The sequence below is a fragment of the Schistocerca gregaria genome, chromosome 3, assembly GCF_023897955.1.
Source record: "Schistocerca gregaria isolate iqSchGreg1 chromosome 3, iqSchGreg1.2, whole genome shotgun sequence".
Taxonomy (NCBI): domain Eukaryota; kingdom Metazoa; phylum Arthropoda; class Insecta; order Orthoptera; family Acrididae; genus Schistocerca; species Schistocerca gregaria.
In genome coordinates this window covers 660715600-661003957 of record NC_064922.1, presented here as the reverse complement: position 1 = coordinate 661003957, position 288358 = coordinate 660715600, and the positions used below count along the sequence as shown (strand labels likewise).

Genomic DNA, 288358 nt, shown 5'->3' with positions numbered 1-288358 from the left:
CTAATTGCCATCCCGTGTAACTCTCACGCGTAACTGTTGAGAGTTTTAAACGTTTCAACTGAGAACTGTTCAATAACATGATCAAACCGTCCTACAGAGACGTTTATTCAGTGCTTGTAGTGGACGTTTATGTAAATAAAGTCATCTGTGGACTGTATAGTAGCTAATGAACTGAGAGAGAGTGACAGTTCAACTTCTGAAAAGTACGAAAGGTTATCAACTGTAGGCAAGCTTACCAACTAAAAAGTAAAAGTACGACAAAACTGCCCAATAAGCATGCATCATAATGTTTCCGTAAATAACTAATAATTGTAATATTAAGAATATACAAACAAAAATTTTATTTCAGGGGCAGTCTAGGATAGTTTTGTTATTATGTACCGTTGATACTGCCCTCTTAATGTTTCACTTTCGCTCTTGATGAGCTGATTAGGAACCCCCTGAGAAGATCTGCAAATACAATCTGATGTACCGCGCCGCTGGCTGCTCCATCATATTCTACGTCGACGTTCTCCCCGATTCATCGACGATGATGGCATCGACGTCCGACGTTCCTTTTCGTCGCACTTCTGTCGAACATCCCCACATTAAACACCACGCATTCGTGTCAGTGATAGTCTTCTGAAAAAAAGAAAAAGTATACATGAAATTACGAATCAGATTTAGTCACACAAGAAAGACAACGTTGCACTTACGTTTAATACCGAAGACAACGTACAATTAAAAACTTTAAAAGAAGCACCTGCAGCGAAATGCAGGAACATCTGCAGCGGATAGGCACTTGGTGCTGGGAGTGGCAACTGACCCTTAACATAGACAAATGTAATGTATTGCGAATACATAGAAAGAAGGATTCTTTATTGTAAGATTATATGATAGCGGAACAAACACACAAACACTTTAAAATATCTGTTAGTATGTATGCGGAACTATTTGAAGTGGAATGATCATATAAAATTAATTGTTGGTAAGGCGGGTGCCAGGTTGAGATTCATTGGGAGAGTCCTTAGAAAATGTAATCCATCAACAAAGGAGGTGGCTTACAAAACACTCGTTCGACCTACACTTGAGTGTTGCTCATCAGTGTGGGATTCGTACCAGGTCGTCTTGACAGAGGAGATAGAGAAGATCGGAAGAAGAGCGGCTCGTTTCGTCACAGGGTTATCTGGTGAGCGTGAAAGCGCTACGGAGATGTTTAACAAACTCAAGTGGCAGACCCTGCAAGAGAAGCACTCTGCATAGCGGTGTAGCTTGCTGTCCAGGTTTCGAGAGGGTGCGTTTCTGGATGAGGTATCGAATATATTGCTTCCCCCTACTTATACCTCCCGAGGAGATCAGGAGTGTAAAATTAGAGAGATTCGAGCGCGCGCGGAGGCTTTCCGGCAGTCGTTCAACCCACGAACCATACGCGACTGGAACAGGAAAGGGAGGTAATGATAGTGGCACGTAAAGTGCCTTCCGACACACCCCATTGGGTGGCTTGTGGAGTATAAATGTAGATGTAATAGTGATAACCAAACGATGAAAAACTTAACTGAAATGTGCGTAGACCGTAATGCTATAAAAAAGTAAATCTGGAAAGGAAAGTTCCCAAAAATTCGAACAATTCTTCTGTTTGTTAAGCATTTGACCAAGTATCGTATCTAAGCCAATTGAAAGTTTGGTTTTTTTTTTCATGGATAAATTCTGGGACTTGAAGGTTTACATCCGGTTACCCATGACATATGCCCAAATGGGAAGGCAAAACTTGCAATATTTGCCCGTGCACAGCTAATTCATTCCCAGTTCCCACTAGGCGCTAAATACGTTAATGTGTTTGTCAAATAAACTTTATGTGGAAGTCTAACGCTAAAACAAAACTTATGCATGTGATTAAATGCTCAAAGTGAGTGCTTTCCTGCCCGTAACTTCTAGCATTCAAGGGGACGATATATCATTACTTCTTTAATCAGGGAGAGATATTATGTGACAAAATATTCTTATTCAGCAGACACGATATTTTAAGTTAAAAGAATATAAAACTTTAATCTTTTCGTTACTCCTTTATCTTTCTATGTTGGATCGCGAATGGTTGCTTACAAAAGGTATTAATGCTTTTGTAGACCTAGAATATAATTGCATCCCTGTTGAGATGTGCTTTCTTGCGGCTACAAAAACTTTTTTTCTGTGTCGTTTAACCAAAGGATTGTTAGCAGTTGCTCTATCAAGAGGACACACTTCAAAATTATAAGTAAATTTGTTCAGAAAGGAAAAATGCCGATCTCTGCCGCATTCGGGCAATGAAAGAATTTTCCAGTGTATATTTTTTGTAGGTGCGTATCCTGGTAACATATAAAAGTAGGGAAATGAAGGATTTAGTCGTTCTTCTGACTTCATAAAGTAATAAATTTCCTTAGTAAAGAGAAATGGTGAACTGAATTTAGACACGTATTACCCTCAGTTGAATAAATTGTATTTTCTCCCACTTGACAAGAAAAAGACCCCTTGTTCTAGCCACTATGGACGAAAGTAACTATATGTGCAGTAAAAAGAAATTTGTCTTCCAATTAAATGAAAGCAGTCTTCGGTTGCTGAAAGTTTGTCTTCCACATGACTGAAGATCCTCGCCTTTATTATTATTATCACTATTATTATTAGTATTATTATTATCACTATTATTATTATTATTATTATTATTATTAGTATTTTGAAGAAGTTAATTTTCGTCCACACAATTTGTTTTGCCTTTGTTACCGACTTCTGTTGCTACTCACACACCTGTGTCACTTACATCACAAAGCATTGTCAGTGTAAGAGTTTCTTCTATAGTTTCTGTCTTCACAGTGGGCCGATTATCCATTAACTGGCGTGTAGGAGGACTCGTGCAGGGATTCCCTGATCTTAATATGTAGTATGTTGCCAAATGATTTCTGGTGATTGTTTTCCCGCGCAATCTGAAAATATTCCTCCTCAATGTAGGACAAACATTCGGAGAACGTAGCATCACGGATGTCAACAGTGTAAGTGGTTGTATGTCCGATAGCCCATAGTGCTGCATTATGTTTCATAACTGGATATCAACTGCGGTCAGGCCATATCAGTTCACGAACTTACAAATAGCCTGCAGTCGCTGGCTGAGAAAGTTCCACATGTCCAGCGCTGCTCCGCAAACAAATCTGTACGCGGGCGAGTCAACATTTCCGCATTTGTGGCAGGCGGCTGATGCACTGAGGTAGATTTTGTGCAGTTTTGCCACTGACAGTCAGATACCAAGGTAAGAGAATCCTTGAAGGCAGGAACGGCTGGTGAATGTTTCGCCACAGTACTGTCCAGTTCACCGGTGGTTACCTTTCTTTAACGGGGTTTCCACGAGCTGTCTTTGTCAATTTGGTGTATCTCGTCTTATTAAGCAGCTGTGAGCTGTTTGGGGTACTGGCTGCACGTAACTAAATTCAAGAAAATATTTCTGGATGTGTTGTTATTCCACAAGAATTGACACAAGGTGTATCGGTGGCGCTGGGCGCGTTGGTCTCGTGCTGGTTAAGAGAATGCGAGGAAGACATGCGCCCTGACGCTGTATTTCTTTCCTCATTCGGTTTATGAGGAGCTTCACGCATTTGTGTCGGACGCTGGTAAGCCCTAAGCCGCCCTGTGAGTAGGCGAACCGTACTTGAGGATGTTGCCACTGAGACGAAACGAGCTGAACGCACGCATATTCGCCGCCAAAAGTTTGGGGAGCGGAAGTACTTGGGCCACGCCGTACATTTTGCTTGTGGTGAATATATCACTTGTTTTCACCTTTTGCAGAAAGTTCAGGTGCTTATCGTAGTGCAATTTCAGAGTGACCCTGATGCTGTTCTGGAGGTCCGCTCAGGTCTTAGTCATTATGTGTGGCCGCCTAGTAGATGCCCAGGTCTGTTGCTCAGCCCATGTCACCTCAGGAGTTTCGCCAAAGCCGTAACTAAGGGGAAGCATGATCGTCTTCTTGCTGCTGACCTGCGAGCCAGACACTTTCACGTAGGTTTTAAGTATGTCTTTCAGGAGGCCAGGTCTTGTTGTAAAGACAGAACAACAGATACTTCGTCTGCGAATGCTATACAATAGATTCGCTTGTGCTGGACCAGTAGCCCTCTACTTATGTTTTCAATGAGACGTAGTAGTGGTTCAACGGCTTGGCATACAGAGACACTGACAGCGGGCGTCCTTGGCTGACAGATTCATAAATGCGGAGAGTTTTTGTGAGGTGACCATTGATTAAAATTCGAGAGGAAGCATTTGATAACATAATGCGGAGAATTGTAGCAGTACCGTCGCCCTACCCCTTTTTTTACAACTCTTCAATTAAAAACTCACGGCTCACACAGTCAAACGCTTTCGAAAAGTCTAATAATTCCGGCATATCACGCCGCGTAGTCTACATCGAGGCCGACGAGGAAGACAGGCCGCGGTGCGTATGTCAGACGCTGAGCGTCACGTGAGCAGGAAAGGCCGAGCTACGAAGACTGCACCACTGCGCCTTAGCTGCACTACCTAGGAACCCTCTACAAGACAGAGTGGATTTCTGGCTGATTCAGCATTTGGTAATCACCTATTAATACAGGTTTACTAACTGTGTCTTTTGCCAGAAGGCGCAAAACTGTACCAAGATAAGTTATCAAATGAATAATACTTTAAAATAGCTTATTATTATACAAAATTAAAGATGAAATTTATAAAAAAATCGGAGAAAAGCACATTTTACATGGACTTTTGTTGGAGAGGAACTTTCCTGCAACACAATCTTTATACTCTTACAGATGCTCAATAGAAGAAGATATTTTTTACGTTACTTTTTTACTCATTCTCATTTAAGACATTTATTGCACCGACTAACACATAACATTTAGGGAAGACTCACTTTTACCATTTATTATTTTAAGCTACTCACGAGATAGATTAAAGTAGTCCCAATTCGTGAAATTTATTCTGGAAATAGATAGTGATACAAAAAAGTTCATGAGAATAACTGCAAAAACTGCCACAATCATTTTAAAAAAGCAACCCACCCCCTCTCCCTCTCTCTCTCTCTCTCTCTCTCTCTCGTCTCTCTCTCTCTCGTCTCACCCTCTCTCTCTCTCTCTTTCACACACACACACACACACACATACACACACACACACACACACACACACACACAGAGAGAGAGAGAGAGGGAGAGAGAGAGAGAGAGAGAGAGAGAGAGCGCGAAAGAGAGAAAGAGAAGTTGACAGTCAAAGTAAAGCAAGCTAACAATAACTGTGAAGAGAATTTCTGTTGGGTCAACACATTACTGTAGAAAGAGACCACTAGATAAACTTGACAGATTCATGAGCAACAATAACGACCAACTTAATACACAGACAGTCACAAGAAGAGAAGTTGTTTGTAACTTGGCAGCATGCTTCAACAGTTCTCTGAGCATGAGATTACAGTTGTTAATTACAGCTGATGAACAAGAATTATACATAATCTCTGATGTGAACATTCATCTTTATTATCACCAAGGAACAGATGCAAACAACCAAATATCAGCATACTCCTGTACTTTTTCGAATTTCGGACCTGTTACTGACTGGGTGAACCTCTGGCAGTGTTATAGCTCTTTTTGCATAAAATAATGGAACATCAGCTGAAGTTTTGCAAAACACAAAATAATAAAGTTACCGAACATATTAACACTTGAGGATCATACCACCCAGTTTAGATTAGATTAGATTAGTACTTGTTTCATAGATCATGAATATGACACTTCGTAATGATATGAAATGTGTCAGGTTAATAAAAGGTGTCTATACAAGATATTACATTACACAAAATATTACATGACACTTGATATTTTTAATTTTTTTTGTAAGGTTTGGCGAAATTATTCACTTACTATATCCAAAAATTCATCTAATGAGTATAAGGAGTTGCCATTAAGAAATTCTTTTAATTTTGTTTTAAATGCTATATGGTTATCTGTCAGACTTTTGATGCTATTAGGTAAGTGACCAAAGATCTCTGTAGCAGCATAATTTACCCACTTCTGAGCCAATGTTGGATTTAACCTTGAGTAGTGAAGATCATCCTTTCTCCTAGTGTTGTAGCCATGTACACTGCTATTACTTTTGAATTCGTCTGGATTGTTAATAATAAATTTCATAAGTGAATATATATGTCATGAGGCTACAGGGAATATCTCTAGCTTTTTAAATAAGTGTCTGCAGGATGATCTTTGATTGGCACCAGCAATTATTCTGATTACACGCTTTTGTGCAATGGACACTCCTTTACCCCAGAATATGATGCCATAGGAAAGCAGAGAATGAAAATAGGCGTGGTAAGCCAATTTACTGAGATTTGCAATGACCCTAATAGCATGAGTAGCTGAACTCAAACTTTTCAGCAGATCTTCAGTGTGTTTCTTTCCAGTTCAGCCCCTCATCAATGCATACACCAAGCAATTTTGAATATTCTACCTTAGCTACCGATTTCTGATTGAAGTCTTTACTTATTAATGGCGTCATTGCATTTACTGTGTGGAACTGTATGTACTGTGTTTTGTCAAAGTTTAATGAGAGCCCATTTGCAGAGAACCACTTAATGATTTTCTGAAAAACATCGTTTACAATTTCACCAGTTAATTCTTGGTTGTTGGGTGTGACAGCTATACTTGTATCATCGGAAAAAAGTATCAGATTTGCGTCTTCATGAATATAGAATGCCAAGTCATTAATATATATTAAGAACAGCAGAGGACCCAAGACCGAACCTTGCGGCACTCCATTCTTGATTGTTCCCCAGTTTGAGAAATCACCAGTTTTTTGCATATTATGTGAACTGCTTTTTTCAACTTCCTGCACTCTTCCAGTTAGATATGATTTAAACCATTTGAGCACTGTCCCATTCATACCACAGTACTTGAGCTTATTTAGAGGTATTCCATGATTTACACAATCAAAAGCCTTTGAGAGATCACAAAAAATCCCGACATGTGACTGCTGGTTACTCAGAGCATTTAATATTTCATTACTGAAAGTATATATAGCATTTTATGTTGAGAAACCTTTCTGAAAACCAAAGTGACATTTTGTTAAAACTTAATTTTTACGAAGGTGTGAAGCTATTCTACAATACTTTACTTTTTCAACAATTTTTGATAAGGCAGTCAAAAGAGAGATTGGGCGGTACTTGTTGACATCAGACTATCCCCTTTCTTATGCAGTGGTTTAACAATGGCATACTTCAGTCTATCTGAGAAAATAGCCTGCATCAGAAAGCTATTATATATCTGGCCAAGAATCCCACTTATCTCTTGGGAACAAACTTTTATTATCCTGCTGGAAATGTCATCAATTCCATGTGAGCTTTTATTCTTGAGGGAGTTTATTGTCTTTCTAATTTCAGAAGGAAAGGTGGGTGGAATTTCAATTGTATCAAATGGTGTGGGTAAGGCCTCTTCCATTAACTGCCTTGCTTCTTCTAATGAACATTTAGATCCTATTTTCTCTAGAACTCTAGAACATTTAAAAAGTGATTATTCAAAATATTTTCGAATTCCACCTTGTTGTTTGTCAAGTATCCATTCGCTTTGATGGTAATGCTATCATCCTGTAATCTTGGTTGCCCTCTCTCCCTTGTAATAATATTCCAAATTGTTTCGATTTTGTTACTAGATGTATTAATCTCAGACATGATGCACATGCTTCTGGACTTTTTAATAACCTTTCTTAATATAGCACAGTAGTTTTTATAATATTTGGCTGTTTCTGGGTCATTACTCTTCCTTGTTGTTAGATACAGTTCCCTTTTGGTTACAAGATATTTTTATTCCTTTAGTAAGCCAAGGCTGTTTGCATGGTTTCTTATAATTAGATTTAACTACTTTCTTGGGGAAACAGTTTTCAACGTCTCTTTCAAGTGTATCATGAAATAAGTTATATCTTAAATTAGCATTGGGTTCCTTGTACACCTCATTCCAGTCTACCTGCCCAAGATTTTCTCTGAAATTTCTAATTGAATGCACAATTTTGGAGGGTAGTTTTGAATTACTGAATGGAGCTATGTCATATACTGTAACTAGCTGAGCACCATGATCAGAAAATCCATTCTCAACATGACAAGAATTTATGTTTCTCAACTTATCTTGGTCTATAAAAGTGTTATCTATGAATGTGATACTGTCCTTTACTACCTGAGTAGGAAAATTAATGACAGATATCACATTGAAAGAACCGAGCAAGACTTCCAGGTCATTCTTCCTATTACCCTCTTTCAGTGAATCGACACTAAAGTCCACACAAATAATAATTTGCTTTCCCTTATCTGACAGATAGCACAACAAGGCATCCAAGTTTTCCAGGAATAAATGAATGTTTCCTGAAGGGGACATATATACTGTTACAATTATAAACAAGGCCTCCTTCAGTTTAAGTTGACAGGCACATGCTTCTATATGTTGCTCTAGACAAAACGTTTTTGCACCTAAGCTTTTTTACACAGTGATAACTTTTGACATATATGGGAACTCCTCCTCTCACCTTATTCTCTCTACTCGTATGTGCAGCTAGTTTATAACCCCTGATATTTACCTTTTCCATATCAGACACAATGTGATGCTCAGGCATGCATAGTATGTCTATTACATTATGAGATTCAATGTCATCTAAACAAACCAGGAGCTCATCTACTTTATTCTTCAATTCCAGAATATTTTGGTGAAAAATGGTAACATTATTTTTTGCTTTACTTTTGCGATAATCTAATTTTTTCTTTAACCCACCAATATTTTGGTTAAATATGGTAACATTATTATTTACTTTCCCGTTGTGAGAATCTTGTGAGTTTTGGACCTCTTTAATACCTGCCTGCCTGAACTTCTCATTGGACACTGATAGTAGTCTAAAAAAGACACTCTCGCCATGATTAAGAAGCCACCTTCTGATACATGATGCCCACATCTCGTGGTCATGCGGTAGCGTTCTCGCTTCCCACGCCCGGGTTCCCGGGTTCGATTCCCGGCGGGGTCATGGATTTTCTCTGCCTCGTGATGGCTGGGTGTTGTGTGATGTCCTTAGGTTAGTTATGTTTAAGTAGCTCTAAGTTCTAGGGGACTGATGACCTAAGATGTTAAGTCCCATAGTGCTCAGAGCCATTTGAACCATTTTTTTATACATGATGCATAGAAATGTAAATAGTGCTGTATGGAAGGAAAAACTGCAACTTTAGTTACTATTACTCTTCTTCATCTAACAACATCCTTGAGGTAAATAATGAACAAAGAGTCAAAAGAGGCTGCAAGTGCTAAACAATGTTAACCAGTGCTCTACCCCAAGTGATGCCTCTAAGGAATCAGAATTACTTTAAACTGCACAACACTGAACTAATTTGCTGAGTGCTGTAGACAATATTACATTATGCTCAACTCGCATTTAATGTATTCTTGAACAGGGATCAGTATACAATGTTCAGTATTCTTTGTATGAGAAAGGGGAGGGGAGGAAAGATGTTAAGCAATTTCATTTCTGCCTATGTAGATGCAGATTTAAATTTCTCAGCTTTTCTTCATTTGTCTTCAATATCTGTGCCTTTGTCATTACATATTTTCTCAAAATTATTTAGGAGAATTTTGGATGTACACATAGACACATACTTTAATTTATATAGTAGCGTGTTATATGGTAAACTTTTACACTTAGCATCAATCTCAATTCTTTTTACAAAATCAGAAAAGAGTCCACTTCGTTTTCTTCATCTAGCTGCAACAATGAAGTGCATGTATCACACTTATACTTCTGTAAAGCTTTCATAACAGGATAATCTCCAACGTCAAAATACGAGTAGTCAATGTATCAGAGGGAATACCATCTAGTATGAAGTTTAAATTCATTAGATATGAAAACATATGTAAATCATCATTTTCATATATACGCTGATGAACAGGAATTAAGGTTTTGAATTCTACATTTTCACTGTTGGTAGCAAACAGTACAACATTCTTATCTCAAAGTGTCTTCTCGTTTTTTAAAACTTGAATGTTGCTAATGTAATAACTGTCACTACTCAGTTGACAGTAGGATCCCAACTGATTCTTTAAATTATCAGAAAAACTGAGCTAGCAGATTATAAGCCATTTCATATTTGTCAAATAAGTAAGAAATTACTTCAAGGAAGGATTCTGTAGTCAGAATTAAAGACTGAAATGTTTATGCTGTTAACCAGACACCTGATGGGACAGTCTCCAAATTTTAAGTCAGTGAAGCATAACATTTAACTGATTAACAGAGATGATTCTTATAGTTTCTCTGTATGGATTATTGAACCTTTGGGTTTCAAAAACGCTTTTAACTTACAAATTTTCCATCAGTTTACAGTGATTTGAAGGAAGATAGCAGTCTGATTTATCTCTTTAGAAATATCAAATAGGACTTTCACTGCGTGTTTCAATGCAACATCATTAACACTGAAAAGTCTCAGAGCTATTTTAACTTTTGGCTGTTGTACAGATGAAGGATACAAAACCTTGTTTGAAAGTGTGTGGCCATACCTAACCAATGAGTTCTTTCCTTTCCCATACAGAAGTTCTATATACTTGTATTGTGCTGACAACATGCAGAATGAATAGTCATATCAGAAAAACGTAATGTCTTTTGATATTTCTCTTTGTTTCCCAGTTATTTCTGATAGATTTCAACATGTGCATTGTTTCAAACATAAAAAAACAGCTTCCTGGGAAACTGGGGGATGTACAATGCTAGGCTGCAAGATTTTATTTGGACTGAAGAGTTCATAAACTTTTCTGTTCACATTATTATTATGTGCTATAAGGCTGACTACTTCGAATTCTATACTTTCTACACGGTCAGAACTTTCTGTGTTAAAGACTTTAACTGTTCTGTGAAAAACTGGCAACTGGTACAATAGCTAAACATCGACATATTTTCACAAAAGAGAGGAAACTGTGAATACTTGGGCTATCTTGGCACATGTCTCTTATCAACAGCACCACTTACATATATTTCACCATACTTAAAGGAAATCTATGGCTGATCCTAAATCTCATTCATTAACAGAGAGACGAACAGAATACGAGGACGTCAGAGAAAAATAACATAATTTTTTTGGAAAGCATTAAAAACAGAAAATGAATGAACACAAACAGCAAGCAAGTATCATGGTTTTGTTTCCTATAATGCCTTTTGTCTTTTTGGTATTTGTGACAGGTTAAGTTGTTCTACACAAAATTTTAAATATTAATTTTCTTTATAATCAGATGTACTTTCCCGACACTGGATGGCACATTTAACTTATCGTTTACATTCGGAACAATTGCCTTTTTCTGCATTTGTAACATGACAGTATCTAAAGTGTTTACAGAGTTACGTAACTTTGGATAATCTGAAACATCCTTGTCAACTAATTTATAGGTGCCAGCATTTATATTTACATTATAATTCAAATCAGAATTTATTGAGATGAAGGATGTGACACAAGAAACTTTACTGTCAAGTTCCACGAGAGAAAGGTGCATTTTTTCATTTTATTTCGTTCAGACCACTTATTGCTGTTAATGTTTCTGTTTTCTAAAAGTGAAGCTATTTCACCCAGACTTTCCAGTGATCTGTGTTGCAGATAAGACTCAAGGGTTTCAATACGCTGGCGAATAGCCTTTTGTACGTCGCTTCTTCTACAGATGCAAGATGATTTACTTTAGATACAGATTTCGAACAGTACGATGGTGTGTTTGGAAATATTGTGTGCACAGGCTTATCTGTTAGCTTAAGGATTACTCTTGGAAAAACTTTTAATTCTCTCTTGTCCACAATTTTGTCCACTCTAATTACATATGACTCATCGAAGTGTTTTCTGCATACACCTGATTGTTTCACCTTGGAAAAGTCAGTTGAAATGTGTCTGAGCCAAATATTACGATGACTTTCATCCGACAGCAAGCTAAATATGGTTGTTCTTTCAGTCTCCGTTTTGTAATTGGATCTGCATCCAAAAACATTACACTGTCGTAGCATTACGAAATTTCTCCAAATCTAGAAATAAAGAAATTTAGTAGGAGTAACTCACACTATAGAGTGCAATTCACTGAAAACTAACACAGAAAAAGTTATCGGCCGTCACGAATCACAATCACAAAAACAAATCTCGGCGAGGCCGACCGCTTGAGCCACGAGGCTGGCCGGAGTTGCTATGCGTCACAAAACGGGCCGCGGTCTGTCCTTCTCGTTGGCATCGGTCCAGTAAGGGTACTTCTACGAGGGATGGCACAATTTTGGCAGCTGTGTAGAGGTTCCTCCAAGAGTGATTCTACACGATTCTTGGTCACATATGTAATGATTTTGAAATCTGCATTAAGCAACGTGATAGGCCACAGGTTGCTTACATGAGCACTCCGGCTAGGTTTCGGGAGACAACCGACTATCTTTTCATTCAGAGCGTCGGGTACTGTTACTTCTCGCCGCACATCGTTAACAATAGCTTGAAGAGACTCCTTTAGCGTGTCCCAGTAGCACTGGCACAATTCTACTCCGAGGCCATCAGGCTCTGGAGATTTTTTCTCAGCTGTGTGGAAAGTTGCTTCCTCAATTTCGTCTATCGTCAATGGGGCTACCAGATTGTCTCTATCCGCCTCTTGCAAGTGCTCTTGATTCTGTTTACCACTATGTGACAGGTCTGATCTGGAACAGCTTGAGATGAAAGAGATGCAAGCTACATAAAATATTTCAGAAGAGCATACAGCTTCCATCCAGATGAGAAAGGTCCGATTCTAGAATCAGTAAGAGAAAGAAGATGAGCACTAAGGACAAGATACATCTCCTGCCTGAAAAAAATAACAAAAAACTGAAAACGAGTAATCGGACAGAATACCTTGAGGGAACTAGAATGGAACATGACATAAACGGATCACTGCATCCCAAACAGAGATGTGGAAAATAGTTTGTTGATAGTGTTTAAATCCAAAATACAAAATTCTATTTCAAATGAAAATACAGAATATTTCTAATAAAAGTATTGAAAATGCAAAATACATACTTTCAAAGTACCTTCATTCAACGAAAATACCTCTAGTTAAAGGACATTTTACATCCGGTTTATTTCACTGATTTTAACGCCAATAACTGTTCGAATATTTAATCCCTCTTGTTTCACTTATGTGGCCTCATTATTATTCCACTAAAAGAAAATAGTCGGTCAACAGAAGCAGAATTTGATAAATATGTGTTATTAAGGAAGAAGATTTTTACACTTGTGTAAAGGAATCTAAACTGTTGTGATTTATACTACAGTGTTTCCAAATCTATTGCAATGTTGGCAATATCAATCGCTACAGAAGAATCATAATCCTCAACCGACTTATAATAAGATTCAAACTTTTGTACCAGAATGTTGTAAATTCTTCCTATCTTCTTCTTCTTCTTCTTCTTGTTTCATCTTTCGCACTTATGAAATAAACAGTTCTTTAACGTTTTCTCTGCTAGCCTTGGATACCTATTTCAGTTTTCAAGAAACGATGAGATATGGATGCTAATACCCCATCCATTGCTTGGCTTCTCTAACTTGTAGAATCTGTCAAAACGTCTACTAAGACTTTCTTTGATAACTTCTATCAGCACACCACAGTACATTGGTTTACCCATATGCTAGCTACTCAGCATTCACGTTAGTTCTGGCAAAAGAAATCCATAGCAGATATCTTTGTCCCCTTCTAACCTTCTGATAACGTCAACAATAGGTTTTGAACAGCTTATTATTCAGTGAGAAACTGTATTTCATTTTTTTAAAGTTGCTAATCCAAGTTTCCTTAAAGTTTCATTTGGAGTATCCTTGACTGTGAGTAGATCTCGAATAGAATTATAGCATGAATTCCATAGTTTTGGACGTGTGTAGTAAGGGAATTTCCAGTTGACTCTTAGTAGGTTTCGCAAACTCCCGCAAACTCTGAAAACAGATTCCAAAGTGCATAACATTTCGACGTGGATACATCATAAACACTTTTACGTGAATTACTTTGAAATCTGAGTACATATTTCTTGAACCTGTCAAATGTAATCTGTGTGACCTCGCTCCTACCTCCATTCGATTCGTTTGGCGTTATCAGACGATTTCTGTACTTTTGAAATTGAACAAACAGTAATATTAAAAAAGTCTTAATGCCATTTCTAATAATTAGGGTCATGGTCGTGGTCATATTCACTTGACTGTTATAACTTTGGCGCTTATTTCGCCATCTGTATCCGTCGTGGAATTAGTTTTATTTAAACAAATGGCTCGTTAAATGAATGAATACGAAGTATGAAACAAACAAATCATGAGAATGCAGTTTGCATTTTGCAAATACAAAATATCCGTATTTTTAAATATTTCAAATAAAATAGAAAATTATTTTTGAAGAAAAGTATTTAAAATTCAAAATTAAAATAGGTATTTAGTTTTCATTTCAAATACACATATTTCACATAATTCACATCTCTGATCCCAGTCCACTATTTCAGCTCAATAGAAAGATGAAGAAAAGAGATACCATTTAATGATGCGTGTATCGATCAAAATTGAATTGAAAGTATTTTAGAACTGACATTAGTTGAGACTGGTGATGTTATGAGCACGATGTTGTACGGGGTCTGTTAGAAGAAGAAGTCTATATCGATGATGAACATCAGACTAAATCCAAGCTCGGTTCGACGGACTCCGATGCATGTACTGCGCAACGGTGCAACCTATCAGTATTTTAGGGACGTTCTGGTGTGATGCGTTCAATAAACAACCTCTGTAAGCTACTTAAGGTCAGTTGTTATTCTTATATTTGAGAACAAAAATGAAATCACAGATACAATTGCTGACATATGGACTGACAAGGCCGCTCCTCCTGAAAAGAATAACATAAGGACTCGGCAGGCGCAGCTTCGTCGTTCGGCAGCGTGACTTACTTTGCTTACAACTGTGGAACTTCACAGACATCGTACTGCGGCAGCAAACTCCAATAATCCACACTAACATTGATCTCAAACTTTTTATTGATTATTGCTTTGGAAAAGATATGTGGTGGTATAATTAGTCTGGCTAGGGTCAAGAAAATGGAAAATAGAAATAAACTTCTGTTTTACTACTGTAATTACTACAACGGACCCTCGTATAAATTAATACAATACCCAGCATCTGCTATCTTCAATACGGTTGCATTTGGCTCGACTCCTGAACCGCCAATATTAAGAAAATAGGGAAAAGTGTCCCAACTGTTTGACTAATGGGAAGAATGGTTTACTAAATCCCGATCTCTGGTGAAATATTGGACTCGAACGTAACCAGTTCTGAACACTGACCACAGCGTAATCGTCACTCTCATACGTGGTTCGTCAGAAAACCTGATCAGTCACCTTGCCACTAGATACAAGCCATGCCGCAAGAAAAGGAAAGCAGTAACACCTTGCCCCGGGTCGCTGAGCAGAGTGCGTAGAGATGAGCAACAGGTGCTTGTCGAAATCAATTCAAAAAACGTAGCTCGCTCTCTTAAAACTGATGCTGCAGCCACTCTTAGCACCAGTACCAATATCATGCACTCCTTTCCTTCAACTATCCCCCTACAGAGTTGTCAGATCCCAGGCTGTCTGATATAAAAACTTCCGCTCGGCCTCTTTCGGCTGAACACTGCCTGCTCGCACCAGCTCACATTAACACGCAGTCCACGCGAAAAAGTGCTCAGCACCGACTGACTCGCAATAACACACACTGCGCTACACGGCAAACCCACTTAGAACTGCACATGTCTTACAACAACAGGCTAAGTCCAGCAGTACAGCTGCTTTCATATTACTCACTCTTTACAACTGATTATTTTGAACTGCCAAATTGCAACTACCTCTTTTCCTTCCTTCAGATATAACGTGGTCACGTGGCACCAACACGTTCTAGGCGTTCACTGGTTGAGATAATCACCTAAATACTTTCCATATAGCAGAGGTGTATCGAAATCGACCAGCGGGCGGTCACAAAATATACCAAGGAACTCTTCCGCAATCGACATGCAAAAATAAGGGTGGTTGAATCGACAGAAACTTTCAATGTGTTTATTTCCAGCATTATTGTTGTAATGTTGATGCATTAATTTGTTCTGAAAGCGGTGCTGATAATCAAGACAAAAAAAGCGGGTTAAAGCCGTGAGCTATCTGGGGAAGTTAACCTTGCATTACAGAGCAACTGTTTCACCAGGTATCCAGTCTAGCTTACCAAATTCCCAACCAGACTAACATTAATTACAATCTTTTAATAGTCATCTTGCGACAACTGGTGATAGTTACATAAAAAGAGAATTTAAATAAAAAGAAATAAATCAGTTTATATTTGTACATTTATTTTAACATTGACCATTGTTAAAATTTCAGCATATAAAACTTGTTTCATAACTAAACTGGTGCCGTATTTAGGATTGTGAAAATGTGAGTTTGTAATCTTACAGAACACATCAAATATGGAGCCAAGATTGGGAGACTGCATACAACACTTCATTCATAAAATAACACATGAAGAACGTTGAAACTTATGCAAGAGGAAATTAACCACAACCAACCGATACAATTTTCACCCTAAAAAGCTATGTTCGTAGCCCAATCCTCTCCATCATGAAATTACCACACACTGGTATACTAAATTCATACTAACTCTCTGTGAAATCTTCCTGAAAAGAATAGCTGAGGGCTACTTTGATGATTACACCATATGCTTCACGTGGTCAACTTGGTTTATACAAAGAGTATAACTCCACAATAATATTGATAATTAAAATAAATTACATCGAAACGCAATTTACAAAAGAAAAACCTTGAACTGGTTACTATCGTCTTACTATTAACCTGATGGGTCAAACAATTGTACACTCCTGGAAATTGAAATAAGAACACTATGAATTCATCGTCCCAGGAAGGGGAAACTTTATTGACACATTCCTGGGGTCAGATACATCACATGATCACACTGACAGAACCACAGACACATAGACACAGGCAACAGAGCATGCCAATGTCGGCAGTAGTACAGTGTATATCCACCTTTCGCAGCAATGCACGCTGCTATTCTCCCATGGAGACGATCGTAGAGATGCTGGATGTAGTCCTGTGGAACGGCTTGCCATGCCATTTCCACCTGGCGCCTCAGTTGGACCAGCGTTCGTGCTGGACGTGCAGACCGCGTGACACGACGCTTCATCCAGTCCCAAACATGCTCAATGGTGGACAGATCCGGAGATCTTGCTGGCCAGGGTAGTTGACTTACACCTTCTAGAGCACGTTGGGTGGCACGGGATACATGCGGACGTGCATTGTCCTGTTGGAACAGCAAGTTCCCTTGCCGGTCTAGGAATGGTAGAACGATGGGTTCGATGACGGTTTGGATGTACCGTGCACTATTTAGTGTCCCCTCGACGATCACCAGAGGTGTACGGCCAGTGTAGGAGATGGCTCCCCACACCATGATGCCGGGTGTTGGCCCTGTGTGCCTCGGTCATATGCAGTCCTGATTGTGGCGCTCACCTGCACGGCGCCAAACACGCATACGACCATCATTGGCACCAAGGCAGAAGCGACTCTCATTGCTGAAGACGACACGTCTCCATTCGTCCCTCCATTCACGCCTGTCGCGACACCACTGGAGGCGGGCTGTACGATGTTGGGGCGTGAGCGGAAGACGGCCTAACGGTGTGCGGGACCGTAGCCCAGCTTCATGGAGACGGTTGCGAATGGTCCTCGCCCATACCCCAGGAGCAACAGTGTCCCTAATTTGCTGGGAAGTGGCGATACGGTCCCCTACGGCCCTGCGTAGGATCCTACGGTCTTGGCGTGCATCCGTGCGTCGCTGCGGTCCGGTCCCAGGTCGACGCGCACGTGCACCTTCCGCCGACCACTGGCGACAACATCGATGTACTGTGGAGACCTCACGCCCCACGTGTTGAGCAATTCGGCGGTACGTCCACCCGGCCTCCCGCATGCCCACTATACGCTCTCGCTCCAAGTCCGTCAACTGCACATACGGTTCACGTCCACGCTGTCGCGACATGCAACCAGTGTTAAAGACTGCGATGGAGCTCCGTATGCCACGGCAAACTGGCTGACACTGACGGCGGCGATGCACAAATGCTGCGCAGCTAGCGCCATTCGACGGCCAACACCACGGTTCCTGGTGTGTCCGCTGTGCCGTGCGTGTGATCATTGCTTGTACAGCCCTCTCGCAGTGTCCGGAGCAAGTATGGTGGGTCTGACACACCGGTGTCAATGTGTTCTTTTTTCCATTTCCAGGAGTGTATATAACATCCGACTAACTACACGACAAAACAACAGTAGCACACATAAAAATTTGAGCACTTATACCCATTACGTCCTGAACAAGTTACTTCTCCTTCCAGTATAATATTTATAAATGTCATGTTTGCATTCGGAAAGCGTCTGATTGTTTTCATGTCATCTGTTTAAAGAGGTGTGAGCAAGAGGTTGTAGAGTGGACGCCTCATATTTTCCTTGTTAGATGTTCTTTTCTGGAAACACTGTACTGCAACGAAAAGGTGCCCCAGAATAGGATGCAGTCAGGCATTATGGAGGAGGAAATGTAAGTCAATTTATTGATATTTTCACCTTCAAAATCTGTAATGTGACCTTTAACAAGCCCAGTAAAAACAATGTTTTTCCATATCCTATTCTGCAGCTACGTTTTTATTTTCTGCAGCTACATTTTTATTGAAAGACAATTGTATTTTCCACCTTGACTGTATTTCGATCACAGTCATTTTTATCACACGTTCAGCTGATTTCGACAATGCGCAATTTTAAATCGTTTACTAATAACATGTGACTCAAAATTATGATGAAAGATGACTTCAGGCTTCTTTTCCAACTATGTGAAGAGTGTAATTTTCATCAGGAGGAGAAAAAAATGGTTTCTAGTCAAATGGCAGAGCCTACCTTCCTTTCATAGCGCCACGTGTAATTCACAGGTGATCTTTGCACCGACTGCTTATTTTCTCCTTCCGAAATGGAGAGATCAGCCCAAAGCTACTTGTGACTTCAAAGGCACGGTTTTCAAAACAGCACTATTTAGAGAACGCATACAAGGAGCTGCATGTTACTGCATCCAAACTGAAGTTGCACTGACAATTAACAATTTTTTTCGCTCACTGGGAAAATGAACGGTCCGTGCTCAATTAGCCTCGATCAAATGTGGTGGCCGAGGGAGAAATAGCTGGTGCAGGAGCTGCACGACACATGTAGAAGCGATAAATATCTGAACAGCAATTCCACAAACAGTAACTCACAAATTTAAAACCTTGTACTTTATTACATAATGTATTTTATTTGCAAATGAAATCTGTGTAGATTTGCTTTAGATACTCCTATTTAACATGTTGTTGTTGTGGTCTTCAGTCAAGAGACTGGTTTGATGCAGCTCTCCATACTACTCTATCCTGTGCAAAATTCTTCACCTCCCAGTACCTACTGCAACCTACGTCCTTCTGAATCTGCTTAGTGTATTCATCTCTTCGTGTCCCTCTACGATTTTTACCCTCCACGCTGCCCTCCAATATTGGCGATCCCTTGATGCCCCAGAACATGTCCTACCAACCGATCCCTTCTTCTAGTCAGGTTGTGCCACAAATTTCTCTTCTCTCAAATTCTGTTCAATACCTCCTCATTAGTTATGTGATCTACCCATCTAATCTTCAGCATTCTTCTGAAGTACCACATTTCTAAAGCTTCTATTCTCTTCTTGTACAAACTATTTATCGTCCACGTTTCACTTCCATACATTGCTACACTGCAAACAAATACTTTCAGAAACGACTTCCTTGCACTTAAATCTATACTCGATGTTAACAAATTTCTCTTCTTCAGAAATGTCTTCCTTGTCATTGCCAGTCTACATTTTATATCCTGTCTACTTCGACCATCATTAGTTGTTTTGCTTCCCAAATAGCAAAACTCTTTTACTACTTTAAGCGTCTCATTTCCTAATCTAATTCCTGAAGCATCACCAGAGTTAATTCGACTACATTCCATTATTCTCATTTTGCTTTTGTTTATGTTCATATTATACCCTCCTTTCAAGACCTTGTCCATTCCGTTCAGCTGCTCTTCCAAGTCCTTTGCTGTCTCTGACAGAATTACAATGTCATCGGCGAACCTCAAAGTTTTTTATTTCATCTCCATGGATTTTAACTCCTATTCCAAATTTTTCTTTTGTTTCCTTTACTGCTTGTTCAATATACAGATTGAATGACATCGAGGAGAGGCTACAACTCTGTCTCACTCCCTTCCCAACCACTGCTTCCCTTTCATGCCCCTCGACTCTTATAACTGCCATCTGGTTTCTGTACAAATTGTAAATAGCCATTCGCTCTCTATATTTTACCCCTGCCACCGTCATAATTTGAAAGAGAGTATTCCAGTCAACATTGTCAAAAGCTTTCTCTAAGTATACAAATGCTGCAAACCTAGATTAGCCTTTCCTGAATCTATTTTCTAAGGTAAGTCATAGTGTCAGTATTGCCTCACGTGTTCCAACATTTCTACGGAATCCAGACTGATCTTCCCTGATGTCAGCTTCTGCCAGTTTTTCCATTCGTCTGTAAAGAATTCGTGTTAGTATTTTGCAGCTGTGACTTATTAAACTGATAGTTCGGTAATTTTCACATCTGTCAACACCTGCTTTCTTTGGGATCGGAATTATTATATTCTTCGTGAAGTTTGAGGGTATTTCGTCTGTCTCATACATCTTGCTCACCAGATAGTAGAGATCTGTTAGGCCTGGCTCTCCGAAGGCTGTCAAGAGTTTTCTTTCTCCTGATAACGACGTCCTCCATTTAACATAGAATATTGTTAAATGTGGCCATTTTTCACAATTCAATAAAACGGACGACATTTTAGTGAGTTTTAGGCAAGAGTTTGCAGCCAGTGGCTTTTCAATTTGGAAAATGTGATAACCTTACTACTCGTATTCTGCTACTGGGCTACCCTAACTCTTTCGCATCTGCCCGTGCAGGGCGCTTCTGTGATTGGTTAATTAAGTCCACCTGCCACCTATAACATCAAACTAATTATTTAATTAATATTTGCAAGTGAATTTTGTGTAACCACATTTGCAGTTAGGTATATAGGGTGTAGCTGTGTAGGTGCAGATATTGTGATAATATGTACCTTAATATGTAACCACGTCAATGTGTTTGTTGTTTTTTCTCTGCGTCTGACAGACTTCTCACAAACAAATCACATAATTTACTACCCAATATTTTCTGCATGGTTGTAGTTGCACTGCGAAGTCGACTACATTTGTTAGTATGGACCTTCCATTTTGAATCAACGCGTCCAATCTTGAATACTCGATCTGTTGTCCGGAGGAAATAAACATCAATGTCTCGATTGTGCCATTTATTCTTAGAGTTACTCATCAACCTAAAAACATATTACTTAGAGTATCTGTAATTGTTAGTTTTAAAATGGGGTTAACACTGATATAATGTTTTTCAATACACTGGCCTGTTGTCAACAGAAATATCTGTACTTATACCCCTAACACCCTTTATATCAGTGTTGTTAGCGGATTCAGTATTCTTAGAATAACGCATAGTCATTAAAACATTACATTTTAATATTAAATGTTATTCCCCTTGGTGCCAAATATAACATGGGGTTCCCTAGTCTCTGCCGTCGTTTCAGAGTTTTCTCATCGTTTCCCACGCTCTTGATCGTCTCTTACTTGCGGGGTGGGTTCTCCCATTTCTGATTGCTCGCAAATTTAAATAAACGTAACCAATTACGTATAAATAGCAAAAAATAGCCTGAAATGTGGCATAAAGGCCACAGTGTGACATCCAGTTCAGGTTCCGATCCAAGTAAACGCATAAGAGTTAAGAACTTGAGTTCCATTCATTGATTTACCCGTAAGTTTTGTTTTTTACCGGTGTGGTCAAGCTTTGTGCAGCATAAAATTACATATATCGTGTTGTACTTAGTTCCGCCGAAAGATCATTTACAGTGACTCTCCAGTCCGCCCTAACATGCCTTGTTAGGCGCAACAGTACCGACCGACCGCCGTGTCACTCTCAACCGATAGACGACACTGAACGCGGATCTGGAGGTTCATACGGTCAGCACACCGCTCTCCCAGCCTTTGTCAGTTTTCGAGACCGGACTCGCCACTTCTCAGCCAAGTAGCTCCTCCATTTGCTTCACAAGGGCTGAGTGCACCCTGCTTGACAACAGCTCTCGGCACATCCGGACGGTCACCCATACAAGTGGTAACTAAGCCCGACAGCGCTTAACTTCGGTGACCTGACGGGACCCAGTGTCACCACTGCGGCAAGGCCATTGGCCATATATAGAGGGTCAGTTATTAACTTTTTTAAAAAATTAAATTTTCAAATGTTGCAGTTTCTCCATTAAATTGGGTCATACCAACAAAGAAAACTATACTCCTGGAAATTGAAATAAGAACACCGTGAATTCATTGTCCCAGGAAGGGGAAACTTTATTGACACATTCCTGGGGTCAGATACATCACATGATCACACTGACAGAGCCACAGGCACATTGACACAGGCAACAGAGCATGCAAAATGTCGGCACTAGTACAGTGTATATCCACCTTTCGCAGCAATGCAGGCTGCTATTCTCCCATGGAGACGATCGTAGAGATGCTGGATGTAGTCCTGTGGAACGGCTTGCCATGCCATTTCCACCTGGCGCCTCAGTTGGACCAGCGTTCGTGCTGGACGTGCAGACAGCATGAGACGACGCTTCATCCAGGCCCAAACATGCTCAATGGGGGACAGATCCGGAGATCTTGCTGGCCAGGGTAGTTGACTTACACCTTCTAGAGCACGTTGGGTGGCACGGGATACATGCGGACGTGCATTGTCCTGTTGGAACAGCAAGTTCCCTTGCCGGTCTAGGAATGGTAGAACGATGGGTTCGATGACGGTTTGGATGTACCGTGCACTATTTAGTGTCCCCTCGACGATCACCAGAGGTGTACGGCCAGTGTAGGAGATCGCTCCCCACACCATGATGCCGGGTGTTGGCCCTGTGTGCCTCGGTCGCATGCAGTCCTGATTGTGGCGCTCACCTGCACGGCGCCAAACACGCATACGACCATCATTGGCACCAAGGCAGAAGCGACTCTCATCGCTGAAGACGACGCGTCTCCATTCGTCCCTCCATTCACGCCTGTCGCGACACCACTGGAGGCGGGCTGTACGATGTTGGGGCGTGAGCGGAAGACGGCCTAACGGTGTGCGGGACCGTAGCCCAGCTTCATGGAGACGGTTGCGAATGGTCCTCGCCGATACCCCAGGAGCTACAGTGTCCCTAATTTGCTGGGAAGTGGCGGTGCGGTCCCCTACGGCACTGCGTAGGATCCTACGGTCTTGGCGTGCATCCGTGCGTCGCTGCGGTCCGGTCCGGTCCCAGGTCGACGGGCACGTGCACCTTCCGCCGACCACTGGCGACAACATCGATGTACTGTGGAGACCTCACGCCCCACGTGTTGAGCAATTCGGCGGTACGTCCACCCGGCCTCCCGCATGCCCACTATACGCTCTCGCTCAAAGTCCGTCAACTGCACATACGGTTCACGTCCACGCTGTCGCGGCATGCTATCAGTGTTAAAGACTGCGATGGAGCTCCGTATGCCACGGCAAACTGGCTGACACTGACGGCGGCGGTGCACAAATGCTGCGCAGCTAGCGCCATTCGACAGCCAACACCGCGGTTCCTGGTGTGTCCGCTGTGCCGTGCGTGTGATCATTGCTTGTACAGCCCTCTCGCAGTGTCCGGAGCAAGTATGGTGGGTCTGACACACCGGTGTCAATGTGTTCTTTTTTCCATTTCCAGGAGTGTATTTCTGCTTGTTGGATGATGACATATCAATTATGCGTAACAACGATATGAGTGGTCCATACATCAATCTCTCTGTTACATCTGTAATGATGCAAGGCCAGCCGAAGAATAATCTGCGAAATGAATGCAAAGGAAACAGAAATTAATTTCCATTTGTTGTTTTATTTGGTAAGAGTACTTCTCCCGTGCCAGCCGCCAAGAGACTCGCCAGCAGCGTTGACATCAGGCGACGCCAACAGTGCTTCCGTAGACCGAATTTCCAGCCGGGCGCTCTCCAGCGGACCGGAAGCCGCGGGCCGCAGCTCCAGCTAGCGTTCCGGCGGCGGATTCCGCCGCAGCGAAGCGAATAAAAATCGTATTGGACTCCTTCGATTGGACGTGGCGAAAGCACTTCAGCCGAGGAACTACTCTCTCCGCTTTTTGGCGCGCTCGGCTGCCGCGCCGGGACTTTGGGGGCGGATTTAATGTTTTGCGCTATTGCTGGCCACACCCGCCGCTGCTTCACCGCACTCAGAACTGACAAATTCAATCTGAAAACTCGACTCTCCGCGTGAAAAGTTTTCATCTGCGCGCTCTCCCTGCGTCGTCGCTTCTGCCGTTCAGACAACAAATGTCATCTACAGGCGCACCGCAACGTGTTGTTAAATTCCATCAATCTGCAGGCGCTTTTTGACAGCAAGGACGATTTCACTCTAGTCGCTTCGTCGCCACATAGTTCAACCGAATGCTTCCACTCGTACTTTAGTAAAAAACAAAGAGAAAAACATCAGTAGACCAACATAAGTCCAATATCGTATTATTTACAGCTTACCAAAATAAAAGATCCAAAAAGGTGTACTAAAAATATTGAAAAACATTAAAATTAAGTAAATGAAAATTCTAATCTGTAACATATAAAAACATATGTGACATATACAGGAGGAACATTCTTACCAAAAGTCTTTAAAAGTTCTTGAGCGATTTGCTTCAAATTTATACTCAATACTCTAATCAAATTCCGAACGGGTATAGACTTCCTTTGTTTTTAATGTATATCAGTCTGATGTGTTCCCAGCTGGGTACACGTGGCAAAGAGACAACGTTTTATTTTCCTTTTGGTTTGAGCATAGCTATTCCAGTTTCTGACTATCGCTTTTCAGCAGTGTAATTTTACGACTTAGCAACTGTTCATTCTCTTGAAGACACCCGTATTAGGTGTCGAATTCAAGGTCAATGTACAGTCGTGGACGAAACGAGCGAGACCCCTCGCCTTTCTGTTATGCTCATCCGCACAGCTTTAAAGTCTGCTACACAGCATAACAGGCAAGGAGACGAAGTGCTACCAACATACTATGCACACGGGTGAAATTAAAAAACTATCCGAACTATGTCAGACTGTTTTCAATCATGTGTAAGACTATATTAATGCTGATTAGTATGTTAAACACAATACGTAAATATAAGATATAAATGAAAGAAGAAACGCTAATTAGTATGAACTCTACTAATAAAAATTAATTTCACCTTACCGAGATAACATAATTGTTTTAGTAACACAAAGTACCCTAGAGCGTTACGAATTAGTAAAATAATATGCGCATTCGGCAGCGGAACGGACTGTGTCAACGTTCAGACCAGTCATACTGGATTACCGTTGCTGACGAACCATGAAAGTGTGCAAACTTAGCAATGCGTGAAGATTCATAACGAAATTCAGTTAAAAATCATTCAGTGCCACACTTAATTCAATTATTGTCAGAAGCGGAAAAAGTAGGCGGTTACAAGTATGAAATTCTGTGAGAGTTTCATATTGACATCCACAGGGCGCCGGTACAGAGCAAAGGTAGCAATAAAACGTATTGGGGGCGCGAGAATTTCTTAAAATTGCTTTACTGATAGTCTAAGAGTGGGACGGTAGAGAAATAGTCCGAAGTTGGTTCGATGAACCCTCTGCCAGGCACGTAAGTCTGGATTGCAAGGAAATCATGTAGATGTAGTCATGTAGATGTAACAACGAAATTATGTTGTGATTGCGACATGTGAATTACATTTATTTGAACATCGAAGTTGTTTGCTGTTTATTTAGTTTTTGTTCATTATTTTCAGCCATAGACTAACACCTAGGCGCGTTAAATTGATACTGAAATAATGTGTCATGCATGGACCAATAACAATAAATTCTTAACTACTTGTTATAGTACTCCTTCGGAATCTGCCAGCGTTTTCAGAAGTGGATATCGCATACGACGTTCCTAGGGGGTTTATAAGTGGTTGTTGTAGAAAACTTCGAAAAAAATTTGAATGTAGCTTCGTAAAAGTCCCTCGATCAAACGATCTGAGCTGCTGGCGAATACAGTTTATCCTCACCATATAGTATGTATTATCATTATACATGAGGTGAAAAGGAATTCGCCGGGTGCGGAGTCCGAGCGTCTTTTTTTTTTTTTTCGTCTTGTTCGTTGTGTTTGGTCGTCGCGGACGTCACAAGACATCCGTTAAAGTTCGTTTGTTGATCCTTCCACTCAGTTTTTCTTTATATTATTATTATGACAGAGGCCAACCAGCTCTCTGACCGGACACGCTAAGCTACCGGCGTTCTAGGCGCTTAAGTCACGAACCGCGCGGCTGCTTTAGTCGCACGTTGGAGTCCTATGAATGTGTGTGATGTCCTTAGGTTGGGTGGGTTTAAGTAGTTCTGGGTCTAGTGGACTGATGACCTAAGCAGTTTGGTCGCATAGTCCTTACAGCCATTTTTTGACCTTTCGCGTAAATTTTCTTTACATAAACGGCCGTATCTTTAGATTGCGTAGACATAGCTCACATTTTTACACCACCAAGGGACCGTATACAGCAAGAAGTACGATACATTTCCGGTTATTATGTCTACTCGTATTCGAGGTAAACGGGTTTTAAGGGTTGGGTAGACAGATAGACGGTCAAGAAAGTGAGACTAGTAAGGTTCCATTTTTACCGATTTAGGTGACGAAAATAGCTACGACAGTTACTGAAGATGAGGACCGCATAAATAATTACCCCTACTCTTTATCCGAAATGCTCTAGTTGCAGCCGATACATTAGCATATTACTCGTAGCTACGCTTTCGATCTAAATAACGTTTACAGCATTGCAAATAAAATCCATTTGCCTCCACACGTGGTAATTCAGATCTCAATATTAATGCCAATGCGTTTTAGAAGTGCGAGCATTCCAATTGATAGCTAGCTGAAGAAACTCTTCGGTTAATGAACGTTTTCTGGCTGTGGCGAGTCTAATGGAGAATTCGAAAAATTGTATAACACGTTTGGCAGCTATGTAGCCGTTTATTTCCTGGGATTGGTGCAGGATTATTCTACTAAATTTACTCGCTAATAACAGTATTTAGTTATTTCGATAAACATCCCGAATGACTTTCACATAAGCGGTGACATAAAGGTAGAAAGTTAATGTTTTTGTGTCCTGAAAGCTCTATGTAGCAGATCATTTTGCCATTTTCATTGCGAAATTGCCGACTTATTCAAGGTCTGGGGTAATAATAGAGAGCTGTTTGCCCGGGTTGTCTGCTAGCGTAGTGAAAGGTGTATGCTACTGCAAGGGAGGACTAGTTTATTTTCGGTTCTAATCTCGATGGAGGCAGATAGACTATCAGTAAAGCATTTTTAAGAAATTCCCGCGCCCCCAATACGTTTTATTGCTACCTTTGTTCTGTACCGGCGCTCTCTGGATGTCAATATGAAACTCTCGCAGAATTTCATACTTGTAACCGCCTACTTTTTCCGCTTCTGTCAATAATGGAATTAAGTGTGGCACTGAATGATTTTTAGCTGAATTTCGCTATGAATCTTCACGTATTGCTAAGTTTGCACACTTTCATGGTTCGTCAGCAACGGTAATCCAGTATGACTGGTCTGAACGTTGACACAGACGGTTCCGCTGCCGAATGCGCATATCATTTTGCTAATTCGTAACGATGTGGGGTACTGTGTATTACTAAAAAAAAGTATATTATCTCGATGAGCTGAAATTCATTTTTATTTGTACAGTTCATACTAATTAGCGTTTCTTCTTTCATTTATATCTTATATTTACGTATTGTGTTTAACATACTAATCAGCATTAATATAGTCTTACACATGATTCAAAACAGTCTGACATAGTTCGGATAGTTTTTTAATTTCACCCCTGTGCATAGTATGTTGGTAGCACTTCGTCTCCTTGCTTGCTATGCTGTGTAGTAGACTTTAAAGCTGTGCGGATCAGTGCACCGAAAAGGCGAGGGGTCTCGCTCGTTTTGTCCACGACTGTACCTGAAGTTTACCTGCAGCCGGTTGGCTGTTTAATCTTGTACTGAAACAAGTATACGGTTACTGAATAATAGCCATGTTCAAAACTGTAAGAAATAGGACTTCTGCTCAGGTGAATACAGAGATGTAAATATAAAATGAAATAGGCGTACTGCAGTAGTAGGTTTAATAACGAATAAAAAAGTAAGGAACGCGGATAAGGAACTACGAAAAGCATTATTGTGAACCACAGCAGTATAAGTTTCTATGCCAACTAACTCCTCAGATGATGAAGAGATTGAAGAAACGTAAGATGAGATAAAACAAATTATTCAGATAGTTAAGGGAGACGAAAACTTAAGTCATTGGTACTGGAATTCGATAAGAGGAAGAGAAGGAAAAGTAGTACGTGAATATGGACTGCGGGAAAGAAATGAAAGAGGAAGCCACCTGGTGGAATTTTGCACAGAGCGTAATTAATCATAGCTATCACTTGGGTTCAGAATCATAAAAGAAGGCTGTGTCCGTGGAAGAGACATGAAGACATGGGAAGGTTTCCGATTGATTATATAATAATAAGACAGAGATTTCGGAACCAGGTTTTGAATTGTAAGGTTTTGCCAGTGGCAGATGTGGACTCTGACCACAATTTATTGGTTATGTACTGTGGATTAAAACAGAAGAAATTTCATAAACGTAGGAAATTAAGGAGATAGGGCCTGTACAAAATGAAAGAACGAGTGGTTGACTGGTTGTAGAGAGTTTCAGAGATAGTATTAGGTAACGATTGACAAGAACAGTGGAAAGATATACAATAGAAGAAGAATGAGTTGCTTTGAGAGATGAAATAGTGAAGGGAGGACACCATCAAGTAGGTAAAAAGACTAGGGCTAGTAGAAATCATTGGGCAACAAAAGACATATTGAATTTCATTGATGAAAATATCAAAATGCAGTAAATGAAGCAGGCAGAATGAAATACAAACGTCTCAAAAATGATATCGACAGGAAGTGCAAAATGGCTAAGCAGGAATGGCTAGAAAACAAGTGTAAGGATGTAGAAGCATATATCTCTAGGGGAAAGACAGATGACGCCTACAGGAAAACTTAAGAGCCCTTGGTGAAAAGAAAACCATCTGTAGTTATATCAAGAACTCAGATGGAAAACCAATCCTAAGCAAAGAAGAGAAAGCAGAAAGGTGGAACGAGTATATAGAGGTTCTATACAAGAGAGATATACTTGAGGGCAATGTCGTGGACATGAAACAGTACATAGATGAAGATGAGATGGGAGATACGATACTGCGTGAAGAATTTGACAGAACATTGAAAGGCAACATTCCGTTAGAACTACTGATAGCCTTGGGAGAGTCATCCATGACAAAACTCTCCCATATGCTGTGCAAGATGTTTGAGACAGGGTAAATACCCTCAGACTTCATCAAGAATCAATTCAACAAGAATCAATTCCAAAGGAAGCAGGTACTGATTGTTGTGAATGTTATCGAACTATCACTTTAGTGTCATGACTGCAAAATACTAACAAGAACTCTTTACAGAAGAATGGAGAAACTGATAGGAGCCGACATCGAGGAAGATCAGCTTTATTTCCGGAGAAATGTAGGAAGACGGGAGGCATTACTGACCCTACGACTTCTCACAGACGATAGGTTAAGGAAAGGCGAACCTATGTTTATAGCATTTGTAGGCTCAGAAAAAGCTTTTGACAATGTTGACTAGAATACTCTCAACACCTAAGGTTGACAAGAGTAAAATATGGTGAGCGGAAAGCTATTTAGAATTTGTACAGGAACCAGACGGCAGTCGAGGGGCATTTTGAAAGCAAAGCAGTGTTTGATAAGGGAGTTAGACAGGGTTTTGGACTATCGCGAATGTTAATCAATCTGTGTATTGAGCAACCAGTAACGGAAACGAAAGAAAAATCTGGAGTATGACTTAAAGTCCAGGGAGAAGAAACAAAAACTTTCAAGTTTGCTGTCAGAGACAGCAAAGGACTTGAGAGAACAGTTGGGCGGAAGGGACAGTGTGTTGAAAGGAGGATATAAGCGGAACATCAAAAAATGATTCAAATGACTCTGAGCACCATGGGACTTAATATCTGTGGTTATCAGTCCCATAGAACTTAGAACTACTTAAACCTAACTAAGCTAAGGACAGCACACACATCCATACCAGAAGCAGGCCGGCTATGAACATCAACAAAAGCAAAACAAGGATAATGGAATGTCGTCAAATTAATTCGGGTGATACTGAGGAAATTAGGTTAGGAAAGGAGACAGTTAAAGTAGTAGATGAGTTTTGTTATTTGGGCAGCAAAGTAACTGATGGCGGTCGCAGTAGAGGGGATATAAACTGTGAACTAGCAATGGCCAGAAAGCGTTTCTGAAGAAGAGAAATTTGTTAACATCAAGTAAAGTTTTAGATGTTAAGAAGTCTTTTCTTAGAGTATTTGTATGGAGTGTAGCCATATATGGAAGTGAAACATGGACGATAAACAGTTTAGACAAGACGAGAATAGAAGCTTTCAAATGTTGTGCTACAGGAAAGCGCTGAAAATTAGATGGGTGATCACGTGACTAATGAAGAGGTACTGAGAAGAACTGACACACGCTGACTATAAGAAGGGATCGGTTGGCAGGATACATTCTGAGGCATCAAGGGATCACCAGTTTATTGCTGGAGGGAAGCGCAGAGGATCAAAATCATAGAGGGAAGCCAAGAGATAAATACGATAAGCAGATTCAGGACATAGGTTGCAGTAGTTACTCGGAGATTAAGATGGTTGCACAGGATAGAGTAGCATGAAGAGCTGCATGGGACCAGTCTTTGGACTGAAGACCACAACAAAGGGAGGTAAAGCGGAAAATAATGTCGGCTAAGTCACAACGTGGACGAACGTGCGTGTTGAGTGATCGTGACGGACGGTCACTGAAGAGGATTTTGACGAAAAATATGAGGATAGCAGTTGAAAAAGTCTCTTCAAAACAGAACGTCGCATTTGTGCAAGCTGTCAGCACCAAAACAACACGAAGGCAACACTATAAGCGAGAACTGCAGAGTGAGCTGGAATTCCAAAACAGGAAAGCGTGCTACTTAATAAAACCTGGAGCATTGGATGACTTCTGTTTCACGTTGTTTCAAACTTCTGGCTGAGATTACCTCCCAAGTCAATTTCGCATGTAGCCAACGATGACGTCCAACCAATGGCAGTAGGAAAAATTTCAACCAATAACCCTTGTCCAGCGTAAGTGTACAATACTGCCTTTCTATCTAATGACGTTGGGCCACCAAAAGTATCCACAAGAGTTTAGCTAGTAACGCCCCTTCTTCTGTATCCGAGCGGGGATATTAACTTATGACGAAGGCTCACCAATGGTAGCCACAAGAATTTTAACAAATACTTCCACTTCTCCAGCACAAACGCGGAAAAACTTCAGAGCGTGACACTGGTCTCTGACAGTGTTCTAACAATAGCGGACAACGGAAGATCCTGAAGAAGATCCCAAGAAAGGCGTCGAAACGTCGATTATTTTAGAGGAAATATGACGCGGTCTAACACCACAGAAGATTTTAACTTTAGCCATTTGTGGTTTGTCTGTATTAAACAACTGGTCTACTATAAACAGTTTCCACTACATGTTCTAGAGTAGGATATGGATGATAACAGCAGCATTTTATTTGTTTAAACAAATGCCACTCGCACTGGGAAGAGCATCCTTCACGTTCTGGTAGCACAGATAACAGCCATCACTTCTACTATCTCTCAACACCACCTACATTGCCCTCAGACCACCTTTACCAGGCTGTGGTACTTGGACCTCAATGGGTCAGAGGCTAAGTTTGTTGGCCAGGTCACTCGAATGAGTGCTGTGGCGTTTGAACTGTATTTGCAGGCAGAAGGGGTGCAGCAGCCCTGTGATGCTGTGAGCTACCCCCACCAGATGCCTCCCACCATGTTAGAAAATTCTATTCTTGATAGCTGCTGGTGACACACCGCACCGGTGTTTGTATGCAGACAGTGGCTACTGTCGTCAGACATGTTATAAAATGCAAAATGAATGATGCTGCTGTTTTTTCCCTTGCTATTTGGAGCATGCACGAATGCACTTAGAAGTGCACTTTCCTTTATGCCGTCGCCCTGCTGGTTCACGTCAGCATGGACATGTCTAAAATTGTAGCAGATTCCCATTTAGCAGGGTTGCTATTTGCAGCTGAAATATTTTGTCCTACCCTCAACTCAGCACGAAACTACACTTAGCAGGGTCACTGACCCTGTGGTTTCACCTAGGCTATGACCTACTTTCCAGTGCCAGCGTTTTCGTGAGTATGGAAAATTTCTGGTCACTTGCGTCACATAAACAATGAGTAAGTTAGGGTGTAATCCACACAAGGCAAGTCGCCTACCCATCCAAATAATAAATGAATCTATAAGCTTTGAAGGTTATAAACTTCCAGATATTGGTTTAACTAACAAGACCTGCAGATGTTGTAAGAAAGAATAAGGTGATTCAAAACTGATGAATGAAAGTCGATGAGAGCATAAAGAAACTAGAAAATGATATTCGTACAGTAATAGCCTTCCTCTTAGATCTCCACCCATCTTAACGTCGATAAAGATGTATGGTGGACGCGGTGCATTGGTAAGGTGGTAGTAGTAGTGATAATAGTAGAAATAGCGACAGAAGTAGTAGCAGGCTTAAATCATAGAACAAGAATGATTCCCCAACTAGCCATACTACTTTGACCAACAATTTTTTTTTCTCTGAGGTTATCCACTTTGCAACACGAAAATATTAAAGGTATGGACAAGAACATAAAAACACCAAAAACCTGAGCAGCCAAAATGGTCGCACCATTCTTGGCACTAACGCAACCTTGTAAAGTAACTGTGGCGCCTATGAAATACCAGGAAATGGCTGTCCAAATCATCGTTCAACCCCAATCACGTTTCACTCTTGGAACATAAACTCGGCCAGAAGTTGGAAGCAGGGTGAAACAAGACTCATCTGTTCAAACAACATTCTTCCATTGCTGATGAGTCCAGGTTTTATGGATTGGGCCCATGTTCCCCTGTTATGCGCATTTGCATCAGTGATGCTTCATTTTGGAATTCCAGAAACCCTTGCAAGTCCTAGAATATAGATGAGACTCCCTTCATGTTATTCCGGTTCTGACAGGTTTCGTGAGTGCAATATTCAGTTCTGTAATGACCTTTGCGGCTGTCGTCAACCTCTCATCTCTCGTCATAATTCTCTTTAGTGACTCTCCATAACTCAACATACACTTTTGTCCGCATTGTGACTTAGTGGAGCATGTTTTTCTGCTTTTCCTGTATGCGGTATAAATCTTTGATATACGAGGGTCACTCCAAAAGAAATGCAAACTATTATTGTAAATATACAGTTTTCATTCTGGATGTGTGAAAGTTTTACAGTGTGTAGATACATCCTTCCCGCTCGTTTTCAAACTTAGTTCAACCTGTTCCCATGAGTGTCGCCGCCACAGCATGTCTTCAAAGTGGTTGCTACACTTGAAGTTCGTCAGAAGCCACGTGCTGTCATAGAATTCCTGTGTTGTGAAAACGAGACAGTGGGAAACATCCACAAGAGGCTGAAAAACGTGTATGGAGATGCTGCTGTCGATCGCAGTACAGTTAGTCGGTGGGCAAGCAGGCTAAGTGATGAAAGCTGGCACGGTAATATTGAGGACTGTCCTCGCAGGAGCAGGCCTCGTACTGCACACACTCCAGACAATGTGCAGAGAGTTAACGAATTTGTGACTGCTGACAGACGCATCACAGTGAACGAATTGTCACGCTACGGCGGGATAGGGGAAGGAAGTGTTTGCAGAATACTGAAAGTGTTGGCGTTCTAAAAGGTTTGTGCCAGGTGGGTCTCAGGATGTTGACAGTGGCCCACAAAGAAACAAGTAAAACAGTATGCAGCGAACTTTTGGAACAGTACGAGAATGGTGGAGATGAATTTCTCGGAAGAATTGTGATAGGTGATGAAATATGGGTCCATCATTTTTCACCAGGGACGATGAGGCAGTCAATGGAGTGTCATCATGCAAATTCACCCAAGAAAAAAATTCAAAACCCCACCTTCTGCTGGAAAAGTTATGGCTACCGCGTTTTTCGATTCCGAAGGATTCTTGCTTGTGGACATCATGCCAAGTGGAACCACCATAAATTCTGATGCGTATGTGACGACACTGAAGAAACTTCAATCTCGACTAAGCTGTGTTCGACCACATCGGCAAAAGCAGGATGTTTTGATGTTGCACGACAATACACGGCCACATGTCTGTCAAAAAACCATGGAAACGATCACAAAACTCGGATGGACAACACTGCAACACCCGCCTTACAGTCCATGTGACTATCATCTCTTTGGGAAACTGAAAGACTCTCTTCGTGGAAGAAGGTTTGAAGATGATGACACCCTTGTGCGCGCTGCCAAACAGTGGCTCCAACAGGTTGGTCCTGTATTTTTCCGTGCGGGTATACAGGCGCTGATTCCAAGATGGCGTAAGGCAGTTGAGAGGGATGGAAATTATGTGCAGAAATGAAAATATTGTTCCTAAAGGATGGATTTTTTTTTAAGTGTGCATTTCTTTTGGAGTGACCCTCGTAGTACCTCTTGAAGCACTAAGCACTTCAGCACCCACCATCTGAGCACCAACAGTTTGACCACATTCTAACTCACTTAGCTCTCACTTAATCAACTCTCAAAAACACCGCTCTAACCATGACTGATTCTTGAAACATGTTGAAGTCATTACCCTGGAGCTGTTCATGGTCATAACCAAAAGTAACACATGCAGGCTTCGGCCTGCATCTGCATTTATGTTCAAGCACGCATTTCTTATGGCGTTTCCATATTTTTATTCAACCCCTGTATATAGTCAGCCAATAGACAACGATTTCAGTTGGCGATGAGGTGTTAAAGAGTTGACATATCACAACCATGCATTCTGCATCAAAACAGCTTGCATCATCACGAGGATGGTCAGTTTCTTTGTATGTATGTATGTGTGTGTGTGTGTGTGTGTGTGTGTGTGTGTGTGTGTGTGTGTGTGTGTGTGAGAGAGAGAGAGAGAGAGAGAGAGAGAGAGTGAGTGTGTGTGTGTGTGTGTGTGTGCATGGTTTGACTATTTTTTTTAATTTCCAGGTGACATCGTGGAGTGTCCACTGATGAAGACACCACAACAGGTACAAATTCCAATATTCAACATATCATTTAGTTAAAATTCCAGCCAAAGTAAATGTTAATGTTCAAGTGATGTCACATCATCAATTCTACCCAGCTGTGATATTTGAAAACCCATGATATTGCGGCAGTATAGTGATATTTTCCATATCAGAGTGGTTACGGTTGTGCAGTAATTCAGTGGCTGTTCTGGGCATGTTTGCTCGAAATATTTAAACTTCTACAGTGCTATCAGGTGACCACAAAATCAGTGTAGGCGATTTCTCTTCAACAGGCAAACTTTTCAGTCAAACCGAGGACTATGATGTGCAGGAGAAGACTTTTAAGGATTTAATATATGCTAGCTCTGGCATACAGCAGACACACAACAACAGGTTGAGCTGCCAACCATATTTACCCATACACAGTTTTTATGAAAATTTGTAGGCCGGTTTAATAGAAATGTCACAGCAAACTCCACACCACATGAACATAAATGTAGCTCAATATTTTGACCTGCATTGCATATCAGTAGGAGGTAATGTGTATGAGCTTAGCACACTAGATGCAGGCTTAGAATTTTGGCCATATTTGAGCATGTATTCGTATCCATGTATAAGTAAAAGTTTATAAGAAAATAAAAAGTGTCTATGACTTACATTTATGATTTTTTTCGCCCTGTTAAACCTCAAGCATGCTAATGTAGTCGTACAGTCTTCACTGCGAACCAATGGAGTAAACACACTACTCACAAGGACCTTCTGATAACTGACTGGTCTAAGAATACTTCAGAAAAACAGAAGAAAGAGAATGGTTCTCTCCTGCTGAACAATATATGACCAATAATCATAGGTCCATCCCACTGTAGCAAGATAAATTTTCTCACCTCTCTGCTAATGCATCCATATGGAATTCACTTCAAACAAGCACATGTATTTTCGAAAACATTATTCCAGGCCAGATATGAGCTATTGAAGGAAATAATTTCAGCCTGTGACTTTAAAACATAGATGAATTTCAACAAAAGCACCGATATCTCACCTCCTGAAGGAGTAAAGCTGAATACTGTGTTGATATTAGGTGTTATTGCAGTTATGAATAAGTTGAAATAAGGAAATACTTTCACTTTAGGCACTGTAAATGGGGTAAGGTCTGTTGCTTCAGTTAAACGTACTCTATGATTGGAAAACATTTGGTAAGTCTAAATCAAATCTGATTATCATTTTCAAAAACAGTGAATCTGAAATAGATTTACCAGGCTCATGTAGGAACCAAGATGACATTTTTTGATGAATTTATAGTTTTGTGCTGACGATTGTTGGAGACATTCACAGTATGGCTTTTTGCTTTATTTGAAAAAGTATTGAAAGGGAAACAAGGCAACCAAGAGCACAGGAAGACTTTAGTGCCGTAAAACTGAATGACAAGTGTAATAACAAACAATGAGAAATATTTTCAATAATCATTTTTTAAATGTTGCGGAGAAAATAGGACCTAGATCTTCACTAGAAGAGGTAAGGCTACTGATAGAAGAGGCCATACCTGTGCAGTTTGAAACAACTGTAATTCCACCATCCTCTCCCTCTGAAATCAGTAAAATTATAAACTCATTGAAAAGTAAAAGCTCTTATGGAATTGATGGCATTTCCAGCAAAGCTTGTTCCCCACAGATAAGTAGGATTCTGATCCACGTATGTAATAGCTCTCTGGAGAAGGGTGTTTTCCCCGATAGACTGAAATATGACATTGTAAAACCATTGCATTAAAAGGGGGATATGTCGGATGTCAATCTCTCTTCTGACAGTTCTATCAAAAATTTCTGAGAAAGTAATGGACTCAAGAGTAGCCGCCCATATTTGTAAAAATAAAGTACTAACAAAATGTCAGTTTGGTTTTCAGAAAGGCTTTTAAACAGAAAATGCTATATACGTTTTCAATGATCAAATATTAAATTATCTGAATAGCAGGACATCACCCATTGGTATTTTTTGTGATCTCTCAAAGGCCTTTGATTGTGTAAATCATGGAATTCTTTTAATAAGCTAAATCATTATGGTTTAAGGGGGACAGTGTTTTAATTCATACTTAACTGGAAGAATGCAGAAAGTTGAAATAAGTGGTTCATGTAATGTTAAAACAACAGCTGATTCCTCAAACTGGGGGGCTATCAAGTATGGGGCCCCACAGGATTTGGTCTTAGCTCCTTCACTGTTCTTGGTATACATTAATGGCTTACCATTCCACCTTGATGAAGATGCAAAGTTAGTTCTTTTTGCTGATGATACAAGTATAGTAATAACATCCAAAAACCAAGAACTAAGGGATCTAATTGTAAATGATGTTTTTCACAAAATTATTAAGTGGTTCTCAGCAAACGGACTCTCTTTACATTTTGATAAAACACAGTATATACAGTTCTGTACAGTAAATGGCACAATTCCAGTAATAAATATAGACTTTGAACAGAAGTCTGTAGCTTAGGTAGATTTTTCAAAATTTTTAGGTGTGTCCATTGATGAGAGGTTAAACTGGAAGCAACACATTGATGGTCTGCTGAAACGTCTGAGCTCAGCTACGTACGCTATTAGGGTTACTGCAAATTTTGGTGATAAGAATCTCAGTAAATTAGCCTACTATAGCTACTTTCATTCACTGGTTTCGTATGGCATCATATTCTGGGGTAATTCATCGTTGAGTAGAAAAGTATTCATTGCTCAAAAACGTGTAATCAGAATAATTGCTGGAATCCACCCACGGTCATCCTGCAGACATCTGTTTAAGGATCTAGGGATCCTCACAGTAACCTCACAGTATATATATTCACTTACGAAATTTGTTGTTAATAATCGAACCCAGTTCAAAAGTAATAGCAGTGTGCATAGCTATAACACTAGGAGAAAGGATGATCTTCACTATGCAGGGTTAAATCTGACTTTGGCACAGAAAGGGGTAAATTATGCTGCCACAAAAGTCTTTGGCCACCTACCAAACAGCATCAAAAGCTTGACAGATAGTCAACCAATATTTAAAAATAAATTAAAAGAATTTCTAGATGACAACTCCTTCTACTCATTGGCTGAATTTTTAGATATAAATTAAGGGAAAAAACTTAAACATTAGTGTCATGCAATATTTTGTGTAATTTAATATCTTGTACAGACATCTTTTATTAACCTGACACATTCCACGTCATTACAAAGTGTCGTAGTCATGATATATGGAACAAGTATTAATCTAATCTAATCTGGCCAATACTGATAGAACTTTCTGGAAGTTTTTAAAAGATGATGCTATGTAAATGTATAGTGAAACAATGAGGTAGTTACAACAGTATGCTTCAAACTGTGGACAAATTTGCATCTATGTCACCCACATGCAGTCTGAAAGTGGGAGGATGCAGAACATACATCTGTACATTAACACAAAAATGCAGACACTTGACAATAATATCAATTGTCATACTACTACAGTTTGTAATATTTAGAGGGTATACTGAGTGTAATATTTATGACAGAGTTAGATGGCAGTTTATGACCAAACAGTCATGCAACCTGTTTTATTATATAAATTGCACATTGAAATAGTCAGTGTACACGATTATTTAATGTTGCATGAAAACTGCAGGCAACATTCACTGCTGACAGTGACTGCACAGCTAGCTACTTATGCTTTTCCTTTCCTTTTATTACAGTGAGCGGAACCTATTATTTTCCTTAGTCATAGCAGCTTTATTTACCTATTATTTTCCTTAGTCATAGCAGCTTTATTTACCTAGACTGCGACAGAGAAATTACCTTAAAAGAACCAGAATGTCATAAAACAGTTTGGCAATGAAAGCAGCCTGCAAGCAGGTTAAGTCTTGTCGCCAACAAAGTCGACAGGTGACTCAGTACATCTCCAAGGTGAGAACTACAGTGTTTTAGTGAAGCCAACAGTAGATAATTCCATATTTAACTTTCACCATCATTTTTGCCGTTTGTAATTGATGTCATAGTAGTATGCTCAAAAGTCATCTCTCATACCAGAAAAAAATGGAAATATCAGCACATCAAGACTCAGCTATATAGTGCAAATTGTCGTCTCATTCCACTTCCTCAGTTCATCGATGATAATGTGTCAGTGGTGTCACAGGCCAAATGTAGATGCTTAAGATATTTTGGTTGAGACATATTTCTTAGACAGCATTCTCTAATGATATAAATGTGTTCTGAACTATGTGTAAGTTAGGAGACTATGATGGGCACTTGAAAACTATGACATCGTCTCTGAGCTGTTGGAACTGATGAAAGATAAGGAAGAGGGGAAAACTCAGTGCTACTGAATAGCCTGCTTGTTTTGAATACAACCAGGAGTATCGTTTATCTTAGCATTATACTTACAAGGCAACATACAAAGGTGTAAATAAATGATCTTGATGAAACTTGTCACACTTGTAGAGGGGTCACAACAATGCGCTACACATTGATTCATTTTTACTCACATCCACTTTTAAGGAGTAAAACAGACTGAAAGGTAATTTGGCGTTTTAGGTTTAGAGGGAATATCTTGAAAACCACTATGTATAAAAATTGCATTTAATGTAAAAGTTGCAATGTAGTTAATGTTCTTGAAAACTGCATAATCCACTTTTTTAATAATTTGAAGCTTTGGATAATACATCAGTACCATTAATTAATTTTGAAAAACAAACACTTTTATTAGAACATGAATTAAATAAGCTTTCATGCTGCATTCATCCATTTATAAAAAAGCTGCTTCCTTTTAAATGTCATTTCTGGAAAGCAAGCTGTACACAATGTGCTATTGTGGTATTTTCAACATATCTACTTAAAATATCTAACCATTCAGTATTATTCAAATTATTTGTTATACTTATTCTTGTTTTACATTTTAAACAGTTATTTTGCTTTATGAATTAAAGAGTTTTTTTGTTTTTTAGTGTATCATTTCACATATGTTTATTTATTAATTAAAATAATAAGTAACTCATTTTTTAGATACCAAACCATTTCTGCAATGATTATTCCTGAGAAATGCATAAATATCTCTCTTTTTCCACATGAAAATAAAATGAATGAACTACCTTCACATAATACACGTTCCAGGCAACTCAATACAGAATAAAATTCAACAGGATTCTCAAATGGTGGTAAACTATTCTTTAAATATCCTGATTTGTTTCACATACTTCAGTACTTTGCAAAACCTTGACAAAGAAAACTGATTATGTATTAACAACTGCAGCTAGTTTATATTGTTTCTCAAGTGGAGACTGTCATAATAATCACTCAGCAAAACTAGACCTGAATAACCATTTTTAGCATCGTACCTTAGACAAGGAATTTTTTAATCTGGTGATCTGAAAAGGGTTGATGGGACAGGCACAGCTATTGAACATATATGGCATTTGATGCTGGCTTTGTGAGAAGATTTTTAGATATAGTTCTGCTGAATGATTATGAAGTCCATCTTCTCTTGAGAGAAAAGGTATCAACAAGCTGCAGTCAATAGTACACAATAAATTCTCTACAGCAAGATTTTCCATTGTCCTGAAATCTGCCTGGTACAATTTTGGATTTTTAGAGGATCAACAGACACAGTTTGAGAATGCAGCAAAATGTCTTTGTATATTGTGTGGTCAGTTGTGTGTATTATGTGAAGATATTTTGTTCATTTTATGTGTATGGTATATAAGGATATTACATTTTAAATATTTTTAACAGATTATCTTTTCTGAAATGATTTTGATTATAATAACAGTTGTTGATATTGTCAGTTAACAAAATACACAGATGTGAAATGGTTAACTAGAAAACAGAAAAGATCATAACTTTAAAATGTAGAATAACAATTTAAAACAAAAATAGTTAAGGTAAATAATTAGAATAATAATGTCTAGATATTTTAATAAGTTGTGTAGAAAATATTGTGATGGAACACTGTGTACAAATTATCTTCCTAAAATAATATTTTAAAAACCTCCTTTATTACATGTGAATGGGTGTAGCATCAAAATTTCCTTCATTTATGTAGTAAGAAAAGTTTTAATTTTCCTGAATCAATTATTTGTTCTGAGGTTTTTTCAAAATTTCAAATTATCAATAAAGCTAATTATACAGTTTCCATCTTTTGTATGAAACACATTACTCTACATCATGGTTCTGCAGTATTTCCCCTAAACCTATCATGCCAGATTACCTTTTAAGGTATACTTTACATCTTATAACTGAGGTTGGTCTTAAACAAAAAGTACATATTGCATTATTTTCACTTTACTGCATACCACCCCTCCCCCTTTCGCCCAGACTTTCATCAAGATCGTTTCTTTAAACCTGGATATGTTTCCTTGTTAGTTATACTATCTGTGTTTGTATATTCTCCTTCCCTCCCCTCCCCCTGCAAAATGAATCATGCCATGAGGGGGTGGCTTGTGTCCCTTAGTGAACCAGATAGCCGTACCATAGGTGAAACAACAATGAAGGTGATTCTGTTGAGATGCCAAACAAACACGTGATTTCTGGAGAGGGGCAGCAGCTTTTTTAATAGATGAGGGCAAATGTCTGGATGATTGACTGATCTGGCCTAGTAACACCAATTAAAATATTTTGATGTGTTGATGGTATGAACAGCTGAAAGCTAGCGGAAATTACAGCTACATACACTCTTTGAAATTGAAATAAGAACACCGTGAATTCATTGTCCCAGGAAGGGGAAACTTCATTGACACATTCCTGGGGTCAGATACATCACATGATCACACTGACAGAACCACAGGCATATAGACACAGGCAACAGAGCATGCACAATGTCGGCACTAGTACAGTGTATATCCAACTTTCGCAGCAATGCAGGCTGCTATTCTCCCATGGAGACGATCGTAGAGATGCTGGATGTAGTCCTGTGGAACGGCTTGCCATGCCATTTCCACCTGGCGCCTCAGTTGGACCAGCGTTCGTGCTGGACGTGCAGACCGCGTGAGACGACGCTTCATCCAGTCCGAAACATGCTCAATGGGGGACAGATCCGGAGAGCTTGCTGGCCAGGGTAGTTGACTTACACCCTCTAGAGTACGTTGGGTGGCACGGGATACATGCGGACGTGCATTGTCCTGATGGAACAGCAAGTACCCTTGCCGGTCTAGGAATGGTAGAACGATGGGTCCGATGACGGTTTGGACGTACCATGCACTATTCAGTGTCCCCTCGACGATCACCAGAGGTGTACGGCCAGTGTAGGACATCGCTCCCCACACCATGATGCCGGGTGTTGGCCCTGTGTGCCTCGGTCGTATGCAGTCCTGATTGTGGCGCTCACCTGCACGGCGCCAAACACGCATACGACCATCACTGGCACCAAGGCAGAAACGACTCTCATCGCTGAATACGTCACGTCTCCATTCGTCCCTCCATTCACGCCTGTCGCGACACCACTGGAGGCGGGCTGCACGATGTTGGGGAGTGAGCGGAAGACGGCCTAACGGTGTGCGGGACCGTAGCTCAGCTTCATGGAGACGGTTGCAAATGGTCCTCGCCGATACCCCAGGAGCAACAGTGTCCCTAATTTGCTGGGAAGTGGCGATGCGGTCCCCTACGGCACTGCGTAGGATCCTACGGTCTTGGCGTGCATCCGTCCGTCGCTGAGGTCCGGTCCCAGGTCGACGGGCACGTGCCCCTTCCGCCGACCAATGGCGACAACATCGATGTACTGTGGAGACCTCACGCCCCACGTGTTGAGCAATTCGGCGGTACGTCCACCCGGCCTCCCGCATGCCCACTATACGCCCTCGCTCAAAGTCCGTCAACTGCACATACGGTTCACGTCCACGCTGTCGCGGCATGCTACCAGTGTTAAAGACTGCGATGGAGCTCCGTATGCCACGGCAAACTGGCTGACACTGACGGCGGCGGTGCAGAAATGCTGCGCAGCTAGCGCCATTCGACGGCCAACACCGCGGTTCCTGGTGTGTACGCTGTGCCGTGCGTGTGATCATTGCTTGTACAGCCCTCTCGCAGTGTCCGGAGCAAGTATGGTGGGTCTGACACACCGGTGTCAATGTGTTCTTATTTCCATATACAGGAGTGGATTTTCCCAAGGGCATGCAGTTGCAGTGTATGGTTAACTGATGATGGCATCCTCTTGGATAAAAGATTCCTGAGGTAAGATATTCCCCATTCAGATCTCTGGGTGTGGACTACTCAAGCAGTTATCATCATCATCAGAAGACACGAAACTGGTGTTCTGTCGGTTGGAGAATGGTATGATAGATCCTTTAATTGGGCAGACAGGTTAGAAAATTTTGAAAGGTAAATGGATAGCTTGGTGTTAGATATAGTGGACAGTAGTGAATTTTGGTGGCAAGAGGAACAGGATCTCTGGTCAGGGCAACACAGGGTTATAAATCAAAATCAAATAGGGGTAATGCACGAGCAGTTTTAATAATGAATATGAAAACAGAAATGTGGGTAAGTTACTATGAACAGTGTAGTGAACACATTATTGTAGCTAAGACAGACACTAAGCCCATAGCAACCAAAGTTTTACAAGTTTATTTGCCAACTAGCTCCCCAGATCATGAAGAGATTGAAGAAATGTGTGATGACACAAAAACAATTACTCAGTTATTTAAGAGAGATGAAAATTTAATTGCGATGGTGGACTGCAATTCGACAGTAGGAATGTGAAGAGAAGGAAAAATAGTAGATGAATATCGACTTGTTAGAATTTTGCACAGGGCATAATTTGTTCACCACGAATTTTTTTTTTTTAAAAACCATAAAAAATGGTTGTCTACATGGAAGAGACCGGGTTTCAAACTGATTGTATAATGGTAGGTCAAACGTTTTGGCACCACATATTAAATTGTATGAAATATCCAGCTACAGATGTGGGCTTTGACAACAATTTACTGTATGTTAAAACTGAGGAAATTCCAAAAAGGTAGGAAATTACGGAGGTGAGTCCTGGATAACCCGAAACAACCAGAAGTTGTAGAAAGTTTCAGAGGGAGCATTAGGCAACGGTTGTGAAGGGAAAGGAATACAGAAAAAGACGAATGGGTAGCTCTGAGATATGAAACAGTGAAGGCAACGGAGGATCAAATAGGAAAAAAAGGCCTAGTAGAAATCCTTTGCTACCACAAATGATACTGAATTTAGTTGATGAAAGGAGAAAATATAAAAATGCACCAAATGAAGTAGGTAAAAGGGAATAAAAACGTCTAAAAAATGAGATTGGCAGGAAGTGCTAAATGGCTAAGCAGGAATGGCTAGAGGACAAATGTAAGGATTTAAAAGCATATTTTACTAGGGTAAAGACATAGACTGCCTACAGGAAAATTAAAGGGACCTTTGGCGATAAGAGAAGCAGCGTATGAATATCAAGAACTGAGATGTAAAAACATTATTAACGAATGAAGAGAAAGCTGAAAGATGGATGGAGTGGATGAAGCTAACATAGATATGATACTGCAAGGAGAACTAAGACTGCAGGGAGACCTAAATCGAATAAAGCCAGCCATAACACAACTATTCCGTATGGTGTGCAAGGTATGTGGGACGGGCTTCAAGGAGAGCGTAATGATTCCAGTTAAAGTTCCAAAAAAAGAGCAGATATTGAAAGGGTTAGATATTACCGAACTATCAGTTTAATAAGTCACGGTTGCAAAACTACTAACGAATTATTTGCAGGAGACTGGAAAGACTGGTAGAAGACGAACTCTGGAAAGATCATTTGGGTTCCGGAAAAAGGTAGGAACCAGCGAGACAGTGATGATCCTATGATGTCTTTTGGAGGAAAGGTTAAGGAAAGGCAAATCACATTTATAGCATTTAAAAAGTTAGAGAAAACTTTTGACAATGTTGAGCAGAATACGCTTCTTGAAGTTATGTAGGTAGCAGGGGTAAAATAGAGGGAACGAAGGACAACAATTATAAGATTCGAGGGACAAGAAAGGGAAGCAGTGGTTAAGAAATGATTGCGTTATTCATTCTGTACATTGAGCAAGCAATAAAGGAAACCAAAGAAAAATTGGAGTACGAAAAAAACTTAATGGAGAAGAAACAAAACTTTGAGGTTTCCCAACGACATTGTAATTCTATAAGACACAGCAAAGAACTTGGAAAAGCAATTTAACGGAATGAGCATTGTCTTGAAAGACGTTATAAGATGAACACAGAAAAAAGGTAAACAAAGATAACGGATCACAGAGGAATTAAATTAGGTGATGCTGAGAGAATTGGATTAGGGAACGAAACACTGAAATTAGTACACGAGTTTTGCTATTTGGGCAGCAGAATAACTGATATAGGTTGAAACAGAGAGGATATAAAATTTAGGCTGGAGACGGCAAGAGAATAGTTTCTGAAGAAGAGAAATTTGTTAACATAGAATACAGATCAAGCGTTAGGAAGTCTTTTATGAAGTATTTGTCTGGAGTTAGCCATGCAGTGAAATGTCGTGTGGCTAGGGCCTTCCGTCGGGTAGATCGTTCGCCTGGTGCAAGTCTTTTGAGTTGACGTCACTTCGGCAACTTGCCTGTCGATGAGGATGGGAAGATGATGATTAAGACAACACAACACCCAATCCCTGAGTGGAGAAAATCGCCGACCCAGTCGGGAATCGAACCCGGGTCTCTTGCCATGACATTCCGTCGCGCTGACTACTCAGCTACAGGGGCGGACTGGAGTTAGCCATGTATGCAAGTGAAATATGGACAATAATCAGTTTTGACAAGAAAACAATAGACACTTTTGAAATGTGGTGCTACAGAAGAATGCTGCACATTAGATGGTAGATCATGCACCTAATGAGGAGGTAGTGAATATAATTGAGGAGACAGGGAATCGTGGCAGAGCTTGACTAAAAAATGAGCTCGCTTGGTAGGACACATTCTGAAATATCTGTGTAGTACTGGAGGGAAGTATGTGTGTGTGTGTGTGTGTGTGTGTGTGTGTGTGTGTGTGGTGGGGAGGGGAGATGGAGGAGGTGATCAAATTCGTAAAAGCCGACCGGGGGATGAATACAGTAAGCCGATTTACAAGAATATAGGTTTGAGTCGTTATTCGAAGATGAAGAGGCTTGTAGAGTATAGAGTAGCATGGAAAGCTGTATCAAACCACACTTTCGACTTAAGACCACAAAAACAACACATATATCCTACGTTATACCTAGTACACTCAGGTGGAAAAAGTCATGGTATACTTCCTAATATCGTGCCGGACTTCCTTTAGCTTGGTGCAGTGCAGCAACGGGATGTGGCATAGACTAAGCAAGTCTTTGGAGGTCCCCTGCAGAAATATTTAGCCATGCTACCTCTACAGCCGTCCATAATTGCCGAAGTGTTGGCGGTGCAGGATGTTGTGCACTAACTTATCGATGGGGTTCATGTCGGGTGATCTGCGCGGCCAAATCATTCGTTCGAATTGTCCAAAATGCTCTTCAAAGCAGTCGCAAACAACTATGGCCCGGTGACATGGCGCATTGTCATCCATAATAATTCCACCGTTGTTTGGGAACATGAAGTCCATGAATGGCTGCACATCGTCTCCAGGTAGGTCAATTTGACAAGTGGACGCAGACCATCCCATGTAAACAGAGTCCACATCATTATAGAGCCCCCGCTAGCTTGCACAGTGCCTGTGTCACATTTGAACCCTACTGTCAGCTCTTGCTAAACGGAATCGGAACTCATGTGACCATGTCCCAGTTTTCCATTCGTCTACGGTCCAGCGTATGTGATCACTAGCCAAGGAGAGGCGCTGCTGGCCACGTCGTGCTGTTAGCAAAGTCACTCGTGTCGGTCGTCTGCTGCTATATCTCATTAACGCCAGATTTCGCAGCACTATACTAACTTATACGTTGCTCGAACAGTCCACGGGTATACTGCCGGTTCATAGTGTCCAACGGGCACAATATTTCGGCGGTCAGACATGTCGCCATCGTCAGGTGCGCTGACGAACTGAGCTCCTGAGGGCGGGCGTTATAAGGGAGGCTATCGAAATTCGCACCAGGGAAGATCTTATCAACCGAGATTGCGGCTACAATCTCAGCAAGGCCTGGGACCCGGCACTGAATGTAATTAAGAAGACTCTCAGCAGGAAGTACGAACTGGCGACCAGGGCGGACGTAGCAAGCACATCGACGCTACGACAGATTCCGACGCCCACGCCTTCGCGGCCGGCGGCCCGCGGGCTCGGGCGCGGACGGCGGAGAGAGCGGCTTTCGGGGGGAGGGGATTTAAATCGACCGCCCGCCCTCAGGAGCTCAGTTCGTCAGCGCACCTGACGATGTCTGATCGCCGAAATGTTGTGCCCGTTGGACACTATGAACCGGCAGTATATCCGTGGACTATTCGAGCAACAAATGCGCCGGGTGAAACTGAAGAATCACAACTTATACGTTGACTTGGGGGGTTATTTCACGCACTTTCCTTGTCTGCTAGTATTGACAGTTCTACGTAAACGCCGTTGCTCAGTCGTTACTAAAGGCAGTCAGCCCTTGCCATTTGTGCCCTGCATACACAATACCACTGCCATCTGTATATGCGAATATCACTATCCCATGGTTTTTATCATATCAGTTTATATCATATCTCTAAGTATAACCACAATTAGTGCCACCTGCCTGCACGATCCAAAGCACTGCGTAGAGATTTGGAAATTAACTTAGAGCGCTGAATCGCAGCAATATCACTATATTCCATTGTTATCTTGCACCACATTATGCTTGTCATTTTCAGATCGTATTAGACACCTTTTTAAACATGAGTGTCGCCGTGAATCAAGGCATTCTCTGTTTCCTGACTCTGTCCACAAACATTTCACAACGTTTCACTTCAAATTAATAATGTGGCACCTAAGCTTGAGCTGCGGTGAAACTTTTATGGAGAAAACTTCTTCTGTTTCGCAACTGTATCGAAGCTGGGAATTCTGTTAACATTAATGTCAGGCTGAGAGCTGCCTGTGTTTATCTGAAAATAACTGGATTCGTACGTGTAGCACAAAGCATCTACATTAGGACTACTTGGCTGACGTAGTGGTAATTTTGTTTCTAGTCCACTGCCTAGAGTTGTAATTAAAATTCAGAGAAAAAGTTTGGTAACTGAAAGTCATAACTTGCATAAGACTTAAACGATTTTTGCAGCTCACACTCGGAAAGTTCCCGCGAGAGTCGAATGTTAACTGTTCCATAATTAGTTGGTGTTCCGAGTGACATCTGGTGGCATTGATGGGAGCTGTGAGCTACCGCGCTCACCGCCCGCCCTCCTGCTGTGCTAGTTTGGGACGAGCTACATTGTCTGTTCTACTTTTCCCGTCACAACACTTTACATCGCTTACACTTTAATTGGACACCAAAACAATGTTTTGCCATCAGCTGAATATCTGATACGTCCTGCCCTGTAGGTCGTTTAGGAAGTTGGCGGTAGCTCGTGCTGGCCCCCAGGTAGCGGTAACACGACGGGGCCTGGCGCCGCATACGGTCCGCCTTATGCCTGCCTCCTGTACCTACAAACCTTCCTCGTAAATCAGTCTGTCTATTAGTGAAAAAGATATCAAAATCCTTATAGTACTTTCTAAAATTAACCTTCAAAAACAGACTGACGAACGTAGCAGGGAATTTTAATTTAGGGGCAGCGTCTTTGACTGCTGGGTCCCACATTCCAGTGCAGCCACTACTTAATTTTTTTTAAAAAAAAATAATAATCAGTAATGGCAGCCGAACACTGTATGCACAAGAAGTCGCCCTCTTTGAGCCAATGGCTTTGTCAAAGAGGGCAGAAGGGCAGACTGAACTTCTGGGGGCCTATGGGGCAGGAAACTGCCCCTAAGAGGCAGAAGAATCAGCAATAATCAATGGCATAAGGATACAGAAGGTAATGAAAACCAATGCACTGAAGACACATAGTGTATATCTTCGGGACGTGTCGTTTGAAATGTGAAAAATTGTGATGATTTCTCTATGGCAAAATATTCCGGATTAGACGCCATTCGGTTCTCCGGGGGGGGGGGGGGGGGGGGGCGGAAGAGGGGGGGAACGCCAAGAGGAAGATGACTATGAGAAAAATATTGAATAACCAACGAAAATGTAGCATGCTACGTGTCGGGATGTGCAATGTCACAAGTTTGAATGTGGTAGAGAAGTCAGAAAATCTGAAAAGGGAAATGACAAGGTCCTATTAAGGTGCAGTGAGTCAGTGAAGTTAAATGTAAAGAAGACAAGGATTTATGGCCAGATGTGTATAGGATAATATCAACAGCAGCAGACAATGATATAAAGAGTGTAGGAAGCATTATAAGCAGGAAGTTAGAACAGAAAGTGAGTTACTGTGAACAGGTCAGTGAGAAGATTGTTCTAATAAGAATTGATAGCAACCAACACCTACAACAGTTCAGGTATACATGCCGACGCTGTAAGCCGAGGATGAAGAGTATATGAAGGGAGATGAAAATCTAATAACCATGGGGGATTCGACTGCGGTTGTAGGAGAAGGAGTCCAAGAAAGGGCTACGGGATTGACAGTAGGAATACAAGACGAGAAAGACTAATTGAATTCTGAAACGGATTTCAGTTGATAATAGCGAATAATTTGTTCCAAAACTGCAAAAGGAGGAGAAAAAGCCCGGGATAAAGGGAATGTTCCAGTTGAATTACATCATAGTCAGACAGATTCCGAAATAAGTTATTGGATACTAGGGAATTCATAGTTGCAGATATAGAATCAGATCACAATTTAGTAACGATGAAGACTAGACTGAAGTTTAACAGAACTGCCAGAAGAATCAGTGTGGAATGAAATGGGATACAGATGTTCTGAGAAATTATGAGACCCGTTCAAAGCTCGCTAAGGTTGCAGTTACTGCGTTAAATAATAGCAGAATGCGTGTTTCAGTCAAAGATCAGTGGACATCTCTAAAAAGATGTTGAAGAGACAACGTTGGTACAAGGAAGGTAACTGTGAAGAAACCATAAATAACGGATGAAATATTTCAATTTATCGATTTGAAAACGAAGTACAATAAATTTGAGGGAAAGACTGGAATACAGCAGTGTAAATCACTTAGGTATGAAATAAAAGCGAAATCGAGTAAGACTGACACAGCGTGTAGAACAGTCAAAACAACTTTTGGTGAAATTAAAAACAAGTGTCGTAACATTAAGAGTGCAACGGGAATTCCATTGTTAAATGCGTAAGAGAGCGCGGATAGGTTGAAAGAGTACACTGAAGGCCAGTATCAAGAGAAGGGCTTACTTTATGACTTGGTAGCAGAAGCAAGTGGAGTCAATGCGGATGCGGTATTATGGTCTTGGAAGTCATTAAGAAGTGGCAAGGAAATGGCTATTCAAGTTGATATCTGAACTGGCTCTGAGCACTATGCGACTTAACTTCTGAGGTCCTCAGTCGCCTAGAAGTTAGAACTAATTAAACCTAACTAATCTAAGTACATCACACACATCCATGCCCGAGGCAGGACTCGAACCTGCGACCGTAGCGGTCGCTCGGCTCCAGACTGTAGCGCCTAGTGCCGCACGGCCACTCCGACCGGCGATATCTAAAATCTATGACTCTAGCGATGTACTATGAGACTTTTCGAAAAATTTCGTTACACAAATCCGAAGACAGTACGGGCCAATTAGTGCAGAAACTATCGCAGAGTCGGCTTAACAGTATATGCATCCAAGCTGCTGACAAGAATCAAGAATATTACAGAGAAGAGAGGAAAAGAAATTGAGAACCTGAGAGATGACGATCAATTTGGCATTAAGAAAGGTAAAGGTACGAGAGGAGCTTTTCTCACGTGGCGCTTGTTAATGGAAGCGAGGGAGAAGAAAAATCGAGACACACTTGTATGATTAGTCGACGTAGAAAAAACGTTTGACAATATAAAATGAAGGAAGACAGGATCATTAATATTGGAAGACCAAGAACGAAAATGGCGGATTAAAAAGGGTTGTTATCTTTCACCACCACTGTTCAGTCTGTATGTCGAAGAAGTAATAACGGAAATAAAATAAAGGATCAAGAATGGGATTAAAATCGAAATCGGTATCAATGATACGATTCGCTGATGACATTGCTATCCTGAGTCAAAGTGAAGAGGAATTACATGATCTGCTGAATGGAGTGAACAATCTAATGAGTACAGCATATGAAGACAGCAAATCGAAGAAAGACGAAATTAATAAGAAGTAGCAGAAATGAGAACATCGAGAAACTTAACATCAGGATTGATGGTCATGAAGTAGATGAGGTGAAGGCATTCTGCTACCTAGGCAGCAAAATAACCAACCACGGACGGAGGAAGGAGGACGTTAAAAGCAGACTAGGACTGACAAAAAGGGCTTTCCGGGTCAAGAGAAGTCTATAAGAATCAAACATAAGCCTTAATTTGGGGAAGAAGTTTCTGAAGTGTATGTTTGGAGCACAGCATTCTATGTTAGTGAATCATGGACAGTGAGAACACCGAAACAGAGGAGAATCGAAGTGTTTGGGACGTTGTGCTACAGAAGAATGTTGAGAATTAGGTGGATTGATAATATAAAAAATGAGGAGATTCTCCGCAGCATCGTAGAAGAAAAGAATATATGAAAGACACTGACAAGGGGAAGGGACAGGACATGTGTCGTGGCACGTGTTGGGACATCAGGGCATGACCCACATGGTGCTACAGGGAGCCATAGAGAGTAAAAACTGTAGAAGGAGACAGATATATACATACATCTAACAAAGAAGTGGAAGTGCTAGTCCGAGATAAAGAAGTGGGCGCAGAATAGGAATTCATGGCGAGTCGCAACAAACCAGTCAGCAGACTGATGAAAGAAAAAAGAAATAAATGTTTCGTTGATTTCAAGGAGTTCTGTCATTCACTGCTAGGTGGTAATGGTATCGTCTTCACAGTTATGGAAGACTTCAATTCATGATAGTTCACCCAATTTGCACGATATTTTCAAAAATTATGTAATAAACCTTCCTCGTCAATCATTCTATGTCTTAGTGAGAAACTTAGCAAAATCTTCACAGTTTTTCCTAAGATTAACTCGAACGAACAGACAGAGACAGTGGCGTGGGAAATTATATGTGTACAGAATAATAAGAGAAGAAAAATTAGGTAACAGACAGAAGGTACTAATATAGGCCTGCGCCAATAATGTAGAATCTCAAATCCACAACTCTCGTGTACGTACTCATCCTGTGGTTGTCGATTCGATTGTCCAGGACTGTAAGTCGATCGATCCCTTTAATGTTTAACAGGCTCTTAAGTTTCTACATAAAATCAAAATCTTTAGGGTAGTAATTACTGTAGCAAAAGGTGTCTTAATGGGGCAGCGACCTGTATGGCTGAATAATACGGCGGTTCTAGGCGTTTCAGTCCGGAACCGCGCTGCTGCTACAGTCGCAGGTTCGAATCCTGCCTCGGGCATGGATGTGTGTGATGTCCTTAGATTAATTACGTTCAAGTAGATCTACGTCTAGGGGACTGATGACCTCAGATGTTAAGTCCCATGGCACTCAGAGCCATTTGAACCATTTTGAATAATACGGTCTCGCCCTGATCGCTATCGAGGGAGATTAGAGAGAGAGAGAGCTCCTGCTTATGCGACTCGCATGACAACGTCTCCGTATTTACTTTGAATAGTGTTTGTTTATTATTTTCCACTATGTGTGGTGTCGATTGGTGCTGTTAAGCGTACCCATAAGATGTTTTAAGTGCGATCCCGGTTCACATCGAAGCGAAGTTCCCTTAAAATCATGTCACGTAATGGAAAATAGTGAAGGAAACCTAATAGGAATGGCCCAATTAAGCATGGAAGTATGGGCACCACACCTCATAGGAATTTATTAATCAAAAGGCTCATCCAACTACAAAGGAAACTATCAGACACTGTAACAATTTCGTTTCTTACCATAAGGCAGTAAACAATGAGTTACCCACAGAATTAATCAAGTAAACATTCAGTAAGTTGACAACAGCTTATGATTAAGAAATGTAGCTTTGGCACAGGTGGGTGGACACGCCAGAAATAGAGTGAAAATATTTTACGTAAACAGCAAATGAAGAAAAAATGATAAGTTATTTAAAGAAGGAACCCAGAAAAGCGAGTACTAACACCAACAGTTTCGGCAAAGTACATGGTGGCTGCAACTAGCTATCCACGAACGCTAAACTTGTCCATATCAATCGTAATTTAAATTAACTAACCTTGCGGCGATCCGGCTCGGTGACTGCTTAGCCAGCCAATGTATGGAGGAGGGCAACGGCAGTGGTTGGATATTCTGAGCCCAGCGTTCACTTACAACCAAATCGCACGCCAACGCCAATGGAACAGATACAAATAATTAAACTCTACCAGATAAATGTGATGCACAGTGCAATGATGAGTAGTAGGGTAAACTTCATATGAGCACATTGTGTCAGTGAGGGTTGTCTACATCAGGGGCAGGTATGCACTTGGGGGCAAACCTATTGTTCTCCTTTGATTGACAGGTACTTAACCTGTTGTTCTCCGTTGATTGACAGGTCCTTAACCTATTGTTCTGTTAAGTGCTTTTTCGTGACACCCCCATTTCCTTCTGGTGGACAGGCACTTAACCTATTGCCCCCCCCTCCCCCAACACCCTCACACCTCGCTGCTACAGGTACACTTTTAGAGCTGAGTTATTTAAATAGGCGCCCCTCTCAGTCTTATCAATTTGTTTGACTACTTAATTAAATTGATCAATTAATTAACCTCTCTGGTGGGAAAGTGGCATGCCCACTGCCACACCCCCTGGCAGGAAGTTCAAATTCCATCAGGACAATACAACCTCTACAAATCTAAGAAAATGGTGGGAAGATAGGTCACTTGGGCTATCTCTACTAACGTGTGGTAGCCATGGGCTCTGGAGTCCAACTGACCTAATACACAGTACTGCCACCAGAGGGCGCTGTCGTCTGTTCCATGACGTAATCCAAGATGGCGGTCTTGTGGTGTAGAGGAAGGGCCTCATAACAGGAAATTCAAGGGTATATTGTTTAATTATAAAAATTCAGTTTGTGGGAGTTGTATTTCTCTTGCTCATCATTCTGTGCCGTTTAGGAACATGTAGGTCTCGTAAGAAGTAATAACATGGAGCAAACATGTTGCATAACCTAATGTTCAGCACTCTACTCTGGGTCTATTAACCTAATGTTTGGGCCCTTGTCGGCACTGGACCTATTGTTCTGTTGACGTGTAGTTCCTTAAACTATTCTATCGCCTTTGATACCAAATTAAGTAATTAGGCATGTCTTCCCACGATTCTCTGGTGCACTTTTCGAATTTCACCTGCTTTTGAACGCTATTTCTGGCGCATTCTTCTTTGTCACCCTCCCCCTTAAACTATTGTAGTGCGTTTTACATAAGAATTATGCAAATTAACCTATTGTTCTGCACTTAACCTGCTGTTGTGCTCCATGTCATCCACACACACACCCTCTCCCCTTAATTATTGTACCGCTAACACCAGGTTGATATAAAAAATTTATACAAATTAATTAAATCGGTATTCTTCACGTGTGTGGGGTAGTTTTTCTTAATTCGCAACGTCCTGTTGATCGCTGAAATCGATGGAATACAGTTTAAACAAAAGATCGCTGGCCGGCTGGAGTGGGCGAGCTGTTCTAGGCACTTCAGTCGCTACGGTCGCAGGTTCGAGTACTGCCTTGGGCATTGATGTGTGTGATGTCCTTAGGTTAGTTAGGTTTAAGTAGTTCTAAGTTCTAGGGGACTGATGACCTCAGGTGTTAAGTCCCATAGCGCTCAGAACCATTTGAACCATTTTTTGTTAACGAACGTATTGTGTACGAAGAGCCACTGCACTCGCCGTATGTGACTGTTAATGTGGATTTAGGAGCACCTTTCTTCCTTGTCCCTACTTCTTTGAAGAGAATACTACCAGAGAGCCTGTCAGGTGACGTCTGTACGTTATAGAGACCACCTCGTACAGCATGCACTTCCTGTTTCGTAAGAGCGCAACTATTTAGAAATCATGGTTTTCTTGGAAGATGGAGCAACATCTCATGTTGCTCGTGCAATGAAAGATCTGCGTAATGCAAAATTCCACGAGCGTATCTTCAGAGGTTTTCCAGATGCTTGACCTGCAAAATCACCTGATCTGAATCCATGTGACTTTTGGCTTCCAGGACTTTTTTTTTTAAGTAACGTGTCCGGGTGACATCTCCAGTGCCTACTTGATGTGAAAGCCAATATATAAGAATACGTTGCTCAGATTCCACAGGAACTGCTGCGAACAACTATTGATCACATCGTTTTACAGATGCAGCACCTTGTCAATGTCTACAGCGTTCATACCGAACTAATTGTTTAAGCGGCGGTTGATAATAAAATGAAAAGTCTGCCTTTCTCACTTGTTTCACCTTTCCCGTCTACGTCCAGTTCCAACGAACATTACACACGGAAACCTTTGTATACGACTTTCTTGCATTCACATCGTTAGATTTGCACCAAGTGGCCAAAAACTGGATTCCAATGTAATCCGGTTCAGCATTAACGCATTAGATTCTCTACCAAGTTTAGCTGCTATACCGTAATTATAGCCCACAGTGGACCTCTGTGAAAAGTTGCACTTTAATCGTAACCATCAGGTGTTAATTAAAACGTCGATAATTCTTCTAATACTTTGTGTAGACAAATTCCAGTTTCATCTTCTGTAATCAAATAGAATCGTTTGATATACACCACAATAAAATTATGTAAGATTTTTTATTATTCTGTAATTTTTCTAGAGACTTTTGTTTCGTATCTACCTTTGCATACCCGCTCCACAGGCCATCTTGCGGTTTAAGACGGATGGCCTTTGCAGCACTGCTAGTCGTTTAACTTTCCTGTTCCACTTGCAGATGGAGCGACGGAACGACAAGTGTCTATAGGACTCCGTACGAGCCCTAATTTCTCTTATATCCTCGTAGAGGTCTTTACGCAGACTGTAATTTGGCGGCACTAGAACCATGCTACAGTCAGCTGCAAATATCGGTTCTCTAAATTCTCTCAACCGTGTCTCGTAAAGAGCAGATTTCTTCACCCAGGGATTCCCACTTCAGTTCAAGAAGCATCTCGGAAATACCGCTCTATTTATCGAACCGAGCGGTAACAAATCTAGCCGTACGCCTCTCAATTGCTTTTATGTCTTCGTTTAAACGTCCCTGGTTGCGAATACAAACACTTGAGTGGTACTCAAGGCTGGGTTGCACTGTTGTTCTACACGCAGTATCATGTATTGATGAGATACACTTTCCTAAAATTCTCTCAAGAAACTGGCGTCGACGAGTCACCTTCCTTACTACCGTTCACATATGGTCGTTGCATTTCACATCGTTATGTAACGTTACGCTTAGATGTTTAATAGACATAACTGTATGAAGCGGCACACAACTAGTACTGATTCAAACATTACAGGATTAACAAGTTCTATGCGTCGCCATCGTCCGCAGAAAGCACAGAATGATTCGTTTTCTGAATAAAAGCCGCCTTTTCTTGCTGCAGTGTATTTCATTGCTTCTAGAGGCGTTTCGCCCTTTTCTTTAAGACATGGAAGTAAACAGACTAAATACGATGAGACGTAATGTGAACACACAGCATTTACGATCTAAACTACAGTTTTCGGTAAAATATCTGCAATTAGTGACTAAAGACTGATAATAGCCTACTTCACGGAAATAAAGACAAACAATGTGAAAATCGTAAAGAAAAAAGTTAGCAACATGAGGACTTGTTTATATTTCGTAAATGAAGTTGTAGTGTGACCTACGGCATGTGACCACATGAGAAGAAACGCAGATGCCACCCAAAAACGTGAAGAACTATTCCAATGAAGATGCCTTAAAGTAAAAGGCGAAACGCGTCTGGAAGAAATAAAACACTTTGCACCAAGAAAAGGCGGTTATTATTTACAGAACGAATATTACAAGATTGCTCTCCCTACTTACATTTTCCTACAGTTACAGTAAGCCTGCCATGATTCATGTAAATTCCACCCACAGGCCCTGGGAGGCCCATCCGTACCTATCGACCGCCGTCTCTTCCTCTCTCACTGGCGTCATCGAATATGGTGTCGATGAGCGTCAGGCCAGTTTTAGTGGACTGCAGCCACCGCTGCCCCCTCAAGTAGCTCCTCATTTAGCCTCACGAGACTGAGTGCACCCCGTTCCGTTCTTCCCAGCAAGGAAAAATCCCTGATACTTCGAGGAATCGAACCCGTGTCCTCCACATGGCAGATAGCCGCGTTGACCACTGAGGTGCGGAGCCCGACGCCAAGTATCACACCCAGTAGAAATTCTGTATGTCTTCCTGTATCCTCCTTAGTCGCTCAACAACGATACTGGGTCTAAACACATTGAACGATCGAATTGAGTATGATCCTACATCAGAAGTTAAATTTTGTAGAACAAAAGGTGATTCGTGTGTACATCAATACTCCTGGGTACACTCTATCCTATTTATTCATGCCACGTAGAATGTTATTCATTAATGTCGTACTTATTTCGTTACAGAACTCAAAAACTGAAAAGATGGTGTTTTATGTCTAGCAGCGAAAATGTCTCTTTTAAACATATCTTCTGCAACCCGTAACTAGTACGATGCTATACTTGTGTTTTTAGCCTCCACATAGATTCTGATGACGGCCCAAACACAAACAGTACTATTACTAGATAAAATTTAAGATAATGTTAGCTGTACCTGCTTGCCGTGACACAGTTTGCTTATTTGGCAAAGAAATAAGCATGTATGGGAACTGGATATACGTCATAAACTCCTTCAGTCCCCTACTTCCGTCCATCTTCCCCTCCACCCCTTTCTTTCGCTAGCTCCCCCTCCTTCCCCCTCTTTCTGTCCATCACCTCCTTCACCTCTCACTTTCCATTTCCCCTCTCCCCTCTGTGTCACCTTCTGAACCATCTCTGAATCCACCGCCCAACTCCTCCTGTCACCTTTCCTGTTTGCTAACAACGTTTCACTCTCTTATATTTTATATATTACTTTATACATTAAAAAGTGCATAGTCATTATGTGTCCAAACATTTATGTAAAAGTTTGGAGTAAATCGGAGAGGAACACTTTGAGATTTTTTTGGTCAGAATGTTTTCCCTTTATATATTTCAAGCGCGTATGTGTGTGTGGGCGCGCGCGCGCGTGGTTGTGTGTGTGTGTTTGCGTGAGTGCGTTCGAGTGATATATAAAGGGAAAACACTGTGACCATAAAACCTCAAAATGTACTTTTCTGGCCTGCCGGTGTGGCCGTGCGGTTCTAGGCGCTTCAGTCTGGAACCACGTGACCGCTACGGTCGCCGGTTCGTACCCCGCCTCGGGCACGGATATGTGTGATGTCCTCAGGTTAGTTAGGTTTAATTAATTTAAAGTTCTAGGCGACTGATGACCTCAGAAGATAAGTCGCATAGTGCTCAGAGCCATTTGAACCATTTGTACTTTTCTGATTTACTTCAAACTTTTACATAGATGTTATAGATATATCTCCCCCCCCCCCCCCGCCCCCCCCCCGCCCCCCCCCCCCCCCACCATGAACAATGGACCTTGCCGTTGGTGGGGAGGCTTGCGTGGCTCAGCGATACAGATAGCCATAGCGTACGTGCAACCACAACGGAGGGGCATCTGTTGAGAGGCCAGACAAACGTGTGGTTCCTGAGAGGGGCAGCAGCCTTTTCAGTAGTTGCAGGGGCAACAGTCTGGATGATTGACTGATCTGGCCTTGTAACAATAACCAAAGCAGCCTTGCTGTGCTGGTACAGCGAAAGGCTGGAAGCAAGGGGAAACTACAGCCGTAATTTTTCCCGAGGGCATGCAGCTTTACTGTATGATTAAATGATGATGGCATCCTCTTGGGTAAAATATTCCGGAGGTAAAATAGTCCCCCATTCGGATCTCCGGGCGGGGACTACTCAAGAGGATGTCGTTATCAGGAGAAAGAAAACTGGCGTTCTACGGATCGGAGTGTGGAATGTCAGATCCCTTAATCGGGCAGGTAGGTTAGAAAATTTAAAAAGGGAAATGGATAGGTTAAAGTTAGATATAGTGGGAATTAGTGAAGTTCGGTGGCAGGAGGAACAAGACTTCTGGTCAGGTGACTACAGGGTCTCAAAAATGACATCGACAGGAAGTGCAAAATGGCTAAGCAGGGATGGCTACAGGACAAATGTAAGGATGTAGAGGCTTATCTCACTAGGGGTAAGATAGATACTGCCTACAGGAAAATTAAAGAGACCTTTGGAGAAAAGAGGACCACTTGCATGAATATTAATAGCTCAGATGGAAACCCAGTTCAAACCAAAGAAGGGAAACCAGAAAGGTGGAAGGAGTATATAGAGGGTCTATACAAGGGCGATGTACTTGAGGACAATATTATGGAAATGGAAGAGGATGTGGATGAAGATAAAATGGGAGATACGATATTCCGTGAAGAGTTAGACAGAGCACTTAAAGACCTGAGTCGAAACAAGGCCCCTGGAGTAGACAACATTCCATTGGAACTACTGACAGCCTTGGGAGAGCCAGTCCTGACAAAACTCTACCATCTGGTGAGAAAGATGTATGAGACAGGCGAAATACCCTCAGACTTCAAGAAGAATATAATAATTCCAATTCCAAAGAAAGCAGGTGTTGACAGATGTGAAAATTACCGAACTATCAGTTTAATAAGTCACAGCTGCAAAATATTAACGCGAGTTCTTTACTGACGAATGAAAAAACTAGTAGAAGTCGACCTCGGGGAAGGTCAGTTTGGATTCCGTAGAAATGTTGGAACACGTGAGGCAATACTGACCCTACGACTTATCTTAGAAGCTAGATTAAGGAAGGGCAAACCTACGTTTCTAGCATTTGTAGACTTAGAGAAAGCTTTTGACAATGTTGACTGGAATACTCTCTTTCAAATTCTGAAGGTGGCAGGGGTAAAATACAGGGAGCGAAAGGCTATTTACAATTTGTACAGAAACCAAATGGCAGTTATAAGAGTCGAGGGGTATGAAAGGGAAGAAGTGGTTTGGAAGGGAGTGAGACAGGGCTGTAGTCTCTCCCCGATGTTCTACCGAGCGAGGTGGCGCAGTGGTTAGCACACTGGACTCGCATTCGGGAGGACGACGGTTCAATCCCGTCTCCGGCCATCCTGATTTAGGTTTTCCGTGATTTCCCTAAATCGCTTCAGGCAAATGCCGGGATGGTTCCTTTGAAAGGGCGCGGCCGATTTCCTTCCCAATCCTTCCCTAACCCGAGCTTGCGCTCCGTCTCTAATGACCTCGTTGTCGACGGCACGTTAAAAACTAACCACCACCACCATCTCCCCGATGTTATTCAATCTGTATATTGAGCAAGCAGTCAAGGAAACAAAAGAAAAATTCGGAGTAGGTATTAAAGTTCATGGAGAAGAAATAAAAACTTTGAGGTTCGCCGATGACATCGTAATTCTGTCAGAAACAGCAAAGGACTTGGAAGAGCAATTGAACGGAATGGATAGTGTCTTGAAAGTTGCGCACAACTTTCGTGGGTTCCACAACCATAATAGTTTCCCAAGAGTATTTTTCCCAGCTAACACAAAGTTCGAATTATGTTATCGGATTCATTTTCACTTCACGCTGTGGAGAAGAAATAAAAACGTTAGTTTCGCCGATGACAATGTAATTCTGGCAGAGACAGCAAATGACTTGGAAGAGGAGTTGAACGGAATGGACAGTGTCTTGAAAGGAGGATATAAGATGACCATCAACAAAAGCAAAACGAGGATAATGGAATGTAGTCGATTAAAGTCGGGTGATGCTGAGGGAATTAGATTAGGAAGTGAGACACTTAAAGTAGTAAAGGAGTTTTGCTATTTGGGAAGCAAAATAACTGAGGATGGTCGAAGTAGAGAGGATATAAAATGTAGACTGGCAATGGCAAGGAAAGCGTTTCTGAAGAAGAGAAGATTGTTAACATCGAGTATAGATTTAAGTGTCAGGACGTCATTTCTGAAAGTATTTGTATGGAGTGTAGTCATGTATGGAAGTGAATCATGGACGATAAATAGTTTGGACAAGAAGAGAATTGAAGCTTTCGAAGTATGGTGCTACAGAAGAATGCTGAAGATTACATGGGTAGATCACATAACTAATGAGGAAGTATTGAATCGGATTGGGGAAAAGAGAAGTTTGTGGCACAACTTGACCAGAAGAAGGGATCGGTTGGTAGGACATGTTCTGAGGCATCAAGGGATCACCAACTTAGTATTGGAGGGCAGCGTGGAGGGTAAAAATCGTAGAGGGAGATCAAGAGATGACTACATTAAGCAGATTCAGAAGGATGTAGTTTGCAGTAGGTACTGGGAGATGAAGAAGCTTGCACAGGATAGAGTAGCATGGAGAGCTGCATCAAACCAGTTTCAGGACTGAAGACCACAACAACAACAACAACAACATAGATATATTATCCTTTAATACAATCATATTCCTTTAATATAAGTATATTTTTAATACATCTCTCTGTCTCTCTCTGTCTCTCTTTCTCTCTCTGTCACTCTCTCTCTCTCTCTCTCTCTCTCTCTCTCTGCGTGTGTTTGCGCGCGCGCGCGCGCGCGTGTGTGTGTGTGTGTGTGTGTGTGTGTGTGTGTGTGTGTGAGAGAGAGAGAGAGAGAGAGAGAGAGAGAGAGAGAGAGAGTTATATGTATAAAAATATAGATATATTAAATGATTAGCTACCTGAAAACACGCCCGTATTAGAGTTCAACGTTGTGTCAAAATTTCAAAGCAACTGACCAAGAACTTTCAGAGACTAATAAATTTGAAGAAACTAACTTTTACATGTTAATTTACGTAGATCAGCATAGATTAAACATATAATTCTGTATAATGTCGATAACCTATTACTTCAATGTTATCTATAGGAATATTTTTCTACGTGTTGATCCGAATTCTGTTCTTGAAGCGTTAACCATTAGCAGAAGCGTATGGCTGAATAGATAAGATACCACGACATTTTGAGAAGTATCATACTCGACACCTTCGCGCCGGCCGGGGTGGGCGAGCGATTCTAAGCGCTACAGTCTGGAACCGCGCGACCGCTACGGTCGCAGGTTCGAATCCTCCCTCGGGCATGTGTGTGTGTGATGTCCTTAGGTTAGTTACGTTTAAGTAGTTCTAAGTTCTGGGGGACTGATGACCTTAGAACTTACGTCCCATAGTGCTCAGAACCAGACACCACCTTCGCCAGGAGATGAGAGTTATACCATCCTCCGAAATGTCGCCGTATCTCAACACTGCCAACCGGCTGAAAACCAGTGCGCTATCTACTGACAGAATATACCGTGAATGTCTACTTTCACTCGTAACCCACAAATGGTTCCTTTGATTCATGAAATATTCGTTATCACACATAATATTGTATTAAAATCCAAAGTATATACCTCTCTAGTCTTATCCATCCACAACTTACCCAAGTCCCATTAATTTTACGATGCCATTACCAGCCTAAAAAAGATAACTACAATAGTATCCGATTAATGTATCGAGCAACTTGAAGGAACGTCACAGAGCAGTCAAGCCAAAAATGTGGAATATACACAGCGAAGATTAGATTAGATTAGATTAATACTTGTTCCATAGATCATGAATACGACACTTCGGAATGATGTGGAACGTGTCAGGTTAAAGAAAGATGTCTGTACAAGGTATTACGTTACACAAAATATTGCATGACACTAATGCTTAAGTTAGTTTTTTTCCCCTCCCTTAATTTATATCAAAAAATTCAGCCAATGAGTAGAAGGAGTTGTCATCTAGAAATTCTTTTAATTTATTTTTAAATGTTGGTTGACTATCTGTCAGGCTTTTGATGCTGTTTGGTAGGTGACCAAAGACTTTTGTGGCAGCATAATTTACCCCCTTCCGTGCCAAAGTCAGATTTAACCCTGCATAGTGAAGATCATCCTTTCTCCTGGTGTTATAGCTATGCACACTGCTATTACTCTTGAACTGGGCTGGATTATTAACAACAAATTTCATAAGTGAATATATATACTGTGAGGTTACTGTGAGGATCCCTAGATCCTTAAACAGATGTCTGCAGGATGACCGTGGGTGGACACCAGCAATTATTCTGATTACACGTTTTTGAGCAATGAATACTTTTCTACTCAACGATGAATTACCCCAGAATATGATACCATACGAAAACAGTGAATGAAAGTAGGCATAGTAAGCTAATTTACTGAGATTCTTATCACCATAATTTGCAATAACCCTAATAGCATACGTAGCCGAACTCAGACGTTTCAGCAGACCATCAATGCGTTGCTTCCAGTTTAACCTCTCATCAATGGACACACGTAAAAATTTTGAAAATTCTACCTAAGCTACAGACTTCTGTTCAAAGTCTATATTTATTACTGGAATTGTGCCATTTACTGTACGGAACTGTATATACTGTGTTTTATCAAAATTTAAACAGAGTCTGCTGAGAACCACTTAATAATTTTGTGAAAAACATCATTTACAATTACATCACTTAGTTCTTGGTTTTTGGATGTTATTACTATACTTGTATCATCAGCAAAAAGAACTAACTTTGCATCTTCATCAATATGGAATGGTAAGTCATTAATGTATATCAAGAACAGTAAAGGACCTAAGACCGAACCATGTGAGACTCCGTACTTGATAGCCCCCCAGTCTGAGGAATCAGCTGTTGTATTAACATTACATGAACCACATATTTCAGCTTTCTGCATTCTTCCAGTTGAGTATGAATTAAACCATTTGTGCACTGCCCCCCTCAAATCATAATGATTTAGCTTATCTAAAAGAATTCCATGATTTACACAGTCAAAGGCCTTTGAGAGATCACAAAAAATACCAATAGGTGATGTCCGGTTATTCAGAGCATTTAATATTTGATCAGTGAAAGCGTATATAGCATTTTCTGAATGCCAAGTAATTCACCAACGTTAAAAGGAGTCAAGCTGCACTTGAGTGACAGTAGATGTTTAAACAGGATGGACGTTTTCTTCCTTATGGTCCAATAGTACACTGACGTAGTAATCAATAAATATAAAGTAAAATATATATATGGAATTACTATACACGAAGAGAACAGTAAAACTGTTAGACTTGCCGGCTGCAGAAGAAGGATTTTAGACAACTGTTATCACAAAGTTCATAACGCCACTGATTTTATGAGTGAAATATTCCGTGATTTATGGAAAGAAATAGGAATACAAATGAAATCTTGGTAGCTAACAAAACTGCAACTATAGTAAACGTAATCTTTTTGGATGAAGCCCGAAGCAAGGCTCCAGGTTTAGTATCTGAGTAGCAGCAGAATAATAGAGAGTGGAAGAGACCAAATAGGGCAAGATAAAATACGATAATTAGAATAACCTATTAACGTCGAACAGTTTTAGTTAAAACGTTACGACTTTAGGTTATGGATAGTAACGAGACAGAGAAAAAGAAATCTGAGACATGGACATACAGAAAAATTAAGACTTCATTAGTATCTTCACGTAAGTACCCATCTGCCGTAGTTATTGTATACAAGATGGAAGTTACTAAAATCGTCTGTACAAATGTTTTTAATTATTCTTTCATTGTTGTCATACGTGTTTCGCTACTTGGCTATTGTCAGTTTATAAATAACCAAATCCAGTTCGTGGGGATACGTAATGCTTTTTGTACGACATTTCGTTTTGTTGGTCGATCTTTTATTCTATCATGTCTGCCACCATTTTCGCAGAGATAATGATAGTTCCACAACCTTTTCTTTTCGTTAGTTGTTTCTTTGGAGCGTGTGACATCAGTCGTACGTCTGTCAATATAGTGGGCTGGAATACTGCAGACTAATGGATTCGACTCTTCAGCTACTTAAGGAAGGAAACAGAAATGTAAAAGATTATGAAGGAGCCCGTGGGAAGAGACTCAAGGGCGCACCCGGCGAAGGATAGGGGGGGGGGGGGCTGTCCCACCACCCCACCACCATCAACACAGCCTCTTCGTACACCGAACACTCATCCTCCCCCGTGACTCGGGCAGGCGTGAGAGCTGTAAGAAAGCCAGAAGGCCTAATGCAGCGTAGTAGCAACTGTAATTACAGGCATTTGTTGTGAAAGCTGAAACCTACAAGTTTTTCATCATTAGGCGCAAAACAACAAACATGAGCTGCTCCCGCTAGCTCAAGTCGTGATTAGATTCATGTGGAGATTGCCCCTTCATAGTAAACACCACACAATTAAAAATAAAGCAAGAAAAAATGCACTAGAGAGACTAGTTAGTATTCCTACATCTATCAAACAATGCAAGATTTGGAAATAATTCTAGACTTAGAATTGGAGTGTTTTGTACGAGACATGGATATACAGAAGACAAGCATTGCTTTGTCTAGATGTAGACAAATACGGTCTCTATAGCGTATCTACTATGCCGATGTACGTTTCTAAGTCACAACTTCATCATCAGCATTTACTTTGTTTCACAAGAACTTTCACTGCGATATCAACACGGCAGAAAGTGGGTCCATGGGTATACAACGTATTCTTATCTGTGAAGCTATGGTGGAATATATAGAGAACTACTAAGAAATACGTGGTTTACTTTGTTGGAACTCATTGTCAGCCAGAGGACTTTGTTGATTTTTCCAATTCTATTCATATTCTACCACAATTTGCATTTAAGAATACACTGTAGCTCACACAGATACACGTTTCTGGCGTGTTGTCATCGCAAGTGAAGCTTTGATGATGAAGTTATGACTTCGATAACTATCTTTCAAAGTGAAAACACTATAAACTAGCAGATGGAATTTCATTAACTTTCGTCATATCAGACGCCACAGCCGCAGATTTATTGAAATTTATTGGGGAAGAGGGTGTGTTGGCGGTGGTGGGACCGCCCCCTCCCCCTTGCCCTTCGTCGGGTGCGCCCTTGAGTCTCTTCCCACCGGCTCCATCATAATCTTTTACATTTCTGTTTCCTTCCTTATGTAACTGAAGAGTCGATTCCATAAGTCGGCAGTATTCCAGGCCACTATATTCACAGACGATTTTCTACTTTGGCTGTATTATGATCACAGTCATTTGTTTCACTCTACTAGCTTATAACAGATTCTACAACAAAACTTTGTCTCGAAACCTGACAGAAAAACCAAAGAGATTCTGATAGCATGTGAAGCATGTTAGCGGCAAGAAACAATCAATGCCTTCTCTGCTTGAGAGCACTGGAGATACTGTCGAAGACTGTGCAGACTTATTAAACACACCGTTCCGAAATGCCTTCACAGAAGAAGATGAAGTAAATATTCCAGAATTCGAACCAAGAACGGCTCCCAACATGACTACGTAGAAGTAAAAATCCTCGGAGTAGTGAAGCAACTTAAATCACGCAATTAAAGGAAGTGTTCTGGTCCAGGCTGTATACCAATTAGGTTCTTTTCAGAAATGCTGACGCATTAGCTCCATAGTTGACAATCATATAAAACCCTTCCCTCGACGGAAGATCCGTATCCCAAGACTGGAAATTTTCACAGGTCACACCAATATCCAAGAAAGGTAGTAGGAGTATCTAGTTAATTAGAGGCTCATATCATTAATGTCTATATGCAGCAGGATTTAGGAAAAAATGTTTCAAATGGCTCAAAGCCCTATGCGACTTAACATCTGAGGACATCAGTCCCCTAGGCTTAGAACTACTTAAACCTAACTAACCTAAGGACATCACACACATCCATGCCCGAGGCAGGATTCGAAGTTGCGACCGTAGTAGCAGCGCGGATCCGGACTAAAGCTCCTAGAAGCGCTATGTCACAGTGGCCTGCAGGATTCTAGAACATATATTGTTTTCGAACATTATGAATTGCCTCGGAGAAAACGGTCTATTGACACACAGTCAACATGGGTATAGAAAACATCGTTCTTGTGAAACACAACTAGACCTTTATTCACATGTAGTGTTGAGTGCTAGTGACGAGGCATTTCAGATCGATTCCGTATTTATGGATCTCCGCAAGGCTTTTGACACTGTACCACACAAGCGGACTGTGATGAAATTGCGTGCTTATGGAGCATCGTCTCATTTATGTGACTGGATTTGTGATTTTCTGTTAGACAGGTCACTGTTCGTAGTAATTGACGGAAATTGATCGAGTAAAACAGAAGTGTTATAAGGCTTTTCTACATCTACATCTACATTTATTCTTCGCAAGCCACCTAACGGTGTGTGGCGGAGAGCACTTTACGTGCCAACGTCATTACCTCCCTTTCTTGTTCCAGTCATGTATGGGTCGCGGGAAGAACGACTGCCGGAAAGCCTCCGTGGGCGCTCGAATCTCTCTAATTTTACATTCGTGATCTCCTCGGGGGATATAAGTAGGGGGAAGCAATATATTCGATACCCCATCCAGAAACGCACGCTCTCGAAACCTGGACAGCAAGCTACACCGCGATGCAGAGCGCCTCTCTTGCAGAGTCTGCCACTTGAGTTTGCTAAACATTTCCGTAACGCTATCACGCTTACCAAATAACCCTGTGACGAAACGCGCCGCTCTTCTTTGGATCTTCTCTATCTCCTCTGACAACCCGACCTGTTACTGATCCCACACTGATGTGCAATACTCAAGTACAGGTCGAACGAGTGTTTTGTAAACCACCTCCTTTGTTGAAGGACTACATTTTCTAAGGACTCTCCCAATGAATCTCAACATGACACCAGCCTTACGACCAATTAATTTTATATGATCATTCCATTTCAAATCGTTCCGTACGCATACTCCCAGATATTTTACGGAAGTACCTGCTACCAGTGTTTGTTCCTTATCTTTATAAACGATTTGGGAGACAATGTGAGCAGCCGTCTTAAGTTGTTTGCAGATGACACTGTCTTTTATCGACTTGTAAAGTCATCAGATCAAAACAAATTGCAAAACGATTTAGAAAAGATATCTGAATGATGCGAAAATTGGCAATTGACACTAAATAACGAAAAGTGTGAGGTCATCCACATGAGTGCTAAAAGGAATTCGTTAAACTTTAGTTACAGTATTGATCATTCAAATCTAAAGGCCGTAAATTCAACTAAATACCTAGGTATACAATTACGAACAACTTAAATTAGAAGTAACACATACAAAATGTTGTGCGGAAGGCTAACTAAAGACTGCTTTTTATTGGCAGGAAACTTAGAAAATGTAACAGACCTACTAAGGAGCCTGCCCATACTACGCTTGTCCGTCCTCTTTTAGAATACTGCTGCACGGTGTGGGATCTTTACCAGATAGGACTGACGCAGTACATCGAAAAAGTTCAAAGAAGGGCAGCACGCTTTGTATTATCGCGAGATATGGGAGAGAGTGTCACTGAAATGATACAGGATTTGGGCTGTACATCATTAAAGAAAGGCGTTTTTCGTTGCTGTAGAATCTTCTCATGAAATTCCCATCACCAAATTTATCCTCCGAATGCAAAAATATTTTGCTGACGCCGACCACGTAGGGAGGAACGATCATTTCGATGAAATAAGATAAATCAGAGCTTGTACGGAAAGATATAAGTTTTCGTTCTTTCCGTACGCTATACGAAATCGGAACAATAGAGAATTGTGAATGTGGTTCGATTACACCTCTGCCAGACACTTAAATGTGATTTGCAGGCTATCCATGTAGATGTAGATTTAGATGTAGACATAATATCTCCTGAACTATGTCTCCCACAATGAAGTAATTTAAGTCTGTATCCAGACTGTCTTCAAAATTTGTTGTGAACATAGTTAGATAAATTAAAATGTGGTATCTGGGGCTGAAGTTTTGTCGCGTGAACAGCGCAAATATAGCAGGCAATAAACTTTCCTCCTTTCATCATTTCCTTTGGTGTCGGCAAGGAAAAGTTTCGCAAAGGTTTGAAATTAAGTTTAGCTTTGCGACCCAAAAAGCTTAAATGCAGAATTAATGATTTCTGTCATAATGGCCGCCGGGCTCGTGCTTGTCCTTATGTCACATTTACGATTTTGTAAAGTTAGTTGGAAATCGCTACGAGCTCTCATTCTGAAATACTGCATAAATGAAGTCCAGATACACTCCTGGAAATTGAAATAAGAACACCGTGAATTCAATGTCCCAGGAAGGGGAAACTTTATTGACACATTCCTGGGGTCAGATATATCACATGATCACACTGACAGAACCACAGGCACATAGACACAGGCAACAGAGCATGCACAATGTCGGCACTAGTACAGTGTATATCCACCTTTCGCAGAAATGCAGGCTGCTATTCTCCCATGGAGACGATCGTAGAGATGCTGGATGTAGTCCTGTGGAACGGCTTGCCATGCCATTTCCACCTGGCGCCTCAGTTGGACCAGCGTTCGTGCTGGACGTGCAGACCGCGTGAGACGACGCTTCATCCAGGGTAGTTGACTTACACCTTCTAGAGCACGTTGGGTGGCACGGGATACATGCAGACGTGCATTGTCCTGTTGGAACAGCAAGTTCCCTTGCCGGTCTAGGAATGGTAGAACGATGGGTTCGATGACGGTTTGGATGTACCGTGCACTATTTAGTGTCCCCTCGACGATCACCAGAGGTGTACGGCCAGTGTAGGACATCGCTCCCCACACCATGATGCCGGGTGTTGGCCCTGTGTGCGTCGGTCGTATTCAGTCCTGATTGTGGCACTCACCTGCACGGCGCCAAACACGCATACGACCATCACTGGCACCAAGGCAGAAGCGACTCTCATCGCTGAAGACGACACGACTCCATTCGTCCCTCCATTCACGCCTGTCGCGACACCACTGGAGGCGGGCTGCACGATGTTGGGGCGTGAGCGGAAGACGGCCTAACGGTGTGCGGGACCATAGCCCAGCTTCATGGAGACGGTTGCGAATGGTCCTCACCGATACCCCAGGAGCAACAGTGTCCCTAATTTGCTGGGAAGTGGCGGTGCGGTCCCCTACGGCACTGCGTGGGATCCTACGGTCTTGGCGTGCATCCGTGCGTCGCTGTGGTCCGGTCCCAGGTCGACGGACACGTGCACCTTCCGCCGACCACTGGCGACAACAGCGATGTACTGTGGAGACCTCACGCCCCACGTGTTGAGCAATTCGGCGGTACGTCCGCCCGGCCTCCCGCATGCCCACTATACGCCCTCGCTCAAAGTCCGTCAACTGCACATACGGTTCACGTCCACGCTGCCGCGGCATGCTACCAGTGTTAAAGACTGCGATGGAGCTCCGTATGCCACGGCAAACTGGCTGACACTGACGGCGGCGGTGCACAAATGCTGCGCAGCTAGCGCCATTCGACGGCCAACACCGCGGTTCCTGGTGTGTCCGCTGTGCCGTGCGTGTGATCATTGCTTGTACAGCCCTCTCGCAGTGTCCGGAGCAAGCATGGTGGGTCTGACACACCGGTGTCAATGTGTTCATTTTTTCATTTCCAGGAGTGTATTTGCGCGACATCATTTACGCTGCCTCTAGGCATACGTACGCAATATCTAGCTATAATAATGGTCCTAGTGTGTTAAATCCTTAACGTAACGTTATGCCTCTTAGTGAGTAGACTATGACAATCTTCTAAATTTTGAAACTGAGTCAGTAACTATACAAAGTATGAAAAATTAAATTTTTATTGCCCCTGGAAACAATCAGTTAGGCAATCTGCAAATGGGATTGCGCATCGTGATCCGCGACAGCCGTTTCGTAATTTAGGTCTTTCGCGACGAGTTTAACATTATTATCAAATAAGTCTTTTAGCTTACATGCAAAAATATATTTAGGCCCGAGTCATTTCGTATAGTGAGGTGATGGACGGTAAAGCCTAGTTTACACGACGACACTGCGTTACCGGCCACTGCGCATGCGCGCCGTTCGTTTGGGCAACTCTTCGGTGAATCTAAACAGTTTCGGCTTGTTCCAACTTTGGAGACACTAGTTGCATGAGTTTTGAGTTTATGCGTGTTCGTAGAGTGTAGACAAACTGAAATATGAAGTGGGGAAAGGAGAATAATGTTCGCTTTTAGGATATTTAGGCTTTGCATAGGTGTTTGTAGGATTTCAGTAATGCTGATTACAAAAATAAGCAACATATTGCTGCTCCTGAGACCATTACGTGCGATCAGAAAATGGGTAGTTTGACAATATCTGAGCTACAGGGCAAAATTTAGTGAATTAGGAGCACATATACAACTGAATTAAGAAAAATACAAACAAATGTAATTCTAGCTGTGGAAATAGTCTTGTCTACAAGACTAAAATCCCATCGTTACAGTTGGCCCATTCCTTGTTTTTTTAAGTAATATTGTTGACAGGAAGGAAGGCTATGCAAATCAAATCAAGAAGCTACATTCTTTATTCGGTATTAATCTATTTAAAACATCGGAGCACTGCTCCCCATTCACAAATGTTTGAATTTTGAAATATTGCCACTGTACAGATCTGTCTTCAAGAGAGCAGTTTCCAAACAATTCTCTTCTTAATACGGCGTGCTACGGATAATTACTGCTGTTAATGTTAATAATTATTGGTATTCATGAAAAAGCGTCATCACCAACTAACTCGCATTCGGGAGGACGACGGTTCGATCCCGTCTCCGGCCATCCTGATTTAGGTTTTCTGTGATTTCCCTAAATCTTTTCAGGCAAATGCCGGGATGGTTCCTTTGAAAGGGCACGGCCGATTTCCTTTCCAATCCTTCCCTAACCCGAGCTTGCGCTCCGTCTCTAATGACCTCGTTGTCGACGAGACGTTAAACACTAACCACCACCACCACCACCACCAACTAAAACCGCATCTTGATAGCATGCCGAGTGTTCTCGATTGTAATGCAAGCAATGTGATGAGTAATTTTAGTTCTGGCGACAATGCTTCATGTATTACAATTCATTATGGCATAATGAACTCTATTTAGAAGAAATGTGAACAGTTCTGGTGACATTCTAAGATAATTAAAAGAACTTCTTGGGTCTTTCTTTATAAATTATTTCAGCAAGGATGCTGAACAACTGGGCTGACGTCTTTTCTTCATTCAGTCACGAATCGAAACTCGTTTCTTGTTATTTTCTTACGCAGTGATTCCACGGAACAAGTTTTAACTTCATCACAACTGGAGCGACGTGCACCTGCCAAAACTTTCATTTCAGACACGACTCAGGTACACACAAAAAGACGAAACTGAAGTGTATACTGTTGTCGCCGTGTCTACCGTCAAATATGTAACCGCTTGCGTGCAACTCATTCTACGCAACGAGTGGCGCAACCCAATGTCGTCATTTAATCTAGGCTTAACTGTACACCGGCGGGTAAGCGTACGCATTTGTTTTTTGTAGCTGTTGGTAACAATCAATAACAGTTGACTATAGTGATAGGGTATTGTGTGGTGACTGTAATTTCACGATTACGCTAGACAGGTTCTCGAAGTCGTCAGAATAAATGAACGTGATTGATTTTAATTCCACGGAAAAACCCATTTTTCTTAATTAGGACGTTGTTATTTACAAGGCGATAGCGTTACGACTAGTTCTGTCTGTGTGAAACTGAACACTGTTACGGTCTGTCAAGCGAGCACTTCACATTCAAGTTGCTTACACGCAGCTGACATCGAAATAAGTGTCCAAGGAATAGAAAAGCAACTAAAGTCACTCAGCAGAGGAAAGTCCACTGGCTCTGACGGGATACCAATTCGATTCTACACAGAGTACGCGAAAGAACTTGCCCCCCTTCTAACAGCCGTGTACCGCAAGTCTCTAGAGGAACGGAAGGTTCCAAATGATTGGAAAAGAGCACAGGTAGTCCCCGTCATCAAGAAGGGTCGTCAAGCAGATGCGCAGAACTATAGATCTATATCTCTGACATCGATCCGTCATAGAATTTTAGAACATGATTTTAGAACATGTTTTATGCTCGCGTATCATGTCATTTCTAGAAACCCAGAATCTACTCTGCAGGGATCAACATGGATTCCGGAAACAGCGATCGTGTGAGACCCAACTCGCTTTATTTGTTCATGAGACCCAGAAAATATTAGATACAGGCTCCCACGTAGATGCCATTTCCCTTGACTTCCGGAAGGCGTTCGATACAGTTCCGCACTGTCGCCTGATAAACAAAGTAAGAGCCTATGGAATATCAGACCAGCTGAGTGGCTGGATTGAAGAGTTTTCAGCAAACAGAACACAGTACGTTGTTCTCAATGGAGAGACGTCTACAGACGTTAAAGTAGCCTCTGGCGTGCCACAGGGGAGTGTTATGGAACCATTGCTTTTCTCAATATATATAAATGACCTAGTAGATAGTGTCGGAAGTTCCATGCGGCTTTTCGCGGATGATGCAGTAGTATACAGAAAAGCTGCAGCATTAGAAAATTGCAGCAAAATGCAGGAAGATCTTCAGCGGATAGGCACTTGGTGGAGGGAGTGGCAATTGACCCTTAATATAGACAAATGTAATGTATTGCGAATACATAGAAAGAAGGATCCTTTATTGTATGATTATATGATAGCGGAACGAACACTGCTAGCAGTTACTTCTGCAAAATATGTGGCAGTATGCGTGCGGAACGTTTTGAAGTGGAATGATCATATAAAACTAATTATTGGTAAGGCGGGTGCCAGGTTGAGATTCATTGGGAGAGTCCTTAGAAAATGTAGTCCATCAACAAAGGAGGTGGCTTACAAAACACTCGTTCGACCTATACTTGAGTATTGCTCATCAGTGTGGGATCCGTACCAGATAGGGTTGACGGAGGAGATAGAGAACATCCAAAGAAGAGCGGCGCGCTTCGTCACAGGGTTATTTGGTGAGCGTGATAGCGCTACGGAGATGTTTAGCAAACTCAAATGGCAGACTCTGCAAGAGAAGCGCTCTGCATCGCGGTGTGACTTGCTGTCCAGGTTTCGAGAGGGTGCGTTTCTGGATGAGGTATCGAATATATTGCTTCCCCCTACTTATACCTCCCGAGGAGATCACGAGTGTGGAATTAGAGAGGTTCGAGCGCGCACGTAGGCTTTCCGGCAGTCGTTCATCCCAAGAACCATTCGCGACTGGGACAGGAAAGGGAGGTAATGATAGTGGCACGTAAAGTGGCCTCCGCCGCACACCGTTGGGTGGCTTGCGGAGTATAAATGTAGATGTAGATGTAGATGTAGAAGTTAACAGTGTATTTGGTAAAATGACGAATCGTTTCGCCGCCTGTATGTGTCCGTTTATCAGTACCATCTATGCCTGCTTCAGAGCACTTATTTATATTTATGTACTTTCAGTTTAAATAAAATTGGAAAACAGAAAAAAGGGAGCGACAAATCGTGTCTCACCCAAGGGCAAGTTGATGAAGCGAGAAAACTTATTAATGAGAGGTCCGGAGGGCTGCTGCGAAGAAAGTTGATTGCAGTGAAGCAACGCTTCGAAAGGGACACAATTTAATTCATTTGGCTGAGAACCTTAAACCTGCGAAAAATTACTTTTGGTAGCCAATATAAGTATTTTGTTTTTAATTGTTGTTAATTACTCTTTTATGTTGATTACCGGAGCTAAATTCGTGGGATGATACAGTAAAGTGTTCAGTGAGGAAACTGAAGTATATCTAGCGAAACATATTAAAGATCTCGAGGCTAAATTTTACGGAGTAACCCTTAAGAAACTCGTCAAAGTGGTTTGCTAATTTGCTGAGCAGAATGGGCTACGGCATCGCTTGAATAGTGAAGTGAAATCTGCAGGAAAATATTGGAAGTACCGCTTCCTTAAGATTCTTTATGTACGCCAGAACAGTGCAGCTTAGACAGAGCTGTAGGTTTCAGCAAGGTACAAGTAGAAACTAAGTTTCGTAACCAGAAACAAAGTCTAGAAACGTTCAAGTTCCCTCTTCATATGCTGTACAACGCGCAGGAGACTGGTTCTACAGTTTCTGTTAATAGTCCCACCGGTTTGGCAACAGAGGTGAAGAAATCTGTAAAGAAAGTAAACTAGCAGAACGAGGTCAGATGGTAACAGCCTTATGCTACCTTAATCCCACTGGACATTTCATACCAGTTGCATTGACTTTTCCTCATAAGCAGAATTATCTGGATCTGTCCAACAATTCTCCAGTAGGCTCTCTTGGCCCCGTGAATGAATCAGTTTCTGAATTCTCCCTAGATATTCAGCAGCACTTCGAAAAACATGTTAAAACTTCTGTGCATGATCCCGTCATACTGATTCTTGATAACCAAATCTCTCACTATACTCTCTCGGCTGTACAATTTTGCAGACATCATACTGTACTATTACGACCGCCATCACATGCAAGTCATACGCTATAGCCGTTAAATAAAGCCATATTTGGCCCATTCAATAAATTTGATGCGGGAGAAATCGAGAAATGGCATTGTAGCAATTCAAGGAGAGCTGTTGCTCAGAGGGAAGCGTCCGGTGCATTCCGCCCAGCGTTTGAAAGAGTGTCGGCTACTGGAAAAGCTATAGCTTCTTTCCCTGATACAGGAAGTCTTGACAGAATGAAATACGTTGCCAAACAATGAAAGATCTTGCTGAATCAGTAACATGCCCCGTGTTCAACGACCACTGTGGCGATGAAGGTCATCAAGAGAGAAAGAAGCAGGAGGAATTACCATGAAAGACAAAAGGTGTCAATCATTAGCTACCAGTGATCGAAGACATCAACCCTCCAATTTCTCCACTTCAACTCGAATACCTATTCTCACCGTTTATTCCCTCCGCAAACGTTAAACAATAAAAAGAAGGAAACGAAGTGGCCAGAAATCGGTCATTCTAACTTCTTTTTCTCATAAGAAAATCCTTGGGTCGAGGAATGGTTTAAAAGGGCAGACAGAAAAGAAAAAGTAAGAATGGTTGAAACAAAATCTGAAAAATTGCTCAGCAAGACGAGCCTCAACGTATCAAGAGGAGCAGAAAAAAAAATTCAGGAACCAAGCGACCTTCAAATTCACAATAGCGACAATTTGGACCAAGCACACCAGAACACGAGACCTCAAACAACAGTGTTTACGACTGTCCATGATGTGACGAGTGTTGTGATGGTAAGGATTGATTAAAATGTGGCGGGGCGTGGCGAGTGGTGCCATGAGTTATGGATACGATGTGAAGGACACAAAAATGTTACTTGCGATCACTGTAAAAGGCAATTTGTAAAGTGTTAATGGTGAAGCGAAACTAAAAACATAAACACACACACACACACACACACACACACACACACGCACGCACACACACACACACACACACACACACACACACACACACACACACACACAAACGCACGCGCCCGTACATAAACGCACACACAGAGAGGGGGAGAGAGAGAAAAAGAAAGAGAGAGAAAAACAGACCAATACCAGACGCTCTCACAAACTAAAGATGAACGCATCCCGCAGAAGCAAAACAAAACATACGAAATGGCGAGGTCAAGTGGTCTTTCGAAACACAAAAACGTGAATATATTTAGTGTTAGCAAAAGTGCTGTCTGCGAAAATCTAACACGTAGACGTCAAAGAATAGGAAGAATGACATAAGCAACAAAAAGCCAAGAATAGCGATAAAGATTGATACTGCTTAGGTTTACAGTACTAAGTTAAAGCATTCGGAATGTTTACGAACCTAACAAAGAAAAAATTGTAAGAGAAATAAACACATTGTTACAAGTGACCACTGAAGATGTTTTAGAATAAAGCGAAACGCATTTGATCGTAATAAGAGTTTCATTACAGTTGGAAAAGACCGTGTTTATCGTATAAAACTTGAATATCTGCGACTACGGATGAAAGATCCCGCAAGACAAAGAAGACAACACGTAAATAAAAACTACGTGCGTAGAGTTAGTCTACCCTCCACTAGCTTCACCAATTTATATAAAATGTAAACACAACTTTAAAAACATTTTGGTATATTGAAGTTTAAAGCGAATTTTATTATTAAGCTTTCTGTTGACCTCGGTGTCTTGGTAGACGCTATGGGTACGACGAAAATTGGATTTACCTAGTATCGAATGACCGAGTTTTCGCCGGGCGGTGTGGACGTGCGGTTCTAGGCGCTTCAGTCTGGAACCGCGTGACCGCTACGGTCGCAGGTTCGAATCCTGCCTCGAGCATTGATGTGTTTGATGTCCTTAGGTTAGTTAGGTTTAAGTAGTTCTAAGTTCTAGGAGACTGATCGCCACAGATGTTAAGTCCCTTAGTGCTCAGAGCCATTTGATCCACTTTTCAGTATGGTGTTTGTTCCTTATATCGAATTGCGAGTTGAAATGGGCAGTACATTTCGGACTGTTAAGTATACTGCGGAAACAATGCATGCTCGTACTATTTTTCTCGGCGGTCGCAATCAGAAGGAGTGGTGTGGTTAGCCGAGAACGCCCTTACGTGCCCGCCTCTCTTACCGCAACGACCATCAATCAAAGGGGATACAAGCGGGAGCATCAAATATTTAGGAGATAGCGCAGAAGTTTCCCCCCTCAGCTGGGCAGTAATTAAGGTCCGGCGGAGACGGGGTGTGGCCGGCTGCAAGTGTTGCGGTGCCCCCTCCCGTAATCATCGGTAATTGCCCCGCCGACGTTCACCTCCTTACATAATAACCTCTCTGTCGCTTTTGCACTCGGAGAAACGCGGGCGCTAGAGGGAGGTCGATTTTAAGCCCTTCTGAGAGGGGAGATCCAGAATCGCACCTTTATAACTCGTCAAAAAAACATCCCCCTCCCGACAGAGCGAGGAAGGCCGCCAGCCGCCGCGCCAGGCCGTGTAGTGGGGGGGAAGGGGGACGGAGAGGGGCAGTATCGATCGCCGACGCCACCCCACCATTGGCCGGCGCCGAGCCAACCAATGGGCGCGCCCAAGGAGGGTGGCTGCGCGGACGAGCGAAAATGGTCCTTACGGGCCGGGGTTGGCGTGGCGCTAGGGGCTAATCTTGTCCGTTATCGCTCGACCAATCCCAGAATGGGCGCAGTCGCCAGAGATCCCTGTCGATACGGAGGTTTTAAGCATGGTTGACACTTCTATCTGTCGCGTAATTATCTTATTTGCGAACCGCTCCGCGGGTCCGGCGGCGGCAGAGGGCGGAAGAGGGAGACAGGGCGCGACGACGGGCAGCAGGCAGCGCAGGCCCTGCCCACCTCCCCGCGAGGCGACCACGTGCTCCCCACACACACACAGATACACACACACACACACACACTCTGCGCCACGCCACGCACGCACGCACACCCGGCCGCAATCGGTGGTTTGCGGCGGAGGCCGACGCGCCGTGACGCTAGCTCGCAGACGCCGACGACCACGTGCGACGGCGCCGCTGCGAGGCTGGTAATGCACTAGAGAGTGGAGCGCAGCGGAGCTGTGCCATGGGAGACGCCAGGTCGGCGGAGCTGGAGGTGTCCGTGGTGAGCAGCCCCGCGTCGAGCCGGTGCTCGTCCCCCGGAGCCGGCAGCATGACGCCGCCGCCGGGAGCGAGCGGCGCAGGCGGCGGCGGCGTGGGCGGCGGCGACAGCCAGAAGGCGGGCGCGCCGCTCTACACCTCCTTCAGCATCTCCAGCATCCTGAGCCGCGACAGCCCGCGGCGGCCGCAGCCACTGCCCGCCGCCGCGCCACCGCTCCACGACTCCGCCATGCTCTCCAGGTAAGCCGGCCGCGAGCCCCGTCTCACGGCAACGCGTGGTTTTCGCCCCACACCACTCACTCGCCTTTTCGCTAGTCCTCAGCACGAATCTGGGGTTCTCAAGCGCTACGGCAAGTGGCCGACATGCCACCGTTTCGCATACTACCGTGTCCAGCTACAGTGATTTACGAGATTGAACAGTTCCTCTGTTATGTGCACGGTGCTTTTGCGGGAACGTAGATGTTGAGATCGACTCCAAAGAACTAATTATTTCGTTACAGTTCTACAGTACAAAACTACAGGCCTGTACAAAGTTCATAACGAGTGTCTAGAGAGACGTGCGAGTGTGCAGCTGCCAACCGAAAGCAAAGAAGTCTAGGCCTCTTCCACTCCCTGAGGTTTTCGGTGTACGGCACACCGCCGGCTTTTCCGGTCATAAGGAGCATTAAATGTCGGTTTTCATGCGCTACGCAAGTCTGGATCACGGCGGAGTGGCACGATCCCTTAACTCGCTACTAAGCCGGCCCCCGTGGCGTACATTGCTATGGATACGCACTGTTCCCTCCGAGAGACAATCAACAGTACGTTCTTTGTTACGTGTACGGTGCTTTTGCGGGAAAGTGAATGCTGAGATCGACTCAGTGCAACTAATTACTTCTGTACAGGAGCTACAACGCAAGACTACAGAACAGTGGCCGCCAAAGTGCGACCTGCAACCTACACGCGACCCGCATCAAGTTTTCGTACAGTCCTCGGTTTTCATCCGAATTTTAAAACAATACGCATTTGGCAACTAACAGCTGAATCCAAGAGAAAAAAAAAGAAAGCAAGCTAGCGTTATGGGCTTCCTAAAAGTGTAGTTTCCCTGCTAAGTAACCAACAGTAGTACTTATATAGACAATAATATTTTTAGATGTGCTTAATTTTAATAGACATTGGTGGATTGTGCAGCGAGACAAGTAAAACTTCAGCGCTTACCTGACGGACTTATGGGTACGCAGCGCGGCCGCAGCGGGGTGAGTGTACGTAAGTGCGCGAATGTTTAATTGTTCGTCTTGTAGAACCGCCAGTTTTCGAACGTGCGCGACTTATACTGATCAGCTGCTAAGGTATAAATTTTGACACGGAAGAAACATGGATTCGTGAATGCGTATTACAGAGAAGGTCATCTTCGAATACAGTACATATCTGTAGCAAGGATTATCTGTTCTAATACAAAGCAATGGGTACAAGAAAACTTAACATTCAAAGCATTTAGTAAACATTCATGATCGCGTGTCGTTGCATAATGCACTTAAATTTAAGTAAAGTTACTCTTACTTACCAATTGTTCGTCCGGTCACACAAACTTCGCAGCAGTATGTCGTCAGGTAATTACAGTGTTCGCACTTTGGGGTCGCTAAGTGTATCAGAGAACAGACGACATCAGGTGTTCCAAATGACATGATCGGTACTTGGGCGCTGGTGGTGAACTTATCCCGCCCTTACTCAAACTGGTCTATGTGCGCTCATTTGACATACCAATTTATGTAGCTTACAAATTAACAATAAAATGGGTATACATGCGGCCCTAGGTAGCGTTCCGCGGTGTCAGCAGAAAAGGTTGTCGACCACTACTACGAACGTATGCAAAGCTCGTATGTCCATAACGACTGTTTGGAGGGACGTGCGTGTATGCAGCTCTTAACGGTGAGCAGGGATGCCTATGCCTTTTTCACTCCCTAAGGCTTCCGTTGTATGGGGCATTGCCGGCTTTTTCGGTAAGCCGGGGCATTAAATGCGGGCTGGGGGTTTTCGCGCGCGCTACGTCAGCGTATGCCACACGTGTCTTACCACCGAAACTCAAAAAAGATTCTGGAAGAGGGTACTAATGGCCTTATTCGAATTATGCAAATGGTCCTAGAGGTTGAAGAGCATTTACCAGGCAAGGGAGACTCGTAATGTACTGCAAATACGTAGACTAATCTGCAGAGAACTTTGAAGTGGATGGCAGAGGGTACTTAGCTCACCATTATAAGTTAGGATATCTTTCCGCTGTTGTCGTGTTCAGGAGCGCGGGAAAAATGACGGCCTAAAAGGCCCTCTGCGTGCCGTAATTAGTCTGATCTTGTCTTCACGAATGAACATATCTCTAGAACCTTCTAGCTTTCTTCTCAGCAAATTTTGTAAGCAGACTTTCGCGGGCTAATTTGCGTCTGTCTTCAAAAGCCCATAAATTCAAGTTTTCGTCATTTCCGTAGCGCTATCTCGCCAGTTAAAGCTTCGAGCATTCACGCAGCAGCTTTTCGTATACTTGCAAACTCCCCTGCTAGGTCTGTTTGGGACGAGCAGAATTCTAAGATATACGCCTGAGTTGGAAGCAGACTCTTTTGTATAGGGACCACGTTTTTTCTTTGTTTAGTATACTGACGGGAACGTAAGTTACTGAAAAGTGCTACAAGAGAGGACAGTGACACTGAAGATGGACAAAAATGTAAAAGTAGTCTCTAGTGAAAGAGGCCACACCTTTACATTTAGATATTATAGGAAAGAAAAAGCTACAGATAAACGGGGTTGAAGATACCTGTACTCCAACGAGAATAAGAAGTGATCAAGTTTTGACTAGGTGCACATTTCACGACAAGAGAGAGGCAACAAAACGGTTACAAATGCCATAACAGATGAAGGAAACCGATAGTGAAAAAAGAAAATCGCTTTTCTCTAAAGCACTTGAAACATGCAGAAGCAGGAGATGCATTTCGTGATCTAACGTGCATGATGCCAGAAGATTGACTGCTAGCACTCTTCTGCTGCCTATCCCGTAGAAAAATATATTCAAGAGGAAAATTCAGCTGTTACTTCTACTGTGTGCCTGGTGCAAGTTTCCGCCGTTGTTTTAACTCTTTGTTTGATTCGGTAATTTGTATTTTCCACTAGTAGCCTGCAGTAGTACACGCAGACTGTTACAGTTCTCTAAAACAGACAAGGCAACCAAAGAAAGAGACTCTTTCGTTATCCGTCATTTATGGCATTTAATATATTTATTTCCCTTTAAATTATGTATTAAAATACAATAAGTACCCTTCAGTTTATCATTGCCACACTTGTGCAATATGCGGAATCATAGGTCTGCTGTTACCTGCGGAGTTTGGCAATTGTTGTTAATGCAAGTTTTGTGTGAACCTAGCCTGCTAGGCTGCGGCTGTCGTCAAACAGTTGTCAAACAACACTACTTGCATTCTTTGTTGTGTGTACTGTGCTTCTGTGAGCAAATAGATTTTGAAACAGACACAGAAGAATGAATGACTTTCGTACTGAAAAGATCTGTGCAATAGCATAAGACGCCAGACGTACACAAAGATCGTATTCTCAAAACGAAAGTCTGGATTAAGTGCTTGCATCTCTTTACATAGTTCTTGAAATCCTAGACATAGGTAAAATCAGTAACATATTTATTAAGATCGTCTAGCTTCAGTGTACCACTAAAGATCTGCTGTATTTTCTTCACTCAGATTTCATACATTCTTTTCAGACTATATTGATTTTCATCATAGTTCGTAAATGTCTCTTTTTCCCCATAACTCAGTTCGGCGAAATTTTTAACGTACATCCAACAGAAATTTAAAAACAACAGCTCTTCAACCAAATGCTGAAAAGCATCGGCCGATCCTCTTCTTTGTTTACTTAGACGAATCTAACGGATTCTCTGATGCTACTGTCGCCTATACTGTCGATACCCTTCGTCAGGACATTGCGTGTGACGCTGTGCGCAATCCTTGTATCCGTTTAAATTTTTCACATGTCACACGTGACAACGTGCCGTTCTCGTATGCCAACTCTCCCATGCGCAAATGCAGGATATATTGCCGTGTTCACTAACAGCAACTATTACTATCAAAGAAGAAAATTATGAAACAACTCTGTCATCTTTTTCAATTTTAGAAAATAAAGATGTCTACTTAGCAGGACATATCTGCTTATTTATAACGACTAAAGGTATCTTCTGTTGATAACTCGGGAAAATGTCTGTTGGCAGCAGATTGCTATGGACAAAAACCGGTGTCTGAGAGACGATGCACGCTGCCGCCGTACCGGTCATCTTGATTGTATTTTAATTCCTGATAGTCACAATTACACTTACCACTGAGATACTTACCGTGTTTTCATTGACCAATAAGAATGTGGTAAAACCCTGCGACTGCTATCTATTGTCTCACGCTATGTAGTCTATAGATATCCAATGAACAATTACAGAGTCAGGATACTTTTAGCCAAAGGATAGACAAGATCGTAATGGGATATAGGGAGTCACATTGGGAATATTTGGGAGGAGATTACCTGTTCTGTTGCAGCATTTGCCTTCCAACTAAGGAAAATCTCTCTAAAATCTGGATCAGAACCGGGAAGTGGGAATTATTTTTAATTTAATTCTGAGGCATTATGCCCCGGGCAAAAATTTTGAAAGAGTTTATTGTGTACAGTTGTATAGTATGTATACTTGTGTCTGTTTATGTGTTTACACAGTAAGGTGGTTGTCATAGTGGACATGTGTAGCGTACCTATGGGGTTGCCGATCACAGACATTGCGTCCAGACGCTTTATCGCCATAGGGGTAGTTATTACAGTTGATTATAATAAAATACGAGCCATATCACACAACGTTCGTCATGCAACTATACGGAGATTGTGGAGTTATGGAAGTGTTATATTGTGATACGAAGACGGTACATAGAGGCCTATCTGAAAATAATATTAAGATTAACGGAAAAAATAACAACAATAAGGGGTTTTCATCTCCAAGAATGAAATGTCGCTAAGTTCATCATCAGATGACAATGTTTACGGGAATTGCGGTATAAACAATGTTTAGAGCGTCGAGAAAACTGTAAAGTTGGCGAAATACATTTCAGAGAAACATTCTGTTAATTAGGTACGAAAAACTTGGAGCAGAAGCATTATTGTTTTGTCTCGCAGGAACGTGGGATAAGCGTGATATTTTCGGGTGACTGCAAATGCGTAGCCGTTTACACTAAATAATTAAATACTCAAAATAGGCTTAACACAGCCAGTTGAAATTCCACACTGACAGTGCACCATCGTAATAGTGTACGAAAGAAAACGTATTTTGTAAATACGATTCACACTGTTGCAACGAATTAATCTTGCGGTTCTAATAAACAGAGGCAGTTACGTTTAAATATTATGCTGGGTGTGTTTCATACTACGAACGTGCCTGTCACAGAGGCTTAAACAAAACGTACTGGAAGAATGCAAACTTTTGCTTAAAATGTCTATTGCTCTGTTAACTAGATCTCAAAACTATACAGCCTCATTAGCAGACAGCTATATTTATCGTAGTTACAGTACAAATGTTGCGATGGTTGCCACGGGAGACGCAACATTAGTGAAACCAGGCGCATTAACATATTTTATACAAATGCTCCTGTCATTTAAATTCTGCCGCATGCCTTTACATTTCTTTGATAGCACAAGTCATGTGAAGTACACTGGTGGTATCTCACGAATGTAAACCAATAGAAGCGGTGTAAGCAAAGAAGTTTTCCCAAGTATTAACTAACATGACTGTGGCTAATGTACTAATTATAATATTCACACGCAGTATCTGCTGATCAGGGTGTTTTCCACTCTTACTAGCAGTAGCAAAACGGAAGAACATTGACGTAAAGACCCACAACGAAGCTCCACCCGCTGTTATTGTTTGAGCAGTGTTTCGTATTTTGTGGCCTGATGACAATACTTCACACAACATAAATAATTATGTACCGTTTGCTGCTAAGACTTCGAAGCGACAAGTGAAAAATACTTCATAGAAAAGTTTCTGAAGTATGTAGGCGCTATTCAGCAGTTCCCAGGAGTAGCGCTATATATTCACAAGTTTTACCTCCGCCGAACATGGAATATGGTACGAATATCAAAAATGATAGCGGGTAACAATAGCGCAGATCTACGGACCCTCCGCCGAACATCGAATATCGTATAAATATCAAACATGATAGCGGGTAACAATAGTGCAGGTCTACGGACGACAGACTGTCTCTGATTGCAACAAAACACTAGGCTTACATTTACTGACACAGAGCTGTCATAGACGTGACAATTTACTATCGAAAAATGATTACAAACAATGCAGCCGCACATTAAAAATTCTTAGAGATGAGGTTACTCGTAGAGCTTCCTTTGATGTATGAGATTCAGGATCGCCACTGTCTACTCTACAAGTATAATTTGTACAAATCAAAATAATAAAATCTTTTCTCGTTCTCAATTAATTATTCGTTGCATTACAGCCTGGGATAACAGTGGATTCGCAAAGAATACTTTTAGCCCAGAAACAAGTGATATGGATAATCTGCATTGCCAGTTCCCAAACTCCGTTGTTTTTTTTAGAGCGGTCAGTCCCCTGATTACTTTGATGTGGCCCGCCACGAATTTCTCTCCTGTGCTAACTTTTTCATCTCAAAGTAGCTCTTACAACCTATGTTCCCAATTATTTGCGGGACGTATACCTATCTCTGCCTTCTTCCACACTTCTTATCCTCTACAGCTCCCTTTACTTCCATGGAAGTTTCTCTTCGTGTTTTGTCAGTGTTTTCCGTAATCCTTTCCTCGCCGATTCTGCGGAGAATCTCCTCATTTCTTACCCTATTACTCCATCTAATTTCGAACATTCTTCTGCAGTACCATATCTCTTCTATTTGTTTTCACACAGTCCAGACGTCTCTTGGCAAGGAACGCCCTTTTTGCCAGTGCTAGTCTGCTTTTTATGTCCTCCTTGTTCCGTCTGCCATGAGTTATTTTGCTGCCTAGTTAGCAGATTTCCTCAACTACACATATTTCTTGAACGCAAATTATGATGTTAAGTTTTTCGTTTTTTTTCTGCTGCTTCTCTCTAGTTTCGTCTTTCTTTGATTTACTGTCAAACCATGTTCTGTACTCATTAAACTGTTCAGTCCATTGAACAGGTTCTATAATTCTTCTTCACTGTTTTAAGTAAAATAATCTAGTTTTTGTTTCCATTGTTTTATATTTAGAGCTGCAAAGCTGTTTTCAGTAACTTGCCTACATAACTGATAATTGTGAGTGATAAGCCGCAGATTTTAAAATCTAAATTGAAACATTTCTTTATAGCACGTTTCTTTTATTTTGTGCAGGAGCTGCTGTTAGAGGTTTAGAGTCTTCCGCTCTGATAAGCTACATATTTGTTTCCTAGTATCTTATTACAAATACCTTGGTCTCGTGATTGTTATTTTTCGATTATCGTTCTGTGAACTGTGTGCGTAATGTTAAGATCTTGTAAGCTGACTATCAGATATTGATGCTTTCCTTAGAGGTAGGCGTGACGCGTGTCTCTCTAGGTATTCCACAGTTCTGCATCACGCTTAGGGGTAGTGCATTCTGGTGTGGGTTTCCCCTGGACGGGTTTTTCCACGCACTTTTCGGAACCACACAGTTGCGAAACAGGCTACGCTGGCTAATTTGTGACAGGCGAAGAATAGCCTCACAGTCGGGCTAAGTCCAGTTTAAGAGACAGGGAAGAAAGGGCGAGAGCTGGCGTGTTTTTGTCGCCGCGCCGGTGTCGGAATCGTTAGGAGCGAAGACACAAAAGGTGTTCCCTGTTGACGGTGTGCGAGACGTGGGCTGTGGCGGTAGATAACAGCGGGAAGGGCACTGCAGATGGGCTGCGATAAGCGCCGTGTTTGGGGTAGCCCGCCGCCTGTTGACAAACACCTCTACCTGCGCCGCGCGACGAGTCAATTCGGTGTCTGACACAGTGGCGCTTGCCCGGGGTCCGCGTGGCTTAGCGTGAGAGTTCGCTGAGTCGTTACCCCGCGTCCTATTCCCCTTCAAAATTCGAAGACACTCGACGTTTCGATCCCTCTCTTGGGATACTTCTGATCTCCGCAGGTGGCTGGCACGGTAGACGAACACTGTAACGTCTTCTCATAAAAGACGATTTTCCGGCGGATTTTTGGAGAATTGCAGATATTGGGTAAAAAGTCTTCAGGCCATCATAGCTGTGCCGTCGTCTTCGACTAAAAGCTGATATCAACCTGTGAGTGGCGTCCGTGTTATCAAAACTGACGGTTTACGATCCTCTGGAGGAAATAACACAAAGTACGAAACAGGAAGCAACTTATAAATTGCTCAAGTAAAAATATTAGAAAAGGAGAAAGGAAACATCAAGAAAGATCCGTAGGAGAATTTTAAAGATTTCTGCGTTAAATTTATGAGTTCCGTTTTTCCGCTCCGTACACACAAGTGTATATATATCTATATGAGTTCCGTTTTTCCGCTCCGTACACACAAGTGTATATATATAAAAGAGGTGTGAGCAGTTTGTCGCCGGGCCGCAGATCTTTCTTGAGAGCTTAGGGATGAAAACCATAAAAATGTGTTTCGTATTAATATGCAATTTAATTATCAATATCTTTAATGAAATAGTTAAACGTAGTAGTGTAATGATTACAGAATAAATAAATCACAAATACGGACTATGGCTTTATGTCCTATGGCCCAGCTACATAATCGCTTTGCGCCTCTTTTTCATTTCCTTTTCGATGCTGCCGTTGCTCTTGCATTGATCGGCCCTGTACTTTTTAGGCTTTTTGGATTCCTTTCGGGCAATTCCTTTCCTCTGATTTGCATCTTCACTAATTCGTAGCTTATTTGCGAGTCACGTGAGACGACATGTTTCATTATTTTGTAATTTTCGATTTTCACTTGTGTTCCGGCGAATTGTTCTTATTACCTCACTTTGGGTGCTATCAGCGTTCCGCAAAATCTTCCCAATGACACCCGAAACAATATCCCAGCTAATCGCGTTTCCACGCTACACCAGTTTACAACAATGCGCAAACTTAATTCGTAGCAATCAGGAGGACCTCACAGCCAAAACAAATACTGCGCAACACACACGTACAGACATGATTTATCGATAGTGGGCGTAACCACTGCTTTTGGTGCATTAGCCGTGTGTATAGTTATTAGCAGTTTCTGTGCAACCGTATTTTGCCACACATGGAAGTTCGACCGGGACGAGGGACTACACGTTTTCACGTCCAAATTGTATTCTGTTATGTCAAAGATTACAGGCTGAGGAAGCCCACACTGTACTGACACTGAGTTTTCATCCAACATATATGATAGATTTCGGAAAAACACATTTCATCATCATATGTATCTGGCAAACCAATCACATCTATATCAATTCGATGTAGTGCAACACGTATGGATAGCCAATAACTAGTGATATCTTGCCTTTCGTAAGAACCATGTAATGTTATGTGAAAGCCATTTATATTATTGCTTGGTAAGCAATTTTAATTGTTGGGTAAACAAAAGTTTTCGCATAACTCTCCATGATTTCACCTACGTGGCAAACTGGTGTGGCACAATACAGGTGGTTATCGGCTCTCCCTACATGGACACATTTTACTGTGTAGATGTGGATGTTGTTGATTTTCCGAGTACATCTGAGTACGGAATATGTATTCGATATCCTGTGCTTACGCGGGAAACACACCCTTAGAATGTGTGTAATGAAATCTGTATTGAAAAAGAAGTACGAAGGAGACCTTCAATGTTTATGACTTTAACTTTCGTTTGGAAGCGAGAAGGTTACATCTAAATTGCCGATATCCGCAACCGAAGTTACTTGACTGGACAACTTCTATGTATTCTGTGGAGTAATATTGAAAAAACCCATAAGCGTACTTTACTTTTCCTACAAATTCAGTTGTGCTAAATGTAACCATGAATGACATGTGATTCCGTTACTTATTCAAAAGATATTGTTACTTTAGGCGCTGTTTCTTTCAGAATGTCTCTCAAAAGAGTACTTCCGAATCATTCTCGGAACGTCAGTGGAGTACTAAGCGATGGCATACAAAGCGTGTTGTCTTTTTTTTCTTGTTGTTGACGCCTCCAAAATAAGAACTTCGAAACGCATTTGTAAACTGCCCATAAGCACTTTTCGTTCTGAGAGATAGTTAATGGTTAAAATGTGAAGTCTTTGTAATGATTTACATGAACGGTGACACCCCGCTGCATTCTTAAGATATAAACGATATCAAGGCGCAGCCAGTACTGTTTCCAGGCATATCACTCTCACGTAGAAACGAACGCTAAGCGGCAAAATGAACTAGGGATCCTGTCAGCTAATGACGCCACTGAATCAGACGCCCTTTGCAATTTACGACAAATGCACAAGAAGCAGATGAGATGTTCCACACGCTTCATTTCAGCCAGCAAATTAATTAGGCTTGGGAAGCTCTCTGCCATTATCAGTATAGTACACATATTTCACACCTGAATGTAAATAAGAGAGAATATTTGTGAAGTAACATTTTTTGATTCTAGTACACTCGTGACCTAAAAGAAACAGATTTTCCCTTGTTAAAAATTGTCCAGGAATGAAAAACTACACCTCTCGACAGCAGCAAGTTGGTGAAATGCTCAGTGCCGATACAGATAGTAGAATGAAGTGATTAAAACAGGACCATGTATTCCTTTTTACCTCTCTTCCACTTCCAGAACAGCTCACACGAATGGAGTATGTGAGGCGGCTGAAGCAATTTCCCTGAGGAAGTACTCGTATTAGTGCCACTTCGGTTTGGCTGACTTTTTGCCTATTCATAAATCCGTAGTGCTTCGGCTACATCTGTGTGTTGTTTCCAGTGCGTTTCGCTACACACCATTATTACTCACATCTGCAGTGCAATGACACACCTTCTTGAGCTTCTCCAGACGTCAGTGCGGCGTTTTTACCGAAGATGACTGTGTTGGTTCTTCTTTGTCTTCTCTTTAGTATTGTAATAGTAACGGCAATTGCTGATTTCCATAAATAGCTTGCCAAAATTATATCGCTGCTCGTGTTTGAATTTTGTCACTTTGGTTATTTTCATCAGAAGCTGTTCATTGTGTAATTAACTTTGTAATTCCTCTCAGTACAGTTCTCAGAAACTGGTTTCACTCACTTAGCTAAGACTCTTCTGAGTAACTTTTGATTTCATCCCTCAGTTCTTAGAACAGTCTAAACTGTTTCCGTCACTTCGTGTGCGCAAAGTCAACTTTTAGTTCGGACTGGCGAACAGCCTTAGTAACTGCACGTTAATTGTTCCTACTCCACAATATAAGAGGTGCACGCTTGTTACAAATCGAAATCTCTGCAGAACAACAACTAGGCTCCTCGAAATTCTCTCACTTCAATCAAGTTTTGCCTCCTCTCATCACTCTTCTTAACCGACGTAAATTATATATGGGCCTGGCAGTTAAAGATGAAAAGGAGGATTATTCAGCAAATGCCCTTGAAGTCAAATACCAAAAGGGGATAAGAGGAAAACCAAACATTGCGTGTGGCATTTTACTTTGTTACTAGTATGACCACATAATGTGCTAGCTGACTAAACGCGCTTGCGAGACTTACAAGACCTGGATTAATAAACAGTTAACAATGCCATCACTGATGCTTTGAAGAACGGCCTAAAGGAATAAAAAACAGTGTTACTTAGTTTTTATCAGCATATGAATCTGCTCTATATAGTGTTGATTTTTTAAGTCATTTTAAGTCTGTAGTTGTTCCAGTCTCAGACATGTGACTCCGAAAGGCAAAAGATATAGACATACGTTTAAACGCTGCTGTCTTGGAGATTGTTTTCAGTGGAAAGCAAATAGAATGTGAAGCCAAATTTTTAGTCACCTAATTGTTAAAGGACGGTAATTTCTGTTTGTTCCCCCTGAAGAGCAGAAATGTTGAACATACAATTAAGCAGAATTTGTGCTATGCGTTGCTTTTTCTATGGGATTAATAGTCGTGAACTAAACAGTTATTGAGTCCTTTACTCATGATTGTGGGTTATCACTAATTTCACGCTGTTTACCTGTTCTGCTGAGTATAGAAATTGTTTTGGCTCTAGTAATTTGTTGTCCAGTAATAGAATAACTGTTGTCAGTAGATAAATTTACTTTGTAGTACGTATTTTCCTTTACCTGCGGAACAAGACTCACAGATAAATTGTGCGCTGGAAGCAAACAAATATACACACGTGAGCACACACACACACACACACACACACACACACACACACACACACACATAGAGGGAGAGAGAGACATAGAGAGAGAACTAATAAAGAAGTAGAGCTGATGAAATCATTGTACGTGACACTTGTCATCCATCAGTAGCGTACGGTTATTTACTTACTTCGATACAACTGGAAATAGTTGCGTTCCAGTTATTGTTAACGATACTCGTGAACTGGCAAATTCACTACATTCGTTCTTTCTTTTTTTTTTTCTTTTGCTGTATGAGGACCATGGTTTGTGTGCGTGCGTGCATGTGTATGTGTGTGTGTGTGTGTGTGTGTGTGTGTGTGTGTGTGTGTGTGTGTGTGTGTTTGCGTGTGCGTGTGTGGGTGCGAATGTGCGTTTGCGAGCGCGCAAGAGCGAAGAGCGGTGGAATGGAAGATGTACTCCTTCGGGCGGTTCTCGTAGAATCTTCGATGTGGACATAACGTGATGCATATATTGTATGTTCTTGATTTTGGGTACTTTTTATGTCACCTCAGTCTGTCAATATAGTTCTGACAACGACTTGTAAATGAGACATTTGTAATAGAGCAAACTGTATGCAGTTGTTTACTATGGCCGTTCCATTTGATCTGCACTAGCCGCGCTACTTTGCGAAAAAAACAGTAGCAGTTGCTTCTCATTTTCGCGTCCGCAACTAGACCAGGAAATTTACGTCCAGCGTCATCTCATTTAGCTGAAACAGCATGCAAACGGTTTGAACACAAAAGTAACACGCTAATTATCCGCTCTACGGTTAGCGGCGGAAATGATATACTGCGGAGCTCTTGGCAATAAACTCAGCTAATGGTTATCCCGGCGACTGTCACATATTTCGTCGCAGAAAGAGATGCGTCAGCGGCGATAAGGCGGCAGCTGAGACCGAAACAGGGCCCCAGAGTTCCTGACAAATTAAAGGCTTCGCGGAGGAAAACTGATATGCGGAGATAAAGTATAATAGAGAGATATGCATAAGTACGTCACGCAGAGGAATTAATTGTGGCGCGGGCCGCGTCGCGTCCGACAAGTGTTGTGGCACAGCGCGGACGTGAGCGGAGACCGGATCGCACTTACAGCAGGCGCGTACAAATTATTGTACTTGTTTTGTAGTACTCGCCGTAATTTCCGCTAATTGCAGGAAGTGTTTACAGCGCGTACAGACGCGCGCGCGGGCGCAACTTGTGCGGGACATGTTACACGGCCAAGTACAGCGTGTCAGGCGAAGGAATTAACATGAAAAACACAAAAAAAGTCGGGTCGTATTGCGGACGCAATAAATTTCGATAAAGCGCGATGCGATCAGCGCGACGCTTCCGCGTCACACTGTGTCCCACCGTGCTTTACGAGCGTGAAATTTGTAATTAGAGGCGGGAGGGAGGTGGCAAGATGGCGCGCGATCGGACGTCGCATTGCCGGCGTGCGTGAATTCCCTGGTCACAATTCTGGGGAACGGTCAGACATCAGTGCCAATACGTTTTGTCACGTAGCATGTCAATTCTTAATATCTCAGACACGATTGTCACTGATGACTATGTTTTATATACGCCAACTGCTGACATCATCTAAAATGCTTGCACTTGTCTTCTGTACCAAAAGGAAGAGTGGTCTGTTTGAACTTTACGGTTGGAATTATCATTTGCTTTCTTAAAAAAAAATTTCTTATTGTCGCCAAATTAAATTATCCGCTGTCAGTATCAAATGAACAAAATTTGATGCCGTGCGAAGAAGACTTTTATTTAGATAAATAGAAATGAAGAAATTGTCGTTTCTGAGCTTCACATAAATGCTACGGTAATTAAGATACTAACTAATATGAAAGGAATGTATTTTAGTGCAGCACTGCCTTGTTTATTTAAATACTCTTTTCTACCCGAAATTTAATTGAGCAGAATTACGTAAAATAACTAGAAGGGTTTGATGTGGACTGTTCCATCGAGTCTGCCAACACTATGTTGCAGCCGCGCGGGATTAGCCGAGCGGTCTAAAGCGCTGCAGTCATGGACTGTGCGGCTGGTCCCGGCGGAGGTTCCAGTCCTCCCTCAGGCATGGGTGTGTGTGTTTGTCCTTAAGATAATTTAGGTTAAGAAGTTCGGTTCGGTTGTTTGGGGTAAAAGACCAAACAGCGAGGTCATCAGTCTATTCGGATTAGGGAAGGATGGCGAAGGAAGTCGGCAGTGCCCTTTCAAAGGAACCATCCTGGAATTTGCCTGGAGCGATTTAGGGAAATCACGGAAAACCTAAATCAGGATGGCCGGACTTGGGATTGAACCGTCGTCCTTCCGAATACTGGTTAACTAGTGTGTAAGCTTAGGGACTGATAACCTTAGCAGTTAAGTCCCATAAGATTTCACACACATTTGAACAAGTATCTTGCACACGTGGTTTGTTGTTGCAGAATAAATGTCAACTGGAATCACACATTTCTGTGTTACTTCACAAACACACCAACAGGAAGGACGCAAGGTGCACCAAATTGCTGACGTAACTTCATTCTTTGCTTTTTCTTATTGGTTACTAGAGTAAGAAAAGTGAATGTAGACGAACAGAGAATAAGCTATTATTTATCGAACCGTACGGTCTCTGCGAAGTTTTCGTCCTAGTTTTTAGAATGAATAGAAAGTATCACAACCCAAGCATCGTAACTTGTTTGCGGTTTTCGTTAAGGAAGGCGAAAGTAGTAGTTTAACTTTCGACTCATTAACAAATGATATGCTGTTAATCGCATAAAGAATGCTCTCTGTTACCCTCATCTGCTATCGCAAATCGTTATCTGTACGAAATAATTACTATCGACTATTTGATTTATCGCGCGCCTGAGCTACTTATACAGTTGCTGGTACAACACGTGATGGATTTTAGTACCAACGGTTTACGGCATTACGCCTCCCCCCCCCCCCCCCCCCCACGCTCTCCTACCAAAGTTAAATGGACGATATTCCAGATTCGTATGACACTCACATACCTTCATTTTTAAGTTCTCGAATAAGGCTTTCAGATTCTGTATTTTACGGAGACTTGTACTGGAACCAGTTGCCTCGCTCCTCCACTTTCCTCTTTGTTTTACCTGAAGTGAAATTCCAACATTTGACATTCTTAGTAAATAATTTGGCAGCAAACAGCAGTCATAGTGCAACTAAGTACCTATCACGCTTGACGGTAGTTCCTATCTTATTAAATAAACAACGAAATTAAAATGGAAAGAAGAGTTACACGCTGAAATAATACGGAGGTCAGAGAGTCAGAAAAGCTTGTGAGGGTGTTTCAGGATATGTTGTAGTGAAAAATAATTATTAGGAAAAAAGGTTAATATGTTGCGTCGTTTCCGAGTCAATTAGCATTGAAGTGAGTCAGTTAGGCTGTTGCGAGCGCAAATTCAAGCGGACTACCTGAGGGAGTGTCGCCAAACGTGTCCTTCGTTTGATTTCCTGAAACCGAACTAGGGAACGATACAAAAATTGGACATGGGACGGCAGTAAGGACAGAACACGAACCAAAGGCTAAGTAGTCTCGTACGCTATAACAAATGACACTAGTTGTATCTGTATGCTAAGTGACTCTGAAACGGCGCACTCTATCTAATTTTTTCCTTACCAAGTATTTCTCAGCACAATCTACCCTGCGACACGATTACAAGCTTCTCGCATTGCTTCTCACCATCCTGCATAAGAATATTTGTTTTGCTGAAAATTTTGATCACACTTTTCTAGCCGGCCGGAGTGGCCGAGTGGTTCTAGGCGCTACAGTCTGGAACCGCGCGACCGCTACGGCCCCGGATTCGAATCCTGCCTCAGGCATGGATGTGTGTGATGTCCTTAGTTAGGTTTAAGTAGATCTAAGTTCTAGGGGGCTGATGACCTCAGCAGTTAAGTCCCATAGTGCTCAGAGCCATTTGAACCATTTGAACACTGTTCTAGTCGGTTGCCTACCAGTACGATGCATATCGGAGACGTTCGAGTTTGTAGAACTTCTGCGGCCTTTTAGCGTAATTTGGAGGAGTACTAATCGAGACTTTGCTACGCTTGTCTGGGGAACTTATTTTTCTCGGCCGGAGTTAGGATACTCGGACCACTTAATGGACCCGCTCTAAGCCAGGCAAATGTCTATAATAAGGCTATCAGAAATGCAGGGTTTTTAGAGTCAAAACAAGCCCTATCCCGAAACCTCAACAATACACAGTTGCGTTAATTTTGTGGCATGCAATTTCAGAGCCACTAAAGTGGTCTGGAAAAAAAGTAGGGGCTGTAAACCTTTGTCGTTTAATACATACTCAAAGTATGCGTAGCCACCAGCATGACTGCTTGTTAGGAAGTGAATCTCACAATAAGCTTATAATTTTTTTTTAAAGTTCTATGCCTGCTGAATTAATCAATTCATATGAGAAGCTCTGAACGTAAAATAATAAATTTGGGATTGTGTTACTGTATGCGTCTCCATGATGCGAAGGAATTAAGAATTTTAGTAGAGCAAAGAAAAAAATAGAGAGGCGATCTTTGCAAGTACGTAAAAAAAAAGTCAGCGTGTCAAGCACATTTATAAATGTGCGTCACAAAAAAGTGGCAATACGACGCTAAATTATTCGTTAATTAACCACATTTGTATGTAAAATCTTACATCAAAACAGAAGATAACGATTTTAGGTGAATTTCTGTAGTCCGATTCTTTACTGGGCACCATCGCACAAATAACGTAAGAAACAGAAATAACGAGTACACGTCCACCATTCCTTTTATTGTAATGCAACATACTGAAACTGCAACAGAGCCCTGTTTGTGGTAAATCAAGTCGAAGATATGTCATGTAATCTTATGTGGTGATGGAAATTAATCATCGTACTTTAGAGCTATTGAGTGTAACAAATGGAGTAGGCGTCTTGCAACCAATAAATCTGTCTACAGTTACTGCACTTGTGATTCCTTTCCGGAGAAATGTTGGCGAGCAGTCCTTCTCGGTAGCTGCGGATTCAGCCTGGCTGGATGCCAACCGAAGGGGCCCTGGTTCGATTCCTGGTCGGGTCGGGGACTTTCTCCACTCGGGGACTGTTCGTTGTGTTGTCTCAGTCAACCGCGAAGCGCAAGTCACCTAAATGCCGTCACATAAGACTTGCACCTGCCACACGACAGAGAGAGAGAGAGAATTATGGACAGTTGACAGCTGCTACCGAACGACAAGAAGCCGTATATCAGCACTGGTGGGAGGCCTTAGTAACACTGAGATTAACGTAGTTTTTGTCTGCTCTTTGCCTTCGAACTACCACATCATTGTTATGGTGATTGTCTCTTGAATAAGTATCTTTATAACATTCAAAAGTAATCCCACCACAATTTCACCTGCTCATTTTAGTGTATCTCTTTCTTGAATAAATATCTGTTACCACTTTCAGTGGTAGTCTCGTCTTACTTTAACATGGATGTTTGAATGTCTGTTGTTGTAGGGTTACAATAATTAGATCATAATTCTTAGAAAATTTTGATAGAGAGAGGATAAGAGAAATCGTAAACCATCGAGAGTACTGCAGTTAAACTAGGCAGTATAGAGGACTAGAGACATTGGAACAGTCATCACAATTATTAACGTAAGTATATTGGGGAAACGTCTTCTTAAGGAGGTTATTAGTTTTTCTGATTCTACTCGTAAATAGGTCGGTCCGCGAAACGCAAGGGCAGTCTACCCAGTTAAATACAAGAGCTCGGTGACGTAATCCGTGGTAACTTATCAATCTTAAATCTCTTCTAAGTCATTGTACAATTAAGAACTACAGCTAATCCTATGGTTTCGAAGATACTTTGTTTCCTTTTCTGATTTAAGCACGTTACTTTTAGAACAATGACCACAATATACTTTAACCTATCGTAAAACAAGGCAAGTCATCAACTAATCATTCATCACTATCATTTGGTTTAACTAAAATACAAAAGAAGCTGATAAACAGTTACGATTACCTCATAATTCTTCAAAAACTATAATAAAGAGGGAACAAGAGAAATCTATAAACATAAAATTTTGGAACTGCATCGAGCGTTTTGCAGTTAAATAATGGAAAGCACACTCGTCACGGAAATGAAACTTGCGGTTGACTGGCCTACGGCCACATACTTATGCACGATACTTAAGGAGATTAGAAAGGTTCAGCTACCGGAATCAAAGTAGAGAATAGATTTAAAAACTTGAAAAAGGCGGATATGACTGTCTTGAAGCTACAGTAATGTTTGGTCCGTTTATAAGGATGTACCGTTAGTCTATCTGACCGAAAGTAATTGAATCATACTGGCCACTTATGGCAAGCCAATGTAATCGCTTTATGACCGAAACTCGCCTTGGCTGTATTACGTTCGGCCGGATGCCGATGATGGCATTGAAATGACATTGAAATTGGTTGAATAAAGTCACACTGCGACTTCCCAACGGTGTTGCCTCCCATTTTGAAATAATAACTTTAGAGCATGACCTTCGCAAAATACACAGGCGAACAGAGAATTCACTCAGTTTGCGTTGATACAGACGACACAAAAAAAGGTATCACTGTTTTTAACGACTCATTAACGTATCGGCCAAGAAATTTTGAAACATTTACGAACTCTGGGTAAAAGACTAACAATATGCGTACATGATTCCATCCGCTACCCCTCCCAAAGTTTATGTATGTCTCATTGCATTTGCTCAGGCCAAACATTGAATTACTCTTCTGTTCTCAGTCACTTGATTTTGCTCCATTTCTGTAGAATATTATTCTTCATAGCTTTCCTATTGATCAGACAGTACAAGAACACCTGAAATTTTAGCCTAATCAAATATTGTTGTCATGTATCTTTTTGCACGTTATTTGAAATTTTCTACATGTACAGCGAAATATGCCGGGTGATTGTACTAACCGGAAACAAAGTGCAGAAAATAATGTATCAGAGGATAAGGAGTAGAAAATTTCATATGGACATACGCGCTGTAAATGCACCCCAACGTAGGTGATCCACTTGGAGATAAAACGTCTTTGACAGTGTAAGTTCCAATGGTTGGAAGTACATATGGCAACATACCAGGAAAACGTTCTGTCTGTAATAGTGTTTTACCTCCATACTCAAAAGCGCAGTGGGCTGGGGCACTATCATGTAGTACACAGAGCATCGTTTGTACCCCCAGAGGCACGTCTTCCAGCAGCGGAGGCAACGTCGCCCGTAGGAATGATGACTGGTCTCGCGAGGCGGTTGCCTATAATCCCCGGCCACCAGTACTGATGGTTTAGTGTCACCATACCACGGCGATTCTCCGTAAGCCAATGGTGGGTGTTGTACAGTTTCGCGATACCGCCTCTGGTAAAACCAGCCTCATCTGTGAGTAGGACGGATGACAGAAACCCCTGCACTGTGTTGGCCTATGCGACGAAACAGCGACAAAACCATCATCGTGAAGGCAAGTCCGTATTTAATAAGCCCTGCGAGCGTTGTAAGTGATACGGATAGCTTCAGTTGCCGTGGGGAATGCCGCACACGATTGTCTGGCTTACCTCATGTTAGTGGGCCATCTTCGTTGTGAAGATACCAGCGTCGCTGCCAAAGATCTTTTATCTCCACTATAAGGGTGTATACTTCCCTGGGAACATATTCCCAGTCTAATTCCATATCATCTTCTTTTCTCCTTACCCTCTCAGTGTAGTCTGCTACAGTGTGAGTCCTATGTAGCAAAATCACCATGTTTACTCGGCAAGCCACTATCCAGGACAAAGCGGAGGTTTTGTAATCCCAATATTATTGAATTTTACTCCATTCGCAGTGACATGACTGTTTACGTGCACTAATATCTTATTCTTATGATCCCTACGTGATATATATGATTGTGGTTAATTTTTCTGTGTTGTTGCATATATTCGCATGTATTTGAAAACAAAATTCTATGTTCGTTTCGTACTGATTTCTCATGTGGGTCAGGTGGGTCTTTAATTCATAAGTTCGTGTTTCTTCAAAAGCACCCACTAGTCTTTCTCCTTTTGTTTTAAGAGGAATTTTAATTTCTATTTTGTTGAAATTGAAGACGAGTAACCTATACCGCAGTGGCCGAGAAGTGGCATCCATGTCACTACATGTTGATGTTCTTGACTGGTGGCATACTCCAGAATGTACTCCGGACCTTTGCTTTTTGCGGAAACTTCTCTACCGGCTGAGCTACCCAAGCACGACTCACAGCTTTATTTCACCAGTACCTTATAAACCTTACAGAAGCTCTCCTGCGAAACTCGTGGAAATAGGACTTCTGGAAGAAATAATGGCATAACATGTTACCTTTTTCGTAGTCTCTTTGGCAATAACGAAGGAAGCGTTTGAATTCCAAGGTAAAGGGACTTATTTAGGAAATCTAAATCCACATTTAACTTCTTCATCATGCCGGAACTGTTACTGAAGGGAACTCATCATTTGGCTGCAGAGTAAAAATTTCATTCTGAAAACATCCGCAAGGCTGTGACTAAGCTATACCTCCGCAATATCTTTTCATCCAGGAGTACTAGTATTACAAGTTTCGCAGGAGATTCTGTGAAATTTGCAAGGTAGGGCGTGAGGTACTGGCGTAAAAAAACTTGTAGGGTGGGTCGTGAGTCGCGGCTGGAAGCTCATACGGCAGAGCACCCACCTGCCAAAGGTAAAGATCCCGATGTAGGGTCACGGTTTGGCACACAGTTTTAACCTGCCAGGAACTTTCATATCACTCATCTGTAGTGTGAAACTTTCGTTCTCGAGTATGATAGCAGTCAAACTGACTCATAAGCAGACATAAACATCACGTAGAGACAAGACGCAACTTCTCGGCCGCTGCGGCATGGCCACCACGTCTTTGGTTTCAGTACTGTAGGTTTTAAAATTCTTCTTGAAACAAAAGGAATAAAAACTAGGGTATGTGCGTGAGAAGCACGAAATTCGATAAAAACAAAGTACTGCCTTAATATGGACATATACGGGACGATCAAAAAGTTTCCGTTCGAAGGCCGTACAATCCAGAATCGAAATGCCGACCACTACATCTACATCTACATCGATACTGTGCAAATCACATTCAAGTGCCTAGCAGAGGGTTCATCGAGCCACCTTCACAATTCTCTATTATTCCAATTTCGTATAGCGCGCGGAAAGAATGAACACCTATATCTTTCCGTACGAGCTCTGATTTCCCTTATTTTATCGCGGTGGTCGTTCCTCCCTATGTAGGTCGGTGCCAACAAAATATTTTCGCAATCGGAGGAGAAAGTTGGTGATTGGAATTTCGCACCTTTCTTTTAATGATTTCCAGCCCAAATCCTGTTTCATTTCTGTGACACTCTCTCCCATATTTCGCGATAATACAAAACATGTTGCCTTTCTTTGAACTTTTTCAATGTACTCCGTCAGTCCTACATAGTAAGGATCCCACACCGCGCAACTGTATTGTAAAAGAGGACGGACAAGCGTAGTGTAGGCAGTCTCCTTAGTAGGTCTGTTACATTTTCTAAGTGTCCTGCCAATAAAACGCAGCCTTTGGTTAGTATTCCCCACAACATTTTCTATGTGTTCCTTCCCCCCCCCCCCCCCCCCCAAAAAAAAAGGTTCAAATGGCTCTGAGCACAATGGGACTTAACTTCTAAGGTCATCAGTCGCCTAGAGCTTGGAGCTACTTAAACCTAACTAACCTAAGGACGTCACAAACAACCATGCCCGAGGCAGGATTCGAAACTGCTACCGTAGCGGTCACGCTGTTCCAGACTGTAGCACCTAGAACCGCTCGGCGACCCCGGCCGGCTGTTTCTTTCAATTTAAGTTGTTCGTAATTGTAATACCTAGATATTTAGTTGAATTTATGGCTTTTAGATTAGACTGTTTTATCGTGTAACCGAAGTTTAACGAGTTCCTTTTAGCACTCATGTGGATGACCTCACACTTTTCGTTATTTAGGGTCAACTGCCACTTTTCGCACCATTTAGATATCTTTTCTAAATCGTTTTTCAGTTTGTTTTGATCTTCTGATGACTTTGCTAGTCGACAAATGACAGCGTCATCTACAAACAACCGAAGACGGCTGCTCAGATTGTCTCTAAAATCGTTTATGTAGATAAGGAACAGCAAAGGGCCTATAACACTACCCTGGGGAGTGCCATCAAAATCGCCGTGAGCACTGAGGCAATAACCCTACCGAAGCAGCATGTTGAAGAGAACCAGTTGTCAAAACACAATGTCCTGCTCCGTGAGCAAGTTCGTAAGTGCCTGCTGCACATCCCCGTCCGGCAGGAATCGCCAAGGGATTTTTAAGGGCCCAAAGGCGAGATAATAGCATGGGGAGGAATGAGGGCTAGATCGTCTCCCACTTGGGTTGCCGTAACTTCTGTGTTACATTTGTGACAAGGGGACGTAAATTATAATGAAGAAGCTGCAACTTTTGGCGCACCATTTCACACTGAAAACTCCTCTTGTGTATTTGAACTTACATACATGTTTCTCAGTTCTAAAGCGATTTCGCAGAAAGTGGTGTAGGCGAGTACAGTATAGTAGTCTAGCCTTCCCAGCGGAGACCGAGCTAGTTAAGGTGATCCTTTCTTGGATTATTTACCTCAGTGAATCAGAGCGTGAGGTTTTCTATTACCTGAACTCTGTGAATGTGTCGTAGATGATGTCCCCAAAAGCAGATCTGGGAGCGTTCCGGATTCTCCAGAAGAAGCTAGCAGGCGAACTTTGATTCTAATTAACGGTGCAGATAGCTCGTTCCTTTTACTCCCTGGAGGCCATTACGATGCATTTGTTTACCAACACCGTAAAGTAGTAACAGTTTCGTATCATGAAACGATTTCTCTCACAAAGTTAATAAGTTCGCAGGGCATGCTAAAACAGAACAATTTCAATGAACTGTATCTGAATACATTCTACTGCCGACCCTCACATATGGACAGGCTCAGAATAGTCCTTTCGTCGAGTAGCGAACTTGGCGCGCAGCTAAAATCTCTTGCTTGGACCGTGGCAGTTCGTAGCCCTGCGCGCGTCTTCGGGAAATTAAAAAAAAAAAAAATTGCGATTGCAGTCTTTCTCGGCGTATTCCATTGATGAAATCTTCTCGGGTTATCAGCCGAGTGGTGGCGTCGTCTTGTCGCAACGTTTCGATGAGTTTCGTACCCATCATCTTCTGGCGAAGATGATGGGTACGAAACTCATCGAAACGTTGCGACAAGACGACGCCACCACTCGGCTGATAACCCGAGAAGATTTCATCAAAAAAAAATTGTTTACTGATTTTACTAGTTCACGACATAGCGTTATTATTCTGGCTTATTCTACAGCACTGTAGCGAATTGACTTCGGCTATCTGCCGAGTCTCAGTAAACTGAAAATTTGTAAAATAAATATCCGTCAACACATGAGACACCTCTCGACATGCTGCCCCACGTGCGTGCTACATCCTCCCGCGGTAGCCTTAGTCACTAACAATCCGCGTTACCTGTACGTTAGGTGTGTTGCATTCCAATCGGGCGTTATCTCATATCGATCGATCTGTTTACGTATGCGATTAGCGTCTTACTAGATTTCCCTTTAAATCGGAATTGGTGAACCATCATGCAACTGAATGAGGATATATAAAGAGCCTCCTAACATACAGAACATTTTTGTTCTACACAGTTATCCTCCTCTCTGTTACTTAAAAGTAACACTGTTTATATCAACACTGAAACTGTGAATGTGTAATTCGTGTTTTATCTGAAAATTGTTGACGTATGGTGTGAAACAGAAGGATGTTGTAGTAAAAATTAAAAAAAAATACAATACAGATTTATGGTATAGAGCTAGAAAACGCTGTTTGCTAAAAAAAGGTTAAATGAAAGAAATCGCGAAAGAAAAATATATCAAACATCCCTTCAGTACTTCGTCGAGCTTATATAAAACATGTTTCTGTTATTCATAAACAACTTTCACATTTACCAACAATAACAGGAAACGCTTGACTTTGATCCTGTTCAAGAACAATCTAGTGAGTACAAAACAACAACAGTAAAATTTTATGTCTTTGCATTTAAACTTTATTCGGGTCAGAAGTAATAGCTATGGTAAAACAAAAATGCAGAAGTTAGGCTTTCGACTAATTTTTATTACTTATAAAAAGCAATTTATTTTATGTGAGAATATAAAACACGCAGTGGACTAACATCGAATGATGTGCGGTTGAAGCTTTGTACGAGACATACAAACAAACTGAAGTCGTCGGTTCCCAGTTTCTCTCTTAACATTCATTTGTGTTTGTGTCCCTACCAATGCTACGAAAGCTATCGGTAATCCTACCGTTTACTATAATATTTATGTACTGTGTGAAAACTACGGTTCGGTCACCGAATGTTCTCATTCTCAAATATTGGACGAATACAGTCTGGGCAATCTGCGCGCTGTAGTCTCAGGACATGTAGACAGTCTATAATTGTAATACCTACATTATTGTGTTAAACCTTTAACATGACATTATAGCTCATAATTACCACACTATGAGAACCGAACTGTAGTTTTGGCAGAGCACAACTCTAATGTCACACTGATCCCTTGCGCACATGTCAATGCTTATACACCTGCGTCGGAGAGACGCTACCTTGCGTGTACGCTGCAACAAGCCCTCAAACGGAATCTTTCCGGTCGCCCTTTACAAGAATGAAGGTCTTTATTCCTGTGGAAGGCACTCTGTTGGTAGCAGTGATTCCAATGGTTTTTCGTAATTTCGAAGACATACAGCATCTGTCGTCAAAAATTGCAAGCAGAGAGCCTCCAGTACTATTATGAGTTACTGAAGGTCTCTTTGCGAGCTTACCGATCCCATCCCGGCTGCCTAAACGCCATTGCTCTCAAAGGAACTTCACTCAATTATTGGGTCCGTGACGGGCCTTTGTAGTCATAGCTAATCGTTCAAAGGCGTTCACCGTGCCTGATCGATAAATCAGTATTATTGCGATCCGCTTACGGAGAGAGAGGGGAAGGGGGGGGGGCAAGAGCGAGTGGTAAGTGCTATTAATTATTCAGCCGTTTAACCGTCGCGAGTAAGGCAGCGGTGCATGCATTTGGAAGCCCTCTCGGCCGCAGATGGAAGAAGTGAGTTGTCGAGTGGCGGGGAGAGTAGTGGAGGGGTGGTGTGTCGGTGTCGGGTAGAGGGGGGTGTTGTGGGGGGGGAGGGGGCTACTAGGTAGGTAGGTAGGTAGCTGCTTAGTCGGAGGCCCGGAGCGGCAGCGAGGGGGATATGGAGCGACAGCCCGGCGTTGGGCGTCGGCGTGTCGGCAGCGGCGGCGGGAGATTTGTCGACCGTAGCGTGGAGCGTGGCCACGCGAGGCTCTCTCTGCCACACACACACACGCGCCCGGCACGCGCGCCGTTTACCGTAAAGCACGGACAAGCTCGCCGCGTCACGTAAATTATGACGCATTACGCCGGCCGAAAGCGGCCGGGCGCGTCGCTGCAGCTCCGCCGCCCGCGTGTACACACACACACACACACACTATACCCTATCCGTCGTGCAATCTACGACGCGCCTGCGGCCCGGCGGCGGGGGAGGGACCATCAATTAGGGGCGTTATGCGAGCGACATCTGCCGCGCCATGCCGCCCATTCGCTGTCGCGGCTGCCAAGTTTTCTCTCGGATAACGCCCGTTCCTTCCGCTGCTGGCCCCTCGTGTCGACGGTTCCTTTCTTCCCTCCTGCTCCCCCCTTCCCCTCTCTCACCCCTCTAGTGCCGCGCAACCTATGCCGAACCCATCTCTCCGCCCTTTTGCCGGCACTCTTCCTAACTGCGAGGCCTACTCGGAAAGTAAGACCCGATTGGTCGCAAAATGGAGACCACGGTGAAAATTAAAAACGTTTTATCTGCGACTTCTCCGCATAGTCACCGCTCCGACTTAGACATTTGTCGTAGCGTTGTACCAGCTTCTCTACGCTGGTCTGCTGTTCGTTGTCTGTGCCAAAATTTGTCTTCATAGTCAGCGGTAAATGTAAGCAGAGATGAACATCAGTGGGAGCCAAGGCCGTGCTGTGTGGTGTGGATGATCAAATATCTCCAATGAAAAACGCCGCAGGCGTGCCCTCGTTGTCCCTGCAGTGTATGGCCGACAGTTGTCATGGAGAAAGAAATGCGTGACAGTTACGTTATGTGGGGTTGTAGCATTCGTGCGAAACCTCTCAGCGGGCTCCCACACTTGGCGGGTGACAGGATTGTTCTAGCATTCTTTCGTGCTCAGCGTGTGCCCAGAACTGAAAAGAGCAACGTAACAATAGACGCTGGCCAACACATCTGAGCAAAGCTTCATAGAATTTTCGCTGTGGTTTCTATTTCGCAGCCGAGTAGTCCTTACTTTTCTGAATAAAATGGCTCTGAGCACTATCGGACTTAACTTCTGAGGTCATCAGAACTTAGAACTAATTAAACCTAACTAACCTAAGGACATGACAAACATCCATGCCCAAGGCAGGATTTGAACCTGTGACCGTAGGGGTCGCGCGGTTCCAGACTGTAGCGCCTAGAACCGCTCGGCCACTCCGGCCGGCTTACTTTTCCGACCAGGTTGCATATTTAAGGGCTTCCAGGAGCAATACTAATTTGATTTTCCTATATTTCGCACAGTTACTCAGCGAGTTAAAAACTTTAAAATGCTGTCGTAGTGTATGCATTAAGAGCTTTAATGTTATATTAAAGGTTTAATACATAATCACAAATATTTTAGTTAACTTAGAAACTGTTTACATGTCTTGAGGGAGCGTGACTTAAAAAGTGCACAAGTTATCCAGACTATATTCGCCCAGTATGTATGAATAAGAAGACTCGGCGGCTTCCAGAAAATTGCGAGGAGTGCTCAACAAGCAAAGCAACATAGTTTCTTTTCCCGAAACCGAATCGGTTTGATCAGGATCCCAATACCATATTACTCCTAACTCTTTTGACTACAAAACCCTATTTTTCAAGACCATCTCCGTTCACTGTGACAGCCTTACTCCACCTTACTGGGAGGGTCTATATGCCAGAACAGCGCCATTCCACTAGACAACGTCTTGCTGCATCAATTAGCTCATCCCACGTACTGCCTTTCGCGAAGTGCGTACTTCATTGGGCCAAACAGTTGCAAGACGGAAGGTGCGAGATCAAGGCTGCAGGACAGATGAGAAGAAACAGTCCAGTGTCGTTTTATGGGTTCCTCTCCGGTTTGCGGACTCGTATGAGGCTTTGCGTTGTCCTGTAGAAGGAGAAGTTCGTTTGCATTTTTGTGGCGATTAACACACTGAAGTCGTTTCCTCAATTTCCTAACGGTAGCATAATACACTTAAGAGTACCCCAGCTGGTAGTCGAGTTTGTCAGCACTGCCAACAGAGATGTCCAGTTGACCAGCCAAGTGTTTAACTGTGATTCGTCAACGAGAGTGTCCACACGTTCCAAAATTGCAGTCTTAACAGCTGCGTGCGGTCGGTCGGGAAATCAGACTGCTTTGCGTGACGACCTTGTTGCGGTGATCACAGACGCCTTGTCCTCCCACTGACGTGCTTTTGTTCACTTTCAATTATCCGTAGACATTCTGCAAGTGTCTGTGAATATCTGCTATTCCTGGTTTTCCGCCACAAGAAACTCAGTGCTTCGAACAAACCTCCGCTAGAGACACCATTTTGAAAGCTGCTTTTAGCACCGCCATCTATTGGAACTTCAGGAAACTATACTGGTTGAAGCGGGAAAATTCCACGATGTCCCACAAAATATTCGGCAGTTCTGTAACCGAAAATGGCAGAGAAAAAAGTATGTTGTATTACCTGCCGAAAGCCTCTCGTATAGCTGAAGACATAATTTCCAAATTTCAAGATACTTTTTCTCTTTGACACTCCTACAAAATGATTAAAGAACAAATGCAGTAAACTTCAGTATCAGCCGTGATGTTTTCATTTATTACAGCTTTACTACTAACTCTAAACGAAAGACTCTTGCAGACAGTGTACGCATATCCTGCTGAATGTACCTGCAAAATCATATCATTCTACGACACGCGGTTCAGGAGATACTACTTCATAAACGTCGAGATGTGTGAAAAAGAAGCTTTTGCTTAAAAACAGAGAGCAGATTACATACACCATACTTATCGAGTGGTTGATAAAGAGAGCACTTAGTGTCTTCCAACAAACTTTAAACATAAATTCAAAGCTTTTCTAAATTTTACTCTCTTAACGTCAAATACTTTACACATTCCTTCACTTTAAAGCAATAAGAGACTTGAAGGTGTTTTGTGCATGAGAGTTCGATTCTTTAAAAAATAGGTTGTCAGGTGTGTACTCGTACCGAAGAACACGGAAAAAGTGTTGAGACTTCTTACTATCAAGTGCCTTCATCTCGATACAAGTATCTTCTTATTTGATACTTTTCGACAATTTTTCTTCGATACTTTATAGCAGAAATCGAATCAAATGATTCTGGTAATGATTTATTACATTTTCATCATTTGTCCAAAAATTTGGCCATTGGCTTCCCTTTCAATACAATCAACAATTGAACGCTCGAGTACCAACAGGCCAACGACTGAACGGGCTGAGCTTGTTCGAACGGCAGAGTGAATCAGCAAAACGTTCGCCACATTTCTTCAACACTGGCAGCGTTTCGTTCACAGTTCGTTCGCTTTGAATCCTCTAGTTTTCATGACTCGATTCACTTGTTTGTTTTTGTATTCTTGTTTAAAATCTTCTCAGTGCAAGAATAATTGAATCAGCAGATAGAATGGCTTCTAATAACAGCGGAACTCGGCAACATTTTGATAAACTGGATAGTAATGAAGCGAGGAGCAAAATCTGTTTTAAAAACTTGAAATGGTCGGGAAATGTTTTTAACATTAAAATGCATTTAAGAAAGAATCCATCACAACGGCAAAGTAATACGATTTACTCAACCCTTCGTTGCTGTGTTCTGATTTCAACTGCCCCAGTCGATGTATTTCTCAGCGTTGTCATTAAGGCGTTTGTGGAGAACGATATATTCGTTATAAGAACCAACATATATTCCGTAAATATAGGCTTTGCGAAACATAACTCTGTCTGTTCATCACTGAAATCCAGAGCGACGGGCCAGATTTGTGACTGGATTGAGGACACTAGGAGACGAAACCGAGAGTAGTAAAGGTACTTTTGTTGAGTGATACAAGGGAGTTTTATAGGACCATTAGTCTTTGCGTCATACAGGGCATCGCAGGAGGAATGGTTAATATTCAAGTATATGACTAAAACTAGCATTCGAAGCAAGAAAGTTCAGTAAATACTGGATCTGAAATGCGTATCTTCAGAGCTATGAGCACTTATGCATCTTCTGCACTGTAAAACAAATATCTTCTACTGCATTTTTTGTTGCTTTCCATTTTTTGGCAGGAGGTAGTGTCGATTAAAACAAGAAAAAAGTCCTTTAAATATGGTCCCTAAAATACATACTTTAAGAACACTTGGTCAGTAGAACAAATGTGTTTCGCAGAAGCGATGATGAACAAATGCTCATAACTCTTAAAGTATGCATTTTAGGGCATGGTTTTAGTGGCATTTTTTGCTTCGAATGGTCATTCCTATCATATGCTTAAAATTGAGCAATCTTCCTGCAACACCCTATATATAAACGAACTAGTGGATACCATCGCTCACTCTGAGGCTTTTTGCAGACCTTGTTGTTTTCTATAAAGTATTAACGCGAGAAGACTAGAAGAATTCAGGGGGACCAACGAGAGATTGTCTGTTGGTGCAGGAACAGTTATTTGATCCTGAACATAAAAAAGTGCAACATATTGAGCATAAATAGGCGAAGAGGTCCATTACTGGTCTATTACTCTGTTGGGAAACATAGTGGAAAAAGTAAGAACCGTGTAATACCTAGCAGTGGTCGTACATAGCGACCTAAAGTGGAATGACCACACAAAGCAATATGTAGGAAAGGCAGATGCCGGGCTGCGATTCATAAGAAGAAAATGTAATTCATCAGCGAAAGATTTACAAAACACTTGTTCGATTCTTGAGTGCTGTTGATCTGTCTGGAAACCTTACCAAATAAGACTCAGAAAAGGGAGAAAAGATTCAATGTCGAGCGACACGTCAGCGAGTCTTGTATTAGGCACGAGATCGTTTAAAGTTCCCTCCTTAATTATTAACTTAACAGAGAATACTCCAGTAAATTTATTGCTCGTTAGTTACAAAAACTATTAACGCAATAACTGTAGAAAAACTTTCAAGGACAGAACTCTGCGATCATTTGAACGTTTTTATATTTATTGTAATTTGCAACCTAAATTAGGTGTAAGTGTAGGCTAAAGTAAATTGGCCAGGTAAGAGTACCACTCCTGTCCTGAGGGTTCCGTAAGAAATTAATTATGTACTGTATATACATTGTGGGGATCGAGAACTGCGACGATTTTACCTGTTATCGACATTGATACTGGCAAGATATCGGTCCCGGGGCTTTCCAAGACTTTCGAGAATGTTTTAAGCTTGAAGTCGGATAACATATAACGAAAGAATACGTTGATCGTGTGATATAATTACAGATTAAGAATTTTCTACTTTTTCCTTTACTTATACAATTAAACCTTCTGAGCAAATGTATCACTGTAGGATAACGGGAAGTAACCTGTCTGATTTAATGACTGACTTCGCGACTGTCTAAATGTGTTATACAAATGGCCGTATCTCTTGACGGCATAGACTTCAATTTTAATTTTTTTTTCATCGCCAAGGCACCGTAGACCATAATACGTGACGCAAATTTCAGCTTGATACGGCTACCCGACTCCGAGGAGAAAGGGTCTTAACAGTCGGACAGACAGAATGACAACCAAATTATCCGATAAAGTTCAAAATTCAAATGGCTCTGATTAGTATGGGACTTAACATCTGAGGTCATCAGCCCCCAACAACTGAGAACTACTTAAACCTAACTAACGTAAGGACAATACACACATTCATACCCGAGGCAGGATTCGAACCTGCGACCGTAGCAGTCGCACGGTTCCGGACTGAAGCGCCTAGAACCGCTCGGCCACCAAGGCCGGCTATCCGATAAGGGTTCCGTCTCTTACTGCTTTAGGTATTGATACCAAAAAATAAGAGGTATCGTATATTTACGTGATTAACAGAAAGTCCACAAGAATCTGAGTTACTACAGTAGTTACGGGGATACTCGACAAACTCCCGTGGCAATCGCTAATAAAGACACGAGTATCAGCGAGAGATTTACTGTTGAAATTCCTAGAAGGGTAAACCAATTTATTGCTTCCGCCTGTGTATATCTCGAGAAAAGAGCATGACAGGTAAACTTGGAGAGAGCCGAGCGGAAGCATATCCACAGTCGTTTTTCCGAAGCATCATTCGCGACTGGACCAGGAAACGGGATAAGCGACACGGGTGCGTAGAACACCCTCCGCTACGCACCTTAAGGCAGCGTGTGGAGTATAGAGCTAGGTGTTAGATGAATTGCGCGGCCGTGCGACAGAGGCGCTGCTGGTGGCGGTAACGGAGGCGGTGACTTGCTCCGGTCTAACTGCGGGTGAGTTATAAGGGGGCACGCCATGTAATTACACGTGTACGCGCTGGCAATTACAGTCCGTTATTATAAGCGGTGACCGTTCTTTCTGCGCCCGGTATCTGTTGTGCCATCGGCCGCGGAGAGGATGTAATTGGAAGTAGCCTTTTAACATAATAGACGTCACGCGACGCGAAAGTGTATTACTGCGCTGCCGGACACACCGCTGCGACAAATCCAGGACGAGTGCAGTTTGCCACTGCTGCAAAGGCGGACATGCGAATATGTCGCTTCCGTCACAGAAGCACGCGCGGTTTTTCTGCGGAGCAGTAAATCGGCAACAATTTCTTAGTCACGGCTTTACCTAATTCCTCCCATTTCTCTGCTACCAACTGCCATTTCCTATTGGAGTACTTTTGTGAGTCTTTCTTTTCGTGAGTGGTATTACAGGAATAGTTGAATGGAATGAATTGACTAATGAGTAGGGGAGACCGAAAGACATTTACGCGGATTTCTTTTCTGAAGTTAAATTTTTTTTTCGTTAGATTCACCTTGTTTGAAACTGTTTGGTCTTACGACATTATTATTTAAGTATAGTTTTGCATAGATTTTTCTAACTCAACATTCCATTTAATAATGAAAAATAACCTTACATAGTGTCAAGTCAAGTCGGCAAAGATGCGCCTGGCAAGGCACCAGTTTACGCACCTATGGGAGCACGTTCACGAATCTGACACAACACAATAATGAGTAAACAAAAGACACTACTGAAATTTACAAAGTAACTTTCTCTGGCAGTGAACAAAATTATACGTATATTTACATCAATTAACATCGTAAAATAAAAAAAAAATGTGGCACTGAACAAATTTTGATTATTAACTAAAGGCCTATTGACCATCAGTGTCCGAACTGCAATTTATGCACAGAAAAAAAGTGTTCCTGGTGGCACAGTCGTCGTCAGTACACCTTCAACATCTAAGGCGCAGGGCCCATTCTTGATTTCTTCTTCGTTGGCTGTATCGTTTCAAGCAATAAATGCAAAGGCAGTTTTTCTGTCTCTCCATCAGAGTGCTGCAGTTTATGAGAGGAAGTAAGAGGAATCGATTGCGACACTTTGGGAGGACTAGTTGATGAGAGGAGACTGAAAGGTCGGAAGATACGAGGTGGCAGACGACATAAAAGAAAGCAGAAATAGCGCTGACCTGGAGACGATGGCAGAAGACAAGAGAGCATGTTGAACTACCATGTGAAAATATGAATTTGGGGAGAACAGTAATGATGCGGTCAGAAGCAGTCCTCAGTTTTCCATGTTCTTCCTTGAAGCATTTTATTCCCCTTATCAGTCCTTGATCTCACAGAATTAATTCTTTCTGCTTGAGATTTATTAGGTTTAAATACCATTTTTAGTAATTTTTACCTTTTATTTTCCTGCGCCTTCATTTTTTTTATTTATTTATTTTTTTTTTTTTTTTTAGTTGCGTCTCTAACTGCTGTTGCCTTTGTGTTTCCTTGGCTGGGGTTAACAATAAGGATGGCAGCGCAAAGTTCTGTATTAATGTGCTATGTTTGATTTACAGTAGTTGCTAAACTACAGTAGTAACCTTCAGGCTTTCAAATGACACAAAGGCCCTTTGTGAGGAAGAATAATCTCCTGTAAACGGACATATATTTATCTATTCTCAATTCTGAGAGGTATGCTCGGCAGGATCATCAATATTTTAGTGACAAAATTTCCTCACCTGGCACAGAACAGGAATATGTTCTTCGCGCTAAGACGTTCACTCAGCTAGCACTGTGAAGTTTCTGAGAAACCTCATTAGATGGCAGTACTAATCTTCCACTGTCGGTAGCGCTCTAGAAAGAATGGTTCCCGAGAAGAGTGCTGTGCGTACACGTGCCCACTGCGTAAACCTGTCCTGGACAACCATACAGAATATGGATTTAGAGCAAAGCGGGGTACCACGAAGGATACGACACGATACAATCCTGCTACCTCGGAAACAAAATTAATCATGACGGATGAAGCAATTAAGATACAACAAGGAGCCCAGCACAGACAAACAGGGCGATTCTGACCAAGGGTAGTCTGCTTGTGTCAAACATAGGCCTTAAGTTGAGGAAGATATTTTTGAGAATTTACGTTTGAAGTACAGCATTGTACGGCAGTGAGACATGGACTGTGGGGAAACCAGAAAAGAAGAGAATTAATGCGTTTGAGATGTGATGGTGTAAACGAATGCTGAAATTTTGGTGGACGGGTAAATTAGGAAATGAGGCGGTTATCCATAGAATGACGAGGAAAGATAAGGAAAACACTGACAATAAGAGGGGTCAGGATGATATAACATGGTCTAAGACATGTGTATTGAGATATTTTAATGGAAAGCGATGATACAAAATAATGCATGGTAAGAGACTTCGTTTAGCTGCTGCGACAGGAACGAACGTTCCAGTGACGATGTGAAAAAAATATTTTCATGGAAACACTGTGGAGTGCAAGTAAAACCATAACTCTGCGAAATAGGCATGATTAATATTTAAATTTATTACAGACAAAAAAGTGGGACTGCATCGGGCCAGTGACAATGCTGGGTGTCGCCATTGTTTGGCGATGCGTTACCGATAGGCTGAGAACAGGTCTTACGCAAAAAATTTCTTAAGACAAAGAAAAACGTTTGGCATACTAATGTCAAGCGGTTCTGTCTTCCATTAATGAAGAATTAACGTTAGAACACGAATAGTGTTCGACTGTTTCGCCATCGATCAGTCCACTTCAACTTCGTCGTCGGCCTCTGAAATTTATAAAAAAATACAGTAAAAATTATGTCCACGACAAAGGAAATAATTAAACACGACTAAGTACAAGAAATAGGTCAATTATTGCCAGAAAACAGAAGTCCATACTCTTACATTTAGCTGGCAATGAAGAATCTTTTTCTAAATTGTAAATAATGACAAATGGCAAGGTACACAAACGTTTTGGTGCTTGGAATCGACCGTCCTGAAGAGCATCGAAGGAAGTTGCTCGAAACATCGGCAATTTAATTGTTTTAATGTTTTATATAACGACGCGGTTTAATGCCCAAAATTATTTTATTCAAAATAACCCTGGCCTTGGAAGCCTGCGAACTTATGTTTGATTGGTACTGATTACTGTATCCATAGTGAACTAAATTTATTATCAAGGATTCCACAAATACCATAACACGAAAGACAAATTTTCTGTAAGTATTTTTGTTATTTTGTAATTTAATAGATGATAATCTGTTTTAGTGATGTATGTATGGTCATTAATAAATATTTTCTTGTAAATCCTAAGAAAAACTAGTATCTCAATAAAATTTTGAAATGCAGGACTAGATTAGCTACAGCTGCCATCAACCAGAAGGTTGTTTTCAACATCATAGTGTTTTGCTAGGCAAGATCCCGTTTATGAGACTTCCTCCGACCTCTTAACTGTCTTACCCATCCAATTTTATGATGTGACCTTTAATTTAACATGCAACTAGTCAACATGTTTTCATCATCAGTTAGGGACCTGTAGTGCTTCTGAACTTTAGTCGGACCACGTTAGAGTAAATAGCAGCTTCGGCCACTCCGTAGCGTAGACCATAAATGTCTCACTTCACTTGTTACTTATCACTTCGCCATTGCAAGCTTCGGTAATGGTTTTCTCCTAGATGTTGACAGGTAAGCATTTCAACCTACGTCTATTCCTCAATAATAAGGTTTATGATTAACGTTCATGACCAAACAGTTTCATTTAGATGTGTGACTAAAATTTTATTTGATTGACAAATGGCAAGGAGGCTCATTTAAGCCCACTCTTGTTCAGCTTGATAAATGACCATATCATTGATGCCGCACGAAAAAACCGGGCTATGAAATGGGAAATAAAGAGGTAAATAATATATGTTAATCTCATGATGTTGTACAGGTAGCAAATAACGGGGTAATTTGCAAAGGCTAATTCGCGAATTTAATAAAACAGCTAAGCGAAATAACGTCAAATTCTTATCTAAAAAAACTAAGAATGTGTTAATATCAAAAACAGCTGTACCATGTAAATTAGAATTAGATGGCGTATCAGTTGAACATGTGATGAAGGACTGTTAGCTTCAGCTATAAAGTGGAAATTTTCAAAATAATAGCGCGGCTACGCAGGTTTTGCAGTTGCCATCATCCGTCCGCCTACTAAGACCAGTGGCTGCTACTTGATGTATTACACATCGTGTGGCAGGTTCCGCTGCTATGAGTTTCGTACACCACATCACGTTTGGTACATTACGACGCTGTCATTCTGCAACGCTCATCTGTCGGACTATTTATAATGACTGTAAAACCGGAAAAACAATAACATTTAGCGAATGTGAATAGTTTTTAAGAGAAGGAGATAAATAGAAACTAAACATAGTCCAATAATGATGTTCTTCCTAGCTAAATCTGTTGTGTAAACGACGAAGTTGATCCCACGCAATAAGTATCGACCTGATTCTACCATACGAACCAAGCCCTTCGCTACGATTGCAGCAGCAGTCCTGCTGTGAACGCACTGAAACCCAACATTCTGCACTTTATTTATGAGTATCTCTCGTTATAGACGGAGTCTTCACAGAATGAATTGCTACATATATGATGAGAAAATCATATATTCTTTCCATTTCTGACTTTTTTCGTTTTTGTGGCTGAATGGACGTAACAGACACGTAAATATAACACTACTAAATAACATCATGACAGAAAGCAAAGTTTCCTTACCTGAAAACATATGCATGACATTCCAGAACAGTGTTTCTGAGTTTGAGACAGAGTGCTGGTTGATCTCATGTGCAGCGACACATACTTATTCTTACTTTTGAATACATTATGGGAGTGACAGTGATCAATATGTTACGAATATATACTATTAAAAACAGTCTTGATCACAATTTATTTAGTACGGTGACCGGTTTCGACCACTACTGTGGTCATCTTCAGGTAGAGAATCACTTCTGCTAGAGAATCACTAGCAGAAGGAGGTTCTTACTCATTGCTCTGAAGATGACCACAGTAGTGGTCGAAACCGGTCATCGCACTAAGTAAATTGTGATCAAGACTGTTTTTACTAGTAAACACATGTATTCTATTGAAGGAGATCTTAAAATGCAAGCATTAGATTTGGACACTTCATCTCAAGAACTATTTGGTTGATGCGAAAGTTCGTACTGTTTTTCATAAACAAAACAGATACACATAACAGAATAGTGATCAATAATATATTCTCCTTCACTATTTGCAACAATCTGCCAACGATGGGGTAAGTTTTCGATTCCACCACTATGGAAATCACGTGATTTTGAGAATAAGGACTCGCCGAGCCACATTCGGGGCGCATTTTCATCCGGAAAGGAATTTCCATCAAGTTTGTTCGATAGAGAGCGGAAAAGGTGAATATCTGAGGCGCAAGATCAAGTGAGTAAATTGAGAGAGGAATGACTTCCCAACCCAACTCCTGTATGGCGTTTTTTGTCAGTCTATCAGAATGTGAACGTTATCGTGGGGCAGCGTCACTTCACGAAGTCTTGTGGTTGTTGGTCTTGGATTGCGCTTGCAAGACGCCTGAATCGTTGACGATAAATATCATCAGTGATGGTTACAAACTCGGGGAAGCAAGTCGCAGTACACGGCATCGTCGCTGTTCCAATAGATGCATAACATTATCTTCTGTGGACGCTCGCAGGTTTTTGTAAGAGGAATTTCTGCTTCGGTTGGGCTCAACCATGGTTTTCTTTTTCTTTTGTTAGCATAAGGACACTATTTGTCGTCACCAGTAACGACACAGGATAGCAATGGTCAGTGTTGTTCATGAGCCAACTGATAAGCAAACAGAGATTCACATATGCCACCCGACGATTTTTGTGATTTTGGCTTTGAGCATGCTGTACCACTACAGCCCATTTGTGAACTTTCCCCGTTGCATTTAAATGTCGCGTTATGGTGAAATGTTCACAGTTCACCATATTTGCCAGTTCTCGAGAACACTGAACTGCATCATTGTGGATTAATGCATTTACACGATCTTCATCGAACTCCAAAAGTCGTCGTGAACGTGAAGCGCCAGGAGCGTCAAAACGACCCTCCTGAACACGAGAAAAATATTTTGTTGCTGTGCTCCGTTCAGTGACATTATCTCTAAACATGGCGACAGCGTTCCTAGTTGTGTTCGCGGCTATCACCCATTTGTTTAACTCAAACAGAAGAATATGTCGGCAATGCTCCGGTTTCTCGACTTGGAACTGCATTTTATGGCGTCCACAGCTGCACACTCTACCTGCAAATGACAAAATGACAGTATGTAAACTCAGATAGCAACAGTGAACCACAAATAAAATGTGACTATCAATAAATAAACCCAAAGCCAGAACAATACCAACATGCAAAACAAGAACGCTTTGAACTTATGAACAAACCTAATACATATCGTCATCTCCTGTACGTGTAAAGAGGGACCAGGTATACAGTAAAATCCAAATACTTCTATAGGTACGTACCTTTTCAGGCCACTATTGCTCATGGATAATACAACGGAACCAAACGTAAAAATTAACCGAACAATGGGAATCACAAAACGTGCAAATATTATTCAGTTTTGACGACACAAATCCAGAATAAAATATTTCATTTACAAATTACAGTATTGCTGATGCTACAGAGTAAAGATTTTATCCCGTCAAACTCATTAATTTTATATTTATGTATTTTACGTAGTAAAAAAGAAAACAAATGAATTTGGAAGTGAGGATTTAATCCTGGCAAACAAACCTGGCTGATACTCGCGGCCTCACTGGTATTATATTTATCTGCAGATCCGATCCCGCACGCGCGCGCGTGTGCTAGCAGTGTTATAGCGATGCGCTGTTAATGCCATCACAAAGTAATCCCAACAAAGCAATCAATGAAATTAAAGTTTCATGTATCATCATCGGCTCACTGCGACTTCCTAATTTGTCATGCCTTCAGCCGTATCCGTGGCGCGCTTCATCCACTATGTATTTCGCACAGCTGCAGTTATATCCGTAAAAACATGTTGTAATACGCTTTCCATAATTAGCGCAAAATCAGGGAAATAGAGTAATAGTAACTGCGGACCGGAATTTCACCAGAAAATCATGACTGACGTCACATAACTTTCATCAATCTGCAATGGAGATTCATCATTTTTATTTCTGCCTTTATCGCATACTGAAATGCTCATGAGCCTACAGATCAAGTTATTTGGAATAAACACTGGGCAGATGGAACGGCACGTTAGTTTCCACACATTCACTCCTGGATCAGTCGTGAGTCACATCTAGCCGTCCACCAAATGCAAGGGCCGACTTTCTTGGGAAGGCTAGGCCGGGTATTGGCCCCATCTCTCTCTTATATATTTAAAATTCGGCATTTACCTTGCCCCGTTTCAGATGCATGTTAATTTTTGTGTGTGTGTGTGTGTGTGTGTGCGTGTGTGTGTGTATGTGTGTGTGTGTGTGTGTGTGTGTGTGTGTGTGAGAGAGAGAGAGAGAGAGAGAGAGAGAGAGAGAGAGAGAGAGAGAGAAGAGAGAGAGAGAGAGAGAGAGAGAGAGAGAGGGAGAGAGAGAGAAGTTTCGATCAAAGTTGAGCATTTTAGGATCTAAAAGCGAATTAAAAAAAAAAAAAACAGATATGTAGACCTACAATATTTTACAATCAGCAGAAAAGTACTGCAGATAATTGCTTTATTTATTCATGCAGCTGTTTAAGCAATCTGCCGTGTCTCTACAGAACTACACAAAGACTACTGTGGCAAGCAACTGGGGGCTGTTGTAGAATTGCAGAGAGGGAGAGGAAAGGGGAAGAGGGCGGGGAAAGAGGAGAGGGAAAAAAGTGGGTGTGAGGAGGATTGAGTTAGGGGAGAGAAGGCAGGGAGGACTGGGAGGCAGGACGTGAGAATAATGGATTTAGATTCAGTAAAACATTATACTAACTTGGGTAACAGAGATAGGCTGACGCTAAAATTATGAAATATGAAAATTATGTAAAATTAACATTGAAAATGTTAAGTGTAAAACGATAGAATTATATATCTGTGAAGGTCACAAAAAGTAAAACTATGAAAATAGAGATTTTTTAGATAACTAAAATTATAGGGTACAAGATGCGATCTTTGTAGTTAACTGTATTTGCTTCTCCTCAGTGGTGTTGTAAGGCGTGAAGATTTCGCAGTGTGTGTGGGAGCTAGTCTTCCGTTGGTGCTTTTCTATTAAGCCTCCCTCCACCTCAAAAACCCATCCCTTAGTTATTTCAATGTTTAAGCTCATAACAACGTGAGAAAGAAGTGTCTGATTATACTTATCCTTTGATAAGATGGCTATATTTTATATTGAAGTTTAATTCGTAATGTTTTTCTCGAGTTATTTACTTTTTCCACGTCACGAGGAAACTGTGAAATAGTTGAGAAATAATAACGACTCATACAAAGGAGACATAGATATCGCTCAACAGCATCGGTAAAAAAAATGACCCAAAAGCGTACTCTCTTGCTGGTGCTATTTCACAATGATTTGTACAAGACTTGATACTGACAATGAAGTAGGAATCTTATCTTGAACTGAGCTCTTTGAACAACTCGTGCAACCAGCTCAATGAAATATTTAGTCCGATATTTAGTGGCTAGTGATAGCATACAATTAAACCTGGACAAGCAAATGGTGAAGATCACCAGTGCAAGCAATAAACTGTTGCGTGCGACTAAAGCCGTGCTATGATGCTGCTTAACAATTGCTGCAGTCAAACTGAAGAGCGCCTAATCTTTCCTCGATTAGGCCCACATTCCTGTCATATAACTGACATATAGTTGAAATGTTCGGTTATCCGTAACCAAGCAACGGCGATTTAGGAGAGACACGGACCTTCAGATGTTGTCGAAACGAACGGTTGGTAGGACGAGGAATGATGTTTTTAAAGCAGTTGTAGAGGAAGTCGATTAGTCGTCATAAATTGAAACTTGCGAATACCTTTCAGGCAGAATAAATACAACCAGTATCTACGAGAAAGCTGGCGTGACATATTAAACTTTGGTTTAAGTACGCGAAAGTGGGACTCTCCGCATACGAACAGAGTTACGGCTATTTTCGACGAAACAACGAAAACGGGCTATAGAGTTACAGGACCGTATTGGTAAATACGATTTCGAGACTACTAGCGTTTTTTCCGCGCCAGATGCACACTCTGTGAATTGTATACAATAATAACAACAACAGCAACAAAATCATGGTCTCAGAATTTCCTTTTTAAAGTTATGTAAGGTAAATGCAAAGTCTTCCGTCATCGGTTATAAGTGTAAAAAACAGAAGAAAGAAGGAATAGTAAGGTTTAGTGTCCCGTCGGCAAAGAAATTATTAGAGACGAAGCACTAGCTTGCATTGAGGAAATATGGGGAATTAAATCCACCAAGCCGTTTCAGAAGGAAACATCCAGGCATTCATTTGAAAGGTTTGGGAAAACTGCGGGGAAACTAAATCTGAATGGCAGTCCTCTCGGGTGCGAGAGCAGTGTGCTAAGCACTGCGGTGGTGTAACATCTGGACTTGGGGTCAGCGTTACCCCACGACTGCTTGGCCTTGGTCGTCTTGTTGGCACCACTCCTCTACGACCGCGACATTGCATTTGGTCCCTATATCGTCAGAATGTCGCGATGAATTTGCGTCAGTTTTGGCGTTTTGTCCACGCGAAGCGTACTGTCAGGCATGCTTCACCATGGGGTACGTTTGCAGTTGGCGCGGCATTTTAGTCGCACTTGCCATGCATTGCAGCAGAATTGTTTCTACAGGAAAACTGGAAAATATACTCTCCTCTCACAATGATCCACTCTCGTTTCGCAGTGATCTTAGCAGGGGACGACGCGTGTGACCTACATTCTGAAGGCCCTACGTATTTACTCGGCTTCCCATACAGCTTACCCTCATTTTCCCGAGATGTAGCTGTAGAGATGACAGTGGAACAGGGCGTGGACAAAAGCAAGGAAACACCAAAAACGCACAACATTACCATCTCTGACACAGAGATAGAAATCTGTTGGCATTCAAAACAGCTCCCAGTAGTCTTCGTGTGGATAAATAGAGGTTCTGTTTGATTTTCAAGTGAATGTCAGACCATTCTGCAACCAAAATAGTGCCAAGTTCTGGCAACGACAAGGGAGGTGGATAACAGTCTCACATAATTCTCTCCAAAACAGACGAGAAAGGCTCAATAATATAAAGATCTGGTAACTATGATGTCCACTACTGCTAAAACACTTATGTGAATAAGGGCTATATAGCCTCGGAACACACCACAACAACTGAGGAACAAACACTGTAGCATGGAATGGACCTCATCAGCCAAAACGGCCACACAACCCTTGGCAGAACTTACTTGAAGAGTAATCATGGGGCAGTGGGATACCACGATACAGTTGCCCAAATCATCACGGGACCCCCACCATGTTTCACTCTTAGATCGTCAACTCGGCCAGAAATTGGAAACGGTGTGAAACAAGACGCATTCGATTAAATGACTTTCTTCCACTGTCCAGGTTTAAGGCTTCGTTACCACGTTTTCCTTTTACGACTATTTGTATCAGTGGTTTTGGAATTCCAACTGAGCCTGCAATTCTGCGCTTCTGGAGCACGCTTTGTGTTGTTTTGATGGTGACAGGGTTCACGACTGCGGCTCTCAGTTCTGCAGTGACTTTTGCAGCTGTCGTCCTCTGATTTTTTCACTTTTCTGCACAGTCCCCTCCGGTGACCTATCACATCACTCAACACGCACTTCCTTCGTCTTGTGACCTGCAGGATGGTTTCCTCGTATGTGGTATAAAAGTTGCGATTCGGTGCCTTTTGAAATATCAAACACTTCACCTACTTTGGTTACGGCAAGACTGACAAGACAGCCACCACAATTTGCCCACTTTCGCATTCCCTTAGCTGCGACGTAAATCTGTTACAACTACACGGGACTGTTTTCGGACCTCGAACGACACCTACAACGTATTGAGGTCAAAGCTAAGGCGCAGTTCGTGATGAAATACACTGCCGGAAAAATATAGTACACCCATTTAGAGATTTACCGCTTCACTTAATACTCACCGATGCAACGGTGCATTTGGAGTACATGAAATGATGACATTTACAGGTCCCAGGTATCGACGCATGCCGCAACACCCATATCAGTACGTGGTGTGACCTACACGGGCGGCGACAAATGCGCTAACTCTGGCGTCCAGTCGGTCGTGCAGATGGCAAATACTGTCCTGGGACACGTTATGCCACGTCTGCTCGACCGTTTCGCACAATTTTGTAGGAATTATTGGTTGACGAGTGACTCGAGCCATTTCTCGACCAGCCATGTCCCACAAGTGCTCGATTGCAGACAGCTACGCAGATGGCCGCGGGAGTTGCACGTCTTGCAGAGCTCATTGAGAGTCACGGACACTGTATGAGAGAGCATTATCCCGCTGGAACAACATATAATCTTCCTGTTGTAAGAACAATAAAAGGACGAATCTGACAGCATTCTGACCATAGCAAACGCTAGTTAGCTTGGGTAGAAACGTAAAAGGTGCACGAGAGTTGTAGCGTATCGCGCCCAAGACTACAAGATCTCGAATCGAGACAATGTGTCTTGGACGAATGCACTCTAAGGGACAGCGCTCACCAGTTCTAGCTGGCCGAGTGGCCGAGCGGTTCTAGGCGCTACATTCTGGAACCGCGCGACCACTACGGTCGCAGGTTGGAATCCTGCCTCGGTCATGGCTGTGTGAAGTCCTTAGGTTAGTTAGGTTTAAGTAGTTCTATGTTATAGGAGACTGATGACCTCAGAAGTTGTGTCCCATAGTGCTCAGAGCCATTTCTTTCACCAGTTCTACACTGTACATGCAACTGAGCGTCACTCGCGAGCAGGCAGAATCTGCTTTCATCACTGAAGACCACGGCGCACATTTCCATCTTCCAAGCGATCCTGCGATGCCACCAGTCCAGCCGCGCACTTCGACAGCCTGGCGCGGATGGAAGACAGGCTAGTGGTGTGCGAGTCCGTAGTCTCATTGACATCAACTGGTTCGCAACCCTCCACGTTGACATATCTGTCCAGCACTACTGCGCAACTGATGCAGCTCGTCCAACTTGCTAGCCGTGCGGTCTGAGGCTCCTTGCCACGGTTCGAAAGGCTCCCCCCGTCGGAGGTTCGAGTCCTCCATTGGGCATGGGTATGTGTGATGTCCTCAGTGTAAGTTAATTCAAGTTAGATTAAGTAGTGAAACTTCCTGGCAGATTAATACTGTGTGCCGGACCGAGACTCGAATTCGAGACCTTTGCCTTTCGCGGGCAAGTGCTCTACCAACTGAGCTACCCAAGCACGACTCACGCCCCATCTCACAGCTTTACTTCTGCCAGTACCTCGCCTCCTACCTTCCAACCTTTACAGCCATGTCTCCGCAATATTCTCTCTTTCAGGAGTGCTAGTTCTGCAAATTTCGCAGGAGAGCTTCTGTAAAGTTTGGAAGGTAGGAGACAAGGTACTGGCGGAAGTAAAGCTGTGAGGACGGTGCGTGAGTCGTGCTTGGGTAGCTCAGTTGGTAGAGCACTTGCCCGCCAAAGGCAAAGGTCCCAAATTCGAGTCTCGGTCCGGCACACAGTTTTAATCTGGCAGGAAGTTTCATATCAGCGCACACTCCGCTGTAGTGTGAAAATTTCGCTCTAGAAACGACCCTCAGGCTGTGGCTAAGCCATGTCTCCGAAATATCCTTTTTCTCATGAATGCTAGTTCTGCAAATTTCGCAGGAGAGCTTCTGTAAAGTTTGGAAGGTAGGAGACAAGGTACTGGCGGAAGTAAAGCTGTGAGGACGGGGCGTGAGTCGTGCTTGGGTAGCTCAGTGGGTAGAGCACTTGCCCGCCAAAGGCAAAGGTCCCAAATTTGAGTCTCGGTCCGGCACACAGTTTTAATCTGGCAGGAAGTTTCATATCAGCGCACACTCCGCTGTAGTGTGAAAATTTCGCTCTAGATACGACCCTCAGGCTGTGGCTAAGCCATGTCTCCGAAATATCCTTTTTCTCAGGAGTGCTAGTTCTGCAAATTTCGCAGGAGAGCTTCTGTAAAGTTTGGAAGGTAGGAGACAAGGTACTGGCGGAAGTAAAGCTGTGAGGACGGGGCGTGAGTCGTGCTCGGGTAGCTCAGTCGGTAGAGCACTTGCCCGCGAAAGGCAAAGGTCCCGAGATCGAGTCTCGGTCCGGCACACAGTTTTAATCTGCCAGGAAGCTGCATATCGGCGCACACTCCGCTGCAGAGTGAAAATCTCATTCTAGATTATGTAGTGTATAAGCCTAGGGACCGATGACCTCAGCATATACCTTACCACAAATTTCCAGTTTTCCTCCTCCAACTTGGGTGGAAATTCTCCTAAAGGACCATCCTGCCACTTGGAAGGCCGCAGTTTGACCCCTTTCAAACTCACTCATTAGGCTGTAGAAAGCACGAGTGCGTCTCCTCGTCATGGTTGCCTGCTTGCATCGCACGTCTGCACCGCACTGAGCCTTCTGGATGTGAGCATTGCCTATTAATGGGCTGGCGCTCTAGTAGCTCTGCCACTACGCTATCGGTTGGCGGATGACGTTGAAACGTCGGATCAAAATCGACCTCCGCTTTTCCAGGTGAACGTGTTTTTTTTTTTTTTTTTTTTTTTTTTTTTTAATCGCCTTCCGACCTTGTACAGATGCGCAACCTGCAAGCTGACGCAGCAACTTAGTATGCGTTTCTCGCATTGTTTCCATATTGTTGTTCAATCACTGTATGCTAGGAAAGCTGCGCCCACTTTGTGCCGCAGCCAGCAAGGTGCGGGTGAAGAGGAGACGGGCGGACAGGGAATGTGAGTGGCCAGCGACAGGGAGACGCCGCTCCCCGTACACAAAGGGCGCCGCGGTTGTCCGGCAGAGTACTGCTGCTTGGAATCCCCCAGGCAGCCAAAGCCAGCGAGATGGGGTGCTCTGCCACGCCGCGTCGGCCGCGCCGCACGTAATTAGCGGGGCGTGCGCCCACGCTCGGCGGGCGACCACCCCCACGCCGGCGCCGTCGCGGCCCGGCGTGTCTGCCCGCCGCCGACAACCGCCGCCCCCTCCCCCAAAAGGCGCCGGCCTGCCGCCGTGTGGCACACGGCTCCTGTGTGAAAGCTGGGAGACTATTTCGCACACGCCCGCTGCTTACCGGCAGTAATCCCACTCTTCATACGCAACGAAAACCTTGCAACTGTTTCATTCATACACAGGGTGGCCCCGTTTCGGTACGACTGTGACTATGATAAATAAAAGTCATGGATTATGTTTACAAAACCACTATATTTATTCAAAATAACCCCTTCCTGAATCAATAAAGAGCTAAAATCGTTTTATAGGTGATTGAAACAGTCACTGTAGTCCTTTTTGGAGTTGCATTTAGTACTTTAGTACAGTTTCCTCGGATGACTTTCACTGCCAACTTCCATTTGTGGAACAACCAAGTCCGGCGACTGCAACGGGTGATCTTGGACTGTTCAAATGGCTCTGAGCACTATGCGGCTTAACTTCTGAGGTCATCAGTCCCCTAGAACTTAGAACTACTTAAACCTAACTAACCTAAGGACATCACACACATCCATGCCCGAGGCAGGATTCGAACCTGCGACCGGAGTGGTCGCGCGGTTCCAGACTGCAGCGCCTAGAACCGCTTGGTCACCCCAGGCCGGCTGTTGGAGTGTGATCCATCTGCTGGGACAAAAGCCTGTGCACAGTCTTCCCTTTGTGAGCTAGGCTGTTGTCAGGGAGGAGCCACCAGAAAACCTGTCTCCCGGTATTCGGGTCGAATTCGACGAATTGTCGCCTAAATATACCGGAAGACTCCAAAAAACTTGATGTTGCCTCACTGTTCCACTGTCATTTTCCGACGGTTACCAAACATACGTTCGCAGCCAGATGTCTACTGCAGCACTTTCACTTTGTACTCAGCTGTTTTTGAAACTTCAGGGATTGTTACGCCACCACTCGAAGCGAGATAGCATTGCAGTTGGGAATTTCACACAAGCCGTCCTAACGGACCTGGGACATTATGCGCTGTATCCTAGGTGTTCTCTGTTGCCAGGACTTCTCATCCAACAACATTTTATCCCTCCCTGCTGATCAGACGCAGCCTAATGTTAAACGTCAAGTAACCTTTGGGCTACTCGCGACGAGTTACCTAGTCATGCTCCGCCTCTCCCCAGATGTTGCGATCGTGTTTAAATGGGGTCTCCGGGTTTTTGTTAGGCACTATTCACCTGTATACACGTCCCATCGTGCCGATCCTCCCACTGCTGCCCACGATTTACTTCTATATCTCAACGAATAATAAAAGTTTGGTGTACATACCATACAATTATCATTATCTCTTTGCCTGCCATCATTTTCAAAATAAATGTCGTTCTGAAATGATCACTGTTGTGACCACATGATTCCCAATGCGTGAGACCAGAAAAAAAATTAAGGCGCCGTGTGCACGATTCTCTGTCAGATATAAATCCGAACTAAACTTTTAAATTAAATTTCGATATCTTATCTACCTTACAAACATAGCAATGAATGAACAAAAATCAACCATACGCCAAGTCTCCACAATGGAAACTCTTTAAAACTTTGTGCAATGCTGATTCAGCACAGTAACTACAATGAATAACGAAAAGAAATTCAGCCCTTTATTGAGCGAAGATACCAGAAGGTAACATGTAGAAAAATCAATTTTTTCAAAGATCAATCTGGATTTTATTATCTTTTATTTTTTTATCGGATTATGTCATAGTAGCTGGCAAGTCCACATGGCAAAAACAGGGTGCATCCCGTACGGCCGTCTACCAGATACAACAACAAAACATCGATAAAAAAATTAAATATTGATCTGCTCTAAGTATTAAATAAAATCTCAACACGTTATGTGCGTATCAAAGTCAACAATATATGAGTTAAAATAAACCATTTTCAAAGTCTACGAAATGGTATTTTTATCCCTGCTGACTCTTTAAAATAGTGTGCAATGCCTTACTTAATTTGATGCAGCACAGTAACTGAGACTAATAATGAAAAGAAATTCAGTCCTCTATCTTGCAAATATATCAGACGATAAGATGTACGGAAATAAAATTTTCTCACTAAGTTTTCTTATTACGTGATGTGTGCTTCGCAACACACGCAACGCTGTCTCTCAGCACGTGTAACAACATTAGATAAGCAGAACAGTGACAAAAACGCCGCCCTCAGCGTGGAATGCAGAGAACACATCTGTGGCAGCCAAAGTGCTAATGAAACATCGAGCTTAATGGAACCTCTAAACGAATACACAGGATTGTCAGATTCACTGTTTCCTGTCCATAGTCTCGTTAAACAAGCACAAATGCACCAACCAACTTCACTTTTCAAGAAGCTGTTCGTATCATGTCACAAGTATTCTGGCATTAGGGCAACAGCTATCGATACTGTAGTTTACCCCCACAACAACCAACTGCGGGGTTTGCCCTTATAAACAGGATCTCCTATTATTTGATGCTCACTCTCTGTTCTTGTTAGTTTCGGTGTCGAATGCCCTGCAGTACTCACACCAATGCTCTGGCAGTTACTATTGATGAGTCCCCTCTTCATGGGGTAGGATTCTGTGACTACGAACGTTGGAGGCGTCTCCTTGTACTAATCCAAGCAACAGTACCAACCGTCTGAAGTTGTTGCTTTAACACAGTGAAACCGGTTCAAATGGCTCTGAGCACTATGGGACTTAACTGCAGTGGTCATCAGTCCCCTAGAACATAGAACTACTTAAACCTAACTAACCTAAGGACATCACACACATCCATGCCCGAGGCAGGATTCGAACCTGCGACCGCAGCAGTCGTGCGGATCCGGACTGAGCGCCTTAACCGCTAGACCACCGCGGCCGGCACAGTGAAACCGGTTGTGCGAAAATCGTCACTTAACAGCTGTTTGCACTTTTATTCAAGCTCAATTTACAATTATCCTAGAAGCCGCAGCTTGTTTACTTACAGGTAGACATTTTTCGTCTTAAATTATTTCAGTGATATCTTTTTCTTCTTCTTTTACAAACTGCCTAACACTGCGATATACATGCTGTTGACCTTCGGCTAAGCAATATGTGATTTCAGCGAGTAAGTTGCATCCCTCAAGAGCCAATCTGAAAAAAATTGTAAATATTTTTCTATGACTGCCGCAGGAATTTCACCGTACTCTAAATTTGTTTCAGTCTCAAATTTCAGAGCCAGTGATATTGTGTCAAATCATAGTGGATGTAACGACCAAATTGTATTCAAGGCGGTAGGAGAAATATTTCAAGTAAGTCTCTTGTTCCATTGTTTGGAATCCTTATGAGTATGCATGACAACACACATCGAACGAATTCACAGACGGTTCTAAGTTCATAATAAGTGGTACAACCCATATGAAAATGTAACAGGTAACCTAAACGTGAGTTCTTGGAACGAAGATGACTTAGTTAACGCGAAGCATTGCGGGGCATATTTAATGAATCTGTGTTTGAAGAAGACTGTGCGACAATCATGCTGCCACGAACGTAGAAGTATATCTCACACAGGTATCATGAAGAGAAAAAAGAAAAAGAAAAAGCAGAGAAATTAGGGCACATACGGAGGCGCCAGACAACCTTATTCTCTCACTCGATATTTGAATGGAATAACAAACGCCGGCCGCAGTGGCCGAGCGGTTCTAGGCGCTTCAGTCTCGAATCGCACGATCGCTACGGTCGCAGGTTCGAATTCTGTCTCTGGCATGGATGTGTGTGATGTCCTTTGGTTAGTCAGGTTTAAGTTGTTCTAAGTTCTAAGCGACTGATGAGCTCAGATGTGCTCAGAGCCATTTGAACCATTTTTGGAAATAATAAACAAGACTGACAGCATCGGAATATGGACTCTCCGGCATGCACTGTACAGTGTCTTGTGGCGCATATAAATAGACGTTCTTCAAAATAAGATATATCTCATGCAAATTTTGTATTGTAATAACAAATGTCTATTGTAAATGATCATCTCAAAAGTGCAAAAAATGTAAATAGCACCAATCCAGCAAGCACTTTAAAATTGTAATAAAAGAAAGAAATAAAACTGTAAAACTTGCCACGGCTAAAAAGTGCAATGCAAGCCCTACGATGTCCTAAGAGAAGGGTTGGACGGCACAACGGCGTCAGCAGTGCCAGAGGTTGTGGAGAACTTCTTCCTGTTATTCAACTCGAGAAATGTGTGGGAATCAAAGCCCCAGGGAAAGGGGTAGTTTCATTGACACCATATCTGCCACTCCCTGCGGTCTTTTAGTGCCAATTCTGAACGGCGGTGTTATTTGGATGTTTTCAACTGCCACTGAGAAGAAAACCGCGTAATTTCAATTTTGGGTGTCGCGGTTCTGACCTCCATCGCAGAGGAGTCAAAAGAAGCGGTAAAATGTGGGTAAGAGGGGCTGTGAAGACCTTCCCATTGTGTGACAGGTCCACTGTGGCAGTGGACAGAATTGTGGCGACTTTTGGTGCCAATGTGACATCATTATCACATCTTACACTTTCCTGTTTAAAGCATTGCCGAGACCGAGGGTGACTTCGCAGGACGCTTCGCTTTTCATTGTTACAGAGGAAGTTTGTATGCACCTTTGAGCTAAATTTGAAACTTAAGCGTCGTAAGGGGGTGGGAACTGCGAAGTTTCGAAAAAAGTGATCCTTTAATTCTGTTGCCCGTCGTATATTCGGTGGGGGTGCTGCACTCTCCCATTTATCTGACTTGTTCAAAAGTATCAACAATTACAATAAAAACTCTTGATTATGGACAGAAATCTAAGGCTTAACATCCTATTGACGACGAGTCGAAAGGGTTTCAGTTCGGATAGAGCAAGATTCAGAAACGAAATCAGTGTTTCCTTCTCAAAGGAACCGTCGTAACATTACCTCAAGGGGTTTAGGGAAACGGTCGACATGGGACGTTTCTCAGGAATGTGAGTCCAGTGAATTAACTGGAGGACCCCTTCTTTTGTTCGTTTGGGAGCCGCTCGTCTTTTCCACTGGTTTCGTTTCACCTTCTATGGCTTTAATCTCACTAACATCAGATCTTTTTCCAAAGCTATTTCACAGAGGAAGAATGGACTGTAGTTCCTTCTCTAGATTGTCGCACAGATGACAAAATGGTAGATATCGAAATAGACGACAGAGGGATAGAGAAACAATTAAAATCGCTCAAAAGAGGAAAGGCCGCTGGACCTGATGGGATACCAGTTCGATTTTACACAGAGTACGCGAAGGAACTTGCCCCCCTTCTTGCAGCGGTGTACCGTAGGTCTCTAGAAGAGCGTTGCGTTCCAAAGGATTGGAAAAGGGCACAGGTCATCCCCGTTTTCAAGAAGGGACGTCGAACAGATGTGCAGAACTATAGACCTATATATCTAACGTCGATCAGTTGTAGAATTTTGGAACACGTATTATGTTCGAATATAATGACTTTTCTGGAGACTAGAAATCAGCAAGGGTTTCGAAAAAGACGGTCGTGTGAAATACAGCTCGCGCTGTTCGTCCACGAGACTCAGAGGGCCATAGACACGAGTTCACAGGTAGATACCGTGTTTCTCGACTTCCGCAAGGCGTTCGATACAGTTCCCCACAGTCGTTTACTGAACAAAGTAAGACCAGTTGTGTGATTGGATTGAAGAGTTCCTAGATAACAGAACGCACCATGTCATTCTCAATGGAGAGAAGTCTTCCGAAGTAAGAGTGATTTCAGGTGTGCCGCAGGAGAGTGTCATAGGACCGTTGCTATTCACAATATTCATAAATGACCTTGTGGATGACATCGGAAGTTCACTGAGGCTTTTTGGCAGATGATGCTGTGGTGTATCGAGAAGTTGTAACAATGGAAAATTGTACTGAAATGCAGGAGGATCTGCAGCGAATTGACGCATGGTGCAGGGAATGGCAATTCAATCTCAATGTAGAAAAGTGTAATGTGCTGCGAATACAGAGAAAGATAGGTCCCTTATCATTTAGCTACAAAATAACAGGTCGGCAATTGGAAGCAGTTAATTCCATAAATTATCTGGGAGTACGCATTAGGAGTGATTTAAAAGGGAATGATCATATAAAGTTGATCGTCGGTAAAGCAGATGCCAGACTGAGATTCATTGGAAGAATCCTAAGGAAATGCAATCCGAAAACAAAGGAAGTAGGTTACAGTACGCTTGTTCGCCCACTGCTTGAATACTGCTCAGCAGTGTGGGATCCGTACCAGATAGGGTTTATAGAAGAGATAGAGAAGATCCAACGGAGAGCAGCGCGCTTCGTTACAGGATCATTTAGTAATTGCGAAAGGGTTACGGAGATGATAGATAAACTGCAGTGGAAGACTCTGCAGGAGAGACGTTCAGTAGCTCGGTACGGGCTTTTGTTAAAGTTTCGAGAACATACCTTCACCGAAGAGTCAATCAGTATATTGCTCCCTCCTACGTATATCTCGCGAAGAGACCATGAGGATAAAATCAGAGAGATTAGAGCCCACACAGAAGCAAACCGACAATCCTCCTTTCCACGAACAATACGAGACTGGAATAGAAGGGAGAACCGATAGAGGTACTCAAGGTACACTCCGCCACACACCGTCAGGTGGCTTGCGGAGTATGGATGTAGAGGTAGAGGTACATTAAATATACAGAGATTCGTTTTACCAAATTACATGCAACGCCTTACTGAAGCAAAATAAACAAGCGGAGAAGAGAATACAATGGAAATATGGTTTGCGGTTGTTCGAATTTACGGTTTGGGCACGTTAAACCTGCGGAAGCGCTGGCCGAGGAACGAAACAACAGATGTTCGCCGTAGCCACTTGTACCGTTACTCGACGAAACACGCTCCTTGTGGAGTACTGGCGTATCGGTATCACTGTATGTGGCGCGGATACGGCGCGCCCACAACTCAGCGAACACGGATGCGCGGCGGCGGTGCGGCTTAGAATATGTAGGGTGCTCGCCGGGCAGAGAACAGGCGGAGGGGGATGCTGCCGGGAGGGGGAGGGCGGGGCAGCGCGGGGGTGGATGATGGAGGTGGGGGGAGAGGGGGGGGGGGGGGGCAGGCGACGTGAATGGCGCCGACCGGCGGCCACTGTTTATGCGCGATGGGTAGAGTTTCAAACAGCTCTCGCGCCACCCGTGAATCCTATTGATTCTGGCGGCAGCAGGGGTATTGCTGATATCAAGTTCTCCCGTAGCTAATGACTAATGACCAATGAAATTCGCTGCGCGGGGTTAAAATGCCGAGTTAACTGTCGGCGAATCTGTTTTTTGCTTTTATTAGCTTCTCTGCATCACTCGGCCGCGCGTCGATTCAGTAAGTCCACTCCCGCTCCACAGCGGCAGACAATCTGACAATGGCGTTACGTCCACTGGACATAAAAATAAGGGAACAGGCCACCTGGTACTGGATAAAGAAGGATAGAAGAGAAAAAAATAGAAGAAATAGTGGGGGTATACGTAGGAGATAAACCTAGCATTAAAAGAAGGGGGATTGAATTATGGCAGGATCTTTGGAACTACAATGAGACAGGGCGAAGAACACATGAGCTATTTCCAGACATGCAAGAACGTTTAAAACTTACATATATCAAACCAACTATAGGCTTGGTGCACTTTCTTGCTGGAGCAGTGCAGAGCACCCCAGACCATGTGCTGTACGAGTGCCCCCTCTTCGACGACGTTGCACAACAATGTAGGGAACAACTACCAAACAGCGACACGCACCACCTGCTCAGGCAAGAGGACGCATTTAACGTCCTGAATAACCTAGCAGATGCAATCTCAAGCAAAGTCCTCAAAGAGTACCAGACTTAGACACCCTCCCTGTTCCGCCAGGACATGGACTTGGCCAGCCGCCTCATGGCTGGAACCCGCCATGTTTTAGGATTAGGTTGGGGGGGGGGGGGGGGTAGTACATCATCACCAGATTTGACAACGCACCGATCATGACAGTAGACATAGATTAGTTATAGGTTCAGAACTAGGATAATAAGATTAGTCTAGAACTGCAACGACTAAGTCATCGGCCAGCCCAATGCCAGGGGCACTCCCACTGGGATTAGCTCAGTGGGAGACGCCAGCAAAATTAGGTTTTTTTCTTCTGGCACACCTGCGACGCTGCAGGTAGAGTAGTTATAGCAACTTATCAAAAATAGTATAAAGGCTAACAGTTGTTGTGTTTCCAGAATGAGATTTTCACTCTGCAGCGGAGTGTGCCCTGATATGAAACTTCCTCGCAGATTAAAACTGTGTGCCCGACCGTGACTCGAACTCGGGACCTTTGCCTTTTGGTTTGGAAGGTAGGAGACGAGATGCTGGCAGAAGTAAAGCTGTGAGTACCGGGCGTGAGTCGTGCTTGGGTAGCTCAGATGGTAGAGCACTTGCCCGCGAAAGGCAAAGGTCCCGAGATCGAGTCTCGGTCGGGCACACAGTTTTAATCTGCCAGGAAGTTTCAGTTGTTGTGTTGTTGTGGTCTTCAGTCCTGAGACTGGTTTTATGCAGCTCACCATTCTACTCTATCCTGTGAAAGCTTCTTCATCTCCCAGTACCTACTGCAGCCTACATCCTTCTGAACCTGCTTAGTGTAGTCATCTCTTTCCCTCCAATACTAAATTGGTGGTCCCTTGACGCCTCAGAACGTATCCTACCAACCGATCCCTTCTTTAGGTCAAGTTGTGCCACAAACTTCTCTTCTCCCCAATCCGATTCAATACTTCCTCATTAGTTATGTGGTCTTTCAATTCAATATTTCATAACAACATGCGTAGTAAATAATAGTAGAACAATCCCCGTAGTGCTGAAGGCATTATAGTATTAACCTGTAGTGTTAGAAAGTAAAAGCTGCAGATTGTAAATTCTAACAGTTAAAAATAGGACCTACTAATGTATTTAGGTAGTGGGTTAATTTGTATAATAATAATGATTTGAATACAGAATAGAAAAAAAAAATCTGACAACGAAAACGTACGTAGAAGGGGAGCAGGAACGGCACGGTTAACAGACAGGACTCATTATACTATTTGGAAACCGATATCACTCTCCTATGAAACAGTTATTAAAGTATAGGATATTGTATTTTTTAAGGCAAGAAGGCGGTTCTGTTTAGAGAATATTTCTGAGAAAGTTCTGTCAGTCCTTTTCAGTGAAAACTGCCAGCAACACTCGTCTATAACCGAACTCCACACATATAAACAAACGCACCTTGGCGGGAAGTAATCGGATACAATGTGAGCAATGAGGATAATGAACAGGGACGCTACGAATGTAGTGTGCGACGTATGGGAGTTTCGGCCAGACGGGAAGCGTTTTCGGATAGCCGAAGTGTTTAAGGCGACCGCTCGCTCCGACACAAATTTTCATTTGTCGCCAATGGATTTATTTCAGAGCCCGATTGCAACTGATGTCGGAATTTCTCTTTCGTCATTTATGAATCGCTGCAGAGTCGTAAATCGTGTGCGGTATTTCGTACATGTCCCAAGGAACAGACGTCACATATATAAATACACCGAGATGACAAAAGACAGAGGATACCTCCTAATATGGCGCCGGACCTCCTTTTGTCCATCGTAGTCCCTCAACGCGACGTGGCATGGTCTCAAAAAGTCGGTGGATAACCCTTGTAGAAATATTGAGCCATGCAGCCTTTATAGCCGTCCACAATTACGAAAGTTTTGCTGGTGCAAAATTTTGAGCACGAATTTACTCCTCGATAGTGTCCGATAAATGCTCGATGCGATTCATGTCGGGCGCTTTAATTGTCTAAAATCTTCTTTAGACCAACTCCGAACAGTTGTAGTCCGGTGACATAGCGCATTGTCATTTATAAAAATTCTAACATTGTCTGGGAACATGAAGTCCATAAATGGCTGCAAATAATCTCCAATCAGAGTACCTGGTAATCAGGAATACGTGATTATATACAATCCCATTTACGTCATGAGAGGTAAACAAGAGGCAAAGCTGTCATTAAAAGTGTGCTTGAGAGAATTGCAGGAAGCAATAGCTGCTCCAGTCACAAAAGAAAGAGCATGAAATAGGAGATCGAATTCATAGTTACAAAATATAGTAGTAGATTAGTGCTTACAAAGGCTGCCCTTCTTCAGGAAAGATATATAACAATAGGAAAGTCTTATATGTGGGTAATATTCAAGATCAGGGTGCCACAGGAGTGACAGTTTTGATACGAAAAGTTCTTTATTTTGACATTTTCAAGATTTTCGATGTAAGTAACTTAGAATTAATTCGCTTCTTTCCTTGGAAGTTATGTACATTACCAAAATTCATTGTGAGGTCCAACTGCAAGAAAGTAGATCCATTTTCTTTTAATGTAGGGCACCGCCACCCCCAAGGAACCATTACTACAATCGCACGTACATTGTAATGTAATTTTAAATGTGAACAGCCATCTGAAGATGAGCGTGTCCGGTCGAAACTTGTAACGGTGCTATTTGTTCACATCGAAATGCAATGTTGACGATGACTGGCTGCAGTTTTACTTTATTTTAACAACTAACTCGTATTGGTTAAAAACAGTCTTGGTTGCAATTTCAGTTTTTTTATTATTTTATTTTTATTTTTCAACGACTCGTTTCGCCTTATTTAGGCATCTTCAGGTTATCTAAATAGAAAACAGAGAACAAATATATCTATTTAAGAATCGTGTTGTGCAGACTTGGATAACCTATAAGCATGTATAAATAGATCACCTATTGAAAATATAAACAGATCACCTATTGAAAGAGCAAATACCTTAATTTGGTATTTCTTAAGAATCCTTTAGTCAGTGTAGCCAAAGGGAATCGTCGAACGTATCAGGCCAACATCGCCTTCGTTAAACTCAGTAAAAACTCAGTAAAAACGACGATGCCCTTTGGCTGCACTGACTAAAGGATTCTTAAGATATACCAAATTAAGGTATTTGCTCTTTCAATATGTGATCTGTTTTTACATTTTCAATAGGTGATCTGTTTATACATGGTTATAGGTTATCCAAGTCTGCACAACGCGATCACGATTCTTAAATAGATGTATTTGTTCTCTGTTTTCTATTTAGATAACCTGAAGATGCCTAAATAAGGCGAAACGCGTCGTTGAAAAATAAAAAAAATAAAAAATTGCAACCAAGGCTATTTTTAACCAATACTGTTAAACACTGGTTTGCTGTTATGCCACATATGGACTGGAAGAACAACTAACTCGTATTGTCAGTGTGGTAGTAAGTGATTTTATCTGCTGTGCTACAGTTTTTACGCGCTTTTAGCTATGTGAGATTTCGTTCTGGCAGCGCTTGATCATAAATGCTTTACTATGGTTGATCCCTTGTATTTATTTTTGGGTACTCTAGCGACAAAATACTTAGTCTACTTCGAATGTCTACATTTGACAAATTATTGGTCATACTGACATTATCTGCTAATACCTTAACTGTAGCTCACAAGCTCCACTACCACTAGGGTGTCGTTCACAATAAAGCACTCATTACTAATGTTGACCGCTCCCCTCCCGCTCCGTGTGCTCACGTACGGGCCAAGCTTTTTGGCGCCCTGACGATGACCTCTGCAGAGACGATTGAAACATCGTTGTTATAAACATTTGTAGTGTTTCGAAAATACTTGGTCTGATATTCAAAACGATTTCATTCCAATTGACCCTGACAGTGGAGATACAATCTCCTATTTTTATTTTGTCGTCCTGAGTCATTCTTTCTGACTTGCTCGAATAATAAAATTCATAGACCGATTAAGTCATCTGACAGATCTGGAAGTAACTCAGCTTATCTTGTAATTTGGGAGGCAATGAGTGCCTCGCGCCCCGCCTTAGTTGTGGTAACGTCTGAGCGGCGCTTGTAGCGTCGGCGGACGCGGCAGAGTAAACGAGACGGCTGCCGAAGCCAGAGGACGGGCAAAGTGCCGGATCGAAGCGCAGAGCCCTGCGGTGCGACACCACAGAGCCGCAGAGCGGCTACCGACCCGCGCCGCACCGCACCACACCAAGGCCGACCGCCGCCTGCCAGAATCGCCTCTCCGTTTGCTACGCCAAGCCCTCACAGGCCTACTGCCACAGACATAAGTCTGCTGAACACAGGGAAGAGCCAGCATTACTGAAAACCATGGAAATACATAAGGAACATCATCACTGAAGCAAAAACAGACTTCAGAGGACAAAAGACTAAGGAAATATTTCTGATGGTGAAGTACCGTTGCAAAGGTCTCCAGGCCAAGCAGAAATTTGTCAAAGATTCCCGTGATAAGATCCTGACGAAAGATACAGACAGCGCAGGACATGGAAAGAGTACTTTCGACAGCTGCTAAATTGTGATGATCCCGAACTGCAGTTTGATTTCCAGTACCCAATTACAGCCGATGCAGATTATCCCCCACATACCCTGGATGAGATAAAAACCAGAATCAGTCACCTTAAACAGAATAAGAGTCCAGGTGAAGATGGAATACAGGCTGAAATGATCCTGGCAGGAGGAGAGAAACATGTAGAAAAAATACACCGACTGATACAGGCAATATGGAACAAAGAAGAACTACCAAGAGAATGGAAAACAGCTCTGATTTGTCCAATACATAAGAGGGCGACAAACTGAAATGTGACAACTACCAAGGAATCGCCCTGCTTAACGTCTGCTATAAGATCCTGTCCAATTGCCTCATACATAAACTTCAGCCAGTGGCAGAATCGGTGACTGGAGAGTACCAGGGAGGTTTCCGGCCAGGACGGTCAACAGTAGATCACATCTTCAGTCTCCGGCAGCTCACTGAGAAACTGGATGAATATGGTAAAGATTTGCATATTTTATTCGTTGATTTTAAGAAGGCCTTTGATTGCATACATCGCAAGAGCCTGCTCAACTTTTTAAGGGAGTTTGGCATAGCAGAGAAACTCATCAATCTGATAAAGATCTGTCTGAACGAAACACGTGCAAAGGTGAAGATGGGAAATCGCGTAACTGAGGAGTTTGAAATTGTGACAGGACTCAGGCAAAGAGATGGGTTGTCCCCTATCCTGTTCAGCTTTGCCCTCGAGAAGATCGTACGCGAGACCTTCCAAGAAAACGAAGGCATTGAAATCGAAGGAAAGAGACTGGCATTCTTAGTCTATGCCGACGACATCTGTTTACTCTCTAGGTCGGAAGAGGAGTTGGAGCAAATGACCTAAGCACTAAAGGAGGCTGCCAGCAAATTTGGGCTAAACATAAACGAAGCCAAGACAGAGTACCTCGTTATGACGCGTGGTCATTGTCAGACTACTGATCATCTACAATCACTGCAGGTTGGGGAAAATTCCGACAAGAGAGTGCAGGAATTCAAATACCTAGGTGCACTTTTCACTGAGAACTCGTCATGTGAAGCAGAAATCAATGCCAGAATACAAGCAGGCAACCGATCTTACCAAAGCCTAGCACAAATGCTTGGGTCCAAATCTCTCTCCAGACAGTTGAAGATTCGACTGTACAAAACCCTGATCCAGCCTGTTGTTCTATATGGCTGTAAGACATGGAGTATCCGGAAACAGGACTTCCATAAGAGAAAAATGCTTCGGAAGATCTTGGGTCCGGTTCTGGATGCAGATACAGGGGAATGGAGGATCAGATACAACCAAGAGCTTGAGGAACTATACCAGCAGCCCAACATAGCAGGAACTGTCAAAGCCAAACGAATGCAGTGGACCAGCCATGTGGCCCGGATGGAGGATCACAGATGGCCTCGGAAGCTCCTGGATTTCACAGCTACAGGAAAGAGACCGCCAGGAAGACCCAAGAAGCGTTGGAGGGATCTGAAGATTTAAACCAATCTGAAGATTTAAATGGCGGATAACAGCAATGGGCAGAATACAGTGGAGGAGGAAACTTGTAGATGCGTGCGGTGCACTGGGCCTGATCACGTAGTAGTAGTAGTAGTAGTAGTATGGAAACGTTGAACGATGAGGAACCGATGAGATTCTAATTAATAAACGGAACATATTACACACATCAAAAAAAGTTTTGTATCACATCAGCTTCGAGAGTTCCGGAACCTGTACAAAAAATTGATACAGAGATCAACATAAACATCATTTCCGCCCTTTTTATTGCTCATGAAAACCACACATTGCATGTTGTACCACCACACAGCGAGACCTTCAGAGGCAGTGGTCCTGCTTGCTGTACAGCCAGTACCTCTAATACCAGTAGCACGTCCTCTTGCACTAATGCATGCCTGTATTCGTCGTGGTATACTTTCCATAAGTTCATCAATGCACTGTTGGTCCAGATTGTCCCACTCCTCAACGGCGAGTCGGCGTAGATCCGGTGGCGTGCAAGTATGTATCTTACCTTCTTCTATACCCAACCACCCAACCTCTTTGACGATTCATTCAGTCGCTACATACCTCGTTGCTATCAGCCAGTCTGCTCGGGATGTCTTTCTGCCGCAGCTGTCCATGGTGGGTTGTGAGTGGAGTAACATGAGGGCTTGACAGTGTACAAAAGAGAAGCATCGGTTATCTGTGTTTGTAAACGCGCTGGATGAAATTCTATACATCTACAGGGCTCCTACTGTTATCATAGAATACCGTCAGCGGTTTCCGGAACGTTGAATTCTCAATCATAGAGCTTCTACCAGAGTTTTGAGCACAAAGCATGAAACAGGTATTCTTGCGAACTCCCATCTCTTTTCTTTCCTGAACGTGTAGCTCAACAACGTTGCACAAACAGCAACCCACCGAAGCAGCGTAGTGTTACTACCAGCACACGGCGACTTTCCGAAGGCATATATGTCCCACGAACACATGTATGGCGAACATTACATGCCGGAAACTTGTACCCACTTCACATACAGGGTAGCTCACGGAAGAGGTAAGACGCCTTTTATTTCGTGAACGGTCACAAATATCGAAACGCGGTTTTCGGCAAATGTTATGGCATCGAGGGGAACGCTTTTGTTTTGTTAATGTTATTAACGCTTACTGAAGTAAGTACGTTTGTCAAATGGAACAGTGTACTTTTTATAACTGCTTTCGATGGTTCTTGAGAAGACAATGACAGTGGTACAGTGTTTGTTAATGTTAACGTTGAAACCTGTTGTAAAAATATTCGGGAAATGTCCTACACTCATGCTCATAAATTAAGGATAATGCTGATACATGGTGAAACAACGCTCTGGTGGGCGGTTTGCTGCTTTATATCACCTCGGGGTATGACCATGCTATGCATTTGACCTGCGGCTGTCCCATGATGGCGGTGGCAGCAGTCCACATACGCAGAGGTGTGTTGGTGCATGTCAGAGTACGGTGCAGCGAGCAAGTGTGCAGACGTTTTCAGACGTGCTAATGGTGACTCTGTGTTGAAAATGGCTCAAAGAACACATATTGATGACCTTATGAGGGATAGAATACTAGGGCGACTGGAGGCTGGTCAAACACAACAGGTCGTAGCACTGTCCCTCCGTGTGCCACAAGTGTGATCTCAATTTTATGACAGCAGACAGGAAACGTGTCCAGGCGCTACAGTACGGGACGTCCACAGTGTACAACACCACAAGAAGACCGATATCCCACCATGAGTGCCCGCAGACGGCCACGGAGGTAGCCTTGCTCAGTACCTTACCGCAGCCACTGGAACAGTTTTCTCCACACACACACAGTCTACAGACGACTGAACAGACATGGTTTATTCACCCGGAGACCTGCAAGGTGCATTCCACTGGCCCCTGGTCACAGGAGAGCCAGTAAAGCCCAGTGCCGAGGGCATAGTACATGGTCATTGGGACAGTGGATCCAGGTTATGTTCACCGATGAGTCCAGGTATAGTCTGAACAGTGATTCTCGCCGAGTTTTCATCTGGCGTGAACCAGGAACCAATACCAACCCCTTAACGTCGTTGAAAGGGACCTGTATAGAGGTCGCGGGATTATGATTGGTGCACGTACACCCCTGCATGTCTTTGACAGAGGAACTGCAACAGGTCAGGTGTATCGGGACGTCACTTTGCACCATTATGTCCGCCTTTTCGGGGAGTGCACTGGGTCCCACCTTCCTCCTGATGAATGATAACGCACGGCCCCGCCGAGCTGCCATCGTGGAGGAGTACCTTGAAACAGAAGATATCAGGCGAATGGAGTGGCCTGCCTGTTCTCCAGACCTAAACCCCATCGAGCACGTCTGAGATGCTCTCGGTCGACGTATCGCTGCACGTCTTCAAACCCCTACCACACTTCAGGAGCTCCGACAGGCACTGGTGCAAGAGTGGGAGGCTATACCTATGGGAAGTGTTTGATTGCCCTCCATACAGCCCGACCTTTGTTCCCTCTGATCTTCATCTCTGCTGACTTGAGCCGCCAGCTATGAAAGCTATGAAGTCAGCATTTTGGCAGAGACAGCGAACTGCAGCTCAGCATAGAGAATCGGCAAAAATTGGAGGCGGCTGCCTTCTACGACGAGGGTATTGGAAAGTTGGTACAACGCTACGACAAATGCCTCAGACGGAGCGGCGACTATGTAGAGATGTTGCTGAAAGGTGTGGCTAACTATTGCAATAAGACATTTTTAATTTTTACTGTGATTTCCATTTCGCGACCGATCGGACCTTAGTTTCGGAATACGCATCTTGTTTACATTTGTATATCCTCCCAGATTTACGTGAGACGAAGCAGAGAAATCAACTGTTCATTCTTCAAAAATTAAGAGGTCTTATACACTGCAGAAAGCAACTAGTGTATTATATATCCAAATGTTACCTGGAAGATTGAACCTATCTTTTCCTGTACGTGGCTGTATGCCTCTTCGAGGTAAAATACGCGCTGCCGGACAACTGTCTCTGCCTACATTGCTCTAATTTATATCGTATGGGATACATTGCTTAAACTAAACATTTTATTAAGAATAATTTTGTGACCACCTATACATCGCAAAATCAATATTCTTTTTAATGAAACACTTTGGTGGCCGACCGGTTCTGGGCGCTACAGTCCGGAACCGCGATACCGCTACGGTCGCAGGATCGAATTCTGCCTCGGGCATGGATGTGTGTGATGTCCTTAGGTTAGTTAGGTTTAAGTAGTTCTAAGTTCTAGGGGACTGATTACCACATAAGTTAAGTCCCATAGTGCTCAGAGCCATAAACTCGTAATGAGAGTGTTGCCAGCTCCGTGCAATACACCCTGTCGACATATTTGACACTGCAGTGCAATTTCGTACACACGCAAATGAAATAAACAGTTTACAAACAAAGATTTGGTAATCATCGAAATTACATAACATAAATTTTGTCTTAAAAAGAACTTTATTTAAGCATGTGTTCAAACTATTGACCATGGACTAAAATGCATATTTGCAGTCACCGTTCGGAAGAACGATGAACAGATGTAATTTCAGTGGATGAAGTTGTATAGGATACACTGGTAATTCGACAACACATATCATCTGGCGTAGTTGGAGCTTCGTCATAGACTGCATCTTTGAGTGCTCCCCAGAGAAAGAAATCGAGAGGAGTTAAATCGGAGGCCACGAAGGCCATTTGACAACAAGAATTTCGTCCTATACAACGTCTAGAGAAGTTCTCATTCAGTATTTGCGTTGCAACTCGAAATGAATGCGCCGGTCAACCGTCGTGTTGCAGCCACATACACTGTCAAACTTTCAGTGGTACCTCTTCAAGGAGAACCGGCAGAATGTTCGTCAGAAAGTGTGCGTACGAATTCAATTTAGAACACTTGAGATGAAGTAAGAGGACACTTTTGAAAAACGCCTCTTACATTCTGAAGGGCAAACCTACAAAAATTTGTGCGATGGTCGCAATCATGATAGTAGAGTGCCTATTGCAGTGTTAGATGATGGAGATGGAAATTCTGTCGATGCGGGTTGATACTCGTCTGGCTGACGCCACATTCCTTAGCAGTATGTCTCCTACTACTGTGCGGATTCACTAGCGCCGTAGCCAGAACAAATTCTTTATGTTCTCTATCAGTTGCAGTCTTATTTCTTGCCCCCTTTTTGACGTTCAAGTAGCCTGTCCGCACCAGAGTCTTAATAATTCGTGCAATTTCCTGGTGCATCGGACATTGACCATATAAATGTAGTATATTCAACTTCTCCTCATTGGTGTACATATGTGCACGTAACGAATGTTGAAGCAGAAATGAGCGGGCTCTAGTGCAAACAAGTAAACAGGCAAATATGTTGACATTCTGACACAGCGTAGCACGAGAGCTCTGCTTGGCGGTGTTTGCACCGCTAATGCCAATTCCGGTCACCGTGCTCACAAATTTTAGGACATTTCTGAAATTTTTTACTACAGGTTTCAACGTCAACAAATGCCCTACGACTTGAATTTGGTCCCTGCATGAATGAAAAACCAATAAACAAAATACACAGCCAATAAGTTGCGGATTTTTAGACTTGACCCAAGAGTATCCTCTTCAATAGAGCAAGGAATTACTTGAGCTACACTACGTAACACTTCTTACACCCAACAAGAGCTGAGGCCCTCAAGTCACTTACAGACAAGTTGATCAAAATTCATTTAAAAAAAAAGGAAAAGAATAATCACGATGCTTTGGTATTATCATTTCAAATAATGCAAACTGAACGATCACTGTCAGTAAGAATTCAGAGCAAAAGTTTGGGTTTTTAAGTAAACCATATTCAGGTACATGTGAAAAAAATTGTAATCTACGTTACACTATGGCAGTGGTAGGCCTATTCAGTAAACTTATGCTATGCCATGATGTCTCAGACTGTCGATATGGTAAGCCGTATTTTATGTTGGATTTGCAAAAGTACCAAGGTTAAATAAAATGATGTCATTTACTGTATGATTACATGTGATGCCTGAATATGAGTCTTCAGTGTTCTCAATGCATCGTGATGATTTACATTAAATGTTACTGCTTAGCGATTTGAAATACTTACTTGAAATTTACAAGTGCAATTATAGTTGGCTGAAACAAAATGAAATCATATTTGTGAGTTCCCTGTTTCAAAAGGGAAAGGAATCTTCTGTTTTAACGCGCCGCCGACGGCGAAGTCATTTGAGATGGGGCCTCCCCGTACATCTATTTATCGCGACGTGGTAGTGCGTGACTAATCTTAACATCATACCACCTTTGTTAAGTGCAACACGTTGTAGTTATGCAGTGTGGAAGAGTATTTGTGGATAAGGTTTCTTTATATGAGAGTTTCCCAGAGCAATCGTCCTTTAAGGATACTCGGTGTGGCCACGCGGTTCTAGGCGCTTCAGTCTGGAACCACGCGACCGCTCCGGTCGCAGGTTCGAATCTTGTTTCTGGCATGTATGTGTGTGATGTCCTTAGGTTAGTTAGGTTTAAGTAGTTCTAAGTTCTAGGGAACTGATGACCTCAGATGTTAAGTCTCATAGTGCTCAGAGCCATTTCAACCTTTTCATACTGTTTATCAACTAACGAGCGAAATGAGATCGTGTCAGGCACCATCTTTTTATTATACAGTGTGCTGATACCACGAATGTAAAATTGTTTTGCGGAAGTCCAAGTCAGTCAGTGCGACCGCTGTGTTACGCCGATAGCTGCCCCGGTATTAGCATTGTTTGTAATGTTGTTGGCGGTCATAATGCGCTGATACGAAACAGTATCTGTTTACTGCGCTGTTATACGTGAATAAGCTTGAATTCGTTTGTGATATCCGCCGGCTGGTAGCCTGTAATAGCCACGCAGTGGTACGTTCTAATCATCATCATTGCCGTACCGTTGGCAGGAAATTAATGGTCTGACCAGTATCGACTAGTCGAGTTTCGCGAAACCGCCGTTCTCAAAACGAGTACGATATACCGTCACAGCGTACAGTAATCAGAGGGGTTTTTCTTTTCATTTCTGTAGCATCATTGTCGAGTATAATAGGGCTATCATCGAATTAACTTCCAGCAGTAACGGCGTTAATTTGATGTTGCGGCGTGCCCCACGTGGTAAAATTACCTTTTCCGGTCGCATTCACATGGCATAGGCGATCTTTCTTCGCCTGTGAGGATTCCCGCTATTGCAGAAATTGCGTACTTGAGAGCCAATCAAGGACTGAAGTGAAAAAGTTCCACAGTCGAGTGATAGTAACGTTAAAATGCGTCAAAAACAAACCTCGTGAGCTGTTACTACTCAATCTACAACAGTACTTCAGTTTGATGAAAGACATCTTGCTGTACATAATGAGCTGCACCTCAAAAGTATTTGAGTACCAGTCCATTATTCAGATTAATAGCTCATTATCAGTGGCATCTGATACAGAAGAAAAACAAACAAAATGTATACATATCGATATCAATAGCCGGCCGGAGTGGCCGTGCGGTTCTAGGCGCTGTAGTCTGGAGCCGAGCTACCGCTACGGTCGCAGGTTCGAATCCTGCCTCGGGCATGGATGTATGTGACGTCCTTAGGTTAGTTAGGTTTAATTAGTTCTAAGTTCTAGGCGACTGATGACCTCAGAAGTTAAGTCGCATAGTGCTCAGAGCTACTTGAACCATTTGATATCAATAACACAAGAATATTTTGTATAGTATACAGTAGAAATATAAGGTTCCTTACAGACCGCGTACGTCTATATCAAATGACGTGCGTACGTGGGTGTTTGAGTGTATGTATGTGTGTGTGTGTGTGTGTGTGTGTGTGTGTGTGTGTGTGTGTGTGTGTGTCAAGAATAAAATCTTTATGATGGTTAAATGGATGTGCTCTAGAAAACATAAAACCCCGTGAATATTTAAAATCCAACTGTTACCTCTTCATAACTACAATATGTGATCAAAAGTATCCGGACACCTTGCTGGAAACGAGTTACAAGTTCGTGGCGCCCCCCATCGTTAATGCTGAAATTCGATATGGTGTTGGCCCACCGTTAGCCTTGATGACAGCTTCTACTCTCGCACTCATACTTTCAATCAGGTGCTAGAAGGTATCTGTGGGATTGGCAGCCCATTCTTCATGGAGTGCTGCACTGAAGAGAGGTATCGGTGTCGGTCGGTGAGGCCTGTTAGGAAGTCGGCATCCCAAAGGTGTTCTATAGGATTCAGGTCAGGACTATGTGGAGGCCAGTCCATTACACGGATGTTATTGTCGTGTAACCACTCTGCACTGTTGCCGCTACGCACGCTGGGAGATGACGTTCACCGGTCATTCGCCATACCCACACCCTGAGATGGGATCGCCACATTGTGTACTGTGATTCGTCACTCCACACAACTTTTGTCCAATGTTCAATATTTCAATGTTCAATAGTCCAATGTTTACGCTCATTACAATTATAGGCGTGATGTGTGACTTACGAACAGCCGCTCAGCCATGAAATCCAAGTTTTCTCACCTCCCGCCTAACTGTCATAGTACTTGCAGTGGATCCTAATGCAGTTTGGAATTCCTGTGTGATGGTGTGGATAGGTGTCTGCCTATTACGCATTACGATCCTCTTCAACTGTCGGCGGTCTCTGTCAGTCGACAGACGAGGTCGGCCTGTACGCTTTTGTGCTGTTCATATCCCTTCACGTTTCCACTTCACTATCATATCGGAAACAGTGGACCAAGGGAAGTCTAGCAGTGTGGAAATCTCGCGTACAGACGTATGACACAAGTGACACCCAGTCACCAGACCACGTTCGAAGTCTGTGAGTTTCGCGGAGCGCCCCATGCTGCTCTCTCACTATGTCTGCTGTGGTCGCTGAAATGGAGTACATGGCAGTAGGTGGCAGCACAATGCACCTAATATGAAAAAAGTGTATTGTTGTGGGTGTCTGGATACTTTTGATCACATAGTGTATATCTAAATAGTTAATGTAGGATCCGTTACCTATTTTACCTCTGCGGTACACGATCGTCGGGTTTACATACCATTGCTGTAAAACGCTAAATGACCACACTTCCTGTCCGTATGCGCCACTAATGTCAGAAAACGAAAACATGTAGCTGGTGATCAGGTGTAGCATAGACAATTCCCTGCCGACAAGTTGAAAAATGGTTCAAATGGCTCTGAGCTCTATGGGACTTAACATCTGAGGTCATCAGTCCCCTAGAACTTAGAACTACTTAAACCTAACTAACCTAAGGACGTCACACACATCCATGTCCTAGGCAGGATTCGAACCTGCAACAGTAGCAATCACACGGTTCCAGACTGTAGCGCCTAGAACCGCTTGGTCTCACTGCGGCCGGCTCCTGTCGACAAGTATGTCCGATATTGATTTACCTACGAAAGCGTTACCGAGTGCATATTGTTTTTCCGTCTAGTTATAGTAGAATGAAAGGCGTAGTTTCTTCTGGATGAGTCAGTATTAGAACGGTTTTCTTTCAAAAAATATATATTTTTAAAATGCGGTTATGTTTTTTTCTCTTCGTTTCGCTGTCTATTCTTATCGTGATAAGCACTTTCCTTGTCAAATAATAATTTGGCACGGAGTGTGATTAGCATATTGTTACACTTGAGTCGAATTTCCAGCACATCAGTAATTTTATTTAATTTAAGTAATTTATCTTCAAAAGACGCCAATTTTGAAGACTGTAATGTCTGTGGGTCTGATGCTTCTGGCTCTGATATAGCAATGATTGTGGAATCCGCTTCTTCATTGCGTTTGGTTCTGCCAGTAACCTCCCCATCTCCTATTCTTCAAGGGATGGAACACGGGATGGCTATAACCCTGATAACTAGAGCTCTGTTTAAAAAAAGGTATAAAAAGTATCTAATTTTAAAATTTGACGTATTGAGTTAAACGTTTGACGTAAGGTTGGCCATCTTAATCAGTAAGCTGCGACAGAATTTGAAGTTTCTAAATTCGGTTAATAGTTGCTCCAAATACTGAAAATCAAAATTTTGTTGCCCATGTAAATCGTTAGATAGGCAACTGGCAATTTCGAATTGGGTGACTGTTTTAACCGTTTGGTAATCTATTAACAGGGAAGGTAGTGACCAAGCGGTTCTAGGCGCTACAGTCTGGAACCGCGCGACCGCTACGGTCGCAGGTTCGAATCCTGCCTCGGGCATAGATGTGTGTGATGTCCTTAGGTTAGTTAGGTTTAAGTAGTTCTAAGTTCTAGGGGACTGATGACCTCAGATGTTAAGTCCCATAGTGCTCAGAGCCATTTGAACCATTTTTAAAAATTTATGGCAGCCAGGGGTTGAACACAGACAGCGTACGTCACAGACAAACATTCTGCCATGGATCCACGCTGCCTATCGAAAATCTGACTGTACTTTAGGATATTAAGGAACACTTTCGTAGAAAAATAATGGAAATAAAAGGTTTTCCAAAAAATTTATAGATACCTTAAAGCGTCTATACGTGAATACAAAACTAAGTATAAATTTAGATTCGTAAACGTCACATGATATTTTAACAAAACAAGGTGTTCGATAAGAGTGCAGTCTGTCACCTACTTTATTTAATTTCTATATTGGTGACCTAGTTATGAAGTAGAAAGATGAAATTAACTTAGGAATTAAAAGGGATCTGGTGTACCATTAACTACTCTGGTATACGCTGATGACCAAATAATTACACAGGATACAAAAGATAAATTACCAGGAGCGGTATATACACTGATCAGCAGAACTTTATGGAAATCTAACTAACAGCCGGTTTGTCCACCTTCGCACGGATAAAAGCGTTGAAACTACATTTGTACACACAAGTCACCGAATTGTTGCAAATTCCGGGGAGAGAACGATGAGCTCTGATGCCACCTTCTATCACATTCCAGATGTGTCCCATCGACTTGAGGGGCCAGCACATCTGTTGGAACTCGCCACTCTGTTCCTCTAAACACCCAATCACACTAGTGGCCTTGCGACATAGCACATTATCTTGAAAAATGCCAGTGTCGTCGGGAAACATGATCGTCATGAAGGGGTGAACGTGGTCTGCAACCAGTGTACAATCTCCTTGACCATCAAGATGCCTTGCACGAGCTCCGCTGGGCCCATGAATGCGACGCAATTGTCTGCAGAGCATATTGGAACCGCCGCCAGCTTGTCTCCGTCCCGCAGCTCAGGTGTCAAGGAGCTCTTCCCCTGGAAGACAACAGATTCGCGCCATCCCACCAGCATGATGAAGAAGGTATCGGGGTTCATCAGACCATGCAACGCCCTGCCGACGACCAGTGCCAATGGTCAAGTGACCATTTCAGTCGTAGTTGCCGTTGCCGTGGTGTTAACATTGGTACATGCATGGGCCGTCAGCAGCGGAGGCCGATTGTTAGCAGTGTTCGAGCACCGTGTGTTCAGACACACTTGTACTCTGCCCAGCATTTAAGTCTGATGTTAGTTTGGCCATAGTTCGCCGTCTGTCCTGTTTTACCAGTCTGCCCATCCTATGACGTCCGGCATCTGTAATAAGGGGCGGCCGCCCAGCACGGCGACGTGTGGACGTAGTTTCACTTTGCTTTCGCCGCGTGTTGAAGGCACTCACCACACCACTCCCCGACTATCGGACATGTCGTGCAGTGTTTGAAATGGTCGTGCCGAGCCTCCGGGGCGTCACAGTATGTCCTCGGTCAAACTCAGGTAGATCGCGCTCTTTGCCAATACATACGGACTGCACGTTCACTGATACTGCACGCGCCCTGCTTGTGCTGTCTAGCAGTCATTCGTTGTATCACAAGAAGACGGGCTTATGTGGATAGTATGTCCTTGATCGTAATGTTCTGGCTGGTCTGTATACATTAAACCACAACGCAATATATTACAACCCACGACACTACCGGCCATTAAAATTGCAGCTCATGAACGGGTATTCATTGGACAAACATATTATACTACATTTGACATGTGATTACACTTTCACGCAATTTGGGTGCATAGATCCTGCGAAATCAGTACCCAGAACAATCACCTCTGGCCGTAATGACGGCCTTGATACGCCTGGGCATTGAGTCAAACAGAGCCTGGATGGCGTGTACAGGTACAGCTGCCCATGCAGCTTCAACACGATACCACACTTCATCAAGAGTAGTGACTGGCGTATTGTGACGAACCAGTTGCGTGGCCATCATTGACCAGACGTTTTCAATTGGTGAGAGATCTGGAGAATGTCCTGACCAGGACAGCAGTCGAACATTTTCTGTATCCAGAAAGGCCCGTACAGGACGTGCAACATGCGGTCGTGCATTATCCTGCTGAAATGTAGGGTTTCGCAAGGATCGAATGTAGGGTAGAGCCACGGGTCGTAACAGATCTGAAATGTAACGTCAACTGTTCAAAGTGCCGTCAATGCGAACAAGAGGTGACCGAGACGCGTAGCCAATGGCACCCGGGTGATACGCCAGTATGGCGATGACGAATACACGATTCCAATGCGCGTTCACCGTGATGTCTCCAAACACGGATGCGACCATCATGATGCTGTAAACAGAACCTGGATTCATCCGAAAAAATGACGTTTGCCATTCGTGCACCCAGGTTCATCGTTGAGTACACCATCGCAGGCGCTCCTGTCTGTGATGCAAAGTCGAGGGTAACCGCAGCCGTGGTCTCCGAGCTGATGATTGTCCATGCTGCTGCTAACGTCGTCGAACTGTTCGCGCAGATAGTTGTTGTCTTGCAAACGTTGCCATCTGTTGACTCAGGGATCGAGACGTGGCTGCACGATCCCTTACAGCCTTGCGGATAAGATGCCTGTCATCTCGATTGCTAGTGATACGAGGCCGTTGGGATCCAACACGGCGTTCCGTATTACCCTCCTGAACCCACCGATTCCATACTCTGCTAACAGTCTTTGGATCTCGACCAACGCAAGCAGTAATGTCGCGACACGATAAACCGCTATCGCGATAGGCTACAATCCGACCTTTATCAAAGTCGGAAATGTGATGGTACGCATTTCTCCTCCTTACACGAGGCATCACAACAACGTTTCACCAGGAAACGCCGGTCAACTGCTGTTTGTGTATGAGAAATCGGTTGGAAACTTTCCTCATGTCAGCACGTTGTAGGTGTCGCCACCGGCGCCAAACTTTTGTGAATGCTCTGAAAAGCTAATCATTTGCATATCACAGCATCTTCTTCCTGTCGCTTAAATTTCGCGTCTGTAGCACGTCATCTTCGTGGTGTAGCAACTTTAATATCCAGTAGTGTATATCTGCAAATAAGACAAAAACAACGGCTGTCAGAGGAAAGAATATAGTAGATCGAAAATAATAGTAAATGAGAAAACCTTACAACAAGTAGCCCACTTCTATCTGGGATGCGATATTACCTTTAACTACGACAAATACATTGAGAAGAAGATTAATAAATTAAAATCTGTCTACCAAAAAAGTAGGAAGAACTTTGGGAAAGAAAACAAGAAAAGGAACACAAATTAAATTCATACAAAATCACAAATACAAGCACTGGAAATGAAGTTCATGAGATACGCAAAAGGCTGTAATAAAATGGATAGTAAGGAATGAAACGATAAGATCAGATTTAAAAATGTTTCAAATGGCTCTGAGCACTATGGGACTTAACTTCTGAGGTCATCAGTGCCCTAGAACTTAAAACTACTCAAACCTAACTAACCTAAGGACATCACACACATCCATGCTCGAGGCAGGATTCGAACCTGCGACCGTAGCGGTCTCGCGGCTCCAGACTGCAGCGCCTAGAACCGTTCGGCCACCCCCGTCGGCTCAGATTTAAAAATCTTTTCGTTTAATGACAGATCAGAATAGAATGAAATAGAATAACAGAAAATAGACTGCCGGGAAAGATAATGAATTAACGGCCGACTGGACTTAGAGAAATAAGTAGACTCGTAAGAGATTGACGGATGGATGACAGGAGGCCGGAATTATAACATTTAACCCCTGAAAGGAGATGCCGATGACGATGAAGATGAAAGACGCTCGGAAAACTTGGAAGTCGATTTTCTCGAGAGGTTTTAAGAATTGCATGGAAGTGCTTTCCCGGGTTGATTTTTGAGTGGAGAACTTCACGTACCACAAATATAAAAAATTACAAAAATCCGACTGCCGTGTGGCATGCTTGTGAGACAACACCTTCCGACGCTACACAGCCACATCGACACGATGCGATACCCGTCTCGTTCAGCACAAATTGCTTCGTCAGCGACGTTGACGGCGTAGTCGGGACTCGACAGCTGTGCCTCTGCAATCACTATTAGCGGCGTCGAGTGCCGAAGTGTCAGCGGCGTCGATTATCGCCGCAGCGGTCAGTGAGGGCCTGGAGTGGGTGGGGGCCAGCGCGGTGTGCGGTGTGCGGCGTGTGGTTCGGCCGGCGGCCGGCACGCGCCGCCACTTCCGCGGGCAGCTGGCCGCGCCGGCGCCGCCCGCTTTATCGCTTCCTGCCCTCGTAAAAACGGGGCCGCCACGCCGCCCGCCAAATGCTCGTTACTACCTTGTACATGGTAATTAGATCTGTAATTGAAATCGCCGGGGTGCATATTAATTACTCCTACGCGTGGACCCGGCCGGGTCACCGGTCGCGCAGATAAGTGCACTCCGATAATTAGCGGGCAGGCCTCTGCGACGCGCTATGACGGCGGCCAGCTAATGCGATTACCATCGCCGGCTCGCCGCGACATCTCCGGCGCGGCACGTGTGTGAGGATCAAGCCTCTGCTGCCGCCGCTGCCGTCTCACCTCAGCTAAACAGCCTGCACGCAATCCGCTCAGCTGCCGTAGGCCAAGGCGCTGCGCTCTGTGTGTGCTAATAACTCTTCGTGCCGCCCGTGCGGAAATACGGCAGTTTCTGTTGTCGGCTTACACTACGGCAGATTTCTGCGCAAAGACCGATTAGCTGAAAGCCGACTAACTCTCTGATCATCTCCACGGGATCGCTCGATTCCGTCCGACCGCCTACAGCGTCATTGGTTGGTAGTGCGGTTAGGGCAACCACAGAGAATTCATTAGTTGGAACACGTGGACTGGACTGTTGGGCGCAAGAGAAAATGAGCGAATGCGTAAAGGTAGCTTGTGGTGAAGACTGTGGCTCATCAAGAATGCCGCAGCAGAAAGAAAAACAAAGTAATACGAAAATGGAGGAGAATAAGGAGGAGAAGTAGAAGGGTAAAATGGAGAATAAGGTAAGATGGAGGAGGAGGCACAGGAGGAAACTAGAATGTGAAAAGGCGAAAATGAGAAAAGGATCAGGCGCTAAGAAGAGGGTGAAAGTAAGAACAGAAAAAGCAGAAAGAATATTTGACTAGTGTAACACTCTTCTGGCCGCCAATGTTAGGTCCTGAAAACGAAGCCGCAACATCTGCTTCAATGGTTCCACAGCTGTTATCACAAAATTTAATGAATCCTGTTCCAACACAGTCTCATCAATAAAACATCCTTGTCAGGGTGAAGGAGGTATTCACTTGATTTGTGACACAGTTACATACGATATATGCTCAACTGTTGACACACTCTATACTGGGCAGCTCAGGTTCAAAATGGTTCAAATGGCTCTGAGCACTATGGGACTTAATATGTTAGGTCATCAGTCCCCTAGAACTTAGAACTACTTAAACCTAACTAACCTAAGGACTTTACATACATCCATGCCCGAGGCAGCATTCGAACCTGCGACCGTAGCAGTCCCGCGGTTCCGGACTGAGCGCCTAGAACCGCTAGACCACCGCGGCCGGCTTCGAATGTACTTATCCAACTTGTTTTAGGGCGATGTAACGTTTATCGTGGATTCAGAACGACGGCACAAGGTGGCAGTTTTCACATTTACAAGTCATTTAGGAAAGAAAAATTGGGGATAAATGACAGAACAAAATTGACATTTTGATTTGTAGTCGGGCGCTGATCAAACTCCTACTTTTTAAATAACAAATTTATTTATTAACACAATAACATGAATTGCATTTACAAACACTACGAATAGAGTGTCAACAATTACAGCATTCAGAGATGCTATTGTGATGGAACTTCTTTCCTGATGTAACAAAACAGCTATGAGGCTCCTGCGGGTAAAATCGCTCTTGGTGTAAACTAAATATTCCTCGACTATTGTCTTTCAGTTCACCATGGACAAACTAAAACGTGTTTCTCCCATCACACACATTTCCATCGGACGATAAAGTTGATATAGTGAAACTGTTCCATTGCAAATAAAGCACTAAAATTAAATATTTTTATATTTTTTGTTCTCCTGGACCTGCTGCATAGTATATGGCTTTTAAGGAGATGTGTAATTATAATTTGTAATTCCAAGTTCGCTCCTAAGTTTGATTGCTTTTATTTTACAACAGGCCTACTTCAGCTTAATTGCCATCATCAGGTTTTATGTGAGTAAATGGTACATAATTGTGGTGCATTATTTTTAATATTACTGGTAATTATTAAATGGATATCATTGTTATACATTTTTACACACGTACGATAGTTTTGACATTCATGCGATATCAGTGGTTCTATCATGACTGTTTGCTAACTAGTTACGTTTCGTTGGTGTTACGATAGAAATAATGATTTGTTGTCTCCTTAGCTGACTTATTTCTTCATGTAGTTGTCAGATTACATTCTCTATATAGGTATTTTCGTAACAGCTCGTTTGACAGGTAATGCAGTGATATCGTATAGTTATAGGCAGTGCTGTTTATCATTGCTGTTATGTAGGTACTAACAGCATACAGCGATGACATATGGGCTTGCAAAGATCAGAATCGCTGGCAAGACAAATGAAAAACTGGAAATTTGTGGTAAGGTCTTACGGGACCAAACTGCTGAGGTCATCGGTCCCTAAACCTACACACTAGTTAATCCAACTTGAACTAACTTACGCTACTGACAACACACACACGCAAGTGCGAGGGAGGACTTGAACCTCCGCCGGGAGCAGCCGCATAGTCCATGATTGCAGCGCCCAAGACCGCTCGGCTAATCCCGCGCGGCATACGTTAAGAAATTAAATTGATTGCGAAATAAATGAAAATAACACGTTGGCAATGTATGTTGAAGGTGTGGTGTCACCGCCAGACACCACACTTGCTAGGTGGTAGCCTTTAAATCGGCCGCGGTCCGTAGTATACGTCGGACCCGCGTGTCGCCACTATCAATGATTGCAGACCGAGCGCCGCCACACGGCAGGTCTAGAGAGACTTCCTAGCACTCGCCCCAGTTGTACAACCGACCTTGCTAGCAATGGTTCACTGACTAAATACGCTCTCATTTGCCGAGACGATAGTTTAGCATAGCTTTCAGCTTCTTCATTTGATACGACCTAGCAAGGCGCCATTATCCGTTACTATTGATATTGTGAAATATGTACCGTCCAGACCGACGTTCGTCATTAATGGATTAAAGTTAAGTATTCCACCAGCTACGTCCGTTTTTCTAAATTCTAATTTCCTTGTCCTGTTCCAGACCTCAAGCCAGCCTGTGTGAACTAAAACGCGTGCCTTTCGGCCTCCTCTAGGAACACGGTGTTGGCTCTCCTGCCAACCACAACAGAAGGAGTATCTCTTAAAAAGATAATGAATGGTCAAATCGAAAAATCGATTAATAAATAACAAGAGCAAGCCTATTAACCGAAGCGAAGAAAAAGAAGAAGAAGAAGGAGATGGTGATCAATTGTAGGTCTTCATTGAACCTCTAGTGTATGCAGATTCCACCCGACAGATTACTTGCATATTGATTTCTCACTGTAAAGAAGAATAACAACTGCTTTGTAACCATTACTGAAACAAGGAGCAGATTACGTCAGCCGGTGTCGCCTGAGCAAATGCGTCACATGAAGCCAAACGGGATCGAGTTACCAAGCTAGCCGTTTCAGTGCAGTTACCTCGTGTAATTATCAGGCTGTGTGCCACGACAATAACAATACGATTATTAATTAATGCTAATTAAGGGCATGTGCACGTGATATTACGTTTCTGATGATGCGTCTGTGGTCGAACCAGTATACGTTAATGGCTAGAGGTCGCCGGTTCCAATATTAGGGATTAGAGTGATAGCCCTGCCAAACCGCGAACCGACTGACCCCATATACAGCTAGTTAGGTGTAATCGCTCGCAGTGTAGCCGGGGCGGATGGGAGTCGAAGCAGAGGAGTATCCACTCCACGGCCGATCCCTCCCGTTTATGCGGCTGCTCCAGTAAAGAAATTCAATGAAAGTTTCTTCTCAGATTCTACATTCTAGTTGCTAGCGTCAGTGTTTCGTAGCAGGCATTGATGAGATAGGCTAACTAAAGTTAGTGTGATGTTCGACCGGAAGGATATCTTGTTAGCAGTAATAACCTGTCAACAGAGTGCAAGTAACGGGGAACATGTATTCGTCTCCAAATTCTGTGCCTGTGTCCTTGGTTAAGTCCCTTTCCCTGTTCGGTGCAGAGACGGCCTGTGACGCTGTCGGTTGTTGATGGAGCTCTGTCCGCTAGATCGGATACATGCAGTGTTACGTAGGGTGACGTTATACTGGCAACAGTTTTGCCTTATCCCTGCCTACACTTCTAATGCCATTCGTGACGAAACATTGAAAGCTACAGTATACAAATGCGTCTCACAATCACACACTTAAACATCTGGAAAAGGGATAGAGGAACGTAACGGCAAACCACTTCCACGAGTACATAGGGGAGGGTCTCAGATCGTTACTGTCTCTGCCTCTCCCCCCTCCGTCCGAATTACTTGCCGTCACCTTACTTCTAACGTGCCATACACATCTTCGATTTTAATAATAATAACCACGATATACGTAAAATGCTTAATACTGTAATAAACTTCCTTTAAACAACTAAAATAGTTTAATGTGTTAATAATATTTTGTTTACATCTTTGAACAGTATATTTGTTTACCATAACATCAAGGAAATTGCATTTCAGAAAAAATATAGCCTTTGAAATGCATAGGGAGAGTCATGCAGTGTCGGCCAGCTTAAGTTATTTTTTTAATTTATTGTGTAATTGTGTTGGATAATCTGAATATTAATCTACTATTCTCTTACCTCCACGCAAGTTCTGCGAATAGCGCAGTATAATGACTTTTATATTCCAGAATGAGATTTTCACTCTGCAGCGGAGTGTGCGCTGATATGAAACTTCCTGGCAGATTAAAACTGTGTGCCCGACCGAGACTCGAACTCGGGACCTTTGCCTTTCGCGGGCAAGTGCTCTACCAACTTTTATATTGTTATTTATAGTACCTAATCACATCGAAATTATTAGGAAAAAATTATTAGAAGACTATCTCGAAAACCTGGAAGTGAATCTTAAATTTTCAGTACACGTAACACAGATTACCTTCCTGCGTACTGAGAACTTCCTAAGTGCAAAACGTAGATAGATGAAAGTGCCTGCGGCCCACCAATCCCCGAAATGTATATCTAGATGAGCGGCAAATTACAGCGAACAGAAAAGCAGAGTGTACTTGTACTCTGACGACCGTCAGATGTTATCCTGTCACAATGGCTGATGTAGATGTACCGACAGAAAAGTGGTTTCTTAAGTGCTTGTAATTAATTTACTCTTGTCATTACGACTCACATGCAGACATTATGTAGGCATCAGAATGATGTTTTTAGATTGGTCGTTAAAAACCGGTCCCTAGGGCATGGTAACTATCTTCGCTGAGTGGCACAGCTGTGTCTATCTTTCAGAACCTGTCATTTTAGATTAGTCACTGTTTTTATAACCGTGTCGTTTTAAATGATATCCTTCGAAATTACTTGTATCAATAACTATTAATTTAATCAGTGCATTTCGCCAACTTGCTAGCAACTTACCAACGGATTACTCCGGAGATTATTGAGAAGATGCATTACGGCTGATACAGTTAACCTAAAGTGAACATTCAGTTGACTGCCTTTTACATTATACCACATGCTCTAATTGATTTCACATTCTAACTCTTTAACCTCACGAGGAAAGGCCTCTAAATATTTGTTGGAATTTATGTAGTTGCATGCACATACACACTCTTTCAAAATATGAATCTTAGTTATCAGACATTCTTTATTAGTTGAGATACTGCAAATGCAGTCAACATTTGTTTCGTTCAACTGAGTGCACACACATCTCAATAAGTGTGAAATATTTGGTTAGAGCTTTATTCTGATGTCGTCCCAAAACAGTTCTTATCATTTTTCATGTGTTAAGTCGCACATGAGGATGAGTTGCCTAGACTTTTTACATTTGTTTCTGGCAGATAATAATTATAACGTTAGTGAGAACTAGGTGAGGAGACCCCAGAACGTGATTGTAAGTAACCTTATGACGACTATATATAACTGAACTATTTTCTATATCAATCGTGTAGAATATTTAGACAGCTGATGACATTTTTCTCTTTAGAAAGAAACATGTACGAATTCCGTGCCTGACAAATGAAGAACTTAATCTTTGTGTGTCAATATATTCTCTGAACACTGTGCCATTTTTTACATATCACGATTTTTATTTACCTCTGTTATTCGTCTTCTGTTTTACTTTCCTGTCAATAGTTTTACCCATACACAGGTACTATATTACTGCTGCTATCTGTATTTACTATATCTGATCTAGTAGTTCTTATCTTTCTATCTCTATAGACAGCTTGTACACAGTATATAGTACGTCTTCAATTCTTATTTTGCTCTTTTGTATGTTTTACACTTCAACATAGTGCTTAATGTAATGCTACAGAAGAAGGATTTTAGAAAATTCTCTCTCAGTTTTATCACTGAATTTTATACAAGTGTAAATCTTTAGCTTAAGCAGCCTAACTAAACTTGTGCTTCTTTGTGTACACCCATTAGGACATTTCCATTGGATGCAATGTATAATCTTGCATATATTGGATGCATTGCATTTCTGCTTCTATGTCTTCCCAGCGTTTGCTCGATTGTTTTTGGCTTTACCTGATATCGTTTTCGTATTAGCACATAGTATACCTCCCATTATGTTGAAAATTCTCACTGCTCCTCCTTACTTAAAAGCAAGCAGGAGATTGCGTATGAATAAAGTAATTACTTATTGTCATCATCACATAATCGGTGCTTTATAAAACAATCCAAACGTTTTGCAAATAAATTAATCAAGACCCGTCCCTTGAAGTACATAGGCGTAGGAAGGAATTAAAATTATTTAACCGTAGTGTCAGCATGCTCGCTTCACCGAAGGACTGGAGGACAGAGTTCCGGAGACTTTAAGAATGTAGAAATTTTGCATAATGACTCATTTAATCAGTACATAAGGGAAGCTTCTGGTATTTCTATTCTATTACATCGTTACAAGAGAATTATTGATTCGGGGGGAAGGGGCGGGTTCTAGTTCACCCAGAGAAATTATGCTAAAATCGATGAATCCTTACTCACGAAAGTTTCTCCGCACATTTCTCTTGCCCGTAATTCTCTTTACTACTGAAAGCAGCTAGTATTCTTTGGCACACTAATGGTTTGACTACACGTGGTCACATGCTCGCACAAAAGTACGGTCATTCCACGTAAATGGATAAGATTTATAAGTAACGGTAGGGTACATTTTCATCACACATTTGACGATTCATTCTATTTGTAACACTCTGTGCTATTTTACTGCTGAAAGCAGCTAGTCTCCATTGACAGATTATTGATGAGGCTACACTTGATTCCAGACTCACACGAAGGACAACTGTGGTTCACAGAAAAAACACTACAAATACAAGAAAACTTCAGCATAAGACACTAAGAAACATTACGAGAATGTTGGCGAGGACAATGGAGGTACTAAATATCATGAATACTTCACTATGTCACTTACGACACATACCATAGGTGTGTATTCTCCTCTTATTTAATTTCATTTCTGATCGACCATTATCCCGTGCCGTGCAGCAGCAGAGAAAAATCATAAACCCATCTTAAACAACATCGATTTTTCTCTCTCACTTGTATTAATCCGCACCACCTTTGTAGATGCTGTACATGACTGTGCTGTCTCTTTATTTTAATTCCATCCTGTCCAGATTTTTGGACGTCTCCAGTGTTGCAACTATTTCCCAAATGCACAAGTATTACAAAGGTATACTAATTTTTCTTCATTCTTTCTTCCTGACGCAGCTCAAGCTAAGAACAGTTTGCTGACGTTTCCACATTTCCTGACACCAGACGTTGAATGCATGTCGTGTGCCTCGCAGCGCGACTCCAGCCACAGCCAGATTTTAGTTTCGTCCCACGAGTCGGAATAGAGCCCATTACAGACTACTCCACCAGGTCTCACGTGGTTACCGTTGCCCTTATGCGTCAGTGTCTAGTGCTGCCAAGTATCGCACTGACGTGACAGAAGTCATGGTACAGCGATATGAACATACATAGGTGTCGGTTGCACCGCCCACACACGGCATAAAATGGCAGTGCAATGTCTGAGCTGTCATTTGCACTTACGTGAGTCGTGTGAATAGGTTTGCGACGTAATACGGCGGCACAACTGGAATAAACAAACCTTTAATGCGCATTGGCAGTTGGAGCTAGATGCATGCGACATTTCATTTCGAAAATCGTTAGGGAATTGAACATACCGAGAGCCACTGTGTCAAGCCTGTGTCGGAAACAGCTAACTTCAGACATTACCTTTAACTACGGACAACGCAGTGGCCGGCGGCCTTAAGTTACCAACCGAGAGCAGCGATCCAAAAAATGTTCAATGTATGTGAAATCTTAAGAGACTTACGTGCTGAGGTCATCAGTCCCTAAGCTTACACACTACTTAACCTAAATTAGCCAAAGGACAAATACACACACCAATGCCCGAGGGAGGACTCGAACCTCCGCCGGGACCAGCCGCACAGTCCATGACTGCAGCGCCTTAGAGAGCAGCGGTGTTTGCGTAGAGTTGCCAGTGCTGACAGATAAGCAACACTGCATTCAACAGCCGTAGAAATCAATGTGGGACGTACAACGAATGTATCTGTTGGGATAGTGAGGCGAAATTTGGCGTTAATGGGCTATGGCAGGAGACGGTTGACGCGAGTGCCTTTGCTGGCAGTACTACATCGCCTGCAGCGCCACTCCTGGGCTGGTGATCAAATCGTTTGGGCCATAGGCGACTGGTCAGGTGAGCCCCGATTTCAGTTGGTAAGAACTGATGGTAGGGTTCGAGCGTGGCGCAGACCGCACGAAGTCCTGGAGCCAAGTTGTCAACAAGGTATGAGACCTTAATTTTTCCCTGCGAATTGAATGTTCAAATAACTTACGGGTTTGCTGCCGGGTGACGTTGTCGACCACCGCCGATATATCGACAGGAGCACACCCTGCCATTCTCAAGCAAAACTGCAAGTGAGAAGCAATGTGCAAGGGAATTTAATACCTCGGTTCACAGACGAGAAACAAGGATGATACCACACACAGAACAAGTAACGGCAAAGTCAACACACAACCAAAGATAACCAACATCAGAAATATCGATAGTGACGATTAGCTGGCCGGAGTGACCGGCCGGTTCTTCGCGCTACAGTCTGGAACCGCGTGACCGCTACGGTCGCAGGTTCGAATCCTGCCTCGGACATGGATGTGTGTGATGTCCTTGTTAGTTAGGTTTAAGTAGTTCTAAGTTCTAGGGGACTGATGACCTCAGAAGTTAAGTCCCATAGTGCTCAGAGCCATTTGAACCATTTTGAAAAAATGGTTCAAATGGCTCTGAGCACTATGCGACTCAACTGCTGTGGTCATTAGTCCCCTAGAACTGAGAACTACTTAAACCTAAACACATCACACATATCCATTCCCGAGGCAGGATTCGAACCTGCGACCGTAGCAGCCGCACGGTTCCGGACTGCGCGCCTAGAACCGCGAGACCACCGCGGCCAGCGAACCATTTTGAAGCGGCGATTGATCAACAGGTTAGGTAGCACTAATTCTGTACCTCTGTTTTTGATGAGAGACAGAGCCGGATTCCAAGCAGCATTTAAACAAAATCCACCATCTCTGTTTATAAGGTTGATTTAATATTTTGATTTCAACAGCTTCCTTACTCACACTATCCCAATACCTGGACGTGCAAGCCAGAATCTCCGTGTTGTTGTATTCCTTAGGATGACCCGTGTCAAGGCAACGTTCTGCAATAGCGGATTTGCTCGGCTGTTGTAAGCGTGGATGACGCTTATGTTCAATACACCGGTCTTCCACAGTCCTGATTGTCTGAGCAATATGTGACATGCCACAACTACAAGGAATACGATAGACACCAGCCTTACGGAAACCAAGATCATCTTTTACGAACGCCAACAGGTCCTTAATCTTAGAAGGTGGTCGAAAAATACATTTCACATCATATTTACACAAAATACGGCCAATCCTGTTGGAAACGCTTGCTGCGTAAGGCAAAAAGGCCGTAGACTTAGGTGTCACTTCGTAGTTATCGTCACTCCCCCGTTGCACAGAAGGCTGATAGTGCAACGCACGTTTGACTGCCTCTCACTATAACCTTGTGACGAAAGGTGACTTAGAGATGTGATAGCTCAGCTACCAAACTTTCAGGGTCTGAGATAACGTGGGCCCTGTGAACCAAGGTAGGAAGTACTCCTTCGCGCTGAGCTGGATGGTGACAACTATCAGCTCGCAGATACAAGTCAGTGTGGGTGGGCTTCCTATAAACAGAATGTCCCAACGTGCCATCAGTCTTCCTTCTGACCAACACATCAAGGAAGGGAAGGCATCCATTCTTTTCCACCTCCATAGTGAACTGAATATTCGGGTGGATTGAATTCAGGTGTTCCAAAACCCGGTTTAAATTCTCAGTACCATGGGGCAAAACAACAAAAGTATCATCTACATATCTGAAAAAACACGCAGGTTTCAAGGCCGCTGACTCCAATGCATGTTCCTCAAAGTCCTTCATAAACAAATTGGCCACTATCGATATTTCTGATGTTGGTTATCTTTGGTTGTGTGTTGACTCTGCGGTTACTTGTTCTGTGTGTGGTATCTTCCTTGTTTCTCCTCTGTGAACCGAGGTATTAAATTTTCCTGCACATTTCTTCCTTCTTGCCTTTGTGCCTTGAGAATGGCAGGGTGTGATGCTGTCGAAATATCGGCGGTGGTCGACGACGTCACCCGGCAGAAACCCGTAAGTTATTTGAACTGTCAACAAGGTATTTTAGAAGCTGGTGGTGGCTCCATAATGTTGTGGGCTGTGTTTACATGAAAAGGACTAGGTCTGATGTATGTTCGGCTACTTGGAGAGCAATTGCAGCCACTCATGGAAGTCACGTTCTAACACAGCGATGTTACCGGGCCTCAGTAGTTCGCGATTTATTTGCAGAGAATTCTGGACAATCCGAGCGAATGATTCGGCCACCAGGACCACAAAGACATGAATCCCATAGAACCTTTATGGAACATAATCGAGAGCTCAGTTCGTGCACAAGATCCTCTACCGGCAATACTTTCGCAATTAGAGGCAGCACGGTTCAATATTTCTGTAGGGGACATCCAACTTTTTTTTGAGCTCATGCCACGTCATGTTGCTGCTGTACGTCGGGCAGAAGGACGTCCGACACGATGTTCGGAGATAATCTGTGACTTAAGTTCACGTCAGTGTAGATCGGCAGATTATCTATTATTCATATCAGCAATTGTCAGTCGCGAGGTGTCAGCTAATTTTCTCATTTCCGCATTTGTAGTGACGATTGATGGTAGAATAAGAAGCATAACCGCGAGAGTTTCCTTTCGTCCTCACTCTGCGAAAAGTGTGCGTTTCGAGGACTGAGTTCTCTGAACGTATAACGGAGAGATGGATAAGCGGTGGTGTGGCGTGCCGCTTTTTAGATGATTGCCGTTTTGAAGCGAGATCGATGCGGCCAGGGCGACAGGCCGGAGACACTTTGCGGGCGCAGAACCGGTTAAGAAACTTAAAAAGGGACAGGCTTAGGAAGAGCAGCAGTGGCACTTTGATGGCGCCTCTCGGCAAGTTGAAGCGATTAGGGCGCGGGGGAAGTCGATGGCGACGGAGAGTAGTGCGGAGGCGGTGGGAGCGGTGGCCGCGGGAGGAAGACGTCGGCTGAGCGCGCGGATCGCCTTGCCGCGTATTCCCCCGCCACCGCCGCGCTGTCGGCCGCGATTACCGCAGAGCTGCTTACCCAGCCACCGGCGCCGACGGCGAAACTGCTGCCTTCTGATGGCGGCCGCGATACATATGTTCGAAACGTTCTCCACGTGCTTGAGGTCCGCCTTGGACACATGGCAGAACACTACCAGTCTCAAGGGCGGCAGGCCAGATCTAAGAAGAAGATCTTAGAGATTGGTCTTCTTCGATTTTCTTCTTACTTAAAAAAAAATCTCCAAGAAATTACCTTTGACGATTAAAATATTTCCGAACTCTGGTGAAACCACTAGTTCGTACCTTAGCCGCAAGAACATTCTTTTTCTTTCATTTAAATTTCATATCGCCTGACAAATTAAAATATTATGTAATGCTAAATCACAATTTTAATAAATTTATTTTTCATGTTTCATCACTGGTAGTTTGAAAATAAAGATTTGAAAATTTTGATACAGACATGCGAAATGCCGTTTTGTCAAATAAAAAAAAAATACGTATCAATAATGCTAATTATTTGAATACCTCGCGTTTGCAGATGATATAGTGTTTTTTGCAGATAATCTGTAAATTGCAACTGAACAGATTGAAGTCCTCGAGGAAACAGCAGTGGAAGCAGGATTGCAAATATTTTTTGAGAAGACACAATATATGAACAGAAATGCCACTGATCCAGTCTGGACAATGAGGACCCAGTATGGCGACATCAAAAGAGTTCAGAAGTTCAAGTACCTAGAAACCTAGAAGAGATTTTGACTGCAAACAACAATGAAAAGGCAGCAATTGAAGAACGGGCAAGAAAAATGGGAATAGCATTCGGATTGTGTGAGAACACACACAAATCTAAATCGCGCTCATACCAGGTCAAATTCCAACATTACAGAACAGTCGTCAAACCTGAATGTTTATTTGCATCGGAGACAATAGCCACGAAGTGACTTTCGGACTTGGAAAAGAAAGAAAGAAAGAAAATTCCTTAGAAAGATTCTTGGGCCCAGAAAAGTATCTAATAAATTTACGTTCCGCCTAAGATCAAGTCAAGAGCTTTATCAACGATTTGAAAATATCACCACCACAATGAAGAAAAGAAGACTGTCTTTCTTTGGACATATTAAAAGAATGGAATCAGAGAGGCTCACCAACAAGATTCTTCTCTTCCAGGAGGACCGGAAGACACAAGTTCCATGGGAGAAAGAAGTGCACTGGGATCTAGAAATAATGTGAGATCACGGCAGAAGAAATTATGAACAGGCACATCTTTAGGAAAAATGTTACAGAGGTGAAGGATTTCTTCGAGGAGGAAGTGAAGAAGAACAGAGTATTCTCGGCACGAGAACGTGCACTAGTGAGCCAACGAATGAGGGAGTACTGGTGAAAGAGGAAGGAAGAGAACTTTAGAAAGTGAGGGAAGTTGTGTAAACGTAGCCCGTAGATGCCTGTAACGAAAATAAATAAATAGTAATGCTAATTATTTAAAGAGACAGCCAGATGAAAACCGAACACTCGCCACAACGGGATCGTGGAACGGTTCCACTCAAAAATAATCACCACACGCATTAAGGCATTTATCCTACTGGGAGACGAAACTATCAATTTCTGTTTTTCAGAACGCGGTCGGCCGCTGACGGATCCACAAACGCCGCCACTCTTCCCCTTCCTCGTCCGGTTGAAACAACGTCCACACGTGTCATTCCTGAGGTCGCCAAAGAATTAAAAAATCACGGATTGCCATTTGGGGGGGGGGGGGGGGGGGGGGGAGTAAGGGGGTTGTTACTGTGCAACAGAATGCTTCCTTTACTCGTCGAGTTGCTCGAGCGTGGAACCACAATCAGTGTGCAGTGCTATGAAGACACTTTGTAGAAACTGAGACGTGCCATAAAGTCAAAACCCCTGGGAATGTTGCCCGACTCAACTGCCCTGTTGCACGATAACGCCCCCCCCCCCCCCCTCCCTAGCCAATCTGCAGAAAGCTACGCTTCAGCGATTTGGTGGGGAAACATTGCAGCACCCTCCGTACACAGCCAGATCTTTCATCATGTCGTTCTCACATCTTTGGCGACCACGAGAAAGACATGTGTGGTCGTCGATTCTCGTAGGACGAGGAAGTGGACACGACAGTGGCTGACCGCGTTCTTCGAAAAAGGAACTCATTTACTCGACTCCGAGTGGGATAATGTCTCAACGGGTGTGGTGATTACTTTTAAATGGATTCGTTCCATGTTCCCGATTGTGCCGCGTGTACGGTTTTTGTTTGACTGTTACTCGCTGAACACTACTGTTCAACATATACACATAGTTCTCAGAGAATTAAAAAAATGGAGTTGAAGATCCATGGGCATCATAAACAGATTATGCTAAGTAGGGAAACAAAAGGATTAGATATTGACTGTCTGGATTCGCTGGTGATCTCTCCGCACTTTCAGACAGTACAGAAAATGCAATAAATTAAGATCCCGAAAGAGAGAAGAAAAGCTGGAAACGTCCGACTACCGATTTCCTTCGAGAAAACAATGCTTGTCCAGAAAGTAAGTTCCGACCAGTCACGAATTGGAAACTACATTGAAAATCAGAAATGTTTTATTTGTGACAGTTGGCTCCACCTTCCAGGTACTTCTCTACATAGTCGCCGCTCCAGCTAGGACATCCGTCGCAACGTAATACCAACTTTCCAATACCCTCGTCATAGAACGCAGCCGCCAATTCTCTGCGCTCATGTATAGCTCGTTGTCTGAGCGAAAACGTTGTCTTCATAGCCAGTAGTTAATATGAGCAAAGATAACACACAGAGGAAGCCAATTACCGGCTGTAGTTCGGGTAATCAAACACTTCATATCGAAAATGCTGCAGGAGGATTTTCATTGCCCCTGTAGATTGCGACCGAGAATTGCCACGAAGTAGGAATCCTATGACAGGTCTGTAATGTGGGTTGCATAACATGGGTGAAATCTCTCACCAGGACTCTCATATTTGGCGGGAGACACTATTTTCCATGCATCTTTATGTGTTCACCATGCGTCAGAACTGAAAAGAGCAACTGACAGGGATACTAGAGACAATATTGAACACATATGTGCAAAGATTTATTAGATTGTCACAGAGGTTTCCACTTCTTGACCGTTCAGAACTTACTATCAGAATATCACTCGTATCGAGGCACAAATATATACATAAAACTTGATGGCATAACGTTGCTTTAAATTCAGGTATTCTGTCCTCATAACATACAACAAAAACACCGTTCCACTGTTGGCGCTCTCAAAAATCATGTGGTGACTATATGGAGCTGAAACTCCATTGAGCATCTCAAAGGGAAGAACACACCGGTCTACTCAAGTAGAACAACACAGCGTTGCCAGATCGCTCAAAGTGTTGTCAGTTTCATGGCTTTTCTCACACACCTCGTACGTGTGATAATAATAATGTACTGGCAGTCTCTAGCAAAAAATATATTTTATCTTCTATTTGATGTTCCGCATTTTTATACTAAATTTTAATTTATTGTGAACACTCTTGTTTCACTGGAATAGTAATTTAAAACAAAAGATGTAATTTTTATTTAAAGGTATGATCTAATATTTTGGTATAACACTTCGTAAATAAATAAGAAATTAAAATAACGGCGAAAGAAAGTGTGCTAGTAAGCGAGATACGAACTTGCATTCACCTATTGTCAATAAATTAGTAAGTAGAAAATATTTTTTACTTAACACCGTTCGGAAACCTTCTAATCTCCGGGAGTGATTTTTAAAGTTATTTCGAGAATTGCGTCGTACTGCTTTAGGAAACTCATGACTGGCTTCAAATCCTGTATGAAGCAAATCGAAGAGAGCAAGTCTTATAAGCTCCCATGGAAGCAAAACCGATTTCAGTCTCTAAGGTAGTTAGTGTACAAACGTGGGAAATACAAAGTTATTGTAAAAGATAGTCTCGATTTAATCGGCTCTTGACAGACCGGGCGCTGTGTCTTCCCAATGGCGCCATGCAGATAAAAGGCATGGCGTAAGCAAACCGCTCTTCCGACCGCTGTCGGTTTGCTTGATCTTGGAGCTGCCGCTTCTCAGCTGCTCAGTTGACATCACCAGGCTGAGTCCATCCCATTCCAGTCTTCCCACAAGGAAAAAATCTCTGGCAGTTCCTGCAATCGGACCCATGTCTTCCACATAGCAGACCGAGCTACACAACCGGAAAAATCTGTATACAACCCAACTAAAAATTAATTTAGCAATTACAAATGCTTGTAACCCTTTTATTATTATTACTGTTATATTCTTGGTGATGTGATCCGTCTGTGTATTAAACTGAGAGTTTTGTTATTTTTATGTTATAAGCGTTTCACTTCTTTTAATTTATGAAGCATCCTCATTGGCCTGTAATAGATATTGATTCTATGTTTATAATAAATTTGTTACACACACGGTTATTCAGCGATAATCAATGGCTGATGGAGTCAATAAGGAAGCCGTGACTTAAGTTCTACAGATATGTTCAGGACGAATGCAAATCAACCAACGACGTAGGTTTTTAATGTACTGAACAACAGAGCTGAAGACTCCGAAAAATGGTTCAAGGAGTTAAGGTAAAACCTCAAGAGTAGCAGACTGAATCAAGAAGAATCACTAACGAATCCGCCTCGGTAGCTGCGGGATCAGCAAGGCAGATTGCTAACCGAAGGGGTCTGGGTTCAGTTGTCGGCCGACTCGCAGATTTTCTCCACTCGGGGACTGGGTGATGTGCTGTTCCCACCTTCGTATCGTAATAACTGACGAAAAGCACCTTCATGGCGACACACGACAAGTCTGTCCCTTTGCAACTTCGCACGGGTTACGGCTTGACGCTAATGAATATTCTGAATTGTCAAAGCACACTGTCATATCGTCTTTCCATTGTTGAAATGGCTGTATGGGCACATGACAGAAATCCAATTAAAAAAGCCGCTAACGAATCAAAGTATATGAGTCCAGTCAACATCTTTACGGGTTTCCATACTCACAAGAAACCAGTAGGCCAGAGAAAGAATGAAATGCTTTTGGTTTGCAAAAAGGGCTCCCAGAAATTCCTTGAAGTGGTGTCTAATGGCGCTAAACGAAAAAATGTTACCGTGTGTGCTACTGTTATTGTTACGTCTTCTTTCGATATTCTCTTATTGTTAGGTAGGAAACAAGATTTTTGATCGCGAGCTTCGTAAATTGAACTTTCTGTTTGGTCCTACTCACAATCGTTAGAGACGTTACTATTACTTACGTGTCGTCCTGGAACCGTCTGCACCTCATTGTCCTGCATACATTATAATATGCACAGCGATACATCGATAAAAATTGCACAGAATATAGAGTGACTTAAGAGTTTCTATCGTTGCGCAAGCGCATTGAGTCAGAAAGCACAGTATGCGCCATGATGCGTAAGTTGATAGTTCCGTGTCTAAGTGAAAATGGCGGATCCAGCACGGAAGGCATTTTGCGTGAAAGAATTTCAAAACCGTCTTTCTGTCATTGTGGTGCTGAGATTTCGCAAGCTATACCAACAACCAGCTCCAAATGCGAGCAACGTTCGCAGATGGCATCGGAAGCATGAAGAAAGAAACTGCAAATGCCACAAACAACCGTTTGGCGTGTTCTCAAAATTAAGCTGAAAATGACATCATCTGCAATTTGTAAATGAACGTCTTCCAAACTATAAGATTGGTCGTGTCGTATGGTGTATTACGACGCTGTGGCCATTCAAATATCTAGACCTGATACCCATAGATTTCTTTTTATGTGGTATGAGGAAGGCCATGTGTAAGTGCCTTCTTTGCCGAAAACAATTCCAGAACTCACAATGCGCATTTATAACGCACCCGCTTCTGTTATTGCTCACTTGCTTCACAATTTACAACGCTAAGTGAATTACCTCCTAGATGTTGTCCATGTGACCGACGGGTAGTAATATAGAACACCCATAAAATATTTGAGCTTTCCTTTACATTCTCTGGAAATCGTATCGATGCATAGCTATGCATTAAGTATCTACCTCGGTGCGAGCACTCCAGCTATCGAGTACGTAACTATCAACGCTCTAGCGACGGTAATCATAATTTTGGATCCTCTTCAAAAGGTGTGTAGATTATTCTTATTGACAAAAAGAATTATTTATGAAATATATTTCTTGTTTATATGAAGTGTTGTTCTTTATCATGGACTGTTTTATATTTATGTTAGCGATCTGCAGAACAAGGAAAATATATTCTGTACTGCGTTGTGACGTTGAGGTTTTACTACTTAATAAGCTAAAAAACTCTAAAAATAACTGTTGACTTAATGAAAGAGATCACTTTTAGTTGTACCACGCACTAGAGTTGTTCCAATTTAATTTTCGGTTAGGAAGAGTGTCTGGTAAGATGCTTTCTAATGTATAATAACCTCTACATCAGAAACATATTCTGTTAAGGGTTGTTACATCAGCGGGACTGAATGGCGAGGAGGAAACGGCTATGAACTCAGCTTAATAGATGAGTTTGCCTACTATTTGCTGCATTAAAAGTATGTTCAGTTTATTTTATATGAAGTCTGTTATCTTGAATTTGTAACTGCAACAGATGGAACTTCTATTTAATGCAGGATATGGCACCTGAAAGCGATAACTGCTCTTTATGTCACCCAGCAGCCACGTCGAACTTTTTGTCCAGCATTCTGTGGAATAAAAGATGGGGTACTCGAGATTCCTCATGTCCCATTAGCGAGAGAGTGGTGCTCCCTGCCAAACTGCCTCTTTTCGTTCCGGCAGTCCTCCACATTTCATGAGTATCCAACCTAGTTTTTATATTTTCGGTGGCCCTACAGGCGACAGCCGAAGTTGTCAACGTCGCTGTTAGGCTTCCGCGTAAACTCTAAAGGAAACTGACAGTCAAGAGGAGAAACGAGGGCCGTAATTACATAAGAAGCAGAAAAAAGGGTCAGTCCTAAGTCTTCTTTTAAACATTATCCCCAGCAAAATACCTTTAGCAAATATCTTGTTTGCGAAATCTTTTAGAAGGAGTTGTGGAGCTCCACTTATTTTCAGCGCTTTCGCCCATTAGCGGCACTGTTACGGTTTCTCGAACGCTGGAATCCTTTTAGTACGTTGCTGTAAACTCTCGCATGCTGCAGCTTTACCACAAGCAGCTTTCGCCGGGAGAGTACTGAGGCTCCTGCACGCGCCGCCCCAAGTAAACCGCGCCACCCTCGCCTCACCTCTAATTATCTTTGTCGAAAACATCGTGTGCTTCTCTGAAGACTAACGAAGTCATCTGAGTAATTACAAAGACGAAAACGGAAGAATCTCGCGATTCTCTTACAACCAAATGTCACGAATAACTTAATTATTACATTTTTTGTAATAGCAGAGTGTCCTTAACCACTTGTAGACTACAGTTTCACGTAGCATGAAGTTTTTTTTAGTTACTATGGGTCTTTTCTGGCGGCTGGGGCATCGTCGTGTTGCGCCAACAACGCTGGTAGTAGCAAGGGCACGGAATGAGTAGTGGCATTAAGTTAAAATTTGAGATCGGTTACATTAACGTCTGATTGTAAAGTCGTCAAAAATAGACACGTGAAAGTTAAGACAGAAACTTGATGTAGTTATATCGAACTACATATTACTTGATACATAAAGGTTAATTAGAAAAGCAGGCCGCTGTGGCCGAGAGGTCCTAGGCCCTTCAGTCCGGAACCGCGCTGCTGCTGCGGTCGCAGGTTCGAATCCTGCCTCGGGCATGGATGTGTGATATGTCCTTAGGTTAGTTAGGTTTAAGTAGTTCTAAGTCTAGAGGACTGGTGACCTCAGAGCCATTTGAACCATTTTTTACAGGTTCCGGAACTCTCGGAACCGAGGTGATGCAAAACATTTTTTGATATGCGTATATCTGCTGCAGTTCTTGCTGCAAAGACCAACGGCTGGAATGTTTCACCAGTGCTCGGAAATCTTAACGTGACTGCCAGTATATGTCTGAAAGCAAACTCAAGTGACACACTAAGTTTTTAATATATTATTTGTTAAGCTGATTGTATTTTCATCCGTGTATAGTCTCAGTTTGCGCGCGTATCACATGTATATTATCGATGCTGCATTGACTACCAACACTATGAAATAACTTACTACATCACAAAGATTTCAAGATCGAAATTCGTATCGTAATTTCATTTGAATCGAAGAGGAGATTTTTTCGAAGCTGCCCGACATCGCTGAAGAAGATATTTACCGGCAAGATACAAGATATCTTGCCGGGTTATGTATGTCACGCTAACAGAGTTGGCGTGACAGTTTACACGTGTCCGTTTTCGTAAATAACGTGTGGTTTAGGAGCCAAATACAGCCGACGACAGTCGCTGAAGAGCTGTTGGAGCGCATATCACGTTAACCAGCTGTCCAGTATGCTGATGACGGCGCTGTCTCGTCCACGTCCTGACGTGAGTTACCTTGTCTGTTTGGGGACGGTTTTAGTGTTGATACTGGTACTTAGGATAATTTTGAGATACTTATATATCTTAGTGAACCAATAGGGACGAACTGTAGCGTCTCTGGAGGAATGGAGTGATTTGAGAATTATATCGTGTGAATGACAAGCATATAGGTGTGTTCTGTCGTTTGAAGATATAAACTAAGAGCGTCTTTCTTTTTGGGGGTGGGGTGGGGGGGGGGTGGGGGTGGGGGTGGAGTCTTTCTTCGAGTGGCGTCATCCATTAGGCGCGTTGTGAACACCGCCACGCAGCGGAATAATCGTGAAATATTCAAAGTCTTCCCTCGACTAGTAGATCTAAAATCACACATAAACTAATTGAATAATTGATATCGTATTTTACTGCAGCGAATCCTTGTCATCGTTAGCTATTAATTTTGTGTGACAATTAATGACAGGCACGGACAAGGTTTAATCATTTTAACTGGCGTAATCTGTTTCTAAGTTGTTTCCGTTCGAAAGATCCGACTGTCTTCAAATTAAATGTACTGTAGTATTGCGAGGAAATGGAATGGGAGCTTACAAAGTGCCCTGTTTCTGTGGGCTACTTCCGAAGTGAGAAACATTCTGCACACTTTTCAACGTCGACAAGGAGAGAGAAGAGCTAATTCTAAGATACTTAATTAATTTACGGGACTATAACCTGATGACGTCCTCAACAACCGCCGATGTTTGGACAACACTTTGTTATTTTCACAGCACAAATGAAGCAAGAGAGTGACGTGCTGCACCTGACAACTTAAAACCTTGTTTCATACATCCATCTTCTAATGGATAATGGGACAGCACAGCTGTGTGTTGCAACAGTAATACCCCCAGTTTTGTGTATATTACTTTTGTTTAATTGTAACCGGTTTCGGCGATACAATTCACCATCTTCAGGCCTCTTTGCAATAAAGGATGATCACACTTTAACGGGGCATCATCACCGTATCTGTAATAAAATGGGCAGAAACCATCTGCGTTCTCCGAACTTATCGTTTGCTGTTAGTCTGGTTGCATTATATCAACTCAATTAAAAAATTAATATACGCAAAATTACCCCGCTCTGTTGCTGATTTAGCTGACAAACGCTCTTAAAATTTTATTCGATAAGGGAGCAATTAATCTGAACCCTAGTGAGCGAGGAATTTACGTCGGGAGCGTTGGTTTGAAAGGAGGACGGGAACTGGAAGTGCGCAGGTTTGACCAGCGAACTGAGTAAGAAGTGTGAAGGTTAATGTTGATGACTGAGACAGACCTTGGTACACTATTTACACTGGTAAGTCAGCTGAGTGGTCCTGCTAAGCTGGCTGGTCCCCTTGATGTCATTTGACATGAGCAGACCGTGACACAGATTTTTTTCTCTTCCTCCGTCTCATTTCCATAATCGTCCTTAACAACACAAATATGGTACTACACTGCATAAATATTCATCACATCCATACGCTAATGCACAGATACACCCTGCAAGAAGGGTAATTTTACCTCATTCTTTCAGTAAACCCTACATACGCTACGAACATGAGTCACAGCTTTTGGTTTCGAACTAATAACTAGACAAAATGGCAAGATACTTAAAAAGGAACTAAAGAGCAAACTATCCATTAACAGTTCCTTCTGGACGTAATTGACTAGGTACATAACATTACGATCGATATTTAAGTGAACTTATGACAAAGTATGTGCTGAGAGGCCATGGTTTACGATACCCTTACACGGTATTTTTGTCGTTACTGTTTTGCTCAAACAATTCGAGAAAGAAGCGTAGAGTTGTAATAGGGAAGTTTCATGTGCGTTGACCTTAAAGCACGTAGAAGTCATTGAAATTGAGAAAATTTGGTTCCAGAAACATTGTTAATAAAATCGCCGAATCTCCTACAGGTCGTCTGCATTCTTCATAGTCCGCTGACAGAGATCTTAAGAAAGACAGAACAAACTTTTAGACACGAGCAGACGCGTTTAGACGCTAGAGACGAATGTAGAGAAGTAGCTACTATACTTTGATCAGCACGATTAGCTTGTTACGTGAACCGCTACACCAAGAAGTAATTATATAATATGAAAACAAAAATTAACATAATTTCGTGGAAAGTGCATTACAATCAATTTGTCGAAGAGAACACAATGACTTTGCTACGAATAAAAACCAACATACAAACAAATTATGAAAGAAATTTTAGCGTAGTTACTATGCCCAGTCTAGCATGGGATCGAGATCGTGGGTCTATTTACTGACTTGTCTTAATATAGTACGTTTTCGATGCAAAGAGATTCAAAATAGATGAATATAAATTTTTGCAAAATTTAGTGTAGACTGTACTGTTGCTTATAGCACACTTGTAAACATAAATGTTTTAAGGAAGAATTATTTTTGAAAGATTGTAGCAAAAGACAATTCAAATTGCAGAATATCATATATAGATAATTTTTAGAGACAGAAGAGAACAGCATTAAATTGAAAAGGGACTGAAGTATAGGCATATTTAAGAATTTTCGTTTCGCTAATATGGCTACATAGCGTCCTTTTCGAATACAAAACTTGTTAGTTAGCGACACCCTGTCACGACACAGAACATGAGCTGCTGAGTGGTATCTTATAGTAACTTCGGGAAATCAAATTGGATGTATGCATTTAAGTGCAGAGTTTCACTGAATTCAGAAATAATTTAATCACGTCTTTATAATTACGTAAGTATATTTTTTGTGGTAGTAACTAGTCACTAGCAGTGCCGGTAGTCATGTGCATATTTTTTTGGTCATATGGGTACTGCGCTGTTTTGGACGGTATAATTACCTCAATGTTCAGAAACAAAAGGATGTTGATACACACACTAGGGCAAAGTAAGAAGAACAAACGTTAGCTACATCGCAAATGAGCTTTTCAGCAGTGAACATCGCACGAATGTTAACTTATCTCCTTAATTACGGGAACTTGTACCGAGGATTTAATGAAAAGCGAAGCGTTTACCTTCGTAACTCCACAGCAGATGGCAGCACTGCTATGCAGCAGGTACAGGACTATTGCGTAGACTCTCCCCTACAGCTCCAGTTGGCGGGAAGCCTTAGCAGTGTATGGCTGTGCAGCTACAGTGTAAGGAATGGAACTCATTTGAGACTTTCGGTCAGTACGATTTCAACAACCTGCTTTCATTTAATTATTGACAATACAAGGTGTCACTCCAAAGGGAATTCATCTGAGAGTGTAAGCCATTTATGATGATTCTGTTGATGGGAGAACTATGTGTCGTTGATCCAGTAAGTTTGAAGATGCTCAGGAGGAGACGGCACGTCCCGTGACAACAAACACTTATTTGAACGTGCAAAACGTTGACAGACTAATTCAGGATGATCAACATGTTACTCAGGGAGAACACGTAACCGTATTCGGCATATCCCTATAAAACCGCACAAATTTGGCTCCGTCTGACTTGCTTGTGTTCCCTATAGTTCAAAGAAAGTCTGCGAGGACTTCACTTTGCATATAATGAAGTGAGAGACACTAGTACAGGCACGGAATGACGACTTCTTCCGTGACAGCTTCAGAAAAATTGCTCATAGTTGGCAGAAGTGTATCCAAATGTCTGGAGATTCGAAAAGTGAATATCGATAATGAAAGAAAAAATTCTAATGATTATTTATGCTTTTGATTTATAGAGATATTCCAACTGAAACACGAGCTACGGAGGTGGAGGCTTTGTTTTGATTCGACTCTCACAGTTCATTGTTTACACTGAATAGCCAAAACACTATGGCCACTGCTTAATAGCATGTTTGACCACCTTTGGAAAGAACAACATCACTGATTCTACGTATCTGGGATCCGACAGTTTGTTGGTAGGTTTTTGGAGGTATGTGATATTAAATGTCTGCGCACAGGTCTTGTAATTCTCGGAAGTAACGGGCCACTGATTCGTGTACGCGGTGATTGCACCCGATAGCGACCCAGATGGGTTCCATAGGATTTACATCAGGCGAATTCGGTCGCCAAAGCATCAATGCGCAATGCGCTATAATGCTTCTTAAACCATTACAGCACGATTCTGGCTCCGAGACACGGACAATTACACTGCTAAAATACGACATCGCCGTCGGAGAAGACATCAAACATGAAGAGATACTGCTGGTTCGCAGCTGTCGCCGTGTCTTTGCGTACTATCACATGTCACATGTAAGCGCAGAAGAATGTCTCCCAAAGCTTAATGCTGCTCCCACCAGCCTGCGTCCGTGGCGCGCTGCACGTTTCGAGCTGCCGTTCACCTCGATGACGGTGTTTGTGGGGACAACCATCGATCTAGTACAGCAGAAATGTGATTCACCCGAAGGGCAGCCACGTTTCCATTGATCGACGGTCGAATAACGGCGGCCCCGTGCTCACTGCAATCGTAATTGACGATGTCGTTGGGTCAACATGTGAACACGTAGAGGTGATCTGCTGCGGAGCTCCATGTTCAACAGTATATGATGATCGGTGTTCTACGAAACATTTGTGCGTGCACCAACACTGTGCTCTTTCGGCAGAGATGCCGCACATCACCATCTATCCTACTTTACAGAGCAGACAAGCCTCAAACCCACGCTCTGTAAAGAGACGTGGTCGTCCAACCATTTAGCGCCTTGTAATAGTTTCACTGTCCTACCCCTTTCCACATATGCTCACGACGGTAGCAAGTGAACATTCGACCAGCTTCGCCATTTTCGAGATAGTGACTGGCTCTGAGCACTATGCGACTTAATTTCTGAGGTCATCAGTCGCCTAGAACTTAGAACTAATTAAACGTAACTAACCTATGGACATCACACACATCCATGCCCGAGGCAGGATTCGAACCTGCGACAGGAGCGGTCGCTCGGCTCCAGACTGTAGCGCCTAGAACCGCACGGCCACTCCAGCCGGCTTTTCGAGATACTCTTTACAGGCTCTGCGTAATGATAATCTGCCCTTTATCAAAGTCGCTTATCTCAATGGATTTCCCCATTTGCATTCCATATTTTCGCTAGAGTGATCTGCCGTCCGTGTCTGCTCCGCTTACATACTTTTGTTACCGCATGACGTGTCAGCAACGCCGCCAGTTGTCATGATGTTTTGGCTTATGAATGTATGCCGTCCGCAGCTCTTGGGCCTGCGGTAGCGTTCTCGCTTCCCGCGCACGAGGTCCCAGGTTCAATTCCCGGCGGGGTCAGGGATTTTTCTCTGCCTCGTGATGACTCGCAAGTCACCGAATTGCCGGCACGGTAGCTCAACGTGTTTGGTCAGAGGGTTTAGCTACCCTCTGTAATAAAAAAACTGAGTGAACGGATCAAGGAACAACCTGAACGAGTGTTGTCGGAAGTCCGCCACGAACAAAATCAACGATCAATAGAGAACAAAATGAGATCAACAAAAAAAAAAGAAGAGTGGCGTAAACTGAAAAGGACTTGAAATGCGGCGGCCGAACTTCCCCGCATGGGGTGTCCCGGCCAACAATGCCATACGATCATTTCATTTTAGTGTATACCCCAACTGCGGGATGTCTGGTAGCTGAAGATGCAGTCTGAAATTGTGCATATGTTGCCACTGGACGTTCGAATAGATCAACAGGAAGATGTCTGAACGGGGAAGACAACGGCCCGGTTTCAAGCTTGCTGCGAATGTTCACTTCAGTGAACATTGCGGTAAGAGGACTTCATTCAGAGCAGCGAGTCGTTGGTGTGGATTGCAGTGCGGCGAGAGGCCCTCCAGTTAAGAAGCTCTCCAGTGGGGCATTCCAGCCGCTCTCGCCCCACGCAGACGAGGGGTAAGCAGTTGACTCTGGAGGGACCGGTGGAGACCTCTGCGTGATGAAAAGAGCAGCACGAGTGTCGCGCCCATACTACACGACAGCTGGAAACGCCCAACTCCACAAATCGGAGTTTCAGTTATTGTTATTCAAAGAAGTTGAGCCACGAAGTAGCTAGAAAGCCAGGCTATCTTTATATCGACTTTAAATGCAAATCTCTTGCGCTTAACTTACAACTTACATTAATGTCCCACTAAGCTAGTGCATCTGCAAAAATTATGTCAAACGTGACAAAACTATGGCCGAGACAAAGGTTGCTTGGTTCCAAATGTTCTCATGGCATAGCCTTGAAAATACAATGATTACTAGCATCTTTAAAAATGGAATTCTAATGTCTTTTGCCATAAGAACAGTGAATCTGCTGATGAAAAACTGATGTATTTCTTTTGTGGACTTAAGTTAGAGAATAAAATTACACTGAATATGGGAATTTTTGTGCTGTTTTTGCTGACGTTCGAGTGCCCTGCCACGCGAAAGTTTATGAGCAACCACGGGAAATTATGCCGACGAGGCAAGCGATACTTTACGTTTACGCCTCTATCGGCAGTGTGTAGTGAGTGGAGTAAACTCGCTGGCTGAAGGCAATCAATCACTTGCCAGAACAGCGCGAAAGTTCGCATCGTAATATCTTGACTGATCTATAAAAGAGTTATATCGCTGAATTTGTTTCATACAGATCTAATATTCTGATAATAAAATACCATAACCCCAGTTTTTTAAAAAGAATGACAGTCATCACTGTACTTTCTACAATAGGCCATACAAGTAATTTTCGATCGTGTAAGCAGATAGAACTTTTGGAAACATACAACCCTTGTCTGAACTATTTCCACATAACATATTTTGTACCACATGCTGTGGCCAGAGATTAGTAGGGAACCCTGTCCTGAGTGTAGGAGAACGAAAATGGGAAATGAAATACTAACACCTCTCTAGCTTTGACAGAAGTAGAAACCATAGTTAAGAACCTTAAACTTCGGTAGACGGTACGAAAATAATGTCTATTAAGAGTTCTTCTCTAAAAATATTGGAGGGACAGTGACAGAACATGCTTGTATTTAATTATTTTGTCATGTGCCACGAACCAACTTGATTGGGACTATCGTGATACAGCTGTTGCCGTTTTAAGCACCTGATATAGCACTGTCCAGGCTAGAAGAGGTTTATGAAACTAGTCCTGTGTGTTGACTTCCGGGAAACGTGCATATAGAGAATCAGAGAGTCTTGTCATTCTAAAAGGACCTTCAAAGCCTTAGCGCGCACAAAAGCCGGGAACGACAGCGCGCTCGAGATTTCTCCGTGGTATTGCTATTAAATACGTGATTAGATGGACTGGAATGAAGACGGGAATGGCACATCGCTTTGGTGAAGGACGCTTCTAAGCGTTCATCTCAGGTGGCTTTGGGAATCCACTGCAAATTTAATAGAGATGGCCAGATGTGGTTCGAACCAAAATTTTTCTTAAGACATCTTAAGTATCTCAAACATAGGAATACTTCATTAAGTTGATAATTGAAGGAGTATGCGTAAAATCTACTAAGATAATAATAAAAATAACAACAAGAACCCTTACAACTTCTTATGTCGTTTATTAGAACATTTATTTCATGCGATCTACAGTGTTATCCACCAACAACGAGCGAAAAGTGTATAATTTATACATTCTTTCTGTTTTTTCAGCGCTTCATTCTTGATCTGAGTTGATCGGCCAAAGTACTGACTGTAGAAAGCAAATATGTAAAGTATTTCCAAACGGAGACCATATAACGTGCCAAGGAATGATATGAAATGTGTTTAGTGAATGAACAGAAACATGAAGATACTTTTAGTTTATTTTTTCTTTTTATAATGTCGCATTGATGTAATAGAGAAGTTATCAATGTCGGCTTGCCTCTAGACGCAACTAACAGGCAATCCCCTAAAATGCCACCCACAGCTCATGACGCTGTGATTTAATTTTGCCACGTTATGTCGAATCCTTGTCGTTTGCTTCTTGTCTAGTTAGTCTATACTTTACTGACTTCTGCATCCTACTCGAATTTCAGTCATCACTTATTGGTTCAATCAAATATCTGCCGTTTCTATCTATAGAAACTCCATTAGAAAGTTGTAGTTATATATGTCTGTGCTTGTGCCGACCTACACCATTATCTTCATTATTAAAAACCGTCTTATGCTGTACATACCGTTATGACCTTCCTTTCATCCCTGCTTCCATTATTTGGTTAAACTAGTCGTCTTTAGATAGGGCTGCAGCGTCTTCACAGTTGAAAAAAAATTACACTTTTCGAATATATATTACCCCTACAAAAATTATTTCTGTGTTTCTGTTTTCTATCTTCTGTTCCCGATGCAGGTCGTAATATTAGTTCGATTTGGATGTACCGTGCTTTTGGATTATTGCTTCGACCTGCATTTACCAGTACAAATTTTTAACGGAATTTCACTCAGACTGTTCGCGTATGTCTTACTCTTTCGACAATCTTTTATAGAAATTTTGACACTAATGACCTGAATGTAGAATGCAAGTATGGAAAATAATATTTTTCATAGAATAAATTGAGAACGGATTGAGTTTTTATTCGAAGTACTGTAAATTATAATAACAAAGCGGAATGGTATAAATGGTCACTGGATAGTAGAGGGATATGTATAATTGAAATAATCAGTGAAAAAATTTTGATTTGTGAGTCAGATGCACACGTGTAATGTTATGAAGAAAGGTGGCGCAGCTGTCGGTGAGGTATGGTGACAGAGAGAAGGGATACTAACAGTACGTAAAGAAACAGTTGCAAGAAGGAATCGAAGTTTTACTACCGGAAGTTCGTGGAACAAACAACAGAGGAAGAACGAAGCACCTGCTGCCATCTGCGTGCCTGGGTGTGGTCACGATTGTGGCTCGGTGATCAGTGGCCGGAAACCGAACAATTGGCTGGCAAGGTAACAGCAAGTACTGGCTTTTTGTTTTCTCTCATGCCAGGCTGCCTCGTCGTGATCAAGCCTTTCGAAATTTTCTTCAAAAGCTGGACAAGCCACTGCCACTGACTTCTATCAGCATAAAACAGCGCGGGCATGTTCGTATACCAAAATTTTTAAAGGCGCTGAGGATGGTTGAATGAGGCAACTGGTACCCCACTTTACAGTAAGAGTATTTTAAATAAATAGGAACATATTCGCATTTTTTGTGATCAGGTAAGAACTTTTAACGATGGTTCTCTTCTTTTTCCTGCTGCAGTAGGGCATGTAAGTCATATAAAAAAATTATATTGTCAGCAAAGGAAATTTTGTATTTGCTTCGGTACTACAACATGGTTATGGGGTCCAAAGTTGGTAACGGGAACACTTTACCCTAAATTCCTCCGTACTACGTTAACTACGTTTTCGCTAACGACTGACTTTGCTTGCATATTTTACGTGTACAAGTTGGGTAACTTCGAACCCCTCTATCTTGGAAATTAATAAAGATATCAAGAAAAGTTTCACGGCTGTTCGAGATCGGGATGTTAGCAATATATTGTAAAAATTTCAGCCATTTTCTGTGCATAGTCGCCTGGGAATCCGCGCCTGGGTTTTTATACCCAAAAAACAAGTTTTTGTGGCGTTTCTCGATAACGGTAAGGATTTCTGTAAACGAGGATATGGCTCTTCTAGGTAAATAAATAGAGAATATTGTAACGTAGCCACAGCCAATGTGTAATGTGTACGAAACTAATCTGTGGCGTTGCTACGTTCGTCTCGGAAAATGTAAACGTTACAAAAAATTACAAGTGATACAAAAACTGACTTGTGCAACGGAATTTACTGAATTAGAGTGCATGACATGTTGTGGTGTCTCAGTTTCTCTGTTTTGGCCCTAAGTTTTGCACTCATCTCTTTAGGTGATTGCCTTTTTCCATGTGGTTTTCAGCAATTTGCAGCAGCAGTGGCTAAAGCTTATTGTTACTAAGAATGAATGTCATAAAAAGGAGTTTGCTTGGGTTCTGTTAACTGACAAGGGACTTCATAAATTAAGTCTATTTAAAACTTCAGAATCATCTTAAGTCATAAGAAATAATGGACAGTGACAAGTACTACGGCATAGGTATCAATAATGTCTGAGTACCAGATTAACAGATTATTTCAATTTCAAAGCTACATTAACATTTAATAACCACAGCATTTGTATATTAATTATGGGTGTAGAATAATAATTATTATATGGAGGATAGGGAGCCTTCTTTCACTGGCTAGCAAAACATGGCATTATTGCAAACTCGGACTAACAATCCCGAGGCTGACCCTGCAATGGCTTTTGCACTATGCTTGCGAATTTTACCTTGAATTCCTTCTTCAAGCGTAGTTAAGCCAACAAAATCTCTCCTGGCTATATAAATGAAACCAGGCGTTGAGTGTCGAAAGATCTGCCATCAGAGACGTGAGGGCAGCGTGACGCGCCTTCTGTCTCCGAGCTCTCGACCGACACTACTGCTTCCACTCTCGCAGACAGACCTCGTCTCACAACAATGCTTACAATCGCGCTCCCGTATTTCGTCCTCAGATTATTGCTATCTATATCTGAGTGTTCGCCCAATGCAAAGAATAGCGTCAAATTGGATACATTGTTTTCAATGTAATGGAGAGTTCTGACACACTCCGCACAATGTATGGTTAAAATTTCCTGCGGTTACTTGTTATTTAGATTTCGCCTCATACTGGAATTTTCGTGTAGAAGTATGGTAACTTTGAACTTCTAAATCTTGGAAGTGGATAAAGAATATCAACAAAATGTTCAGTTTATCGACATCGGGATCTTAGAAATATATCGTAAATACAGTATTTCGGCCATTTCCTGCTCATGAGCTTCTTCGAATCCTCGGCTGGGTGTTGGTCCGCTAGTGAAGGAAAAAATATAGAAAAAAACTATTTTGAGGGGTTTTCCGAGGAACTGGCCAAGAATAAATGGTGGTCCCGTAAGTTCCGTCAAGCCTGCTGTAGACCACATCAAATAAAAGAGGACAACAGGTGTCGACAAACTTTGCTGTCATCTTATGGTCTTAAAATTTTTTTATAATGAAACATGTTCACTGTGAGGTGGAACCTACTGCCAAGTTGTCATATCAGTGGATAAAATACAATAACTTGCCATGAGGTTCCACGTCACACTAAACACGTTTTATAACAATTTTTTTAGGCCAGAAGACGACAGCAAAATCTGTCGAGACCAGTTGTCATAAATAAAAAAGTATTTATGAGATCCTGGGTATAAAAGGTTTTTTACCGAGTAAACCAAATCGCTCCTTATCAATTCTGACTTGTGGTGTTCCCAAGGTCGTGTTGCAGACCTCTGATGTTCCATACCTATATAAATGATTTAGAACAATGCTGCAATTTATCGTCCAGTTAAGACATCACACGATTAAAACAAATAGAAAAACCATTTAGAAAACGTTCCCCTTTGGTGCGAAAGTTTGAAATTGATCCTACATAACGAAAAATGTTAGGTCATCCACATGAGGGCTAAAAGGAATGCATTAAACTTGGGTTACACATGAAATCAACCAAATCTAAAGACCGTAATTTACAATTACTAAATACTTAAATTGGAGAGAACACATAGACAATGTTGTGGGAAGGCAAACCAAAAGCGGCGTTTTATTCGCAGAGCACTTATAGGTCGCAACAGATCTACTAACACCAGATAGGATTACAGAGAACATCGAGAAAGTTCAAAGAGAAGATGCAGGTTCTGTATCATCGATAAATAGGGAAGAGAACGTCGCGGACATGATACAGAATTTCAGGTGGACATAGCTAAACAATGGCATTTGCGTTGTGGTTGGATCTTCTCACGAAACTTCCATCATCATTTTTCTTCTCTGAACGTGAATAAATTTTGTTGACGTCGACCCACCTAATGAGAGACAATCATCATAATAAAATAAGGCAAATCAGAGGTCGCACAGAAAGATATAGGTGTTCGTTTTTTTCCACGCTCTGTACGAGAGTGGAATAAAAAATATGGTTCAAATGGCTCTGAGCACTATGGGACTTAACATCTCAGGTCATCAGTCCCCTAGAACTTAGAACTACATAAACCTAACTAACCTAAGGACATCACACACATCCATTCCCGAGGCAGGATTCGAACCTGCGACCGTAGCAGTCGCGCGGCTCCGGACTCAGCGCCTAAAACCGTTAGACCAGAGAGTGGAATAATAGGGAATTATCGTGAAGGTGGTTCGACGAATCGTCTGCCAGGGAATTAAATGTGATTTGCAGAGAAGTCATGTAGATGTAGATGAACCTAGTAAGAAACTGGCTGTATACGTAAAGAAAGCAATCGTTATTAGGTAACGCCCGACAGTTATGCAAAACACCTAATGCACAGGTAACGTCACATCTTATGACTGCAGCGCCTCACACCGCTCGGCTAATCCCGCGCGGCGTAGGTGCTTAACTAACCAAATCTTGTAGGGAAATGACCGCAGTCTACACTTACTTGCGATAGGCTAGTGTACTTTTGCAAATCTGTTGTGATTGATTGTGGCCATAAGAATGTGCCTGCAACCGAAAGACAATAGAATAAACAGCTTAGCTCCGGGGCTTAAGGCGACAAGTTTTCATTTGGAAGCGTCAATTAGTCGAGCGCGCACAGTTGTGGGGCGGGGAGGGGCGGCAGGCGACGCCGGGTGTGTCCGCCGGCTTCCACGGCGCAGACGCAGCCCACCGGTCGCGCGTCATCACGGAAGTTTGATAGCGCGGGGTAATTTGCATGATAATGCCCGCCCCGCGTCCGCCAATCGCCGCCCGGCTCGGGTTAATGGCGGCGCCGTCTTCTGAAAGCCCCCCTCCCTTCCGCGCACCGTCAGGTAAGTCGGGGGATGCGAGCGAGTATAAAGTTTGATGTTGCCCGCCATGAAATATTGAGCAAGCATTCTAGAGAGTAAAGTGTGTCTCTCTCTGGACGGAGCAATTATGTATGCTCAGTGCTGCAGCTACTTTAGCGCGGCCTGCTGGGAGAAGTGGCAACTTCTCGCCGAGTCGCGTCCCCTACAAAGTGGAACACCGACGCGCCTTAGCCTGCGGCCGTCGCTACGGAGCCGTCTCGCCGTCGACATGGACGGCAAGCTGGTACGATAACGACGTCATGATGTCGTCATCGTAGATATTGTTTCTCAAGTCATCAACCCTTTTTCTCAACAGATACTAATCGTTCAGGGATAACCGATATATCGTTAGAAAGGCGTTTTAACCAGCTTCTGGCTCTGCATACGGATTTTGCACTAAAACATACTATTTATGGAAAACCTTAATATAAAAGAGACTGTTACCTATTATGGCAACAGGACATCATGGATGCGCAGCTTCGTACATACATTTTATGAAGCTAATTTATTAATCATGAATAAGTGACTCACTTTTTCGTATTATCTTACAACAAATACCACTTTATTTACTTATTAAGTTAAGTGCTTATTAACTGTACAATTTGCACACAGCTTTGTCATAGACAATAACCGTATCACTGCGGTTGTCCATTATCTCTATCCGTTGTAAAAGTTGACTTTTCTAAACGAATATACTTTTCGAAAGGCATTGTCAACTTGTACTTCATTTTACCTATTGCTACTACGGCCTAACGTGCTTACATACAGTACGAAGTGCAATTGAAATCTCAAAATAGGTGTTATTGTGGTCTTAGTTTTATACCAGGTGAGAAGCGAACACTACTTCTAACTTACACATTTCTCATTTATTTACTTGTCTCTATTTTGAATTTATATTTTTCATTAGACTTCAACAACACGTGAATGTAATTAAGGTAGAAAGCTAGAAATTACAAGCAATTGATGAAAGTCAAATATTTTCATGAGTATTAAATTTATTTATTTCTCTTATTCTTGTATTTACTCACAAATTATTAACTTTTATCAATAACAGGTTTGTTTGAATACTACCGTCAGATATAATGAAGTTTACGACGCCAAGGAAAAGAACATTAGAAGCTATCACTGAGATGCGTCTCTCCAAAAGCGTGGCTGCAGCTCAAACACCTGCTCAGAGTGAAACACAGCATTCGTACAACTACCTTGCCCAAACGACTGCATTTATTCCAAATACTATCATTATTTAAAACTATGAAACTGTGTAAGTTTCATACGGATTTCCCGGTTGGTTAATAATACATGATGGACGCATATAAAGAAACATCACTAAGTAAAACTCTTAAATTGCATAAAAATGCAAATTTTTGCAGAAAGAGAAAAGAGGAGTATTAGCTTTCAATGTTCCATCGATACACAGCATTAACTTGTAACTCCTCTTACAAAATTTCGCAGGGTGTTCAGGTAGCCGGCCGGGGTGGCCGAGCGGTTCTAGGCGCTACAGTCTAGAACCGCGCGACCGCTACGGTCGCAGGTTTGAATCCTGCCTCGGGAATGGATGTGTGTGACGTCCTTAGGTTAGTTAGGTTTAAGTAGTTCTAAGTTCTAGGGGATTGATGACCTCAGCAGTTAAGTCCCATAGCGCTCAGAGCCATTTGAACCATTTTGTTCAGGGAATTTTTCTGAGTGTTTTGGAACAAAGAAACCGTGGTCCTCGTGATTCGTTACGTACTACGAACGTAATTAAGATTTCTTCAGTTTGTTGCCAAAGTTACCTTTTTTTCATGGAAAATACCTTGACAACAGTGAAGAGCCAGTAATATTCAATTACTTAAAGTAATAACACAAAACTCGGATTTAAAAGTACTATTAACGTGCATGCAATCGCTGCGGGAACAGCTCAGTAAAGCGTTGTTGTACCGCTATTCTGTTTCTGTGAACTCTATACAAAATACATGTATATGCCACCACTTTACGAGCAAACCCTATCAACACTGCTTTGTATCACTGTTAACGTACTACTAACATTGACAGAAAAACAAACTCGATACAAAACCGAGCAATACTGCAATACTGAAGACAATGCTGATGCCAAAGAGTAAAGCTGCCATTATTTCATCACAAGGTGCCTGCAAGTTTTTATCTCAGTAGGGGCAAATTCATAATTCATCTATCACCGTTGTCGCGTCACTTGCTGTTGTTATCTTGTACTAAGCTTGAGACGTAAATCGATATTTTGTGGTGAAATTGTTAAAAAGAAATTTTTTTTAGCTACAAGTACGTGTTCGACAACAGATGTTTCCTTGCTTTCGAGACTCCCTGCTAGATGACTGTCATACAACGCAAGATATGTATACAGTAATTTTCATGCACTTTCAGGAATTGAGATCTCTTAAAGAAAAACTTGCGGTTTTAAATTAATTATCTTTTCTGTAATCTCAGTTCCAACGTCCTATAAAGTTTTTCATTTCAGCAATTTATTTTATAACTCAGTTTGCACATGTTTTATTTTTAAGCCGTTTTACCGACATTTATTGGTAATTTTCGTGATAGTTTTCCTAACATTTTGGTCATAACAGTCCGAGCTGAACGGTTACACTTCCTTTACCATAATGTTAGACTAATTTTCAATAGGGGCTGTTGCCCCCACTGAACACCCCCCCTTTCTCCAGCGGGCGCCCTTGCTTCAGCATGTACCATAACTGAATAGAACAAGTTTATTCCAACCGAGACACACAGCACCTACCATCGAAATTCCACTATTTTCTGCGCGATACGGAGACAAAGATAAATGTGACAAAGAAATAAAACGATACAGAATACTCCATAACCAACGTCCAAAGACTACGGGCACTTACACCAAAATATTCAGAAAATATCGCTGAACAACCTCCGAAATTTTGTGGGCAGAGTTCGGATTCACCCTGTGCTGTTGTTAGTGGTGCAGGTAGGCCTCTTTTCACTCAATCCAATTCTAGTGAGTGCTTCCATGACCTTAAAATACATCTCTCAGTACGAATGAATGTATGTAGTGTTTCTCGCAGCTTGATACATAATTCGTTTGTAGCTGAAGAGAAACCACATTCAAAATTCTATGTTGTATAGACCCTATTTATAAGGATACAGTACGAAATCGTGATTACTGTTAGCTAAATTATATTAGCTACCATAAAGTAGACGAAAAATGCTGTTAATGTACTGTAGCAGCCCAAAGTAAACAGCGTCTCTTAGCTTGTCTAGTATACTGAAGTTAAAGTTACGTCCTTTCCTAATTTCTTCATTAATTGTTTCTTTTTGCCTTTCTTCTTCTGTTCACTCCCACATGAGGCTACTGTCACTTGCATTTATAAAATTCAGAGTATCTTTCTTATCAGTCAACTGTAATGCACTCTCGCCTTATCCGAAGATCATTTATCTGTCACGTACTTGAGAATCCCCTATGTGGATTCGTACTTAGAGTGATTTTCCGACTTATTGATCACGAGAAGGTTTGTTTGACCTTGTAAATTCTGTTTTCGTATAGGTTTGGACCTGACTGCCCTTCAGTCACTGACCGTGGTTTTACTAATCTTGTTTCTACTGTTTCGACATGTTTTCTTAATGTTGCAGTTGAAATCTTCACAGACTTCAGTGTTTCGCACAGTTATATCCAGCAGTAATGTACGCAACTTAACAATGTTGCAGGTGCTTGCAGTTTTACTGTTGTGTGCAATAGAGCAGTCCATTTCTGCTCAAGTGAAACAAAACATTTCGTTCCCTACATGTACTTTAGGTAATGTGGATCAAATTCTGTTACATTCATTCACCAAATTCACTTCCCCTTTGTTTGTTTAGGTGAATAGTTGACTATGCTTGATTTATCGGTATTAGCGACGCTTGTGAGGAATCCCTTTCCTTTTTCTTGATAATCACCAAGCCCTCTTCTTGGGTCGATGAAGGAGATCAATCATCCTACAAAAGAATCGCTGATGAACGTGTGATGGCCAGACGGTCATATGACTACCTTCAGTTGACCGTTCTACAGAGTTCACATAGCTAGTGTTTGCGATGGGCAATTTTCACATGAAAATTTGTGCGCAATCGCAGTATCGCACGCACAAACTTTCATTCACAGATTTTGCTAATTTACGCTGGCACTGAAACGTCACGAAAACTTTTTTTCATGTATTACAAATTTGTATGTTGTAATGAAATGCGATACTGTTTTGTGCCTAGCGTTGCTTATGAAGTCTGAAACTCACAAGTAATGGTCTATATTTAGTTGACCAAGACCTCATATAAGGGGCATATTACAGAACCTCAGCCCGCCTCTGTGGCCGGGCGGTTCTAGGCGCTTTAGTCCGAAACCGCGCTGCTGCTACTGTCGCTGGTCCGAATCCTGCCTCGGGCATGGCTGTGTGTGATGTCCTTAGGTTGGTTAGGTGTACGTAGTTCTAAGTCTATGGGACTGATGACCTCAGATGTTACGTCCTACAGTGCTTAAGAGTCATTTGAACCATTTGAACAGAACCTCAACGTGACGGAAAAAATTCCCCTGTGATCGAAACACATCGTAAGCAAGTCAGCTAAATGTTCTTGGCCTGGTTTTGACGACTTTAAAACAATTGCTGTGACGTTTGTTGGTTTAAATATTTCAATTTGTAGAAGTATGTTTGCTAAATTCATAAGACAACCCTTGGCTGTAACTGATAGGTAAGATTTTTAATTCGGTATTCTTGCTGTGTTTTGAAGTACACGTCGGAATGAACACTCTTAGGTGCCACAGACGTATAAAGCTGGATAAACGCCATTTTTAAGTAAATGTTAGTACTTTACTTTCAAAGTGACAGACGTACAGCAAGCTCCCGGTTACCCGGGTTAATGCGGACCCGAGGCTGCACGGATAACCTAAAAACATGGATAATCCGAAGTATGCATGTATTTAAGGGAAAGAGCTATTTACTGTATTTACAAAAAATGCTGCTAAAAACATTTGAAACAACACTGCATTGCCTACGCTTTAATCGCCGGGAACTGACAAATTATTCACAAAACTACGCTTAAAACACTCGGTACTCGTATTTCCTACCACGAGCACTCAGTTCACTTGTGGGAAATAATCATTCACTTTTTCTGTTTCTGTTTCTCATTCACTTTTTAAGATGGGGGTTTTCATTTTCCGGAGAGTCAAAGCTACGGTATAGTAAAAAAAAATGGCTCTGAGCACTATGGGACTCAACTTCTGAGGTCATTAGTCCCCTAGAACTTAGAACTAGTTAAACCTAACTAACCTAAGCACATCACACAAATCAATGCCCGAGGCAGGATTCGAACCTGCGACCGTAGCGGTCGCGCAGTTCCAGACTTAAGCGCCTAGAACCTCTCGGCCACTTAGACTGGCCCAACGTGACCTGGACAGGATTTGTGATTGGTGTAAGGAATTGCAGCTAACTCTAAATATAGATAAATGTAAACTAATGCAGATGAATAGGAAAAAGACTCCATTAGTAGTGTAGCGCTTGACACAGGCACGTCGATCAAATATTTGGGCGTAACATTGCAGAGCGATATGAAGTGGGAAAAGCAGGTAATGGCAGTTGTGGGGAAGGCGGATAGTCGTCTTCGGTTCATTGCTAGAATTTTGGGAAGATGTGGTTCATCTGTAAAGGAGACCGCTTATAAAACACTTATACGACCTATTCTTGAGTACTGCCCGAGCGTTTTGGATCTCTATCAGGTCGGAGTGAGGGAGGACATAGAAGCAATTCAGAGGCCGGCTGCTGTTACTGGTAGGTATGATCGTCACGCGAGTGTTACGGAAATGCTTCAGGAACTCGGGTGGGAGTCTCTGGAGGAAAGGGGGCGTTCTTTTCGTGAATCGCTACTGAGGAAATTTATAGAAATAGCATTTGAGGCTGACTGCAGTACAATTTTACTGCCGCCAACTTACATTTTGCGGAAAGACCACAAAGATAAGAGAGATTAAGGCTCGTACAGAGGCATATAGGCAGTCATATTTCCCCCGTTCTGTTTGGGTGTGGAAGAAGGAGAGATGATGCTAGTTGTGGTACGAGGTACCCTCCGCCACGCACCGTATTGTGGATTGCGGAGTATGTATGTAGATGTATATGTAGATCTAGATGTAGATGTAGTGCACGGACCAAGCAACAAAGTTCGGTGTACGGTCATTGAGGAGACACTGTTGGTAGCCCCTTGGTTCTTTTGAGCCGTCAGCTGCTTGACAGTAACTGCACGTCTATTCCCCCGTAAACATTTCCATCCCCGTCGTTCACCACTGTTTTCTATGATCTGTGGTGCACCACGGTTGCCTTGCCTCTGACTTGGATAGCACTACTTTGCCACGCACGGTACACTTTAACCACGCGGCACACGAGCAGTTTACAAACTTAGCCTTTTCGCAAACACTTAAACCCTCGGCCGGAAACCCAACACTCGTGCCCTTTTGGACGTCAGATAAATCGCTCCGTATCCACATTACGACAACGACTGCACTGTTTTCCGCGTCCCCCCGACACGCTTCGCGTTCCTTCCAGTGTTAGTGGCGCCACTTGACGCCTGTCAATGGTTGTTGCACTTTGACGTCGAATATAGGCGGTGGTCATATTAATGTGACAGAACAGTGTGTAAACCACTTAGGCGCCACTTTTTTGTAAGTCATCGGTCCGACCGCCGTGTGTAGGGGCGACGGCACGTCTTCCCGCGGCAGCTGCGTCGCGACAGCCCGCGGCGGAGCGAGGTCCCGTTGTCGCGGCAGCGACTGTCCGCCAAGTCGGCGGCGACTGCCTCTCTCTACACTTTGATGAGGACGCTTAAGTGTTCATGCAAATTTGATGCGACACGAGGAGCTGTAGGCATGGCAACCGCCCCTCCTCCCCCCCCCCCTTCCTCTCCCTTCCCCACCCATCCCGAGCCGCTTGCCTCTACTGGGACGGGCGCCGGCCCCGGCGTCTGCGTGTTGCTCATTACGTTGCGCCTTCGGTAATCGAAGATCCGAGCCCGCAAAGCTGCCACAGCAAACAAACACGTTCACACCCTACCTCTTTCGCACTTTACGCCACGAAGTCACACTCCTTGTTTGGAATCTTTCGCAGAAATGATCCGTATCGTGTGCAAGTCCTGGCGGATGTAACCCGTGTTCTCCACCGTCAGTGTCAGAGTTCCATTGCAGACAAGGATTTCAATGTGTATGTTCTCCTTCTCTCCATCACCCTTCCCTAGTGTCTACCGCGTCATACAATATTCGCTATTTTCATGACCTGACAACTCTATTTCAACGTCAACTGAATTTTCCATCTGTTCTTCTCGAAACATAATAATAATATGAAATTGGAAAAATACTCTCCAAAGTTATATTTATTTAGTCACGAAATCCTCAGAGGAATCCTCAGAGGATAACTGAATGTCTCAGCCGGTCGGGGTGGCCGCGCGGTTCTAGGCACTACAGTCTGGAACCGCGCGACCACTACGGTCGCAGATTCGAATCTTGTCTCGGGCATGGATGTGTGTGACGTCCTTTGGTTAGTTAGGTTTAAGTAGTTCTAAATTCCAGGGGACTGATGACTCAGAAGTTAAGTCCTATAGTGCTCAGAGCCATTTGAGCAATTTTTTCAATGTCTCAAACACAGACAAAATGATGTGCGACTTACACCGTCATCGATTCTACAGAAGATAGGTAGAGTGTTTCCCGCCCCCTGTTAGGTACTAGCGAAGGAACGAGATTACGCCAGGAATTATGTTGCCCTCATTGACAAAATAAAAAATATGTAAATCCTACCCAGTTCTAAACTGGTGTCGTTTGGGAACTTGAAAAATGATAACAGAAACCAACAGCTGTATTGTAATCCAACGCCAAAACACTGATTTGCAGCACCAACCGCTATCTGCCACCATCGTACGAACGTCACTGACAAAGGCCAACCGGCCTCGCTGGCCGAGCGGTTCTGGGCGCTACAGTCTGGAACCGCGCGACCGCTACGGTCGCAGGTTCGAATCCTGCCTCGGGCATGGATGTGTGTGATGTCCTTAGGTTAGTTAGGTTTAAGTAGTTCTAAGTTCTAGGAGACTGATGACCTCAGATATTAAGTCCCATAGTGCTCAGAGCCATTTGACAAAGGCGAACGGAGTGTTCGAATGGAAACAGTACAGTTTATTGTGCATGTTACGCAAGCATGTGCTATCGAGTGCAGCAGGGGCCAAAATCAACTGGATTCCGTATCTTCGTAGCAGTAACAAGCGTACTAATGGTCGTACATCGATAAACATGCTGGTTCGCAGAGTACAGTAAAACACAGAATAAATACTTCAACCTGTTATTCGCGCCAGTGGGGCACGTCCCGACTTGTGCTTGTCCACTCCATGATCTCACTCCGTAGACTATTTGCACACCTTTCGTGCCGGTGCCATAAGTTCACCACGCTTCCCAGCTGATGGCGACCACCTGTAGTCTTCGGTCCAGTAGTGAGAGGTAAGGGTAAGATTCGATACATCGTAGCGATATCGGTTTCTGTACAGACTGATGATCCCCTCTCAGATTTTCAGAATTCGAAACCACCCTGTAGCAGTCCCAAGTTACTCAAATTTTGCTGAAAATAACCGAGGCTCTTCCTTTCGGGACAAAGAATGAAATTATTATAAAACTATTCACAGAGGGTTAGAAGGAAGTATCCAAAACCGAATCCTCATTTTGTTATTTTTTTTAAATAGAAAAGGATGAAAAATTATTTCTTATAAACACCTTACTCTTAGAAAATATAATTAAAATTTATTATGGAAAAATGTTTTCAAAAACGTTACTGTTAGCGGGTTTGAAAAGTATTTGCAAAAGTTGTTGGTTTTTCAAAAATAGTCAAAATAGCTCCAAATAAAATTGACAAATGTTTTAAATGAGAGAAAATACAATCTAGTTTCAAAGTAAGTATAATATAACAATCCCAGAAGGTTATAGAGTTCCTGTGGTTTCGTATTCTGTACTTGATGTACCTATGGGCTCTCTTTCTGAGCGTTTGGTTTTGTAACGTTTGAGAGAAAGACTAACCCACTTTTTCCTAAAAGTTTCGTTGTAGAAAGTGGGTTCAGAGTTCTTTCTCTCTGCCATTTGTATGTCAATTCATCACAAGTCATTACAAGTAAGCTCAAAGAAAGCAGTTTGGAAACTAGCTCATCATCAAGAACTTTTCCCAAATTGTAAGTCTCCCTCTTTTTGGTGTAGATACATTCTCATATGTTCCGTACCTCATGTTGGATAATTTAATAGGTGTGGGTTTTGAAACGTTACACTTTTTCTGGCCGCCTTCGCCTCTACTTTTTCTGAACTTCATCAGTAGCTTATGTCGTTTTAGACAGTCACCTACCTTCTTTGATCAGTCTTTACACACCATCCTCTTGGGACCTCCATTAGAATTCAAAAAGAATAAGGGTGTGTGATAACACCGGTAGAGTTTAAACATAAAAAAGTAATGGGGTATCTCGCGCACCTGAAGAGGATCCAGTATACGCAACTATAGCCTACATTTTATTAACCAATTTGGATTTTGATTCAACATACAAATGAAATGGCTTTGTCATAAACAATAGTTCAAGTTTCACTGTTCAACAACACATATAGGTGGGGGGCTTAGCCGGCCGGGGTGGCCGGGAGCTTCTAGGTGTTTCAGTCCGTAACCTCACTGCTGCTACGGTCGCAGGTGCCTCGCTCTTGGTTGTGTGTGATGTCCTTAGGTTAGTTAGGTTTAAGTAGTTCTAAGCTCTAGGGGACTGATGACCTCAGAAGTTAAGTCCCATAGTGCTCAGAGCCATTTGAACCGTTTGAAGGACTTACCTGCCAGTAGCTAGGAGAAATGTTAAAAATTTCAAAACATGTAATGGCGAAATGACAAGTAACAAGGGCTCTCGCTACAGCGTAGTGGAAGCCTAACTCACTACACCGTAATGTAATGGAAATCGGTGGATGTGATGTTCACGTAGCGACAAAAAAGTGATTACACGCTGTGCAGCTGGGAGATTACGAAAATTTAACACACTGACTGATATTTAAACTGAGGCCCCCATAAGACGCAGTCGGATGGTAACATAATTTCGTGCGCTTCACACCCTCGGTGGGCTGTAAATGAGAGCCTTTATCTGAGACAGGTAGTAGGGCCAACAGGGCACATTAATGTTTTTCATGTTTAACGTTGTTACCAGGCCTGAAAGGGTATTCAGGGTGTCCCAGGAGGAATGGACAACATTCAACAATATGACAGGGACGATCATTGGAAGCAAAAAAGAGTAGTAAACACAGACTCTTAAACGCACACTTTAAGAGCTATCACCACTTCCTCATCTTCGATATTGTGAAACAAATTTCTTCTACTGGAAACTCTTTGCTTTTCATATTTTGGGAAGAGGTAGAACTAGTGCTATGACCAAACGAAACTACAGTCTCCAGAATGAGATTTTCACTCTGCAGCGGAGTGTGCGCTGATATGAAACTTCCTGGCAGATTAAAACTGTGTGCCCGACCGAGACTCGAACTCGGGACCTTTGCCTTTCGCGGGCAAGTGCTCTACCAACTGAGCTACCGAACCACGACTCACGTCCGGTACTCACAGCTTTACTTCTGCCAGTATCCGTCTCCTACCTTCCAAACTTTGTGCTAGTTCTGCAAGTTTCGCAGAAGAGCTTCTGTAAAGTTTGAAAGGTAGGAGACGGATACTGGCAGAAGTAAAGCTGTGAGTACCGGACGTGAGTCGTGCTTCGGTAGCTCAGTTGGTAGAGCACTTGCCCGCGAAAGGCAAAGGTCCCGAGTTCGAGTCTCGGTCGGGCACACAGTTTTAATCTGCCAGGAAGTTTCATATCAGCGCACACTCCGCTGCAGAGTGAAAATCTCATTCTGGAAACATCCCCCAGGCTGTGGCTAAGCCATGTCTCCGCAGTATCCTTTCTTTCAGGAGTGCTAGTTCTGCAAGGTTCGCAGAACAGCTTCTGTAAAGTTTGGAAGGTAGGAGACGGATACTGGCAGAAGTAAAGCTGTGAGTACCGGACGTGAGTCGTGCTTCGGTAGCTCAGTTGGTAGAGCACTTGCCCGCGAAAGGCAAAGGTCCCGAGTTCGAGTCTCGGTCGGGCACACAGTTTTAATCTGCCAGGAAGTTTCGAAACTACAGTCGTTCGTCCATAACTAAGGGTTCTTTGTTTTGTCTGGGAGAGGGCTCATCGAGCTACAACATGTGAAATATTAGTTCACTTTGTTAAATTCCTGATAAAAAGATTTATTTAACTTCATGCAATTCTTTGCTGTAGGAGTGCATAGAATATTTACAACTGTCAGCGGCTATTGAAACATCCCTCGACGCATACAATCACAAACTTCTCTTGAAGCAGAATTTTCGACATTTAGATCTGAGACTTCACTAAGGCTGTTCCTAGTGGAAGACGCTGACTGCATAAACTGAGGTCACGAGCTGAGGTGGAGCTCTTCGAACCCACGACTCTACTTTGACCTCTGTGCGAGGGCGTTGTTGTACTGAAAAAGAGGGCGTGTCTTCTTGAGCATTTCAAGTTTGTCACAGCTGACTGAAGCGAGACCTTGCTTACGTCTGTGGCGCTTACTTTGATGAGGCGCTGCGATCTTCAGACGATACCACAGATAGTATTTTTTAAAAACTGTAAACAAGTGCTTTAAAATGTGTACCTTCAAAACTATGAGCACTTTTTCAGTAAAAGACATGTTTTTCACGATATGGAAGACGAATATGTGCTCATGGCTCTTAAAGTATAACCATAGAATGGCCCGAGTATGGTAATGTGTACCGAAACCGTTAGGCATTAGGAAAAATAAAGAAAAAGTGAGACTATAAAACAAACTCTTTGCTGTAAGAAAGAAGGAAATGCACCTCTTCAGGAGGCCGTAAAATAAGTGAGTGATACGTGAGAAGACAGCTCATTTGCAGCAGTGTCATGTTACAAAACTAAGTTTTTCAGACATCACAATAAAATTGAAATATACGACTTATGTTTATTGTGTGGATACGAAAAAATCCGCCTTTTGCAACTGAATGTTTATTTACAAAAGATGGATTTGTTCTTACCTACATGATGATGAAAATTCAAGCAATAACGGAGGAAGAATGGCTGCAAATGTTAACAGGACTGAAAAACACACGAGCTTTTGAAATGTGGTCCGAGCTATCACAGAACAGAATTTAGGATTTCGACAAGGACATTGGTGCTCGTTCTCAGCGTCAAGAGACGCAAACAGCCGGCTGTTAATCCCTCACTTACTAAAGACTGTAAAGGAATCCTTTTCCATCCGTAGAATTCAAAACGACTACCTGCAACGTAAAAGAGTTGCAGTTGTTAACAACTGCGGCAATGGAAGTCTGAGAAGTGGAAGAAGTATCTACGTCAGACTTGCATTTGCAGCCATTAAATCCGTTATAGATGTACGTTTTTGCTAGAAAAGAGGCGGAGTTAAGTCTTACAGCTTTAGAAACATAATATATGGCAGCCAAATAGAGAGAGAAAGAGAGCAGAAAAAAGTCATCAGCATTCTGCACAGACTTACGATAACAGCGAAAAAGAATTGTCGGAGCTAACGAAAAGGCAAGCGGGCCTTACTGTAAACGTTAACGGGCGAATTCTGTGCGCCTGTGTTAGTTCCCGAGTCGTTTTTGAAACGGGATTGCACAGAGAAATAAAGAGACTACAAAAGTGTGGAAGGTTAGCGGGTCGCAGTTCCGCGGAACCGAGAAAGGAACAATGCGACAGGACAAAAACCTCCTTTTGCACTGTTCTGCATAAAATCTCGTGAGTGTAACAGCCGACAAGGACGGTTAAAAAAAGAAAAAGAGAGACTGCGCGGGTTCGCAGGTGCGGTGCCAGGCGGGAGTGGGCATGACGTGGCGAAACGGTGTGCCGTCAGCGCGGGCCACCCAGCAAGTGCAGACAGGAGCGCGATAGCCGCGCCGCGGAGCCTCAGCTGGTCAGAGGGCCGGCGCAGGAAGCGCGCGCCGCCGTGCCGTTGTAACCCGAGCGGGCGCCGCAGCTGGTGGGGCCCGCCGCCCACAAAGGACGTCGCAGGGGCGGGCAGGCTGCTCTGCCGCGTGGACGCAGGCGCTGGCTTCCACCGTCCAACAACGCGCCGGGCGCTCTCCTGCGTTTGGAGAATGATCGCAGTCGAGATCTGAGCTAGTGAACTCATGTTAGTTTCGAGATAAACAACGAAAATATTTTGAGATTCCACTCTGTACTCTCCTGAAATCTAGTGGGACCAAGTGCATTCCAAGGGGGAAAAAAAATCGGGAAGGACTCACCACGAAAGAATTATCCGAATGGGGTGCAATTCGATAAGTGTCATGTACGTGTACGGACAAATAAATGATTAACATGTGAAGAATTGGATCATTTATTGAAGACGAAGGCCTTCACAAATAGAACAAGTAAAATTCTATGTACCGACTTGACAGAAAATCCTATGAAGTTCTGGTCTTACGTTAAGTCAGTAAGTGGCTCGAAACAGCATATCCAGACACTCCGGGATGATGATGGCATTGAAACAGAGGATTACACACGTAAAACTGAAATACTAAACACCTTTTTCCAAAGCTGTTTCACAGAGGAACACCGCACTGCAGTTCCTTCTCCAAATCCTCGCACGAACGAAAAAATGGCTGACATCGAAATAGGTGTGCAAGGAATAGAAAAGCAACTGGAATCATTCAACAAAGGAACGTCCACTGGACCTGACGGGATACCAATTCGTTTCTTCACAGAGTACGCGAAAGAACTTGCCCCCCTTCTAAAAGCCGTGTACCGAAAGTCTCTAGAGGAACGGAAGGTTCCAAGTGATAGGAAAAGAGCACAGGCAGTCCCAGTCTTCAAGAAGGGTTGTCGAGCAGATGCGCAAAACTATAGACCTATATCCCTGACATCGATCTGTTGTAGAATTTTAGAACATGTTTTTTGCTCGAGTATCATGTCGTTTTTGGAAACCCAGAATCTGCTCTGTAGGAATCAACATGGATTCCGGAAACAGCGATCGTGTGAGACCCAACTCGCTTTATTTGTTCATGAAACCTAGAAAATATTATATACAGGCTCCCAGGTAGATGCTACTTTCCTTGACTTCCGGAAGGTGTTCGATACAGCTCCGTACTGTCGCCTGATAAGCAAAGTAAGAGCCTACGGAATATCAGACCAGCTGTGTGGCTGGATTGAAGAGTTTTTAAAAAACAGAGCACAGCATGTTGTTATCAATGGAGAGACGTCTACAGACGTTAAGTTAACCTCTGGAGTGCCACAGGGGAGTATTATGGGACCATTGCTTTTCACAATATATATAAATGACCTAGTAAATAGTGTCGGAAGTTCCATGCGGCTTTTCGCTGATGATGCTGTAGTATACAGAGAAATTGCACCATTAGAAAATTGCAGCGAAATGCAGGAAGATCTGCAGCGGATAGGCACTTTGTGCAGGGAGTGGGAACTGACCCTTAACATAGACAATGTAATGTATCGCGAATATATAGAAAGAAGGATCCTTTATCGTACTGTTATATGATAGCGGAACAAACAGGTAGCAGATACTTCTGTAAAATATCTATAAATATGCGTGAGGAACGATTTGAAGTGGAATGATCATATAAAATTAATTGTTGGTAAGGCGGGTACCAGGTTGAGATTCATTGGGAGAGTCCTTAGAAAATGTAGTCCATCAACAAAGGAGGTGGCTTACAAAACACTCGGTCGACCTATACTTGAGTATTGCTCATCATTGAGGGATACATACCAGATCGGGTTGACGGAGGAGATACAGAAGATCCTAAGAAGAGTGGCGCGTTTCGTCACGGGGTTATTTGGTAACCGTGATAGCCTTACGGAGGTGTTTAGCGATCTCAAGTGGCAGACTCTGCAACAGATGCGCTCTGCATCGCGGTGTAGCTTGCTCGCCAGGTTTCGAGAGGGTGCGTTTCTGGATGAGGTATCGAATATATTGCTTCCCCCTACTTATACCCCTCGAGGAGATCACGAATGTAAAATTAGAGAGATTCGAGGGTGCACGAAGGCTTTCAGACAGTCGTTCTTCCCTCGAACCATCCGCGACTGGAACAGAAAAGGGAGATAATGACATGGCACGTAAAGTGCCCTCCGCCACACACCGTTGGGTGGCTTGCGGAGTAAAAATGTAGATGTAGATGTAGAAATAAAGCGTTGGTCCACCTCAGGCCCTTGCGCACGCAGTTATCGTTTTGGCATTCATTGATAGAGTTGTTGGATGTCCTCCTGGTGGATATCGTGCCAATTTCTGTCCAATTGGCGCTTTAGATCGTCGAAATCCCGAGCAGGTTGGAGAGTCCTGCCAATCCTGCTCCTAAGGTTCTCAATTTCGGGGCGACCTTGCTGGCAAAGATAGGGTTTGGCAAGCATGAAGACACACAGTAGAAACTCTCACCGTATGTGGGTGGCTATTATCTTATTGAAGCATGCAATGCCTTACCATGAAGGGCAACGAAACGGGGTGTATAATATTATCGACGTATCGCTTTTCTGTAAGAATGCTATGGATGAAAAACAAAGATAACCAGCTATGAAAAAAACTGGCACTACAGACCATCACTCCTAGTTGTCGACCTAATGGCAGGTAGCAGTCACGATGGAATCCCTCGGCTGTGCAGGGCGTCTACAGACACGTCTTCGCTAGTCATCAGGCATCAATTCGAACCGGGGATCACTGAAGACAATTCTGCTCCATTCAATTGAAATTCCAGGCCGAAGACGTGTTTGGATACTCCCTAGACAGCGTTAGGATACCAACCTCATTGTCCCCCGGCATACAGCCCGCCAACCAGTAGCGATGGTTCAGGGTTGCCATTTCTTTTCGTAGCAATACCCCTGAGTTTGTCATCAGCGACACCTGTATAGCACGTCAGTAATTTGACGATATCCTACGTCCCGCTTTGTTCATCTTCATAGGAGGCTATCTTGGGCTTACATTTCAGCAAGATAACGCCCACACACGGCGAGAGTTTCTACCCTATTGAGAGCGTTCGTAGCATTATGGGCAGGCCCCAACAACCTGCTTGCTGAAGGCCAGATGTAACACGTCACTTGGATGGAATCTGCCACGATATCCCTCAGAAGAACATTGAACAACTTTATTAATCAATAAAAAGCCGAGTAACTGCTTGCATAAAGACCAGATTTCTCCATCCCATTACTGACTTGCTCAGGTTGTGAATCTCTTTTTCTCTATCCATACTCTCTGGTAATTAAATGACACGTGCGAAGTAGTGTCCTGTAGTTTTCGAGAAAGGCGTCTATTCTGAAGAATTCTGTACCGGGAGAATGCGCATAAGTGTAGTACTGACAGTTGTTATGACAAAGAAATACGTTGACCTAATAACAATCGAAACTAGAAAGATGTGTGATTGTCTTAATTTATTTCGAGTAGTTAACGAGGTGTTATTAATTTATTTCGAGTAGTTAACGAGATGTTATTAATTTTGAACTGAAATTTAGCAAAGCAGTAGTTTTTTACTGAAATAATGCGGTCTCCATCTCGTATTTGAACAAAGATTATGAAACTGATTACGCTGAGTGAAAATGTAAATTTAGATCATGATTAATGAAATTTCTGTGAACGGTGACGATTAATTCACACGAGAGAGGTCGATTGAAAGTGGAAAATCTTACAAAGTGTTTCAACGTTAATTAGTATCACACTGGAAGCTTTGTAACAATTAATAATCCAGAGTCATTTGCTAATTGTGACACGTAAGTTGGCAATGACAAAGAAACGTTATTGTCTTCAAGTTTCACGAATCATTTATTTTCAATTAACAAAACTCATTGCCAGAAATATAATAACTGAACACTACCGAATACGTCACGTATAGCAGCAAGTAAAGAGCCTCCTGCCGAAATTACGAAAGCCAAGAATCACACAATAAAGAGATAAGTACATTAAGTAACACTATAGAAATAAATTTAGTGTTATAATTTTCACAGACAGACTGTGACAAGTGATTAATAAGTCTCTTTCTCAAAAAAGATGTTGACTGTAGTTAAATGTGCACAAGTTAATCTACACTGCCAGTTAAATTATGAAGTTGCAGTTTTCACTGAGCTAACAAAATTTATTTTCTGAACCTTTCATAAATTTAAAATGTTAAGTCATTTCATTTGTGTGACACTCTGCTATTGCAGTGATAGGAAAAGGATCATGTTATTGGTAGTGACAACTTGGTATAGTTATTAAGACTGACAAAATTTAGAGTTAACAAAACACATACAATGCTGGCTCTAACACGGTGGCAGGCCCTTTGCATTTCTTAATTTCTAAAATGACAGAGTCTTACTGTTGAGTGAAGTTGCTGTACGCGTGGCGTGCTGATTTAATGACGATAATTGTAAGGGGAAAAGGCTCTTCTTCTTTTTTACGAGCAGAATTAAATACGTTTGGCCACACAGTGTTCTTCTTCCATTGATATTCTTCAAACTCTCCCAAACAACTGCTGTGCCGTGGTCCCCACTATTGCCCATTATCTTCATACCGCCTTCCTACCATTTTAACTTCACTTAGTTGATACACTGAGTTTAGCGCTTGCTTTTTCCGTTACTCACGTCCCGTCTCATTGTTAATTTGCTACACTCTGTGTACACGCTCTCTCATACAACGAATGTTAGGGCCATGACAAGGTTATCTTTGTCTAGAGACTTATCGTACATATTAAAAGCTCTGACCTTACCAAGGTGTCTACTACATGCCTTTACAACAGTATTATACATGATTTGCAATAAGTTTTCTTTACAGAATTATATATATTTGGTATTGAAAATAGAACGACAAACTAGGCAGGGTGTAGCTTTACAAGTGGCGATATTTTTGTATGTGGTATATTAGGAGTAGTAAACACGTTAGTGTGTTGTCTATTTTTTCCTCTGTGTCGAAAATTCTTCCCACAAACACATCACAAACTTTAGAACCTGATGTTTTCTGCACGGCTGTCACTAAGTGGCGTATGCCTGTCAGAATAGGATGACTGTTTTGCGTCCACGCGTCCACAGTTTGCAACGTAACCTGCTGCCTAGGGAAGATTAATCGTAAATGACTTGCTTTTGTCATATGTACGAGGGCTATTCGGAAAGTATGGTCCGATCAGTCGCGAAAAGTAAAGCACAGTGATAATCAAACACGTTTCACTTACAACAGTTAACTGTACCTTCTAACTGCTTCTCTACGTAGTCGCATCTTCGACTTAGACATCTATCGTAGCGTTGTTCCAACTTTCCAATACCCTCGTCATAGAAGGCAGTCGCCTGTACTTTCCCCCAATTCTCTGCACTGATCTACAGCTCATTGTCAATGCCAAGATGTTGTCCTCATAGCCAGCAGTTCCTGTGAGCAGAGATTAAACTCAGAGGGGGAGAGGGGGGGGGGGGGGTTGGCAATTACGACGATTACGAGCTGTATTGTGATGATCAAACATTGCCGATCGAAAATGCTACAAGAGCATCTTCATTGCCCCTGCAGAGTGCGGCCGAGAATTTTTATGAAGAAGGAAACGCATGACAGTTATATTATGTGGGCTGCATCACTTCAGGCGAAATCTCTCGCCAGAGCCTCATAATTGCTGAGAGACATATTGTTCTAGGCGTCTTTATGTATTCAATGAGGGCTCAGAGCTGATAAGAGCGATGTGACACGATCGACAGGTATACTAGAGACGCTGCCCAGCACGTTTTTACAAAGCTTCGTCGGACTTTCACTGTAGTTTCCATTTCACACCCGATTGGACCTTACTTTCAAAACAGCCCTCGTACTTGAAGGTACTGCTCAAACTAAAAGCATACGTCATGAAATAGCTATCATTTTTAATCTACAAATGACGTAGATTGTGATGTAATGTTGTTCAGCTCATGTCCTCAGCCACCAACAGAAATATCTGCACCTATACCGGTTGCACCCCCTATATACATTTATAACATGAAATTATATGAGGCGACAAAAAAATTTCGGTTTGAGGGCGTTGCAGCATCGTGTATGCAGCGCAGCACGTCTTCGACACGGTTATAGGAGTCCACAAGTAGGCAATGGATCATAGTGACACTGGTGTCCTTCTGACATGCGTGCTACTAATAAGCAAACTTAAAACACGGCGACGTGGTTACCAAAACCGTCCAAAACGACCAACGTATTGTTACTCTTTTCTTGGACTCCGAAGAACAACACATCAGTAGACATCCATCGGAGAATGAAGAATCTGTATGGAGCAGCATGTCTATGTATCATAAGGTGAAACGTCTGGGAAAACTGCGGCAAAGAGCTCTAATTGATGATAACGCCAATCTAAGTGGAAGACACTCGAGCACCTTTCCCATTGTCCTGATGTCAGGATACCTTCCATTAGCAAAGTGGGTGCACGCAGCGACTGTGATATGACTTTCAAGTGATAGAGCTATGTGTCACACAACTGTGACAGAAGCCCGAACAACAGGTGACTGATGCAATAGAACGTGCGTTGATACTATGAAATGGTGCATTGATAATGGCTCGACACTAGCCGAAATCTAGATTTGCTGAATAAAACCACCAAGAAAAGGACGATTGATTGTTGTGCTCCATCACTTGAAAGTCCATTTGTCTCCCCGTGGGATTATCACACCTATGGTGCTTTAAACAAGGCCTTGAAGCGTCTACGGTTCCCGTTGGACGACGATATGCAGTAAGACAGTGTTTTATCAAACGGTTATCTTCAATCTGTTGCGTCGGTGGGACGATTGCTTTCGTCCGTTTCGCCTAATTGGCATAACGTTCCTGGAGTATTCGGCCTTCGAATGGAATATTTTTTATCGTCCATTATAATTAAAAATAGGAAATAAAAAAAAAGTGAAAACTGGAGGCTCTGTGTTGTAATGCTGTAAGCGGTAGGTATGAGAAACGGCGCAACATCTGAGAGTGTGTGCGGTGTGTTGCAGGCTGGGCCTGATGACGCACTTCGGCGCGCTGGCGGCGGCGGCGTCCGGGCGCAGCCCGTTCGTGGCGGTGTACCCCGGGGGCGGAGGAGGCGGCGGCGCGGCCGGCGACAAGGCGTGCCCCTGGTACGCGGCGTGGTCACGCGTGCCGCCCCCGCCGGCGCCCATGGGCCTCGACCGGCCCAGCCCCACCGGTAAGCTGACGCCCTTCCCTCTGTCTGCATCGTTACACAGCCCCCGTAGCCTCGGTCCTTAACACTTGCACTGGTGTTCCGGCACTCGACTTACAAGGGGAGATACAATGTCTTAATCATCACCTCGAACAAATCGAACTGTAGCCTTGAAACTTGCTGGTAGTGTTCATTCTTCTCTACACAGTCACCCCTCAATGCGACACATTTCCTACCGATGGCTAACTTGCTACCTGGAACCTGGAAATGAGGAATTTAACCATCCAGAAAATGTCCAATTTTAAAGTTACTTGCCTGTGAAGCTGGACAGAAGCTAACTAAAAACCCTGAAGCCTTAGTGTGCTGAAACCTGCAGGTCTATAGTGTCTCTTGCTTATCATTTTCATCTACAATTGATCACATTAGTTCTGTTCCCTCACTCACTACTACTTTTTTTTTTGTTGAGAACATCAATAAATTACTTTCTTACATGCTGGTCCATACGTGCATTTTATGCACTGACTAGCTAACATACGTGCTTGGTGCTTTAAGTGCACATTAACAGCACACCTACCTTAAAAGGTGGACTACAATAGTGTCGCTACAGCCATAAGTTTTTATTCTAGAAACGTTAACATCTGATAATTAAAATTAAGGTTACTTCTTATAATTAATCAATATGTATCTTCCTCCCTGTGGATAACACGTCAGTGTCTGAGGTCTACTTTCCTCCAAATAGTTTCCTGAAATATAACAAAAAATTTCTGACCTCTAGTTCAAATAGATTTTTTTTGCCCATAAAATAAACAAGTCATAAAATTTTATACTCACGAAATCCACCTCAAACTTATATTTGATCCATGACTCACCTCTATTGTTCCTCATACGTTCCAGATCCACAGTCTCCTTGGTTTGGATGTTCCTCCCCTCCTCTATTCCTTTCATTTGTTTTCCTTGTTATTCTGGCGTCTTTAGTTGCCCCAAGGACTCATTTTTCAGCTTCGCCCACTCTCGTGCAATCAGTTGCCAACAGCAAGAATAATAATTTTCGAGAATGTATGTCCTGTTGAGCTTTTTTAACTGCTATTTCAGTCAAGAAACTATAAACGTCGATTTAAGATGAAAAATAATCAACAGATGTATTGAAGCGGATTCACAAGCAAGTGACCTTTAAATCTTAACATATCCGTATAATCGTTGAGGAAATGCTTTCAACGCAATGGCATCTCAAACCGTGGAAGAAGGACTGGTAGCGTTGGTAGGAAAAGGAACATGAATACATGTGTGAAAGAGAAACTGGTTCAAATGGTTAATCGCAGTGGTATTCCTTTTGCTGTCACTAAACCTTTCACCTTTTCAAAAAATGGTTCAAATGGCTCTGAGCACTATGGGACTTAACATCTATGGTCATCAGTCCCCTAGAACTTAGAACTACTTAACCTAAGGACATCACACAACACCCAGTCATCAGGAGGCAGAGAAAATCCCAGACCCCGCCGGGAATCGAACCCGGGAGCCCCGGCGAGAAACTGGTGGCCGGCCGAAGTAGCCGTGCTGTTCTAGGCGCTGCAGTCTGGAACCGTGAGACCGCTACGGTCGCAGATTAGAATCCTGCCTCGGGCATGGATGTGTGTGATGTCCTTCGATTAGTTAGGTTTAACTAGTTCTAAGTTCTAGGGGACTAATGACCTCAGAAGTTGAGTCCCATAGTGCTCAGAGCCATTTGAACCATTTGAGAAACTGCTAGTCGACGAATTCTCTTCGTTTGTTTGGTTGTCTGTTTTGTACATAATTAGAAAAGCACATAATTCAGTGTTAGTCCAATGTGTATTTTGTCCTTAAAGAATATAAATTGCATTTTATACCTAATAAAAATGTGTTGATCGCGTAAATTCTGAGCTTTTTTGTAAGCAAAGGAATTACTTTTGATGCAAGTGCAGTTTACATTCACAAACATGAAATGCATACATAGTTATTGTTGTTACTTTGTACTCAGTAAGACTTTATACGTCATGATCAAAGGCGAAAATTTCCTGTTGCTATTGATAAATGCGAAGTTCGTTTATTAGTACCAGAAACAAGATTTATATAACTTCGGCGAAGTACTGAATCTATGTTTGATATATTTTCGTTTTGCGTTTTTCACTTTGCCTATTTTTAGAAGAAACTATATTTGCTAGCGCTATATGACAAATCTGTATTGTTTTCATTATTTTTACTACAACATCCCTCTGTTTCACGTTACAAATCAACAATGTTTGATTAAAACCTGAATTTAACATTGGCAATTCTAATTTTGCTATAAATATGGTACTGCTTGTTTTTACGTAACAGACTGGAGGATAACTAAGTAGAATAAAAAATTTTTGTAGGTTCACTCGGCTCAGAGACGGTTCACCGCTTCCGGTTTCTTATGGAATCTAATAAGATAATGACCGCTACGTAAACAAAGCGATCGTTATGAGGTAATGCCCAATAGGTACGCAACACATGCAATGCACCAGTAAGCCAGCTCTTCATCTTTTTCGGAGGTGATGAATCCACACGTTTCTACTGCTTGCCTCAGATTCGCTTGCGACTGACAGATCTTCATGGAGAGATGGTATGCCACTCATCATTCATAACGGAAACGCCTGCACCACCTAATTAACGTGCCGTACGGTACAGTGACATAGACAAAGATTTCTAGTGCAAAAAGAAAGACTGGAAGACAAAATAAGAGCAGGTGGAATAGTTGATGCGATGATTAAATTGATGTGAAAAAGGGGTTACATTTAATCCAATTAACTGAATGTTGTTGTTGTGGTCTTCAGTCCAAAGACTGGTTTCATGCAGCTCTCCATGCTACTCTATCCTGTGCAAGCTTCTTCATCTCCTCGTACCTACTGCAACCTACATCCTTCTGAATCTGTTTAGTGTATTCATCTCTTGGTCTCCCCCTACCATTTTTACCCTCCACGCTGCCCTCCGATACTAAATTGGTGACCCCTTGATGCCCCAGAACATGTCCTACCAACCGATCCCTTCTTCTAGTCAGGTTGTGCCACAAATTTCTCTTCTCTCAAATTCTGTTCAATACCTCCTCATTAGTTATGTGATCTACCCATCTAATCTTCAGCATTCTTCTGAAGTACCACATTTCTAAAGCTTCTATTCTCTTCTTGTACAAACTATTTATCGCCCAAGTTTCACTTCCATACATTGCTACACTGCAAACAAATACTTTCAGAAACGATTTCCTTGCACTTAAATCTATACTGGATGTTAACAAATTTCTCTTCTTCAGAAACGCTTTCCTTGCCATTGTCTACTTCGGCCATCATCAGTTATTTTGCTCCCCAAATAGCAAAACTCATCTACTGCTTTAAGTGTCCCATTTCCTAATCTAATTCCCTCAGCATCACCCGATTTAGTTCGACTACATTCCATTATCCTCATTTTGCTTTTGTTGATGTTCATCTCATATCCTCCTTTCAAGACACTGTACATGCCGTTCAGCTGCTCTTCCAGGTCCTTTGCTCTCTCTGATGGAATTACAATGTCATCGACGAACCTCAAAGTTTTTATTTCTTTTGCATGGATTTTAATTCCTACTCAGAATTTTTCTTTTGTTTCCTGTACTGCATGCTTAGTATACATATTGAATAACATCGGGGATAGGCTACAACCCTGTCTGACTCTCTTCCCAAACACTCCTTCCCTTTCATGCCTCTCGACTCTTATATCTGCCATCTGCCTTTTGTTCCCTGTATTTTACCGCTGCCACCTTCAGAATTTGAAAGAGAGTATTCCAGTCAACATTGTCAAAAGCTTTCTCTAAGTCTGCAAATGCTAGAAACGTAGATTTGCCTTTCCTTAATCTATTTTCTAGGATAAGTCGTAGGATCAGTATTGAATAGAAATAATCAAAGTCATTTAGTTAAAAATTTTAAGATAAGAAGGATTTGCAGCACACGCAAGATTCATACCAACGACAGTCTGCAGCCAGGAACATACCTTACACTCTGTGTCACATCGCGCCTCTGGGAACTGACATTAGTTTAAGGCAGTAGAGTATCAGGCCAAATTCCGACATTTTTTCGTTAATTACTAGCACACGATGGCCCAGAGGATGAATGGCAGCAGGGTGGGGTACCTGGGATCCTAACCTACATTACTTTATAGATGGTTTCAAAAAGTATATCCCACACCTGGGGATGTCTCCTTGCCGGTAAGGATCACTGTTCGCTTCAAATACAGGAAACGAATTACCGCACGACAGTCTACTTTACCAGTGACACTCATTTATTTTCAAGAAGTCGAATTACGAGTTTTTATGATCATGTTGAATGCCGCACCAGAGCACCTGCCGCCGGGTAGCGCAGCCGAAAGCCTGTTCTCTGTCGCTGGAGTCTGAAGTTGACAGGTCAAAATCCTGTTGCTGTTGATACTGTCTTGCACTCCCAGAGATGGTTAAAATTAGCCGATGGATGGGAATTGAATTTCTTATGGACTGGCGATTCATGATGTTTCCATGCCACAAACGCACTCCTGTTCAAAATGGTGTATCCGTGTTTCATCACAAGCAAAAATATTGTCCAAAGACGCACAACGTTAGCTACTAGATCAATCTTTCAGCTGGGTGCAACGAATTAGATATGTTTATTTGTGATGAATGTTAACTTTCTGGGAACCCAACTTGAAGAAGCTCTTCAGATATATATATATATATATATATATATATATATATATATATATATATATATATATATATATATATATATATATATATCTCCTGTTGCTACCTAGGATAACTCCGAAAGTATAATAGTAGCCGAAAAGTTTGTATGACAAATGTTGCATGCGACAACGGGGGCCATAATAAAAAGTTGGTTTTTTTATGCTAGATGGGATCGCGTTAGAGATAAGACTGTCAGCTTTGTTTTTTTAAATGGGATGCTATAGTTTGGTACTTATTTTCTGTTAGCGGCTGTTGAGACGAATCCAATTGTGTTTAACAGTAAGGTCTTGGAAGGTCAATGAAGGTCAAAAAGGTGGCATGAACGTCCATTTGCAAAAGGTGTTCGAAGTGATGACCATTGAATCAATGCTGTGTTGCAATCTTCTTATCATGGATTAAGTGGTTTTCCTTATCACCGCGGTACTTATCGAAGCACATGCTCTGAAAATTCTCTGTCGTATATCGTACAAGTAGTAAATATTCCCCGAATACGGCGTATCCATCTAACGTGCCATTGGCATGTGAACACCATTCGACGGTTTCGCAATACAGCACTAATAGGAACGATAAGACTAGTATTGTCAAATCAAGCGAATGTGAATGATATATTTCATCGAAGAACAAGTCGATGTGCTTCTCATATACGGAGAATGCCAACGAAATTCAGTGAGAGCTAGACATATATACGGTGAAATATATCCTCAACACACCCTACATGTCGTACATTTAAATACTTTTTTGATAAATTGAGAACAACTGGATCTTTAACGCATCGGAAACATATCCGGCAATGAAAAGTTACAACGAGGAAATGCAAATTGATAATCTTGCCACTGTGGTTCGAGATCCTTGTACTAATCGGCGTCAAATAGCAAGGGAATCTGGCATGAGCCTGAGTAGTGTTGTTCGTGTTCTGCATCACCATAAATATCATCCTTCCCATATCAGTCTTCACCAAGAATTAACTGGTGCGGATTTTATGCGTCGCACAGAATTCTGCCGATGGGCTCAGCTTAAGATTCAGAGGGTGACACGTTCATTAATTTGCTTTTATTTGCTAACGAGGCTACATACACGAACCATGGAAATGTTAATTTGCATAACATGCATTATTGGGCAACTGAAAATCCATGTAGGCTGCGGAAAGTTGCTCACCAGTAACATTCACCGGAATGTATGGTGTGGAATTCTGGAGGACAGAATTATAGGCCCCTATTTCATCAAATGAAACCTTAATGGTAGGAAGTACACCACATTTCTTCAAGAAACATTAAGTCTTTTATTGGAAGAAATGCCTTTAGGAACAAGAAAGAGAATGTGGAATCAACACGATTGGTGTCCAGCACGTTTTTCGCTGATGGCTAGAAATGAGTTAAAAAGGCAATTCCCAAATCATTGGATTGGCGCGGAGGAGATGTGTCGCGGATAGCTAGTTCGCCAGACTTGACTTCTCTGGATCGGTGGGTTCAGGACGGTAATACGGAACAGCGTGATGGATCCCAACGGCCTCGTATCACTAGCAGTCGAGATGACAGGCATCTTATCCGCACGGCAGTAACGGATCGTGCAGCCACGTCTCGATCCCTGAGTCACCAGATGGGGACGTTTGCAAGACAACAACCATCTGCACGAACAGTTCGACGACGTTTGCAGCAGCACGGACTATCAGCTCGGAGACCATGGCTGCTGTTACACTTGACGCTGCATCACAGACAGGAGCGCCTACGATGGTGTACTCAACGATAAACCTGGATGCGCGAATGGCAAAACGTAATTTTTTCGGATGAATCCAGGTTCTGTTTACAGCATCATGACGGTCGCATCCGTGCTTGGTGACATCGCGGTGAGTGCACATTAGAAGCGAGTATTCGTCATCGCCATACTGGCGTGTCACCCCGCTTGATGGTATGGGGTGCCATTGACGGCACTTCGAACAGTGGACGTTACATTTCAGATGTGTTACCACCCGTGGGTCTACCCTTCATTCGATCTGTGCGAAACGCTACATTTTAGCAGGATAATGCACGACCGCATATTGCAGGTCCTGTACGGGCCTTTCTGGATATGCAAAATGTTCGACTGCTGCCCTGGCCAGCACATTATCCAGATCTCACACCAATTGAAAACGTCTGGTCAATGGTGGCCGAGCAACTGGCTCTTCACAATATGCCAGTAACTACTCTTGGTGAACTGTGGTATCGTGTTGAAGCTGCATGAGCAGCTGTACCTGTACTCGCCATCCAAGCTCTGTTTGACTCAATGCCCAGACGTATCAAGGCCGTTATTACGGCCAAAGGTGATTGTTCTGGGTACTGGTTTCTCAGGTTCTAAGCACCCAAACTGCGCGAAAATGTAATCACATGTCAGTTCTAGTAAAATATGATTGTCCAATGAATATCCGTTTATCATTTGCATTTCTTCCTGGTGTAGCAATTTTAATGACTAGCAGTGTAGTTCCCATGTGGCAGAGAAATACCGAAATCGACCAATGAGTGGTTGCTAAATACGCCGAAGAACTCTCCCGTAATCGATAGGCAGAACTACGTAAACGAAACGAAAAGTGCTGAATCAACACATACCTGTCAAGCACGACCTCAGCAGAAACAGAAAACGCAGCACCAAAGACAAGATGAACACGTGATTCGCACTATGAGTGATTGGTGATTGTCATGACGGGTAGTGCACGCCGCTGCCGCTGTGTGTGTTTGTGGGGGGGGGGGGGGGGGGGGGGGGAAAGGCAAGCAGAGTTCGTGTCCTGGTTGCGTGCCGGCCGAGCGCGGCCGTGTCGGCTTTGGCGCGGGCGCGTAAATGGCTCCGCAGGTATTATGTACCAGGGACGCGTCAAGAGTCGATGTTGTCGCTTGTAAGTCAAGTCGAGTCAGCCCCCTTTTAAGTTAGTGTTGGCTGTAACTGCTGGAAGCCCCTGGCGTGCCATGGCCGCCCGTAAGCTGTAAGCCAATTAGGCGCTCACTTGCCGTGGTCTAAACACCAGCCCCGAACCAAACACGGCGCTCCCGCGCTCAATAACTGCGCTTCACACTGCCCCAAACTCCAGCAAATTACCTGTCACAAAAAGGTCATACAAATTGCTCGTTAATAAACATCGATTCATCATTGAAACGAAAGGACAGCGGAATGTCCTGTCGGGCGGCGCTTGTGGATAAAGCACGCTGATGTTCACATCTTTTGTGTGCGCAGCAATACAAAATACGCGAGCAGCACGCTTACGTCGCGGCCTATACTTTACAGACTGAATAATTTGTTAGAGTTGTAAAAATACCGTAGCCTACGGGTAGACTGTCTTAAGTGAGGTTAGGCTACAGTAGTTTTCGTAGTAGCTTTAAGTAAAGAGCACACCCACCTTACCTGTACAGTGCGTGTGTCCCATACCTATTGGGCTTTACCCCATAACGATCGTTTTCCTTACCTATGCGCGAATTGTCTACTAGATTCCCATAGAAACCGGACGTGGAGAACCGTCTAGAAAAGAGTGAAAATATATAAAGGCCTGTGTAGCCTGCAGAACATGTTCTTTTGTACGTAGTTACCCTCAAGCCTGTTACGTAAAAATAAACAGTATGTAAAGCAAAACTTAAATTGCCAATCGTTCATTCAGCTTTTATTCGAAAATTATTGATTTATAACGCGAAACAGAGGAATGTTGTTGTAAAAATAAAGAAAACAATACAGGTTTATTATACAGCTCCAGAGAACGTTATTCCATCAAACAAAGGCGGTAAAGTAAAAAAATACGCAAAACAAAAGAAAGTCAAACATTACTTCAATACTCCGTCAAACTTACTTAACACATGTTTCTGTTATTCATAAACAACTTTCGCATTTATGGATAATAACAGGAAATTTTTGCCTTTGATCATGATGAGGAACTTTCTAGTGAGTACAAAATAACAACAATATTAGTACAGATTTCTTTATTTTTGTGCTTGTAAAATGTCCTTGCATCACAAGTTATTGCTTTCGTTACATAACAGAGCAGAAGTTACTCTATGAACCAATTTCTACTATTATAAAATGCAAGTTATATTCTGTACGGATATAAAACACGCAGAGAACTATCACTGAATGATGTGCGGCTCTATATACGTACAAAGCAACCAACCAACCAAACAAACAAAAACAAACAGAGTTTCTCTCTTACACATTCGCTTGTGATTCTTTCACTACAAACTCTACACATACGACAGGTAATCCTGATATTTACTACGTCATGTATGTACTGTATCAAAACCGCTGAACCGTAATATTGGTAGAACGCACTTCTATGAACAAGGTATAGAAATTTGTAAACTAGTTATCACGTACTAAATAGACGTCATATTGACACAGTTTTATTCTCTACCATCGTGACTGGTTTTTAACTGCGACACTTCATCAGCATATCGCCACTATTGGTTGCTAATACTTATTGACATCACACACAGCTATCCAATAGGTTTTCAGTATCGTACTGCCCTCCACAAGGGAACCATTTTGTGTAATGTGAATGAAAATGTAAATGCTATTCACAACGAAAACATATTACAGTGTGTAAGTGATACTGAAATCATTCGAGTTGCTATGAAGCTAGATACAGTATAATTTTATTTTTCACTTGATGCTGTAACCTTTCAATCTGTACTTTCCGCAAGTAACAACTCGGCCACAAAATTTCCCAGCTTAAACATTAAGTTAGGTCCCACACACACGCCCGAGACAAATTCCACGATCTCACAATGAGCCTTTACGTAAATACTCTGAAAATGATACAAACTTAATAATTTAATCTACAAGTGGTATCGGACAAAGATACGTAGAGATGATAAAATAAAATTAACGCACTGTCAACTATGTCTTAGACAAAAACACTGAGCAACAGAAGGTAGCATTAACATAGTACAGAAATCTGATTATATCTGGGCTTCTATAAATGAAGTATTGGAGAAAGCGGTGACACATCCCTTAGTGTCTGGGATTCACTGAAGAATTTACTACGATACAATAAAAGTCACTAGTAAACCGTATAAATAATGTTATAATTTTAATTTTTGAACAAAGCGTCGACTGACTTTTCATGTAATGTAGAAACTAACTTGCTTTCACATGTGTTGGAGAAGAAACTTGGGTTGGCTATGCATTATTCAGAAAATATGTACGTGACCGAGAATAATGTATCGGATTAGAGCAGCAATCTTCTACATACGGGTACATCTTCCGTAAGCTGACTTCCTATTTTAATTTCAACTTCGCGTCAACAGCAATGTTATTACCCGTAGAACAACAGACCAATGCATAATAAAATAGAAGGGAACAGCTTCTGACATTATTGGAGCAATTGTGGAATAAATTGCTTTAAATAATGCAAGGAAATCAAAGTGTAATTATGATTTAATTTTACCAACACTGTTATAAGCCTATCCTATTACTATCCTGATGATCCACAGCTATAAGTTTATAACCAAACGGTATATACTTAGAGTTTGTTTTCATATTCAAGAAACCGATGTTGGCTAACAGTTACAAATAAACAATTTTTGATTTTCACTTTGCTTTTCATTTCGCGACCGATCGGACCTTACTTTCCGATTGCAACGGAAGGAGTTTTCTGTAACTCTTGTCAAATTTAATTCTTGAATACGACAGGTTTTTAGTTCACCGAATCAGTTATATACAAAATGGCAAGTTTTTACTTTTCCCTCTCTTGTAAAAATTCTTGCAACCTCCCATGAGTGCGCCATTCTCAGTGTTCTTCATCCAGTGGCGTGCTAGAGTAGAGGAAAGGTACCTATTATGCGATAGTTCCCTAATGTGAGACACCCCAACTGTGCTCATGTTAGGTGTTGCACTCTGGTGCAGAGTTTCTTAAACACGTCTATTGTGTGCCAGACGACGACACAGCGAGGAGGACGCCATAGTTGAGCCGGACACAGTACTTGGTTGATACAAAATTTCTTGTGTTTGGAGTTTTTACGACATTTCAGCTTAAATGTTACTGGATATTACTACACTCTTTTATTGTTGTTATTTATTACGGTATTACCTATAATTATTGACAATTAGGTTCATTTTCCAACGAACGTTGTTAGCAACTGCGTGATTCTTTGTGTAAGATGGCGAAATTCCTAATATGCGATAGTATGGGGATCCAAATATGCGACAGTGTCACGTATTACGATATCTATCGCATATTGGAGGAACTCGTTCTCTCACGATTTTTATATGTAATTTACGCAATACTATCATGAGATAACAATATTTCATAATTTACTGTAGTAAAATTTTGGAAACTGCGTTTATTTTAATTCGATTAAATTATCATAAACAGGGATTACTTTGACTAGTCTTATGATCAGAAATTGGAATGTTTTCTGGAACTTGATGGACGGTGCACCTGCAGGATCAATGTCAGCTTGTCATCCAAGTGGCTGGATACAAACTCACAATTTTACTCAGTGGTTTGATCACTTTGTGAGTCATGTAAAGCCATCTTCAAATGACCCTGTCATTTTGATTCTTGATGGGCATTAATCCCACACAAAGAATCTCGATGTGTCAGAAAAAGCACGTGAAAATAATGTTCATATTGTATGTTTGCCACCTCACTCAACGCATAATATGCAGCCAGTTGACGTCGGACTTATGGGGCCTTTGAAAACGTACTATGTCCAAGGGATAGAAACGTGGTTGACAAGTAACCCAGGTCGTGTTATCACCCCATTATTAATAGCCAAGTTATTTGGGGTAGCTTACAACCGAGCAGCAACAATGGAAGCATCTGTGAATGCCTTCAGAAAAACCGGTCTCATCCCATACAACTGAAACATCTTTAGGGAACATGAATTTTCAATTCATCGCCATGCTAACTCTCTTCAAGAAAGAGATGCCAAAAACGAAAATGAAATTACTGATGGTGATGGTCAAGCTGTCGGCCCAGCAGACATTAGCCCTCTCCAACACAACGCAAAACCACCTGGAGTTAGTCAAATAGGACAAACGTCGCGTTCGTGCTCTGCTGCGTTACTAACTTCAACTCCTTATGTGACGCAACTGCAAAAATGTAAACAGAAGAAATCAGAGGCTGAAGTTAAAAAAGCAGCGGAAAGTTATTTGGGGAGAAGAGCGGAAAATCTTCCAATCGTTGACCTAAAGCAGAAGAATCGCCTAGTGACTCGGCATTCGATGTCCATCTTGATGAGAGTGGGGATTCAGACAGCGGTGATGACGATGACACAGAGTGTCTGTTCTGTACTGGGCGCTTTTCTTAAGGCGAACACGGGGAGAAATGGGCACAGTGCACGACATGTTACCGCTGGGCTCATGAATATTGCGGTGTCACAGAAGACAATTATGTTTGCCCCGGATGTCGTAAATATAAACCTAAGTAGAGTGAAATGAGTGAAGGATAACAGAAATGAATGAACATGTAAAAATTGTATATTAATATGTCATTATTATGTAATAAAATAATTAAAGTAAAGTATTATTACTGCCTCATATTAGGAAACCTTGATCTCATTTCTACTAAATGCCTTGTTTGTGAAGATTTAATAACTACTCTGAACGATTGTTTATTATTGCAAATACGATAGTTGTAAGATAAAATTGAATAATGCAAGATCTTATTACCATCATGAAAAATACAATTGCACTTACTTTTAGGTCTTTCGGATGGGTTTACAAAAGTGTCTCATATTACGCACCTTTCCTCTACTGTGGCGCGGGGTTGTCAAAATGCACGAGCGCTGTGGGCATGTTCCAAAAAATAAACAAAAAATTGATTACGTAACTTTATTGTTTTGTCGGTGGTAATTACGACTTTAAAATTAGCTCTCGTGCGTATGTTTTGTGTAAGGTGTCTCCGCCACAAATGCCGTTAGGGCGGACACGTTCCCGTGAAACTGGAGAGGACGGCAACTGCAGGCAGGCCCTGTCCCGTCGCGTGTGTGCTGTGAGTACGAGCTGCGTGGCGGTGCGTAACGAGGAGGTGGCGCTGACACGGGCTGAGCGCCGCTGCCGGGCTTCCTTGGAATTGCTTAGGGCAGGCGCGCGGGGCTTCTCCGCATGCGAGCGTGAATGCGCTCATCGATTAAGTGCTTACACTATTGTATTCTAAACCCGAGGATTGTTTAAGCCGATTGCGCAATCTCCCTCTCCCGTAGTTCCGGGCGGGCGCTACTACGGCTTCGCAGTGCCTCCAACTGTGCGCCGCTCCGGTGCCAAATTCACTAAACCCGGACTCCTACAATTACGTATATTACTACTGTCGAAGGGACAGCGCACGGAGCATCCGCTCGCGGCTCATAATCCCTTAGACTACTCTGAGGACGATACTTCCTCAGCGTAGTGCCAGCTGCATGTAAGCGTGCGAATATAGGGATTGCCAAACGCGATGGCAACCAATCTTGCTGTTCTGCCGCAATTTTTCGCAGACAGAAAAAAATATACCACAGACCGTATACGCGCTTAAAAAGTGGTCACCGTAATCTTTCAGAAAGGAATTTCATTGGCCGCCAGGGGTGGCCGAGCGGTTCTAGGCGCTACAGTCTGGAACCGCGCGACCGCTGCGGTCGCAGGTTCGAATACTGCCTCGGGCGTGGATGTGTGTGATGTCCTTAGGTTAGTTAGGTTTAAGTAGTTCTAAGCTCTAGGGCACTGAAATGAAATGTCGTGTGACGAGGGCCTCCCGTCGAGTAGACCGTTCGCCTGGTGGAAGTCTTTCGATGACCTCAGACGTTAAGTCCCATAGTGCTCAGAGCCATTTGAACCACATTGTTTAATCGAAATCCACATTTGTAAACTATCCACATATTTTTCCTCTTGGCACACCTCTTTTTTAATCCCAGTGGAATTCCTTTTGCTGTCACTTTTTCACCTTTTCAAAAAATGGTTCAAATGGCTCTGAGCACTATGGGACTTAACATCTATGGTCATCAGTCCCCTAGAACTTAGAACTACTTAAACTTAACTAACCCAAGGACATCTCACAACACCCAGTCATCACGAGGCGGAGAAAATCCCTGACCCCGCCGGGAATCGAACACTGGAACCCAGGCGCGGGAAGCGAGAACGCTACTGCACGACCACGAGCTGCGGACTTCACCTTTTCAAAATCTCTTTTACCTACAGATATTCCACTCCTTATTTGCTCCACACACCTTACATTTTCTATTCCCAAGCTTCCCAAGCACCTAAAAAAGATGTCCTTCCAATTACATTTTTGACGGAACCTTCACGTATGTTTATTGTTGTCACTTTGCGCTTTCCTCTAATTACCCCCGTTTCATGCCTTTCTCTCACTTTGGCGATCCATCATAAACTATAGCTCTTTCTTTATTCAGCCAAATCTATTTGATAACCGTTGAAGTTAACTGTCTTCGTCGTATATCAAAGGAAAAATAATGGTTCAAATGGCTCTAAGCACTATGGGACTTAAAATCTGAGGTCATCAGTCCCCTAGACTTAGAACTACTTAAACCTAACTAACCTGAGGACGTCACACACATCCATGCCCGAGGCAGGATCCGAACCTGCGACCGTCGCAGCAGCGCGGTTCCGGACTGAAGCACCTAGAACCGCTCGGCCACAACGGCCGGCCGTCGTTCATTCACTCACTACTACGCATAACGCATTATGCCTTTTCTGTTTCTGTGTCTACTAGTTAATGTAATAATTTGTCGGTGACAAATTTTACCTAACACCTTGTTTGTGTGGAGTTCCTTTACAACTTTCCTGCCCTCCCAGTCCACACCAAAATCTTTCAAGGCCTTCAGGAAAATGTTTCAGTCCACTCTGTGTGATGACTTTTCCTGTTCATCAGCACTGCGGACAATGTTATACCTTCTATCACAGCCAAACAGTCTCGAATGTATAATAAAGTGCTTATGGTATGTTAACGTAACGTTAACTGACTATAAGTGTGTAATATTTTTTGACAAGTGGAAGCAATAAACGAATCTCTCCTCTCAGATTAAAACTGTGTGCATGACTGAGGCTCGAGACGGGAACTTTGTCTTTCCGAGGTAAGTGCTCTACGGAATGACCTATTCAGGCAGAAGGAAAAAATGGATCAAATGGCTCTTAGCGCAATGGGACTTAACATCTGAGATCATCAGTCCCCTAGAACTTAGAACTACTTAAACATAACTAACCTAAGGACATCACACACATCCATTCCCGAGACAGGATTCGAACCTGCGACCGTAGCGGTAGCGCAGTTCCAGACTGTAGCGCCTAGAACCGATCGGCCACCCTGGCCGGCGGTCCCATGGTTTAAGATGAAATGTATAACATACACGCATACAAATGCACATACACACATCCATTTTTATGATATGTGTGGATGGAGTGCGGTAACCAGTTTCATTCCAAGAGAGCATCTTCAGGCCAGAAGCTGCTGGATAGCTTGTGAGGCTGGTTCACGAAGCTGCTGTGCGTTGCAAAATGTACTAGAAGTGAAATGGCAATTTTTTTGAGCAGGTGTGGACTGGTACTTTTCGGTACTCCTTCAAAGCGGACCCACAAGTCATCAAGCGATTTCTGACCTGAAGATAGTATTTTAGACTGAAAGCAATTACTGAAATAAATAAATAATTGTGCGATCTGGACTGACTTAAAGTTGCTGTTTTATAAGTTCCGCTATGACATCAAACATCATGAATCATTAATAATGAAGATTTGGGGACGGTGTTGTTTTGGGTGACAACGCGTGTTGTGCTTCGCAGGTGATTCGACGACGACGAACGAGGACGGCGGCAGCCCGCCAGGCTCCCCGGCGCGGCGGAGTGGCAGTGCGGGTGGCCGGCGCAGTCCCAGCTCCCCTCTGGGGGCGGCGCGCGGGTACAGCCCCCCCGGAGGCGGCGCCACGCCCGCCAGCAGCCCCGCCAGCAGCTCCGCGCCGCCCCCGCAGCCACCTATCCTGCACCCGCACCCCGCCTTCCTTTCCGCCGCAGACTCCTACCTGTCGCTGACGCGGCCCAAGTCGCCGCCACCACAGGGGTTCCTGCACCACCACCACCACCATCACCACCACCACGGCATGCACCAGTCGGGGTCCTCCTCCGCAGGGGCGGCGGGTTCGCACGTCGACTCCGTCGAGATCGAGGAGGACGTAGACGACGACGACGATTACGACAAGGAGGGTAAGAAGGACGGTGGAGGCGGCAGTGGCGGCGGAGGCGGCGTCGGCGGGGGCTCCGGAGGCGGCAGCAGCAACGGCAACGGCAGCAGCGGCAGCAGCAACAACAACAATAACAGCAACAAGCGGAAGAAGAAGACGCGCACGGTGTTCTCGCGCAGCCAGGTGTTCCAGCTGGAGTCGACGTTCGACATGAAGCGCTACCTGTCCAGCTCGGAGCGCGCGGGCCTCGCGGCGTCGCTTCACCTGACGGAGACGCAGGTGAAGATATGGTTCCAGAACCGGCGCAACAAGTGGAAGCGCCAGCTGGCGGCCGAGCTGGAGGCGGCCAACATGGCGCACGCGGCGCAGCGGCTGGTGAGGGTGCCCATCCTGTACCACGAGGCGGCGGCGGCGGCGGCCGCGGCGCACCACCACGCCGCCCAGGCGCAGGGCCACCCCCACCCCGCGGCGGCGGCGGCGGCGGGGGCGGCCGTCGCGGCCGGCGGCGAGGCCGGCGTGTCCGTGTCGGGGGCGTCGGCGCCCGCGGGCTACCCGCTCTACTACCACCACCCGACGCTGCCGCCGAGCCCCGCCACCAGCCGGCCGCCGCTGTCCAGCCTCGTCTAGCAGCCCGCCGCCGCCGCCGCCGCCCCCGCCGCCCCCGGCGCTCTCTCGCTACACTAGTCAGCTGCGTCCGCGGCACGCCACAGCCCCCAACCAGTTACCAACGCACCGCCCGTGCGCGACTCCCGTATGCCATCTGACTTTGCTACTCACCGATCAACGAAAGCCTCTTTCCTTAAGGTGTATCGCTTTTACGAGTGGCATTCAAAAACCGTGTTGCAGTTTACTGTTCCAGAATGAGAACTCCTTAGTAATTTTTGAGTACATTTCTCGTTGGCGACAGCGGTCTGGCTAAAAGTACTGTAAAAATGGACGCAAACAGTCTGGACCGCGAAAACGTTTTCACCTTTATAAACGTATAGTCGTTATTGAGGTCGAGACTGTTTCTGTCCCTTTTTGAGAACTTTCTGTTCCTTAGGACATCACAGCACATTGCAAGGTAGATATCGGTAACTTTAGTACAGGAGTGTCCAACCCACTGCCCTTGGACAGCAAGCGGCCCAAAGCAAGTATCAGTGCAGCCTAAAAAATGAGCATTTATCAAGCAATCGATAAAATAAATCAATAAAGTTTTGATCAACAGAACATTTTCAAATTGTAACTCTCGCCCCAAGTTGCTATGATCTCGTTCGTTTATTTTTTTCTGGTGCTTATTGGTAATGTTAAGTACAGTGTATTGTGCACGGCCCGAAAATACTCGTCTTCTATCAATGTGGCCCAAGTAAGCTAAAAGGTTAGACATCCTTCCTCTAGCATCCCATCTACATACATATTCCGCAAGGCACCATGGGAAGGATACCACTCACCATTACGAGTCATTCCCTTACTTGTTCCACTCTCAAATGGAGCGAGGGAAAAACAATTGTCCATATGCTTTGATACGAGCCTCGAGTTTTCTTATTGTGTCTTCACGATCCCTATGCGAAATATGTTAGTGGCAGTAGGGTCGTTCTACACTCTGTCGCAGATGCTGAATACCCCAAACTTGATCAATAGTATTTCGCGAAAAGAACACCTTCTTCCCTCCAAGAATTCCCAGCTGTGTTCGCGGGGTCTTTCCCCAATACTTAAGTGTTCATGGAACCTACCGGTTACGAATCTAGCAGCACACCTATGAATTTCTTCGATATGTTACTTCCACATCCACATACATTCTTCGCAAGCGCTGCTTTGCTGAGGGTACCCTGTAGTAACCATTTCTTTCTCAGTTCCACTCACAAATAGAGCGAGGAGAAAACGACTTTCTATATGCTTCCTTATGAGTCCTAATTCGTCACACCTGGTCTTCATGGTCCTTAACGCGAAGTTTATGTTGGCGGCAGTAGGATCGTTCTGCAATCAGCCCCAAACGCCGGTTCTCTAAATTCCCTCAATACTGTTCGTCGAAAAGAAAGTCATCTTCCGTACAACCATTAGCATTTGAGTTCCCGAAGAATCTCCGTAATACTAGCGCGATGATCGAACCTACTGGTAAAAAAATGTAGCAGCCCATCTCCGAATTTCTTTGATGTCTTCCTTTAACCGACCTAGTACAGATCCCAAATAGTCAAACAGTGCTCAACAGTAGGTCGTGCTATTGTCCTACATGCCGTCTCTTTTACTGATGAACCATACTTTTATAATATTCTTCTAATAAACCACAGAGAAACCTTCGCCTTCCGTATTACGATTCTTACAAACTCATTCCATTTCATACTCCTTTGCTACATTATGCACAGAGATGTAATCGACGCAAACTACTAATGCTGTGTTCGAGTACAGCAGGTCTCTTTTTCCTACTCATCTGCGTTAACTTACATTTTTCTACATTTAGAGCTATCTTGTATCCTCGTACAATGACTCAACGACGACACCTTCCCACACCGCACAGCATCATCAGAAAAAGGCACAGACTGCTGCTTACCCTATGCACCAGATCATTTATGGATGTAGAAAACAACGATCCTGTCACGATTCCCTCGCGCACTCATGCCCATACCCTTACCTCTGATGAACATTCGACGTCGAGGACAACATACTCGGCTCCGTTAATAAGTCTTCGAGCCACTCACATGTCTGCGAACCTATTCCCTATGCTTGTACCTTCCTTAACGGTTAACAGTGTGGTCCCTTATGGAAATCTAGGAACATGGGAATCTGGCTGTTCCATTTTATCCGTGGTTCGCCGTATATTACGTGAAAAAACGACCTGCTGAGTTTCGCATGACGGTTGCTTTCTAAAACTGTACTAATATGTAGCCAGAAGCCTTTCCCTCCATACGGTACATGCTGAAGGATATCAATTACCACTGATAGTCATACCCATACCTGCTGCACACGTAAATGGAGGACCTGATAAACAATTGTCTGTATGGACCCTTACGAACTTTTGAGTTTTCATGTCGTGTCCTCGCGGTCCTAACGCGAGATACGCGGGTGGGAGTTCTAACTCTGTTACTCTCCAAACTTTATCTTTGGAAATTTGTGGTAAGGTCCTATGGGACCAAACTGCGGAGATCATCGGATACATAAGCTTACGCACTGCTTAATCTAACTTAAACTATTAAGCTAACTTACGCTAAGGACAACACACACACACCCATGCCCGAGGAGGATTCAAACCTCCGACGGGACCAGCCGCACAGTCCATGACTGCAGCGCCTTAGACCGATCGGCTAATCCCGCGCGCAATCTATTCCTGGATAACATATAACATGTTTTGATCGGTCAACTGATGGCAGTTCATTGTGCATTTAACAGAGACAATTCCCGACTTCGGAAGTTGTTTGACGTTACACGGGACTGTCACCAACTCTTTTTCATTGTGCTTACTGCTTCATTCTATTTAATCAAGGATCTGTTTTTGATTCCTAATTCCGTTCTTCCGTTTTTATAGATAGGGTATTCATCACTGATGATGGTTTTACCAATTGGAGAAAGCTGATAACTTTGCCTAGCCACGCCAACTGTTACTCTGCGACATTCTGTGGTAGCTCGATATTCCATGTGACACAAAGTTTGCAAGTAACCATCTTTTGATATGACATTACAAGTCTATATTTTTATATACGAAGAGGGCCGTTCTTTGTGGGGCTTATATGATCCACATCCGGCTTCCTAACTAGATGAAAATATTTTCTGCCTTGTTTCAATGTGTTTACTAAATACTTTAAAATCTCAGATAATTTTGTGTCAACAATATCATAGTATTAATTTTTAAATAATTTCTGTACATGTATACACCGGGAGATGCAACTTATAAGTTGCGAAACCGCTTGTGTAAATCCCTAATCCACTTCAGTAAATGCAGCTATTGCGGAATATTGGACTTTTCGTTCAGTTTTATATTTCAGTAACTTTCACACCGTTATGTAAACACCTATGTTACACTATATGAATCGTCAATCAATTGGGTAATTTTTTTCTGTGTTCTGAATATCGAACTGCAGTGTCAATCACATCACGTTTCCTTTTTTGTTTTTGTTCTACTATTGCTACTCTTGAAATTTAGATGGCTACCAATGTGCTAGACTACATGCACTTTTCCTTCGGCATTTTTCGTAATCGCAGTCGGATGTTCCTTTACAGTCACAGAAAAGGAGTCAAAGGTTTTCATTCTTTCATTTGACACTAGAACACATCATTCTGCTCAGCACCAGATACACACTCGTACGACACGTACACACTTTACACATACAGAACATTTTAATATTTGGCTGGGACGAAGTTCTTAACGAAGGACATTGCTCCAGAAATAAATTAATGTGGTTCAAATATCCCTGTCCCGACTAAGGTTTTTCAGAGGTTTCTCTTGACTGTAAAAAGTGTGCCGGAACTGTGAGCCCCTCCCATTTTTGGATGCGCCCTTTGCCCCACTATCTATCTGTTTGTCCGCCAGTTGGCTGAATAGAACGCGACTCTTTAATTGGTCGGATCTCGAACAGCTCGCTCCTCTCTTTGGGATGAAGAACAGAGAATTACAGGAAATTCGTTCTTTCAGTTTTTTAAAACTAATTTCACAATTATCTTAAACACCGGGTGCTATTCGTGATATCACTACAACTTCACGCACTACAGCAGCAATGCAACTGTTATTACTACGCCCTATCACTATAATTTCGCAACAGCAACCTTCAGCTAATGGTTCGAATTTTTTCACCGCTGAATCGTTTCCACGGCCACTTAGCCTCGAGAGGTAGGCTGTTTGAGTGGTTCATTGACCACCGATCAAGGTGGAGCTGTCGTCGACACTGGACATATTACGGAGGAGGAGCGTGCAGATTCAGATATCCTGAGATTTCCCAAAACCGCTTAAAGTGACTGTCGATGGTTGCTTCGATAGGGCACTACTGATCGACTTATACCTTCTCCGCAACTTTTATCTACTCATCACTCTTTTACTCTAGTCTTCTCCTTGCAACACGACATTGGGACATGCTATAACAGTGTAGCCGTTTTAAGTTAAATTTAACATTTTTACTTTTTTTGTTGCTTATGTTGTGATCTTCAGTTCAAGAGTGGTTTGAGTCAGCTTTCCATGTTACACTTCCATGTGCAAGACTCTACGTCTTTGAATGAAAGCGGCTACCTGACCCATTTGAACCTGTTCACTGTATTAGTCTCTAGTTTTTGCTCCCTCCCCCCCCCCCCCAGACATACTTACACGCTTCTCTCTAGCAATAAACTGATGATCTGACGATTTTTTTGTCCCAGAATGAGACCTACCAACTGATCCCTTCTTTTAGTCAAGGTCTGCAACAAATTTCCATTCTCTCCAATTCTATTCAATACCTCTTCATTAGGTACACTGTCTATCCATATCTTCACAAATAAGCCGTAAGCCACCGTACGGTTGCGGACTGGGGGAAGGGGGGGGGGATTTACCTTGTACCACTACTATTAATTTCCTTTCTTGTTCCACTCGCAGGTAGAACGAGGGAAAAACGAGTCTACATGTCTCCTCGTGAGTCCTAATTTCTCGCATCTTTTCTTCGTGAAGCTTACGCGAAATGTATGTTGGCGGTAGTAGACCTGCACTGTAGTCAGCTCCAGTTGCTGGTTGTCTAGATTTTCTCAGAAGTGTCCCTCGAATAGAGCGTCGCCTTCCCTCCAGGAATTCCCAATTGAGTTCCCCAAGCATCTCCGCAACACTTGCATGTCGTTCGAACCTAGCGGTAACAAATCTAGCAGACCGCCTCCGAACTTCTTCGATGTCTTCCTATAATCCGACCTGGTAAAGATCCCAAACATTCGATCAGGACTGAAGAAAAGGTCGCACTAGCGTCCAACATGCGGTCACCTTTACAGATAAACCACACATTCCCAAAATTCTCCCAATGAACCAATGTTGACCTTCCGCGCTCCCTAACATAACCCTCACATGCTCCTTGCAATTCATATCTCTTTTCAACGGTATGATCAGATATCTAAACGACGTGACTGTGTCAAGTAGGAAACCACCAATGCTGTATCCGAACATTATGGGTTTGTTTTTCCTACTCATCCGCATTAACTTACATTTTTCTATATTCAGAGCTAGTTGCCATTCATCACGCCAACTACAAATTTTGTCCAAGTCATCTCGTATCATTCTGCAGTTACTCAACTTCGACACGTTACCGTACACCACAGTGTCATCAGCAAACAACTGCAGATTACTGCCCACCCTGTCCCTCAGATCGCTTAAGTTCGTAGAAAATGATAGCTATTCTGTCACTCGTACCTGGCGCACTCCTGACGATATTTTTGTCTCTGATGAACACTCGTCATGGAGACAACATACTGGGTTCTATTATCTAAGAAGTCTTCAAGCCATCGCATATCTGGGACCTTATTCCGTCTGCTCGTACCATTGTCAACAGTCTACAGTGGGGTGGTGTATGAAATGCTTTTCGGAAATCTAGAAATAAGAAACATACCTGTTGTCCTTCATTCATAGTTCGCAGGAAATCTATGAGAAAGGGGCAAGCTGAGTTTCGCATTAGTGATGCGTTCTAAAACCGTGCTGGTTCGTGGTCTCTATGAAATTTATTACACTCGAACTCATAGTAACTTCTAGAAATCAGAAGCACACCGATGTTAAGGATATTGTACAATTTTGGGGGGGTCCGCTCTTTTACCCTTCCTATACGCGGCAGTCACTTGCGCTTTTTTCCGGTCTCTTGGGGCTTTGCGTAGGACGAGATATTCGCAATAGATGCAAGCTAGGTAAGGGGCCAATACCAAAGAGTACTCTTTCTATTCGGACCTGCGACTTAACTGTTTCCAGTTCTTGCAGTTGTTCCTCTACGCTAGGGATACTTATTAATTACTACTAACTTCATTTTTATTACAAAATCTAACCAACCAAATTAATATCTAAGTACCCTAACTGACAGAAGAGTCTAAAGAACATAAATTATGTAATAACGTACTTCAGTTACAGGTATTTTTATTCAGAAGATATTTTTAACTTAACTAGGTATACTTCAGTAAGTGCAACATGTCCATTTTATCATTTTGCTCTAGTACAATTTTGTTCTGGACGAATTCTTGTCTTTCTTGTGTTTCGCACGGGATCAGAGCCGGCACTATTTAGGCTGATGTATGACTTTGTTGTACTCTTCACAGGCCATTCACGAAAACTTAATATTAGAGTGAGTCGATTCAGACGTTGAGCTGAAACGAGATTGTAAACTCGTGCACTCATTTGTTACTGTCCAGAGTGCGTAGGACCCCATGTCCCAAAGTTACGTGCGCGCTCGTCTAGTGGCTGCAGTGCAAGTTGCGGAACTCTGGTAGTGGGTTAATGGATCCCTCGTCGAAGTTATTTTAACACGTTTGATTCCGTTATGTAAATAAGTGTGCTCTTTAGTATACCAAACATTCGATGATTGCTAGGTGAAATATTCTCAAAGCTAGTGGGAAATTCAGTCTTGAAGAGCAACAACGTTTCTGCTGAATCTGCACCTCATCTTGTGTTGTGTAATCCTACTGACCGATCTCAATATATGGATAAAACTACAGCTTTAAACAGTACTTACGGTGACTCAAGAATCACGGACTAATGTCTACAAAGCCAGATAATAAGTGAAGTGTGTACATACAATTGCAGATGTTTGGTTGTTATATTGAAAAGCCCTAAGTGGCTTATTTTTGTTTTAATACGTTGTGATGACTTGATAAATAACTGTTTCTCATTCTGGAATACTCATGTGCAATCTGCATTTTGAATGCCATCGCATTTAAAAAAAAAACGCTGCTAATGGACGCTATTTCCGTGTGCGATAGTCTATAGCCTGTGAAACTGACATAGACAGCGTGTGAAATACTCAGGAGTTCTCATTATAAAGTGAGGTACACAAAGCGACAGTCATATCGATGCAGACGCTTTGAAACCCTTCCACGAAAGAGCAACGCAATAACGATTTCTGAACGGTTTCCAGGAACTACCTTCAAAAGTAACTGTTTCCCATTAATTGTTTTGATTAAATACACAGACCGTGTATAAACACGCTTATGAAAAGTGATAAACAAAAGTGAGATGTTTAAATGAGACAGAGGACGGTACCAGACGGGCATCATAACTAACATAACTAAATTTTCTGAATGTTTTAATCTACGAGTACACTTTATGTGACAGAGAAAGCATTTTCTTAAACTAATATTAAGAAACTACTTCTTGCCTCTAAGGGATGTTTGAGTTACCTTTCTTGTTATATCTGTGTAAAAGTTGTTTTTTCTGAATCAACTCCGAACAAAAATTTCAGAATCATTGTGTACAAATTTATGTATCATTTTACTAAAAACAACTTTAATTTCAGTCGTTTTATTTACTATCTTACATATGTTTTTACTTAACTGAAAATCTGGCTCCTCTGATTTAGTGCAGCTGAGAAATTCAATCGTTAATATTTGTAACGCTGTTACTGTTACTTTACGTCTAAGAAATCTGGCTCCATTTAGAACGCCTTAATAGCTAATCCTTAGAAAGGGGTTCCTTCTTCTGTTCTAAAAGCTGCACTTCTCTTTCTGGTGAAGTTTGGTGCAAAAAAACTCTACTCTACCTTAGAAACAACTAGTATTATGGCAGCGCAACTCATACCGTACAGTAACATCCGAAACAGATTCCTGGTGCATGAAGGAATTAAAGTCAATTTAGCTACTTGAAAAATGCGACCCTGGTGTCCTCTGTTAATGATTGCCTCAATACTTTTGGAAATAGTAATCATTTAAGGTTGTAACAAATAAAGACCGGGACAACTACTAACTCATCGTTCGAGTACTTATTTGCTGCTTTTCGTTCTCTGTTTTCGTTGCACTACTCGAAAGCAGCGTTTATAGCTTTAATGAAATGATAAATCACTTGTTACAGCCAGACCAATAGCTTGCAAGAAAGCTTTATTGCTTTTCATGAAATTACTTGAAAAGCCTTGATGAAACGATATGTGAAACTCAAATGTTATCTAAAGGTCTCCACGCTCAGTATTTAACTAAAGGATCAGTTGCCCGTTAAGGTTTCCCTAAAGTCGTTGAAATTTGTGTGAACTGTTAATTCCTTGCGCCACAACCCTACGTTTGGCATTAAGCTGAAGCAGTAGTACAGAATATTGGTCGAAATAAAATTATAGTTCTTCGCTAAAATAAACGTTTTCTGATTTTTCGAAACGTGATGATAACGTGAACGCAGTGTCTACTTGCAGCAATACTGCAGGATCTAAGGAACAGACTTACTGACTGTGAGAGTTTACTTAGGGAACCAGTAATATTTCAGTGGCAGAAGATGTTCTCTTTTAATTAAAAACAACACTTCCAATTTCATCATCCAATGGGTTGTTTATTTTCATTTACCTCAAACTAGAAGAATTTCTTGCGTCGAACTTATTCTAGTGACTTCTATTCCAAGTTATGTAACGAATTACAAGCATTAATTTGGAACTATTCTTTAAACGATTCATTTGTACAAATAGTTATTTATTAATAGAAAACTGTTATGTAAATAACAAAACGAATCAGCTTGTAAATTTTCATCGTGACTTTAGATAAATTAGTCTCGCACAAAGCCTATTCATCCTACAAATAATGTACTTATTTATTGTAATTAATGATCTGATGTGTAATGAAATCAAAAGTAATATATACAATAAGTGTGAAATAATGAATGACATTATTATTTATCATTTGCATAATGTTTTGTTTCCCTTGATAATATTAAAGCACAGTAGATGTTCTTCAACAGGTATAATTCGAAATTACTTTCATAAATCATAACAAATAATGACCTGTCTCATAAACGCTAGAAAATATATCTCTGAGAACACCGTTAACAAGATTTCCGAAGTACCGATTTTTTTCATAATAGTCTCCTGAGTTTTATCATCGTCACATAGAGGAAGCAACAACTAGCAACTTACTTGTTCCTTTACATAGAAATTTAAAATTTGGCAATCACACAGTAACTGACACTTTAAGCACTAACAACAGTGAACACTCAGGGAAAGACAACAAAGCGATAGGCAGCAAATGAAACAAACTGATAATATTTGATACTGACCTCCAAGACTGAACGCCACTTTGCTCTGAAACCGCACGTCTCTGAAGCACAGACAGAGAATTTATAGTATTAACGTGGATGCTGTTTTATGAGTTGCTAGTACGCAAATAGATCAAAGACACATGTAAAAGGTTCTTGGCGAATATCACTCTGAGCGTTGCAGCAAACGAAATCTTGGGCTGTTACTGTGGTCGCAAGAGATAACGGTGTCAAAGAAGCAGACGCTGATTGTCACTGTCATCATTTGCAGCCCAAATCACCTGTTATCAGGACGTCTACAGCAACATCCCAGTATACAGGTAGGTGATGCGAAGTCGCACCAGGTAAGACATACAAATACATGGATCGAATAGAGTCGCACTATGCAGTACTGAGTGAATCACGTCTAAGGCACTGGTAAAGAAGCCAGACTGCAGCAGGTAGCTTACATAATTTATCTCCGGATACGAGCAACTTATGAAGAGTCGTGCCTATTCTTCACTTTGAGCACCAACACTGCACTCTGAAAAGCCCCTCAGAGGGCACACCATCTTTGGTTTTTTAATGAAGTGGGGAAATAATGCGATTTTTGTTCTTTTATCTGTCCTCTGTGGCAGGTCTTCATGCCACAGTAGCTCATACACCCAATGGCCACAAGTGTTTGTTGTATATATGCGTCTCTATCTCCCCCTACAATAGTTGATGTCTACGGCTCCAGCTAATACGAATGTTATTTCCTGCTATCCTAAGGCGCCTTTTGTGTTATCATCCTGATCCTTTTCCTAGTATTTACTTGCACATTACTTTCGTCTCCGATTCTTTTGAGATTTCTTATCTCTTCAGTCCACTTTATGTGCATCATCCCTATACTGATGGCTCTCGATCTTCCGCCATAAGCGAGTCCATCAACATGAGGTGGCAAATATGAGGTAGCCTAGGAGGTGGAAACGTGTGTTCTACTATGCCAAGACTGCTTGGTAGCTACAACAGGAAAACACAATTAATTAGCTGGAGAACAAAATAAGAAAGCATTTATTACTTAATGTTGCTGCAGTCCATGATCGGTTGGTTGACAATTATAGAAGACGCGACTAGACTAATCGTCTGTAGAGTGACATAATTTACAAGTCAGCAATCTTGCAGTGACAAATTATCTCTCGTAATCTTGGATGTCGAATCCGGTGAATTTGAAGACTAACTTGGAACGGAGCTACAAAGACTTGATGGCAGCAATTACTGAGCTGCAGACGATGACTAACATAGGCGTTGGCTGGCCACTGAGCGCGGCTACGAACTATAGACTGGCACATCTGCAGTACTCTCCTGCTGCTCATGAAGTGGCTTAGCGGTGCCTCGTGGCGAGCATAAGTACTGCGACTGGCTCTGTACTCTTTGGCTAACACAGCCGTTCTTCTGTTCCGTTTATCGAGAGAACCTCATCCGGCGGATAGATCTCTCAGGCGGCGGTGTGGTCGTATGACTGACGACATCACTTATACAGCAACACATTTGAAACATTTATTTCCTTTTCAGGTTTTTCCAGTGTCCAAATAATTCAGCTCCATAAAATGCAGTATTCTAGATGTGAGTTCTCAGAAATTTCTCAAAATACAAGGGGCTTTCAGTAATTAATGCGACACTTTTTTTTCGCGGTCAGTTTCGTTTGATAAAATGCGATATTTGTTACGGGACATTGTGGAATGTTCCCGTTTCAGGCACTGAAGCTTCATGAAGTTCCGATGGGTGGCGGAGCTATACGTAGCCTTCAAAATGGCTTCCGTAACGGAGATCTGTTCTACGGAGAGAACTTCATTGAGTTTCTTCTGACGGAAAACAAGACCGTTGGAGATATCCACAGCCGCTTGCAAAATATTAACGGAGACCTGGCTGTGGACAGAAGCACGGTGAGTGGTTGGGCGAGGCGTCTGCCATCACCACAACAAGGTCGCGCATTGCTGTCCGATCCTCAGCGTGCCGGCCGGCCAACATAGCACAACAGAATCCTGCCATGTTGGAACGTGTGGACACTCTCATTCGAGGTCATCGACGGATCACAATAAAACACCTCGCTGCACAACTGGACGTCTCTGCTCGTAGCGCGGATGCATTCGTTCACCTGTTGGGGTATGTGCCCTCTGGGTTTCCTGCCGCTTAACAGAAGACCATAAATAGCAACGCAGGACCATTCTGCGGGAAGAATTACGTGAATTATGGAGAGGTTACTGATGCAGCAAGACCTCTGCTGTGACGTCGACCAGTGGAGTGGTCCCATCTGGGCACATACCCTCTCCAAGTAAGATGGCTTAAAGGCCATCGCATTGAAGGGAGATTATGTTGAAAAATAGGTCTTTGTAGCCAAAAGAGTGGGGAATAACATGGTGCGTTGGAATCCTCAATAAACACGTGTTGCGTTACTTACTGAACACCCCTCGTAGTTCCAATGTTTGACACTAGTAAACTCCGTCCGGCAAGGAATGTTTGCTTTCCCTTTTCTGTCCTGCCTCTTATATGCTCGATACTTCATCCATCATGCTTTATTTTACTTCCAGAGTAATAGAAGTCCTTCATTTCATCTACTGCGTGTTAGCAACTTTTGATTTGATATTAAGTTTCTCGGTAACATCTTTTCAGTTGCTCCTCAGTGCTTTCTTCTTTCTCTGTTTTATTCTTAATACACATTGTATAAGTACATCAGTTGTTATAATTTATAGCTCATACTGAAGATGTCGCGTAAGTCTTCCAGAAGCACAAGAGACAATAGACCCACGATTACAACACTGACAATGTAGGCTGGTGATGACATTCGTCGCATGAAGGACGTGTTTTCGTGATGGAATGGGGATTTGGTGCTTCTAGAATCGTCCCTCATAGGCAAAAGGTACGGGGACGTATCACAACCACTTGTTTGCCTGTAGATCACTGACGGGACACGAGCATTCAGGTAGGCAGGTAGCTCTCTAACGCTCTCTCATTGTGTCAAACGGGCTTCATGAATTCTCAAAAGACGATAAAGTACTTGTCCGTGGAACTGGATGTGTGTGAGTGTGTGTGTGTCGTAAAATCTGTTCTTCCTGGATTGTAGAAGCTATTGAGGGGTCGTCACCCTGGCTACGCTATCGAGACACGCCGCCTAGTTAAAGGCTCTGAGGCGACGCTGCACAAAGAATATTTTTGTGAATATTGTATTAAAGACTTCACATTATCAAAAAACGTTTCGAATATTTTTTGCAAGGACCTAAATAATTTGTAAAGACAAAAAATAACTTTATCTAGTATAGAGTATGTTTGATGCTACATTAAATGTTGTTAGTTGTGGGTTCTTATGAGCTGTCGTGTCAGCAACGCATCCTTATGACACAAAATTTGCAAAATGTTAGACTTCCTTGTGACACATTCATACAAACATGTTATTTTATTATTGTAATTTTGACATCTCGGTGTGGGAGAATATTTCTGTATGATATCTAATCATCTTTGCTGTAGTAATCATCCATCGTAAGTTCAAAATGGGTGAGCACAGCTGCATGAAATATCCATTTTCTATACAGACTCTTCATTACATAAAAGAAGAAATATTTGATTAATTTAGTCGATTCAGCATCAAGCCTGCAATGTGTACCCAGGATAGATCCTGTCATATTTTGGTTTTCGTAATATATTATTCAAAGATAATAATGAATCAAACAAGCAGTTCCAAACTTTAATTTATTTGAATAATCATGATGGAAGATTTTTAAGGCTTATTTTTGATTCCAGTGGTTGTTTCAGTTAATTAACTTCTAGGATGTTATAACTAGGTGACAAAAGCCGATTACTATACACGGCGTTTTATTTCTTCCTGAAATAGGTATGAAAGGGTGATGCGACATAACAGTCACATATCGCAATGTGATGCTGAATCGTTTTTGCCACCATTTCGTGGTTAATTTTTTTCACATTGAACTGGGCACATTTTTCTGGTTCATAAGGTGCTCTATTGATATAGCCTGCAGGTCATCTTTGCTGTTAGGAGGCGGTCATGAATCTCATTAGGAAGGATGAAGGTCACCTGGCAGCTGCGCACTTTTTGCGACAGTAAGGTTGCGATCTACTTCGTGATTTTAACTGCCCGGGTCATTCTGAGCGGCAGGTGCTGTGCTGCTACCGCCGTCCCCACAAAATACTTGAGAACAACATTTTTGCATATTCCGTTTGGACATCAAAGGACGAGACACGGAGACGACCTGATCAGGTACGGAAGGTCAGTAGCGTTTTCTCCAAAATCTGATGTACTCTACCGAACTGAGTTGTCCTGCCGCTCAACTTGGCTCGAAGAACCTGACGAATCGATGGAACACTTCTCCATTCAGGTACTGACCACGTACTTGTTACGGTGCGTTTTGTATGCCGGGAGTAGGAAGTTTCTCCAATGTTCCCCCATTTTTCATGAAATGAGCGACATTCTCGTCTACAACATTGACAACAGTATTGAGTTTACCACTGCATACAGAACTTCAAAGTAGGGACTTACGAGCTAATATCTACGCTTCGTGATCATTCAGCAAGCTCCTGTCGTTAGGATCACTCATCTCCCAGCTGCCGTTTAATGATGATGGAAACATGGTCTGTTGGTTTTGGGAAAATGTAGGTGTTACAATTGCAGTAGCGTGATCCATATTCCGAGCAGCTTATTTTGATTGTGATTTGTGGTAACTTGTTGTGCCGTTAACCTTGATTGCGCGAGCTACCACGAGGAGCAGATCTTGTCGTGCTTTCTCCATGCAGTCTTCCACCCTTTTTGGTACCTCTCCACAATGTTAGCGTCATTTTATAATTTGATTTGAGTTTCATAGAACCTTGTTCCTTATTAATTTTCATTGTGATTTTCGTCAATCATTAGAGCACATAAGTATCTGTTGACATCTGTTGATTTATTGTCATCACTCTGATGGCGTTATCATTCTGCACAGTGGCCAAACTCATCGATCAGTTCTATTGAGAATTCTGAGAAAAGAATCAGAATTGCACTCGATTGCTTTGTATGATCGGAGATTTGTTTCAAGATGAGCATTGACATACGCTCCTCGACTTTGATCCTGAGAACTGGGAGCCATCTTTCAGGGAGAAGCGATAGTTGTTCTAGAAGTGCCCCGACCGCACCCTCTAAGATGGCTTGCGGTGTATAGATGATGATGTAGAGGTCACGGTAGGTGCAGAGGGAAGTGGAAGAGTATAGTGAGTATGATACCACAACTGCTTGCCGTATACCAAAAAAAAAAAAAAACTGAGATGGCAACGCTAAAAGGCTTCTTGCGTTACCAACCACAGGTAGAGCTATTACTAATATTTCAGTCTGTCTGCAATTTTTATGGTAAGACAGTCTTAATATTTGTAACTTAAGTTTGTTTAATTATCTATTTCAAGTGAAGGCGTGTGCGTCAAGTGGCATAACAGAGACGGAAGAGCAGAATAACTAAGAAACGACAGTCAGCATACAGGAGAAGGCTAAAGTGACGTCATGGTCCTTTTGCCCTCCACAGTGAACGATGTTATAAAATATAATTATTGCTTCGAATGTGAGTAGGCCCAAATGTGATGTAAAAATTCTTTGCTTCGATAATGAATCAACTATTACACTGATCGATGTAAAGTAGTAATATTTGATAACAGTTAATGTTTGTTGTGACTCATTTTTATATTGAGAATGTACAACTTTCTCCAAGATAGTACTGAAAACTCATCCTATGAAATCATGGAAATATATATGCATTAAATAAAGGTGAAACCTATCACCTAAGCTGTACTTAACTTACATCACTTCCTCGTCCCACAGTTAGTACCAGGTTTTTAAGCTTGAAGAAGGGATATACGTATGAAAATCACTGTGTATTCATAAGATGTGGTTCGATCATTTAGATCTGCACATTTTACTTAATCAAGAAGGGTATAATTCGTTAACCGGAAACTGCAGAAAGCAAATCATTTACATTACAATGCATTATATGGCGTGAACAGCAAACACTATTCCATGATAAGTCATCTGCCTCTGGATATCTTCAATGTCTTATTGCAAATGCTGCATCACGTATGGTGAACGGATGAGCCACTTGAAGACTGGGCAAGACGTATTGTTAACCCTATACTTTATACTAATAAAGATCCTTCAATTGCTGAATCTAACAGATCAATAACGCTGTCATCTTATACAGGAAAACCCTCCAAAGATTAACAAATCATAGGCTAGCTGGAGTCACGGAACCCTCTGCCAAAGCCTCACTAGGGTTTCAGGGAAGGTGAAAAGACAATATATATTAAACCACTCTTGTCTCCTGGCACACTTAAAGTTTTTGAACGAAAAGAAACATTAACTGGTGTATTTTTGGATGTTCATAAAACAAATGAAAAAGTTCAGATAAATATATTATGTCAAAAATTGGCATACCAACAATATTCAGACACATACTCCGCAGTTCCACAAAACAAATTATTATATTAGATTCAAAGATTAAATCAGTGGTATGATATTAATACATATTGGTCTGCCGCAAGGAGTGATTATTAGCTCTTTATTCTACATAATTTATACACAAGATTTCGAAATTTTAATTCCCCAGTCACGAAAGTATTACAATATGCAGAAGATAGTTGTACATATTCGTGCAGGAGGGTATGCTGTTGTGTTCTGGGTTGAGACTTCTACTGTTGTTGGGATGACAGTGCATGGAGTGCGATGGAGCTGAAAAGTTGGTACGCTGGGCGCTAATAATAAAACATTAGCGGCACAAGAATTTATTCACTAATGTTTACAATCGTACACTCCTCACTGTGTCGGCGTCCTGGTCGTCAGCGACGCAGGAACACGGCTTCGGAAGCTTCTGACGCGGTCCCCGTGAACTCTGGTGGATGTCGCCTTTGGCATGCACGGGAGCACAAAATGCCTAAAACATACAAAATACTCTCTTAGAAATACACATGACAGCTGAACTCCAATTCAAGGCTCCGACACTATTACCGAGTGCGAATTCTGCATACGACTAATCAATAAAATTAAATCTTGAGATGAGCGAGCTGAGAATGCAATACATAACGTGTTTTAAGATGGTGTCTGCCTCTCCTTGCCCCGGAATAGTAAACGACTTACGAGGCGTTCCATAAATAGGTCAGGATAGACTAATGACAAAATTTAACACGGGAGAAGTGAGCGCACAAAAGCAGCAGAAGTTCCGGAGAAAGTTCGATCTGACTGCTTTCAAGATTGAATGAGCACATCCCAGGACCAATGAGATGCTATTCTACTGGTTAATTTGCACTTTAACCTTCCCGCGAAAACGAAATAAATTACACAACAGAGTGGCTGCATGTAGGTAGGCCCGCTCGTTTTCACAATTCTAAATGCACAAGTACAACAGTACAATCAATATGCTCAGCACGGAAGAAAGCAACAGTATCACGATCGGGGCAAGTAGGTTAATGGCTAGGCAGGCACAGGCATTATGACCTTCTTCTTCATTCTTCTTTCACTTGTGCCTTGTCCCACAGTTTCGGATATGGCAAGGTTAATTTTAAGGGGTGGCCAGATGTCCTTCCTGCCACCATCCCCTACTCCCCGGGATAGATATAGTGTACCCCAGCTGTCTGCGTCGAGTGTAATCCCTGGAAGAGGGCGAACGTATTGAGTCATGTAACTGAGGCGGAACTTGGGGACCAGCCCTGTATTCACCGAATGGGATGTGGAAAACCTCCAAAAAACCACATCCACGCTGGCTGGAACACCGGTCTACGTCGGTAGTCCACCCGGCGGATTCGATCCGGGGCTGTCGCACCTACCCAAGTCCAGGAAGCAGCGCATTAGTTTTCTCGGTTAACCCGGCGGCTGCACGGGCATTATGATTTGTCGTACATAAAATATCTCAGAGTGGAGACAAGTACCGCCAATCCAGGAACATTAACAACACTGGGAGGGTAAGCAGATCCACTGTACAGAACTTTTTCAGATATCGGCTACTGACAGTATAACCAGTGACTGCCGTGATTCTTGCAGAAACGGTTACTGCAGAGCCATGAAGTATCCATCGGATTAACCTGCATCGGTCACCACTTAAATACAGCACAGAAACGGAACCGTAGTTCGGATAACTCCACACCAAGGATGTTCTAAGTAGATTCTTTGTCGGCGAGGGAGGCAGCTGATTTGGGTGGCGGTGACAGGAAGGTGAGCGGACGTAATTCCCACAGTTCACACCTCCAAAAGCCGATCCAAACAGATGTCCCAAGCGGCGTTGTACCCTCCACGACCCACGTCTTGTGTGGGCAGGACATCTTCTATTGGACCCAGGAGCCTTAGAAACCAGAAGGCCACAGACCAACAATGCAACGCTTCAGTCCGCAACGACCCACTCATCAGCTCCATACTCTCCCAGCGCCATACTGTAAAATCCCCGTTTCCCAGATCTAGCGCACCATCTCGCTGAACAGGTCTATACACCAGAATATTTGCCTCAAAGATGTGCTATGATTTATATATAGGTCATTGAATCGCTCAAACGCCTCTTTTGCAGGGTCTGAAAAAAACAGTTTGTTGAGCATTTTCGTGACACTCTCAAGTTTACTAAACGATCATGCGACGAAACATGCTCCTCTTCATGGGATGTTCCCTATCTCTTGAAGTAATCCAACCTGGCAAGGAACTAGGCGGATGCGCAATAGTCAAGAATCGATCTTTTAAATCTTCTGTAACTCACTCCTTCCGTGGCAGGGGTGGATCGAGAGTTCCATTCTGGGGGAAACCATCGTGTTACAACCCAAAAACTTTGCGGGGACGCTTAGAGCACATGGCAAAGTCTCATCACCTGCCCTGAAGTCCAAACCAGTCTGATTACAAAGAGAGACGGAGTTGAGTAAAATTATAACCATACTATCGAACAGTGGGGGCAGAGTAGTCTTCATGATCACCTATCATTTAATTGATAAAATACACAAGATGGCGTAAATCTGCGAATGTTTCAAGGGCCATTAGTTTCAAGTTCAAGGCAAAGCGATGGCGACATGTAGGGACACGGACACCTGCCACAGTCATAGGACTGGTGCCAACGCAGTGCTACCACCTGCATAGCCACACCCAGTCAAGTTGGCTACGGGAAACTTTTCCTGTTGGAGGAATCACACTGCTGTGTGGCGTTTGAGGAAACAAAACCACTGAGACACGCTCACACAGCCTCAGTTCGTTTCGGATCTCGGTAGGCATCATTTTCTGACTAGCAGTAGAGAGGCAAAGTCGCCTTTTTTGCGATATATTTTGTTTTCCATCAATCTGTAAGGCACTGTTGGTGGAAATGGTTCTGAGCACTATGGGACTTAACATCTGAGGTCATCAGTCCCCTAGAACTTAGAACTACTTAAACCTGACTAACCTAAGGACATCACACATATCCATGTCCGAGACAGGATTCGAACCTGCGACCGTAGCAGTCGCGTGGTTATGGACTGAAGCGCCTAGAACCGCTCTGCCACAACGGCCGGCCATGCACTGTTGCCTTCAGCTTTGGTCAAGACATTCGTGGTACAATGCTCGTAGCAAACCTCTCCGTAAATAAGATGCAAATTCATTATTTGCACAGTGAGAAATCAGCATTACAGTTCCATCAGCGTTAGAGTGGTAAACTTTGCCACGCTCCTACTGTCTGTATTCTCGCATTACGTGATTACCCGTGGCTCATTACTTTCGTTCGTGATTCTAAATTCTGGAGATTCATCCCTGGTTTTTGATCAGTATGCTCTCTAGCAACTGGACAAGTTGTTATTATTTCTCACGTGACTCTGTCTTGTCATGTAAATTTGGCTTGCTCCACAGCAAGCCTGTGGATCCCTGTATGTTCAAAATTGTTGGGCTGGCAAATGTGCACTTTTATTTATCGAGACCGCCTCTCATTTCTACGTTTTATCACGACTATAACCGATTTTTGCAGCTGCCTTCACCAAGTTTGTTATTTCAGAAATAGAATTTCTTCCTGTAACAGAAAGATTAAGACGTGAGATCCTTTTAATTAATGGTAGGGGAAAGAATGGGAGGCAGATATCCTCATTTCTCTCAAACAGCCAACACTCATTCACATCGACAGTGTGTTTGTGAGTTTCGGCAATTTTAGATTTCATCCTCTGTGTCTCAGTATGTAGGCTACTTTTAGATCACTGTGATGTTCATATGTGTGTCTGTGTGCCCATGATCTCCCCCCAAATCCCTGGATCGATTTCAAGCAAATTTGGCACAATAACTATAGGCCTCATGACTATCAGCACTGTAGGGTTTATAACGCCCTGGCTCCAGTAGGAGTGGGATATGGAAAAATGTGTTTTTTTAATCTCCTGGCATGTGGGCAGCACTGCGCAATAAGCATGATGTGAAGGAACAGCATCAGCCTGCTAAATCAACATGCGTTTCGGTGCAGCTTACATGTCAGAGGCAAGAAATGGTTTTCCAGGTCCCAACAATTACGCTGCTCTGTGGGACATAATGCTGTGTTGAAGTAATATCAGCCGGCCTTGCAGACCTGTTTTGCAAGGTGGCCTATACGGCAGGAGCAAATAAATAATAAGCAAGCTCCTGTTCTGTAGCCTTCTCTGCATCACAGGCTTCTTGTGGGAGTAGTAATTGTCTGCTGTATTGAACTGTATTACAGGGACTACAACTGTCAATGAGCATGACTGGGGACTGTTTGAGATGGATGGAATGGTAGAGGGACAGAAAGAGAGGGAGGGGGAAATGGACAGAGAGAGGGAAGGGAGGGATGAAGACACTGAGAGATAGGGAGGGGGAGATAGATAGATAGATAGAGGTGGGAGGATGAAATGGACAGAGGGGGAGGAGGAGGTTTGTTACGTATATGTGTTGAACACATATGTGGTCAGTGCCACAGAAAAAAGGCTTTTAAGAGCAATATACATAAATATTTTAGTGTAATAGTAATAATAAATAAATTACTTTTATGTCCATGCCAAGTACAATGCTATACCATAATTACAAGGAAATTATTGCTCAGAGAAAATGACAAACATGTGTGTCATGTAATCAGTATAAGAATCCTAATACATAGAGCAAACTGTCACAACTATGATTAGGGCACAATTTATACTATATACTTCCTTGAACTCACGATCATGTGAGATTCGTTGCTGGCAGCACGTGAAGTCAACCTTGGAGTGGTCACTTGTAGCTGATTGGAACATCCTCTGCAGCCAGCAGTGCTGAAAGCTCATCCACAGGGGCCACACTTCCAGATGTTTAACGAAGAAATTTTGTACACTTTTTATCCCATTACTGGCCGTTGTCCCTTTTTTGGGACGCGTATATTTTACATATTTCTACGTAAGCAATGGAGCTTTTAGCCTTTATTGTTGCGTCTGTAAGTTCAACTAACTGCTATAATGCCTGTAAATATAAAATAAATAACTTTTTTCCATGTACTTCACGTCGGGAAAATTATAAACTTGCAGATTTTTTGTTCTCGCACTTGGCAGCACTGTATGTCTGCTGGTAGTTCCTGGACGACAATGAGCTGTAATTTAGTTGTCTGGGCGTATTTGTTATGAACATATGGATGTCCGTGTAAGATTAAGTATACTTCAGATTCTTTCAAGTAAGTGCAATATCGATATATTTTATGCGTCCCAATGATGGGACAATGGCATGCTACACTATCATTTATTGTTGATATGCCTTATTCTTGTATACACGTATTATACAGAAAAGAATTGCATTTTACGTTCTTTATATCTGCTTTTTTCATATGCTATTCGAATTTTATGATTCCAACATGATAAAAACATGCCACGTGGACTTACACTTGAAGAAATTCTAGCAAAACTAGACAACCATCAAGAGAGTGGCGATGAAGATGATGACGTAGAACTGGCGATTATTCCACCCGATGCGGATGTAATAAAAGATGAAGAAGACATTGACGAAAATGTATTGAACAATGTGTCTGTTGTACAAGATGTAGGCGGTACTTTAGAGCTCATAACCAGCCGAGATGAAGCTAGTGCTACAGTTGTACCTCCAGAAGCCAAAAGAAGGAAAGCGTTAGGAGATGGAGCAGAAAGTGGTACGTTATCTACAAAAAATTATAAGTGTAAGTGGTATAAACGTCAACCAACGTACGCAAACACTAGTGAACCAGTGAAGAGCAACGAACATTATGTTGCGGAATGTCTAGCAAATAAGACAGTGCCCCAGGTGTTCCAGGATTCTTTTTTTCTGAGAAACTGATGGCTACTATTATTGAACAAAGCGAAATCTATGCTTGCCAACATAACAAAATAAATTTTCTGCTAACCAAAGAAGAACTAAAATCATTTATTGGCATACTACTTCTGAGTGGTTATCATAAGCTTCCCCATGTGAATACGTACTGGGAACAGGCTCCTGATGACGGTGTTCCTTTAGTCTTCAATTCCATGTCAAGAAATAGGTTTCGGGAAATAAAGAGATTCATTCATCTCAATGACAACTCCAAAATAGACCGAAACGACAAGATGTACAAAAGGAATTTGGTAAATTTTAGCGTATTTCATTCAGAACTCTCAATCCATGAAGTGATGATATGTTATTATGGCAAACATTCAGCTAAAATTTTTCTGAGGGGAAAGCCTATCAAATTTGGATATAAAATTTGGCGTCTTACAAGTTCCAGTGGCTTTCTTTATAATTTTTCGCCATACTGTGGCAAGACTGACAACAAACACGAGCCTTTAGGTGCAAGGGTAAAAAATGAACTAACCAACATGATTCCAGAATCAGAGTATCCGAATTATAAGCTTTTCTTTGACAACTTTTTCACCAGTGTTGACGCACTGATCACACTCAGAAAGAGTAAAATGAAAGCTACAGGAACAATAAGAGAGATCTGAACTAATGCATGCCCTTTGAATAACTAGAAAAGAATGGCCAAAGAAAAGGAACGAGGATTCTATGACTACATGTTTCACAAAGAGAACAAAGTTTTGATTGTGAAATGGAGTGACAACAAACCAGTATGTGTAGCGACAAATTACAGTACTATTACTCCTCTGAGTTCTACTTAAAGATACTCACCTTCAAAGAAAAAGGAAACATCTGTTAATCTGTTACAATGCCACAGCTCATTGAAGAATACAATGCCCATATGGGTGGCGTAGATCTACTGGACAAGCAGATATCACTTTATAGGACGACGATAAGGTCAAAGAAATGGTGGTGGCCATTATTCACACAGATGATAGATATCTGCGTAGTAAACATATGACGTGCATACCAAATTGCTAACTCTCACTTGTGGATGTCCGACGGAGAATAGTGGTGTTTTACCTATTAAAGAAAACAGGATCAGTACCAAAACACAGACGACCACAAGGAAGCAAATTAATGGGAGGACGGGTGAGCACAGATGTACGACTAGATACAGAAATCATTTCATTGTGCGAAGTAAGGCACAGAAGTGATGTGCTTACTACAAGGAAAAAACAACAAAAATTTGAGATAGGTGCAATGTTGGTGTACACGATAAGTGTTTTGCTTCAGTTCATACTGAATAGACATTCAATAATATTAAAACATTCTTTATTTATTTTTTGTGTTGTTTCTTACAATATTATGCATGGAGAATAAGGTTGTGAATTTGGATAGCGCATTTGGTCAATGTCCCAAAAATGAGAAGGTTTGTAGTTTCTGTTCTAATAAATTGAAATTTTTCAAAACAACTTTTTATTCAATAAATCACTCAATGTAACGTATTTATGTATAAAAGTTTGCAAAAAATGATCCGATAGAGTTTTGGCCAGTAATGGGTTAATCCGATTTGAAATCGTGTTACATTAAAAATTTATTCTTATTTAAATAATTATTTTGTGATTTTTACTCTTGTGCGAGTGATGTTTCTCAATGGGCTTTATACATTTTGATGAGATTACATATTTTATTTAAATAATTATTTATGTGTATATTGATTTTTAGCAAGCATGATATTACCGAAGAAGAAGCTGAGTAGCACCGTGGTGTAATGGTTATGATACTAAACTGTTGCATGGAGGGGCGGAAGTCCAAAACTCAACTAGACTGTACACTTTTAATTTCTATATTCAGTTCGAGTACATTCTAGAAGTCTCCACAAATGTCAAACAGCATTGTACTGGAATCTTCTGTGGCTGTATATATACTGCATATGTTCTGGCCGGGGGCAGTTCGCTCCGCGCTCTTGTATGTGCAAGTGCTGAATAAACTTTCGTTAAGTGAAATGAGTATTCGTCATTCATCTAATTACACCTTCTTATACCTGGCATTATTCTGGTAGAGGCGCTGTGTATTGGAACTTGTGATAGCACACATTATCGACGACACAGTGGCTCCCATCAGGCCACGACAGAACCGCCGTTTACGTGGCGAGAAACCCGAGTTCGAGTCATATTCAACAGCTAGGAAGAAGAAGAAGAGCAACGGCGTACCACCACACATCCTTCCGGGTCCTCTGGTGACGCTGGGCAAGATCCAAACAAGTGGCTGAAGGTATATGAGCGTATAGCCAAATTTAACAAAAGAGATGACACCGTGTGTTTGGCTAAAGTATTTTTCAACTTAGAGGGCACTGCCAAGGCTCAGCATCCAGGAGAAACTACAGCATCCTACATTCAAGACGTCTTGGAGCTGTGTAAAGTAGTGGGTCCTAGAATGAAGGAGGGAGACAAGGTTGCACATCTCATGGAGGGTGTTGATGAGGACATGTATCAAGCCCTACTCCTAAAGGAAGTTTCGACAGCAGACGACTTGATAAAATGGTGCCAGTATATCGAGTAAATGCATCAAAAAAGAATTATGCATTAGAAGTTTAAACGGCCTCCAAACGTCGTATCGATGTCTGTGATGGAGAAAGCAACTGATTTCACAAGTGTTCTTCGTCAGGAAGTTCAGAAGGCACTTGGATTGCATGGCGAGCAAAAAACCGAGACGCTTCAAGAGGTCATAAGGGAGGAAGTGGAACCGACATTGAAAGCAATCACTCGTCCTTCATTTCCCTTTGAAACGGTTTAAAAGTCGAGACCCAGGCGAAGTTACGTTCCTTCAATGCCATATGAGGAACCTGTTTGGGCACCAGGCAATACTGACGTCTGGAGGACCCAGGATAACCAACCAGTGTGTTTCCACTGCGGACGATCAGGGCATGTGGTGCACTATTTTCGAAAAAGGCGACGGATATTTGATGACCCTGCACCAGAAGACAGCAGCCCGATCTTAGGCGACGCCAACTCCGGGACGACGAAGATGAACAAAAAGATGTGGGTGCAGAAAGACGTAGGCAACCATCACCAAAAGCTAGCTGCTGGAGATGACACTCCCCAGCACGCCGATCAAGGTCTCCGTCGCCGTTTAGAAACTCCAGCCAATCACCTAGCCGCTGCAACCTGGAAAACCAAAGGGTGCAACCTTCCTTGGAGGTGAGGTCACCGAAGAGAAAAACTCTGAGCCGTCGATCACTACAAAAATGATAGAAAAGTACGTCGATATTCTCATGGATGGCCGACCAGCACATGCTCTTGTGGACTCTGGAGCATCATATTCAGTCATTTCGGAGAAGTACCGTCGCCAGTCGTAGAAAACCGTATTCGTCGATACCAAAACATCTCTGCTGAAGGTTACTAATGGGAAATGTGTAAAACCCGCAGGAAGATGTACCATTCGTGTGGGTATAAGTGGCCATACACAACTCTTAGAATTCATAGTCTTACAAGAGTGTTGTCATGACCTCATTCTCGGATGGGACTTTTTGAAAGCTTCTCAGGCAATTATATATTACAGTCGCTCGAAGATTATGCTAGATAAGATGAGATACTGTGGACAGAAAGATGCGCATCTGAGTGTGTGGAGACGTGATCATTCCTGCAGTCAGCGCTGGAATGGTAACTGTCATGTGTCATCCCATGCATCAGCCCATGGATCTTATAGTGGAATCCAAGAGAAGCATTCCTATGAAGAATAACTTGGTCATCCCAGCCTCTGTCGTCTCCTTTAAGAACGGATTCGGTGAATTATGGATAGTTAACTGCCGCCGATAACAGCAGATGCTCCCACGACGCATGTGCATAGCAAACGCTGAGCCGTTAACTGAAGAACAGCTGAGCGTCATAGAAACCTTCCATGCCGAGTTTGTGGGCGAAATTAGCGCTGCCGCTACGAGACAAGATCTTCTAGCTTGACTATCATCAGATCTCACTAAGGAACAACAGAAGAAGCTACTTGTCATTCTTCAAGAGTTCTCTGAATGCTTCAATGCATAAGTGAAGAGCAAATTAGACAAATCGAGGGTGAAACACCGGATTAGCACGGGAGTCCGCCAACCAATAAGCCAGAGAGCATACTGTGTGTCAGCAATGGAACGTCAAATAATTCGCTACGAGGTAGAGAAAATGACGAAGAATGACATCATTCAGCCTTCGCAGTGGTCCTCGTCAGGAAGAAGGATGGCAATTGGCGCTTTTGTGTTGATTACAGGAAGCTTAATAAGATAACTAAAAAGGACGTTTACCCTCTTCCACGAATTGACGATACACCAGATTGTCTGAAGCGGGCTAAGCTTTTCTCAGCCATGGACACGTACTCGGGATACTGGCAGCTCGAAGTAGATGAGGTTGATCGTGAGAAAACTGCGTTAATCACTGCTGAGGGCCTGTATGAGTTTAAGGTAATGCCGTTTAGTTTGTGTAATGCACCAGCAACTTTTGAACGGATGATGGATAATCTTCTACGTCACCTGAAGTGGACGATGTGTCTTTGTTATTTAGATGACGTTATAGTGTTCTCAGAGACATTTCATGAACATATAAAAAGACTGAAGGCCGTTCTTAAGTGTCTCCAACAAGGTGGACTGAAACTTAAGCCAAGAAAGTGTCTCTTTGGAGCAAAATAAATCAAAAAGTCAAACGAAAGTGTGCGGGCAGACCCAGAAAATGTGAGATCTATAACGTAATTTTCTATTCCTAAAACTATTAGAGATGTGAGAAGCTTCCTCGGGTTATGTTCTTATTACCGTCGTTTTATCAAAGACTTTTGTATCAAAGCCAGGCCACTCCAAGAGTTGTTAAAAGTTGGTGCTAAATTTATCTGGGGTGGTGCTCAACAAGACTCTTTGGATGTGCTGCAAAAGCTCTGACGACTGACCCTGAACTTGGTCTGTATGATGGGAGAGCACCTACAGTACTACACACCGATGCCAGTGGGTACGGGGTCCGTGCTGTTCTGGTGCAAATTTCGGATGGAAAAGAGAATGGTTATAGCCTACGCTTCTAGGACACTTACAAAAGCCGAGAGAAACTATTCATCTACAGAAAGAGAATGTCTTACTGTGATCTGGGTCATGTGCAAATTTCGACAGTATCTCTATGGAAGGCCATTCACAACTGTTACAGACCATCATACACTTTGTTGGCTGACAGGTCTTAAGGATCCAACAGTACGACTTGCCAGGTGGGGGCTACGTCTTCAAGAGTATGACATTACCATAGTGTACAAAAGTGGAAGAAAACACCAAAATGCCGATTGTCTCTCAAGAAAACTTATGCACGACCATTAAGACTTTGATGAAGATAGTGTCTCGCTGCTCTCCGAGATCTCTCTGCTGAGCAGAAGAAGGACGCCAAGATATCTCAATTTATGCTTGCCTTAAATCAGTCAAAGGCTGTGAAAGGACAATTTATGGTAGTTAATGGATTACTTTGCAAGAAAAGCTTTGATCAGTATGGAAAGAGGTGGCTACCAGTGATTCCTAAACAGATGCGCTTAGATGTTCTACAGAAATTCCATGACACACCTGGTGCCGGACATTTACGATTTGTTAAAACATACGACAGATCCGCAAGAGATTTTTCTGGCCAGGTTTATTTAGGAGTGTCCATCACTATGTGTCGCACTATCGAGAGTGCCAGAGGAGAAAGGCAGTTCCTCAGGAATCACCTGGCCGACTCATACCAATTCCACCAGCCGAAGCGCCTTTCCAGCGTATTGGGATTGACCTCTTCGGACGATTTCCAACGTCTGCTAGTGGCAATAGATGATTTATTGTTTGCACTGCTTATCTGACACGCTACGTCATTACCAAAGCATCCGAGGTAGCCAAATTCATCGTGGAAGATATTGTATTAAAACACGGTGCTCCAAGGTCGTTAATTACGGATCGAGGGAAAGTTTTTCAGTCGAATGTTGTGACAGAGATAAACCATCGGTGAAACATTCCTCATCACATGACGACTGCCTACCATCCGCAAACTAACGGGCTTACTAAACACCTTAATAAGACCTTGGCCGACATGCTATAAATGTTCGCAATTTTGAGCAGATCAACTGGCTTGAGGTGCTACCTTTCGTGGCGTTTGCCTACAACACCGCCAAACAAGACACCACAGGATTTACGCCATTTTTTCCTGGTGCATGGGCGTGAGGCGACGACGACGATGGACACTGTGTTTCCGTTACATCCTGATGACGTGGACGACGACGACATCGGTCAGGTGTTAACCAGAGCTGAGGAAGCTCGGCAGTTAGCTCGACTCCGCACGCTGCAGGCTCAAGGAAACGATCGCCGAAGGTATGACGCGAGCCACCGCCCTGTTGTTTACCAGCCTCGTGACCTCGTCTGGATCTTCTGTTGAAACTTCTTTAGTTAAATGAGTGCGTCTGTACTTATATGGCAGAATGACTGAGAAGATGAAACTTCTGCGTTATTTGCTTCTGAAACGGCTGAGTAAAACTAAACGTACTGAGCCTACTTTCTCTCTACTTTTTCTTATCATGTCAACACTGACCCACAATATTCTAGCGCAACGCAATCTGACAGCTCAAGAAAATTACAACCTGACTTCAAATAACTAATTCCAAAGAATTGCCGTGACTAAAAAGAAATCGTAAGAATAACCTATACATTTCATTAAGCACTTATCTCACAAAAATCTTAATTATGCGAACTACTGCAATACAGCGAGCGTCAATACTGCCAGCTAAATAAAATATACTAACTGTTAAAGCCACTAACTACTAATAGGTATGTGGTTAGCAAAGGAAAGATTTTGTTGAAAACCAAATAAAGTACATTTTTACCTTAATAATGTGACATCCAGTTCAAACATGAATATAAATCCTCATTGATATCTAGTACAAAAGTATATAATCATGAATAATATTCAACCTCCAAGTCGAACATGTACAGATCGTTAGCCTACGCTAACACTTCAGACCTCTACCCTCCATCAGTGCTAACTTCTCACATCTAACATCCATCACTGCTGGCTGTTCACCTCCAACTGCCCAACAGTACTTCCATCACTGCTGGCGACTAACTTCCAACTGCCCAACACTACTGACGATTAACTTCCAACAACGAGTCCGACCAGACACAGAGTCTCTTACAAAGAAAGCGCAGTCAGAGATCCAATGCAAAGCGCTACACAGCGCTGCCAACACAGAAGCAGCCCACTTGCGCTGTTCGGAAGATTGATCTCTCCGAGAGGCTCTTCAGGCGCTACTTTGGATCTTATAAGGTTGTAAGACAGTTGTCTGATGTTACTTATGAAGTTGAAGATCTCGACCCCGACACAAGACGACGAAAGATCAGAGATACGGTCCACGTCCTTCGAATGATGGTGAGAAATTACCTTCAGATGTTGTCTTTTGGCATCTGCATCTACATACAGATCTAAATCTACGTAGATACTCCTCAAGCCGCAGTACGATGAGTGAAAGAGGGTACCCTGTACCACCACTTATCATTTCCTATCCTCTTCCACTCTCAAATAGAGCGAGGGAAGAACGACTCTCTACAAGCCTCCATATGTGTCCTAATTTCTTGAATCTTGTCTTCGTAGTGTATGTTGGCGGCAGTAGACTCATTCGACAGTCAGCTTCAAATGGCGGTTCCCTAACTTTTCTCAATAGTGTTTTTCGAAAAGAACGTCGTCTTCACTCCAGGGTTTTACATTTGAGTTCCCGAATCATCTCCGTAATACTTACGTGTTGTTCGAATCTACCGGTGACAAATCTAGCAGCCTGCCTCTGAATTGCTTCCATGTCTTCCTTCAGTCTGACCTGGTACATATCCCAAACACTCGACCAGTACTGAAGAATAGGTCGCCTCAGAGTTCTATATGCGGTTTCCTTTACAGGTGAACCACCATTTCCTAAAATTCTCCCAATTAACCGAAGTCAACTATTCGCCTTTCCTACCACAGTTCTCACACACTTGTTCCATTTCATATCGCTTTGCAGCATTACGCCCAGATATTTAAATGACTTGACTGTGTCATGCAGGACACTAATAATACTGTAACCGAAAATTACAAGTTTGGTCTTTTCTACTCATCCGCATTAACTTATATTTTTAGGACTAGCTAAAATTCATCACACCAATTAGAAATTTTGTCTAAGTCATCTTGCACCTTCCTACAGTCACTCAACTTCGTCACCTTACCGCACACCATAAGATCATCACCAAACAATCTCAGATTGCTGCCCACCCTGTCCGCCAAATCATTTATCATATAAAGAAAATCAGGGTCTTTCCACACTTCCCTGGGGCACTGCTAACAATATCCTTGTCTCCGATGAATATGCGACGTCGAGAAGTCTTCCAGCCACTTACCTATGTGTGAACTTATTCCATATGCTCGTACCATCGTTGACAGCCTGCAGTGGGGCACCGTGTCAAATGCTTTCCCGAAATCTAGAGTTATGCAATCTGCCTTTTGGCCTAAGGAGGTCGGACGATCGCGGTAGACTTGCGACTTCAGGTAATCCCATAACCAATAACCACAAGGAGTGAGATCTGGCGACCTGTGAGACCAAACATGAAGAACATGAAGTACATGATCCTAACAAAACGATGTGCCCAAGACACCTCTCACATGTGTAGCAATATGGGATGGAGCGCCATCCTGCATAAAAGTCGTACCTTTCAGCAGGTGTTTATCAGCGCTCTCTAACTACAGCTCACGATTCTCACTCTGCATCAATGGCGTGTTGCTGTCCAACACCATCTGTGGGCCAGCTTTTGAACTCGTTTTTGGTTTCAATAAAATCCTGTGTCATCTCAGGCGTAACAGTCAATGTTTACCTGTCTACCTATATTATTCTGTGAATTAGTGCATTTTGAAAAGTTAACGGACTTTTGGGTCACATTATATACTGCTCACATCTTCTCCTCACCCTCTCTCTGTCCATCTCCCCTCCCCCACCTCACTGCTCAACCGAGCGAGGTGGCGCAGTGGTACACTGGACTCGCATTCAGGAGGACTGTGGTTCAAACCCACGTTCCTAAATCGCCTCAGGTAAATGCTGGGATGGTTCCCTTGGAAGGGTACAACACATTTTCCTTCCCCACCTTTCCCTAATCCGAGCTTGTGCTCTGTCTCTAATGACTTCGCTGTCGACGAGACGTTAAACAATAATCTCCTCCTCCTCCTCCTCCTCTTACTGCACAACCGTGCCTGTCAGCTCACATAGTATCTCAAATGCATTCGACTACTCCCCGCACAACACAGTGCTCCTGCTGGGCATCTGAAATATAAGGCATTACAATCCTATTCACCACCAGTCGCTCCCATACCGAACAGACAATCAAGAAAGTAAGTCATCATTGCACTGTCATCCAGTTTTGAGGTATGTTCAAAATGTCCAGTTCGAAGATCACCAGGAAGTTAGTATAAAATTCTGTTGCGCGGTTCGAAAATAAACTCGTCGGCACAATGGAGAGTACTCTGGTTTCCTCCCAGGGAAGATTGAGCGGAGCTACATGTAAAATGATAGTTCACTTTACTGCAATATACTGGGTGATCAAAAAGTCAGTATAAATTTGAAAACTGAATAAGTCTCGGAATAATGTAGACAGAGAGGTACAAATTGACGCACATGCTTGGAATGACATGGAGATTTGTTAAAAAAAAAAGAAATTAATAAGTAAATAAAAAATTATAAAAGTTCAAAAAATGTCCGTCAGATGGCGCTTCATCTGATCAGAACAGCAATAATTAGCATAACAATGTAAGACAAAGCTAAGATGATGTTCTTTACAGGAAATGCTAAATATGTCCACCATCATTCCTCAACAATAGCTGTAGTCGAGGAATAATGTTGTAAGCAGCACTGTAAAGCATGTCCGGAGTTATGGTGAGGCATTGGCGTAGGATGTTGTCTTTCAGCATCCCCAGAGATGTCGGTCAATCACGATACACTTGCGACTTCAAGTAACCCCAAAGCCAATAATCGCGCGGACTGAGGTCTGGGGACCTGGAGGGCAAGCATGACGAAAGCGGCGGCTGAGCACACGATCACCACCAAACGACGCGCGCAAGAGATCTCCCACGCGTCTAGCAATATGAGGTGGAGCGCCATCCTGCATAAACATCGTACGTTCCAGCAGGTGTTTACCAGCCAGGCTGGGGATGATGTGATTCTGTAACATATCGGCGCACCTCTCACCTGTCACAATAGCAGTTACAAAACCAGAATAACGCATTTCCTCGAAGAAAAGAGGCCTGATAACGGTGGATGGGGTAAATCCAACCCATACCGTGACTTTCTCGTCGTGCAATGGAGTTTCCACGACAGTTCTAGGATTTTCGGTAGCCCAATTCTGCAGTTGCGGGAGTTGACAGACCCTCGGAGCGTGAAATGAGCTTCGTCGGTCCACAACACGTTACTCAACCAATCGTCATCTTCCGCCATCTTTTGAAACGCTCACACCGCAAATGTCCTCCGCTTCACTAAATCGCCAGGTAACAGTTCATGATGCCGATTGATTTTGTACGGATAGCATCGGACGGTACGCCTCAGTGCCAACCAAACAGTAGTGTATGGAATGTCTGTGCGACGTGCTACTACACGAGTGCTGACTTCCCCGTGCATAGACGAACCCGCTACAGTCTCCATTTCTTCCTGAACTGTCTAACAGCATTAAGCCTTGTACTCGGTCCGCCTCTACGGGGTCTATCGTCTAAACAACCCGTGGCTTCGAACTTGGTAATCATTCTTGCCACAGCTGCATTTGTCAACGGACCTTTAGCCATTCGAATCCCCTTCCTATGGCGGTAGGAGCGTAAGGCTGAACTAGCCCTATTCTGATAATACAGCTTCACTAAAAGCGCCTTTTCAGGTAGCGTCAACATGCTGCGACAGCTGGCGCACCTGGTTCTCCCCCTCGTTATCCTTTAACACACGATTGTCATGCGCAGTCACTGACGTTTTGCTGTCCAGCGCCATCTGTCGGACATTTTTTGAATTTTTTTTGTTCTAATAAGACTCCATGTCATTCCAAGCATGTGTGTCAATTTTTACCTCTCTACCTACATTATTCCGTGGTTTATTAAGTTTTCAAATTTATACTGACTTTTTGATCACCTGGTACATATTAAGAGTTACTTATCTTTGCAGAATCTGCTGCAACAGGAATGTTCAGAGTATTTAAAAATGTCTCTGAATAGTAAAGTATCGCCCGATGCGGGCAAATTTACAAAACTCTTCACTTGAAGGACAGCTGACATAACGTTCACATTAATTTCTGCATAATACATGTAGTGTGCTGGTGACCTATCTAAGACCATGGTGTCATTTTGGTCGTTGATTGTTAACTGGCTGGACATTCCTGTGCTCAGACGTACCTGTACAAGCCGTTGCAGTAGCACTGAGGAACTCTGGGACGTATGTTTACGGTGGCGTTTCTTATTCGTCGGCGCAGCATGCAGTAACTACAGAGTTATCGTAGCGAGGTGCTAACCTTGCTTTGGCACCCCGCTCTTTCGAACAACATGACAGAAACACAAACACAGACACAAGTCACACATCAACTCACTCCGATTGTTGCAGAGCTTCCTCGGAATTGCGAGGAACTCTTCGAGCTGTTAAAATCGGAAATCGGGGGAGGCAGTTTTAAGGTAAAATCTGCTGGTGGTGACCAAATAAAAATAACACTTCACACATTGGAACACAACACAGCCAAAACACTCCTCACAAACAAAAACATACCCCACTACATGTTCCCCACAACAAAAAAACGGAACAAAAACATTGTAATCAGAGACCTCGCAAGACGACTGAACACGCAGGCAATCAAAACAGACTTGACTGCCAGTGGTACGTCGTCAAGACTGTCCAGCAGATGGGCAAAGTTGAAAGTAAGTGGCCCCTATTCCAAGTCACACTATCGGATATCCCCAAAAACAAAAGTGAAATAAAAATGGTCTTGGCTCTGCCTGTCACCACCGAGCCATTGCGCCACAAAAACAAGATGGTGCACTGCCTCAGGTGCCAAGGCCTTAAGCATGTCGCCGCAAACTGCACACTATAACCCACAGACACGTGTGGCAAAAACTACCAGCGGGTTACCAAGGTTGCGAGGTCCACAAAAGACATGCAGAGCAGGCAAAGGTCGCTATGGCCGCCCACTCCCTTCCCCCCTCCACATGCACACACGCAAACAAAACACCACCCCCCAAACCAGTCACACAAAGAAACAAAACACCTCAACACACACGGACAAGGCTTGGGTAAAACCAAGACCGGATACACCGAGGGAAACATATGCAAAAGTGGTTTCTCCTTCGAGAAGCCATGAAAACGTAGCCCTATCACCACAACACCAAACACAGTCACAATAAAACACCGGGAAACACAAACAACAACGACCAGCCCACCAAGACAGAGGAAGCGCTAGGAAACCCCACACTCATTCCACCCCCTCGGATCAGGTGTTAGGCATTATGGACCAGCGGTCGTCGAGCAGATGCGCAAAACTATAGACGTATATCTCTGACGTCGATCTGTTGTAGAATTTTAGAACATGTTTATTGCTCGCGTATCATGTCGTTTTTGGAAACCAAGAATCTGCTCTGTAGGAATCTACATGGATTCCGGAAACAGCGATCGTGTGGGACCCAACTCGCTTTATTTGTTCATGAGACCCAGAAAATATTAGATACAGGCTCCCAGGTAGATGCCATTTTCCTTGACTTCCGGAAGGCGTTCGGTACAGTTCCGCACTGTCGCCTGATAAATAAAGTAAGAGCCTACGGAATATCACACCAGCTGTGTGGCTCGATTGAAGAGTTTTTAGCAAACAGAACACAGCATGTTGTTATCAATGGAGAGACGTCTACAGACGTTAACGTAACCTCTGGCGTGCCACAGGGGAGTGTTATGGGACTATTGCTTTTCACAATATATATAAATGATAAACGACCTAGTAGATGGTCTCGGAAGGTCCATGCTGCTTTTCGCGGATGATGCTGTAGTATACAGAGAAGTTGAAGCATTAGAAAATTGTAGTGAAATGCAGGAAGATCTGCAGTGGATAGGCACTTGGTGCAGTGAGTGGCAACTGACCCTTAACATAGACAAATGTAATGTATTGCGAATACATAGAAAGAAGGATCCTTTATTGTATGATTATATGATAGCGGAACAAACACTGGTAGCAGTTACTTCTGTAAAATATCTGGGAGTATGCGTGCGGAACGATTTGAAGTGGAATTATCATATACAATTAATTGTTGGTAAGGCGCGTGCCAGATTGAGATTCATTGGGAGAGTCCTTAGAAAATGTAGTCCATCAACAAAGGAGGTGGCTCACAAAACTCTCGTTCGACCTATACCTGAGTATTGCTCGTCAGTGTGGGATCCGTACCAGATCGGGTTGATGAAGGAGATAGAGAAGATCCAAAGAAAAGCGGCGCGTTTCGTCACAGGGTTATTTGGTAACCGTGATAGCGTTACGGAGATGTTTAGCAAACTCAAGTGGCAGACTCTCCAAGAGAGGCGCTCTGCATCACGGTATAGCTTGCTCGCCAGGTTTCGAGAGGGTGCGTTTCTGGATGAGGTATCGAATATATTGCTTCCCCCTACTTATACCTCCCGAGGAGATCACGAATGTAAAATTAGAGAGATTCGAGCGCACGGAGGCTTTCAGACAGTCGTTCTTCCCGCGAACCATCCGCGACTGGAACAGAAAAGGGAGATAATGACAGTGGCACGTAAAGTGCCCTCAGCCACACACCATTGGGTGTCTTGCGGAGTATAAATGTAGATGTAGATGAACCGCGTCATTGAAATTATGAAGGAATTCAGGGAGGCCCATAACCAGAACACCCAGATCCTCATTGCCATTCAGGCAGCAGTCCAGCAGTCGCTCCCCTCTGCAACTTCTTCAGTAGTTTCAAAACCCCATCATGGATAGATGACCAAATATCCAAGGTCTGACAATGTGCATCTTTAATGCAGACGGCATTGTTAATCAAGACGTCGAGTTCAGAGAACTCATGAAGGAGTTCTCCATCGACATGCGCATGAGGGGGGAAACCCACCTAAAACTGGGAATGAAAGCGACAGTCTCCAACTACGTTAGCTACCGTAAGGACAGGCCAAACCAAGGTATCTACCAATAAAATCGAAGCTGTGGCGGTGGAAGTAACCACTGTCACTTGACCTCTAACAATTGTTACAGTCTACCGACCCCCACAAGACGAAATAGACGAGGGAGACATAGCTGCTCTAGAGCAAACTGAAGCCTAACTCACAGTAGGAGGTGACTTCAGTGCCAAACACCCAGATTAGCACTCTAGAGTAACCTCCAGAGCAGGCACCCGATGCAACGACTAGCGCGTGACCACCACTTCGGACATGGGGTCCAGTCGAGCCCACACACTTTGTAAGCAGGCTGTTTAGGTTTTTGTGTTGGGAACGCCACGTAGCGCTCTATATGAAAATCGCTAACTGTGCTGTGTGAAGGCTGTGGTTGCTTTGCATTGTTGCAGTGTGTGCTATTGTAGTGTTGGGCAGTTGCTGTAAACAGCGCGTAGTGTTGCACAGTTGGAGGTGAGCCGCCAGCAGTAGTCGATCTGGGGAGAGAGATGGAGAAATTCTGAGAGCGGACGATCTGGATGTGTGTCCATCAGAAAGAGTAAATTTGTAAGACTGGATGTCATGAACTGCTACATATACACTCCTGGAAATTGAAATAAGAACACCGTGAATTCATTGTCCCAGGAAGGGGAAACTTTATTGACACATTCCTGGGGTCAGATACATCACATGATCACACTGACAGAACCACAGGCACATAGACACAGGCAACAGAGCATGCACAATGTCGGCACTAGTACAGTGTATATCCACCTTTCGCACCAATGCAGGCTGCTATTCTCCCATGGAGACGATCGTAGAGATGCTGGATGTAGTCCTGTGGAACGGCTTGCCATGCCATTTCCACCTGGCGCCTCAGTTGGACCAGCGTTCGTGCTGGACGTGCAGACCGCGTGAGACGACGCTTCATCCAGTCCCAAACATGCTCAATGGGGAACAGATCCGGAGATCTTGCTAGCCGGGGTAGTTGACTTACACCTTCTAGAGCACGTTGGGTGGCACGGGATACATGCGGACGTGCATTGTCCTGTTGGAACAGCAAGTTCCCTTGCCGGTCTAGGAATGGTAGAACGATGGGTTCGATGACGGTTTGGATGTACCGTGCACTATTCAGTGTCCCCTCGACGATCACCAGAGGTGTACGGCCAGTGTAGGAGATCGCTCCCCAACCATGATGCCGAGTGTTGGCCCTGTGTACCTCGGTCGTATGCAGTCCTGATTGTGGCTCTCACCTACACGGCGCCAAACACGCATACGACCATCATTGGCACCAAGGCAGAAGCGACTCTCATCGCTGAAGACGACACGTCTCCATTCGTCCCTCCATTCACGCCTGTCGCGACACCACTGGAGGCGGGCTGCACGATGTTGGGGCGTGAGCGGAAGACGGCCTAACGGTGTGCGGGACCGTAGCCCAGCTTCATGGAGACGGTAGCGAATGGTCCTCGCCGATACCCCAGGAGCAACAGTGTCCCTAATTTGCTGGGAAGTGGCGGTGCGGTCCCCTACGGCACTGCGTAGGATCCTACGGTCTTGGCGTGCATCCGTGCGTTGCTGCGGTCCGGTCCCAGGTCGACGGGCACGTGCACCTTCCGCCGACCACTGGCGACAACATCGATGTACTGTGGAGACCTCACGCCCCACGTGTTGAGCAATTCGGCGGTACGTCCACCCGGCCTCCCGCATGCCCATTATACGCTCTCGCTCAGAGTCCGTCAGCTGCACATACGGTTCACGTCCACGCTGTCGCGGCATGCTACCAGTGTTCAAGACTGCAATGGAGCTCCGAATGCCACGGCAAACTGGCTGACACTGATGGCGGCGGTGCACAAATGCTGCGCAGCTAGCGCCATTCGACGGCCAACACCGCGGTTCCTGGTGTGTCCGCTGTGCCGTGCGTGTGATCATTGCTTGTACAGCCCTCTCGCAGTGTCCGGAGCAAGTATGGTGGGTCTGACACACCGGTGTCAATGTGTTCTTTTTTCCATTTCCAGGAGTGTATTATGACTTTTAAACACTATTAAGGTGAATACACTGTTTGTTCTCTATCAAAATCTTTCATTTGCTAACTATGCCTGTCATTAGTTAGTGCCTTCAGTAGTTAGAATCTCTTATTTAGCTGGCAGTAGTGGCGCTCGCTGTATTGCAGTAGTTCGAGTAACGAAGATTTTTGTGAGGTCAGTGATATGTGAAAGGCATTGGTTAATGTTACTCAGGGCCATTCTTTTGTAGGGATTATTGAAAGTCCGATTGCGTTGAGCAAAAAATATTGTGTGTCAGTTTAGTGTTGATCAGAATAAGTAAAGAGCGAAATGTCTGAGTACGTTCAGTTGTGCTCAGCTGTTTGAAAATCAAATAATGTAAGATGTTTATCAGCACAGTAATTCATTAATTTTTTTAAGGGACGTTCTATATGGATCATCCGCGGTCAAAACTCTGCCATTTCTCTCGCCACATCCACCACTGCTGGCGGCTCACCTCCAACTGCGCAACGCTACGCGCTGTTAACAGCAACTGCCCAACACTACAATAGCACATACTCCAACAATGCAAAGCAACCACAGCCTTCACACAGCACAGTCAGTGATTTTCATATAGAGCGCTACGTAGCATTAACGACATAAAAACCTAAACAGCCTACTTACAACTTTCCAAAAAATGGAGGTAGGCTCGACGTGTTAGACATAGCCCTCACTAGGAGGATCGCGGGGTTTGTGGCCCCAAGGACAGTCAACAGTATGTCCTCCGACCACAACCCAGTGATTTTAGAGATCGATGTGGGAGAATGGGTAGCACTTCCACGGTACCAGACGTCTTACAAACGAACAGACTGGGAGCGATACCGAGAAACTGTCGTCTCTTATATCACTCGCGCTCTACCACCTACTGCCGAAAAAATAGAGCATGCGCTACAAGATCTAACAAGTTCCATCTTGCAAGCAGTGGAAGAGGCCACCCCCCCCCCCCCTCCTCACCCCACAAAAGGGCGGTCCGCCCCAGAAAATACAGCTCCCAGAACATTTGCTAGCTCAATTTCGACATAAGAACAGAGTGGAAAAAGAGTGGAAGTTCATCAGGAATCAGGCCACCAGGAGGTTGCTCAATCGTCTACAGAGAGAGCTGAAGGTTGCGCTAAATGAGCACAGAAATCAACAATGGCAAAACCGCCTCACAGTTCTCAAAGTAGACGATCACACACTATGGCAAGCAACGAAGCAATTCACAAAAAGACGCGCTAGGATGCCGCCATTACACAGCGAGCGGGGCCTGGCCTACAGCCATGCTGAAAAGGCCAACGCCCTCGCAGACTCCTTCGAGAAGCAGTTTCAAGCGTCAGAACCCAAGGATGAAGAACATGAAGAGGTAGTCCGTCGTGAACTGGCCGTCTTGCTCAATAGTGAGGAGGACCCAGAGAACGAACCCACACTTTTCGGCCCTGAGGACGTGGCAAACGTAATTAGGCCTCTCCCCATAAAAAAGGCGCCGGGACACGACAGTATCACCAATCAGTTAGTTAAAAACCTCCCACCCTCGGCGATAACACACCTCAGCAACGTCTTGAACGAGATTACTCGTTCCCGCGATTTCTCAGCTTGTTGGAAACAAGTGGAAGTGGTCGCGATACACAGACCAGAGAAAGACCCTCTATTCCCGCAGCACTACAGGCCGATTAGCCTCTTGCCAACTCTCAGCAAGATCTATGAGCGCCTCCTGCTAAAACCCACACAGGAACATATTACCAGAGAGCAACTTCTGCCGGATTTCCAATTCGACACTCTGACACTCTGACCCACAGCAGATCATATGAGTGGTTGCAGCAGCTACAGAGGGCTTCAACCACAGAGGCTACTGCGGGATAGTGCTACTAGACGTAGCTAAACCCTTCGACTCAGTGTGGCATAGAGGGCAACTCTGCAAGTTATACACACAAGGGTTCCCTGGGAGCATAGTTAAGCAGATCAAAAGCTATCTCACGAATAGGACTTTCTCTGTCAAAGTAGAAACCGCCACCTCCACCAAAAGGTGTATTCGTGCTGGAGTGCCACAGGGATCGGTCCTGTGGCCTGTTTTGGACAGTCTCTATACTGCGGACACACCAACTGTCCTCCTGGTGCACACAGCGCAGTATACAGATGACACAGCCTTCTACACACGTAATGCAAACAAGGACCTGGCCATATGTAGGCTACAAGGTATTTTAGATGACACAAAAACTTGGGCCAATCCTGAAAAGACGCAGCGTATGCTGATCACCCGGAGGATCGGAAGGCGCGGACCTTCTCAACGCCCCCCCCCCTCTCCCCACCACCATCACCTTTGCCTAAAGAGAACCCAACTCCCCTGGCGTAACCGCGGACTCTCGTCTAAGGTGGTAACCCCATATAGCTGAGGTCCACTGGAAGGACTGTGCCAGAATGTCCATCCCATACCCAATCCTCAACTCAACCAGCTCCCTTCCCTGCTCTGTGAACGTATATCGGGCCCTGATATGGCTAGTAATGAAGTATGCGTGCCCTATCTCGCGATACGTGGCGAAGCAGCACCTGGACAAAATCCAGAGGCTGCAGAAGCATGCCCTCAGGGGGCACTGCGTCTACCCCTCGAATTCCCTATTGACGATCTGCATGCCACAGCTGAAATCCCACTCCTTTCAAGATTTGGGAAGGGCCTCATCCACTCCCTACGCCCTCATCCACTCCCTAGGTCGGTATGACATGTCCAGTGACAAGAACAAACGCCCAATGACGATCTTCGACGACTAAGTCGAAGAGAAAGTCCCTACATCCAACTCCTGATCCTCCTCCCTCTCCCATAATATCAATCATCTTGCCAACCCCAGGCAAGTACACACAGAACAGTCATCACATCACACAGACAACCAAAAAATCATAGAAATAAACACACACACAAGTAAAAAGTGGCGTAAACGCCGAAAGGCTACCAACTCCCCCACACGCTTCCCCAATGAGGGGAAAGTATTAGATGAGAGTGAGCCCGCTCTTTTGACGACATCCAAAAAATGAGCTGCAAGATTTATATCGGACAGACACACATTACAGAAAGCGACATAATAAAAACGCGTTTCAAAAATCGGTATGCATTAACTACACCATATTTTAAGAAAATGCAGACTGCCATACGTTTACAGTTCCATAATTATTTGGTGGCACTTGAAGATGAAGCTCTAGGCTTCAGAACCAGCTGTGTAATAAATAAGAAATTACAGACAATTGAAGTGGACTTTTTAATTCAATTAATATGTACCTCAGTTGTTGACGTTAGCCTGATCTAATATTTTGTACACGATATTTGTCAATGACTAACAGACTCGGATTGCAAAAGTGCTCAGACTCTACTCAGCCGTGTAGCAGCTAATCAAAATCGTAGCGCGTCATTCAACGACCGACGCAAGCAGCAGACCAGTCCAGGCCAGCCTCGACACGCTGTTATGTTTCCCGAAAACGCTGTCCACAGTACGCTATGACGTACACTTGAATCTGTTATGACAGTGAACCGAAAGTACCTTCCAACTAATTCACTGAATGTACCATAGAGAGTTAAGCTTGAAGAGAACGATAATCTGCACCGAATATATCTTAGCAGTGAACCTACAAGTTAACAACATCCGACGCAACTTCGTGGTGGACGTTCCAGGTGTGATACACAACATTCAGCTGTTCAAAGAGACTGTAAATTATTACATGATATCTACAAATGGTATTGTTAACGTGTTCTTTGGAGTTGATTACGACCCCCATCACCCTCCCTTTGATATGCACCTGATTCATGGAAGAAAGTTTGTTAGTTTCATGTTCCGTGGATCACTTATACGATAAATCGTAATGATGTAAATCTAGTCATTCTACATACACATCACAACTTAATTTTTAAATACGGTTGTATGCTGATCATTTATAAAGCTTTTTTTTAATATCAGCAGACATGAGTTAGTAATTCCTACCCACTACCTTTTACACATTACAGTAAAAGAAACTCTTCTACAGAATACAAGGAATCGTCATGGAGAATGTTTTAATTCGTTTTCAAGTTTTACTTTGCTATCTCTTAGACATTTTATATCCCTGAGTACGTTAACAAAAATTTTAGTGGCAGCATTGTGCATCTCTTTTTGTGCTAAAGAAAACCTTAATATGTAGTAATGAATATAATTTTTCCTTCTGATATTGTAATTATGCACATCATCGTTCATTTTGAACTGCAGCGGATTATTTAGAACAAACTACATGGGGGAATAAATATACTGTTAACCAGTAGCCAGAATGCCAGATTCTTAAGACGTCTAGAAGATGACTGTGAGTGTGCACCACGTATTACTCCTACAGTACCGCTTTGAGGAACGGAGAATTTCTTTATTAAATATAAGTTACCCAACAACATTATTATATATGACGTTACTGAAAGAAAATATGCGAAATATGTCAACTTATTGATTTGTCTCTCCCCACGACTCGCGACAATTCTAACTGCAAATTTGTCTCAAGTAAGTTCTTTTATTAGTTCCTTAATATGCCTTCTCCAATTTAAATTCTCATCAATATGATCGCCTAAGAATTCAGAAGTTTCCGTGCTATTTATTATTTCCTCACCTTGTGTTACACTTATCATTGGTGTAATACCCATAGATGTGCAGAACTGAATATGATGTGTCTTTTTAAAATCGAGGGTGAGACCATTCGAAGAAAATAAGAGTTTTAACAACCTTGTTTACCATTTCTTCCATTGTTGTACGTATGCTTGTATCAATTACAATATTAATATTATCTGCAAAGACAACTAATTCTGCTTGTTGCATATTAGCCGGAAGATCGTTTGCATAGATGAAGAACGGTAGTGGACTTAAGACTGAGTATTGGGCAACCCCCTAAGTGATTTCTCCCCAGTCAGAATAATGCCCTCGGACTACATTTATCGAGTTACCAAATAAAAGTTTCTGCATTTTTTTGGTTTGATAAGACACTGCCCACTGGTTGAATATACCATTAATCCCACAAAAGTTCAATTCCTCTACGAGAGTACTGTGATTCACACAATCAATGGAGCAAAAAATAACAGCCGGCGTTGTTTTATTATTTAATGCCTGTAGGACCAGACAGCGAGGTCATCGGTCTCATTGGATTAGGGAAGGACGGGGAAGGAAGTCGGCCGTTCCCTTTGAAAGGAACCATCCCGGCATTTGCTTGGAGCGATTTAGGGAAATCACGGAAAACCTAAATCAGGATGGCCGGATGCGAGTGAAGATGTAAATGGCATTCTAAGTAGAGCATCTCTTTTGAAATCCAAACTGTAGATTTTTGATATTATTATACCTCAGGTGAGATAGCATTCTAGAATGTTCTAGAATGTAATACCTTCTCAAAAATTGTGGAAAATGATGTAAGCAGTGAAACAGTTCTGTGGTTACTGGCATCTCTGTATACCCTATCTTTTGGATGGGCTTGATAATGACATACTACAGTCTCTCTGTACTTGATATTCTTTTAATGAACCTCGGCCTTGCATCTGTTCCACCTTCCGCCGCAACTCTATCTAAGCGTTGTGCTTATAAGTTCTGTCTTTAAAAGTGTTAATTTTTCATGTCCTTCTGGTGTGTCTACAGGGTAAGAAGAGATTGTAAGTATACGTCTATGACGAAGCGCATTCTCCCGAGGGCTGCACGCTGTAATGGCCGGGTGCACAGTGAGTGCTGGACCGGCGCCCTTATCCTCTTAGGGCGTCGCCCGCCGCCCGCGTACCTCCCCGCGCGCCAAGTTGGTCACCTCGCGCGCTACTCGGCCGAGCAAATAAAACCCCATTACGCGCATGGTTAAACCAATGAATGTAATCATAAGCCGCCGCTCCCGGGGGATATTTCACACCCTGCCAGCCGCATTAGGGCCCGGCGCGCCAACACTTATAAATAATGCAACAGCTGAAGACCGCGCAACCCTGCCCGGCCGCGGAATGCCCGCGCGTCAATAATTAAACTCGCGCCCGCGCCGCGGCGCTGCCGGCGACTTTTCATTTAAATGGAAATCCGAATCGCGCTGTCCCGCTAATCACCGGCGTTATTCCAAGTGGACGCCCAGCGCGGACCCGTCACCGCCCATCCTAGCCGCTTACTGCCGAAATGCTGCTCTGCGCCCCCCCCCCCCCCCCCTTTCCTCCCCTCCCACTCACGCTGACCCCAACAAACCACCGGCGCCAAATCGCACCTTTACTAATTCATCGACTTCACCAATCAATCACATAGGTTTCTTCACTGAAATAACGCTTTTTGTTTTACTATTTCAACTTTCCGTTTCGCCCCTGCGAGCTCCGAGCAAATCCGACGATTTTGTTCCCTACTTATTAGCCAGTGCCGATAAAAAACGATTTGAAGGCGCACGTAAATAAAGCACTTGCCGTTTTAAGGATTTTTGGAAATCGCTCTTAAGCCTTTTATAAAAGCACAGAAATCGTAACATTTTAGAGCCTTCTCTCCCAATCGGAAAGAGGGGAAAACTTTACTCGGATTACGTGAACCGTTGGGCCCTAACCTACGTATTTTACAGTCTGATCGTCAAATTCTACTTTTTGGCGGCGCAACGCATGAGAGTAAGGAAAGATCTGTGTAATACTTTCGTTCTCTGATTCGAAAATATTGCAGTTTTGTGATTGTTAAAGTACTCTTGAGCTGACCTGATATGCTAGATACACTGGCATACTGTACAATAAATTATTGCAAATGTCGTCGAAAATTTTAAACGTTGTAAATCTATCCACTTCACCAATCAATGACATCGACTTCTACACCTTTCTTTTTTTTTCTGCTCCCACCATTACGTTTTCTCCGCTGCGAACTTCGGCCAAGCCAGACGTGTTTCGTCTACCTAATTCATACCGAAAAAAATCGATTTCAAGACATAAGTAAACACAGTCGCAGTCATTTTAAGAATGCCAGGAAATTATTTAAGTGTTTTAAAATAGCCTAGATCAAGCAACATTTTTTGCCGTCCCGTTACAATTAGAAAGAGAGGCAAATTTTTCACGGGCTTCATGAACTATGCTTCCAATGCCCCCGATACCTCATGTATTATTGTGTGTAACTGTCGAAGCCTCCGTTTCGTCAGCGCAACGAATGCGAATGAAGAAGTAGTATCGTCTCTAGAACTTTACATTTTTATGGTTGTTGAAGCACTCATGCACCTCTCCGAGCTCTAGAATACAGCAGGAGACTCTACATTTAGTTGTTTCAATTGCTATCAAATCACTACAAATTACTGATGTAAGCTGTCAGTTAAAACTAAAAATATCTCAACGTAATTACTGAGAAAATATACAAAATATTAAAATATTTTATTTTTAAAAATTAAGTTTTTGGAATGCCGACAATGAAAATATAGACTATAGGAAGCATTGTCACTACCTACAAGGTACACTTTTGACTTCGAACGCTCGGAGCCACACGAAACCGTGCTTAGACGAAGACTCGATCATAAGAAACAGTTATGGTCACCGTCATTTCCATTCAAATCTCTGCTAGCATCATCACACGGTGACATGTTGAAGCTGCACTAACAAGTGCCCAAGTTGCGTGAATGGTGTAGGTGCAGTTCTGAATTACGAATGTGTCTCGGTGTAAGCTGCGTACAGAAATATCATGGAGAGAATTAATCCTACGTATGTGGTCCAAATATTAGGGACAAAATTTCGATGTGCTGAATATGGAAATGAAATCGGGGTCGAAGACAGAGAGTTCACCGATATAATTTATATACCACAATAATTCAGAAATGTAATGGGAACGATACGGAAATACATGATATTACGCTGCATAGATATACTGGGGTTTTGAACGACAGGAAGAACCTGAAACTGAAGGTAGTTGTTAAAGCTGTACACTACGTTCATGTCCGGAGCAACAGATACAGTCCAGTCAAAGTGACTACGAACTATCTCCACCCAAACCGTTGACTCCCAATGTTTTACAAGATACTGCCGACAGCAGGCTAGATAACATTTCTGAGGACTATTACAATCGTGGCTTCAGTTCCTATAGCAAACTAATGAGACGCTATGAGTACACTAAGAAGTAAACCAAATTTCAGATTAATTCTAAATTATGCGTCAAGCAAAAGACGAGCAGGAGCTTCATCAAAGAAAACAGACTGTCGCAATCACAAACCATAAAAGAGCACGTAATATCGCAATTTGATAGAACAAGATCGTATAGATCTACAATTCACTATTGGCATCTGCAAATGCGGGCACTGGAAGCGCCTGTGATGGTTGCTCTGGATAATTTCAAAGCTTCGATTTCTTTTATAGACAATATTAAGGCTGAATACGGCATTTCACCCAGGCGCGTTACTACATTTGTCACACGTAAGGACATGAAAGACGATGGTAGTGTACGTCAGAAGTCATAATAGTTTGTGGAGAAAGTGAACATGTTTATGATAGTGTGTGGAGAAAGAAAATGTTTGGAACAGTGACCATAATCATTTACAGTATGAAATGCATTCAGCATCAACAGTCTCACACAGCAGAGGAAACCACTGTTAGTGTGTTGCAATCTGTCATGTGGAGGCAAGCAATAACGGAAAAATGAATAAAGAACATATGAAACGTTTCCTGACGTCAGCCCTTGGCGAACATGTAATAAGTGGAAAGAGCCTGTTGCTGTGGTTCCTGGTCAGGTCATATAGACCGTTCCCGTGTAGATGCAAGTTTTTCACACAAAGATGTTATGCGGCAGATATTGCCACTGAAAACAATGAAATATTGCCAACCCCTTGATGTTTGCTTCTTTCATCAATATGCTGATTTCGTACTCACGTCTTAGATCGAATTGTACGTTTGAACACTGAGAACCTCGCACTTCGAGAGACATTTGAGTAAATGGGTGTATAAAATATGCTTTAATATTCAAAGATAGTTGCAAACGTGTAGCACATTCTTGTGGCTATGAATTGTATAAAGTTCAGTAAATCGTTTCATCAGTTTTGCAGCAAAGTGAATTAATATTTCGTATGTTGTAGTTCCGATCAACTATCCCCCACAGCAATCAAAGAACCCGCTGTTATAACTGGACGATTATAGTTTCGTCAGGCTCAGAATAAACATTCACACTTGTACTTGGAAAACTACCTAATAGTGCAAATACCTAATGGATTCCTACATCCCTGTACTAAAACTTGAAGAAACTTTCTAAACTTGTCCGTATATGTCCCTGTTGGAGACCTCTTTTTCTGTTGTGTGTCAACTACTTCACCTTAGAGTAACAGTTGCACGATACGTCCTTGATTAGTTGCTGGATGTATACTAATCTCTATTTTCCTCTACAGCTTTTACCTTTACAGTCCTCTCTATTACCACGGAAGTTATTCCGTGATGTCTTAACAGATGTCCTACCATCCAGTTCCTTCTTCCTGTCAGTGTTTTCCATATACACCTTCGCTCGTCTCTTCTGCAGAGAATCTCCTTGCTCCTTAGCTTATCAACCCACTGTTAGTCTGCTGTTGATGTCCTCCTTGCTCCGTCAGTCATAGACTATTTTGCTGCCTAGGTAGCACAATTCCTCAACTTCATCTACTTCGTGTTCACCAATCCTGATGTTTTCACACTGTTCTCGTTTCAATTACTTTCCAGAGTTACTGCACACAGTCTTCCGAAATGCCTTCACAAAAGAAGACGAAGTAAATATTCCAAAATTCGTATCAAGAACAGCTGCCAACATGAGTAACGTAGAAATAAATATCATCGGAGTAGTGTCGCAACTCAAATCACTTAATAAAAGCAAGTCTTCTGGTCCAGACTGTATACCAATTATGTTCCTTTCAGAGTATGCTGATGTATTAGCTCCATACTTAACAAGCATATACAGCCGTTCGCTCGACGAAAGAACCGTACCCAAAGACTAGTAAGTTGCACAGGTCACACCAATATTCAAGAAGCGTTGTATGAGTAATCCACTAAATTACAGGCCCTTATCGTTAACATCGATATGTAGCAGGATTTTACAACATATATTGTGTTCGAACATTATGAATTACCTGGAAGTAAACAGTCAGCATGGGTTTAGAAAACATCGTTCCTGTGAAACACAATTAGCTCTTTATTCACATGAAGTGTTGGGTGCTTTTGACAAGGGATTTCAGATAGATTCCGTATTTCTGGATTTCCGGAAGGCTTTTGACGCTGTACCATACAAGTGGCTCGTAGTGAAATTGCGTGCTTACGGAATATCGTCTCAGTTATGTGAATTGATTTGTGATTTCCTGGCAGAGAGGTCACAGTTCGTAGTAACTGACGGAAAGTCATCCAGTAAAACAGAAGTGATTTCTGGCGCTCCCCGAGGTATTGTTATAGGCCCTTTGCTTTTCCTTATCAATATGAACGATTTGGGAGACAATCTGAGCAGCAGTCGTCGGTTGTATGCAGATGACGCTGTCGTTCATCGATTAATAAAGTCAGCAGAAGATCAAAACAAACTGCAAAACGATTTAGAAAAAAATATCTGAATGGTGCGAAAAGTGGCAGTTGACCCTGAATAACGAAAAGTGTGAGGTCCTCCACATGAGTGCTAAAAGGAACTCGTTAAACTTCGGTTACACGATAAATCAGTCTAATCTAAAAGCCGTAAATTCAGCTAAATACCTAGGTATTACAATTACGAAAAACTTAAATTGGAAGGAAAACATAGAAAATATTGTGGTGGAAGGTTAACCAAAGACTGCGTTTTATTGGCAGGACACTTAGAAAATCTAAGAGACCTACTAAGGAGACTGCCTACACTACGCCTGTCCGTCCTCTTTTAGAATACCGCTGCGCGTTTTGTATTATCGCGAAATAAGGGAGAGAGTGTCACAGAAATGATACAGGATTTGGGCTGGAAATCGTTAAAAGAAAGGCGTTTTTCGTTGCGACGTAATCTTCTCACGAAATTCCAATCACCAACTTTCTCCTCTGAATGCGAAAAACTATTTTTTTGACTCTGACCTACATAGGGAGGAACGATCACCACGATAAAATATGGGCAATCAGAGATCGTTCGGAAAGATATAGGTGTTCATTCTTTCCGCGCGCTATACGAGATTGGAATAATAGAGAATTACGAAGTACGAAGGTGGTTCGATGAACCCTCTGCCAGGCACTTAAATGTGGTTTTCAGAGTATCCATGTGGACGTAGATGTAGAATTTCACGTGTAACTGATCGAGTGCTCACTGCGGGCACCCCAGCCAGTCGAACAAGCACCACTTCAGGAGCCCATGTAGGTTGTCGTCCTCTTCCGTCGTTGTACTGTGGTGGCAACTGCTCTGTTCCGTAATCGCTGGTCCAATCTCGGAAACATGTAGTGAGTTAAATGTATTCTAAGCGGATGTGTAATCCTGTACGGCCTCTCTGCTTCTGTGCTGCCAATATTTGCTTGCCCGAACACAAAAATCATGTCTGCAAGTTCCATCGCGGGAGAAAACTCGATTTGGTTAGGGTTGATCGACGTTCGTGCGACAGTCACAGCAGTGAACAGTACGGCATCTGCATTGTATTAGATGCGTTACTATCCCAATCTCTACACCTAACTGCTTGACAGGACTGCTTACCCTACAATACCAGCAACAACTGTTCCGGTACACGTATTCCTCTGTTAGAGATGTCAGAGATATTTTCGCTTATAACTGTTGATTATTTCCGAAACAGGTGCCTTATCTCCGAATCACATACCTTCCTCATCATCTCTGACAATTTATGACATCATCACCCTGTATACTGCTGTCTGCTCCTGAAATCATCAGCTCACAAAGAATTTTATGAGTTATCGTTGAGTCTTTTAGTATAACTGTAGGAGAATATGTTGAATGTATGAATCGACATATGAACACTTTTCTTGTATAGGAGCCCAGAGGGCCGTTTCAAAAATGTCTCACATCTTCGACTCTCCAGAACAGTAAGTCGAGATAAGAGCAACTTTTAAATTGACGGCTGCCAGACAGGATTTAGGTTTCAAAACTAATCAATATAACTGCCGGAACACGGTTATGATACAGGTGTAATTCCCTCTCCAAATGTCTTTCATAGACAAGTTGACGAGAGGTGAATCTTTTTGCTCATCGTCTCCTTGCATTCTCTTTTGAAACAAGTTGTTTATCGAGGACAGAGGACAACTCTTTCTGACAATTTCCGGCAGTTAGGGTAAATCCTACTGCTAAACGTTTCTCTGTACAGTCATTCGTTTTTCCGGGAACTACATATTTATACACCAGACATTAAATGCATGCATATAGTAACCAGTCACGAAATATACCGAGACCACGTCAGAAACAATCGTTATGTATTGTTTCTGGAGATAGCGCTACTAACACTGAGGCGACGGATCACACAGATCAACACGGACACACGTGAAGGTCAGTCAGTGGCGATGACCTGTTTGATGGTTTATCTCCTGTCTGTACCACTGTGTAACGTACAGTAATGTCGTTAAGGGTACGCATTATATCAGTATCTCATGTTGTTTCGTACGTCTCGGAGTCAGCTTATGATTTATCCGTTGGAAAGGATAGCTACCTTCTTTTAATTTTTTGTGATGATGAATTGTTGACCGTTAGACACAATAAGTTTTATTTAAATCAATTTAGCCATTGTCCAAACGAGATAAAGTCTGTGGAACAAAATACACTGCAATTTACTCCAATTACATTATGAAGATAGAAGAAATAATATTTTGTGCGAAAGTGATTGTAAAATCCTTATTCACATCCAATTATTTTTAAATAAAAATAGAGTTTATGTGTGTAAGCTTGTTATAATTCAACATTATAAATCTGTCACTGCTGAAACCTCCCCTTAGAAAAATTAATGAATTACTGTGCTGATAAACCTCTTACATTATTTGATTTTCAAACAGCTGAGCAGAACTGAAAATACTCAGACATTTCGCTCTTTACCTATTCTGATCAACACTAAACTGAGGCACAATATTTTTAGCGCAACGCAGTCTGACTTTCAAAAATACCTACAAAAGAATGGTCCTGACAAGCAATAATCTATACCTTCATGAATCACTTACCTCACGAAAATCTTTGTTACTCGAACTACTGCAATACAGAGAGCGCCACAACTGCCAGCTAAATAAAAGATTCTAACTACTGAAGGCACTAACTACTGATAGGCATAGTTAGCAAATGAAAGATATCGATAAAGAATGAACAATGTATTTACCTCAATAATGTTCAAAAATCATAATATATATAGCAGTTCATGACATCCAGTCTTAAAAATGTACTGTCTCTGATGGACACACGTCCAGATCATCCGCTCTCAAAACTCCGCCATTTCTCTCCCCACATTCACCTCTGCTGGTGGCTCACCTCCAACTGCGCAACGCTACTCGCTGTTAACAGCCAACTGCCCAACACTACAATAGCATATACTCCAACAATGCAAATCAACCACAGCCTTCACACAGCACTGTCAGTGATTTTCATATAGAGCGCTACGTGGCGTTACCGACATAAAAACCTAAACAGCCTACTTACATCACATTAAATTAATTGCAAAAGTTAGCCCCTGGCAAATCCATCACAACATGATAGTTTCCCATGCTGAGAACTAACCAAAAGTACGGTTTGATAAAAGGGCACTAAACGTCGGGCTAGCAACAATAACTACGACGACAACTGTGATACATTCCAGCGTCAACTGTGGCCGAACTGTACCGATGTGATCCTGAAGTGCTGACAGAACTGCCAAAGCTGCTCCCCCTCTCCCCTCACACACAATTACTTTTCTGCAATTTTTTCTAGCAAATTTCGTAATTTTGTAAGCAGATTTCATAAAAAAGAAGCACAGCTAAACTAGAATGAAATTTTCACTCTACAGCGGAGTGTGCGCTGATATAAAACTTCCTGGCAGATTAAAACTGTGTGCCAGACCGAGACTCAAACTCGGGACCTTTGCCTATCGCGGGTAAATGCTCTACCAACTGAGCTACCCAAACATGACTCACAACGCGTCCTCACAGCTTTACTTCTGCCAGTACCTCGTCTCCTACCTTCCAAACTTTACAGAAGCTCTCCTGCGAACCTTGCAGAACTTGTTCGAGTCTCGGTCCGGCACACAGTTTTTATCTACCAGGGAGTTTCATATCAGTGCACAATCCGCTGTAGAGTGAAAATTTCATTCTAGAAACATCCCCCCAGGCTGTGGCTAAGCCATGTCTCCGCAATGTCCTTTCTTTCAGGAGCGCTAGTTGTGCAAGGTTCGCAGGAGAGCTTCTGTAAAGTTTGGAAGGTAGGGGACGAGGTACTGGCAGAAGTAAAGCTGTGAGGAGGGGGGGCCTGAGTCGTGCTTGGGTAGCTCAGTTGGGAGAGCACTTGCTCGCTAAAGGCAAAAGTTCCGAGTTCGAGTCTCGGTCCGGAACACAGTTTTAATCTGCAGGAAATTTTCACACAGCTAAACTATCTGTTGATATTTCATAGAGAAAACAATGCCGGTTAAGCCTTTAGAACAGTGACTAGGAAACAAATTTAAGTATTCTCTTGCTTTAGCACGTGTCAGAGCTGACCGATGACCAGTGGCAAAGCATACATTTGTTTACACGAGGTTAAACTTAAATGAATAGAGTATAGCTCACCAGAAGCACATCAGACAATTCCCGTAACGTTATTAATCAGTATCAGAAGGCTTACTCTCGATTTCGTTTTTATTGATGCAGCAGATTAAATTCTAATTGCCGGCGCTTCTACAATGAATATTGTCTACTGCGGCGTGCGGGAAGGCGGCTGGACTGCCTGCTCAGACGTCGGTGAAGAATTCTAGACGCAGCACTTCGGCAACTCATGTAACTTGCGGCAGGTTGGGCACACTGCGTTGACAACGAGTCGTTACGGGGTGCAGTAGTGGAGGGGCAGAAAGAACGCGCACTTGTGTATACGATGCACCACCAGCACACTCGAAGCTGGACACGTGCTTAGACCAGCACCCACAGCGTTTTCCAGAGGGTGCCTGTCAAGTAGGTGGAAAGCCAGGGCTTCCTCAGCACATGTAGTGTACAGCCAGGAAGGCAGTACAGGTGTAGTCTGGGAGGCGGCGCCCAGGTGCCCACTTAGTCTGCCTTGTCCCTTACTCCAGAGGAAGGCCCAATGGGCTCACAACTATCAGTCAGTAGAAGCAGCGTGGAGCCTTGAAGTCATCCCACAGCTGGTAAGATGCAGCCCCACCGTCTAAGTCTTGATATAGGCAGCAAGCAGCACATCAAGATTCGCCAGCAGATTTAACCTGTAGCTAACGAGACTGTTATTCAGTCGGTGATGCAGATGGAATGACCAGACACTGAGGACGAATTGTCTGAAACATGGGTGTTGTAAGACGTGTATATTTCTATTGTCCATTATGAAAGATGTTTATATGTTATTAATAGGATTAAGTAGGAATAATTAATATTTGTCATTTTGGAAATAAATGTGGTTGCAGGGAATGTCCGTACCAAAGTATTGTTGGCGGGAGAGACCGCGCATTGATATAATTTTAAAAAGGGCGGGAGAGACCGCGTATGGATACATTTTAAGAAAAGAGCGGGAAAGACCGCGCATTGCTACATTTTGTAATGGTAGCAGGGATTGTCTGCACCAGAAAGCATTGTTGGGGAGCGAGACCGCACTTTAGCGTTCGTAGGTAGTCAACAGTATGCGAGATATGAAGCGAGTCGGCAGCAAGTCTGAAGCGAGAGGTTGAGACGAGCGGTGTGCCTGACAGCCACCAGCTACGATTTACAAGAGATTATAAACGGATGTACAGAGATATCAGCTATCCTCATAAGAGGAACTAATGTTACTGAATTAATTTTTTGAGAAACTCAAGACTACTGAAGGTATGTTTGCGCAATGATAGTTGTAAGATTATTGTAAAATGTAAGTCCCATTTGCACGTTTGTAAAATCATCTCATTACCAACAGCAAATATTTGAAGACTCGTTTTCAGAATATAATTAATTTTTGCCAGCAATATTGCATTACTAATTATAATCCATCCCAAAAACCATCAACGTAAACCTTTGCAAATTTTTATTGTTGTCAAGAAAAAGTTTAACTATGAATTACGTAACTTCAGTCAAATTAATTAAAGAATAACGTCAGCTTTGCTATTAAATAATAATGTCATCTTTGGTAATAAATACAGCCACTTCTTATGACAGCCCACCAACAGTTAATAGAGTATAGTAAAACAGAGTAAGTATATTCATGCCACACTTCAATTGTAGCAGTCAGATGGCGATCCAGTAACACTAGAAAAGGTAAGGAACAGTTTTGGGCTGTCGCACGTAACGAGTGAGGGCCACGACGACGACACAGTCCATGTTTCATCGAAATAATCAGCAAATCACATTTAACAAGCAGCATTTAAATTTGTATGCTAAGATTACACTTATTACTGTTGAGAAAGAGGATTAACTTCAAAGGGTATATTTCATTTGTTATTATTAAGCAAGAGATAGAAATCCTAAGGGAAGATTTCACAGGTTATAGTAAAAGGGAAAGTTGCGTAACAAAAGAGATATAGAGGAGACGGGAAGATTTCAGTGAGTAAGCCAGACCTCACGACACTGCAGCTGGTTAGGTTGCCATTTGCCTTCTATTGGTCCTCTCTGCACTGTGATGTCTCAATTACAGATTGTTTTCCCTCTACGTGAATGTTTCATCAATAGTAGACGCCTTGAAGCGGCAGAGCTCGGATGTTGCATGTTATTACTGCTCGTTATGTACTAAGTGCGGTCATACCGCACCGTTTGCCCTCCTTGTTATCGCCCTGCTTGCTGTGTGGCAATGAGCTACAAGTTTTGCCCTGTTTTTACAGTATTGGCACTCTTTGCGTGCTCTAGATTATGATTGCAACACGTGACCTGGGTATGAGTTGGTTCTTTTACCGTCAGTATCGAGCAATAGCAATGAAAGTTTGTTAGTGTGCCCAGGAATAGGGTTTCTGCGCAACAATCCTTCCTTCAACAAATATTCGACCTTGATTTTTGGTTGGTGGCACCTTAGAACATCTTCATGTATATAGGTTATATTAACAAAGCTTTACAGTTAGTAATTACTGTTTAATAACTCACAGATTGAGTTAGTGAAGTGAAATAGAGGGCAGACAAGGATAGCTGGTCAGATGAGTATAGGATAATATCAACAGCAGCAGAAAACAATAAAATGAGAGTACAATTCGTTATTAACAGGAAGGTAGGGCAAAGAGTGAGTTACTGTGACCAGTTAAATGAAAGGTTGTTCTCATAAGAATCGACAGCAAACCAAGACCGAGAACAGTAGTTCAGGTATACATACCGACGTCACAAGAAGAAGACGAAGAGATAGAGAAAGTATATCAGAATATTGAATGGTTAATTCAGTACTTAAAATCTGATAGTCATAGGTATTGGAAGTTGCCTGTAGCGGAAGGAGAACAAGGGGGGTTGTGGGAAAATATGGGATTGGTATTAGGAAAGAGAGATGAGAAAGACTAATTGAGTTCTGGAATAAACTTCAGCTAGTAACCGTGAAAACTCTGTTCGAGACTCACAAGAGGAGGAGGTATACTTGGAAAAACTCAGGAGATGCAAAAAGAGCTGACTTAGATTACATTATGGTAAGGCAGAGATTCTGAAATCAGATACGGCATACAGGAGGAGTTATAGACTCAGCTCACAATACAGTAACGATGAGTAGTAGGCTGAAGTTTAAGAGACTAGTCAGGAAGAATCCATACGTAAAGAAATGGGGTACGGGAATACTAAGGAACGAATAGGTTGTCTGAGGCTATAGATACTGCGATAATGAATAGTACAGTACGCAGTTCAGTTGAAGACAAATGAAAAACTGTAAAAAGGAAACCACAAAACCTGGAAAGAAAAATAGAGGAACAAAGAAAGTAACTGCAAAGAAACCATGGGTAACATAGAAATACTTCCGTTGATCGACGAAAGAAGGAAGTACAAAAATGTTCAGGGAAATCCAGGAATACAGAGAAACAAGACTACTAGGAGTGAAATAAATAGGAAATGCGGGGAAGCTAAGGTAAAATGGGTACATGAAAATTATGAAGAAGTTGAAAAAGAAACGACTGTCGGAAAGACTGTCTTAGCATACAGAGAACTCAGAGCAAACTTTGGTGGAATAAAAAAAAAAGTGGCAACATTAAGAGTGCAATGGGAATCACCTGTTAAATGCTGAGGACACAGTAGCCAGGTAGGAAGAGTACACTGAAGGCCTCTACTAGGGGGAAAACTTGTCTGAAGACGTGACCGAAGAAGCAAGAGGAATCGACATAGAAGAGATAGGGGAATTGTATTTATATCACTTTCTGTAAGTTCTTTCGCTACCTCAGTGCATTAGGTTCAAGGTTTGTAAGTTGACCAGTACGTCACCCTAGCGTAGTTTGCAAACCTTATACCATGTCTTGCATCCGATTTACTGTCGTATTAAGTTCTTGCACATCTTCATTGTTTGCTGTCCCATATTTGTCATACGAAAGTTACAGCTCCTGCCATTCATCAATAATTTCTAAGAAAACAGCTTCCTTGTGTAACTCCCTGAGTATCTCTTGTAGCCTGCTAATCTAGTTTCTGACTTTCCATACCTCGAAAATAAGTTCTTGTATCCAGTGTTGACTAGTCAGCAACATATCTACTTGTTTGGAAAACAACACTACAAAGATAGTGGTTGGTTCAGGACTGCACTTCCCAGTTCTCTGACGACATGCAGTAGCATCAAAACTTATTCTTTGGGGTGTGTCTGCTGTTAATTTACCTAGTGGAGAGGAATGCCCATTTATTCCCCTTCCTTCTTCCAAAAGAGGCTCTACCAACAAAACAATGAACGAGACTAATATCTTATTACTCACTTACATACAATACCAATGTAATACTACAAAACAAAGAAAAAAAGTGTGGAAAAGTACACTGGGATCCAGTTCATCATTCGAAGCTCATACATTGCCCTATACGTAGCATGAATGTACGGTAGCATATTCTTCTTAACTTTCCTCAGTATTTTGCTTTGTCGCGGTATTCTTGCTGATATTTGTAGCAAAAATGGCTCTGAGCACTATGGGACTTAACATCTGTGGTCATCAGTCCCCTAGAACTTAGAAATACTTAAACCTAACTAACCTAAGGTCATCACACACATCCATGCCTGAAGCAGGATTCGAACCTGCGACCGTAGCAGTCGTGCGGGCCCGGACTGCGCTTTGCAACAAAGCAACTACCAAACCATCAAATGGTATTATTCTAATAATAAGTAAAATACAAGGTTGGTAGGTGACTGGATTAACATAGACTGAGAAGTTCATCTGTATAATCCGATATGGATCATCATATTTCGTCAAAAATTTATTAGCTTTCCCTTTTGGCGTGTATGGTTTGGATACCAACACCAATTGGCAAACGTGGAAGCTAACTTTCTCATTTCTCACATAATCTTGCCTAATCAGTGCTTTTGTATTGGCTCGTTGAACTCTTTGCCATACCTTATATATCATTTTTGTAAATATCTTTACAGACTCATAATCAGATCCTAACTTCAATCTTAGTATATCGAAAGGAGATGGCATTTTTCTTCGGCAGACCTCTTCATAGGGTGAGAGACCAGTGCTAGAATGGACTTTAGAAATGTATGCACTGACGACATAACTAAGGCATGTGTCCCAATATGCATGTTGGCTGTTGACGTAGTGGCTCACCATCTTTGATATTGTTTGATGAACATATTCTGTACATCCATTTGCCGGTAGATGAAACGGGCTGATCCATAACTTGTGAACATGCAGTACATGGCATTTGTGTTTCATCAAATCAGATAAGAAGTTAGTACCCTGATCAGTAGGTAACGTTTCCAGTACATCAAATTTAAGAACACCTTAGCAACTGCAGCAGCTTGTTGATTGGGGATTGTTGTTGTAGATATAAACCTCAAAAAATGGTCAATGATTGTTAATATTTATTTATTACCAGCTGGAGCTCTGTTGTGTGTGTGTGTGTGTGTGTGTGTGTGTGGTTTGAGGTTTACGGGCGCTAAACAGCGTGGTCATCAGCGCCCAAACGCATAAAAAGAGGAACACATGCAGTGAAGGGACTAAGACGAGCAGCGATCAAGGAGAATGGCTAAAAGACGCAGACCTGGCACAGGTCCAAATCCTCACATACAGAAGCAAAACAAGAGGAGAAGAAACGCACTAAAAAGGAAAGGAAACACAAGCAAAGGAGAACAGAAACCGAAGGGAAACAAGGAGGTATTCGTGACTGGCGGACATCTTACCTAAAACCTGGGTGAGCCAGTCACCCAGCAGCACATTAAAACCCTGTCCCTAAAATCCGAGGCAACAAATGGGACAGGACACAAAACCGTAAGACCTTAACCACAGTCGTTGCGTCGTCTTGCAAAATAGAGGGCAAATCCGGTGGCAAAGAAACCTCCGCCCTCTGGTCAGAGAATAAAAGACAGTCAAGTAAAATGTGGCGGACAGTAATCTGGACCCCACAAGCACTGCAGATTGGGGGGTCCTCCCGCCGGAGTAAAAAACCATGCGTTAAGGGACTGTGCCCGATGCGGAGGCGAGTCAGGAGAACCTCATCCCGCCTGCATGACTGGTAGGGCGTACGCCATGGCCGCGTGGTGGCCTTGACCAGATGCAGCTTATTTTCACCGACTGCCAGCCACTTCTCTTCCCATCGACGCATAACCCGAAAACGCAAAATGGAGGTAACAGCATGGAGGGGGACGGCACAGTATGCAAAGTGAAGGAGGGAACATGCATCTTTGGCATCCACATCCGCCAGTTCGTTTCCCCTAATACCCACGTGCCCTGGCACCCAGCAGAAAGAAAACCTCCTTCCCCTGCCGTTGCAGGTGGAGTAGGGCATCATGGATGTTCTGGACGACCGTATCCGCTGGGTACAAGTGTTGTATGGTCTGAAGGGCACTCAGGGAGTCAGAACAGATGAGGAACTTAAGACTGGGAACACATCTCATCTGCTCCAATGCCCGCAAGTTCGCAAACAATTCGGCATCAAAGATGGTAAACGCCACAGGAAGCCGTAACTTGACGACTCTATCAGGGAAAACAACAGCAGAACCAACAGAGTCCCCCTGTTTAGAGCAATCCGTAAATGCTGGGACATGGTCGGGATGCTGGTGTAAAATATCGGAAAATTAGGAGGTAAAAACAAACGCAGGAGTGCTGCTCCTCCGGTACTCCGACAAGTCGAAAAGGACGCTGGGCCTCTGGAGCAACCAGGGAGGCAGGCGGGTAAAACCTTGTCGTTGGGGGGCCACACGCTCCACGCCAAGGGACTCAAGCAAATGCTTGGCACGAATCCCAAATGGTCTCGTTGCCCTGGGACGACTGGAAAAGAGACGTTCCATAGGCGGTCGGACAACGGTAGGGTAGGCAGGGGAGGTAGGACAGGCAAGGAATTGACACACCCATCGCACCATGAGGAGTTTCCGCCGGATGGCGAGCGGCGGTTCCCCTGCCTCAGCGCACAGGCTGGGGATGGGACTGGTACGGAAGGCACCAGTGGCCAGCCTGATACCCTCATGGTGTAGTGCGTCAAGAATCTTCAGATACGAAGGCCTTGCTGACCCATACATGGTGCAACCGTAGTCAAGACGCGATCGGATGAAAGCCCTATAAAACTGCAGCAGACGCACCCGATCTGCTCCCCAGGACCGATGGCTCAGACACTTCAAAATATTCAGTGCCTTCAAGGCCCGCACCTTGAGGTCCTTAAGGTGAGGCAACCACGACAACTTGGAATCAAAAGTGAGGCCCAGGAACCTCACAGTGTCTCTAAAAGGAAGAGCGGTGTCCCTCAGACGCAACTCAGGGGAGGTAAAAAGACGTCGAGAACGATTAAAATGAACACACACACATTTCTGTTGCATGGAACCAAAATATTAAGTCCTGTCATTTCAAATGGTCTGGACACCCCTGGAAAACTTTGAAAGTGGGTCTTTTTATGGCTGAGATTCATATGCGTGGTATGCCATTCTGCACATATTGATCCAAGTCATCTTTCCTTATATGGAATCAAAACATTTTAGTTGTTCTACTATTAGTCGCTCTTTGGGACACATGACCTGATGAAATATTGTCACCTACATGTTGTAAAACTTCATTTCTTAGTGACAGTGGAACTACAATACATGGTCGACATTTTGTAAATCTGCAAAGTCAGCTTTTTTGTGTTGTGAATTGCAGCTGTGACCCAAATTCCTGACAGCCCACAACAGCTGCCCGTTTTCTCTCTCAGTCATAATTCCCTCACCTGCTTAATCTGCCAGAGGGATCCTTCCAGCGCAATACCCACTTTAAGGAAGTGTGATGGATTACTACTCAGAATTTCTGCCCATATGCGTGACTTCAGCAGTATGCGATTCCATAGATCACTGCTTGCATTTACTGTAAATGCCCTAATGGGACCATAAAGCTGTATTAGGTCTATCTTCTAGTAATACCTCCATCTGGTGGCACTCACTACGCGAATCCATTGTAGAGAATTACTGTCATCTGTATAAATTGTCAAACATCTCTGTGTTATTCAGTGTCTATAGTCACTTAAAAGCGATGTATCTTGGCGTTATCCATCGGCATTTTTGGGACCAAGACCACATTTGCTTCCCAAAGACTATAAGTAGTTTATAAAATACCATCTGCCAGTTTTTGGACGACAAATTCTTCCACGAGCGGTTTTCAGTGCTTTATGTGATATAGCTTCTTGTAAACTGAAGCATTAGTCACTTTTGGTAAGCAGTTTGGCTAATAGGAGTTGTGGGTAATGAATCCTGTGCATTAAACAAAACCTTAAACTGTAACAAGAGTACTTCCATAACTTTTTGTTCAATGCATTGCTAATGACTCACTTTACTTTGTAGTGCAGAATAACTGACAGTGTGCATTTTCATATATGACTTATCTGTGTCCTCTTCCTCTGAAACATCCAGTTTGGCGATCATTAAACCCTTCAGTAGACTCACATCATCTGTGCTGAAATTATGCAGGCTAACCGGAATCATGTTTTTCCCAATCACGTTTCTCATGGGCTAAAAAATTCTGTGTACAAAATAGTTCATTGTGATAAAGTACTCATCATTCACAAGTGGTTCAACCACACATGAGATTTCCTGCGGTAAGTTTGTAGCCACAGATACCCAAACTGATTGCCCTGTTCCTGATGACACTTTACCATAAGAACTCATCTTCAGTGTGCAAGTATACAGTGTAGCTGGCAACACCTCCACGATTGGTGAGCCTAGAGACATTGCCGCACTTGCAGCAGCATAACCCAGTGGAAACAAGATTCCTCTAAGTTCAACTGCATGCTCCAAAAGTCTGTCTTTGCCACAATCTTTAGTAAGAGAAATAAAATTGAAAATCACAAAATACCTCTACCCAAAATGTCGCAACACCTCCACATGATCAGAAAAAGTCTTAACCCAACGATAAACTTGAGCAGTATTATGCCCACTTCATGTAATCTGCTATTAGGAGCTCTTAGTCTCTTTATACCCTAGAGATCTAGTGTGATAAGTGATACATGCATCCGTGTATTTATTAAAAAATCTATGTTCCTTTCCACCAACAAAACCCCACAAGCAGCATTACATATCCGCATATAGCTGTGCAGCATTACACTTTATATGATATTTTATTAGGTACTATTTCCTACAGATGATATGTTCCAGTTTGTGTTCAAGGACCTCTTCTCCTGAGATGAGCTCTCTCGTTTCCTAGACCTGCACTCCCATTATTTGTGACCCACATTCGTAACACTATGGCTGATGACACTGTTTCTGATGGTGCCCATCTTGCCACACCTGCGACACTTTACTGTTGAACCAAATACAAGACAGTTAACACGACCCTTGGTCGCTGTATCTATTTCCTTTTAAGTGCACAGATACTCTAGTAGCTGCGCTCAGATCTCCATTCTAACCCTATTCTACATTTCAGAAATTTCGCGCAGACAAAAACATAGAGAGCTCTATTTTCAGTTTCTTGGCATAACACGGTATTCACTTCTTCATTTTGTGTCAGCTCATACGCCTGCAAATTCAGTCTTCGCATCCAAGCTGAGAATGATACAACCAACTCATTGTGCTCGTGAGTTACCATATTAATTGTTCGCTGTGAAGCGAGTATTTTTATGTTTCTGAGACCTCTGCTACATCTCATCAGACAGCAGTTTTCAAATGTTTGTGCACCCTGCAAGATTCCATGACAGGTATCATATACTTTAGCTTCCCGAGTCAATCATAAACTGGTCATACAAAAGGCGTGTTTCGTCAGACCAAACACCAGCTTGGCTGAAGGTAAAACACCTTTGAATGTAAGAAATACAGTTATGTTCTCCATCACCTTGGCAGAAAAAAATGTTATTAAATTTGCTATTGCAGGATTGATAGAAGGAAAGGGTAATTTTAACTTCGTGGAGTTGTCCTGATACCTGTTTCCTGATGGCCTGCAATACTTCTGATTGGTTTCTGTAATGTTACAATTCTCCAGTTTTCTGCTCAAGGGCAGCTTGTAATAAAAAAAATACGGTCTATCGCAGCAACAAAAGGATCACTTGCATTAGAGGAATGTGCTTCCATTGGCATACTGTGTGCTCTACTGCTGCATAATATTACAAGGTACACAAGGTAAATGGAGTTACTCTCATTCTTACGGTGTATCACGGCACATCTTCTACATGGAATACAATCACCTGTCAAATGATCCCGACGACGGAAAGTAAAACATCTCACTGGCACAGCCTTGTGCACGGCATCTCGTGTCCAGAAAGATTACTAAATGGACAACTGACAGGCGTCCAATTGTCGCGACAATTACCGCTGGACTCAGACACGTCAGGAGGTACACAGTGCTGTACCGGAATTCGTGCTACAAGGCAACAAAACACCTTTCATGCATTTCTTCATTCTGAAATGCAGATTGCAAGACGAGCGAAGCTGACTGCAGCAATGTTGACGTGATGACCACTAGTGACGATGGCAGGTGTCATGAAGACCACTTCTGACAATAAGTTGGGCTGGTGGTGGGTGTCGAGGGACTCGATTATTTACACCAATTGTAATGGTCATCACTCGGGTCAGAAGGGCACTGAGCGTCAATGTTGGATACGTGAGGTGTGGTGTACAAGTGTCTGAGGCGGAGCTCCAAGGGCTGGTGAGTGTTTCAGTCTTATACCCTAAGGTTTCAGTAAAACAGAGGTATCTGTAATAAGACTTTATAAATGGGATTGCTACAGTCCATTGTCTTCTCCAACACGCAGCAAATGGGTCAGGCTGCTCGCTCAGGCAGATGGGCGCAGAATGCTAGACAGCACTCTCTCTGCTCACGAACCTCGCGGCAGCTCAAGAATACTGCCTGGCAACAAAGGCGGCCCGGTCTATATCTGTGAATATGATGGGCCTCAGCGCTCTCTAAGATGGACACATGTTTAGAACTGTACCCATGGCATCTTCCGGATACCGCTGTGAAGGTGGAAGCCCAGCGCTTGTTGTCAGTCGGTATGGCCCTTCACCAGAGAAAACCTCAGCATGTCCAGATTTTCTCACAATCACAGTTGTGGCCTGTCAGTAAAGGCAGGTGAAGTGGTGAAATCCAACCACAGCTCGGAGGCTGTAGTCTCATAAGCCTGAAAAGAGGCAGTAAACAGCACATCATGGCTCGCCACCACAGTTTACCCTGTAACTAACGAGACTGTCATTCCGTAGGGATCAGTGACGCAGATGAACTGATCAGACACTGAGGAAGAGATGAAACAGGGCTATTTAAAGCTATACGTCACATCATTGCAGCAGGTTAGGTGGGAATCTGCCACAGTTTAACCACATATGTCAGAACTTCTGTCGGCACCGTGGTGTCTCAATTACAGTCGGTTTTTCTTCCCTCTGCATATTTCAACAATGGTAGAACGCCTTGGAATGGCGGGACTAGGATGTTGGATGTTATTGTTCCGCATTGTGGAGATTGTGTAACGACGTTCTGGGAACGGTCATACTGCATCGTTTGAACTCCTTGAATGGCTCTGCTCGCTGTGTGGCAATGAATTATAAACATTGCCCTGCTTTTGTAATATTGGCATTCTTCGCGAGCTCTATATTACGATTGTGATACACGACCTGAGTCGGGGTTGGTTCTTTTATCAACTGTGTCGAGCAAAAGCTTCGAAAGTTTATTAGTGTATCCGGAAACAGTACTAACAATAAGTTGGGAGCAATAAAGGTAGTATTAGGAGAGGTAAATAAATAGCACATCCCCCTAGTTTTTTTACTTGTTTCTTTCTCCGTCACGTTCCGTTTTACTCCTCAGTCCGTAGAAATTTCCAAAATTTGGAAGCTTTTGATGAAATAAAGTATTTCTTTCTTGGACCCACTGGTTGACATTTGTGATCCTGTAGTGTCATAGCAGAACAGCAGCGAGAACTCCACTGTTGACCATGAGCGAGCTATATAGGCACCAGCTGTGTGAATGAGCGACAGACGTTTGTTCGGTAGTAGTATTTTCTTTTTTATTCTGTTTGGACGAAATGCCACTGTGACAACAGAGAGTGTTTGCTGTTGCGGGCTGAGGCAAATCATTTTTCTCGAGGGAGACAGGAACACAATGGTTGGGAAATCTCACCTACCTCTCTCGTTTGATTATTAAACCATCTATTCGTGATCTTCTTTGTATTTTGGTCAGTTTTTGCGCCCCGTCTTTGCCTGCAGCTTAGGCAGGGGCTTATCTCGTCAGCCCCTGGGTACGCCTTGAACTGTGAGGGTAGCTGATGTTGACAGTAATAAGTCGAAGGACATTTACTCTGTTCACAGTTATGTATGGTTTCTTTTATTTTTGTGAGTTATACGACGATCAGTTGGCGATCCTACAGCTTTAACGTAATGCAGATAACAACTTTTTAATATTCATGCGGTGGTACTAATGTCGTCCAAATATGATGGAATTATAACTTCTCCTATCATAAAGCGGGAAAAAAGCTTACCGCTTTTATAAGAACTGAATTATATATGTTCTGAAGAGAGCGAAGATCTGTATCATCCCATGGTGAAATTGACTTATCTTCCTTTGAAGCAAAAAATTGCTCTCAGCACTATGGTATTCAACTTCTGAGGTCATTAGTCCCCTAGAACTTAGAACTAGTTAAACCTAACTAACCTAAGGACATCACACACATCTATGCCCGAGGCAGGATTCGAACCTGCGACCGTAGCGGTCTCGCGGTTCCAGACTGCAGGGCCTAGAACCGCACGGCCACTTCAGCCAGCCTTTTGTAGCAGAAACCGAAAAAGGTTTCAGAGAACGACCAGTGTTATCATCGGCACCCACTTGAGATCCATTGCTGCTTAAGGTCTCCTCTGACCTTTTGCAAAACTTAAGACCTTCAGCTGCAGTCAATCATGTTATTCTTTTAGATGTTTCATTATCATTATGGACGTATGATAACTTCTGCATCGCCGGTGGTGAACTTCGCCTTTTGAAGCCAGATAGTGCAACACAGGGTACGAATGGTTTTAACGAAATATACTTTCAACCAGATTGGTGTGCATTGAGATCTACAAATGTGTGACGTAAAGACCCAACACCAGTCTCAAAACTGAAAATTTATCGATAATTTTGCACGCAAGTAGCTGATGATTTAATATGAATCATACCACCATATGTCGTAAAGTTTACCCTGCAATTCTGATTCAACCCTATTCAACAGTGTTAACGTTGAGTACTTAGATCTTGCACAACCTGTGCCTAAATCGCATTCCGATATCGCTTTCACATGTAACATCGAGTTCGAAATATTACATTTTGAGTGATTTGAGCAGCCTGGCTTGCTTTTACTGAAAATTAAATGATCATGTAGCAATACTGGCCGGGAGGCTCCACCCGGGGCAGTTCGGCCGCCAGGTGCAAGTCTTATTTCAGCTCCCGCTACATTGGTCGCCTTCTGTGTCGGTGATCATGAAATGATGACGAGGGCAGCACAACACCCGGTCCACGAACAGAGAAAATCTCCAACCCGTCGGGGAATCAAACCCAGGCCTACTGCATGGTAGGTCAGCACGTTACTACCCAGCTAAGCAGGTGGACTGCTTTTACCAAATTCTTTTGAGATGGATTTCCTATGCCTTCTAACTACTTCGAAAATTCGATTGTTCTCTCGAAATTTTACCGTCATGGGGTTTCTTAGGCAGCGAGTGCGAGGCTGTTTGGGCTTGCGCGGATTGGCATGGGGTCCTCTGCGATAGCAGCTCCGCGAGGTTGGTTCAAATGGCTCTGAGCACTATGGGACTAAACTTCTGAGGTCATCAGTCCCCTAGAACTTAGAACTACTTAAATCTAACCTAAAGACATCACACACATCCATGCCCGAGGCAGGATTCGAACCTACGACCGTTGCGGTCGCGCGGTTCCAGACTGTAGCGCCTAGAACCGCTCGGCCACTTCAGCTGACCCTCCGTGAGGTGTTGCGAATATGCGGACGGCGACGACAAACGCCGGGACAGTCGGCTGTAGTGTGTCTAACGTGTCTGTTACTTGTGCAGTAGCCACATCCGACTTACCATTGCTAGAGGCAGGACAGTCGGCTGTAGTGTGTCTAACGTGTCTGTTACTTGAACAGTAGCCACATCCGACTTACCATTGCTAGAGGCAGGACAGTCGGCTGTAGTGTGTCTAACGTGTCTGTTACTTGTGCAGTAGCCACATCCGACTTACCATTGCTAGAGGCAGGACAGTCGGCTGTAGTGTGTCTAACGTGTCTGTTACTTGTGCAGTAGCCACATCCGACTTACCATTGCTAGAGGCAGGACAGTCGGCTGTAGTGTGTCTAACGTGTCTGTTACTTGTGCAGTAGCCACATCCGACTTACCATTGCTAGAGGCAGGACAGTCGGCTGTAGTGTGTCTAACGTGTCTGTTACTTGTGCAGTCGCCACATCCGACTTACCATTGCTAGAGGCAGGACAGTCGGCTGTAGTGTGTCTAACGTGTCTGTTACTTGTGCAGTAGCCTCATCCGACTTACCATTGCTAGAGGCAGGACAGTTGGCAGTAGTGTGTCTAACGTGTCTGTTACTTGTGCAGTAGCCACATCCAACTTACCATTGCTAGAGGCAGGAAAGTCGGCTGTAGTGTGTCTAACGTGTCTGTTACTTGTGCAGTAGCCTCATCCGACTTACCATTGCTAGAGGCAGGACAGTCGGCTGTAGTGTGTCTAACGTGTCTGTTACTTGTGCAGTAGCCTCATCCGACTTACCATTGCTAGAG

General features: G+C 42.8%; 1 protein-coding gene and 1 non-coding gene across 2 annotated transcripts; one reads left to right on the top strand and one right to left on the bottom strand.

Annotated features, from left to right (window-relative positions):
• Nucleotides 1-78665: 78665 nt before the first annotated feature.
• On the top strand, nt 78666-221183 carry LOC126355549 (homeobox protein Hmx). Its single transcript, XM_050005907.1, has 6 exons — nt 78666-78723; nt 78784-78940; nt 204557-204626; nt 217293-217482; nt 220162-220596; nt 220639-221183. The coding sequence occupies exons 1-6, from the start codon at nt 78666-78668 to the stop codon at nt 221181-221183; spliced, it is 1455 nt and encodes a 484-aa protein (XP_049861864.1).
• Nucleotides 195094-195168, bottom strand: Trnas-cga (transfer RNA serine (anticodon CGA)). Its single transcript has one exon. It is a non-coding gene; the product is annotated as a tRNA-Ser (tRNA).
• Nucleotides 221184-288358: the final 67175 nt, after the last annotated feature.

Bases quoted from the DNA above. Each gene is read 5' to 3' on its own strand.
- LOC126355549 (XM_050005907.1), top strand. From the start codon at position 78,666: ATGGGAGACGCCAGGTCGGCGGAGCTGGAGGTGTCCGTGGTGAGCAGC. The intron at 78,724-78,783 runs GCCGGTGCTCGT...CGAGCGGCGCAG, and splicing joins GGTGAGCAGCCCCGCGTCGA to GCGGCGGCGGCGTGGGCGGC. The intron at 204,627-217,292 runs TACCCCGGGGGC...GTTTTGTGTAAG, and splicing joins GCAGCCCGTTCGTGGCGGTG to GTGTCTCCGCCACAAATGCC.